The 243793-nt window shown below is 38.0% G+C and overlaps 12 protein-coding genes across 16 annotated transcripts; 3 read left to right on the top strand and 9 right to left on the bottom strand.

Moving 5' to 3' along the window:
- Positions 1-204: 204 nt before the first annotated feature.
- LOC117295984 (CDP-diacylglycerol--inositol 3-phosphatidyltransferase 1-like) lies at positions 205-6997 on the bottom strand. Its single transcript, XM_033778813.1, has 7 exons — positions 6880-6997; positions 5999-6094; positions 4985-5040; positions 3956-4012; positions 2893-3013; positions 2370-2536; positions 205-1423 (listed from the first exon to the last, which is right to left on the bottom strand). The coding sequence occupies exons 1-7, from the start codon at positions 6929-6931 to the stop codon at positions 1307-1309; spliced, it is 666 nt and encodes a 221-aa protein (XP_033634704.1). The 5' UTR covers positions 6932-6997; the 3' UTR covers positions 205-1306.
- Positions 6998-8390: 1393 nt separating this feature from the next.
- LOC117296086 (protein phosphatase 1 regulatory subunit 12A-like) lies at positions 8391-26764 on the bottom strand. The gene is made up of 8 exons (XM_033778959.1): positions 26584-26764; positions 15436-15588; positions 14567-14808; positions 12237-14141; positions 11429-11661; positions 10823-10960; positions 10179-10308; positions 8391-9663 (listed from the first exon to the last, which is right to left on the bottom strand). The coding sequence occupies exons 1-8, from the start codon at positions 26649-26651 to the stop codon at positions 9491-9493; spliced, it is 3042 nt and encodes a 1013-aa protein (XP_033634850.1). The 5' UTR covers positions 26652-26764; the 3' UTR covers positions 8391-9490.
- Positions 26765-27686: 922 nt separating this feature from the next.
- Positions 27687-37628, bottom strand: LOC117295399 (very long-chain acyl-CoA synthetase-like). Of its 2 annotated transcripts, XM_033778037.1 has the most exons (10): positions 37540-37628; positions 36371-36883; positions 34253-34471; positions 32974-33135; positions 32293-32414; positions 31712-31912; positions 30959-31052; positions 29938-30136; positions 29544-29641; positions 27687-28966 (listed from the first exon to the last, which is right to left on the bottom strand). In XM_033778037.1, exons 2-10 carry the CDS (start codon positions 36876-36878, stop codon positions 28659-28661), a joined length of 1911 nt encoding a protein of 636 aa, XP_033633928.1. In that variant the 5' UTR covers positions 36879-36883; positions 37540-37628; the 3' UTR covers positions 27687-28658. The 2 variants fall into 2 exon arrangements, with proteins under 2 accessions (XP_033633928.1, XP_033633927.1); XM_033778036.1 differs by lacking the exon at positions 37540-37628 and having other exon boundaries at positions 36371-37418.
- A 144-nt stretch (positions 37629-37772) lies between these two features.
- LOC117295400 (very long-chain acyl-CoA synthetase-like) lies at positions 37773-48716 on the top strand. The gene is made up of 10 exons (XM_033778038.1): positions 37773-38330; positions 40276-40447; positions 40987-41214; positions 42243-42401; positions 42728-42852; positions 45076-45276; positions 45482-45575; positions 46217-46415; positions 47110-47207; positions 48384-48716. Exons 1-10 carry the CDS (start codon positions 38019-38021, stop codon positions 48698-48700), a joined length of 1905 nt encoding a protein of 634 aa, XP_033633929.1. The 5' UTR covers positions 37773-38018; the 3' UTR covers positions 48701-48716.
- Positions 48717-49255: 539 nt separating this feature from the next.
- LOC117295401 lies at positions 49256-52663 on the bottom strand. Its single transcript, XM_033778039.1, has 4 exons — positions 52439-52663; positions 50591-50731; positions 49808-49964; positions 49256-49344 (listed from the first exon to the last, which is right to left on the bottom strand). The coding sequence occupies exons 2-4, from the start codon at positions 50667-50669 to the stop codon at positions 49272-49274; spliced, it is 309 nt and encodes a 102-aa protein (XP_033633930.1). The 5' UTR covers positions 50670-50731; positions 52439-52663; the 3' UTR covers positions 49256-49271.
- Positions 52664-53279: 616 nt separating this feature from the next.
- Positions 53280-55190, bottom strand: LOC117295402. Its single transcript, XM_033778041.1, has 3 exons — positions 54897-55190; positions 54103-54262; positions 53280-53915 (listed from the first exon to the last, which is right to left on the bottom strand). The coding sequence occupies exons 1-3, from the start codon at positions 54901-54903 to the stop codon at positions 53840-53842; spliced, it is 243 nt and encodes an 80-aa protein (XP_033633932.1). The 5' UTR covers positions 54904-55190; the 3' UTR covers positions 53280-53839.
- Positions 55191-59431: 4241 nt separating this feature from the next.
- LOC117295769 lies at positions 59432-69297 on the bottom strand. Of its 2 annotated transcripts, none has more exons than XM_033778513.1 (4): positions 69097-69297; positions 61223-61372; positions 60625-60777; positions 59432-59907 (listed from the first exon to the last, which is right to left on the bottom strand). In XM_033778513.1, exons 1-4 carry the CDS (start codon positions 69101-69103, stop codon positions 59882-59884), a joined length of 336 nt encoding a protein of 111 aa, XP_033634404.1. In that variant the 5' UTR covers positions 69104-69297; the 3' UTR covers positions 59432-59881. The 2 variants fall into 2 exon arrangements, with proteins under 2 accessions (XP_033634404.1, XP_033634403.1); XM_033778512.1 differs by having other exon boundaries at positions 60621-60777; positions 69097-69296.
- A 2213-nt stretch (positions 69298-71510) lies between these two features.
- LOC117295768 (DNA-directed RNA polymerase III subunit RPC7-like) lies at positions 71511-75944 on the bottom strand. The gene is made up of 6 exons (XM_033778511.1): positions 75637-75944; positions 74805-74934; positions 74368-74502; positions 72793-72872; positions 72546-72659; positions 71511-72102 (listed from the first exon to the last, which is right to left on the bottom strand). The coding sequence occupies exons 1-6, from the start codon at positions 75757-75759 to the stop codon at positions 72013-72015; spliced, it is 672 nt and encodes a 223-aa protein (XP_033634402.1). The 5' UTR covers positions 75760-75944; the 3' UTR covers positions 71511-72012.
- Positions 75945-76167: 223 nt separating this feature from the next.
- LOC117295767 (ATP-dependent Clp protease ATP-binding subunit clpX-like, mitochondrial) lies at positions 76168-86695 on the top strand. Its single transcript, XM_033778510.1, has 11 exons — positions 76168-76246; positions 78049-78250; positions 79025-79339; positions 79648-79781; positions 80113-80281; positions 80865-81074; positions 81979-82143; positions 82321-82574; positions 83028-83327; positions 83765-83857; positions 84243-86695. Exons 2-11 carry the CDS (start codon positions 78160-78162, stop codon positions 84393-84395), a joined length of 1884 nt encoding a protein of 627 aa, XP_033634401.1. The 5' UTR covers positions 76168-76246; positions 78049-78159; the 3' UTR covers positions 84396-86695.
- Positions 86696-87113: 418 nt separating this feature from the next.
- On the bottom strand, positions 87114-114832 carry LOC117295766 (ankycorbin-like). Of its 3 annotated transcripts, none has more exons than XM_033778506.1 (18): positions 114491-114832; positions 111203-111766; positions 107548-107675; positions 104959-105047; positions 103388-103510; positions 102420-102490; positions 102068-102174; positions 98904-99091; positions 98131-98240; positions 97652-97747; positions 95691-95807; positions 95448-95489; positions 94366-94464; positions 93858-93933; positions 93345-93490; positions 92496-92714; positions 90944-92050; positions 87114-90584 (listed from the first exon to the last, which is right to left on the bottom strand). In XM_033778506.1, exons 2-18 carry the CDS (start codon positions 111236-111238, stop codon positions 90510-90512), a joined length of 2829 nt encoding a protein of 942 aa, XP_033634397.1. In that variant the 5' UTR covers positions 111239-111766; positions 114491-114832; the 3' UTR covers positions 87114-90509. The 3 variants fall into 3 exon arrangements, with proteins under 3 accessions (XP_033634397.1, XP_033634399.1, XP_033634400.1); XM_033778508.1 differs by having other exon boundaries at positions 114495-114832; XM_033778509.1 differs by lacking the exon at positions 103388-103510.
- A 1254-nt stretch (positions 114833-116086) lies between these two features.
- Positions 116087-118831, bottom strand: LOC117295940 (transmembrane protein 234-like). The gene is made up of 4 exons (XM_033778745.1): positions 118616-118831; positions 118324-118390; positions 117441-117533; positions 116087-116443 (listed from the first exon to the last, which is right to left on the bottom strand). Exons 1-4 carry the CDS (start codon positions 118772-118774, stop codon positions 116379-116381), a joined length of 384 nt encoding a protein of 127 aa, XP_033634636.1. The 5' UTR covers positions 118775-118831; the 3' UTR covers positions 116087-116378.
- A 449-nt stretch (positions 118832-119280) lies between these two features.
- On the top strand, positions 119281-182334 carry LOC117295611 (alpha-aminoadipic semialdehyde dehydrogenase-like). The gene is made up of 18 exons (XM_033778316.1): positions 119281-119482; positions 120189-120242; positions 120786-120851; positions 121065-121145; positions 122200-122323; positions 128080-128212; positions 128570-128614; positions 129345-129422; positions 133162-133219; positions 135831-135912; positions 140215-140309; positions 142661-142745; positions 143239-143345; positions 153358-153474; positions 160693-160790; positions 166681-166754; positions 170307-170382; positions 180684-182334. The coding sequence occupies exons 1-18, from the start codon at positions 119285-119287 to the stop codon at positions 180736-180738; spliced, it is 1626 nt and encodes a 541-aa protein (XP_033634207.1). The 5' UTR covers positions 119281-119284; the 3' UTR covers positions 180739-182334.
- The last annotated feature ends 61459 nt before the right edge of the window (positions 182335-243793 follow it).

Here is a 243793-nt window from a genome sequence, read left to right as displayed (position 1 = left end):
TATTACTCAAAATAATTGTTAACGAGCAATGAAGCTGTTGATAGTATAAAACATTGTGAGAAACGGTTCCTTTTGAAGTAACATAGTTTTTGAGAAAGAGAAAATTTTTCATTCAAATATTTAAAGATTTTATTCCTGAACCTTTTTTTTCAGTGAACTTTTTGCTCCTTCAAAAACCAGCTAGGCCTACTTCAGGGCCCATTGAGCTGCTTAAGCACAACAAGTAGCTGAGCACAGACAAATGTTGGTAAGCAGAAATAGATTACTTGACAAAATAACACTTCACATTTAAAAAATGTTTTCTGCTTTTAAGCAGCTCTACGAAATTGGGCCCAGATCATAACACCATCGGTCATCGTCTAATGAGTTGGACTACACCATAACATCCATTCTCACCCAACCCATAAAACCATCATCCCAAAATAAAGAATACTGCCTCTTCAAAAGATCTCATTCGAAATCAAGATCCTAGTGCAGTGTGTAACACTCTTTTGTACAGTCTATAAATAATTGCACAGAGTGAGTGCATAATCTGTTTTCGGTCTCTACATCCATTGGTATCATTAGGAGTTGCTCTTGCCATGACTATACTTATCCTCTTCAACAAAATAATGCATCTGAAGGCCAACTCAGCAACCAGGAGTCATAACAATGCAGTTTTATGTCTGCACTAAATAATTCAGTCGGTTTGCGGCAAAACAAATAGCAAGGCTTAACTCCTATCATCCATTATTCAAGATGCTGTGTGCCTACTGTATACACATGAGTGCTAGAGGGCGCCCTACGTCTTCTTCTATACCAAGTGGTGTCATCGGTCATTGATGTGACCATAGAAAAAATAAGAGAAGTATCCCCAGATCTAGCCTGCATATCTGACGTCACACTTTAAGGCTCGTGAATTAGGCCAGAGATCTGCGGTTGAGCCCACGTGACCTCGCATCATTTCACATGGGTCATCTTGGTTCTGGAGATTCTCAGTTAAATTTGGCATACATGTCCACTATACATAAACTAAAACCAGTCCTTATCCTTGCAGATAAGGACTGGGGACCAGTCTACCCCCAGATCTTCCTGTCCCTCACATGCATGTGGTGAAATACATTTACTACAGCAAAAGAGTCCAGCATTCTCCTGAAGATGATCAGACCATACTGATCAAAACAATTTGAGTTGTTAACTACAGGTCCTTTATTCAGAACAACACTATTCAAAAGAGATTTTCACATGATGTTACCGCAAACCTCTCTAGTCTTTCATGCAAAGTTTCAAATCCTTCCATCATGCAAAGTTTCATATCCTACATTTACTACTTGCCAAGATTCTTCAGCAGCTCTGGGTGCTGGTCTTTTTCTCCTTTGGGAACATTTTTCCCGCCCATGTCAGTGTTGATTAGTTGCTGGATGTGTGCCCAGATGCAATACACCTGTGAAATATTAAAGGTTTCTGTTGTTAAGTCATTCCATGGTCATGTGGCCAAGTTAAAAAAAGAAAAGAAAAATAGGACTTTGTTTAATTTACTTTGGAACAGTAAAGTTAAAGGCACTGGACACTATACGTAATTACTCCAAATAATTGTTAGCATAAAAAACTGACTTGGTAAAGAGAAATGGAGAGCTGTTAATAGTATAAAACATTGTGAGAAACAGAACCCTCTGAAGTTACACATTTTTTTAAGAAAAGGTTAATTTCTTAATCAAATATTGAATCTTAAAAGACTTCAGGCCTGAAGCCCTTTTTAGGTTTCTGAAAGCACACAAATTTGTGCAACAATGGTGTTTTTTCTTTCATTATTCTCTTGCAACTTCGATGACCAATTGAGTCAAAATTTTCACAGATTTGTTATTTTATGCATTGGCTGGTGACCGACTCAATTTGATTTTAGCAGCTTTTCGTGCAACAGTTTTATGACATTGGCCCATCTTCATGAAATAATAACCAGAACATTTCATGCTCTCAGATTGGTTTTATGTTCATCCCTTTCTCTAAACCCATTTTTTGAGCACTAACCAAAGGTATACCCTCCCTCTAAAGAGAGTGGACACTATTGGTAATTAATCATAATTATTATTAGCATAAAACCTTACTTAGTAACGAGTAATGGGGAGAGGTTGATGGTATAAAATATTGATTTCGAGACCTCAGATTTAGAATTTGAGGTCTTGAAACCAAGCATCTGACAACTTCGTGTGACAAGGTGTTTTATTCTTTAATTATTATCTTGCAACTTGGATGACCAATTGAGCTCAAATTTTCACAGGTTTGTTATTTTATGCATATGTTGAGATACACCAAGTGAGAAGCCTGGTCTTTGACAATTACCAATAGTGGCCAGTGTCTTTAATTTAGCTTAAGTGAGTAAGTAATGGTACCTCTACTGTAGCACAAACAGCTCTTCCAAAAACGAGGATGCCTATCACAAAATACACAACACTTCTTGGAATGTGTGCAGTCAGGACACCAGTCTTGTGTGCGTATAACCAAAGTGGTAATAGATGAAGGCACCATACTGTGTACAGCCCGATTGGGGTTCGAAAACCTACAAAGAATGTTAAAGGGAAATTAGTTAATATTTCTAAAAATGATTCACAAGTAAAGTTCTACACCTTTATGAATTCATCCATGAAATTGAGTAAATTTCATAGAAAAAACATTAAAACACTCTTTAAATCCTATTAATAATGAAACAACCGCTTTATCTTTCTTGAACGCAAAATTAAAAATAATTTATAAAATTATGACAATTATGATCAAAGGTTATCAGTCCAAGTCTTAAGAGAGTAGGCCTATTTCCCCTCAAAGATCCTAGACTGTACTTTGTACTAAAATAACAGTTAAGTCAGGCACATTTATTAGATGGGGTGCATTTTTAGCTGCAACATTTTACAAACTCACCATTTGCCATAACTTTTCTAACAAGCCATGGTACTTCACTGTAACTTGACTTCCACTGTGCTCCCGCAGTATGTGTACAAACTAGAACACACCACTCCAATGCCGAAACAAAACACCCCCACTAAAACAAACAAATAATGATAAATGAGTCCATTCTTCGACTGAGTTTACCATGTCATACAGGGATACCTTTCAGTAAAGAATTCTGATACTCCAATGCTAAGGCACTGGAAACTATTGGTAACTACTCAAAATAATGTTTAGCATCAAAACTTACTTTGTAACGAGCAATGGAGAGCTGTTGATGGTATAAAACATTGTGAGAAACAGCTCCCTCTGAAGTAATGTAGTTTTTGGGAAAGAAGTAATTTTCTTCGAGACCTCAGAATTAGATTTTGAGGTCCCCAAATCAAGCATCTAAAAGCACACAACTTCGTGTGACAAGGGTGTTTTTTCATCCATTATTATCTCACAACTTCGGCGAACCAATTGAGTTCAAATTTCCACAGGTTTGTTATTTTATGCATATGTTGAGATACACCAAGTGAGAAGACTGGTCTTTGACAATTACCAATAGTGTCCAGTGTCTTTAAGGCAACATTTAGTATTGGAACCATTTGATTATTTTTATCGTACATAAATGTTGATGTGTACAATAATATTCAATTTAAAAGGTCCTCGCATACCACAGATAGCGCCAAAAATCTGGAGTAAAAATCCATCCAGGAAGAATAATCCCGAACTCAGATTCAAAACTTGGTGCATAAAAAAAGGTTTTAAAACCACATTCCTTCGAAGTGAAATGTTTCTCAAGAAAATGCTATAAGCCTACAGTATCGAAAGCTGCTGTTACCTTCTAACCAAAAGTTTCTGTTGCCATTAATTTTAGGAGTGATAACCAAGTGTATACCTTCCCTTTAAGTTTGATATTTCCGTCTCATTACTCATTATAATTCCAGCCTTCACCATCGAACAAATGTAACATTAGTGAAACCATTTTTATAGGCCTAAAGAATATTATGGTCAAATTGTATGATTTCCAAAAATTGAAAACAAGGTTTACCTGAAAAACTTGACTCCAAATCATCCCTCGTCCAATATTATCAATGACAACATCGAGCTACAAAAATAGAACCAAAAATACATTTTTATCTGTCTACCATTTTTAAAACATATTTTTTAAATAAAGAAAATAAGTTGTAGGCCTATGTTTACATCATCCAAGTTTTGGGGTTTTAAAGCCAAAAGGGCAAATTCCGCATAATTTTGAAAATTTTACTTCGTTTGCCATGCCATTATTACAAAGGGTACAAGTAGGGAACATTTACTTTCCGGGAACCATGTTTTAACAATTGACTGCAAACTTTGACATCATATTTCCATCATGATTACATATCAATTTTAAAACCTGATCAAAGTGATTTCAATCCCAACCATCATGCTTCATTGATATTTCCAGTCCATAGGTCAAACCACCAATAGCAAAGCATAAAAGATGATTAAATATTATCATTGACTGATTGGGGCCAAGATTAACAACATAGACCAACAGTGGTCAAGTGGTTAGACTGCAGGACTTGCAATCACAAGGTTGTAGGTTCGAACCCCCCCCCCCCCCCCCCCCCCCCCCCCCCGATAACCGCTGATTTCACATGGACTTGAATAAATGTTGACGTCTAGTTACTGAATCACAATTTCTTGATTTGTGCAATTCATAATCATAGACGTTAAACCAATGTTTGTATGAAAGAGATTGGCTGTTGCCAGCTTGGTGTTTATATCCCCTTGTGGGAGTTTGCCGAGTTCCCTTGATGGGAAGATCATCTAAACAAACAAACAAACAAACAAACTTTGGGTGGCAACTAGACTTCACTAGACCAACTAGACTAACCAGAAACCATAGAACACAGGGAGATTGACTATATCGAACCATGGGGGTACCTCCATATATCGAACCGTGCACTGGAGCATGGTTGACTTTTGTCAATTCGAGAGCTCATAATACTTTCTGGTCAAGTCACTCACTCGAACTTGTTCATTGGTGTAGCATGGCCATTTGTCGTAATGTCATCAACAATTATTTATTTCTCACCCAAGCTCCAAATGTTGATGTCTGGTGCAATCTTCTTGCAACAGCTCCATCCAAATCTACATAAAAACAAAACCACTTGATCAGAATTGATAGGGAAGTCTCATATCAACACCCAATACAGGTATATATACAAAATCATCAAAGGCCATAAAGAATACCTAAAGTGTCATACATAAACGCCCTTATTTTATGTCTTTTTGCTCTTATCCAAATAATTTCTCTCTTACTCTACTTTACTTGTCTAAGAGATGAATACTGTTTGAAACAAAAAGTTGGACCACATCGGCTCTTTTAACAGATACTCCTTAAAAAGATTTTCCACATGGTTGTGCCGGCAAGTTTACTAGGCTACTTCTTTAAAGGGAAGGTACACGTTTGGTATTTATTCAAAACAAATATTAACTAAAAGAATGACTTGGTAACGAGCATTGGGGGGCTGTTGATAGTATAAAACATTGTAAGAAACGGCTCCCTATGAAGTAGCATAGATTTTGAGAAAGAGATAATTTTCTCACTAAATACAAGATTTCTACCTAGCCAGAAGTCTTTTATTCCTATCTGAAAGCACACAAATTCGTCCCACAAGGGTGTTTTTTCTCTCATCATTTTCTCGCAACTTCGATGACCAATTTAGCTCAAACTTTCATAGCCATGTTATTTTATGATTATGTTGAGATACAATAATGGAGAAGACAGGTCTTTGACAATTACCAAACAATGTACCTTCCCTTTAAAAGTCGCAAAAATTAATGCTCAACTTTGAAATCAAAAAGTAAGTCTGGTGAAACACTCAGAAAATTGTGGAGACGATTGCAGAATGAACCTCATAGTTCTAGTAGGAGTAGAATTTGTATCCAGCCCAAGTGCCTTCAGTACCTTGTTGGTAGATATGTGCGCTATAAATAAGACTTCAATATTATTATTATTGTTATTGGCACGAACTCCGTTCATTGTCAGTAGTGTACAAACGAAAGGAGTCCGTGATTGGGGCTAGCATTTGAACAACTTCTTTACCATCTAGAATGACTGATGTCAAGTAGAAGCCGATAAACCGGAGTGGATAGCTCAGATAAAACCAGGCCAGGACTATCAGGAGTAGCCTCACATAGCCTGCAGAGACAAAAACAACAAAATTATTTCCAACTCTCTAAAAATGGAGGTCCGAGCATGTCTACGTAACTATATGACGTAGATCCACTTCTTACTAGAACTCGAGGTTTGTTCTGCTATTGTCTCTCCGCTATCGTTCGTGGAGACAATAGCGGAACGAACCAAGGAGTTTTCTTTTTCTTCTTCTTCCTTGAAAAGTGCAGCCTTCAAATGATTGAAGATGTACGCACTGCGTGTGAGCACATGGGTTGACTTAGGCAACAGGAATTTGTGTCAGGTACAGATGAAATTATGTGCAGTTGCAAGTAAAAAGCTGGAGATGTGGTAGACCCAGTAACTGGGGCGCTGTACTTCTTTTTTGAAAGTACATGTGTATTGACATTATCGGTCCTACGACCGAGAATGTCAAAATTCCTTAAAATCCCTTAACATCAGTTCGAAGGCGTCAAGGGACGGGAAAGCTGCAGGATTAACTGGAAGGTTGTTCCAGTTCTATTCTAGTTCTGAGAGTAATAATACTATAATATGTACATCTAGATCTTGATGGAATGAAACTCCCTAACCTGACCCTTTCCCATTCTATTTCTACTAACAACACTCAAGAGAGTCCCGACGACGCCACGTGCTTGACATATCGGGTGATAATGTGTTTATTTCATAATTGCAATGTAAAAAGTGCAATGTAATTGTAATGATTAAATGAAACTGACATTTTATGACAAGTGAGAGACTGTGCTAAATTATTGGTAAAATACACAAACGTGTTAAGATAAAATGCTTCTTACCAATAACATTTGGAACGTACAAATAGATGTTATCAGCCATTTCACGGCTCATCAAAATCCATGCACAAAACTGGCACAAAAACAGCCTCCCCTACACATTAAATTTTAACGAGCACGTTTTTAGAGTCAGCTGTGGTTGTTTACTTCGAACAGCGCCCTCAAGTGGTCGAAAAGTTAAGGTGATTTTCAGGTTCCCGATTTGTTGTCTGAAACTTTTTTCTCACTCACTTTTCTTCCTAAAATTTATCCCCAATTGTAACATGCATGGTCCCATTGCTTGCATGCTTTGCGACCTGGCCACACACACCCCAAAAAGCCGGTTGGCTGCATTTGGTGATACATTTTATGTTTGTTGTGTTGTTAAAAGTTTGATAGAACCCTAGTAGTATCAGAGGGGAAATAACCACTCCCCCCCCCCACCACTTTTGACTTGAATTTACTTGATATTGGTCCTTTCAATTCCCTTTGGATGTGAACTTTAACATTGAAATTACCCTCCCTACCAAAATCTTTCCCCATAAGAATTATTATAAAAAATGTATTTTATTTAAGTGGCACAAAAGCAATTAATTTAACAAACAGATATGAAACAACTTCATTATCTTATTAAAGATGCTTGATTTTATTAGCAGCAAACAATTAGCAAAATAAAGTACTTAAAAAGTACATAAAAATTATCGAGAACAATTTGTTAAAAAGCATGTGATGGATGATTTTTTTTTGTACAAAATAAAGATCCATTAATTTGGCAATTGAATAACACAATTCCTACACAAAGTTAACTATCGAATTCCACCCCCAGAACTGCATAATCTCAGCATGGTAGATGTGAAGGTTTCAATGAAAAACGTCCTAATTTTTGAAAGAATTTCTTGTTTCACAGGTGAGTTGTTAAATAAAAAATCACCATAAACAGCAGAAAGTGAAAATCAAAAATATTTTAATATGTTTGATTCTTAATTGTCAAAAAGCTGTAGAATGTTTATTGCAACTTTACGGTATTAAAGACATTAATTGTGGAAGGAAAACAAAGGAATATTAACAAAATATTAGTTTATGCAATGGTACATTTTGCAAGTTTGGCTTGTTAAAAAACAAAGAGTTATAAAAAATAAAATATTTGACACCTCCCACCCTAAAATGTTCTTTATTGAAGAGCACAGACATCTTTTAATTTGTACAAAAGTTATGTTAATAGAATTTAAATGAAATATTATACACGTTCAGAATGCACAAGTCTAGTTAAAGGCATCGACACCTTTGGTAATGTTGTGAAAGACCAGTATTGTCACTTGGTGTATCTCAACATATGCACAAAGTAACAAATCTGTGAACATTTTTGTAGCTGCAAAAGAATAATGAAAGAAAGAAAGAACACCCTTGTTGCACAACTTTTTAGTGCTTTCAGATGCACAATAAAAGGCTTCAGGCCTGAAGTCTTTTTTATTAATTTAGTGAGAAATTACCTCTTTCTCAAAAACTATGTTACTTCAGAGGGAGACGTTTCTCACAATGTCTTATACTATTAACAACTGTTTTATGCTAACAGTTTTTTATAGTAATTACCGATAGTGACCAGTACCTTTAAACGCAAAGAAAGATGGTAAGTACAATGGCAATAGTTGAACACCCAGCAGGGTGGATATGTGCGCATTACAAGTCTTATTATTATTATTATTATTATTATAATAGTTTACTGTATTTACAATGAAATGATACATTGAATGGTTGAAAGAGGGGTTTGCTATTACAATATTACATTTCAAGATCTATCAAAAAGTAATAACAATAACTTAAAACAAACAACAATGGTAGTGCGCTAGCAAAGTTTGCTCTAAGCTTTGTTTTTTTTTCGTTTAGAAAGCACATGATTGGCCAATTGTATGCACAGAACCATCATTTGCTAGTTCAGGCCTGTATGCTTCGTTTTTGAAAGTGTAGAGGAACACAGTGACCGTGTGTTTGTAGGTGAACATCCGGAAAAACGATTGTAGAAGTCCAAACCATGGGATGTCCTCGGTTTACACATTTACAAACATTTTTCTGTGTGTGCGCATAAACTTGGAAATGGCGATGGAATTTGTGGGTAAATGCTCCTCTACCTCACCTCAGTGATTGACAGTATGAACTCAAACAACAAACTTTCAACTGATTAAATTTCCTAAAGAATACAAGTATAAATCAGAAAACTTCTTTCATAAAAGGTTTTACACTGGTAAGTAATCTTCCAGGCACCTTCTTTTTCTTTCTTTTTTTACTTTGGCACATTGAATAATTTTTCTCAGATTTGATCATTGCAAATTCAGAGAGACTTGTTGGACCTGGTCAAAGAAATACTTTTGAGTTTTTTACATGGACGGCAAACGAATAGGGGACGAAATTGCAAACAAAATGTGTGTTTTAATTCCTGGAGACGTTGAAGATCAAAAATGTCTTACACCGGCATGATCGGGGTGCTGCAAAAGGACACCAGTTTAGAATCAATAGAACAACTGGCCACCCTTATGCAAGACTGAATCACTTGGAAAAGCCATACTCGAGCCCGCCTGTAGCCGTCCGAGTGAGTGTGTTTGTTTCCTGCAATTGTCACAATATTAACTACAGATGACGTTTATTGACCAACAGCGATGTCTACCGGTCGAATTTGTCGTTCTCCTTCGATCAGGAAGATCTGGCAGGCTTTCTTCAGAAGGAACACGCCCATCTGTCTTCTCTGTCTCACAGGCCATGTTGAAGATGGACCATAGAAATCACCCTTCTTGATATTTGTTAATCGACTCAGACCTATTATGAAGGAACAGAAGAAACTCATACTCAGAGCGGGTCAAAGTTATTCAAGCAAGTTGAACTATGTGTAGTGCTGTTGTAAACATGTAGTAAACATGGATGTTATTTAAAAGCATTGATGGACACAAAAAAAAGTCACCCCACCGTGCCGGTGGCTGGTCTGTGCGAGCGTGCCAACCACGAGACAGTCTTGAGTCTGCTGCTAAACCTGTAAGACGTTTGCTCTCTACACCTTTATTCAGCCAGGACCCGTACTCACCGTTTAGCCAGCGCTTTACAACATATATGCTTAGCTTTTGTAATTTTTTTTATCAAACTTTGCAGTAAAAATGTTCTCAAAAGTTTGTATACTATCGACAGCTGTTGTAGCCTTCTTACCAAAAGTTTTACTGCCATTAATTCTAAAAGTCATTCCCAAACACATACCTTCCTTTTAAAGCTCCGTATACAAAATTTCCAAACAACTTCTTTGTGAAAAACTAACAAGATGAAAAGGAAAAGATGATACTGACCTACAGCTTCCACCATGCATGCTTCTCTTGCGTATGCCTCTACTGGTATGACACTCTGGAAGCAGTGTAGTGACACTACTCCTAGACCAGCTGACCATATGTCTAAGATGTGATTTACTTTGGCACCAGGCTGTCAAAAACACAAACACAGATTTAGAACATTTAATAATAACAACACCTTTAAAAACAAGGCAAGTAATTATCAAGATATGGGACTTGGCTATCAGAGAAGATCAGAAGTTCTCTTGTTTTTGTGTGTGTAAATTTTGACTGCTTTATACGTATGTGTAGATCACCGACCATGGACTCAAACAGCAAAAGTATAGATTGAGGGAATAAAAGAGTGGTATCGAGGTCTTTTATAAGCTGGCTATAACCAGTGTTTGTTTGAGAGAGATTGGCTGTTGCCAGCTTGCCGTTTATATCCCCTAGTGGGAGTTTGCGGGAAGATCATCTAAACCAAATAAACAAACATCTGCACAAGTTACAAAATACCCATTATAGGTTACCTCATTTCTAAAGACATGCATAAAAGGCATCCCTTCTTTCACAAAGACAAGCCCAAAAGACTAATTAAAAAAACAACCCAAATATAATTCAATAACATTATTGTGTTTAAAGATGTTAGATATTTGAATGCTTACTTGCTTCTTTGCAGCTTTCGCTGATTTGTCAGCGTCTTTATCTTTCGGTGGTTTCATTGAAGAAAGAGCTTCATAGAAGTGTGCATAGGGTCGCCCACGCTTCCCTTTCCCTATGTAAAACGTTGCAGCAACAAATACCTACAGAATGCAATGTTGATATGAAGAATGGTTGAATATCATCAATGAGAAAGTTGAATAGGGATCATTTTCCATTCAGTTATCAAATTATCACTTTTTGGGTCAAATTAGTCAAATTGATTCTCTCCCATTATGTGGCATAACTCTAGTTTATAGTCAGTACAGCTGCTATGTCATCAGCCATTTGCTTTAGCCCAGCTAGGTTACACACATTTCTCTCATAGCAACCTAAGTGTGTTTTTTGTTATGTTTTCTTCCTCATGCTCTCTTTATATTTGTTTTCAATACCATGTTCTTGTACCTCTTTTCACACAGCAATTATACCCCATGCTAAAAAAAAAACACATTTAGCAGAACTTGGACAATTTCATAATTGATACAGGCCTGTAAGCTTTGTTTTTGACAGGGCAAGGGCACCAAGGCATTTCACATTGGTAAAGGGCACTCTATGAAGAAATGATTCCATACCCGGAATGTTTCTAGCTCAGTGAGTTGTGTGTAGCGCCCAGGTAGGTCCATGGTAACTCTTGGATCTAACAACAGGTAGTTAAAGGAAGACTTGAGGGTTCCTTCGCGCCATTTGCGAGACTGGTCGGGTATCTGGAATGGTGCGACCATTAACTGCTCCTCTGCTACCATCGTGTGGTGCGATTCTTTCAGGTGACCTGTGTTTAGATACTCCGCTAGTTCCCATCGGAAACCTGGGATAAAAAAAGAACAAAAACTCTTCGTGGAATTGATTTCGTGATCAGGCTGTACATTGTATCCATTTAGGTCTAAGTGCATGTTAGTGGTATTAAATAGCTTTCTAAAGATTTTGTGCAAAAGACATTACATGCAATGCAGGTGAAAAAAAGGCAAAACTAATTGTTCTTATTGACTTCTTTTCGACTTCTTTTCATTAATAAAAGTGAAACAAATTAAAGGAACTAAAAGCTTAAAAGCAACTGAAAAGAAGACTGAAAATGTTTTAACCAACACAGACTATGATTAAATATTTAAACAAGGAAACAAATTGAGACAGATAGAAGTTTGCATCGGGGATAACAAATGTTAATTTTGGTTTTACCTATATACACCAATGTGTGTTAGCACTGTAAACTTTGTGTATGCCAGGAAAAATACGTCTGTGATTTTTTTCAAAGAGATCAGTAAAAATTTATAAAGACAAAATTGTTTAATAAATGGTTCAGAACAACCCCAACTCTAGAGATTATCATTACATGGTGTTACGACAAACCTTTCTATATAATAAACAGTTGTTTGGTTTTCTTACCCTCTGTATTATGTCTGCTTGCAGCTCGCTTAGCAAAGCTTGGATCCTCTTGCATTTTAGCTAAATGCCTTAAGTAAACCAGACGAGTGGTCGACGTAATAGGACCAGCCTCTTCCCCATACTTCCTCATCATTTCTCTTATTCCGTTATCTGTCAACTCTAGAAGTTCCTGAGACAGCGAAGGAGCCTCAAGCTGCTCGTCATCCTCCTCCATCTGGAAGTCTCTCCAGTCATACAGCATTGTGTCATCGCTTGAGATGATACTGTACTCTAAGACGGACATGTCTTGATGGGTGGACATGGCTGAGGGACACTGGCGCTCAATTAAAGTAGTTCCAGTTTGAGGATCATGATATAAGGTCTCAATGTCTTCTTGTTCGGACACGTTGCCTGGTCTTAGAAGGTTTAATGACTGAGGGTCTTCTGAGGTCTCGCACCTTTGAAAGGCAACTCTTCCGATTGTTGTGGCACAACCATAGTCGTCACTAACCTGGCTCCCTTGCCTACATGAGCTCTCGTACTGCTCTCTACTAGGCAAAAGGGAATCCTCATCAGATGTAATCAAACTGTCTTCTAATGAACTGCTGGCTTCCTCAACGAATTGTCTTTGATCTTGCTGTGAAGTTTGCTGCGACAGATTCTTACCCTGCATTTTATCCTGATCACTGCGTCTTACATCCATATCCCTGGCTTCATTACAATGAGTTGTTTTGGGTACTTTCATGAAAGATTCAGAGTCATCACTGAAAGTGACTCTCCTTGAATTCCTCTTCGACTTATCCGGGATCTGCTTCTTGCTATTGCAAGAAAACATGTCATCACTCTGGCAAGTAACATACGCAGAGCTTTCATCACTTGTGTTAGAGACTCTACTCTCAAGCGACACTTCAGTCGATTGTTCTTCGAGAAGACTTTTGTTGATCAAAGCAGTTGATCTTCTTGATGGTATATATATAACAGTCTTGTCCAAGGGTGGGGTTTCACCGCTTTGGGAGCTGCAGATTTTTGTAAAGACGGTGGGATGGTCTGGGGAGGTTAGATCCAGGCCATGGCAGCTCTCACTCAGGGCTTCTTCAAGTTCCTTAGATGACAGAGTTCGATCACAAGAAGACAGCTCAGATTCATCAGTCGTGTCATCTTCATCTTGTAACACGGACACTGGAGAGTTACCACTACCTTTAAATATTTCCAAACATCTTTCACTTTCCTTAAAAACCGGTGTTGATTCTGAAAAAATTCTTCTAGACGGTACTTTCCTTCCACCAACAGTCAGATTTGATCTGATGCCTTTTTCCCTCTGTGTTGTCTCCAATATTTCTGAACGACACTCACTTTGTCCAACCAAGACTTGTTTCGGTTCTGAAAGCGTCCGTCTGTCTGTTCTTGGTTTTGTCTTTTCGCCAACTTCGAAACTTGCTTTGTTGTTTGTGCTCTTGGAATGCTCTCTCAGTTTAGTGTCCATCTTTTCGGAATCTTTATCATGGCTCAGTGGTTTGAAATCAGGGATTGAACTAGTCCCTGAAGACTTGTTTCTAGTTCCTGTGACGCCAAAACTGGTTCTGAAATTCTCATTCCGAAAGTACTCTCTCCTTGCTGTTTTGAGTTTAGGATGACAAAAATCACCCTCACTGGGCTCAAAATAGTTATCAGCCTCTGCCCCAATGCTCGGAACTAAATCTGGAAAGAAAGATCTTGACAGGTACTTTTTGTCTTGTTCAGTGTGAGCTGCAGAGTAGGAAGAACATGAGATACAAGATTCTTGGAGGTAGTCTGAGAGGCCAGTGGAATCAAGTGACTGATGTGTAGAATCTTGGAGGCAGTCGAGTGATGAGTTGCTGAATTGCCAATTGTGGTCAGGGTGAGGTTCACGGAAACTCTGACGACTTGCTCCGCTCGTTTGATGTTCTGTCCAAAATTCAATGATAATTGTAATTATAGTGATATTCGAGGTGAAGTATGAAATGGTTAAAAGACACAATCAATGCACTTTTCTTTTTTGCAACCAATTTTACCCTTGGAAGCATTGGTTGAACTTTAAGGAAGTCTTTGAAAATGGCAGTTCAGTTCAGTGCACAACAAAAAGTATGAAAGTATGATACATACATGGAAAAATAAAACAGGAGGTTTTTGAAGATGCTCAATTAAACTGTTTTTCACTTAAGGAAAGGTGTGATTTTTTCATAATTGTTGTTTTACATGATTGGATCATCACATTCACAAAAGCAGCTTTTATATTTCCCTGTCCCCCGATCCCATTTATTCTTATTTTTTGTGTGGGATAAAGTAGGGAGCTTCTATTGCACTCCAACAATGAAGAAGAAAAAACCTACCTGTGAAAACATTGTCGTCTTCTAGACTCTGCTCATTTGGTTCCTCCTGTTCCTCGTCAGGTTTGTAAGTCCTCATGACATTGTAGCACTCAGTATTCCCTTGTTCATTTGCCAAATCAATAGCAGTAGCACCCTCCTCGTCACATAGGTCAGGATTTCCACCGTTCCGTAGAAGCAGGCTAAGAGCTTGATAGCGCCCCCATGTGGCAGCTACATGAACAGGTGTCAGGCCGTCTTCAGATCTTATTGGAAGGTTGGAAAGGAATTTGTTTAAAAAAAAGGAATCTCGGGGGGTCTGTCCACCTCAATTTTGGACCCCAATTAGCCTCACTTAAAGGTAGATTGGTTTAAGTTTCATTTTAGTTGTTAAATGGTGAGTGTTCTATACATTGGTATGTTATGCCGTCCTGTCAGGAAAATTCTGTTTACAAATTGATGAGAAAAACACCCTTTTCACAATTTTTTTTTTTTTTTTTTTTTTTCACATAACAAGGATAGGATGTGAAACTGCCATCAGTTATAAATAGTAGGCCCTAAGTTCAGTTGTCTAGATAATAACATTTTTCAATGTGATATTTACCTGGATGACGGAGAATATTCATAAATGTATAACAAGCCTTCATGTACAAAACAATGTGCTGCCAGTGACCAAGCAATGGCGGCGCAGCAATGGGAGCTTGTAGCGCTTGCACGTCTGGATCTTTATCATGGTGTGGTCATCTTTATTTTACTTCATTCCAACTCATTGTAACCAAACTGAGGCTGGATGAAATAATAGTCTGGTGCCATGCGTAATGAATGTAAGCATTCATAACTGCTATTGGAAACAGGGTCTATTGACATTCCTGATACCACAGTGTAGCACCCACCTTATATTTGGGTTGCCATCGTGCTCCAGAAGTAGTTTAACAAAGTCTAGAGTATTGCTTGTGTCAGCTCCGATGGCCAGATGAAAAGGACTGATGCCAGATGATAGAATCAGGTTAGGACTGGCTCCTTTCTTCAACAAGGACTCCGCTAACCTATGTGTAAAAATAAGAATATTGATAATATTAATCAACAGTAAATTATACTACAAATTGTTATCAAAGTGCTGTGTACTTATTAGGACCAGAGATGCCAACATTTGCATCTTGCAATCAGAGAGAGTACATTCAACATAATATGAAAAGTAGGATTTGAAACTTTGCATGGTGGGAATACTATAAGTTACGATAAGATATGAAAAGTTTGTGGTAAAAAGTCGATCAGAGCATATGCCTACTGATCAAAACATTGAGTTGAAACTAACGTTTCTTTTTGAAACCACCCAACTCATTTGAAGATTATCATTACGCAAACTTTTATTTATGTATCATAGGAAAATATTTCCATAATCAGGGAGATAGGCCCTATATATTTGTTTATCAGTAGATGGAAAGTTTGGTCTATTTTCAGGGAACATTCTGTAGAATCAGGAAGATTTGGCAGCCCTGTAACTACCCTTGTTCATTTGGGTTTTTAAAGGGTCTATGTAACTTTTGTAAGACAAAAAACAATTTCCACAGATTTACACTAAACTTACACAGTTTGAAGATAATGATAGTAGAAAGCTTCCCTGAAAATACTACGTGCTGAGGTGCTGTAGTTTTTGGGAAATGAGTAAAACAATGTCATGAAAATAATTTTCGTCTCATGAGACGAAATTTTTTTTAATAATTTACAAACGTATTTTCATGACATTGTTTTACTCATTTCTCAAAAACTACAGCACCTCAGTTAGTAATATTTGAAGGGAAACTTTCCACTATCATTATCTTCAAACCCTGTAAGTTTAATGTAAATCTATGGACATTTTGAAAAAGTACCCAAATCCTTTAATAGCAATCCATGAACAATCTAAATTTGTAAAGGAGTGTGATGCACAAGCAGCCGACACTCGATAGGATTTGAACTGCCTCTAAATACCAGGCAGTCGCGGTGGTCTACAAATTGTAGATGGTAAAGACATCTACTCTAGAATGGCAAAAGCCATTAGTTTCAATCCCAACTGAGTTATTATGCCTGTGAATTTGGTTCACAGGATTCGAGTATACATTGCTTAAACGCATCTACAGGCCTGGAATTTCATGGAGTCCATGGACTCCATTGCCTCTGGTCTTGGTCTTGGTGGTGCCCGTTCCAAAGTTCCCATAGACTTTAAAAAAAATTCCAATGGAAGTGCCCTTTGCAAAATGAAAATGGCCTTGCCCTTTTAAAGATGAATTACTGGTCTGCATCTGTGTAAGGGTAACACCAATTAATACACTAGACCTTTGGTTAGAGGAGATTTAAATATTTTGATCATTTTTTATATTTCAACAGAGGAATAACGAATGTTGCACGAACCAAAAACTTGATCTACAAAAGGTATTAAAACCCTTTAATAAAAATGAGGTAATTCTATTAAAAATTGACTCTCTGTTCCGCCTTAAAATACTACTCTGGATGATCCCTGTGTTTGCACCAGGTTCAACAGAAAACTCCAACAGAGGTGAAAGGTAGGGCATCCTGACAAGTGTTCATTGGACCAGGGTCAGTAAGTTCCAACTAGCGCTATCTTTCAGACTTCCTAATAGTAATAATTTATCATACCATTATTAGACCTCCTATTAGGAATAGTACATCAAACACTGTTTGTGTTTGCTAGTGTGTAACCTAGTTAAAGTCACAAGACACGTTTGGTAATAATTGTCAAAGACCTTGATTCTCACTTGGTATCCATAGAGAAAGGACATTGTATACCATCATGCATAAAATAACAAACATGTACATTTGGGCTCAATTGGTCAACGGAGTTGCAAGAAAATATTGAAAGAAAAATCACTCTTGTTTCACAAGTTTATGTGCTTTCACTTTCAGATGCCTAATATAATATTTGAGTGAGAAATAACCTCTTTCTCAAAATCTAAGTAACTTCAGATGGAGCCGTTTCTCACAATGTTTTATACTATCAACAGCTTTCCATTGCTCGTTACCAAGTAAGTTTTTATGCTACATAATTATTTGGGCATTAACTAATAGTGTCCGGTGCCTTTAAACATCAAGGGGCCTCAATTGTTTGCACAATCCTCCTGTTAGTACAAAACTTGGTGGTCTCAGGTATTTATAAAATTTACTTATCATCGCTTTAAAGATAATGACCGATATTAAGGGTCCCAGGTCCGGCCACAAACTGACGCGCTGACCATAAATGTCCCCCCAAAAAACTAATCACTGTTTGTCTCAAAAACTCTTCCAAAAACATCTACACAAGTAACTGTTTTCTTATATTTTGTTCTGAAATTTTACAGAGCAGGAGAGTAATGACTCTATCATGTCTCTTGTATAATCGGGTGAAATAGTATCAGTTTTTATTTGCTTTTTTTCTGGTCAAGGGAACACAACTGTTAAAAGCCAACAGCAATGATAACTTTCATGAAAAACATATTTCATTGGAAAAACTTATGCTGGTGTCCAAGATAACCACAACTTTTTTTGTATGTTTAAAAATACTTTGTGTGTTAGGCAGTTAAAGTTTTATGGTTATAAAAACAATCTGATTTTTTTTTCTAGCTAAGTATACTTGAGTAAACATACTGAGTTGTAAAATAGAATTGGTATCAAATCAAACTTGCCACAACAAATTTTTCTGGCAGACTCATCTTACCCATCACTTTATGAGAACGACACTTTATTAGAATTATGCAAAGACTTTTCTTTCTGTTATGTGCTCTTCTTGGGTACTTGGTACTTGTAGGTAAGTTTATTCAACAGTGTTATTTGATTGTAAGGTGTGCACATGTTTTATGGGAGTAACTGTATTGTTACGCGTAAATTACCGCAAGGCACTGTTCATGAGCGTGCGTTTACAACTCCAGTTGTCTTTATCAGCTTTTTAAAATGGGTCTGAAGCCGTGTTCCAAACAGACTTTTTCTTCCGCTGCAATGCAGAAAGTTACCGTGTCTGAATTTGGTGTCATTCTGTCATGTGTTACCACCTAGACTTACACATGTACTGTGTGACATTTGCATAGCATGATTTTACAGGGTAGTCGCGGTATGTTTACAGTGTGCAGCTATTCCCAGCAGCTTGGTAAAGTTAACCTAATTTTAAAAAAGTCGCGGAGACTACCTTTCCACCAATAGGACTGCCTAAAACTACATATAACTGTATTTATAACACGCTTTTTCCAAAGGATAAGCACCAAGTATTTACTGCAAGGTGAGTGAGTGGGATGAAGTTTGAAATATGAAACCTACATGTAGTCTTTAGCACCGTGTAATGGTTTACAAGGTGCGTGCTGTTTACAAGGTGCTGTTTACAAGGTGCTGTTTACAAGGTGCTGTTTACAAGGTGCTGTTTACAAGGTGCTGTTTACAAGGTGCTGTTTACAAGGTGCTGTTTACAAGGTGCTGTGGCGCAATGCAATAGTTAAGTGTCTTACGTAAGGACACAAGTGTCACGACTGGGGCTCGAACCCACACTCTGCCCGATCTAAAACACCAGAGTTTGAATTCGGTGCTCTAAACCGCTCGGCCCCGACATTTCCACTCTATGAGTATTTTTTATGTTTTATAGATGCAGCAGACAAACCATGCATGAAAAAGGAATTCTCAGCGGGGGATTCTTTTGTATGCGAGTGTTCTGCTGATTACTGTGATACAGTAGAGAGACATGGCAGCTTTAATTCACATCAGATTCTAGAGTACACCTCAAGTCAGAATGACTCTCGTTTCTTGAAGACGGTGCTAGACATGGCTGAAAAACCAATGGGTAAGAAGCCTAATTTTTATGATTTATCTTTTATAACATCTTTGACCCCTCACTCTCGGAAATGTACAATGTTTATCAAGAATGTGCTTGAATTTAATGGATTTGATGTTACAACTCAACCCAGAAACCAAACATGTACAACAAATATATTACGATATATTACGACTAAAGCAAGTTGAAAAGAAAATGTCCCCTCGATCCACTAAAGCTAAGTAAAAAGTCCTGGTCGATGTTTTACCTTCCTAACTTAGGAGTACTCTTAGGACTTAGGATGAGTTAAGTTCTGTATCCATACATGTAGAAGTTAGGACATTGAACCCGTCCTAAGTTACTCATCCTAACTCAAGATAGGATTAATCCTAGTGTTTCGTGAAATCATCTGCAGACAAACTTGTGTAAGGGTGATGACAAAAGTTGTGTTAAGCCCTTTGACACCTTTAGAGGTTTAAAAAAAGTTAAATTTTGGATTTTGTTGGCCAAATTGATAAAAATTACCATAATTTCAGACCAAGTTGAAACCCTTTCAGTTCTGCACTTTTAACCACAAACAAATCTGTGGTTGATTTTAGAGGACAGGGTGCTGTTGATAGTAGATTCTTCCAAGGAATACCAGAGCATCTTGGGATTTGGAGGAGCGTTCACAGACTCCGCAACCATGAACATCTTAAACATATCGAATGAAGCTCAGGAGAACCTGCTCAAGTCTTACTTCTCGACAGATGGTAAAATGTAGCCCCGTCCTCCCTCCCAAGGCGGGTCAAAGTATCTACTCAAAAATAAGAATCTAAAGTCAATTTACCCCAACATAGAAAGCTAAAAGTTTAAAACTTCTTCTCTCTATTGGGTTATTGGCTAGTATGATGGTTAAGTTTGCTTTCCTGAGATTACTTGGCTTCACCTACAAGTAAGTAACTGAGCATACAAATTCAAAACATCTGGGCCCAATTTCATAGAGCTGCTTAAGCACGCAAATTTGCTTCGCATGAAATTTCTTCCCTGATAAAAACAGGATTACCAACCAAATTTCCATTTGTTGCATATTGCTATTTACTGGTACTCAGCTGTTGTTTGCTTTTCCTGAAAATCATGTGGACAATTTGGTTGGTAATCCTCTTTTTATCAAGACAAAAATTACATGCTAAGCAAATTGTTGTGCTTAGCAGCTCTATGAAATTGGGGCCTGGTAGTTCTATTTGCCAGGTAAAGAACATGCTGTTACCGCAAACCAATATGAAATGAAATGATTAGCCTCAGATTTCTTCTACCACCAGAGGAAGGAATGCTCATTGCAGTTCAACTGTTGAGCTGTTGTTAACAACCTATTTATATCTCTATCGGGGAACGTTTGTTTACCTGTTTGTGTTCCTACAGGTATTGAATACAATATGGGACGTGTGCCAATCCACAGCTGTGACTTCTCGTTATCGGAATACAGTTATGATGAATACGATGGAGATTTTGATCTCGTCAACTTTACCCTAGTATCTGAAGATCTAGATTTAAAGGTACAATTTAATAACATTGGTATGGCAGATATACAAGTTTGTACCGAGCACATTATTTGTCAATGTAGACACCCAAGGCTCACAAAAGAGAAAATGAATTGAAAAATTGAGACTGATTTAGAAAGAACATTTGAAGGAGGTGCACATGTGTGCAAAGATATTCAATGTAAGCTAAAATTTCAAATAATATGTACATCGTAATAATATTTGAAATAAGTATTAAAGTTGGAGCAAACTTGATTACTCTAAGGTATTAAAGTATCAGATAAATGTAAACTGATTTGTTGAAATCCTGATGAAGAATTTACTTAAAGTTATTTTTCTCTCTCCTCATACTGTTGGTTTTCTAAAGATCCCAATAATTCAGCGAGCTAAGGCAATGAGTGATCAAGAGATCAAGCTCTTTGCCAGTCCCTGGTCTGCCCCAGCATGGATGAAGACTAACAAGATGATGCATAATGGTTTAAATCAAGGAAGACTCATTGGACAACCTGGGGAGAAGTACTATAAGACATGGGCGGACTACTTCATCAGGTAAGCATTAAAGGCACTGGACACCTTTGGTAATTGTCAGAGACCAGTCTTCTCACAATGGTGTGTCTCAACATAAATGCATAAAATAACGAACCTGTGGAACATTTGAACTCAATTGGTCGTCAACTTGCGAGATGATAATGAAAGAAAAAATACCCTTATTGCACAAATTTGTGTGCTTTCAGATACCTCATAAAAGGCTTCAGGCCTAAAGTCTTTCAATACTTGTTGTAAGGCAAGTTGAAAACTAGCACCAACATGTACAACTATAACATCTGTAAGTGAAGTTTGTTAAATTGTATCTCATAAATTCTAGCCTGATAATTCACCGAGGCTTTGAAGGTAATTGCCCCCTGACCATCAAATCTAAAAGTTCCTCATATTCTACGGTGCCCTTTCAAGGAGAAAATCCCTTGGTGCCCTTGTCCTTTAAAAAATGAAGCATACTGGCCTGAAATTGTTTATCTTTCTCAGGTTTTTGAAAGAGTATGACGCCCTGGATGTTCCAATGTGGGGTTTGACAGTCCAGAATGAACCTACAGCTGGTCTGATTCCTTTCTACCCATGGCAATGTATGGCAATGGAACCTCATACTACGAGAGACTTTGTCAAGATGGATCTAGGTCCTGCTCTAAGAGATAACGGCTATGGACATCTTAAACTCATGACACATGATGATAATCTACCTGCGATATTGGAGGACACTGAAACGGTAAGATATCAAACAGACCTCTTGATTTTAAATCCTATCTATTTTCATTTAGATGTGGTGACTTTCTTAATCAGGTTACTACCAATGAAAGTGGGTTCTAAATCCATGTATTCACAAATCTCTGATGCCATTTGGTGCAAACTATTTTCTGCTTGATATTCAGATTTTTAACAGAAGCCTGTTTCTCTGGTTCTTTCTTGTTAATTGTTATTTATCAAGTCATTTTTGCAGGCCCCTTTTGCGCATACAGTTTTAAGTTTCAAAGTGTTTGTTTTTCTTCAGCATAACTTAAAGGCCTAATTCTGCAATTTTAAATTTCTTTTTACTGTTATGAGCATGTTTCAACAAAGCAAATTTCCATTTTTATGGACAATAATTAAGCATTGCCTATAATTCTCCCATTCTTTACACATTATAAACCAATGAATGTAGATCTCTGAATACAAACCACAAGTTGATTAAGTATGCAGATGACACTGCACTGGTCTGCCATTTATTTGCAAAAGGGGATAGCTTAGCATCGTTAAGTTTGAATATTGACAGGTTATGGATGATACAGAGGCAAGAAACTACACATCAGGAATAGCACTTCATTGGTACCAATCAGACATTCCCTCAGCCAACTACAGCGAATTAGACCAGATCATCCACCATTATCCAGAAAAGTTTATCCTAGCCACAGAGGCTTGCGATGGATACCAGACACTTGCAGTGCCAGTTATTCTAGGCAGTTGGGCTAGAGGAGAAGCCTATAGCTTGGATATAATCAAGGTAATGTGAAGATTAAAAAAATTGACATCTTTGCCATTTCCTAACCTGTTAAATACACCATACACTATTGGTAACTGTCAAAGACAAGTCTTCTCACTTGGTGTATCTCAACATATGCATAAACCAACAAACTGTTAGCCCAATTGGTCGTCGAAGTTGCGAGATAATAATGAAAGATCACACAAAGTTGTGTGCTTTCAGATGCTTGATTTCAGTGCTTTATACACATCATACTATTGTATGTGTAAAATTCTAAATTATATTCTTAAAAATCCCTGATGCAAAATTAGTATTTTTTTTTTTACTTGAGATGCTTTTTCAAAGAAGATTTCTGAACCATTTGCTCACAGATTTCATTTTTATATTATTTATCCTGTTTCCAGGACTTGAATCATTTTGTTGGTGGTTGGGTGGATTGGAACCTGGCCCTGAACATGCAAGGAGGGCCTAACTGGGCTAAGAACGAGGTTGACAGCCCCATTATAGTCGATGCTGAGAATGACGTTTTCTACAACCAACCAATGTTTTATCACATGGGCCACTTTAGGTAATTTGAATGATCTACATAGTAGGTGTTAGATAGAGGGTTGTCTTGATAGATGTTTAAGAACAAAAAACATGTTACTGTTTGAACACCCTGCTTACAATGGCAGTTTCTCTATTCGTTCAATATCCTTGAAAATTGCCTTGCCCTAATGCCCTTCTCAAAGATTAATTCCAGCCCTGAACTTCTGTTATCTCACCTACAGTGTACACACTTTTCTATTTTAATGGCAGTTTAGAGTTGTAATATTCTCAAGCGGTCCACAACATTTTCTCTGTATGTTGTCCTGAAACACTAACAGCCTCCAGAAGACGGTCAGAGCACACTGACTGAAACGTCAAGCAGTACAAACCAACTCTACTCAGAGCCACCACTACTCACAAATAAGATTTGTACAAGGTGTCAACGCAATCTTACTTAAGTTCACTAGAACAGTCTTGATCTCTTTTGTTTGTTTCTACAGTAAATTCATCCCAGCGGGTTCAGTACGTGTTGATCTTGGATCATCCTCCAGCACTAGTCTGGACATGACTGCATTCAAGCACCCTGATGGTACAATAGCGACCGTTATACTCAACAGGTTGGTCATGTGTGCATAGTAAATCTCACTTAGTTAGACCTAACAAAGTGTTGGTTCTTGTGATTGATTTAGCTCATTAGCACATGTTGCACGGGCTGTACTCCCAAAGGAGCTGAGATGGTTTGACTGGCCTGATACTCCATGTAGTGACCATGGAAATGATGTTGGAAGTGCTTTGAATGCCCTGCGGTGTGAAAAGCACTACTGTAGGGGCTATATAAAAAACAATTATTATTATTATTATTATTATTATTATTATTATTATTATTATTATTATTATTATTATTATTATTATTATTATTATTATTCCATAGGGGTGACTCTGAAGTTCCCTTCAGCATGCATGACATCACTAAGACTGGTTACATCAATGCCATAGCTCCACCACGCTCCATTAAGACATACCTCTGGAAATTTGAGGATATCGTTACAACGTCTTCTCCAGACACGTTTACAACTGAACACCAGGGAAATGATGGCCCTGGGATGAGAATGAGTTTCTCTCTGGCACTAGGAATGGTTTTAGTTTGCAATCAGGTTGTGACCCTTTTCAGCGCTGCCATTTAGATAACTTTACAAACAAGTGGGCTCACATTGTACATCGTTCTTACATAATAAGCCAATTGAAACTCACCAGACAAATGTACAAAAATGTAGTATTTTAGGCCGTTTATCAACACGGAAGCACAAAATAATTATTCACTAGCTGGCCTTTTAATTAGGATGGATACTCAGCATTGTGTGATTGATGAAGAGCTATCATTTGCTGAGAGTCGCGTGTACGTTTCTGTTGTTTGTTATCAAAGATGGCGACCGATACAAGGATTTTTAGAGTTTTGCGTTATTATAGTTTTCATAAAAGTATGATTGTTTTAAAGCAACCCAGCAATGCATGCGCCACATTAATGTTTCATTTCGAGTTTAATATTGTAGTCAAAGCTTTTAAAATAGTTGATGGTTTAATTGGATTTTGTTTTTATTTTGTTTTACATATTTTACTGATAAATGAATGAATATTAGTTTTCTTTAAAATAGGACACAATAAAGGAAAAGTGATACTATTAATATAATAAAAACTTCATAAAGTTTGTCAATAAACTCTAGTTGCGATAACATAACCCTCCTCCCGACGGTCGCCAGGCTGGAGGGCTACGAGATTCTCTCGAGCGGCCAACGACAATCTGGTCCAACACGTATAATTTTGACAGCTAGTCACCAGATTGGGACCCCATTTATCACTTTCAAACATCATGACACAAATTCTTATACGTGTTGGACCAGATTGTCGTTTGCCGCTCGAGAAAATCTCGTAACCCTCCGGCCTGGCGGCAGTCAGGAGAGGAGAGTTACGTTTTCGCCCGGCAGCAATCAGGAGAGGAGAGTTACATTTTCGCAACTAAATAAACTCAAGAGTGTAATACTGTAATACAAAATACAAATCGTGTTTGTTTGTCTTACACGGAATTTGCTTGATATGGATATGTTCAATTTTAAATATAATGTGTAGGGCCTAGTATTTTCCTAGTGCCTTGGTATTCCTAGAACTATGGTTCGTTCCGCTATCGTCTCTCACACGTTGATGGAGACGATAGCGGAACAAATAGTTCTAGGAGGTGTCTTGGAATTGGAATTGGATGGAATGCACTGCATGCTGCTGGCCTGGATGATTGGTCTAGAGATTCAACGGAACAAATAAAGAAACTAAAATACAAGCTAGGCCTGCATTGACTGTTGCCCCCTGATCTTTACTCTTTAATCATGCTAATTTAATTAGCCCCACTTGTGTGGCCAAGGGAAGGAGGAAGGCTAGCTGAATAAAGGGATTTACAGCATGTTCAGCACAGCTAGCCTTTTTGGCCACACAAGTGTGTGGCGCTACTCTCTAAGTCTAATAAACAAACCAGTGTGTCATCATCAATCAAGCATGAATGTATTTTGACAGAAAGAGAAAACACTAAATTTTTCAAAATTGCCAAACACGTCTCGACTCAATAATAAAAATATTAATAATAATGTCTGCTGTTAACAGTTTGTTGACAGCACACTCATGTCTTTTATGTCATCGACTCGAGTCGAGTCACGAGTCGACGATTCGATTGATTTAAATGAATCTATTTAGGCACCTCCTTACTTGTCATCCTGCTAAATTATTGATGTAAAGTTTGTCCTTGTTTTTGTGTTTTTGTTTTGCTTATCTGTTTCATGTTCATCTCTTAATTATTGCTTAGTATTTTTTTAGTACGTACTGTATTGTTGTTTGTTTCCTTTTGTAAACTGATTGTTATGCTTTATTTATTGCTTTCGTTAGGGGTTCCATACTCGACAAGCTTTGCTTTTTATGGGCCCCCTCCAACTCCATCACCTTGTGCTCTGTATGTCTTTTTGCTTGTTTTCCGTAATTTATATTTTGCCTTTGCTTGTAAATGTAGTATTATAGTATTACTTCTCATGTATTATCATTATTCCATTTGCTTGTAAAACATAGTTCTTTATTCACTGCTTATTGTTTTGTTTAATTGTTTGGATTTGGAAATAAAGTGTATTCAATACAGTATTGAATTGAATTGAATTGAATTGATTGCGTTGATGAAACTTACCTGAACCTGTCTTGTTCAATGGCCTGAAACAAAGCATCAGTCAGTTCAAGCTCATCGGGATGTGCCATTTTTTCTTCAGTAGGTTGAAAATATCTACCATTGTTTACTTCTTTAGTTTAGTGGAATCTGGCAAAGTATGACTGAGCAGCAGAGCTCGGTGGTGTGTTATGTTTTGACTTGTCCGCCCGCCTCTCACGATTTAGTCTGCAATTTTATCTGTTCACAAGTCTTTTGGCATTTCTAATAGTAGACGTCTAGGATTCTGACTATAGTTCCTGATAAATTTGACCCAACAGAGGGCGCTATTTTTTTTTTTTTAGGGGGCGCCCTGGGGGTGCAACGTTCACAAGTTACATTATTGTTATTTCTGTTCTAAACCAACCTTTACTTTCGAATAATAACGTGTTTGGGTCATGCAATTAATATTTTGTGTAGTTAGAAGAGTGTGGTCAAAATAAAGACCAGTATTCCCACTTGGATTATCAAAACAATTTGGGATCAGTAAGAAAGAAAACCACAACATTGTTGCTTAGTTTTGTCATGGTTTTGTGTGCTTTCAGCAGATGGCCTTCTCAGACTCAAAATTTTGTTGAAAATTACCTCTTAGTCTAACACTACATTACTTCAAAGAGGTCATTTCTAACAATGTTTTAGTCACCAACTCTCCATAGCTCTCAAACAAGTAAGTTGTTTCTGGTCATTCATTTTTGGAGCAAAACATGTAAAATTAAACCCTTGCCCCCCCCCCCCCCCCCCCCCCCCCTAGCCTCAGGTTAGGCTATAAGACATTATGAAAGTATCGTCGTTAAAATAATGCGTTTATTGACACAATAACCCAGTTTCATTCTAGTGCAAGAATTTGGCCTTATCAATTTTTTATTAGTGATTTCCATCGTGTTATAATACTGCAATTCTGATTGATCAGTAATTATTATTAACACTGCAGCTAGTTTGATTTTTCTCATCAATGATTACACTCCGTTAGTTTACATCGGATTATACTGATCTAGGAACACGTTGCCTTGGATCGGTCGAGTTGGTCTTTGAAAAGCGATTGAATCAGTTTGTTATAAAATGCAAAATGGTTAGAAAGATATTTTAAAAGTAAAATACAATGATCCACACAGATTTGCCTTTTACTTTGCGAACTAACACGGTCGGCCATTTATGGGAGTCGAAAATAATTTGACTCCGCAAAGTGGCTGCCCGTGTTAGTAGACACGTTAGTGGTGTAAGAGGTTTGCGGTAACACCAAAATGAACAATCTCTTTCGAGTAGTATTGGTTCTGAGAGAACCGGTGGTAACCAACTCACTAACGGTTCGATCAGTATGCTCTGAACATCTTCAGGAGAATACTTCACATAGAAGTTAATCTTTGAAATGCTTTCAAAAAACACCCGGAATTCGTAGCAATAATTTCCACTTCCACGTGACGCGGACCGTGATTTCACTGGACTCTTGCTCGTTACCAGGCAGTAACAAATACTTTGAGTTATTACCAAAAACACAATGCATTTCAGTCTTGCCAGTTTGAAACGTTGTATTATATAAGCACAGCGTGGCTGATGAGATAAGTAACGAGATATGAGCAGCTCTTTTGCCATAAAACGGGACGAAAAATGCAAACAAGGGACCGATAGGTCATGTTTTTCATATCCATACATAATAATGAACTTTGAACTTTGAAATGAGAAAAGCACCCTCAATATTTACAAAAAAAATTTCTAATTATAAAAAACCCACTAGTTTTAGAGTTGGGCTGTTTTGCCATTGAGGGGCCGCATCACGCCTAACCCTATCTGGGCAGATTATAAGAGAATTCACAAAATGAGTTGTTCATATTGTTCCCCATAACGTATACCATCACAAGAAGTAATTTATTTGTTGCTTTTTTCACCAAAATTAATAACGGTGCACGGTGTCTTCACGACCAGATACTGTTCGAACGACGTCGAGACCAACGGGCCCTTTTTGAGCCAACACCTCTTCAAAAGAGATTTAATACTTGGTTGTACCCGCAAGTTTACTATTCAATAGTTAATTCTCCATGAAATTGGTTCACATTTTAAAAGATTCACAACCTCGCTTGTCCAGCAACAATCCGTCTTAAGACACTGTCATCCAGCACCACGTAAGTCTTCTCTGCTACATCCAGGAAGTAGAGTGGATCCGAAACGAGGTTGATGTCAAACCCTTCCTTGACGAGTGACGTCTTTGTGTGTTTGAAGGTCGTAGTTGTCGATATCTCGTCCGTCATTCGCAGGAACTTCGGACATGCGTAGATTGGTAGTGCTGACGTCATGTGTTCGAACAGACCTTTGAGGTTGAGGTTGACACCTTTGTTTAACACCACCGCTGCCATGCCGGCTCTTCCTTCTTGACCTGTTGAAGATTTCAAAGAAAATCAGCGTTCTTTCCAGTGTTCTGCTGCCAAAATGACGTTCTAAAACATCCGAGAACAAGTCAGAATTCTCATAAAGTGGTCCGGCTGGTAAGTTCAGTGTCGAAAAGCATCTCTTTTTAATTTTGAAACCAGCCGTCGATTTCACCGAACTTCTTCCTAACTCTTCCTAACTAATCTTAGGACTTAGGATGAGTTAAGTTTCGTATCCGAAGACTAGTGAATAAGCTGACGGGCTTTTACATGACAAGCTAACTGAAAACAGTTAAGGGCAAACCCTGAAAATCTTTCATAACAAATATGGACAGACAAAAACCCGGAGCAAACCAATCAATAAGTGGTGATTTAGCATTGTTCTTAAACTCTGTGATCGGTCGGTTGTTATGTACAATTTTTTTTACCAGATATTAGTTTGAACTATACAGGTAGTACCATAACAATGGTGGTGACAGAGAAACTTTCGAATAACTGTGATAAGCAGTTTCTAGTATCAGAAATAATAATATTTGGCATGAATTTAAAGAATATAAAATTACCTGAAATAATTATTCAACTAACCTGGCACTTGAACACCATAGACGTTAGACTCTAAGATACCGGGGAATGCGTTCATGACATGTGCGACCTCAGTGGTGGCAACATTTTCGCCTTTCCATCTGTGAAAAACAAACATTGTTAAACGTCCATAAATATTATAGCACCACCTAGATGACAGACCTGTGTGTAATTTTTATGACCATCACAAACCATCGTTTCCTGGGTACGATAAAGGAATAATTCACACTTCTGACCATAAGAAGACATACGTTTTTCCTTCCTCCATGTTCTAACCAAGTACTAAGTTTTTATTTCGATGATGAGTAACTACCAAATTAATGTAAACCTTCCCTAGCGTGTTAATTTGAGTCGTCTTGTGTGCAAAATCAGTTGGCAATGATGGTGACAAATTTACCTAAAAGTGTCCCCAAGTCTGTCCGTGAAGTAGAGATAGCCCTCCTTATCAGACATCATCAAGTCACCAGTATTGAAATAAACATCTCCTTTCTTCTTGACATCTCTGACAAGTTTCTTCTCGTTCGTCTTGCGGTCAGCCATGTAGCCGTCAAAGTGGTGAATCTCATCCAACCTAGATACCATGATACCGGCTTCGCCTGCACGGAGGTTTAATAATAATGATTAGGAGGTAGTGCAACGTTCAAGTCAATTCAGTTCAAAACTTTGTGGTTTATTCTTATAAAAATATATCACCAAATAAAAAGTCACAGACTAATGGCTTTTAGGTTTACAATGAAATTAAATCAAAAATATATGTACAAGTATTATGTGTGTTTCTTAGAGGCACTGGACACGTTTTGATTGTCAAAGACCAGTATTCTCACTTGGTGTTTCCCATATGCATAAAATAACAAAATAATGTGTGAACATGTTGAGTCAATTGGTCATCGAAGTTGCAAGAGAACAATGAAAGAAAATACACCCTCGTCGCAAAAGCTTGCTATGTGTGCTTTTAGACCTGAAGATCTTATTATGTTGAGGGAGCCAATTCTCTTAACGTTTTATACTATCAACAGCTTTCCATTGCTCGTAATTTGTTACAAAGTAAGTTTACTAACAATTATTTTGAGAAATTACTGATAGTTTCCAGTGCCTTTTATGTGATTATGAGATAATGCAACTTGTCTGTTTAATGTGTGAGAGATGGCCGGTAACGTTCGCAAGAAGCATTCATGATTAAATTGTTCATTCCGATTCTCTAGTTTCCAATAAACATGTTTAAAGATTGGAATCACTTCGAAATTTTAAATGTCCATGTTGTTTTTAATATTTTGTTTTTCTCATTAGCGGTTATTAATAATCATGTAATTTATTTTTTTCTATTATTGGTTGCCATGGGCAAAATTTAAAAAAAAATACAGTAAAACATTACAATTACAGACAGAGAAAAATTGGGTTTAACAATAATGATGGCATACCCGGGGCTGCAAGAATGCACATCCCATTAGCGTCCCTGATTGGCTCAGCAGTTTCTATGTCACATTTCAAGATTTCCAGGAAGTTCATAAGTGCCTGCAACACAAACAAAATGATATGGATAACTATTAGCATGTAGGATAAAGAGATAATAATTAATCAACACCGATATACAAGTAGCTGGTGAAAAGTTTAATAACCAGTCTTCTCAGAGTATTTGCCGAAGATTTTATAGCAACATATTTCTACAAAATAGTATATACGGCTAATCCATGAAGTGCTTATTGATTTTCTTTATAGGTGCTATAAGTGTTTGGGTAACAGTGGTCAAAAATGTAATTCTTTCGGAAAAAACACACGAGCAGCAGCTGCATTCTGGCCACGTGAAAATCGAATTGTGTGTTTAAACTTACTGTGAAAGAAGATGTTTGTAATTATAATTAACCTGTAGAAGTTTCAGCTTTTATTAGTCGTAAAGTTTTTTGGAAAAAAAGGTGAAAATCAAAGAGAAATGTTTTCAGGGGAGTCGCGTAAATACTTTATGCTACAATATTGTTCGTCTCCCGAGACGAAACTATTTTCGTGGTTTACTCATTTCTCAAAACAACAGCACCTCAGCAAGTAGGCAAGGAAAGCTTTCTACCATCGTTATCTTCAAATCGTCAAAGTTTTGTTTAAAACTGTTAACATTGTGTTTTGTGTGACACAAAAAGTACCCAACACTTTTTACCAAAACTCATCGCTACAACACAAACCTTGACGAGACCTCCATGCCTGCCGACACTGCCGACTTTATCTTCTAAGTTGATACTCATCATTGGACATTCTGTCGCTCCATACATCTCATATACCTGGGCAATGTTAAATCGCTTCTCAAACTCCACCCAGATGTCTGGACGTAGACCGAGACCAAACGCTGCCTTCACCTTGTGTTCGTATTGGCCATCATCGGGCCGCTATGTAAAAAATGTCAAAGTGTTAATCGACTTGTTTTATAAGATAAGATAAACTGGAAACTCAAAAACTTCATCGCTACACAACACGTTTATGAAAGGCACAAGTCTGATTCGAACACGTCAAGGAGCTGTTCTACGGCGACCATCCGTGTTTTCGGTTTTGTCTTGTTGTTGTTGCTTGGTTTTTTTCTGGTACTTTTATTACTTTCTTAGCTTTTCAAGTGTTTTTATGCGTTGTACTTTTTAGATTAATTTCTTGTTAATAATTCAAGTTCTTTTTATTTAAACACGAGATAATAAATTATTATATGAAATTTCATGTTTTTATATCATGATAAAGAATATTAAAATGAATGAATGAGCATTGAGCGAACATGTACCTTAGGTTGTGCGAGCAGATAGCGGCAGATCTCACCGATATAAAATATCACATTGGCCCGGTACTTCCTGACGTCATCCCAGAAAGTCTTCGGTGAGAACGTTCCTATTGCAATGGTACAACCTATCAGAGGGCAAATACAAAGTAATTTTGAAAAACAACAGAATTTTAAGGAAAGAAATACGTTTAGTAAACACTCTTAAAATTAATAACAATACAAACTATTAGGAGCTTACAGCTTTCGACAGTATAGCCCAAAGCAGTTTGAAAAATAGACACAACCGCTCCGGATTTTCGGCGAGATCTCAAAAACGCGACCACACCTTTTGAAAAGAATTTTCAAAAACCAAAGTTATACTTTGCATTTAAGTGATTGTTTGAATATTGACGGTATAAATAGGCCCTTGTTCTACCACAAGCGCTTTTCAAATCAGAGGTACCATACACTTACAGCATTGTTATAGCACGTTCAAAGAAGATTATGTAACCCTGTTGTTTCTCTTAAAAATGAAGAACCAACCAATCATGATATGAGGGACCTTTTGGATGCTAGGTGGCAGCAGACTCATCAGGTTAACCCATTGGTCTCGGCAATGTCCGCATGCTCTGAACTATCTAAACGATGGAACCGTAAGTCTGCTGCCACCTAGCGTTCTAAAGTCTCCCATTTCAACCCGCTTACCTGAAAGTATGGAGGTCATGAGACCCATGCCAAACGCCATACTGTGGTAAAGAGGTAGAGTGACATAAAAGATATCCGAACTGCTGATGCCAACTTGTGACGACATGATTGAGCATCCACCAATGGAACGAAAATGAGATACTTTGGCTGGCTTTGGGAAACCTGTTGACAATCAAAGGATAAAACCAAGGTTTGAGGTTAGATATTGAATAAAGGAAAATGACTTTGTGAAGTTCGTCAAGAAGATCGGTTCCAAAATATAGAGCAACCGAGAGCTCAAGACTAGGCTTACACAGTGAAGTAAAAGAATAATATGATCATCCCTATACTTACATCTCCATTTTCATTACGGTTTATTTGATTTTGTTGGTTTAATGGCAAATTGGTAATAGTTTAAAGTCACCTGGAAGTGGTATTTTTTCAAAATAAAGCTTTTGTCACTAATATATGTGTTTTGATGAGTGGAATGTGAATAAACAGTTAACTAAGGTTTAAAAAAATCAGTTCTTATGTTATTTACAAATTTAAGAGTAGACCCCGACCCGAGAGGGCGCTGTTCGAGACGTCAATCGAGGCAGACTTTGCCTGTAAGTGTAATGCGTAGAGTAAACACATTTGCAAAGTACATGTACGGACCAAGTCGTGAGTTTGTACGTTTAAAAAAAAAAAAAAATTCCGGCAATGCCGACCAGGTGTATTGCTGCTGAATGCAGAAAAACACTTTTTGAAATGTACCAACTCACGACTTGGACGTACATGTACTTTGCACGTGTGTTTACTATACGCAATGCAGGCAAAGTCTGCCTCGATTGACGTCACAAAAGGGGTAGGCGGAGTCAGCCCCCCAAACAACTTTATATATTTTTTAAACATATAAATCGTGACAAACAATTACTAAAAAAATTGTTTTATTGTTCGTAAGCATATACTCTTATGTTTGAAAGAACAAAATATATATTTCCAGGTGACTTTAAAGGCATTTCAGGCTAGGACAATATTAAGAGGACGCACTCAGACTGGTTTCGTTATAAGGGATCCAGCGAGGGGGGACATACCGTACACAACGCTACAATTGCCTACCCATAAGGTGTTCACACGAACAAAATTTAGATACATGCAGTGCCCTCAAAAAGGGGAATGCTCCCCATTAAACAAGTTATTGTCCGCCCCAAATAACAAGTTCTGCCTAAAAAGGCGAAGGGGACTGTACTTATTCCCACGCGTATAACGCAAGAGGAATTTGGATGGAGGGAGAAGTTTCAAAGTTGAAAATTTTTACCGGTAGTCCCTGACGTGAAAATGTAGACCGAAACATCATCCATGATGACCCCATCTCGTACACTCTTAGGAAGTGGATCACTCGCCACACCCCATGTCATCACCTGGACCATACCCGCCGGTAGAGGGAGGGCATCGACTTTACCGTAGACCCATACCTTGATGCCAAGCTTCTGGAGATCTGGTAGGATCGGTTCCAGGGCACTTAGAAGACGCTTGTCTGACAACCGAATGATCATAAAACGTACAATATTGACAATTTATAATTTAGATGACTGACTCGTATGGTGGTTTTAAGTTTTGATGAAGGTTCGCGAATCTGAATGTCTGATATATGACTGTCTCTGAGCATTGTGATGTTTTGTTGTCAACTTTCTTGATGCTAACTAGTAAAGGCACTGGACACAAATGGTAATAACTCGAAATAATTAATAAATAATAGCAAAAAACGTACTTTGTAACTAACAATAGAGAGCTGTTCATAGTATTTGTGAGAAACGGCTACCACTGAAGTAACGCAGTTTTTGAGAAAGAAGTCATTCCTCACTCAAATAATTATTTGAATTGAATTCGAGACCTCAGCTGAGGTCTCAATTTCAGAGCATCTGAAAGCACAAAACTTGTGCGACAAGGGTGTTTTACTTTCAACTTATTTTCTCGCAACTTGAGTTCAAATTTTCACAGATTTGTTATTTATGCATACTGTTGAGACACCAAGTGAGAAGACTGGTTTTTGACAGTTACCAAAGGTTTCAAGTGCAATACTCCGAAAATTAAGGTCATCAACACTGACTTCGTCTGACTTATTCTTACTGTGAAATTCCACACAAAATAGGACTCCTTATTGTGTCAAAGTTAACTCTGTATTCTTTATAGTGTTATATCGATCAACTTTATATTTTGTTATCATTATTAACATGACTTTGCAGATTGTTTTATTAAGTTGTTTTACGTTTAAAAATAAATAGTCCGGGACCAAAAAAATAAGTACAGTACAACTACTGTAATAACTTCAAATCACTCTTTAAAATGGAAATGTATCTGAAAAACAATTCCAAGTTCTTTATAAACGATCAACTATAAGCGATGACAGTAGATGCACAATTATTATTGAAGTATTGACAATACCTTTGTCAATGTGCAGACATTTCGTTTTCCCCGTTCAAATGTTATGTAACCGAGGATGTGGGCCCATACCATTTTCTGTAAAAACATTGTAAAGATTTCCGTATCCTGCCACCATGCACTTGTTCACATAAATCTTTACCAAAAGGAACATCTCAATTGAGTAAACTATTTCATAACGAAGTGATAAAGTGGTGGAGCATGACATCATATGTTTGTATAAATACCAGTCTTGGCCCATCTGAGGATTAGCCGATTTAGAATCTATGAAAACAGTTCGGGATAAAGCATGTGGGCGTGTCAGCTTATTCATAAGCAGTGTGGACGTGTCAGCTTATTCATAAGCAGAAGATCAGACCATTATGGTTTATCATTTAGTGTAATAGCGCCGGATAGGCCTACTACACAGGGGGCTGCTGTATGTACAGTTATAATAATTATGTATAAGCTACAGTTATATGCAACGCATAACCATTTTCACAAACAACTTGTTGTGGTTCATTGACTATAAAAAGAACATAGTCAATGAACCACAACATGTTGTTTATAATAATAATAATAATAATAATAATAATAATAATAATAATAATAACAATAATAAGACTGGTAATGCGCACATATCCACCCTGCTGGGTGTTCAAGGCGCAGATGGTTATGTGTTTGCGAAAATGGTTATGCGTTGCATATAACTGAAGCTATGTGTTGTGTAATTCGTTCCCTAACTATTCGAAATCACAAAGCGTGGGCTAATCTTCTCCCATATTTTGCATTTTACACCATGAGCCATGACATATAATAGCTAAAACAGATTGGAATTAGATGAGGTTTCCTGAAACTAAATAGAAGGCAAAGGTACTTTTAGCTAGTTAGCATATCTCATTTACCTTCGTGCTCTAAAGCGGATGCATTTCCTTTTTAAGGTAATGCTTGTGAACTGTGAACTATGCTCGTGTAAATTTTGACCTGACCTGTTTCTTCCGGAATTACATCTTACCTTTTCCAACCAAAACAGCTCTGACTGTACATGCCTTGATGCAGTGCAAAAGAGCACTGCTCTTTAAGTTATAATTCAAGAAAGCCGTCTTCAGACCAAGCTTACTGCAAGCCAACCACGTCACCAGAAAGCCAGGGTCATTCAGCATCAAAATGGCAGCCGAATCCTTGCACAGTAATCTACCATCACTCTGCATAAATCTTGCCAGCCTGTTCCCTTCCTTGTCCAGATCACTAAAAGTATATTTTTCATCTTGATAGAGTAAGAATGTTTTATCAGGAGTTTCCTTCACGCGGGACTCGAACACATCTATCATGAAGATGTGGTTTTTCTCCATGTACTTGAGCCGTTTTAGGACCAGGTAGCTAGCGTACAGCTCCGCAATGTCGTCCGTGAGTCGAGGGCCATATTTCAACCGGAGGTAGGCTGCTCCTAGGACGGGGAGACCCAGTACGGCAGCCGCTGCTGCTCCGGCAGCCCGGCGGTATGGAGAAAATGAAGCGGACATTCCAGCTAATAAATCGAAGCGGTGCAGGCAAATTTATTGTTAATCAACTGAATTTTAAACATTTTTAGATATTATCTAAAGCTCAAGTGTTTGTTTAGACCCTGCATGTTGCCGTACCCATGGTGGTTGTATGTAGAGCATGTGTGTACACTGTCACTATGCTCTTTGAACCGTGCACGTTATAACTAATAAACTTTACCAAGTCCATCGGGACTATAGTTTTGGGTGCCGCTTATTGACTCCCTCCTGAGTCCGCGACATGCTCCGGATACGACCAGCAATTGTCCGGTTGAATAAACTTTTGCCGTTTTAGTATTGGAAATTTCTGTCCTGCCATGGACTGTTTTTTTTAAAGTGGCTTGGACTCACGTGTCGTTTTTATGCAGCGTTCTATTGCAAGGAATAAATAAGAGAAACATGAAGAGTGTCTTTGATCATGGAGCAACAAACGTCGATGCTTTACTGTATGCTGGAACACATATCATCATAATAAGCCCACTCTATAATCTAGAAACTATTAACATAGAAAAACTACTCCGAGATCAGACCATGGAGGTCCGACTCGCGAGTAGTAGGACCTTCTACTCGGCTTAACTTGTATGGTCGCCAATTGTAATGTTATTTGAAATTCATGTTAGGCTACAACAACATCATGACGTACCTGTATAGTTCTACATGGGCAATATTTGTTGTTCTCACAGAGTGAGTCCTCGGGTCACAATGAGGTTCTTGCTCAATGATTCACAAGTGACTAGTTCAGCTCTTGCTTTTGTTCACGGTCACACCTAGACTTGTGGACAAGTCGTTAAATCGGCCCCACGCGCTGAGATAGTGGTCTCGCGAGATCACTGCTCTCGCGCGAACTGATGGCTCCCCACTATCTCAGCGCGTGGGGCCGATTTAACGACTTGTCCACAAGTCTAGGTCACATCCCCCTTTGCGACACTGGTAGGGAATACATGTACTGAGTGTAGGCCTACCACTTTCTTTGTATTGTAACTGTAGGTCGTACCACACTGTTATAATACGGATCATGCTCTCATATAAACCAGCTGTTGATTACCGTACTGCGGGCAGGTTGTTGCTGAAATGATTGCAAATTCTGCAATGAGAGAGTAAGCTGCAGTACGAACATTTACCATGGGGCTGTTATTTACAATTGTCTGCTCTCTCTTGGCCGGTATTTTAGCCGTCGTGGTCTTCATTCTCTGGACGTACCCAACTTTATTCAATGACCTCTCCGAATTCCTCCATGTGTTGAGGTCAGTTCTCAAACCAATCGAGAAAGTGAAAAGCAAAGGGTATTTATTTGTGGATGTGTTTGAAAGCAAAGTGAGGGACAACCCGAAGAAACCTCTCATCCTGTTCAAAGATGAGGTGCACACATACAGTGATGTGGATCGAACTGCAAATAAGGTTGCCAACTACCTAAGAGGGAACAAGATTGTCCAGGTACGTTATTTAACAAAAAAAAAATGAAAAGTTTCCGCTGCCACCATTTTTTCATTCATCAAGAAATAAAATAGTATCCTATTTTTGTGAGAATTAGTGGCAGGAAAGTTGTCCATAATTTGTAATTATACCAAATGTGTTTCGATAAATTGACATAAATAGAAAAACACCTGTGCAAATCCTACCCCAATTAGTGTAACGTGATATAAGCCATCATACATCTTGTGTGCGAAACGCGATCTACTTTAGACTGAAAACTATTATTATAAACACTTTGATATTTGTATGTGTGAGGAAAGGGTACCACAACATTGAGCTAAAGTTCACGGGTTAACATCTTAAAATGTTAATAACTAGTCTAGTTTATCGTCTAATATTGGTTTCATTTGTATTTCTTTGTAATAACTTATTAACAATAATTTGTTTATGGCCTCCAATAAACTCCTACAACCTCGCACACAATGCACCGAACCGTGTGCACAATAGACAGCCGACAACAGACAGCCCTTGACCCCGCTACAGCCCTTGACCCCGCTACAGAAGGTTGTGCCTCAGTGTTTGTACGCTTAGCGCAGTTCACGTTTAATTACAAAAATAAAAACAGTATTATAAAGCAAAATATGAATACAAATTCCTCGAAGCGCTCACCAGCAAATGTATAGCATCACGAAAAACAAAAACTTTGAGTTTGTTTCCCAATTTGAGCCAACTAACAAATTTATGTAAAATTAAGCCAGACCAGCTGTTACCTAAATGAAACCGTTAAAAATACTACTAACATTTGCATTATGACATGGCCTAAAGACAATTCTATTGTTTGGTTGGAATAGACGAACAAAATGTAAACAAAACCTTTAATCGTGTTAACAATTGTGACCAAATTCAACACTTTCGGTAATCTTTCAATAACAAAACAAAAACTCAAAACGCATCCCATGATTCAACACTTTCGGCAAATTCAACACTTTCGGCAAACTTTCAATAACAAAACAAAAACCCAAAACGCATCCCATGATTGGTAACTTCGTTTCCAACAAACTGTGGCTATCTGTGTTTGATTTGCATTATTATTGCTTCCAATAGTTTCCCAACCTCAGAACGATCTTACAATAGGATCGATACGACTAGGACCCGTCCTATAAATCCTCGGATCGATATCCTAATAGGAATTATGTTGTGCTCTGAAGTCAATTCGCATTTTTGTTGTCTGTTCTTGTCTGTTCTTGTTTCGTGATGCGCGGTTCTTATGTCTGTACAAAAATGAAGGTTGTTTGATACAATTCTCAGCTTACTCTAACTGCCTCGTGCTCTCGCTCCTCTCTTCTACATAGTTAATTCATAGTTCTTTATTTAGTTTTCTCGGTCAAATTCGGCACATGAGCAGTCAATTTCATTTTCATGCGTTCGAATTAAAGCTGTTTTGCCTCTCCAGTTGTTACTGCGTTTCAAATTCAGAATTCGGCCATTCAATTTCGTTTTGGGTCGAGTCAAATTCCTTAAGCACTCTGTTCAATTTAGCGGGGCGTCATTCTTTTTCGTGACACACACGCCTCAAGAAGCGTCTGCGAATTTGAATGCTGCTTTGATGAATTGTTAAATTGAATGATTATTGTGTAAATTCGAATGACGCAACATTACATTTGACTAATCCCAAAACGATATCGAATGACCCTTTTGATTAGCATTCGATTTTGCGCGAAATAGAATAGCTTGGTGGTTAAATTGGCTGCTCTTTTTCCGAAATTGACCGAGAAAACCTGTATTTGCTTTTAACAATAATTATATCAAATTTTTATACTCTTCTATGCGCTTTTGATTTTGTAACATTAGTATAATATATTATACTGACACATTAAATAACAAAAATAAAAATGAAATAAACGTCATATTGATTTGAACTGAACGGTTCTTGCTCCCTCTTATAAACTTCATTTCTTGATGACAGTTCGGAGACGTCGTAGGTATCTTCATGCAAAATGAGCCAGCCTACGTGTCTACATCCATTGCCCTTCTCAAGTTGTACGTTACGGGAGCTCTTCTTAACATCAATCTTCGAGGAGAGACTCTCCTTCACTGCATCCGAGTTGGTCAGATGAGGAAGATCATATGCGGTCATGGTAAGAAAAGGACGAATAACAAACTGTTCAAGAAACTCACATGAAGCTCACAATACATGTAATACTCTCTGTATCGTTCTTAGTATTGTGTTCCTTGTTGATTTGTTGTGTTGTTGTTGTTGTTGTTGTTGTCGTCGTCGTTGTTGTTGTTGTTGTTGTTATTAATTTTGGTTTTTATCCATACACCGATGTGTGTTAGCACTGTATACTCAGTACTTTCCCGAGTCCTGTGAAAAAATATCACAGGCATGTTACTCGGATGGGATTCGAACCCACGACCCTTGCAATTCCAGAGCAGCGTCTCACCAACTAGACCACCGAGGTTGCCCGGCAGCTAGAGGCAGTTGTTGTTGTTGTTGTTGTTGTTGTTGTTGTTGTTGTTGTTGTTGTTGTTGTTGTTGTTGTTGTTGTTGTTGCTGTCTAGTACCACCATGCACCTCATTACTCGTCTATGGTTATAAAGCTGGAACCAAATCCAAAGACGTGGTTCCTGTGAAGTGATATATGAACTTAAATTATTCTCATAAACTTTCCTTTAGATCCAGCGTTGATCGAAGCAATGCGGGAAATACAATCCGAGCTGGAAGCAGACAACATCAGTGTATTTGTCATTAAGGAGGCGGGAGATGATACCTCCCTCGCCGCTGGGTTCTTGACCGTCGATTTGGCGTCTCCCCTTGCGTCTTCTGACGTCATACCGCGGGATGTACGGAAGGGGGCTTCGTACTCGGACCCCGCCCTCTACTTTTACACTTCGGGAACTACTGGTAAGAACAGTCCAGGTCATGATGATACAATTATAACGAACTTTATGTGATGTCATGTGAAGGAAATCAATAGAAGTTAATGACTAGACAGCTGAACAGATTGATTGGAATTTCTCAGACAAATCAGCTTTTTGTCTGCGCTGATTTTGTTATTGGCATTGATAGGCTACCGTAGCCTTGCTGTATGATGATGTCATGAGTTATGAATAAACCATCAGTGAATGCTACTACTTGAGTCCTTCCGTCTTAAAGGCCTAGGACACTATTGGTAATTGTCAAAGACATAGTCTTCACAGTTGGTGTATCTCAACATATGCATAAAATAACAAACCTGTGAAAATTTGAGCTCAATCGGTCATCGAAGTTGCGAGATAATAATGAAAGAAAAAAACACCCTTGTCATACGAAGTTGTGTGCGTTTAGATGGTTGATTTCGAGACCTCAAGTTCTAAACTTGAGGTCTCGAAATCAAATTCGTGGAAAATGACTTCTTTCTCAAAAACTATGGCACTTCAGAGGAAGCCGTTTCTCACAATGTTTTATACCATCAACCTCTCCCCATTACCCAATACCAAGAAAGGTTTTACGCTAATAATTATTTTGAGTAATTACCAATAGTGTCCACTGCCTTTAAGAACAGGTATAATGATGTACTATATTTTACACAATATGTAAGCAAACGCTACCTCCATCCATTGGTCATGTACCTCACATCAAATAACAGTAATGGATGCTAACAATCAGTTTGCAAATAGGAACCAGACTATTATGTTCATCAAGCCTCGGTTTGGTAACATTGATATCAATGGGAGAAATTTAAGACGGCTGCACCATGATAAGGTCTATTGATTTATAATGAGTTACCAACTAAAATTTGTGATTTTGTGTTGTACGCTACATTTAATTAGAGGTGTGATTGTGAAGGTTTCCTTTTAAGAGTCTAAGAGCCCCCAGTGCAGAATGATAAAACAACATGAAAAATATACCATTTTAATTGATTCTATTGTTTAATGTCATCAACCTTGCAGGAATGCCCAAAGCAGCGCGATTCACACAGGAAAAGGTTGTCGTAGGAGGAATGATCTTACAGTTGTACCATCTTGGGCCATCTGACGTCATGTACATTCCGCTACCGTTGTTTCATAGTGCAGGGATGGTGATTGGACTGTGCAATGTCATAAGTTCTGGTGAGAATCTTATTTATTTATTTTACTTATTTTAAATCTTAAGACATAAACCATGTGAATACAAGTTGGACAGGGGCTGGCAAGGTTTTATGTGTAAAACCAGATCTTGTCTTGGTCCAAGACGTTACTACAGATTTAAGATGGTCTAGAATGTTACGAGAATGAGATCGTAATTTACTATATCATACTCGTAACAGTATAGACCATTGTATTTCTAGATCAGTCTCTATACTGACTAACAGACGCAAAGTTGACATCTATAGAACCAGAGTGTTTGCATTTCCCCCTGCCCTGCCTAATGGTGAGTGTTCCTCTTCTTTTCTTAGGAGGAACTGTTGTACTACGAACCAAGTTTTCAGCTTCGCAATTTTGGAACGACGTAAGACAGTACAAGGCAAATGTTGTTCAGTACATTGGTGAGATATGTCGGTATCTCCTCGCTCAACCCAAGGTAAAGTACGATAAGTTTGGCTCGATTTAATCTTGCCTATACGGATTCAATCATAGTATTGTTTACATCGACTGCAGGGACTGAAAATATAGATTTGTTTGGAAGGGACGTTTGCGATCCGACCTAATCCCATGCTTTAATAATTTTATTGATCTGAAACAAAACTCTTTGAATTGTGTTTTGAAGTGTGTTGCTCATTTTTATTTCGTCCTTGGAAAACTGGTTTTTTTTTTCGTATGAGCGTAGCGACGTTGCAGGAAATTAGACCAGTCCACACAAAAGTACAAGTTCTGTACTGTATGCAGAGATGCCAAGTAGTACGATTTTGTCGTATTTTGTACGATAAAAATAGTAAAATACGATAATACGACCACCCATGGTGAAATACGATATTTTGAAAATTAATACTAACGTTTTTTCCTCTTTTTTTGACAACCAAACTATCTGAATAAAACTTGCCTTTTCATCCACAAAATGTAAAATATTGTATTTACCGTTATTCAGGAAATAAAAACGAATTATTCAACCTTCAAATTTGAGTGCTTGTCGTTTATTTTGACTAACTGGAGCCGAAAGTCCAGCCGTGAAACTATAACAACGAATAATACACACATGCGTCCGTGCTTCATGCTGTGTGCAGTATTTGCCAAGTAGACTTGATTCAAGTCCTGCGAGGTCACTGTCCAATGTTGGTTGGTGGATGCAGCGTTAGGCAATGGAAAAAGGGCTTTGCACAGGACTTGATTAGGACTTGAGTCAAGTCTACTTGCCAAGGGTGGTTTCCAGACACGCTGATTGCATCATTACGGTTGAGATAACATGATACCAGTTATACATTTGACTGTCGCGTACCCAGTCTTGTTACGGTTAAGTACAATGAAAAAGTGAATCGCCAGACAAAGACCATTCCCTGTGTAGTGTGTGTTTGTTACGCCGTGTCTAGGTTCTAGCTCGATGTTTGCACGAGTGAGAGTTTAGCGTGGGCAGGATCTTAATGAGTTTTTTTTAAGAATAGGCCTATAGATTCGCAATGGCATCTTCCAAGATCAGGAAACAGTCTTTTAAGAAGGAATACTCTGTGAAGTGGCCATTTATTTTACCTTCAATTAAGGATACTTTTACGGCAAGATGCCAGATTTGCTCTTGTGACATATCCATAGCACATGGTGGAGCAACCGATATTGTCCTGCACATAAGCAGAAAGAAACACCGGGAAGCTGCCGAGGCCGTCCGGTCCACCGCTAATATCACCTCAATGATGAGGCAGCGTACAGATTACTCTGTTACACGAGCAGAAACTTTGATGACCAACTTCTTCATCGAACATAACATCGCATTTGCAGCTGCGGATCATCTGACTGATCTGGTCAAAGTAATGTTTCCCGACAGTAACATTGCCTCAAAGTTTGCTTCTCGGCGCACCAAAACTTCTGCTATCGCCCGAACTCTTTAGCTCAGTAGCCTACTTTGTGAAGAGGTTTCACTATATGGAAGACAAGATGGATGCACTGGAAGAAGAGTTTGGTCAGTTTCAGGTAGATCCACTTGAATCTCTAGTGCTAGACCAAAGAGTTGATACAGTGTGGATGGAGATATCTGGTATCAAAGACAAAACAACTGGCAAGGAGAAATACTTGTACCTCTCCAAGATCATGGTAATGATCCTGTCTCTTGCACACAGCAATGCCGAGGATGAACGTCTTTTCAGCCTTGTGAGAAAAAATGCAACAGACTTCAGACCCAACTTATCCACACAGACTCTCTCCGACTTTCTTACTCAAAAAATGTACAGCCACGCAAAAAAAGTAGTTTGTCATAAAATGACCCTGGACGACCAACTTTTGGTAAAATGCAAGCAGGCAGCCAGAACCTACAATAGGCAATAGACAACAAACTTTTGTTGCACCAGATATGAACAATGTGATTAAAAGACTGTATAATGTAGGGCTTTTTTTTAACTTGAATGTGACCTCAATCAGATGAAAGTTTTGTGCGGGATGGATTTTTGGCGTTGATATTGGCGTAAGTCTTTTTTTTTATTTTATGTAATTGCCGTTTTCAAAAAATACTATTTTTGTCTTGAAAATACTATTTTTTGTTCTTTGGAGTACTATTTTTTGGAGACAGAGGTTGGCATCTCTGTGTATGTTATAACATTGTCCAATTGGGTAATACACTCTCCATTTTGATCTCTGTCTATGTTTTGCGTTTCCCTCACTGCAGTCGGATCTTGATGGGAAATACAGCCACACCGTCCGCCTGGCTATAGGTAACGGGCTTGGCGAGGACATTTGGGTGGACTTCAAAGAGCGTTTCAACATCAAGCAGATTGGCGAGTTCTACGCAGCCAGTGAGGGCAACCGTGGTTTCTTCAACCTGGACGGCACAGTTGGGGCTGTAGGGACGTACCCCCCACTTATGAAGGTAAGATTTAAAAGTCGGCTAGATCGGTGGTCTATTAGTGGTGTGACATCTGCTCTAGCATTGTAAAGATCCTAGGTTCGGATCCCACCCGATTGATTGTCTGTGTTCTTTTTTTTTCACTGAAAGTCGGGAAAGTACTGAGTGCAGTGTTTCAAACACATTAGTGACAAATAATTGATTAATTTTGTGTTATTTCACCGGACAGAAACTTGCGGGTGGTATTGAGATAATAGATTGCAATTGGGAAACGGCAGAACCAATCCGAGACGCCACAGGAAAGTGCATCATTCTACCTAAAGGTAAGTAAGGCTATTATATTAAAGTGTCAAAGTCTGTTGTAGAGTAGATTTTCTGTATATTTGTTCGTCACTTTGTTATTACTAAAGTTTGTCACCAGTACAGTGTATTAGATATTTCTTGTAACCTTGAACTGCAAAATTTAAGACTTATAAATATAAATTGAAATTTTGGGGGCTTAGTGGTCTTCCACCATCATCTGCGTTATTTCGAGACAACAAATCAAAAAGGCCTTTGTATTTTTCAGTTTGTCTCCACGTTTTTCATCGCTTAGCAATTGTCTTAATAATTTCAACGAAAATTTCACGAGGCCAATATGTAGGCGGGTTTCCACATAACGTAATCCACAAGGAAGGCCCCAAACGACAAAAATGTAGTGGTAGCACCACGATAACTTGCACAAACCCTTTTCTCAAAAACATTCATACCATTGGATGTTGTGTACGGTATAGTTGATTCGTCGGTGTCCATTTGCTTGTACCCCCCCCCCCCACGAATTAACACATTTTAAATTCTGCAAATTTCCTTTCCATGTCACACAATTCAAGTGCGCAAGAAACACCCCGTTTAACCCATTTTCAGTAAGAATTTTGTTGATCAGAATTCTTTAATTTTTATTTCTCTGTCTTTAAAACATCACCAGGTAAAACGGGTCTATTGGTGACGAAAATCACCCGCGAAGCCCCTTTCAGTGGCTATGTAGCCGGCCGGTCTGCAAACGAGAAGAAGGTCGTGAAGGATGTCCGTGTAAAGGGGGACTATTACTTCAATACCGGGGATCTTATGCTGATTGATGAAACAAGTCACGTCTTCTTTAAAGACAGACTTGGAGAAACATTTAGGTAAAGCATGTGATAGGCTACACAATTTCTACTACGACTTGTGAACATGATTGTTAGATAATGTTGAAAGTAAGCATATAATTTTCTTCGACACATATTTTTGCCAACTCATAAATTTTCTGTTCCTCGTTCGTTCGTACGAAGAATATCAGGGACTTCATCATCTAAACATGAAGATCCCTAATAAGCAAGTTGATTGTCTCATCATTGAGCTCCTGAAGTCCAAAACCACCGCGAGGAGATTTGTCGATAGGACCAGCATGGATAATATTTATGATCCATCTTTTCACTGGTATAGCTTGGCGATGGATCAGCTCCAATTTTATGCAGAAAATATTGTGTAAATATTGTGTAAATTTCTGTCCCTTATTAGTGTGTATAGTCTGTTTATGTATAAGACATAATAGGCTACACACAAAACGTATTAGTCCTTTCTGCCCCGAGCCGACGAGCTTCAAAACAGAAATATAAAATCAACAGGCATAAATTCCACGACTGACGCTTTTAATGGATGGAAATCTCTCCAATTCTGATATCAGTACAACAATTATTCAAAATTTTGAAACAGTCATAATGGTCCAACTTGGACAACATCGTTATATAAAGATCGGTACGCTGCAAGATTCAATTTTATTATTAAAAACTTAATCTTAATAAATTAATGTGCATGATTATTTGTTCCCATTGTTTACAGATGGAAAGGAGAGAATGTATCCTCATCTGAAGTAGCAGCAGTTTTAACTGAGTTGTCATTCATCACAGAGGCAGTAATTTATGGAGTCAAAGTCAAAGGTGAGAGTCTGTAATTTTGTTTTGTATTTAGAATGCAAACTTGACTCATCACATGTAGCTATCATCAGAGGATTTATTAACCACAAATTGGTTTGGAATGGTAATGATTGTGTGTTAATCAACAACATTGTAGTAATTTCAAGTTAACACTGAAACAAGAGACCTTGGTACAGCCATCTTGAAATCTTCCCTTTGATATCAATGTTACCAAACCGAGGCTGGAAGAACCACATAGTCTGGTGCCTTTTTGCTAAATGATTGTTAGCATTCATTATTGTTATTCGGTGCGAGGATCATGACCAAGATGGAGGTAGCATGATATAGGTCTGTATAATCTGCCCGAATATAACATAATGTTTACTTTTGAAAACGATCTCGTAAGCAAACACAATTCTACAAGGGATAGAAGAGTCAACGATACCACATCATTATTATAGCAAGAATTTATAATAGTAAGAAATTCAAGTTGAACAAAACATAATGTTTTCTAAATAATTTCTCAGAATTAACCTTGAAATGGAGAACCGTTTATATATGGAATTAAGTTAAATTTGTTGAAAAAGAACTTGAAATTTTGACATTTTGTGGTTTCAGGACAGAGTTTACAATAATTTAAATGCAGGAATATCAATTCATATACCTTCAGCTCCACCGAGTTTTTTTTTCACATTTAAAGACACTGGACACTATTGGTAATTGTCAAAGACAAGTCTTCTCACTTGGCAGTGTATCTCAATATATGGGTAAAATAATAAACCTTTGAAAATTTGAGCCCAATTGGTCATCAAAGTTGCGAGATAGCAATGAAAGAAAAAACTCCATGGTCACACGAAGTTGTGTGCTTTCAGATGCTTGATTTCGAGACCTCAAGTTCTAAACTTGAGGTCTCGAAATCAAATTCGTCGAAAATTACTTCTTTCTCGAAAACTACGTCACTTCAGAGGGAGCAGTTTCTCTTAATGTTTTATACTACCAACAGCTCCCCATTACTCATTACCAAGTAAGGTTTTGTCCTAAACATTATTTTGAATATTTACCAATAGTGTCCACTGTCTTTAACAGTGATTCTTCTTTGGCCCACACCAAGAGTGGCTTTTAGCCTTGTTTTTGGCAAACTTGCTTTAAACAAATTAAAACAAATTAAAACATATCGTTATTTTCCATCAAATGATGTAGGGTATGACGGACGAGTAGGAATGGCGGCCATTGCCATTCAAGACGAGGACCAAGCCTCGCAATGGAAACAGCTCTACACCCACGTCATCAAACGACTGCCCCTGTACGCATGTCCGAAACTGATCAGGATCAAAGGTCAAATGGAGACTACCAACACGTACAAGTACCGGAAGGTAGCATTGGTGAAGGAGGGATTCGAACCGGAGGCATGCATGCCGGATCGGTTGTTCTTTATGGACAAACCAACCGAGACATATGTTACACTGGATGCAAGTTTGTATGACAAGATCATTAACAAAGAAACCATTGTTCATTGATCATTGATGTTAGTTTTTTCGCATGTTAAACAATGCCTAGCTTAACTTGATTTTTGAAGGAAAAATGTACCATCCAAATTTAAAAACTATGCTTCACTTCACGCCATGAAAGGGGGTTAGATTAATACTGAAATTAATTATTTTACGTTCAGCATTTGACAACTGATATGAATTTATTTTTTTACGTTTAGCATTTAACGGTGTTTAACAAACAGTTGTTTGTTCTCTCATTTGTAATTGTTGGGGTTTCTTTGAAAAGTAAAATAAAGATAAACGGATATGGCAAGCAAATTAAAAAGACAAAACATGCCGTTCTATAAATTTACATTTGGATTCTCCCAATATTTAAACTGAATTACCGTATTTATTTGTGAGTATGGTTTCAGTTTCTTGTATTTATTTCTGTAATCTTAAGCCTACATTTATAGAAACTTAGAGAAACATGCAAAACTACGCACACAGCAAGACATTTTGTAGAGTAAAGAACGTGCAACCACCCCAAAAGATGTTAAACAAAACTACTAAAACAATTTCGTAAGTTATTTAGGCCTACTGTAAACTGCTCGGATCTCTACTTGTTTTCATTGTAGATATCAATATACATCTCGTAAACACCAGAAACCTTCTTCCAAATTACCAAGTGCCTGAAAAAAATAAAAAAATTATTAATTGAAATTAAAATGTATAATCCAGTGCGATTATAGTCAATGATGCGCACAATGTCTGGTTTGTTATATCACAGGCAAATGTGTTTTGAGTTGTGGAAACTGTTGTATGTAAATGTTTAAAGTCTTCCAAGTTAATTCATCCGATAGTAGTAGTTTTATATTTTTTCAGTTGAAAACTGAGTAGATGATCTGAAATAACAGATACATGAACTATGTCTAGCAATTCTTTATAATTTTTATACATTGGTAAATGTTGGCAAAGAAGCAATCTATGTCACTTCCATGAATTCGTAATAAAGCGATTTTGATTCTTCAGTTGGAAGAGTTCTTGCCTTTGGAAAAGGGAATGCAAATTAATTGATATATTCTAAACGCTATCTTACTCCACAAGTTTATTTTGTACAAATATTAATATCATGTTGAAATAATCAATACTCACTTTCCTTCACACACGGGACCATCTGGGTTTGAAAATTTGTACTCGCCGCGTTCGAAGATGACGTCACCGTTGCCATCCATTGGACCTATCTCTAAAGTGTTCCACTCCACTGACGAGCCACCTTTGTCTCGTAGGTCCCTTAATCCCTTTGGTATAGCTGTATATAAAAATGATGAGTAAATCAGAAATATTATTTATTTTTTATAAGTGTGGAGGGAATAAAGGTTCTGATTTAACAAAGAAACGTGTTGAGTGTTCATTTTTATTGATGGTGCATGGTTTGACTCATTTCGTGTGCAGATTTTTGTTGTTTTTGTACTGATTCCAGACGGGCCTGCCCAATTATTTCAGTCCAGTTCGTTCTTTGTCTTGTTGTTTCAAGACATTATCTGCGTACTCTCTCACCGAATTGACAACATTTTCGTCATATTAGGTACTTGAATCAAAACTGATTAATTTGTGCAACAATTCATAAACCATAGCCGTCACACGAATGCGGCTGAGTAAGAGAGATTAGCTATCCCCAGCTTGGCGTTTATGTTCATTTGCGGGGCTTTGCCGAGCTGGGAAGATCATCTAAAGAATACCCCAATTCGGCGGGAATCATCATATAGGTCTTTCCCAGCCTATGAGCATAACGGTTAGCTTGTCTATCCGCTTGAGACCCAGGGCTCATACATGAAACATTTAGAGCGAACCCACAAGTGTTTGGTTTGGCAGATTGATAATGATTTGGTTGATGTTGAGTACAAAACAAATAGGAATAATGAAAAGCAAACTTACTCTCCCTCCCTAAGATGGTTTCTTTTCCTTGCGGCATCAGCTTGCAGTCAAATGAGTAGATCTGACTAGTTGATACCATGTCATTATTTAAGAAATGCTTCTTCCACTCCTCTTTCCTTTTTTCGATCGCAGTCGTAATGTCTGTAAGTTATAATAATGAGATTAATTTACAAATAATAAAGATAACATTGACAATTTGCAAAGCGCACAAATCTATAGTGCTCATGTCGCTAAATAGAAACATAAAAACACACATGTACAATTACCAAAAATGAAATGTTACACTATAGGCTAAGAGGAAATCAAGAAATCCAAACATGTGATAGAGAAATACAAAGTAAAATACTTAAGAAAACATCAAATGAAAGAAATCAAAACACCCCAAGAATTCCTAAAATTCTCAGAACAAAAAGACACAAAAGGAGGGGTACAACATGCCACATTTCAAACACTGAATGATTTTCCCTTCTATACAGGTACTAGTTAGCTACGACTTTTTAGTTACAAATACACCAGAAAAGTTCACGCAAAATCATCACGCGTGGTTAGTGTTAATGGTGTGACCTTTCTGTCACATGGGGTGGAAAAAACTACAATCTAAATAGAGCAAAAACATGCCAAAATTAAGCTTCGAACCCCTAATTTATTTTAAATAATATTAGACTTACCATCCATGTTTCTTTATGCTTGTGTGGTTCAAACTGAACAATGAAAGGTGTCGGGCCGATGCTTTGCTTTATCGTAGTCATTGTGATTATAGGTTCCCAGACTCATTTAATTTGCTGCGTGTTCCATTTTGTTGGTTATATCGTCATCGTTGTATCAAAATACATTTATGTTTAATTTTACTTCTCTTTTTATTTATTTTGTCTTAACTAAAAAAGGGTACCTGACTAAACATTGCCCCACTTTGTGTGTTCATTATTTACCTTGAGACCACTACACTAGTGCCTTGCAACGACTATTCATGTGCATATTGGCTTGTAGATAGGCATTATTCTGTTCTTGAATGGTTTTATCTTGGCAAGACACGCTCATTGGAAGTGCATTGTGATCGGACATAGTAACCATTTAAGTGGCGAGTAGGATTTGAAACTTTGCATGGTGGAAGTAAGATATAGAAAAGTTTGCGGTAACACCATGTAATAACAATCTCTAAATGAGTTGGGGTGGTTCTGAAAAGAACCGTTGGATTAACTCGACGTTTCGAGATTGTTATTACATGGTGTTACCGCAAACTTTTCTATATACATTTAAGTGGCATTGAGTGCTGATATAGTCTCCTAGCATGAGTTGGGGGGGGGGGGGGGGGGTGAGAATTCAATTTGTTTAAAAAAAGAATTTGTTTAACACCCTGCAGTGAGGAAAGTTTATGAAGGCATACGATGTCATTGGCTTAACCACATCGTACCCACTGGTCTGCTCATTACCACGATACCCTAAGTTGGACCATACCACACACTCTAGAGGGGTGTCAATCAAGAATCAATAGCGGTCATGGGTGTATAAGAAACACCATGCCTGCATGTACACAATCGGTTTAGTTGTCAATGGTCTATTAGATACAAACTTAGTTAATTGAGCAAACAAAAATAAGCTGTACAAAAACACTCAAACATTGTTTTACAACAAAACAAGTTAGGCCCTACAAGCAGAGTTCGTTTGTTAAACTAAGACATCCTCTTAAAGACAGTGGACATCCTCTTAAAGTAAGTGGACACTATTGGGAATTGTCAAAGACCAGTCTTATCACATATTATTGTAACACAAAAATCCTGTGTCAATAACCACAACAATACGGAGCAATGAAAAACACTAAAAACCAGTATTTCTGCTTGAATTCCTTACCGTTTTATTCCAGACGTCCAATCTTTATAAATTCACAAATCTAGACACAGAAAAAACATCTCCAGGCGAGCGGGTTTACCAATCTTCCAGCAGGGGGCCAACCAGCAACTAGCTCCACCGCGGAGCCGTGCTGGCGCCCTCTACTGGCTGATTGGCACGAATGGTACAATATGCATAAAATAACAAACCTCTGAAACTTTGAGCTCAGTTGGTCGTCGAAGTTGTGAGATATGATCGAAATAAAAGAACACCCTTGTCACACGAAGTTGTGTAGTTTTAGATGCTTGATTTCGAGACCTCAAGTTCTAAACTTGAGGTATTGAAATCAAATTCGTGGAAATATACTTCTTTCTCGAAAACTACGTCCCTTCAGAAGGAGCCGTTTCTCACAATGTTTTATGCTATCAACATCTCCCCATTAATCGTTACCAAGTGAGGTTTTATGCTGACAATTATTTCGAGTAATTACCAATAGTGTCCACTGCCTTTAATGAAGTGACCGCATTTTTTAAAGGTTTTCCAGGAGATTAGAGCGGTTCAAAGACAGACAGGAATGACATCTACTAGTCCAAAATTAATACTTATTTAGGATTCATTAAAACAGATAAAACAATACTTCTATTCACAACAATAGCTTATTTGAACATATTTTTTTTTTATATGCCTATATCAGCGAAAAGGCAAATCAGCGAAGAGGGAAAAAACACTCGAAGTCACTCTCCATGTTTCTGGGAGAGCGAGAAAAAAAAACCGAACAAAGATATTGCCAAAATTAGGGAGACCGCCAACAAAGGACTATATAATTCAGTTGACAGTAGATTCTGGACCCACACCCCCCCCCCCCCCCCCCACAGATATGGCAAACTGTGTACAAAATTCTCCTGAAAGCGCCCTCGTTTGAATCCTCCTCCTCCAAAACTTTCCTATGACAGAATATCCGGGGACAGATTTGTCCAGAACACCTGCACATTAATCCGGAGGTCATTGGTTCAATCCCGTTCTATACGATGTTCTTTGTTCTACCTATAAGAAAACATCGTTTCTTTTGTTTGAAGCCTATACGGTACCATGGAATTCATTTCGTAAAAACGATCAATAACTTTGTAATGCAAACTCACATTAGTTTGTGTTCGAAACAATTGATTTTAGTTGTGAGTATTCGCTAGCTTGTCCCATTTCACATAAAGATCACAGGCAATGTATTATACATTAAAAGAGTTGCACTGGATTTGTAATAATTTGTTTGTTATCCTTTAATTCAAATTTTGTCAACTACACAAAGCGTATAGTTGACAATTTTGGCCCTACATAATTTTGGGAGCAGTAAGGGTCCGTTGTGTTTCACATTCGCATTTAGATCCACTCGCCGATAAGTTTGGACAACCATAGGATTGACCACAATTAAGCCGTGTTGTCGTTGAAAATGTCAATGTGCATTTTATAACCTTCGCTTGTCTTTTTCCAGATGACAACATATCTGTGGAATGAAAATAAATACCTGGGTTTCAGACCAGCAACTTTCAATATCTATAAAACCACGCATGTGTTATTTTTTATTATTATTTATTATTTTTATTTTATTACTGGCGGTACAGCTTATACAAATGGGGTAAACTCGAAAGTTGGGAGGAATTTCTAAAATAAATAACGACATGATGACGTACTTGCCGACAGCTAACTCTGACCCATCCGCTTTACCGAATATATAATGTCCTCTCTCATACACCGTGTCATCAGAGCCCCCTAGAGGTCCGGCTTCATCAGTTATAAGCTGGCACGAGGTAGCGCCCATGTCACGCATCCCACCCATCACCTTGGGGACAACTGCATGAAAGAGAATTCATAGAAAATAGCAATGAACTTTAACGTAGATTAAATTATTTTAAAGCCTTTCAAATTTTTGGGCATTCATTTTCATCGTTTTGTGTGTTTGTGTGTTTATAGATATTTTCTCATTGTGCGATGGCCAGCGAGCAGTATTCTCACTTGGTGTATCCCAACATTTGCATACAGTAACAACTATGTGAACATTTGGACTTAGTTGGTCATCGCAGTTGCATGAGAATAATGAAAGAAAAAACACCCTTGTTCCTAAAAATTGTTTGCTTTCAGATGCTGAAGTCATTTATTATTTGAGTGAGAAATTACCCCTTACTCAAAAATCCGTTACTTCAAAAGAAGCCGTTTCTCACAATGTTTTATACTATCAACATCTCTCCATTGCTCGTTACTAAGTAAGTTTTTATGCTAACAATTCCTTTTTAGTAATTTCCAATAGTGTCCAGTGCCTACAACCAAGGATATAACACTAAAAATTATCTCTTGACCCATGCGAAGGTCTTGGAACCAATACTAGCCACCTCCCCGAGTAGTGTCAATTACCATGGTTTCCGATGAGTGTGTCCACTCCCTGTGGCATCATTCTACAATCCTCATTTATTTTGAAGTGAATACTTACTGGCCATGGTGTGGCAGGTTGTTTGTTACAAAGAGCTGTGTGTGGAGAGTTCTTGCTGTTCTGCGACGGCTATTTTAGAGCTGGGTCTGTTGGTGTGTGTGATTGTACGATACGTGACACTGGGAACATTACACGTCATGTGTTTAAAGGCTGGCAGGATTGTGCATGGCCCTTTTATAATAAAAGAGGGGATAGTTCAAATAGCAGGGTCAAATTCGGCAAATTCTTTTTAACCAAGCTCTAGTGCTACTTTGTCCGTGGCTTTAAAATAAACCACCATCGAGCATAAATCTGAGCTGTGTGTGCATTAGTCTTTCCCCGAGACGATATTGCTCGATATTGGATAGTGTACTGCGCTAAGCTAGACCTTATCGCAAATACCAATGCGCAAGCGCAGACTGTTGAATGAGGTGCATTGTGGGATATATATGGATCAAATTTGGACACCAGCTAGACCACAATGCACCTAATTCCAAGCTTTACGCGCGCGCCCCGGTATTTGCGAAAAGGTCTTTGTAACTCGCTAAAGCGCGCCCTCCATCGACTGGTTCGTGGGGCAAGACTAGTCTCCGGCGTAGTCTAGCGAGCTAGACTACGCCGGAGTCTAGTCTTGCCCATAGAGCTATAGCTATAGACCTTTCTTTTGCAACGTCACAGCCCGAGTTTGTGCCAACCCAGATTGGAAAACTATAGAAAGTGCAAATCAAGAATAGATCGCTATTTTTGGTAACAGTGTTTCAATTGATGTTGTTTAAAACAAAGCAACTTATCATGAGAGGTATTTTATTTATATGAAAATTTGCAGAAAATGTTGAATTTTGTGGAAACATCTGTTTTTACGATTGAGTGTTTTACTAACATTCGGCCGACCATGCCAACCAAGGCGGTTTGTTTATCAACAAAAGAAAGGTCTATAGCTCTATGGTCTTGCCCCACAAACCAGTCAAAGGAGGGCGCGCTTTAGCGAGTCAGAACTGAACGCAGTACACTATCCAATATCGAGCAATCTTGGGGCAAGACTATGTGCGCGTCCCAATGCGGGACGGCTGTGCGGTCTACACGTGCACGAGGTGGTTCTAGTGAGCACTGACATACGCCCTTTTCGAATCAACGGCTTCGGCTCCAGATTCGGCTTAGGCTAGCCCACCTTGTTGAGCTGTTAATGGCTCCGCTTTTAACATCGGTCTCATCACTGTCACCATTACAGCCCACCTTCGATACATGTCTCAAACGCTAAGTTTTCAAAGGTCGCAAAATGCGTGGTAGTTTCATTGCAAATTTCTCCCATTTAAAAAAGTCCTTTACTACTCCAACATACCTCATTTTATTCCTTACATTTTGTGGAATTACTATGACACATAACAGGGCTTACTAAATGATGACTTTGTCCAGATGTGACGATTTGAAAATTGGTTCAAAAAATCGTGTGCAAAAATTACATTTATCGTGACATGTTCTTGGGCGCCGCCATGTTTTAATGATGCTCCTCTTGTTGGACGTGAGAAGTCAGGGCACCAGGCAAATCTTACAAGTCATGAATATCCAAGAGGTAATGTCACGTGACGCGGTATGGCTACGCTAATTTATCAATTTGTGTGGTGTACAAAGTAAATATGAATATGTATGAGGTGACACTGCGCGGTGGTAGTTTCCAGATACAGCGCATCGCTACGTCACCTTATACATTATTCAGTTTTATATTTGGTGTAGCATTGTTACAAACTGTAGCTAGCGGTCGTAGTTTTGCATTTATGGCTTTCCACAGTTTCCCAAACCTCGTTTGGCAAAAACTTGGGCTGTGACATTGTAATAGAAAAGGTCTCTAAAAGCTGGTCTCTAAAAGCTGGAATGTTCTATTCAACTCGGCTCCGCCTCGTTGAATAGAACATTCCATCTTTCAACTCATGTACATATTCGCACCATTGCACTCATAAACATTCATTATGTGTATATTACTGAACACGCACATAAGCCTAGCGATCATGACGTCACCTTATGGATATTCATGACTTGCAAGATTTGCCGGGCGCCCACGATCAACAGGAGGAGAATCATTAAAACATGGCGGCGCCCAAGCACATGTCACGTTAAATGTAATTTTTGTACACGATTTTTTGGACCAATTTTCAAATCATCACATCTGGACAAAGTCATCATTTAGTTAGCCCTGACATGCGTCATATTAATTCCACAAATGTAAGGAATAAAATGAGGTATGTTGGAGTAGTATAGGACTTTTTTAAATGGGAGAAATTTACACAAACTACCACGCATTTTGCGACCTTTGAAAACTTAGCGTTTAAGACATGTATCGAAGGTGGGCTGTAATGGTGACAGTGATGAGACCGATGTTAAAAGCGGAGCCATTAACAGCTCAATAAGGTGGGCTAGGCTTAGGCTAGCTTGGCACTGTGGTTGTTTTGAAAATTTGCGCGTGCTTTGCCTATTACGCGCTCAGGGTTTCAGACAAGAGAACGTAGCCTGAGCCAAATCCAAAGCCGAAGCCGTGGTTTCAAAAGGGCCACAGTGTCTGGAAATGGCTGGGGAGTGTCCAGTCCCTTTTACAAACGCGAACTTTACAGTGTACTCTATGGAACAATGTTTACTTCGAATTTTAATTACAGGAAATAATTTTTCACCCGTGTTTAAACATGACCGGTGTTCTCCTAGACTTGATTCAAGTCCCATTCTCGTGTGAGAGGCCCTTAAGCATATCACGCCAACTTACTATCAAACAACCCGTAGCATACACAGTATACAGTGCTGCGCGCTCGCCGTCAAAATGTGGTCCCGAGAATGCCTGTCCCGCGTGCGGAACAGGTTTGGGAACGAAGAGCATCACAAAACAGTAGTTTTCTGGGGATGGCACGGGATTAGGACTTGAGTCAAGTCTAGTGTTCTCCCCGAAATATGGCACAGGCCTTAATCGATGAAGTCATTAGAAACAAGCAAATGGGTACGCGCCACTTCGCCCAACTCTCGCCCAATAGTACCCACAAACATACAACAAAACATTAGTTAGGCCCTACAAACAGAGTTCTTTCTTCAAACCAAGATACCCTCTATATTATGAGGTTACAGCATTGTTTAAGGCTTTTTCAAGACATTTGAGTGACTCAAAAACGGACAGGAATAACCATCGACTAGTCAAACATTAATATTTATTGAGCATTACAATATAGATAATCAGACTTCTTATAACACCTTTTTTTGTTTGAATATATTTGCATATATTACTGTTATAGAGGTTCGTCAAATTGTTATCAGTGAAAAGGCAAACACACTCCAATTGGGCACTCTCAAAAATGAAAGGTGTCGGGTCGATATGCTTATCATAGTTAACATGATTGGGTTCCCAGAGTCACGTTAAAGGGAAGGTACACGTTTGGTAATTACCTAAGGCAAATATTAACTTAAAACTGACTTGGTAACGAGCATTGGAGAGCTGTTGATAGTATAAACATTTTGGGAAACGACTCCCTCTGAAGTAACGTAGTTTTTGAGAAAGAGGTAATTTCGATGACCAATATTGAACCCAAATGTTCACAGGATTGTTATTGTATGCTTATGGGATACTGGTCTTAATTACCAAACGTGTACAGCTAGTGCCTTTAATCTGTTGGTTCTCATGTCACACTTTTTGGTGGTTATCGTCATCATTGTATGTTTAATGTTGGTTCTCTTTTTACTTATTTTCTCTTGAAAAAAGGGTACCTGATGACTAAAGATTGCCCCAAATTTACGTGGTTGAAATGTTTGAGACCAATATACCAGTGCCTCGCAACGAATATTTTATGTGCTTGGAGGCATTAATCTGTTCTTGAATGGTTTTATCTTTGCAAGACTCGCTCATTGGAAGTGCATCGTGATCGAACATAAACAGTTTATGTGGCATCGAGTGGAATTAAATTTGTTTAAAGAAGTTCTTTTTTAACACAATGCCATGATGGCAAGTACATGCAGGCCTACGATGTAATTGTCTTAGTGTCAATCAACAGCGGTCAAAGATTTGGTTAAGAGTGTACAAGAAAACACTCTGCCAGCAAGTACAACAGCGGTATAGTTGTCAATGGGCTCTTAAAAATAGATGAAACTAAAAACTTAATTAATTGAGCAAACAAATAAGCTTTAATTAACGCGCAAATGATAATGGACCCTTCCTATGAAATATGCTAATTACATTAACGCATGCGTACAGACCCTATTGGTTTGCAAACGCCAGAGTTGTGCACTAAACAGACGCACACACGCGTCTGTGTAGCACAGCCATTAGCCGTGTACAAAACACACAAATATAGAATTAAATATTATTCTATTCTATTTCTACGACAAAACATAGATATAGAATAATTCTGTGGTACAAAACAGCGCGATGTTTCCTTATATTTTGCCAACCAAAATGTTAGTGCGCACGCGCTTTGTGCATCTTACATATTTCATGGGAAGGGTCTATACGCCTTTCTTAATATTTATGCATGAGGTACGTCACAATGCTAATCCAAAACGAGGCGATGGGCGCAGCCACTGCAAGTGATGGGGGACGTGCGCCCATAGCCTCATTTTGGGTAAGAATTTTGACGTCATGCATAAATATTAAGAGAGGCGTATTTAGTTGTGAGTATCCGCAAGTATTTCCCATTTCACAACGATCACAGACAGTTTATTTTATATAAAAAGAGTTGCACTGGATTTGTACTAATTTGTTCGTTATAATGCAAACTCAATTTTGTCTAGGATTAAAGATTATAAAATAATGTTGCCCTAAATAAGGACCATTCCGTTGTGTTTCATGGGTTTCGCTAGAACAATTTAAATCTAAACTTAAAAACCAATATTTTTAATCACGTAGAGACTTTTTTTAATATTATGCGCTTTACAAGAACTGCTTATTAATTATCCAAGTGTCCGTTAAGTATGACACTCCATCGGACTGACAAGGTCAGGTGGTCCTTTAATGTGCGTCTGGTGCAGTTTGTATTCTCCATTTATTTTTTTCCAGATGCTAAGATAGCTGTGAAATGAAAATGAAGAATAATTATTGGTGGTGGTGGGAGGGGGGGGGGGTGGGGGTTAGTTGGCATCTGTTCAGTTCCATCTGTGAAACCACGTGTGTGTTAGTAGAACATTAATTAACAAAGATTCTCGTTACTTTAATCGCTAGCTTCGACCCACGCATCTTTAGAGAATTTTGGCGTGAATCTGTCAGGCTGCAAGTGGCAACTGCACTACTAAGAAACATTTTTTTGTTTACATCCCCTATGGGATGGGCGGCGCCTGAAATAACATAATTATTTTCAAGAAACCCTTTAAAAAGGAGTGTAAAAGTTCAAAATGATAATATAAAGTCAGTGATTCCTATTCGTACTGCAACGGTACAACAACGGATGAAAAGCAGCTGTAACGCTCACTATTATTTTTTGAGCGGTTCGAATCGTCGAGGCGACACAAGAATCAGCACTTCTCCCAACAAAGTTTTATGCTGTATAGGCCTACACCCGGAAGTTAGTTTGTCTGATATTCATGCTAGCTTTACGTACATGCTCGAAACGTTGAAACATGTCTGTGTTAGGCGTCTTCGAGACTGTGTTTCTGACATTTTGTCAGAGTCTTCGTATGAGAATTTGTGCAATTATAAAGTACTGGTGGTACATTTTATAAAATGGGGTCAACTCGAAGCCCAAAGTGGAAGGGATTTTGGAAAAAAAAAACGACATGATGACGTACTTGCCGGAAGATACAGACGATGACCCATCCGGTCCAATGGCTAAAAAACGTCCTCTCTCATACACCGTGCCATCAGTGCCTGGTGGTCCGACTTCATCAGTTTCGCGCTTGTACTTTGCACCTCCTGCTCGCGCAGCACGCAGCAACCTGGGGACATCTGTATAATTCATAGAAGATATATACGAGATTCAACGAGCTTTTACTAGTCTATATTTTAAAATTAATTTCTTTATTTAGAATCCACACTTTTTTTCTCAACTTAAGAATCCCAATTTATTGCTAGCTGAGTAAACTGACGTTGTACTCGATAATGATGCGTGCACTAAAGTATACAATTTTTTTTTGCAAAATAGTTATAAAAATGTTCTATTCACGAATCTACACTTTCTCGTCCATTCTCCTTAACGGAAAGCAAAACAAGGATCAGTAACGCACGTTATTTTGAATTGATCCCTTCAGTGTTGCGAACTACCAACAATAGTTATAATTAGTTATGTTGTTTGAATTGACCCACCCCATGCCAAGGTCTTGTAACCAAGTCTAGCCCCCCGAAATTGTTTAATTACATAACTGGAAAAAAATTCATCAGTAGTGTCCATTACCATCCTGTTTGTAGAGTGTATCATCTGATCCCCCTACCCAAATTTTACAATCCTCAGTGAAGAGATTCTTGAGTCCGTCCATATCATTGTTGTCATAACGTGTCAACAATTCAAGATTCTGCCACTGAATCGTCGTCTTCAAATCTCGATCTATATATAAAAAAAGAAAAAAAGTGGCGTCTTATAATAACAAAATTATAGCCTCAAATTCGTCACCTAGTGACGCTAATCTGGCGCTCCAACTAAATCCATATAAGGTATGTGGAGCTAGCAACATCAATGGACCGTTTTGGCCTATCAATCAAACTGTGCGCGTTCACTCATTTGACCAATCACAGCAATGATTGTGGTCGGACAAACTCGGTCATGCGTGCGCGTATGTTTGGCCCGCGCGGCAGAATCGTGCAGAATGTCATTGGGAGTGTTCGTACACGTGTCTTGCTCACGTGTGCGGTGGGCGGAGCTTAGTGGAAAGCCGGAACGGTCCATTGGGGGGAACGATGTGCTTCTGAAATGTGGGATTGTACTCTTTCTCAGTGTGGAATATCAGCGTGGTGGAATTTCCTGTTTGAAACCTTCTCTTTGACAACGCAAAACATTAATAAACGCCATAGTCGGGGAGCTGATGACCAAAAATTAAGTCCCGTATGTAGAAAATAAATGATTAGAACATGCCACCTAGCTAGATACCTAAATAAGACTTTCAAGAACAAGAAAAACCATGTTGGCAACCTGACAGATGTGGCAGAGGGCGGCCATCTTGGATTTCAAAATGGACGCCATTTAAGTTATATTTTGACCATGCAAACATGGGTATAGCCACTAACACCAAGTTTCTGTGAGGCTCATAGACCGTGATACAGGCGCAAACATGCATTTGACAGGCGGCAATTTTGAAATTCAAAATGGCGGCCTTAACTTAATGGTTCAATATTTGTTTCTATTGGTCTTATATATATATTAATTATATGAATGCTAGCTTGTATAGCTTGATAGTCATTGCGAATATTACTTTAGTCACCAAAAAAACAGGATTTTACAACAACATTGCCATTGCCAAGTTATGGAAATTACAACAACATTGCCATTGCCAAGTTATGGAAACAAATACATAAAAAGGCGGCCATTTTGAATTCTAAGATGGCCGCCATCTGAAACAATTCAGTTGTACCTTTTACTGCTATTTAAGTAATTCTAGCCACAAAAATCACCGTTTTATGACATTCACAGCCAAAGTTGAAGGAAAAATACAACTTAAATAGTTGCCCTTTTGAAATCCAAGATGGCCGCCATCTGCCAGATTTTCAAGTTTGCCAACATGTATTTTCTTATTTTGTATGACCTAAAGAAGGTATCTAGCTAGGTGGCATCTTCTAATCATTTATTTTCTACGGATCACCATAAGCTCCTGGACTACCAGCCTGGACGTTCTCCATCACTGCCCATGTTGCCCCTGGTCTTTGAGTTGGTGCCCCTTCCAAAAAAAGTTTCCCCTAGACTTTCCAATGGAAGTGCCCTTTGCAAATCGTAAATACCCTTGCCCTTTGAAATATGAAAATCCAGTATACAATTGTTGCGCGCTGTAATGTGGTCCATGCCGTTTTGAACACCCGAGGGGGTGTGGGGGGGGGGGGGGGTGAATGTTTGCACATTCTTTTGAATATTTTATCTGTACATAGATTCCGGTCCGTTTAATATAATTGGTTGGATTTATTATCCCTTGAGACGTAGTAATTGGTTGGATTTATTATCCCTTGAGACGTGGTGGAATTTCCTGTTTTGTACAGCCGAGGGGAAAATGTATGGATATTCTTTTGAACATTTGTCTCTGCATAGATTCCGGTCCGTTGTATATAAGTTGTTCGTTTGGTGACAATAAAATCCTTTTGATTACCATCAGCGGATAGTGTAATGTATTACATCAACGGCTGATGGTTGCACTTTTGGTATTGTCACTATTTATAAACTCGGTTCCATTGTGTACTGTCTGCTACCTCCCATACAACAAATTTCTTGTGAATGTTTTATTTGTGTAAAGACTTATAGTTTGATGAATAGTTATGGCGAAAACAAACTTTTATCCTTTCGAACTGAATGCATGATTTATTATTTCATTCTTGAGACTCGGTGGAATTTCCTGTTTTGTACAGCCGAGGGGGGAATATATGGATATTCTTTTGAATATTTCATCTGCGCATAGATTCCGGTCCGTTGAGTGGTTGGTTTTGGCGGCAATAAAATGGTATCCTTTTGATAACCATCGGCGTATAGTATAATCATGGAGGTAGAATTAGTTCAACGACTGATGGTTGCACTTTTGGTATTGTCACTATCAAACTCGGTTCCATTGTGTGCTGTCTGCTACCTTCCATTAATTTTCTTGTGAATGTTTTATTTGTGTAAAGACTTATAGTTTGATGAATAGTTATGCCGAAAACCAACTTTTATCCTTTATCATTCTTATCACGTAGCTATGGTCAAAACGTGAGGCCAGTAACAATATTTTACACGTACTTCATGCAGTTTGCTAACAGCCATTAAACCTTTTTAAACAAAATCAGTAAATTAATAAGTTTGCTTGTTACATAAAATGAAATTGAAGAAGATGCCTGAATTGACTTATACAATCAGAGTTGGACGAGGTGCGGATAGTGTGTATAAAGTCAACTTCTCAGTTTCTGTGTGTCGACTTGGTGAGATCAATTTTGTCAGTATTAGTCGACCCAAGTGGATTTGTTGAGATACGGATTAGGCCTATGTCAGTAAGTTGACTTATCATTTTATCTAAGTCGACTTGTTGAGATGAATGATGCCAGTAAGTCGATTTATCATTTATCTAAGTCGACTCAGCAAGATAAGTATGTCGGTAAGTTACATTATTACACTAAATTAAATAAGTCGTCTTGATGCGATACATTATGTCGGTAACTCGATATGTGAGATGGCACTCCTGGAGCTCCGTACCTATTAAAATCTACGCCCGATTGGGAAACTACTAAATTAAAAGCTGGCTGACTCGTAGCCCTTGCGGCTTTACACTTACGTATACTACAGTGACGTCCTGGATATCAGGGTTTATAATTTGACATACAGATCCTTGTCATTTGATTGGTGGAACTTTATTCACGTGACATTCACTAACTCCTATCCGCACCGGCGATCAAAAACACCTATTCGCCCATGGGGAATAGCATTTCCCATTAAACAGTTAGGATCATCCTTTCCCAATGTTTTTGAGCAGTACAGCGCCGCCGCGCCGCTGCCAAAACAAAGGAGCACCTGTGCAAAAGGTTGTGATCCGATTTGTACGTTGTTGCCGCTACGCGGCCGCTATATGATGTTTGGTTGTCAGAAATTTTTGTGTGATTTTTCACAATGTCATACTTTTAAAATACATTAAAATTACAAGGATCTATATGTCAGTTACATAAAACAAATATTGAGTGGGTTTAATTCGTGGAATGGAAGGAATATTATCGCTCGGTAAAATTTGGCCTGTTCCATTTCACTCGGCTTCGCCTCGTGAAATGGAACAGTCCAAATTTTACCTTGCGATAATATTCCTCCCATTCCCACTCTGAGCCACTCAATATTTGTATACCATTTCTTGGGAGAAAAGTTTTCAAAGCTTCATAACTCAAATCTTACCCGTGCAAGAAACCACTAATTTCAACAGATTCACATTCCATGGCAGCATATATTTTTCTGCGGTGGGTTTTGGTCGTCATATAATTATTCTTCACAAATCCGTCATTTTCATGAAAGAATGCAGCTCCCAACGTTAAGTAGTTCCCATTTTTGTTTGTATTCTCACAGTCTGCCGTGTGTACGCAAGACGCAAGACGCACGACGCGCCAATCTTGCGTTGCGTTTGCGTGTTAACGCTGTGCATGCAGTCAAGATACGGTGACCCAAGAATTCATGCGTCTTGCAACTTGCGTCTTCTTGCACGCGAATGTATACGCCTACGCGCACGGAGAGCAGACAACACTCTGTGAGAAAACGATCAAAACGGGAATTTTTTAACGTATGGAGCTGCATTATTTCACGAAAATGACGGATTTGTGAAAAATATATGACTACCAAAACCCACCGCAGATAAATGTATGCCGCCATGGAATGTGAATCTGTTGAAATTAGTGGCTTGTTGCAGGTAAGATTTGAGTTATGAAGCTTTGAAAACTTCCGCCCCAGAAACGGGCCTTAATAGTTAAGACTGTGTATCTGTGTACAGACTAGCCCTATATAGGACTCTTCATCTATGCACAGATACAGAGTCCTAACTATTAAGGCCCTTTTATGGGGCGGAAAATTTTCAAAGCTTCATAACTCAAATCTTACCTGCAACAAGCCACTAATTTCAACAGAATCACATTCTGTGGCGGCATACATTTTTCTGCGGTGGGTTTTGGTCCTCATATATTCCTCACAAATCCGTCATTTTCGTGAAATAATGCAGCTCCCAACGTTAAAAAGTTCCCGTTTTGATCGTTTTCTCACAATGTCACAGTATTTGCGCGTCGTGCGTCTTGCGTACACACGGCAGACTGTTAGAGTACGAACAAAAATTTGAATTTCTTAACGTTGGGAGCTGCATTATTTCATGAAAATGACGGATTTGTGAAGAACATAATATGACGATCAAAACCCACCGCAGAAAAACATTTGCTGCCATGGAGTGTGAATCTGTTGAAATTAGTGGCTTGTTGCAGGTAAGATTTGAGTTATGAAGCTGCGAATGTTCCGCCCCAGAAAGGTACCATGATGTTCAGGACGTCACTGTAGTACAATACGAAAGTGTAAGGCCGCCAGGGCTATGTACAGACTAGCTGATTCGCGGACGCACGATGGTCGCGAGGGCATTTTTGTTTAATACGTTAAGCAGTTTAAAGAGGAAGCCGACGCCTAAACGACCAATAAAAAGGTTTTTCACGTCGCGCGACCAAAACAAGCTTCTGCGTAAGTTTCGTGATCGGAGATGGGCACAAATTCTTAATTTTTTAAAATCATCACCAGTTCCTAGAGTCATTGGAGGGCCAAAGAGTGTGTTCCCCTTTTTGGAGGTGAGCAGGAGGGTGATCCAACATTGCTGTCAGGTTTTGCAAACATAATTGATTTATAAGAAAGCTGTCTACAGCGCCGCTATAGTAAAAGTAAGAAACTTTGGCGACCCCCCCCCAAAAAAACAAAAAAAACATTCCGTTGGTTAGGGATTCCTCTTGTTTCAAGAACATTGTCTGATTAAACAGCCACTCGGTGTAAACCAATTCTGTAAACCATTCGGTCAATTATAAAAAGGAATTGTTACCGCAATGAAGGACTTGGGCTTTACTACATGAATATAATGTGTGTTAATCACCCACAGTTTTCTAAGTAGCCTAAAATTTCGTAACTGTTCTCTTTCTTTTTACCACAGGTGGTAAACAAAGGGAAAACACTTTTCAAAATATGTATTTTGGATAAATTTTCCAACATCATGAGGCTGCAAAATGTTATTTTATCCAATTTTCCTTATGAATTGTTTGTAAAAAAGCATTTCCCTGCCCCTGTTTCCTCCTCCAAATTCCATCTTTAGTTTACAATAAGTTGAAGTTAATTTTCTGTGGTTACCTTTTAATTAATAACCACTACCCTTTCATTTTAAACACGGTCTTATATTTTCAAAAGAATTTTATTTTCATATTTTTGTTTTATCCAACAGATCAATGGCATGTGAGGTGAGACAACTTCTTTGAGCTGTTTTTCTCCTTTATTCAGCAAGGAAGAGACACTACACAAAGCTTAATGCCTCATTTAAAAAATATTTTTTTTTTTAACAAAGTAACATTTTAATGTTTCAAATCAAAGTTCATCTTTCAAAATAGGAACCCCTCAGTTCATTACCGTAAAAGTGCTACCCATTTTGGATCAGCGTTCAATTACTGTAAAGCATTGTAAATGGAAAGATTATGCTCAAATTCCCCTGTGAATCCATGTAGTTTGTAATAAAATTTAAGTTCAAGTAAAAACATTACTTGGTAAAGTTTTAATGATTTGGGCTTGAACAAGGCAAAAATGACCTGAGTGGGACTTGAACCTCCGTACCGGCTCTCTACCAACTGAGCTATCTAGGCCTATTTTGGTGGTATATTTTGTTTGGGTGCCAGTAAGAATTTTTGCCTAACAGTATTTTAATTTATGTACATGGTGTTTCTTTATATTCTAAAATTGCAACTTTAAATTTAAAGTTTAAAGTTTATTTGACTCAGAATTCACACATTAAAAATTATAACAATTAAATGAAAAATATTGTAACTGACTGTTGATATTGTAATGATTTAAGAAAATGCTGTTTGTACGTGAATTATGAATAATAAAAATAAAAAAACACCGAAAATAAAATAAAACGATTGGTAACCTTTAATTTAGCTTGGTGTATGAGCAATTGTTTGTGTTTTTTTAGGGGTGGGGGAGGTGGGGGTGATCTCTTAATAACATGTGTTAGTGCATCCAAACAGCAGCGTTAAGCTTTCTCTAATTTGCCCTTGGGTCCGAACTTACAGTGATAAAAAAACATGAAAAGTGTTTTAAATTGAACAAAAGTAATGTTTAAACCAAAAATCATAACCCTGCATCAATAATTACATGAGAAATCACGGCCGCAATCTAGCGGTTGTTGACTGCGTTTGCCTATTACTGCTGTACAAATCGCCGTCATATTGAAAGTTTTGATCGCAACTCGCGAGCGGGGCGAACGGGGACATGTTCGTGCATGTGCATGTCTCGAACTATTATGCAGTTTTCGCGTCCTTTTACCCTAATTCACCTAAGACAAGTACCGTTTCAAGATGATTCGGTTTCTATTTAGTTGCAAATATTTGTGGTCAGTGATCAACAGTAGTATATCATAATATGGGGGACGAAAAGTGGCCATCTGCGCTGCTTTTCTGTTAGCAGAAAAGAACAGAAAAGCAGATTGTATGGGTTTTATGAATTGTTCTCCTTTTCTACATAAGCAGATTGAACGGTTTGCGAAAATGCATTTTGTAGTTTTCTAATTGTCTGTTACCAAAAAGCAGGTTTTACTTTATCTCCTTATGCTGGCGGACGAAAAGTGGCCGTTTGCTTTTCTGCTACCAGGAAAGTAGAAAAGCAGATTTAACGTTTCGTGAAAATGCAATTTTCTGTTTCTCTGCTTTTCTGCCAACTGAAAAGCAGATTTTACACAGGCGGCCGAGAAGTGGCCATCCTCTTTTCTCCTTTCGGACACCGGAAAATCATATTTTATCTAGGTGACCGAAAAGTGGCCATCAATGCGTTTTTGCGTTTAAAGGACCACCCGTGAACGTGAACCATTATAACACGCGCACACTGATGTAGAGCCTACTGTACGAGTGCAGAAAGTGTGTTTTGTGTTTGGGAACCAATCGCATATAAGCCTACATTGCACGTCAGTCAGTTGGTACGTACTGGAAGAATCACTTTTGTACACGCCGGTGGAGGGTTCACGACTACATCCAATAAGATTCTCCCATTACAAAAAACACGTCGGTCAGTTTCCCTTGTGGACACGTTTGGATGTGTTCAATAAACCAAAACCTTCATGGGCTGTCCTAGTAAAAAAAAAAAAATAAAAAAAAAACGAATGGCCACTTTTAGTCCGCCAGCATTTGGAGATAAAGTAAAACATGCTTTTCTGGTAACAGACAAAATAATAGAAAAGAAGAAAATGCATTTTCACAAAAAATTCAATCTGCTTTTCAGGTAGCGGAAAAGCAGAAAAAAAGAAAAACTCGTACAAAAAAACAACGTAAAATCTGCCTTTCTGCTATTCTGATTGGCCACTTTTCGTCCTCCATAACTTACACTCCATTTATTTTGAAGTGAATACTTACTGGCCATGGTGATGCAGGTGGTTTCTAACAAGAGCTTTGTGGAGAGTTCTTGCTGTAAGCTGTGGCCCGGGTTTGCTGCAATGTGACTTTACGATGTGACGTTACACTGGGAAGGAACACAAGTAGTGAATTTAGCGAAAACGCATGGGTTTTAAAGGCTGCCAGGATTGTGCGCGGCCCGAGAGGTGGTACCACCAGTAAGCACTGGCACGCCCTTTTCGAATCAACGGCTCTGGCTCCATATTCGGCTTAGGCTAGCTTGGCCCCGCGGTTGTTTTGACAATTGCGTGTGCTTTGCGTATGGGCTTCTCAGGGCTTCAGACGAGAAGACGGGGCCTGAAGCCTAAATCCGAAGTCAATTGAAACAAGCAAACGGGTACGTGCCACGTCACACAACTCGCACCCAAAAAATACTTTTGATATAGGTCAAGTATGCCCCGAGGATCAAAAGTGTTATTCAATTTTAATTCAATTCAATACATTTATTTCCACAAAACATCTCAACAATATTATAAAACCACATTGTAATACATACATTGCTTAGTGCGATACATTACTGTGTGCGAGTTGTGCGACGTGACAGGTACCTATTTGCTTGTTTGTGCCACGTCGCACAACTCGCACCTAATCATACTTTGTTCCTTTAGAGTGGCATTATTAACAACATACACAAAAGTAACAAATAAATTTTACAAAACAACGAAGACAAACCGATATTTAAACTTGACATCAGGTCAGGTTACTTGAACAATCTCAAGAACTATACACCGATTTCTAATTTGACATTTAATATCGAAACTCATTGAAAATGTTGCTTTAAGTTCAATCAGAAGTCAATGGAAACAAGGAAACGGGTACGTGCCACGTCGCACAACTCGAAACCCAATAATACTTTTGATAGGCCAAGTATGCCCCGAGGATCAAAAGTATTATTCAAATAAATTCAATTAAATTCATTTATTTCCACAAAACATTTCCACCGATATAGAACCACATTGTAATACATACATTGCTTAGTGCGATACATTATTGTGTGCGAGTTGTGCGACATGACAGGTACCTATTTGCTTGTTTGTGCCACGTCGCACAACTCGCACCTAATCATACTTTGTTCCTTTAGAGTGGCATTATTAACAACATACACAAAAGTAACAAATAAATTTTACAAAACAACGAAGACAAACCGATATTTAAACTTGACATCAGGTCAGGTTACTTGAACAATCTCAAGAACTATACACCGATTTCTAATTTGACATTTAATATCGAAACTCATTGAAAATGTTGCTTTAAGTTCAATCAGAAGTCAATGGAAACAAGGAAACGGGTACGTGCCACGTCGCACAACTCGAAACCCAATAATACTTTTGATAGGCCAAGTATGCCCCGAGGATCAAAAGTATTATTCAAATAAATTCAATTAAATTCATTTATTTCCACAAAACATTTCCACCGATATAGAACCACATTGTAATACATACATTGCTTAGTGCGATACATTATTGTGTGCGAGTTGTGCGACATGACAGGTACCTATTTGCTTGTTTGTGCCACGTCGCACAACTCGCACCTAATCATACTTTGGTCCTTTAGAGTGGCATTAATAACAACATACACAAAAGTATACAAATAAATTTAACAAAATGACGAAGCGATACCGATATAATATGAACTTGACCTTAGGTCAGGTTACTTGAAAATCTTTAAGAATTTGTGCTCATTTCCGATCCGAAACTTACCCAGAAGCTTGTTTTGGTGGCGCGGCGAGAAAAGCCTTTTAGTTTGTCGTTTTAGGCGTCGGCTTCCCACTGCTTAAATTTCACGCGTTAACCAAACGCCCCTCGCGCGTCCGCGACTAAGCCGGCTTTTAGTAGTTTCACAATCGGGCATAGATTTTTAATAGGGGTTTCACAAAATAAAAGATCAAATGCGTCGTTTTATGAGGACGCTAACGCGTAAGGACAAACCGGATGTCGCAAGACGTATATCGGTGTTCTTTTGACCTTAGTGAGGGCGCTCTTTGAGCTTTTGACGTCATATGCAAGTTATAGTTATTAACACTGGCTTCTTTTGGTTGTTTTTGTCTACAGGAGTAGATGACAGCAGTCTGTAGAAGAATCCATCAAACTTTGCCGTTTGTAAATAAACACGTACGCGATTAACTGTTACCAAAACCCAGGTGTCAGATCTCCCATGGTGAGATTCAAACAACTTAATTACACATCAATAACCGTTGACTTGTCAAAAGTACAAATTTATTGATCATTACAATATAAATACAATATTTCTGGTCACAACTATGTTTGAAAGAGGAACAGTTAAGCTTTGCATTGATATATACCATATACAAAGAGAGTATTAAATAATAACAAATATACTGGATTGTAAAAAGTTTCCTTACTTTTTGTGAGCAGTTTACATTGTAGGAATTTTTTATTTAACTGCACTTTTGAAACCAAGTCTTGTTGTGTGGTGGTCTTTCTTTACACAAGAACATCTCTATCACATTGTCAATTTCCGAGTTCAGCTAAAGAAGTCAGTCCACTTCTTTTCCAAGTACAGGGACCGTTGGATCTGTTCAATCAGCATTCCCGATTTGTGGGGACATCAAATCAGAGTCCTTGCTGCTTTGGCTGAAGTATTTTGGCCACTTCCATCCATTCAGAATCTCCGATAGATGTATGAAGAATTCCCAATGCTCAGTTTGACCAATCAGATCGATGTATCATCAAGCCCAATCAGGCAGTATTGTCACCATGATCCAATCAGAACCTCTGACTGATACGAGTTGGTGTGGCTATTGCTTAGTTTGACCAATCAGATTGATGCATCATCAAGCCCAATCAGGAAATGATCCAATCAGAACCTCTGACTGATACGAGGCGTGGCTATTGCATTGTTGACCAATCAGATTGCTCAATAGACAGGTCCATCATCTAGTCCATCATCATCATCATTCATATCCTCCTCCCCGTTATCAAAGTATGACATAATGTAATCAGTACCCTGGATAAAGACAAAATAAGGCAAATACAATTCATTATCTAAGCCATAACTAGAACTACTTATAAGAAAATCATCTGGAAAACAAAGGATCTTTCCATCCAATTGTTCTGAGATGACAGAACAAAATGTATTTGTATTTTTTCATTTTTATTTTAAGTCTGGTCATGGTACCAAGATACGATTCCCTTCCAATAAATATATTGAACTACTAGCCATGTGGTCTTGTGAGTCCCCCCACCCCGGATTTGAATGTTGGCAGTACGAGTCTGTGGATGCTCACATAAAATATTCAAAGAAAATGATGAGGTTTTGGACATAGACAGAAGAACTTTATTACCCTCCATAAAAAAGAAATTACATTGCTCGCTCAAGTTTTAAAAGCACCACAAATATCAAAACATTACAAAAGGCAGATCTAAATATTGGTTTGTGTCTTTGCTTACCTCCTCCTGATCTTCTTCATCATAGTATTCCTCTTCCTCAATCTCTTCTTCTTCTTCTTCATCTTGCTTCTCATCTCCGGATGCCGCCGTCTCCGTTTCTTTCTTCTCCAACTCCTGTGATGATAAACATAATGCAAAACAAAATGCCGTCTCAGAACCTGTCAGAAAAACTATTGCCCTTTTTTGTAAGAAATTGGACCCTGATTAGCTGAAATGTGGCATGAGTGAAAACATAACGATCACTTACCGCCAGTTGTTTCGTAACTACTTCTACGTCTTCTTTAGTGACCTTTTTGGCAGCTTGTAAGTTGGGTTTAACAGCAGACTCTGGATAAAATATGTAAGTTACAGATTCAAATACTCTCAAAATATTTGTCATTTGTGTATAAAATACCAAGAAGTCAACAACAAATCAGAATAATAGATTCAATAATATCAAATTAAATATTGCAGCTTTAGATTAGATTAGATTAGATTAGATTAGATTTTTATCCGTCATGAAAGTCACTTTCTCGATTTGCACATTAAAATACAGTTATTAAAAATAGCACTAAAACATACATGAACCGTAGACATTAAAACAGCAACAATATAATAAAAATATCTTACATTGCATAATATAATAAAAATATCACATTTAACAAATAGAGTCACAAGTAAATCTGTATTTGCAAAGGGGTTCATTTGACAAACACATCAAAATAATAATACAAGACGAGGACTTAAAGATATATAGGTAGATATCATGTATTATGTGCATTCAACACAACACATGAAATAGCCAACATAAAGCAAATTGGGGCAAGCCTTTGTAAAGCAACCTCAAGATGAGCAAACCCTGCTAACATTGGGCCTTCCACATTCAGTCAGAACTGTGTATGGGTGTTCATCGTCTCTTAAAGGGTCTATGTACTTTTTGTAGGACAAAAAACACAATGTCCACAGATTTACATTAAACTTACACAGTTTGAAGATAATGATAGTAGAAAGCTTCCCTGAAAATATTACTTGCTATTTTCGTCTCAGTGATCATGAGAAGAAAATTATTTTAGCATGTAAAAACATATTTTCATGACATTGATTTACTCATTTCTCAAAAACTACAGTACCTCAGCATTATCTTCAAACGATGTAAGTTTAATGTAAATCTGTGGACGTTTTGTTTTGTTTTACAAAAAGTACTACGCAAAAGCTTGCCCCAAATCATGTGACATAGCAACTGTCTTGATAGTCTGATGATTTCAAATTTAAGTGGCAACTTAACCCGTCATTGTACCAGACAATATTAAAATCTAATATGCAAATAATAATAATAAGAAGAGCATTATCTGTGAGAACATTCAAAGGTGCCGGTCTAAGAGGAAAGAAAAAATTCATGTTCATAAGCCTGTTGGAAAAGATATGTCTTAAAGGCAGTGGACACTATTGGTAATTACTCAAAATAATTATCAGCATAAAACCTCACTTGGTAACGAGTAATGGGGAGAGGTTGATAGTATAAAACATTGTAAGAAACGGCTCCCTCTGATGTGACGTAGTTTTCGAAAAAGAGAAAATTTTACACAAATTTGATTTTGAGACCTCAAGTTTAGAATTTGAGGTCTCGAAATGAAGCATCTGAAAGCACCCAACTTCTTGTGACAGGGGCGTTTTTTCTTTCATTATTATCTCGCAACTGATTGAGCTCAAATTTTGACAGGTTTGTTATTTTATGCATATGTTGAGATACACCAAGTGAGAAGACTGGTCTTTGAAAATTACCAATAGTGCCCACTGCCTTTATGTTTTAAGCAAATGGCTTATGGAGTGATTAGATTCATACTTGAAGTTGTAGCCATTCCTGGTTTCCTGACTCGGATTCTAAGCTCTTTAGGTAGGTGCTTCCAGTATGGCGTCCAGCCGATGGTGTTGTCCGTGTTACTGCCCAGCCTGTACTTATCTGAATATCTTGCAATATCTGAAGACGAAAAATGGCACAAGAGTGGAAAATAAAATTGTAATCTGAGAAACAGAGACATTCTTGAAAAGTCTTCAAATTTAAAGACCAACCTGGGAAAGACAAACTGAATGGTTTGAGCCGTCGATGTCTTCATCTTGTTGGCAGCAATTGACCACCTAGTTCATCTCCACAGAGTGGCTCTTTTTGCCCATATTGCCTGCCTTGACAACCCAGCAAAAGAGACATTCATGGATGAATGAATTTTAATTGGGAAAACAAATATTTATTTTGCAAAAAAAAAAGTTCAGTGAAATTGCTACCTTTCTTTTTATCTTGTGGTTTGATATAATAAGGAGAGTCTTTCATTGTGGCTCTAAACTCCTGCTTTAAGAGCAACATGTAGCTCCATTCCTCTCCAGTTGGTAGTGGCACTGGGCGAAACTCTAAGGGCTGCAGGAAAGAAGGATACAAGATGATTGGTATGGCCACTTCATGAAATAGTTTGTTTCACCCTTGAGCTCGAGTAGTTTCATAATGTTTATTTTCTATGTGTATGTACCGCATACAATAAATTTACCGATGATAATGTAGGCCTACTATGATTGAAATACACACCTTCAATTCGAACATGCACTTACAGCACTTCATCAACCACTAAATCAAGCCTTGGCATCTAATGAAATTTACTACCCTCGACTAGACTAGAGTTGGGATAATTTTCCGTATGGCGCCACCACTTGTTCACCCTTTTTTACAAAAAGGGATATCTCATTGAGGTAAATTAGATACTATATTATTTCATATCGAATGAAAAAGTGGTGGCGCCATACGGAAACTTTTCCTAGAGTTGTGCCTCAACATCATGGAAAACACCCAAAATTCAAAAGTAAACACTACTGTACTAGTACTAAAAACAGCTTCTGAATTTGACTGAGAAATCATCTGTGTAACACTGTACGTAGGTATTAAGTGTGAATAGTTTGTTTATGTTGAATTTTGAAGCTAATTCCGATTAACATTATTGCCATATCTTACAGCATTGCACCAATTTACTTAGGCTTATCTAGTATCAGGATTTTTTTACAAATTGATTAAAAAAACGACATCATCATTATAATGGTAAATGAAAAAGTAAAGTCTCATTTTATTTACTGGAAAATGTGGTGGTGGTTGAGACGTTGGGGGCGGTAGAGAATCTCCACGTCCGAGTCCCAAAACTTCGGCTGTAAAAGCGATCGCTCCTCCTCTTCCCCTTCCTCGACCACGCCCTGCCATTACTCAGCAGTCTAAGAAGTCAACTTGTGTGTTCAGACACAACTAAGAATTCAAAACAAAGGTAGAGCAAGCTGTTCATAGCTATTGACTGATTACAAAAAGAAAATGCAATCATTCTAATCGAGACATGGAGGCCGCCATCTTTCTTTAACGAGTGGGCGCTTGTCACATGTGTCACGTGAGACAACAAAAACTGACGTAACTGACAAAAACAACACATAGGTAGTCTACAAAAACAAGCATTTAAGATATTTTATTATATAAAAAAAAAATAAAAAATAAAAACTAGTAAATGTTTATTTTTGCTTGTTTAAATTTTACAATTATTTTTTATAATGCTTTTCTAGAATGTAAACATTTTCATAATATTTAGCGAGGCCAGCATAGTCTCCACACAGAGAGAAAAGAGCGTAGATCGTGTACTGCGGGCAAAATAAAGACAAACAATTCTGTTGATACTGCATCCTAGATTTCCTGATTGACACAGGTAATGTAAGATCGTTCTGCGACTATTTCTGCTCAGGCGAAAAGAATTATCGTACTGAAGCTCTAATAATTAGAGGCGATTTGTTAGAAGTGGCCACAAAATCCAAATCAATTTATTTTGTTGACAGTACAACGAAACATTATTCCACTGGAGATTCATTCCACTGCATGCACCTTGTGCGTGCGTGATGTTTGTGTAACACAAAAACAGTGTGTTTGTAACCTTGATCCATGTAAATTGTGAGGCCTTCAACTGGTTGTTTGAAGGCCTTATTTATTTATTTTACAGATTAGTTAGTATTTTGTTCTTTGCACTCCCATTGATTCTGTCTAAGTTACGTTACACACCACCAGCAAGTCTCATTCATTTATTAATAAATAAAATTATTAATATTATATAAATAATTATTGAAGTTTGTGTGTATGTTTGTGTTTTAAATACATGTTAATTATGAAAGTTGTGCAACGTTACATTTCGTTGGGTCCTTTTTATGGGTCTGCTTTTTATTATTAAAATAAAAGTAATTTATTTGGCTTCCAAGTTCCTTTTCATGCCTCTTGAATTAGTTATTCTTGGCTTAGTTTTATCAATATTTTATTTTGACTTAAAGGCAGTGGACACTATCGGTAATTGTCAAAGACTAGCCCTCACAGTTGATGTGTCTCAACATATGCATAAAATAACAAACCTGTGAAAATTTGAGCTCAATCGATCATCGAACTTGTGAGAAAATAATGACAGAAAAAACACCCTAGTCACACAAAGTTGTGTGCGTTTAGAGGGTCCTACTACTTGCCGTCAACTCGCCGTCAACTCACTTGCGCCGTCAACTCGCCGTCAACACCTCCAATATACATTTAAAACCCACAAAAGAAGCATAGAACTGTAAAGTATCAGCTCAAAGAGAATTCGCGAAAGTTTTAGGTCATATTTCGGAATAAAAATTGAGTTTTTTTTCTTGTGAAAAAATTATCTCGAAACAGCAAAACCGTCGGCCACCATCTTGCTTTTTCACATTGATTAGTCTTGGCCCAAGATGTCAATGATTGGTCCTTTTTTTTATCAACACAAAGTCGTTTTTGTGAATGAATTTTTACCGAAAACCATGAGAAATATGTAGTTTAGCCCAGACTTAACACTTCCGTGTCCCATTTATAAGTTTTTCATGTAAATTTAATGAGTTGACTGCACGAAAATGAGTTGACGGCAAGTCGGCGAGTTGACGGCAAGTCGGCGAGTTGACGGCAAGTAGTAGGACCACGTTTAGATGGTTGATTTTGAGACCTCAAGTTCTAAACTTGACGTCTCAAAATCAAATTCGTGGAAAATTACTTCTTTTTCGAAAACTACGTCACTTCAGAGGGAGCCGTTTCTCACCATGTTTTATACCATCAACCTCTCCCCATTACTCCTCCCCAAGAAAGGGTGTATGCTAATTATTTTACCAATAGTGTCCACTGCCTTTAAGGTATGTTTTGTTACACCTAACTATATGAACTAAAACTATACTAAACATAGTACAAGTAACATATATTTTCTTTAAATAATGTCTTCTCTTTTTGATTTGAGGACCTCTGTAAAAAAAAAACAGGTAGTCACAAAAAACAAGTGACACTGGATAGAAAATAAAAATGGGGTCCATTTATAGATTTAGTCGTAATCGGACAATTAAAGGTTCAGGGAAGTTATAGTGTCAAAATAAAAAGTGAATTTTGTCATGTTGATACGTATGTACAACTTCAAACAAGTACAGGTGAGATTGTGATTGCTTTTCACTCTTTGTTGGTTATTTATATTCAAAGGTTGCAAGGCTTGCTCTTTTATGGAGATCAGGTCACTCTTGAGCTCACTGTTAACATCGAGGAGAGACTTTTGGCCGCAGCTTATTAGGTAACTGACAAGTGACCACCAGAATGCCTCCTAGTTTACGCTGCAACCTGACGCCAGTCAGAAGGCTACTGTGTCGACCCAATGGTCCAATTAAAGCATCACGTGGTGTGCCATGTAAGTACAAAGAATGTATAACAGCGAAAGATTTTGTTCAGCAAATTTTCATAGTGCAAAATTTAGGCTGAACAAATTTTGTGCACACTGAAGAATGCCAATATTGAGTAGGAAATTGTGTTTTTTTAGTAGCAACTGATAATAAAAGAATACTCACTGACAGGAAAAAGTGATTTGAGAAGCAGTTAAGTTGCAGTAACACTTATCAGATTTAAACATATTTGCATCAAAGTGAGATGTTTCTAAAATGCTTTATACTATTGAAAGTTGTATCTAACCAAAGGTTTTTATTGCAACTCAATTTAAGAGTGATTACCAAAAGTATACATTTCCTTTAAAGGGTCTATGTACTTTTAGTAGGACAAAAAACACAATGTCCACAGATTTACATTAAACTTACACAGTTTGAAGATAATGATAGTAGAAAGCTTCCCTAAAAATATTACGTGCTGAGGTGCTGTAGTTTTTGGGAAATGAGTACAACAATGTCATTAAAATAATTTTTGTCTCATGAGACGAAAATTATTTTAAGCATGTACAAACGTATTTTCATGACATTGTTTTACTCATTTCTCAAAAACTACAGCACCTCATTAAGTAATATTTGAAGGGAAGCTTTCCACTATCATTATCTTCAAACTCTGTAAGTTTAATGTAAATCTATGGACATTTGGAAAAAGTACCCAAATCCTTTAATAGGCTTAAAAGCGTCCTACTGTATTAAACAAAAATCATCAACTTGCAACTTATTGTCATCATATATATCTTCCACAGGTATCAATGGATACAGCACCCAACCACTTGCCTCTGTTGCAGTACGACCTCAAACAGAGTCCCCTTCAAGTATCAGCCTAATTCTGAGCAGGACTCTCAGCACAACTTACTCCCTCTGTAATACCTCAGCAGATGGTCCATCCAAGGGTGATGGGGTCAGTAGTGGAGGTGGTGGCAGGAAATCCAGAGGAAGTGTTGGCGGTAGTGGTAGCGGCAGCAGTGCTGGGAGTAGCAGTGATGGAGGGAATGGAAAATCTGGCCAGTTGTGTTGTCCAAAGTGTGGTGATCCATGCACACATGTTGAAACATTTGTGTGTAAGTATTTCAGGTAGTTGAATATAAGTCACTAAGGCAGCAAAAGAACACTGGTGATATGCCAAAGGAGGGAACATCACAACGTTTTGTATGGGGTTGATGGTGGTCCGGCGCATACATGTATGTTTATTTTATGACACCTTGTGCCCAACTCTATCGCATTTGCCAACCAACAGTGTCTGTGCAGATACATGTACTCACCATATTTGATGGGAAGGGCTGAGTTTGTATAACAATATTGATATGGTGATAGGATTTGACTCTCAGAAGGTGTGGCTAATTTCCGACTTCTTATTTAATCCTCACAGCATCAACAAGATTTGTCAAGTGTGAAAAATGTCATCACTTCTTTGTCGTGCTGTCAGAAACAGACAGCAACAAGAGCCTAAAGGAGTCCTTACCACCAAAGCCAGAGAGACCCCCGCCTCCACCCCCAAAGAAGGTAAAATCTATTAGCCTCGACTAAATCCACACTTGGCCCTGTGTATTGTGTAACGCATGTAAAATAATCCAGTGCACTTATTGAAAAGAGAAGGGGTTCGCCCCGGTGTTCCTGGACTGATCGGCAGCATAGTGTGCCACAGCACCTTGTAAACCATTACTTTTGTGCTATGTAAAAGGAGTAGATCTAATAATTCAAAAGTATAGTCCCACATAACTTGCAGGAAAATGCTGTATGCTTAAGCGCCTTGAGCGTCACTGAATGATGGATTAGCACGCTATATAATTATACATAATATATTATTATTAATACTAACCTGTTCTATCCTCAGATTTATGAATTTCTGGAGAGACATGTGATTGGCCAGCAAGAAGCCAAGAAAGTTCTCTCAGTGGCTGTGTACAATCACTACAAGCGCATCTATAATAACATTCCGGCAGGACCCAGCAAGACACAGGGGGAAGGTTCTGAGACTAGAAACCAGGCATTCACTCCAAGAGGTAAATATTAATCCCCTACCCCCCCAGCCCCACCCCCCCCTCCCTTATTAACTATTTAGAGACCATAACATCCACAGTTAATACCAGAACGCCCAATAGTGGAGGCAGACAGCTGCAAGATTTGACCTTGTCTTTCTTTCATAAGCTGTTTTGAGGTATGGTGAACACATATGGCTTACTATATAGGGCACTTATGTTTGGGTAAATTTGCTGTATACCCACACCAGTGTACTCTAGCTGCATTTTCACTGCGTACGCATCCCGCGAACCCATTTTTCAAAGTCTGCAGTGCGTAAATGGAAGCGCAATTGCATAATCATAATTTGAATTGTCAGGTTCGGCATGCAGTCGCAGCGAGTATGGACTGGCCTTTAAACAAACAGCACTTTGTAATTTTATCAGGATTTACATTGTAAGTTGCGATGTTTCTTGGCCAGCTAGGTAGTTATTCCGTTTCTTTATTAGAAAAAAACCCAAGAACTTTGATTTTCAGTAATTTCTTTTGACCCACCCAGCCACAATTTCAAAATGTAATATTTAAACATTGACTATTCTGAACGACACCTTTTTTGTCCTCTTTTAGAGTTACTACAGATAGCAGGAATCAGTAGCCAAGGTAACGCTTTAGGAGCGTCCTCACTGCAGCAGCAACAACAGCAGCAGCAACAGCAGCAGTCTGGACAGGGTAGTGAGTCTGAGCGGCAGCTACGTGGCAGTGGGCTGCTAGACGCTCAACAGTATGAGCTCAGGCTAGAGAAGAGCAACATCTTACTGCTTGGACCCACTGGATCAGGTAACTTTTTCATTTATTTGGTGATCAAATTTTGTGTTTCGAATGTTGTCATATTGGTAACTAAAAGGAACAGATAAGGTAAAAATGTTCTAATAGCTGAAAGGAACACGTTGCCTTGGATCGGACGAGTTGGTCTTTGAAAAGCGTTTGTAACCGTTTGTTATAAAATGCATATGGTTAGAAAGATGTTTTAAAAGTAGAATACAATCATCCACACAAATTTTCCTCGAAAATGTGTGGTTTTACTTTTACTTAGCGAACTAACGCAGTCGGCCATTTATGGGAGTCAAATATTTGACTCCCATAAATGGCCGACCGTGTTAGCTGACGAGGTAAAAGGAAAACTACGCAATCTCGACTGATACATGTGTGGATCATTGTATTCTACTTTTAAAATATATTTTTAATCAATATGCATTTTATAACAAACGGTTACAAACGCTTTTTAAAGACCAACTCAACAGATCCAAGGCAATGTGTTCCTTTAAAATCACTCTCCTAATACATAATGTTGACTCTTATATAGCGCAATTCCAAAGAAGGATGATTATACTTTAAATGTTATTACTCCCTGTTCACTGGGCCATATGTTATCATTCCTTAAACCATCTCAGCTCCTGGGAGGAGTAAACAGCCTATGCTGCCAAGTATGTAGTGCACTAAGCTAAATCAATCGCAAGAACGATCTCTGCCCACAGAGTATGTTCTCTTGTAGTTATTGATTGACAACAGTATGTCTATCATTGCTGTGTGTTTTACTCCTTGGACACACACCGAGCATTACCGAGCATGAGTCTTGACTGATTCTTGAACCTTGAACCTAGGTCCTTGACCTTGTTTTGAGATCAATTTTTGTTCTCCAATGACAGACCCACTGCAACCCTTTCTATATTTCCTCCCACAGGTAAAACACTAATGGCCCAGACCATTGCCCAGTGCCTGGATGTACCCTTTGCCATATGTGACTGCACTACGTTGACCCAGGCTGGCTACGTAGGAGAGGACATTGAGTCTGTCATTGCCAAACTCCTGATCGATGCTAACTTCAATGTAGAGAAAGCACAGCAAGGTATTTGAGCTTACAAAAATGAAAATTAATTTTAAAAACAATTATGAATCACAAGCCAATATGAACTGCCTTACATGTACATGTTCTACTTCCATCTGGCACTGACCTGTTTTCCTTTTGAACTCATTTTGTTGGATGGGGGGCAAAACATTTATTTTTTGACATCTTTATTTTCAGGCATAATCTTCTTGGATGAGGTTGACAAGATTGGCTGTGTGCCAGGAATACACCAGCTACGTGATGTCGGCGGCGAGGGTGTCCAACAGGGTCTCCTTAAGATGCTAGAAGGTACGGTCGTCAGCGTCCCGGAGCGTAGCTCTCGTAAGCTGCGTGGGGAGAGCGTGCCAGTGGACACCACCAACATATTATTTGTTGCTTCGGGTGCGTTCAACGGGCTTGACCGTATCGTCAGCAGGAGAAAGCAGGAAAAGGTAAGGCCCTTAGCATGAATTCATTTACTTACTGGAATCTGTCATTTGACATAGAATTTATCGCTGCCACTAATACTAGCAAGTTTAACCTCTTTATATTGTCAGCAAAATAAAGAACAATGATAAAATTATGTGATGTAGAGCGTTTGCCATCAATTGTTATTTTCTAAAAGCAGCACTAATACAACCAGTCACAATGAGCTTTTTATGGGTTCTATGTTCTGCGATGCCATTTGGGTTTTACATTTTTAGAACACCCTTTGCAAGCAGCTTGTATTAGTTATGACAAAGAGTGTCAAAAGTGGCAAATTGTTGACACAAGTGACCCGACTACAACGCTGGTACATACACACTTGCATTTCATTCAGCTGATGAAGAAAACTTGGAAGACAAAATTCAGATAAATTTCAGAAACAAATTGAACAAAATGTTTGTGCTTAATTATGCTTTCAGTATCTTGGCTTCGGAGCTCCAGCTAATGTCAGCGAGGGTCGACGTGCAGCAACCAATGCCAGTATGGCCAACCAATCCGCTCCGTCCGATACCAAAATAGACAATGATGAGCGAGACGCCCTCTTGAGGCAAGTCGAGTCCAGAGATATGATCGAGTTTGGAATGATCCCGGAGTTTGTGGGTCGTATCCCGATTACAGTCAGCTTGTCCTCGTTGGATGAGCCAATGTTGCTACGTATCTTGAAGGAGCCAAGGAATGCCATTGTACCTCAGTTTGAGATGCTTTTCAAGATGGACAATGTAAGTTAAAGTCATCATTGTTTTTTTAAGTCAAGGTCACAATCTTAGGGGTATAAATCACAGGGTTCTCCATAGGATTTTTTTGAACTGGAGGGCATTCTGGACCCATGTTTCAGAATTTTGGCCGGAGAACGCTGAATTTTGGAGCTCTTTGGTGTACATAGTGTTTATCTTGGTTTTAAAAGTCCTAATGTGCTTTATGGAGCATTATAAACGGGTTTATCTTGATGTTTTTGTGAAATTGGTAAAACCAAAGTAAACAAATATACACAATATTCTTCTTTATTTATTGGCAGAACTTTGGGCATGTCCACACGCAATTTGTGTCTATCGGCCCAATACGCTAGCACGGGCATTGGGAAAACCCTTATCACAAGATGCAAATGTTGGCACCCCTGCTGTAATCTTACCACTTCTCTTGGCCCTTTGTTTTTCAGTGTACACTTAACATAACTGCAGATGCTCTGTCAGCCATTGCTAAGATGGCTCTAGAGAGAAAGACAGGAGCTCGAGGTCTTCGCTCAATCATGGTGAGTTTAACGTTGCAACTTTCCCAGATGCCTGTCTTATGATATATTCATAAAAATTTACCCTTCTACCTGCGAGGGAAGAAGTTGATATTGTGATTAAAAAGCCTTTGGAGCGATATGGCAGCTCAGGAAGCTGGTTAAAGGAATGAAAGATTAAGGGAATGTTATTGGCCCAATGACCAGCAGCCGATTTCACGAAACCTTACGCAACTGCATAAGTCCACTTGCACAACGTTTATTGCACAAGTTGCTCCATAAATGGTGCGCAAGTGGACTGACGCAGTTGCGTGAAATCGCGTAAAGCGCAATGATCTGTTTATTTTAAAATGCTCTGCAATATAAGAACTATATAATATTATTATTATTCATTGATTTTTCTTCTCAGGAGAAAATTCTCTTAGAACCCATGTTTGACGTTCCTGGCTCTGACATCGAAGAGGTGATAATTGACGAGGCTGTGGTCAAGTTAGAGAAGACTGCTCAGTATAACAGGAGACCTTACACGGAATCAGTAGAGCGCCAGGAAGCCGTTAACTAAATACATAGCCCTTGAGCAAGGTGGGTGTGGCACCAATATGGGTGTGGCGCCAAGATGGGTATGGCATAGTAAAGAATTTCAAAAATGTGAAGTGAATGCCTTTACCAACTTGAAAGCTAATCTCTTATTCATTTATTAAATACAAGCAGTTTTGTGAAAGGGGTTAGCTGCCGCTAAATAATTCCAACTCAGGAAAAACACTCTTTTAAAATCACTTGGGCAGGTTCACTTCCTTAACACTTGCGTCAGATGGCATGGAATTGCCATGGTTAAATTTCTCCTGAAATTATCAGTTTCCAAGCAGCAACAGTTTTAGTTATCTTTTAGGACAACCTGTCATGCTGCTACCACTTCTCACAATCGATGGAAGTTGCCACCTGATTTTTGCTCAACTTTTTATGATTTCATCTGGGAGCATTCCAGTTGGTCATTTCTTCCATGGCGTAATGAATTATTCATGAGAAATATTGTTATAGAGAATTGGAAAAAACAACCTCTTTCATGACTTAGTAAAGGCATTCAATGCTTCGCTACATCACAATGCTTTGTTTTTGCGCTGGATGCATAAGAATGAGATGCCACATGCACCTCGACAAAAAGGCTTCACAAACGTATAGCTTCTACCCCATCACACTGAACTCGATCTCACTACGATCTAAAAAGTGTAGTCTTGTTGCAAGACAATAGTATGTGCGTGGCGAGGAGGGAGCAAGTGGGCAGGGAGTCGCGCTAGTTGAGTGAAAGTTTGAATAACCACGTCTTACACCAAGTCTACATTTTTTCAGAACCTAGTGGGAACGAGTTAGGTGTGATGGGGTTATTAGGGATCTACCAACCAAGCATTGTAAAAATATCCTTTTGGGGCATAAGGGAAGGTACAACATTAAAACTAAAACTATGGGTAACAGTTTTGGGTTGTTACGGTAAAAGTGCCTTTTCAGCATTTCAAAGAAATGATAGTAATCCTTTATTCAACTTTCAAAAAGCAAACTGAATCCAAAAGTGTTTGTTACTTTCTTTTTGACATATATTCTAAACTTGTATTATTTTTTTTGTAATTTTGCTGTACTCTCTCGCAGTCTCAAAGACCTGGACGTCAACAATGTACCTTCCCTGTTATAACACATCTTTTATATGGTTTTAACCATCTCACCAAAACATTGATTAAAAAATTGTGTAAATAAAACTAGCACTCGGAGACAAAAAAATTTGTTAAGATTGTAAGAACAACTTGGAAAGAGTACACAGTTTTCAGTGATCTTTCAGCTAAAATGTATATCTATTTGGGCATCAAATAAGTCGAGTAATAAAACAAATTGATGAATTATTTGGATGACCAATATTTAAGTGCTCAACAAAGTAAAAAGGTTAAAACCAAATAATATTTTAATAGTGTGTACACTGACATATTGCTTGAAGACTAATGTAAAGTATTAAGCTTTTGTTGGAGCTATTATTATTTTTGATCCTTTAAGCGTGCATTATTATACAAACATACACAAATCCAAAGACTTAGTCAGTTAAACAAGACATACTTAAATTTGTGAACCTGTTATTAACTATAAACAGTTAAGAGGTTTTTTAATATTGTCTGAATTCAAATTTGAACCAAGGGTATTTTGGAAAGTAGTTTTTTTAAATATGGTAAATTATTTTTAAATATGCTTTATTTTAAAATGCTTTATTTGTTTTATTCTCTGGATCCCCAAGCGCCGATTCTTTGCTTACTGCAAGCAGAGCCAATAAATTAGGCCCTACTCACAAAACATTGCGTTTTCTTTCTCCCACAGAAAATGTCTTTTAAAAAATGCAATTATTACTTGTGATCAATAATGCAATCAAACATACAACGTGCGCCAATTACAATACTGTATGAAGGAGTTATGAGTTTTTAAATCAGACTTTAAAGGGGCAAGTTGGCTTTGGGAATGGCTCTTTGTTTTGAAATTAATATGGCTGATTCGCATAAATATCCCTTGACATTGGGTGGTTTTTGTGTAATTTCTTGATATAACACATTCTGATTTTTGTTGAACTAAATTTGTTACTACTAAATAGTCTACTTCTTGCTAATCACAGAACACTGAAAGTTTTGTTAAGCATGAACAACTCTTGAAAAGGACAAGGAGAAATTCTAAACAACAATTTGAGAGATTTGAAGGCAATTTGCCCCTTTAAATTGTTGAGTGTTAGTCATACATCTGTAAACTGTAGATAGACAATTTCACTATTTTCTTGGTTGTAATTTTATTCCGTCAGTGCATAACTGATCATAATTAAAATTCAAACAGTGTCTTGAATATTGAGTTTCAAATGCGTTGTTTATTTTTACACCAAATTTTGTGAAACCAACATGGCTGAGATTTGGGTTTTATACCCACTTTTAAAGGCAGTGGACACTATTGGTATTTGTCAAAGACTAGCCTTCACAGTTGGTGTATCTCAACATGCATAAAATAAGAAACCTGTGAAAATTTGAGCTCAATCGGTCATCGAACTTGCGAGATAATAATGAAAGAAAAAAACACCCTTGTCACACGAAGTTGTGTGCGTTTAGATGGTTGATTTCGAGACCTCAAGTTCTAAATCCGAGGTCTCGAAATCAAATTCGTGGAAAGTTACTTCTTTCTCAAAAAATATGGCACTTCAGAGGGTGCCGTTTCTCACAATGTATACCATCAACCTCTCCCCATTACTCGTCACCAAGAAAGGTTTTATGCCAATAATTATTTTGAGTAATTACCAATAGTGTCCACTGCCTTTAAGAGGGAGGGTACACCTTTGGTAAATACTCGGCTTACTTAGTAAAAAGCACTGGGGAGCTGTTGCTACTATAAAACATTGAAACAATCCCCTTTAAAGCAATACAGAGAATGTAGTTGGATGTTGGAACATACGTGGTTAATATAGAACTCATGTTCATGAGAAAAGCTATGGGTTTTAATACAAAAAGCAAGGCATCACTAGCATCAGCCGAGTGAGACCAAAACCAGGAAGTAAAGAACATGCATCCACAAGAGATTGCTAAACCTGAACTGGATAGTCAGATGAGTTGAGTTGACAATAATGCCATACCAATTTGTGCCGACTCTATGTTTTACATAGCATTCACAATGATATGGCAGAGTACTTTTTTTCCAGTAACGAAAGGCTGCAAGTAATGAAAGGCTGTAAGCAATACAATGGCTCCTGAAAAAAAAGGTGCCTTTACTGTTGCATTTTGTTGCTAGAGTTACCCCAAAAGAGATGTTTTTCCATTCCCATGCAGAATTTAACCGTCCTATGGAGACTATAATGAATGGCAGAAAACTTATCAATTTCACACTCGGTTGTCTTGAAACAAAATGTTGTCCTCCTTCCACGCACAGGGGAGTTATAAAGAAATCCATATGAGGATACCAATCGAGAGGTACCTCTTTTCCCTATGAAGTATCAAGTTTAACAGCGATCATAAATAGAGAAGCGCACAAATAAGTGTCGGACACAAAACAGATACATCTACATAATTAAAACCCAGTCTTGTTTACTTGTTAATACTTATTTAATTTGCAATACATGTATATGCACCAACGGCATGCATAAAAATCAACACATTTTCACTTCAAGCAAAAACAAATATTACTCATCTTGAAGCACTAGTTTTGTTTGGTGGTTTCTGTTTTTTGTTTTTCTTTGTACAAACTTAAGTGGTTTACAATGACCTTAAAAAAATGTAGACTGCTCGAGTAATCATCATGCTTAATACTTGATGAGGCATACCACCATAATCAGAGTCCACTGGTTTGGATGTTGGTTCACCATACTTCTAGATTTTGTTAGAGTTCGGAAGTGAGTTAGGGTTACATTGGAATGGATTGAAACCTTAAAAATATCACAAACCACATCAAACTTCGCTCTCATTGTTTGTTTTTGTTTTCTTGCCCCCCCCCCCCACCTCACCAACCACCCATGGTTATGACATACTGGTATTGCTTGCCCCAAAAAGTTAATGGATAAATAAGAATACATAAAGTAGCGGTTGCGATATCTTTCCTAAAAGCACCTGAAGAATTTTTGAAATTTCCAAGGAAAACAAAAATTGTTAACTGAATACTGTAGCAATTATTATGCCACAAGCCTGATCATAGACCATAAACTTTATACCAGATTGTAACTCAAAAATTAAAAATTTCAACTGCTACTAATAATAAGTACACAAGTATTGAATAATCTTAATAATACATGTAGTGTTTTGAGTCAATAGTTGTGTGCATCTAGATGTATTAGACTCTACATTAGCTTTTACGGTAAGTATCTGTAAAATATCTGAACATGAACTACAAATACTAACAGGTTTAAAATGAGGTTTTTGATTGGAAAACTTATTGTGCAGGAACCCCTTTCATTTATACCATTAAACTCTAGTTTTCGTTAATTATAGTAATTACCAAATCAGATTAATTAACATCTTATTTCATTTAGGGTGGATGCAAAATCAAGGTATAAGTCAAGACATTCAAACCATAACAAGTTAATTTAAACAAAATATACAATAATTTACACATATTAGACTATATTTAGTAGGTAGGTAGTTCAGTAATAAATACAACAAAGATTGTCACAATTTGAAAATGAGTTCAAGCACCTTTTGATCAAGACAAAAACAACTAAATTATTTATGTTTTGTCATTGAATTTAGTTTCAAATTTACAACATATTTGTTCTACATACATGTATATTATTTGGTTTGCGGTAACACCATGTGTTGTTATTTGCCAAGTAGAGTTTGTTCTTAGAATAACTGTCTTTCTTTATTCTACTAGCGCGGAGTAGATTTATCGGATAAAAATCTCAGTCTAACTTCATGTTGCGAAACCTCAAACATTTCACATTGAAGCTCATGAATAAGAAGTGGAAAAGATGGAAGACAGTGAGCAGGACGGTGATAATTTGTTCAGTGCTGGAAGAAAAAGTAACAAAGCTCTTTTAAATCAAAGCTTTTAGAGACATTTGTCCCACTCACTTGATGAATATTGGAAAATGAGTACAGAATCACAAAATTTTTAGTTTGACCTTTCTGTTTGACCAAAATCTGTTTTGAAAATCGAAAGTGACTGTACAATAAAGTTGCACACAAATATATGAAACATTTTTACTGAATCTGGCTCGGACTTTTTCAACGGTTCTTTACAATACTTTTCACCAACCAAAAGTTTGGCGGAATACAATTTGTCTGAAAACATTGTTCTTTCTCTTTATCACTCATGTCACTGAATACAAATCAATCATACAAATAAGCTTAACCATAATTTGAACGAAATTAAAAAATTAATCCATTAAGCAAGTATATATAATGTACGATGACTCACTGGCAGGATTCATGAAGCTATATTTACATCAGGTGGATTATTTCCGCATAATAAATTTGTTGTTTGTTCTGGAAGTGTAAAAAATAAATAACTTTAAAACTGTACAGTGTACCATCTTGTAAACAGGCAGACATGATTTGCATAGTAGTGTCATGAACACAATCTGCTGCGCCTTTTTCAAGGTTTAATTATGGTTATTAGCAAACATATTTAACATCTATTAACATCTTTTATTAAACAATATTCCAGTTAAACTTTGTAGAACAGAAGGGCATTTCCTTTTGCAAACAGTAATTATTGGAATAAGTTGTTCAAAGTTCAGAAAAGTTCTAACTTGGAACAGTCTAACCAAAATGAGGTTTGCAGTAGCACCATGTGTAAATCTCTTTTGAGTAGTGTGGATTTTGAAGAGAATTGGTGGTTGACAACTCAACGTTTTGATCAGTATGCTCTGATCGTCTTCAAGAGGATTGAATAATGTTAACGACAGGGAATACTTTTGGTAAATATTGGACATAAAAACCTACTAGGTAAAGAGCATTTGAAACCGAGAAAGGCTTCAGGCATGAAGCCTTTGGCTCAAAAGTTTTGAACCAACCACTTCTGAGGTCAAGTAATAAGCCACATAAAAAAATCACGAATGAGTTGAAAGTGGTGGAAGTAAAAAATAATATTGAATTTCAAATTCAGAAGATTAATACACCTTAAAGAGGTAATTAAAATAATTCAGGTGGGGTAAATTTGTTGCATCAGGTAAGGTGGCCTCTCACACAAACTCTTCTCCTTTGCGTATTTTGCTTATTTTTAACAGCGATTCCTTGACTTTTGGGTCGAGACTGTCCTGTAAGAGAAAACGAAAAGGGGGAAAACAATGGATTAATCAAATCCATACTACAATAATAACATAAATAATCAGGCACAATATTAATTTGGTCTTTTGGAAAAAGTAGGACAACTGTATCAAGTACAAGAGGTGACCTAAGACGTACTTGACTTTCAGGGTATACAATAATGATATTTTTAGGGGGGAAAGGTTGAAAAAATATTTCAACCAACAAGTTTGGCATTCATTGCCACTATCTTTCCTCTTTTAAAACCTAAATGCCTGCTTTAGATCCAATAAATATTTGCCAATTACTTAAGACAGATTGGCAGAGTTCCAAAACGTGTCTTTAATTTTCGATTTGGAGAATTTCTTACCTGTATGGCACTGAGTAGATGTGACCTGTACACGGTGACAATGTGCCTGTATTTAGAATCGCTCTCCAGTACCTTTTGCTGAAGCGTCTCAACCTCCCTCCTGACCACCTCCAAGTCGTCCTGACTTCTACTTCTCATCCCCCTGTCGGGGCTCTCCTTAGCTAACTGAGCTTTCAGTTTCCTGTTCTCAGTCAGGAGCTCAGTGTAGCGTTTCTTACTAAACCCGATCGAGGCAGGCAACTGGCTCTCAAAGAGCTCTGCCTGTTCACGGACAGTGTTCTGAAGCTGAAGGTTCTCAGCGACCAGCTCGGTGAACTTCCTGGCCTCTTCACTCCTCTGAAGATCATCCCCTTCCAGTCGCTTAATCTTCTCCTGGAGTATCCTGCTATCTGTGGATTCTTTTTCCGTCTGTCCATTGCTTTTATTTTTCTGTGAGTTCCTAACTTCTCTCCGTAGCTGGATCATCTCGTCGTCTTGTTTTCGGACTTCGTCCTGAAGCCTCCAGTTCTCTTTGGTTAGTTGATCGCAGTGACTCTTATCGGGGCTGCTGGCAAGGCTAGCCTCGTGCATCTTAATGCTGTGTTTTAGTCTATGGTTCTCATCGACGAGGTCGTCGTAAGAGTCCTTATCAAGACTGTCATAGCTGCCGTTTGTCCTTCCTTTCATTTCCTTTCGGAGTTGATCCCGCTCTGCAACGAGCTCTGCGTACTTCTGCTTATCTCGTCTCCCCCGTTCACTCTGCTGGGCGATTGCTTTGGACTGTTTGGCAACCATTCTCTCCAGTCTGGCATTCTCAGCAGAGAGAACTTCAGACTCCTCCGATGTCGTGCCATTGACTGTTTGTTCACTCAGCGCATTCACAAGCTGCTTGTTTTCAGCGACGACCTCTTCGTGCTTGCCCTTCAAGCGTTCATATTCAATCGCCTGATCGGACAGGACTTGAGATTGTTTATTGATGGAGTCCTTAAGGTCTTCTCTCTGCTGGAGGAGGTCATCATACTGATTCTGGAGGTTACTCAACGAGGTGTGGTTAGGGGTAGGGGTCTTTCTTCCGTCTTGAGCAATCTTTCGTTTCAGTCTCTCATTTTCATCTGTGGATACGGCAAGCTGAAAAAAAAGGATGAATAATAACTATCAATCAACTTGTAGGAATTTATTTCATCTATTATATTGAATCTGGTTGTGATGCTAAGGAATCTCCGAAAGGCAAACTTACAAATGTTATCAGTGTTCTAGCTAATAAGCCAAAAACAAACAATCTTCTTATATTATCCGAAAAAGTCTCAGCGGAAACCAAAGCTAAACCAGAAGTAACAAGTTTATCTGTAAAGTGCGTAATGCAAAGCCTCTAAGCGCATACAGAGAACAAACAAATATATAATGAGAGAAAGATACAATTACAAATAAGCAGATTACAAATAAGTAGCTTCAAACAAATGAGTTTCCAAAGAGCTAGCCTGGTGAATATGCACACAAAGGGACGATTCCAAAGAAATGGAGCGGCGAAAGAAAATGATCTGTGTATAAGAGAAAGCTTGAGCTTGAAACTCACCCTTTGTGATATGTTAGCAATCTCATCCATCAGTATCTTAATGTTTTGATTAAGTTCTGCCATCTCTAGTCTGTTAGTTTCCTTCAGCTCATTGTAGTCGTCCATTGAGACTACATCACGCCCTTCAACATCCTCCAATTCCTCCCTTAGCGAAGCTACTTCATCCTCAAGCTCAGCTACTCGACTGCTGTCAAATTCCGAAGGAGTATTTCTGTTGGACTACAGAAAGTAAAATAATACCTTAATTTACATATTCATGTACTTAATAAGAATAATAGATCTTAGGTTTTGCAGGATTAAGAATACAATTTGTTTTTACCCCTACACTGTTGTGTATAAAGCAAGAACTCAGTACTTTCCCCCAGTTCTGCCTGTGTTTTTCTCAGAAAACGGGAAAGTGTTTATTATAATGTATGCTAAAAATATGCTAATATGTATAAATAAGTCTTAATAGAAGGCTCAGTTGAGAAGTACTTTTATTGGGGGTCACCAGTTAAGGTCATACCAGCTAAGAGAATGGATACGACCCATAAGGTTAAAGTTTTGAAGAATTATTTGTTGTACGAACGAAAATTAAGAAAAAATAATAATAACTTTTTGGCAGTATTTAGCAAAAACAGGTTAATAATGTGAACTTCTTTTAACAGTAACAGGCATTTCCACAGTCACACAAATTACATCGCCACAGATAACAATAATTATTAAATGTCTGACCTCTGTGTTATTCTGAGCAATAGTGGAATTGCCCTAAAAGTATACAAAACGAGGTTAAAGCAAAAGTTGAAGCAAAGAAAAGTATTGGTTGTGAAAAATCAAGTAAAAATTTAACACTCTAACTCGTACTCTAACCTTCTTCTTCAGCTCCTCATTTTCTTGGCGTAGGGATACAATCTGGCTGCGTAAGATGGCCACTAGTCCAGTACTTTCACCGTTAACTTTATGGGCCGTATCCATCCTCTTGGCTGGTTTGACCTTTACTGGAGACCCACCAATTCCTTGGAGAAACAATGAAAATTATTAAACAATGTGGAAATAAATGTTGATGAATTGAATTGAATAATACTAATATTATGATGAAAGAAAGTGCTAAGAAGGTGCTTTATAAAATACTTAGAGGTCCAAGTGAATTTTTTGATTGATATTAAATCAATGATATTTGGCTTCGAGTGAGACCAAAGCAGACTCTTTCCCAATGACTAAACAGAAATTTTTTAAATACAATTGACTGACGTTTTTGCAAATTTTTCAAAACTTGGATGATTTACAGTTAGAAAACACATAGAACAAGTCCTGTTCAAAATGATCTTTTGGCCTTAACTCTATAACCAGAAATTTTGAACAGATTGAAGATTTGCTTTTTACCTGGAAGATCAAAGAGATCATCGTCACTGTCTCCCCAGTTACTGTCAACTTCAGTGTCATCTTCAGTTACAGATCCCTACAAAAAAAACAAATTAAACATCATTATAATAACTATCATAACAACAAAAATACTACATTTGTTGTGTTTATTTATTCATTTCCTAATTTCCGCCCAGGTAGTAGTTAATAAGCAAGACAGTTCTTTTCAGAACTGAGAAGTCTCCCAAATTCTCTAAAAATCAACGCCATAGTAGAATATATTGCGAGACAAGTTCTCAAAAGAATATAATCTTCTCTAAAAATCAACGCCATAGTAGAATATATTGCGAGACAAGTTCTCAAAAGAATATAATCTACCAAGCAAGTAGATATCAATACATTGATATCACACTATGCAATGTATCAAATCCCATATTATATGGATTACAACAATTGACAATATTGTAAAATGTCAGAAAAATGTAAAACAGCAAAGAGTAAAAACAAGAGTTCTATGACTAACACTCACCCCGCCTGACACAAGACGTGCCTTGAGGACATCAACTTCGGCCTCAGCTTTTGTTCTTTTATCTTTCTCCATCTGCAAATATCGCTTCATGTTCTCAAACTAAACAGGAATAAGAAATATTGAATAAATTCTAATTTGAAACTCTGTAAAGTAAGCACTAAACTACAGTGACAAACAAAAATGAATTAAAAACAAATTACATTAAATGTAGTTCAACAAATGTAAATGAGACAAGATGAATATATTTTTGCAGATATTGCTTATAAATGTCCTTAAAAAAATGAAAAAGAAATGTCTATCACATTCAGCTTTTAAACTCTGTAAAGAAAGCACTGAACCACAGTGACCTCAACACATTTAATTCAACAAAATTACATTAAATAAAATTCCACAGTCTGTAAACTAGTTCAGTGAAATTCCTTTCTAATATTAATCTACATTTTTAGTTTAGTTTAGTAGTTTATTGCACAATCATCAAAATACATTGTGGAGCAAAAGGGAACCCCAAACAGGCAAGCAGTAAATAGGTAAACTTGATTACACATAAAATAATTACACCAGACAAAGACTACATCAAAAATGCAAAAACAATTGTAAAAAGCATGGAATCATATAATATAGTAAAGGAGGTGACAACATTACTTTCAAACATACACAATTAAAGGCAGTGGACACTATTGGTAATTACTCAAAATAATTATTAGCATAGAACCTTTCTTGGTGACGAGTAATGGGGAGAGGTTGATGGTATAAACATTGTGAGAAACGGCTCCCTCTGAAGTGCCATAGTTTTCGTGAAAGAAGTAATTTTCCACGAATTTGATTTCGAGACCTCAGATTTAGAACTTGAGGTCTCTAAATCGACCATGTAAACGCACACAACTTCCTGTGACAAGGGTGTTTTTTTCTTTCATTATTATCTCGCAACTTCGATGACCGATTGAGCTCAAATTTTCACAGGTTTGTTATTTTATGCATATGTTGAGATACATCAAATGTGAAGGCTAGTCTTTGACAATTACCAATAGTGTCCACTGTCTTTAATATAAGCGTAATTAATATACAATGTTTATCAAAAGTACCTCCTCTTCGAATTCCTGATTCCTGAGATTGTCTCCATGACCCTAAAATGAAATTAAAGAATAAACAGTTTTAATATTTAAACAAAATTTGATTTGCTTTTGTTTACGGCAATGCAAAGGATGAAAGGTGGTGTGGTGCAGCAATCAAATAATGAACAACTATGTACGGGCTACACAATAATATAAACTGACCGTCTTTTCGAACAAGAAATGCGTGTTTTCTTGACATTGGATCCTGCTTACCATGCTGGCTTGTTGTAGCTGATGCTCCAGTGATTTCATCTTCTCTAATGATTTCTTATGATCCAAAGTTAATTTACTCAGCTCTTCATAAAGAACTTCATTCTCCTCCTCCATCTCCTGATAAACCAAGAAATAAACAACCAAGAAATAAACAACGAAGAAATAAACAACCAAGAAATAAACAACCAAGAAATAATATTAATACTACATGTAGGTTCTTAGGGTACGTTCAGACGTGGGGTTAAACTAGTCCTTAATCCAAAAGTGCTAAACTAACCCTGCGTGGGAACGCAATATTCTGGTCCGCGAGGGTTAATTTGATCCACTGAGCTGGGCTAAACTAAACCCAAAAAATTGGTGGACTAGCCTAACTTAGCCCAGGTTTTACGACCAACCCCCGCTGCGAGGCCCAGTAAACCATCGTTGGAACGCAACTGACCTGCTACATCCGGTCTATTTTAGCCCAAATGACCGCGGCAACAAAGGTGACGTCATTCCACGTGTATGGATGGATCTGCAGCGAGTATTGGGTGGTGTCTGCATGAATCCATGGAGCTATACTATAGTATCTCCTTGCGTCTCTCCGCTGCCTTCCCTTTCTGTTACCATTAAGTGTTGGGGCCCGGTATTCCCCTTCGCCGAAAATGTTTGAAACGGACGTCGCACGAAAACAAGTTCTCATTTTTAGTAGCACTTTTTAGTTTTTAAATTCACTTCTTCTGTGCGCAACGCTACTTTATGATAACGAACGGGTTTTGCTTTGAAGAAAGTGGCATCTAATCACAGCTAAGCTACACACACGGGATTGACAATATTAAGACCAAAGTTTGGGTTCGAAAGCTAGGTTGTATCTGGTTCCTGCCCTCAACAACTTTACGTAACAGTTATACGAGTACCAGACTAATGTTGAATTGAAAAACAATTTTTAACGTAACATGAGAATGTGTGTAGGCTACGACTTCTCAATGACTAAGTTGTGATATATTTACAAAAGTTCACACTCGAAAATAATTTGAAGCTTTCAACAACAACGTGTAAATGTTTCGTTCATCGAGGGCAGTGCGGAACAGAAAACTTCAGCGGGCACAATAGAATTGCGTTTGTGCTAGGGCCAAGCAAGGATATGAAGTGATTTTGCCGTCTTTAAAGATGGAATACATGATGACGCATGAGGTTTGTAGAGACGATAGCGGATCGAAACCCTGTGGAAAACGCATGGACAATGTAACAAACCGGAACCAGCAATGGTAAGGTTCGCCGATGCATGACCCAATAATCAACATCGTGGGCTAGTTTAGTCCGCTTGACCAGAATAAACTCACTGTGTGAACGCAAGCCAATTTTGGACTAAGTCTTGTTTATCTTTTGGACACCCGCGGTGCTCGGATTAAGGACTAGTTTAACCCCACGTCTGAACATACCCTTATATAGCGTCTTATCACACCCTTAGGGGCGTGTCAAAACACTCAGTAATGATTTCTTATGATCCAAAGTTAATTTACTCAGCTCTTCATAAAGAACTTCATTCTCTTCCTCTATCTCCTGATAAACCAAGAAATAAACAAGCAAGAAATAAACAAGCAAGAAATAAACAAGCAAGAAATAAACAAGCAAGTAATAAACAAGCAAGAAATAAACAAGCAAGAAATAAACAACCAAGAAATAAACAACCAAGAAATAAACAACCACAAATGTAGTTAGCAATCCTGTATGGTTGGGTAGCTCTCTCAGTCGTGACCATGTGATGTCAAACTCAACGACAGAGCTCTTGCATAAGATGTCATGTTGGAGGTCAAAGAATGACAATGTGTTGGTGTTTAGGAGCTGTGCATACTCAAGTTTTTCTAGTTGGCTGCTTATGTTACACTTTTAAACTTGTTCATGGGTGCTGCGTTGTCTTTTAGTCTTTTATGGTCAAAACTTCACGCTATTTACTATTTATTTTGAAAATACCAACTCACCTTAATTTCTTTTGAATGTTGAGCTAACTTTGCTGATGAGGGTGACGTGTTAGCGACATGCTGATTCGACACGGTCATCTGATGAAGATTGCCATTCTATAAACATTTACGAAAAAGGAATTATTTTCTTACATTCAAAGTAAACACTGTTGAGTGCCTTATCATGCTGAATGTTGCTTTTAACCACCTGATGTGAGATGACTTGTATATCTACAATGTATGACAGTTTATTTTGACTGGAATAACCTCAGAGCAGTGCACCCTCAATTGTTTGCTGGCACCAAGGCATTTAAACAATTGACACACAAACAAACTACTACTACAACAGTGTACTTAATTTACTTTTTAAAAACATGTATAATTTATACATTTGAAAACATTTTTTTAAAGTTAAAACTTTCTGTTTATTATACTTTGTTGGCATGTTTTTTCTTTCTTTCTACCGTGGAATTATTTTATCCAGAATGCAATTTGTATACCTGCTGTCTTGGTGTGATTGGGATGGGAGAGTCACACCTCTTAGCATCAAAATGGTCCACATAATCAATGGAGTCTGCTTTAGGCTCATCATCTGCTTCATCCGCACCCTCTGAAAATTGTTTTAAAAAGGTTAACATTACAAGCCGATTAAACACTAACTAGAGTTCGTATTGTCATCAAGTTACTAAACCACAATATATTGACTCTGGTGGCAGTAGACTTGGGTCGAAGCATTAATGTTGAAGTGTCTTGCTTAAAGCCATTGGACCCTTTCGGTACAGAAAAAAAAAAAAAGTTCACAGATTTACAAATAACTTACAGGGTTTACAGAAGGTAGTGGTGAAATACTTCTCTTGAAATATTAGTCCATGAAATGCTTTACTTTTTGAGAAAACAGTAAAACAATATCAATTCTCGTTAACGAGAATTACGGATTTATTTTAAACACATGTCGTGACACGGCGAAACGCGCGGATACAAGGGTGGGTTTTTCCGTTATTTTCTCCCGACTCCGATGACCGATTAAGCCCAAATTTTCACAGGTTTGTTATTTGATATAGAAGTTGTGATACACAAAGTGTGGGCCTTGGACAATACTGTTTACCGAAAGGATCCAATGGCTTTAAGGACACAAGTGTCTTGACTCCTGAACCCACACTCTGCCGATTAGAAACACCAGAGCTTAAGTCCGGTGGTCTTAACCTCTTGGCTACGACACACCGAGTATACTCTATGGATAATAAAAGTATTTTGAAATGAATTGACTACTTACTGACGTCCCATGTTGCCACTGAAGGTGCCGACTCTAGACTTTCCTTCAAGTCTTGATCAGCGGTCTCCTCAGCATAGTAAGCTGCATCATAACCCTGAGCATCGATCAGATCGGTACGAGCTCCTCTCTTTACTAATAAATCAACAACATCCTTGTGGGTATGCTCACAGGCAATCATCAGTGAGGTTCTAGAAAAATATAAAAATAATAATGAAATCTTATAAAGCGCACAAATCTATAAAAGTAATAGTTGTTATTGTACACAATAGCAAAAATTTGAACATAAGCCTACATGTAAGTTAAGAAGACATGTAGAATGCAATAAATGTGGTAGAGTCATACAAAATGCAATAACTTAGAAAACGGCCTTGAAACAGACATGATGAGTAACATGTTAGTACCAAATGCTTTTCATAATTTACTGTCACTGTTATTACTGTCAGTAAATGCACATGAAGCAAATGCATACAGGCAAGGGTTTCCAATTTACAATTGTTGTATGCTGTGATGGGGTCCATGGTGCATTGTACACCAGAGGGGCAAATGGCAAATGGCACTTGGGCAAAACGAAGGGTGCCAATCCCCCCACCCCTGACGTCATCTTAAAATTTTGCTCTGAAAGAGTATAACATAAAATGGCATTTTTACACCATTTCAACATGAGGTTAGAGCCTTGTGTTACATGTCATTCTCACACTTTGATGGGGTCTCTTTAAATGCATCACAAAAAAACTGAATTTAACCTTGGAGACCCCTTTAATTATAATAATTTGCATAAACATTGTACTATCCAAATCATGGGATGATACATCACTGTCTACAGTGTATTTTCCAGCATCCTTCTAAGATATGTATCTTGATCTATTTGTTTATTTGTCTGTAGTTAATTAGTTTGTGTGTATCTAAGTTTCACAACAGTTTTGCAAGGCAATCTGTTCTCTGCATAATTTTTTGTAAAAAAAAGAAAGAGAGCAATAATTAAAATAGCTGTACGTCTCCTCTTGGTCTAGAGATTAAGAAAACTCCCAAGTTCCTCACAGGATGTTCCATTTAAGAGGATTAACATATTGTCTATCTTCTCTAAGACCCCCATCACAACGAACTCGTTCTCAATACCTTCTAAAAAAATGTAGCCGAACCAGCTTAAACTGTGTGTAAACAGTAGACAAAGTAGCACTAGCTAAGAGGGGTTTGATCGGAAATTGTGCTCTTAACATTTGAGCCTGCTCAACAATTTTGGGCAATCATCTTGTCCTGCAATAAGAAGGAGTGGCAACATCCTTAACATGAGAAGGACGTACTATGAACTAGGGGCAGGCTAGACGTGGTGCGGTCAGGCGACAGTTTAGCTGTGCTACTGCAAGGGGTACAGACCCAAGATGGTTTGTCCCAGTCTGCTTGATTGTTCTGACCCATATAGTACACAATAAGTGACCTGTGACAAATCACAGAATGACTCATGCAGATTATGTGTTGGGAATACACAAGCAGGCTTGCCCCCCTTAATTTATTAATGCCAGTGTCACAGGAATGGCGTCCGTGTCACAGGAATGGCATCCGTCCAAGGACTTAGAATGGGGAGGAGTTAGTCATCAAGAGAAGAAAGGGCAATTATTTCACTAAGTTCCCCACGGGCATGACGGGTGGTTCAAACTCAATCCATACCAGCCCCGCCACCTGGATCTGTTTACAGAACTGCCCATCTAAGAAGCCATGTGGGAATACGGGAGTATGACAACCACAGGACACCTGGCCCAGTTTCAATTCTATTCAGCAAGCAAAATGGTTTACCTTTTGGTTTTGTGCCATGGTAATAACCATTGTGTTTTTGGAAACAAAAAAAGGTGCGCTAACTTGCAGGTCTGGATTTCCATCTCTGAAAAGGCAAGGCTATTTTCAGTTTGCACAGAGCACTTCCAACAGAAAATGTTAAAGTCTATGGAAAACTTTCGAAGGGGCACCAAGGCAAAGACCAGTGCACAGAGTCTTGCCAAGGCCAAGACCAGGGGCGGATTGCAATAAACTGGTCTTAGTCAGCGGTCTAAGACCAGTCAGTTATAGCCGGCTATCTGTCTTAGACGGTCTTAGCTTAGTCAGTCATTAAGCCTGTTGCAATAAGCCGGTCTTAGATAAGTCGGCGAAAAGTAATGCAATCCCAGGTCAAAATTCCAGTTGAACCTAGTTAACTGGGGTCAACTGGTTCAACTGGAAAGTGACCAAACTCATCCATTTTCCATATTAACCAACTGGTTTGGACTAGGTTTAACTGTGTTCAACTAGGTTGAAATTATAAACTAGTTGGTTTCTGTCCATTTTCCATATTAAACCAACTGGTTTTAACTGTGTTTAACTAGTTTATCAACTGGTTTCAACTAGTTCCAGTTAAACCCAGTTTAACTAGGTTCAACTGGAATTTCGACCTGGGATACGAACAAATGTCCCATTATACTAAGCACTTCTGAGTCACTGGCGGTACAGCATTCTTCTTACTGTTTGGTTTAAATCATTGGATATCAAATCTGTGAGTTGTATAATTTTTTACTCTTGGGAACATATATTTACGATACACTGTATCATCATCATAATGCCTCTCATGGGTGTAACTGTAATCTATTTCTAAAACACAATCTCGTCGTAGAGCTCTTTGCATCAAATCATCTACAACTAACAAATGCAGCGCCATCTTTAAAAACCCAAAACAAAGACCGATTATAGCCAGCTCAGAGCAGGCTTAAGATTTAAGACTGGCTATAATTATAAACCGCGCTATTGCAATCGGTCTATAATTAAAGACTGTCTAAGCGCGTTTCAAGTTAGCCGGCTATAGCGCATAGACTGGTTTAAGACCGCTTGGTGCAATCCACCCCAGGGTATTGGGGCCATGGCCTTGGTTGCTACAGTGTAATGTAAGGACATAACAGTTAAAGTTTATGGAAAACTTTCGAAGGGGCGCCAATGCAAAAACCATTGCAGCAGAGCCTTGCCAAGGCCAAGACCAGGGTATTGGGGCCATGGCCTTGATTGATACAGTGTAATTTAAGGCCAGAACTTGTATGGTCTGCAGTGAGACAGAACTAACAAAATCCATGTCCACAGTATGTAAGTTATACAATGCTGAAACAACCAAAAACTGTTGCTGTCAATCCAGATATGGCCTTACTTACCGTTGGAGATGGTCTTGATCATTGACTCTTGCTCCTTTCTCAATAAGATCTTTCGAGATAGTAAGGTTCCCCAGTTGTGCTGCCATCATTAGCGCTGTACGCCCAAACTATCAAGCAGGGAAAATGGTTTCAAAAAGATAAGCATCCTGATTCAGCGGGATGTTTAATACATACTTAGACATTTTATCAGTCTTAAAAAACTTTTTTTTCCTGGGAACAACAAGTGTCGTTTTACAGTCATGACTTTTATGAATAATTCATGAAATAAAGGAACCACCGCCAATTTCATGGCTCTGCATAACGCTTAACAAATACAGGATGAGCACCACTTGTTTTATGGTGAGTTTCTTACTTCTTCTGATGTGTCGACAGAAGCTCTTGCCTTCAGAAGAATCTTCACACAGTCCGAGTGGCCTCCAAGAACTTGACGTGTCAAAACAGAAAATTTATAATTATTCTTGGTTAAAAAGCTAACTTTAAATGGAAACAATTCGAGGACTTTTTGGTGCATTTAATCGACATCTAGCTTTGTTTTTATTATTGGCAATGTTTATGGTTCTAAAGGTGAATGATGGAAGTGAATTTTCAATAACACATGACGCTACATTAGAGTACATACTGTAGGAGCTTGGGAAATAAATGAACCTTTAGAGTTGTACATGTATGAAGACCATTCTGTTCTGTACATAAGCACATCATATGCCAAGACACTGGCACTAATATAGTTTATTTTTTTTCTCAAATAATTAATGGGAAAACATTAAGAAACAGGAAGTTGATCTTGTTTCAAGAAATGTTAGTAAATGCCTCAACAGAGATCACATTGGAAAATGTAGGCAGATTATAATCATCACCAGAGAGATTGCCTGGAACTAGCTTCCTGTAAATTGCCTCATGACCCTTGTACATTTGTTGTCATCCTGCCACAATCTTGGAGTTGAAAACAATTTTTTTTTTACAATGGAAACACAAACTACATGTACATGTAAGGGAATGTCTCAAAAGTTGGGCATGTTCCCAGCGCAAAAGATCGTTACTACGGACATATGACTTTGATCCTTTGGACCACTGGAACATTCGAAAGGACCGCTGCACTGTGGCGGTTAAGCCGAATGATCCAAAAGGAACGTTCCTGCGGAACGGACATGGGCATACTCTTTCGTTCCAAAAGGAACGTTCCTACCCTTCTGACATTTGAGACGCTCTACATGTATAAGTGTGTGCCTCACGCACAAAATGGGCCAAGGAGCAACTAGTCGACAGTACACTTGGGTGCCCAACTGCAGTGGGGACAAGTGTATTAGGTCTATTAACACTGACCAGCTAGATGGAGAGCAGTCTTCCCTGTGACTTCCTTGGCATTCAACGGTGCCCCAGCCTGAACAAGACGTTGCACACAGTCTGTATGGCCGCCCATCGCTGCATAATGCAACACTGTGCAGCCTATGTGAGAAAAAAAAATGGGTTAACAGGAAAAAAAATCAGGCATGGAATTTCAGAAAGGCCACTGGTCTTTGTGCCCTTCAAAAACTTTCCCATAGACTTTAACGATTTTCCAATGGATGTGCCATTTACAAAATGAAAATGTCTTCTCAAAGAAAAAAAAAAATATTGTGTCACCACTTGGCATTTGGAGTTATACAGACAATTAGACAACTATATAGAACATTTTTGAATGTGAAGACAGCACAATTAAAGCACAATGTCACAAGGCTTATGATCAGCTCAAGTTGTGTCAAAAATACCTGACCTTCCTCATAATGCATGAACACATTGTTATTTTATTTCAATATTAAAAGCTCATAACAAACAGTAACTGCGCACTCTAACTGAAAAATACAGAGTGTCTATTTTTATAGAGTGAACTAACATTAAGACATTTGAAAGAACTGATCACAGTCTCCCCAAACGCCGATGACCATCTTTTTATAAATAGCTTATCAGACGCAACCAGAGTTGCTAAAAGCTGACGCTTCTCATTTTTGCAAATGTCAAAGCCTTAAAGTTCACATCACTCCAAGCAAGTGCGCCAAGAAAAGAAACTTCTGGTGGAAACTGCTACAGGAGTTCAACATTTCCAATCAGATTTCTGGTTCTGCACCTCCTGCAGGCTCGTTAAGGTAAACTAAGGAACAGGTACTTCCTAAACGGATCAGAGATTGAAATTATAGCCTTCCTTGACTTTTAAGGCTCACAATGATCTTTGCAATCCATGAGGTACAGTGTATTGATTGGGGGCATTTTGAATTACATGCTAGTTTAAGGAACTCGAAGCACTGGAGTAGAGTGGCTTAAGCACGCAGGCAACATTAGTAAATGTCTGGGACCAGTATCCACACTTAAGATTACCCAAAATGGTTTATGGTTTATTCATTTAACAAGTTTATAGTCAGCATACCGTTGAATTTTGACATTGTAATTTGCAATTTATAAAACATTACCATAAAAAAGAAATTTTGAAATTGCAACTTCATGTATGATGATACCAAGTCATCAATTTTATCCGAGTCGGACACTCGTATGTTCGTAGTTCATCATCCATGTTATGTGATGAAATTATCAAAAAACATAAATGCACAAATTTGTTGAACTCAAGAAAGTGCAAACTACACACAGACACAGAAAAATCTCTAGACGTTGAAGCTATAATTAGCCTAGAGAAACAAATAACAACTGGGTTCAGCACACACCCACATGTCAACAAGCTTTTCTGTTCAGCCATTCAAACCATGGAGGTAGTTTTTTCAAACTCACATGATGAATATTTCCCATACTTCAATTAGCCCAATTGGTTTTATTGGCATGTGTACCTTCCCTGTGAAACACAAAACACAAGCAGAGGAAGTTGGGAAAGTGGGGCAGACAAATCAACAACTTTTAAGTGTTGTTACCTTGACTGTCTGCAGCAGCAACAGTCGTCCCAAGCTGAATCATAATATCCAGGCAGCCAAATTGACCCAGCTCAGCAGCCAGATGTAACCTGAGGAATTTAGAGTTAAAAGTAACAATACAATGAGACTGATTATCAGTGGCTCCCAAATTAAATGCAATTCTGCCACTCGCATCAAAATATTTTGAAACAAGTCTTGGCCTTGGTGCCCCTTCAATGGTTTTCCCATAGCCTGTGAGTTTTTTTCACTGGAATTGCCCTAAGCAAAATGAAAATAGCCTTGCCCTCTCAAGGATGAAACAGTTATAGTATTTTATTTAGGATTTGAAACTTTGTACATTTGGAGTATAAACAAGTTAGGTTTCACGTGTTGTGTAGAACCATGGAAATGAAAATGAAAAGAAGCGGTGATTGTTTCACATGTAATGGAGCTACCTCAAACCTCACATAATGAATATTTTTTGAGACATGCAGTTACTGCATTTGTACTACGTTTTACTGACTACATATAAAAAAAAAATTTAGAAGTCCATCCAGACTTTCTTCTTTCAAGTGACGATAGTTACAAACAGACCCTTATATAACTTGGGAAATTGGATCAGACAGTAAGGAGAGCGTCGCCAGATAAATACAGCCTATGTCTCATCTAATTAACATCTTCAGACTAGACCCGCTAAAAGGAGTCTTGTTATATCACTCTTAAAACACTAACAGGCGGTTCGACACGGCAACACACTGAGAAGAAAGATTTATAAATAGCGACGCTTGCTCACCCTGTGCTATTTAGAATGAATAATATCTGACCTCAAGACTGCTCTTTCGGTTCTTGTTAAAAAAAGAAGTTTATATCAGATGTATTAATCATCGCGGATAGAGAATGTCACAGCCACATGTGTAGCATGTACGTATTACATACACTGCGCAGGGGATACAAGTTTAACTGGGATTTTTTAGTATCAAGATCATGGATTCATTGGTTATTGACTACAGTTACTTGTAGAGTGTCATGGCTGAGTGGTTTAAGAGCATCAAATTCAAGTTCTGGTGGTTAAGTCATTGGAGTGTGGATCGGGTCACAGTCGTGAAACTTGTGTCCTTGAGTAAGATACTTTACTATAATTCCTTCTCTTCACCCAGGGGTATAATTTGGGTAAATGGGAGGGGAGGGTAGAGAAAGTATGAAAAGGTCTTTGAAGCACTATGGTGGGTTGCATACATCATACATGTACTCCCCGGGGGATCGACAAATTAAAGGAATGTTGTTAGCTCATTAGAAGGTTATTGTGGAATGCGCTGTACAAGAACTAGCTTCATAACAGACAGTGCCCACATTGATTGCAAATTAACCACAAGGGAAACTGATTAATGAACTGGTTTATCACTGGATATAACATTCAAATAGCAAAACAATCCCTGTGTAAACAGCGTGTAACTATAGGTTTGGAAGCAAGTAGCCCCCTTGACCACCTGGAAAATATTGTTTTTGACTGGCCCCTGGATGTTTCAGCAGAAGCATTGTCCAGCAGACCACTCACAAACGGGAGCAGTCTAATGACTTTACCATTGCAGTGCATTGTCTTTAATATCAATCCTCTTGAGGGCACTGGCCTCCTCTTACAAACAGAGTACCCTGTACTTCCTCCTAAGCTGAGTCATCATTTACAATTTAAACCTCTCGTCCTCCAGTTGAGATGCGCATTCTTATTGATGATTAAGAAAACACGTGGCTTCTTTACACTTCTACAAATGTCTAAGACTCCGACTTAGGTGTTGGAGTGTTACACCTATGATATGCCTTCCTTTTCCTCAAATAATGTCTTGAACGGAATTTGTTTCAACCCCAGGAGCAGGTGGCAACATATAATTTGTTACATCCGAGATGCACATTCTTAAAAAACATGTGGCTCTTTTACCCTCCTACAAATGTCTAAGACTCTGACTTAGGTGTTGGAGTGTTACACCTGTGCCTTCCTTTTCCTAAAAACACTATCTTGAATGGAATTTGTTACATCCTATGCATTCTTTCTTGTATGTCTTGAAGGGGAACATTCTTCAGACCAACTGCAGCATCTTTAGGATTTTGTCACACCATGGTCACACAAGACAACGTTTACAGAAAACTAAGAGGCAGCCAAAGTGCATGGGCAACTTTGAAAATTGAAAAATTTGTTTTTCTCAGTAGTTTGTTCCAGAGTGTAGGGCCTACATTATGGCATAACCAAGTAAACATTCCAAAGATCTAGCTTCAATAGGATACTTTTGAGCACTGGCGGCAGGAGACATACATGTAATGGTCCTTTTTTGCGGATCTGAGCGTGCGCATGCTTAGTATTGCGTACGTAGGTCTGAGCACGTGCAATACTGTGAAAAAGGACCGTCTTAAAGTCTCCCATTCAGGGTGCTTCAGCAAAACATCCAAACATTTTGGTCCGGAATACCCCAGTCTTGGGAGAACCCTGCAAACCCACAGGGGGAGGGGGGAGGGGTCTGTAACATTCAGGACAATGCACAGCACACATAAAATGCTTGGCTGTTGGATGCTGCAAAAATACAACAAATAAATTTGATTGTTAAATTGTGTGTAACTTACGGGACTCTTCCGTCTGGATCCATCTTGATTGGTGAGGTTCCTTTCTTGGCTAAGGCTGCTTGAAGCTTCTCAATGTCCCCAGCTTCTACAGCCTGGATCAACTTGTCATCATTCTTACCCCATTCTCCCTGCAAAACATTCATTAGAATACAAGTATTAAAGACAATGTACAACTACATGAACAAAGTACAAGTACAAATGTGCAGTGTAGGTAATATGTGTTCTGACTTTTTGTTTATTCCTACAGAAGACCAAATCTTCTTACTTTACGCACATTTTATTTGAAAACATACCTTTAGATTAAATCAATACTTAAAAAACAAATTCAAACTAGTTAAAAAAATAAATCTATGAACATAGCCTACACGTAAGAAAAAGTAAACTACATAAAATTTGTTTTAAAACATTTGTTATTATTCTTTGAACCTTGATATAAGTATGAAACAAACTTTGTAAAGTTAGATTTAAATTGAAAAAAAACAACAAAAATTTTCTTGATCAAGAATACACAAACTGAAACAGTCGTTGTACATACTAATTGGTGTGCAGACAATGAGTTAAAGCCTAAAGATAAATAATGCAAGTTGCGCTGTAAATTGACTACATTGAGCACTAAAAGTAAGCATCTCCAGGCTCAAGAAAAGTCAAAATCCCAGTTTTAAAAGAAAAAATATTGACAGCCCCAGACACTTCACTGTTTGAACTAGAATTGTTAAAAGCATTCTTAATGTTCTGTGTGCCAATATATTGATCACTAAGAAGCTTCCTCCATTTATCATCCATTGATTGTGGTTCTTTGACAGTTACAGTAAGAACATTTAATGGTCACCCATTTTCCACCTCATTACACTTTCAATGTTGTTTGGGGTTCCTGAAATAATTGGCTTATGTCCCCAGGCGAGAGGAAGAAGTCATCTTGACATTTGACACCCCCACTATTGAATCTATAATTAGTTTTCTCTGGGCTTTTCTAGCTGCATCTGGGGTGCATTACTCAAGTAACACAGTAGGTGTAGAAAGACTGCGGCTCAAAATTTGTACCACACCAGAAATTATATTATTACAGGACCAGAATCAACATGACTGAAAAAGAACTTTCAACAAAGTTTAACAAAACATGTAAACTGTTTGTAAAAGAGAATTTTTATCTATTTTGTCTTACGTAGGTATTAGATACTCAATGAGAATTGAACAATTAACATTTAACAGTAAACATTGGAAAATCATTTTGAAGTTAAACAGAAAAGGCATTTATAAAATTTAAAACCCCAAGAAATGTTATAATTTCAATGTAAACCAAGGATCTCATATTATTGGTTTTCAAAAGATTTGGGTTTTCTACAACAACAAAATGTTTGCCCTACATACTGTACGTAAATTGTAAAACAGGAGTTTGCTGAGCTATTGTTAGTCCTGTAAGAGGCTGATACAATTTGGACGCCAGTGTGTGTATTCATTTACAGGTATCCAGACAAATTATTGTTTAAGGAGTTTTTTGAAGTTGTTTGTCACTTACATACCAAGCTGAAAAGGGTACAAAGCAGACACAAACACTCCTCCAACAAAATTCAACACTCAAGTATGCATTACATTCATTAATCCATTCACAAACAATTGTATGCATCTCTTTTTATTTGCTGAACGTGTAGTGTACATGGTCTGAAGCCCTTTTTAAAATGTGATGTTTCCACCGCTGTTTCCACAACCCATGAATCAACACTTTATATCCCATTTTGGATTGAGTGCAAACAAAGGATTTGCTAAACTATTGTTAGTCTTGTAAGAGGCTGATACAATTTGGACGCCAGTGTGTGTATTCATTTACAGGTATCCAGACAAATTATTGTTTAAGGACTTGCCCTTTTTTGTAAATATTTACCTCTGGGGATTAAAAGTTCAAAGAATATTAGAGCAAGGTGGAAGTTTTGGGGATTTGGTGGAAAGCTGATAAACAGGACCTGAGGAGCAATGAATACCAAGACACTTTCCTTGACTTCAAAGAAAATCCATCGTTTTATTCCACAATGAAATTAAATCTTGCTTTTTAAAACAAGTGTCAGGTCAACCATGTGTCAAGTCAATGTACATAGGCTTCTTGGAAGAGTTGTTGTTGTTGTTGGGAGGCTAATCATCCCTACAAGAACTTGCAGCTAAAGCCAGGTTCCCATTGGATGTTTTCTTTAGTGGAAAGTTACAGTGACTGGCTTTTGGTTAATTCTAAATCTAAGTGCGTCCCACGTGAACTTAAATTCTGAGAGTTTTGCATAGCATAAATTTCACAGTGCTGTTCCCATTGGACTTTTTAACAGCCCTGTAAAGTTATCATGGCTGCACAGAAAGTCAGAATTGCGAAAGACCAACTACAATGTGTTTAAGCAGCAGGCATGCAGAGGGCGCCTTTGGCAGCCAGCCACATCAACCCATGACTTCAAAGCACAGCCAGAGACCAAAGTACTTTATTTATTCCGTAGGAAGGCCTGGAGAAAAACCCTTGTGGAATTGAAGAGATCCAATTCACACAGCCTTTGCTGGAAAACACACCACATTGGTGAGAGCATGTGAGAGGCAAGCGTTTTAGACCATGTAGACTAGCCATCCCATGTTTCAATACTTGATCATGGCGGAATCTTCTTGAAGTATTTATTCATGGTCTACAACTAATTTATTAGACCACAACCTATTTGTGTACCCTACTAATTGATTTTCACACATCAAACCCAACTTGTGTATGCAAAAGCTCTTGTCGTCGAAAAGTGATTAATTAATCCCAAACTTTTGGAGAGCCCACTTCAGAATTCAGCAATCAATACTAACCCATCAACCTGTTGTTGAAATCAATCGTACTCCCCAAACACCATCCCACGTTATTGATTTGTATATATTTTGTTAAATATTTGCAAACTACATGTAGGCCTACTGCACTAAAAAATTGTAAAAGTGACTGTTTAAAGGCAGTGGACTCAACACTATTGGTAATTACTCAAAATAATTATTACCTTAAAAACTTACTTGGCGACGAGTAATGGGGAGAGGTTGAAAGTATACAACATTGTGAGAAACGGCTCCCTCTGAAGTGACATAGTTTTGGAGAAAGAAGTAGTTTTCCACGAATTTGGGGATTTTGGGGAATGGGGAATTGGGGATTTTGAAGTGTTCTTTGTTTGCCAGTCTGCCATTCAAAAATTTTACTTTGGGATTTTTAATCACACATTGAAGTTTTCTGTATTGATCATGTTTGTTAGGAATAACCATTCTACCAAACTTGTTGAAGCTGTACTATGTGCACACTCAAGCTAGATCCAGTACACTAAATGTAAAGATATTCCTGGCAACAGGGCAGTAAAAGGGTTTTTATACTTTTTTGTAGATCAAGTTTTTGTCCTTGACATGAATCCTTACTCACTGTGAATAAAGACATACTTACAAACCATTTAATGTACCTGTAGAAGTTTCAGCTTAATTAATCGACAAGTTAAAAAAATAAAAATAAAAAAATAACAGAGCAATGTTTTCAGGAGAGACGTGTAAATCCAGTGCACAGATGCTAAAAAACATGGTTTGTTGAATTGTTTTTTACTATATATTTTTTTTAAATACAAATATAGCACCTCAGCAAGTAATATTTCAAAAGTTAAAAAAGTTTGACAATTCTTACCTCCTTATCCCGTCCTTTCTTGAGTTTCTTGAACATTGTATCTGATGATCCTGTGGCTACAGCTCACAAACCATGACTGGCTAGAACAGTGTGAGGTGATGACAATCCCTCTTCGAGCTCTGCACCCCCAACACAATAGCATGAACTACACTGCAACAAGGCCTTCAAAGTTATTTGTTTGTATCATGTAGTTCAGGAGTCTGTTTGCGAGTATCCACGTAGGTGTTTGGAAGCTCACGATGGATGGGAAGACAACTTAGATGAATTTGTTTTTTAAAACTTACTCAGTTTGTTTTCCTGACCACTGTTCTACGAATATTGTTGGTGGAAATTGTTTTTTTTTTTTAACATGTAGGCCTAGACTGTGTGCAAGATGTGTTTCAAGCACACACTATAGAGGTGTTTATTGCTTTAACATTCGAAAAGATCTTGCCAGTAAAACTGACTTTTTACACGGATAAGAAGGGTTGGATTTAAAGAATCTGTTCTTGGAAGCACGAATGAGAAGGTTTCATTGGAATTGCAGTCACAGTTTGAATCCTGCCAACATCTACACGCACTGACCTGAATGGACAAAAGTATAATAATTAAAAAACAGAATAACTTAATATTTTAGTATTTTATTTTGTCTTAGTTTTTAGGAGTTACAAGGGCAAACACACAGTCTTGAACTGTATTGCAAGAGTATTACGTACATAAAATGATGCCATGCGGTCGCACTAAATACCGACAACTCACGACCCCTCGCGACAACTTACGACAACAATTTTTTAATGTGACCCCCTCTGTGAAAATGAGTCAGATGTAGGCAATTTCAAGAATTGAGTTATGCATGGCTGGAAAGGACACATCAGCAGCACTAATTGGGTACATGTATGTGTCTAAGCTTTGTGGTGTATCGCGTTGCTGAGTTTACTCCTGTTTGAAATTAGCCACACACCAATTTAATGTAAAAAACGAATTACAAGTAAAATGATAAAACTACCATTGTGTGCAAAAGGATACAAGTTAGACATTAAGTATGATCACAACATTGTTGTATTCATAGCTTTATTGCCTAAAAGTAAGTGATTCTAAAGGTCAACCATGCAACTAAAGATCTACAAAAGAAAAAAGAAAAAAATTAAACTGTCCATAACTTAATAATTGCATTGGGCGACATATGACTCATTTTCACAGAGTGGGTCACAAATGCACTTTAAAGGCAGTGGACACTATTGGTATTTTTGTCAAAGACTATCCTTCACAGTTGGTGTATCTCAACATTTTATATGCATAAAATAACAAACCTGTGAAAATTTGAGCTCAACTTGTCATGGAACTTGCGAGATAATAATGAAAGAAAAAAACACCATTGTCACATGAAGGTGTGTGCATTTAGATGGTTAATTTTGAGACCTCAAGTTCTAAATCTGAGGTCTCGAAATCAAATTCGTGGAAAATTACTTCTCTCTCAAAAACTATGTCACTTCAGAGGAACGGTTTCTCACAATGTTTTATACCATCAACCTCTCCCCATTACTGGTCACCAATGACCAACAAAAAGGTTTTATGCTAATAATTATTTTGAGTGTCCACTGCCTTTAACAGAACATTTAAACATTTATAAGTCAACCATTAAATGTGCCGTTAATTTTTTCGAGACGATGTCAAGGTAAATTATAAAGAACCAGGCCTCAGCAGGTTTAAACCACTTGTTGCAACCCGATTAAACACTTTGATTCCCATTCATAAATACTTTTTCGGTCGTAAACATCAGATCACTTTTTGGTCAAAAAGTAAAATAAATGCAAAAATGATAATTGTTAAATGATTTCTTTCAACACAACACCCCTCCAGCTATGAAATGGAAGCCCTCTGCCGCCCTCAGGTAATCAACTCCTTATAAGGGAATGCTGTGCGCATCGCGTGATGTGGCACAACTGTTTCAGCCATTGCTCTCGACCAATATGAATGAAGAAACTGTCTTATAAGAACAGGTGCAAGGTCGCGTGTCACGCCCATGTATTAACACTTTTTACCGGTCATAAACAAAAGTTTATACACACCCATGTGATGCGCTCTTCACCAATAGGAATAGCGAAACTGTCTGAGGTATTTATGAATGTGGAATTAATATTTTGTATGAGTTAATTCAACGCCTTTCGCCAATATTTTTTACAAATATTTTAAAGTCAAACAATCACGCAATCGTCAAAATGGCTCCCTTGTTGGTCCCAACAAAATAGTAACAGTTGGTTTGATTTGCTTTCATTTCATAATCATCCGATCACAAAGCACAAAATAATCATAAACGATGCACTAATCCCAAATTAGTACGAAGGTATGAAGTGTCTCGTGAGAAGGTACCAGGGCCAAGTGACTTGTGAGAAGGTACAAAGTGTCTTGTAAGAAGGTTCGAAGTGTCCAAGTGCAAGGTTAAGGTAAGTTTACGTTAACATTTATGTTCCTAGTGTACAGGTAAGTTTACGTTAACATTTATGTTCCTAGTGTACTCAGCAGAATCCACAAGTTTGGACGTAAAGCTAAGGGTGTTTGATTGTAGGCAGGAGGGTTACGTTTCACAACTAGGTTGATTGGTGCTCAAGCAGTAGGAATTCAAATGACTCCAGGCTAACCAAATTGGCCTGAAGAAAAAAGTGCTGTTTGTGTAATATAAATGAACGGTGGTAATACAACTGTAGAGGGCATCAGACAGGGTGGTGCAAGTGGTGCAAGGGTACGAAGTGTCCAAAGTCGTATCTTGAAAAGGTAAGATGTGTCCATGGTACGAAGTGTCAAACTCAAAGGTACGAAGTGTCCTGACACCAGATAAGTCATACACAGGTACTGCAGTGTCAGGTACATCTTCATTTTTCATTCAATAGAAAAAGAATACTGCTGACATTGACAATGCAATTTGTTTATCTCCTGTGAGTGTGACCTTTTTTTTGACAATACCCGGGTTTATTGTCAAAAGGTCACGGGAGATAAACAAATTGCGTTGTCAGCAGTAACGGACATGCGCAGTTGTAATAGTGAATCGGCTTATTGGGATACGAAAAACATAATAATACTTCCAAATTCAATTCAATTCAATTCACCCATTACTTACAAGCCGTGCTTTTATATGGGTTCCTCTACAGTTTCACTCCCTGTTTACAATACTGTATTGTATTTTACTGTTGTTACACGGTACCCCAGTTATACTTGTGAATACTGTAGAAATAATTGAACTGAACTGAACTGAAATGAATTTTAAATTTAATTAATACGAATAGTCAATCATCATTGATCATTAAATCTTACTTACTTACGACTTCCATTTGCAAACTATTTCAGGATTTAAGCTTAGCTAGTACAGCCATGTACAGCAGTAGGCCATGGCAGTTTCAGTCAGTTTACATTATTATAACAAGATAGACCTTGCTCTGGTCCTTGCTCTATGCTCTATGATGAATTAACACTTCTACGGTGTGCACACCACGGTGGTTGTATTGTAGCTTTGCTGACTACTTGACCTTGAAGTGTAAACAAATTCGTCTAAAAGTCACACACTGATCTAATCTCTCCCATTCATTCTGCTCCAGCATTGATTGGTACCCTCCTCGCTACAAATGCAAAGCTTGCGCGAAAGCGTGAATGCGCACGGAACCAACTTCCTGTCCACAAAAACAACTTTTTTTACAGACACGTTAAATAGCGCCACCAACAGTCGATAATTAACTAGTCGCTTTCAGGTTTAATTAATAAAACATTATTAATTTTATCCAAAACACAATTTGCGTGTGCCTCTAAAGTTTTCAAAATGTGTATTTTTGTACATGCTTGCCCATATGCTGTACAGAGGAATATCCTCTGTGCGAAAATCTCCTCTTGAGGATAGTACTCAAAAGAAAGAAGAAGATGCTTGTTGGCTTATTTTATGTCTTATTTTTATCTTATTTTTACCATTTTGTATGATTAAAACAATTTTTTTGGCAATCAGTTTACATTATTTAGACCTTGCTCTATGATGATTAAACACTTCTAAGGTGGGGGATCATTTGGCCATATAAAAGAAACAAAATAAGTTTGCAAAGTGAAAGCATTAATTTGAAAAAACCTAATAAGTTGAAAAATCAACTCCTGATTGTTTTCAACATCATCACTGGGGGGGGGGGGCTCTGAGCTGGGAATGCAGCACAATTGGTGTAATGTTTCCAAAAGATCTGGTGACAATAATTTAAAGTTCAATGACACATAAGTAAAAATCGAGACAAATTCAAACTATTTAAATGTAACATTGTTTTATTCATTGTCTTTTGTTAGCAATTAGCATTCAACAGATATTTCAACTTCACAAAATCTCATACCACATAATAAACCAATGACAGTGTTCTAAAATGAGTATGCCAAGAAGAAATAATTATCAGTAGGAACAAGATAAATGGCGAGCATTTCGCTTGAGCTGGAGATGTCGTGCACGCCATAAAGGATGCACATTAGGGCAGATGGGAGCAACAAAACTGCATCAGAAGATAAGTTACTACAAAATAAATAAAAATAGATACTTAGTGTAATAATATATTACAGAAAAGTACTTCAAAGAACATACATACAAGCTTTAAAACCACGGTACACTTTTGGTAGATCAGTGTTCTCGCTTGGTGCATCCCATAATATTATAACCATAAAATAACAAGCCTGTGAAAATTTGGGCTCAATTGGTAATCAAAGTTGCAAGAAAATAATGAAAGAAAAACAGCCTTTTTGGAATAATTTGTGTGCTTTCAGATAGAAATAAAAGACTTCTAGCTAGAAGTCTTTTATTGTTTAAGTGAGAAAAAACCTCTTTCTCAAAAACTACGTTACTTCAGAGGGAGTTGTTTCCCACAATGTTCTATACTATCAACAGCTCTCCAATGCTCATTACCAAGTCAGTTTTTAAGTTAATATTTGTTTTGGGCAATAACCAAACGTGTACCTTCCCTTTAAACTTATATTGATATACATTGAGTGTAGTGTCACTGGACACTTGTTCAAGTTGACTGCACCAGGGTACTGAACGGTTTGTAAAAAAAAAATTCCAGTCCTCAAGCCTGTGGTCCAGTGTGATATTTAAACCTTGCATGTATTCTAAAAAATCATCTTTTAAAAAAAAATTGCATATAAGTCCAACCATGTACGTACAGCTACCAGCTTTTGAGATCCTCTGTCACGTTTTACCAAACACACAAAGAGTGACACCAGCAACCACCAGAAGCATTCCAAAATAAGTTTCTGTCAAGTGAGAAAAAAAAAATTACAAACACTTTCTGTCATCAGAGGCAAATAATTTTAATTTTAAATTAATTATAATACTTTTCAAATCCAGCTCTCGATGGTAGAGAAGAAAAACTTATTTTGTTTTTCTCAACAAGCAGGATAAATCTTTCCTTCATTAGACAGTTAAAGGCAGTGGACACTATTGGTATTGTCCAATAATTATTTTGAGTAATTACCAATAGTGTACACTGCCTTTAACACATTGAACTATTAATGAATACTTTCTGACCATATTGATAGTCAAAATGTCAAGCGCAAACTGTCTCATCTCAGAGCTATCACAACTAAAAAATAATCATTATCACTTGGTGTTACTGCAATATATAAAGGTAGGTTCACATTCACAGACTGGTAAATACTCAAAAGATTAACAACCATAGAAACCCACTCAATGAAAACCAGCGAAGCTTTTAAAGGGTCTATGTACTTTTTCCTAACACAAAACACAATGTCCACAGATTTACATTAAACTTTAAACACAGGTTGAAGATTATGATAGTAGAAAGCTTTCCTTGAAATTTTACTTACTGAGGTACTGTAGTTTTTGAGAAATGAGCAAAACAAATATTTTTCGTCTCAGTTTTAGCATGTAAAAACGTATTAACCAGTTATGCTATGGTTTCATAACTGGTTAATGCGGGTTTACATGCTAAAATAATTTTCGTCTTGCTGAGACAAAACTTATTTTGTGACTTGTTTTACTCATTTCTCAAAAAATACACAACCTCAGTTCGTAATATTTGAAGGGAAGCTTTCCACTATTATTATCTTCAAATCCTGTAAGTTTAATGTAAATCTGAGGACATTTTGAAAAAGTACCCGAATCCTTTAAATGGCATCAAATAATTTGAGAAAGGATTCAAAGTAATATGGATTGGATGAATATGACAGGACAATGAGGTAATTTCTAAGCAAGTTGTGGATAGTCTGAACAAGCAAACAATTGTATTACCCTTTCCACCAATGTCTTCTCCCAAAATCCTTCCCATCAGTGTTGTAAAGAGGAAAGTCAGAGCATTTGTTAAAGGCACGGCCACGGACAACTCTGAAAGTTAAACAGGAACACTCAAAATATACACACAGGAAAAAACAAAAAGAGGTTACGAACATATTGAAATAAAATGGCGTAAAGGTTTAAAGCACTGCTTTGCACCAATACAAATTCTGCAAAGCAAGTTTCTTGGCTAAGCAAGAAATGACCTGGATGGGGGTACCAGTCGCAGCAGTGGTAACTGTATGGTATTCTGGTTGGTAACCTATTTTTGATAAACAACAGTTTTTTCAGGTTTATAGCAAGTTTGTGTGCTTACGCCGTCGGGAGGAGGGTTAGGTTATCGCAACTAAACTAGTGCATCAAGGCTTTATGAGAATTATTGTGATGCCATTGGGTCTAAAAACTCCAATAAGTGGGACTTCCGCTGATGAAGTAAGACTGGTGTCACCAATAAATAAGGATTTTGCTGCACTGCTTGGATTGCAAGCATAGCTAGAGTCATTTGAGCATTGGACAGTAAAGTTAAATTGCAGAATCTCAAGACACATTGTCGTTCAAGCAATAGACCGATCCAGTAGGCTCCGCCCACGACGCACGTGTGAGCAATAACACGTGGGGCTCATCAATGCCTTTCTGCACAACTCTGCTGCGCGCGCCAAGATACGCACAGGCACGTCGGACCTTATGTTGGACCTTCATTAATTGTGATTTGACAATATGCAATGGGGTTGAGCCTAATGGATCCGTCTATTGTGTGTATTTATAATGTTATGGCAAACTAAATGCCTCATTAAATTCAATTAAAAATCAAGACAATGTAAAGAAGTGGACTCATACTGACCTGCTGAGGCAAGTGTGATATAAAACAACACTGAGCCTGACTGGTTCACAAGGAAAGGCAGAATGTACTGCAAATCAAAAATAAATTGAATGATTGGTTAATCAAACGTTTGTACACACGCAAAATGTATCATTCAAATCATATCGCAACTAGTTTAGGACAAACCCTTCCAACACAAACTTTTAACAAAAAAAAAAATACTAACCTTTGAATAAAAATAAAATAAACAAACTTATAATACAACATTGGACTCATTGGAGGTCAAACTCAAAGAAGTGAAAAGTTTCCTCACCTTCCAATTCAACAACAGAAATTTCACTTCAGCGAAAAACTGTGCAAGTTTACTCTCCCGTTTGACGTCTTCGATACCCTTTCCTCCCTTCCTCATGAGAGGGTTTGTTGAACCCCATAACAAGGCAACCACAATCAACCACACAGATTCCCACATCATAATTGCCGCCGAAACTGTCGCTATTTTACGAACTTTCTATCCAACACGTTGTTTCTTGTTGTTATTAAAAAGAGTAATTTTATTTAGGAGTGCGCCCTCATCGTTTCTCCAAAATTTATCTGACATCCCATGCAGAACACATTCGATAAAATATCATGTATACGGCGGCTGCAGCAAGCCATCTCATGTTGTCAAACACGGCCGAGATCGTTGTTCTCATTTCGGCGGTGGTTGTAACATCACTTCCGCAAATTTTGCTAAACAACAAAATAAATATATAAACAAGATGCTTTCACAGCAAAAAATACGCCGTTCCTTTTAAAATTGTCATAAAAATCCTAATGTCTGTTCGGAGCCACCTTATACTCCATAGGGTCGGGCAAGTAGTCCTTGAGACAGTGCGCCTCGCGTTTGGGATGCCATAGGCCGAGTCAGTCAACGGACGAGTTGTATGGCATCCTGCAAACACATTGGTTCTACGATCTTTCTTTTTTGGTTGACCTGTGCAAGATGGCGGCCCTCATTAGACACGTCTTCCAAAGAAGTACCCGTTTTTTACATGCAAACTCCTCGGTAGCACTGCAGACGAGGTTTAACTCTGGTTTGCTGGTGGAAAGTGGGAAATACCCTTTCTTACAAGAACTTGGTATCGAAGCTGAAAATGCAGGAGCCTTTACGGGGTCGGGAGCATGGGGTGGAAAAGGGGAGGTAAGACTAAGTAAGACTCTAAGAGTAAGATTAAGAAGACTAAGTGAAGTCACAACAAGTGAGTCAAGATTGTCACCACGTTGTGTTTTGGGCGCAGTCTTTGAACTTTATTTTTCCTTGTTTCCAGGTGTGCCAGTTTGTTGACGGCAAACATTTTGTTTCGTCACAACCACATAGTACATGATATTGGCCCATGATAGATATGGTTAATTTATTTGTTATCTAATTCTAATAAAGTAATAATTCGTCCAGACAGAAAGCAGAAATGCCGGATATTATTATTAATTATTATAATATTTTTTATATAATAATATTATTTGTTGTTGAAAAATGACTTATTTCATGACATGTACGATACCGGAAGCTATGTATGTATGATGTTAAAATATAATATTTAATAATACATTGTTAAATATGATCATGAATATGATTGAAAACTGGTTTATTTTTGATGAATAAATAATGTATAATAATAATATTAATATTTAATAAAAGAATTCAAACTAAAATTCAAAATTATTTATTTTTGAACAACAACATTCTCTGTTTCATGTAGAGCCTGTAACTTGTTTGTAAGTGTAATTAATAATTAATGCTTTTTGTACAATATAACACATCCTATTGTACATGTCGGGTAAATTATTGTTGCCAAAAATACAACAATTTAATTACCTTGGTTTAATGTGTTCTTATGTTTCTTTCAAAGCTGGTGACCTCTTACAGCCCAATCAATGGAGAACCAATTGCAACAGTGAGGCAGGTCAGTTCTCTTTATATTTGCTCAATTCTTTGCCTTGGATGTCTTCAGGCAGAATTTGTGCCCAAGGCCTGGACTAAATGTTCTGTATTTCTTTATTTTTCTTGTATCATTGCAAGAGAAGCACATGGAGTCAATGCCATGGATGCTGTGAAAAGTGTAAGAAAAGTGTGCGATTGAGCTCCAGTTTATGACACTGATGCAATGTTTTACTGCGCATTCTCCCTTAACAGTCTAAACACCTGTAGATGAGTCAAATTGTAGTCATCTGAATGGCTACAATGTAGTTCAGTATTGCATAGCATCCTTATTTAATATGAAGTATGGACTTGTGAAAAAGGTGGTGAACTAGTGAAAAGGACATTTTAGCTGGTCATGCTGATCGGTCACTGCAATGATAAGGACAAACCTGGCTACTGCACTTAATTCTTTACAAGCTGTGACAGCTTGTAAATAATTAAGACAGTGTTTGCCCTTTAACTTTTCTTCAGTGATGGTTGGTTTTACACTGAACAGACCATTAATGATGTATGTTGTTCTTTACAGGGTACAGTGGCGGAGTACCATGAAGCAGTGGAGAACTCTAAAGAGGCGTATTCTTCTTGGGCTGATGTGAGTTGACAATTCATTGGGCAAATCAGTTTATAAACACTGCAGTTGATGGTCTAAAATCCAGATGATATTAGCATTTTTAAACTGTTTATCTTAAGGCATTTGAGCGAACCTGATAATTAAATGTAACGCAGGCCTGGACAACTTTTTGTTCCTTTATTAACAACTAAAGAAGTAATGAGTTGGTTTACTTTTTTGTTTTTCTCCAAAAAGATGCCTGCGCCTTTAAGAGGTGAAATTGTGCGTCAGATCGGAGATGCCCTCAGGAAAAAGAAGTCTGCCATTGGACAACTTGTAAGTAAATCTATGACCTATAACTGTGACCTTTAATCAGTGGTAGGGGAGGGGGAGGGGTATGGTTTGCTGGAAAGCACAGAGCTACCCAGAGTGCCTGCCAGACATCAATAGGCTCCACCTGGTACAACAAACAGATGGCTGGAAAGGTTCCATTTTACCAGATGTGTGTTGGCTGTGTTGACACTCATGCTCTCCCATGTTAGATCATGTGGCAGACTTTGTACAGTGGAGAATTTTGTTCCCAGTTTTGAAAACCACCACAACCCTGGGAACTGAACGCCCAACCCCCCACACACCTCCAACCCCCACCCCCCACCCTCCCTCCTCTAGAAAGGTGGAATTGTGCAGTGTAGATCAAGAATGTTCAACGCACTGTGAGTTTTGCAACTGGGAAAAACTACGAAATTAAGTAACTTGTGATTGCTGTAGGAGGCCACAGGGCTTATGACAGAGTTGAATGGGGATAATGTTATAAAATGCCTTCAGGTCTAAAAACATAACACTGGATCACGGGTCTGAGGCCACTGATATTAGCCTCTGGCCAGTGAACTCAGATCGGGGAAGTCCGGTGGTCTTTTTTTTCAATTTACTAAAAGTGTGTATTAAAATCTTTAAATACCTTTCAATTGGTGAATTTCTTTCAATTTTGTTGAAAATACAATAAGACAAATTAAAGAGATATTCTTGTAGTGCTGGTTAAAATAAAAACAGTAAACATCTGTAGAAAGTTCTATTACTTTCTTTCCACAGTTTTGTGAAATAATGCTAGAAACCTACAAGCCCTCTGGTCTTCTGGATATTCCCCTCATGAGATATTCTTGTAGTACTCGTTAAAATAAAAACAGTTAACATCTTGATCTTAAACTGTAGAAAGTTCTTTCTCATTACACTCTCTCTACAGTTTTGTGAAATAAACAACCTACAAGACCTGTGGTCTTCTTGATATTTCCCTAAATTCAAGCCTTTGCCTTGGTCTAGCTGCTAGGGTTTGTGTGCCATATAGAAACCCATATTGTATGCAATAAACATTTTTTTTTTTCAATACACGTAGCTGTCTCTTGAGGTTGGGAAGATCGTTGCTGAGGGTTGTGGTGAGATTCAAGAGTTTATCGACGTGTGCGACTTTGCTGTTGGATTGTCCCGTATGTTTAGTGGACGTGTCCTTCCATCTGAACGTAAGAATACTTTTGAAAGTCAATAAAGAGTAATTGTTATTAAAGGCAGTGGACACTATTGGTATGGGGAGAGTTGATAGTATAAAACATTGTGAGAAATGGCTCTCTCTGAAGTGACGTAGTTTTCGAGAAAGTAGTAATTTTCCACAAATTTGATTTGAGACATCAGATTTAGAATTTGAGGTCTCAAAATCAAGCATCTGAACGCACACAACTTCGTGTGACCATGGTGCGACAAGGGTGTTTTTTCTTTCATTAATATCTCGCAACTTCGACGACTGATTGAGCTCCAATTTTCACAGGTCTGTTATTTTATGCATATGTTGAGATACACCAACTGTGAAGACTAGTCTTTGACAATTACCAATAGTGTCCAGTGTCTTTAATGTGATTCCTGAAGAAACTCGTTTCAACATTTAAAACCACTAAAATGAGCTTCTGAGTGACATTTTAACATTTAGATTAATTTGAGGACATTGGAATAAAAACGAGAACACATTAAAGGAAAACAACTCTGAACTGATCTGCTAATTAAAACGATTGAGCAACTTTTTTTGGCCAGGTTGGTGTTAGGGTTTGTGTAGTGGTATCCTTCAACTTCTTTCGGTCAGGTTGGTGTTAGGGTTTGTGTAGTGGTATTTTTCAACTTCTTTTGGTCAGGTTGGTGTTAGGGTTTGTGTAGTGGTATCTTTCAACTTCTTTTGGCCAGGTTGGTGTTAGGGTTTGTGTAGTGGTATCTTTCAACTTCTTTTGGCCAGGTTGGTGTTAGGGTTTGTGTAGTGGTATCCTTCAACTTCTTTTGGTCAGGTTGGAGTTAGGGTTTGTGTAGTGGGATCAAAGGTTTAGGAAGATCGGGGCGGATGAGGAGGATTGAGCCACTCCCCATCCATTGAAATGTCCCAAATGATCAGCGTCTCAAATAGCCTCTCCTAATTCAAACTCCTACTGCCCGGCTTCACGTGCCGATCCCTGTTTCTAACTGTGGGCAGAGGTGTGAAGGCGAGTTTCTGGCGCCTTAAAACCAGATTGCTTCGGGTAGGTGGAGCTCGTTAACCATGGGAGGTAGTTCACCTAAGAGACAGCCACTCTGATTTCAAACTCGGGCTGGTGGGGCTCGCAGCCTTGGTTGGCAGCCCACCTAGGAGAAGGAAAACTCTGATTTCAAACCCTAGTTCACGTCTGCCAGCTCGGCAGCACATACCCGGTCCAGGGTTACGGACACCCAGCTATGGGGAAATAGCCTCGCTGCCTTGTGAGCGTTTTTAAAAGTGAAAGGCTAGGGAGTAAACCTTATAAGAAATCCGGAGTGGAGCCCCTAAGGCGGTCTGGTGTTCGTCTCGACACTCTTCCGGCAGCTCCTGCAGCCAAGCTGATGCCAAACGTATTGCTCTGCTCTCCTTTGGACAACATCAGTAAGGCCAAGAGGGTGATCCTGACGACTGGGCTACCCAGGATCTCCATACATTCAGCCCAGGCATTGCGCCCTGGAGAGGTCACTTCAGTGCCACCGTTAAAAGTGGCAGAAACAACACGAGAGGTAGCAGTTACGAGTGATAAGCCTTTTCCGATTGGCGTAGGATACGGGCGCTACGGGTTACCTCTGACGGTGGGAGGGACCGTTGTGTCCCACTGGTGAGCTACCGCCCACCTCAAGCTGGGCAGCCCCCAGCTAGTAAGGTGCTGACCCGCCACAGGCCGCCTGCTTCATCGGGTGTATGGAGCTTAGAGGATTGACTCGACAAGCGGACTGAAAATACTGCACCAGGCAAACAACAAAGAAATAAAAAACTACCAGTCTTGCGTTTAGCAAGCTGGAACGTCAGGACTATGTGTCCTGGCATCTCGGACGACCTACTTGGGGTCGACGACTCCCGAAAGACGGCCATCATTAGCCGTGAGCTCAAGAGGCTCAATATCGACATTGCTGCACTGCAGGAGACTAGACTTTCTTCAGTCGGCAGCATCAGGGAACAAGACTACACCATCTTCTGGCAGGGAAGAGAACCACAGGAATGACGACAGCACGGTGTTGGATTTGCAGTGAGAAACTCCTTGCTTTCCTCAATAGAACCACCAAACAAAGGCACAGAACGCATCCTTTCTCTTCGCCTGTCAAGTGCTTCAGGTCCAGTGAACATCCTGAGCATTTATGCTCCAACCCTCTGTAGCTCTGTAGAGTCCAAGGATCAATTCTATGAACATCTGGACTCTGTCATCACAAACATCCCTGCCACTGAACACCTATACCTACTGCGAGACTTTAATGCAAGAGTGGGATCAGACCATGATTCCTGGCCCAAATGCATCAGACACTTTGGCATAGGAAAACTGAACGAGAATGGTCAAAGGCTGCTAGAACTCTGTTCTTACCACAACCTCTGCATTACCAACACATTCTTCTTCACCAAACCATGCCACAAGGTATCCTGGAGGCATCCCAGGTCTCTACGCTGGCACCAGCTGGACCTAGTTGTCACAAGAACAACATCACTAAACAGCGTTCAGATTACCCGAAGCTACCACAGCGCTGACTGTGACACAGACCATTCATTGATTGCCAGCAGAGTTCGACTTCAGCCTAGACGAACTCACCGCTCGAAGCAGAAACACTGCCAAAATGTCTGCCCCTGCCCTGTGTGAACGCTTTGCAGAGTCCATCGAACAGGCCCTCCAGGACTGTCCTTCAACTACTGCTGAAGAGAGATGGAACTACATTCGCGATGCTATCCATACTTCAGCCATGGACACTTATGGCAAGAGAGAAAAGCAGAACCCAGACTGGTTTGCCTCTGGGATTGCAGAGATGGAGCCTGTCATTGAAGCAAAGCGAGCAGCTCTTGCCAGGTACAGGATTGATCCATCTGTGAAGACGCTTTCAGCTCTCAGAAAGGCAAGGAACAATGCCAAACGGATTGCTAGACAATGCGCAAACACCTATTGGCTGAACCTTTGTCAGAGCATCCAACTGGCTGCTGATACTGGCAACACCGGTGGCATGTATATGAGCATAAAAAAGGCATTCAGGCCAACCATCAACAAGGTAATGCAACTAAAGTCATCAACCGGGGAGGTCATCACAGACCGGGAGTCTCAGATGGACAGATGGGTCGAGCACTACCAGGAACTATACTCACGGGAGAGCACAGTCAACGACATTACTATTGATAGCATAAAGAGCCTGCCTGTCATGAAAGATCTTGACATTCTTCCAACCTTAGAAGAGCTCAACAAGGCTATCAACTCCCTTACCTGTGGTAAAGCACCAGGAAAGGATGGCATCCCCTCTGAAATCATCAAGGCTGGCAAGAACACTGCCCTACTCCGCCATCTTCATGAGCTCCTCTGCCAGTGCTGGGAAGAGGGAACAGTTCCCCATGATATGCGAGATGCGAACATCATCACCCTCTACAAAAACAAAGGTGACCGCACTGACTGTAACAACTATCGCGGAATATCCCTCCTAAGCACTGTCGGGAAGGCCTTCGCCCGTGTGGTTCTCAACAGATTGCAAATGCTTGCGGCCCGTGTATACCCAGAGTCACAATGTGGATTTAGGGCTGGAAGATCAACCATAGACATGATATTTTCTATTCGGCAACTGCAGGAGAAATGCAGAGAGCAGAGACAACCGCTGTACATCGCCTTTATTGATCTGACTAAAGCTTTTGACCTTGTCAGCAGAAAGGCTCTCTTCTCTCTCCTACAGAAGATAGGATGTCCACCCAAGCTGCTAATGCTGATTACATCCTTTCATGATGATATGCAGGGCACCATCCAATTTGACGGCTCAACATCAGCCCCCTTCCCAATCAAGAACGGAGTAAAGCAGGGCTGCGTGCTAGCTCCCACGCTCTTCGGCATCTTCTTCTCCTTGCTGCTTTCACACGCCTTCAGGTCATCAGAGGATGGCGTTTTCCTGCACACGAGAAGTGACGGGAAGTTGTTTAACCTTGCACGTCTTCGAGCAAAGACCAAAATAAGAAGAGTCCTGATCAGAGAGATGCTTTTTGCAGACGATGCTGCTCTGTCATCCCACTCTGAGGAAGCTCTTCAGAGGTTGATCGACTGCTTCTCAGAAGCTTGCCGTGACTTTGGACTCACCATCAGTCTCAAGAAGACCAACATAATGGGTCAGGATGTGCGTAGCATCCCAAGCATCTCCATTGGAAACTACACCCTACAAGTGGTGGAGAACTTCACTTATCTCGGCTCCACGATATCCAGCAACCTTTCCCTTGATGCTGAGCTCAACATACGCATTGGCAAGGCAGCATCAATGATGGCTAGACTCGCGAAGCGGGCCTGGGAGAACTCTTTGCTTACCATCAACACAAAAATGAAGATCTACCAGGCCTGTGTGCTCTTCTGTATGGCAGTGAGTCATGGACTTCCTACGCCTGCCAGGAGCGTCGCTTGAATGCTTTTCATCTCCGTTGCCTGAGACGAATCCTCTGCATCAAATGGCAAGATCGCATTCCAAACAAGGATGTCCTCAGTAAAGCGGGAATGATGACCATCTTTGCTCTACTGACTCAACGTCGCCTGAGATGGCTTGGCCATGTCAGTCGAATGGAAGACGGCCGCATCCCGAAAGACATCTTGTATGGAGAGCTAGTCACCGGGGCTAGGGCCGTTGGAAGACCTGCCCTTCGCTTCAAGGATACCTGCAAACGGGACATGAAGGCATGTGACATCCACCCTTCAAGCTGGGAAGCCTCAGCATTGGACCGTACCAAATGGCGTCATGTTGTGAGGACGGGCATACAGAGGAGCGACCAAACGAGAGTTGAACAGTGGGAGGCGAAAAGAGAGCGTCGACAACAGTCAACCACACAGTCGACCACACAGCCAACCACTCAGCCAACCACTCAGCCAGACGTGACATTCATCTGCAGTAACTGTAACAAGCTATGCCTCTCCAGGATTGGATTGTTCAGCCATAGGAGGCGCTGCACCTCTAAAAACTAACTTGCATTGCGCAATATTCTATTGTCTTTCGAGACAGACAGATGCCAGAGAGTGGTATCTTTCAACTTCTTTTGGTCAGGTTCGTGTTAGGGTTTGTGTAGTGGTATCTTTCAACTTCTTTTGGCCAGGTTGGAGTTAGGGTTTGTGTAGTGGTATCTTTCAACTTCTTTTGGCCAGGTTGGTATTAGGGTTTGTGTAGTGGTATCTTTCAACTTCTTTTGGCCAGGTTGGTGTTAGGATTTGTGTAGTGGTATCTTTCAACTTCTTTTGGTCAGGTTGGTGTTAGGGTTTGTGAAGTGGTATCTTTCCTCAACTTCAACCTCTAAGACCTGTATGTGGATTGGGTTTTCAGTCCCTACATGACTGAGTGGGTTTTCAGTCCCTACATGACTGAGTGAGTTTTCCCTGGAATGTTTTACTAGGGTTTTCCTCCAACATCTAAATTGGAAATTTCCTCCCTTAAGGCCGGTTTGTAGTCGGCCGCGCGATGGTTGCGCGATGGAAATGTTGATGCGCAATTCTAAGGCTGAGGCCTTAAAACTATTTCTTTTTATGATCGCGCGTCAAGATGTCCATCGCCCCACCATCGCGCGACTGACTATAAACCGGCCTTTAGTGTCTTCTCTGGCTAGTACAGTGATTAAGTTTGCTTTTCTGAGAGTCCTTAGCTTTCGACCAGAGGAAATGAAAGGAAATGACTCCGTGGTTGATCATGTTGTTCATCTAACATTCCTTATGTGTTGGTAATTTTTTTATCCAATTGTGTAACTTTTCTGTTCTTTCTTCAGGCCCGGGTCACATCCTTCTTGAACAGTGGAATCCCCTTGGACTTACGGGTATTATCACTGCCTTCAATTTCCCAACTGCCGTATTTGGCTGGAACGCTGCCATAACCATGGTTTGTGGCAACACTTGCATGTGGTAAGGAATCCTAAAATTCAATTTGCTAGCCGTCAGGTAATTTTGGGGAATTGGGCAGGCATTGAGTTATTTTAAACTCAGACTTTAATCTTGATGCGGTGTTTTGCATTGCAGCCTGAATGCCTAGCTGATATCTGGCAGGGCCTTGGACTCTTCAGGCAGGTGTTGGGCCAACAGAAGGTTTACACACAGTTTATCACACATATGCAGGAGATCAGACGAATTCCTGCCGGACACTGGCTGATAAACGGGCCAATAATTCATCCCCATTTGAAACTGATCAAAGTGTACACTGTCTTGAATGAATTATGCAATTGTCATCTAAAGACAGTTCTTTTGTTTCTTTTTTTCCCCCAGGAAACCTGCCCCAACTACACCCCTCTGTGGAATTGCTATCACAAAGTAAGTCAAATCCACGGAGTAAAGAACAAACGCAAGTGCTTGTTTATTAACAAGTTAAAGGGAAAGTAAACCTCTGGATTTTTTAATCTTTCAAATGTTTAAATCCTAAAAATAAATGTAGATTTCCAATAAAACTAACCTGTGAAAATTGCATTTTAAAAGTTGGTTGTGTTTTTGAGATATCTCTGAAAATCCGGAGTGGTTATGTAAAACACAGGAAGAATAACTCGTAATTCTAATACACAATCTGAGAAAGTACCCAGTGTTTCTAGTTGTGTTTGGGAGATAAAAACGTACATCTTTTCCTATATCCACATCAATTCAAAGTGAAATGATTCTCAAAATGCTTTATTCTATCAAAAAACTGCTGCACTAACCAAGTAATAATTTTTTTTATCGCCATTAATTTTAAGAGTGATTCTGAACATCTACCATTCCTTTAGTTCTGGGATCTTTCATTTTCTTCCTTCAATTCTGATGGGATTAATTCTAGGGAAGTGTCGAAAACTTTTTTTTTTCCTAAAGTATTGCGGGCACAAAGAAAGAAACCCAGACTCGACAAAGCCAATTCAACAAAAAGTGAACAGAATTTGTTGTTTCACTTTCATGAAAATACAATATTCGGGCCTGATTTTGCACTCAAGGTAAACAGCGCCATGATACTTGGCCCTCTAGAATCATGTAACCTTAGTAACAGATTCAACAATATTGTTATTTTTTTTTATTTCAGGGTGATTCAATCTGTCCTTGCAGAGAACAAAGTCCATCCAGCAGTTATGACCTTAATGTGTGGTGGAGCAGACATAGGGTAACAGTTTTTATTCTTTGAGACCTATTTTTAAAACTTTGAAGATGATTGACATGTATAGGGCCACTGATTTTCCGCGCTCGCGGAAATCGGACGGAATTCGCGGAATCCGCCCTTAGAAACGGAAAACGGGATTTCAGAAAATTTGATTTATTTATTTATTTTTTTTTTCTTGACGCCAAAACTATTGAAATTGCATTCTTTATTAAGATTCTTTTTGTTAAACTAAAAAAGCATCAGAAATCAGACCATTAAAAAGTACCATCCTCCATGTTTACACACATGATGTACATACGTTGTTAACATGGTTAAGCGAAGGGCATTATTCGACCCATCCATTCCCAACGACGCAGAATGTGCTCTTTTCAGATTGTCAAACTGCATCACCGATGTTCAAAACTGGTTAATCGCAAACAAACTTCTTCTGAACAAAGACAAATCTGAATTTTTCATTGCTGCTTCTCCTCATCACCAGAAAGTTCTCAGCCACTTGACTGTGAACGTGAACAACACAACATTTAAGCCATCTCAAACAGTGCGAAATTTAGGCGTCTTTTTCGACAGCTCCATGACAATGAGCGCACACGTCACACGTACATGCAAGTCCATCAACTATCACATCAGAAACATCTCCAAAATACACAAATATATTGACACAAACACATGCCACGCTGCTGCCAGAGCCCTTGTGTTGTCTAGACTGGATTATTGTAACTCTCTCCTCAATGGTATTAAGCAAGCTGACATTGACCGTCTACAAAGGCTCCAAAACAATGCTGCACGTATCATTTTCTTGCAACCCAAATACACACACGCATCCACTCTTCTCAAACAATTACACTGGTTACCAGTTAAACAACGCATCACCTTCAAAACATCAGTGAACATGCACAAAGCACTCTCTAACGTACTTCCACAATACCTTACAGAGTCGCTAAATTTCAACAAACCTGGCCGGAGTGGCCCAGAATCTAACAATCCCTCGCACACACAAAATGGCAGGGGACCGGTCCTTTTCAGTCGCTGGTCCCCGGTGCTGGAACGCCCTACCAAGTCATATTCGGAACACCAACACACTCCAGACATTCAAGAGTAAATTAAAAACATATCTATTCTCATAATCGTCTTTTCCGTAGCACTCTTCCAGCGCATTGAATTTTGTAAAATGCGCTTTATAAGTCTCGTTTATTATTATTATTATTATTATTGGCGGCACGTTTTTAACATTTTTTGTTCATCCAAATTGCATTTTCTCCCTCTCTTTTACCAACAATAATACACAAACTAGCTTACCTATGATCTATAAGAACACATACAATGTTTTTTCATCTCGGAAAGGTCTAAAATAAAACCGTAAACTGTCAACATTCTGTCGCCAAAGCGAAAACAAAATGGCTGACATTTTGTTTGTGGATGGAGAACGGTCACGTCCATAGACTTGTTCCCAAGTCTTTGATCATGCTGAAACAGCGCGCTCTTGTGGATTACACTCCTGTCATTAGCCTACAATGTGGCTGATGCAGAGAATCAACTGCAGTTTTAGACTTGGAATCAAGTCTATCACATCATGTGCATTGATACTGCAGTCACAGTGCAACCTTTTTACCCTAACTACATGTTTTTGTTTCATCAAACAGCAGTATACAAAATAATCCACAATTATAAAAAAAAAAAAATTAGGGTATTTTTTTGAAATTTTTCAGTTCAAATGAACATTTTACGAAGTCAGCAGTGCAACTTATCTCAAATTGTTTTTTATAAGTGTGTCCCTGGGTATTAAACAACCTTTTATCTAATTAAAAAAACGGAATTTGTTGTGCCTGAAACGGAATTCATGTTTTTGCCAAACGGAATTTGCACTTTTCTGAAACGGAAAATCAGTGGCCCTACATGTATCGTTGCCAAAATAATGAACATTTGAAATTTTGGGTTGAACAAAGGACAGTTAACTAGAGTAGGACGTGAACCTGCGACCTCCGAAATAATGTGTTGGTGCTATACCAATTGAGCCATCTAGCCCTAATGTTGACTTCTATGACACTTCACATACAGATAAATAGTCAATAGAAGATGTAACCACTTTAGTTACGTCATGATGACATCAGATATTGAAATATGTTAAATAATTTTAATAACGCATGAATCACACAATGACATTACAATCTACACATCATCCGATAGATCTTAATTTAAAACCTTACAAACTCTACACAGAGTGTGACCCCATTTGACCTTGACATCCGGTTGAAAACAGAAGTTGAACAATTCATACCTCAAAAACTACTTTAGTCAAAATATTTACATAAGATTTGAGGTCATTGAGTCTTCGCAACTTTTTGCACACAGACAATACATTTTGAGCTAGAAGCCCTGCAGCCTGTTAGATTTGTCTTCTAAATTTGAGCCCAGGGAATGTTACCAGAAGACCAAAGGTTGATGGTCTTGCAAGTGTACATGTAGGGTGATGGGCCTGTTGAAATATTGAGTTACATAATGCAGGGACAAACAGACATATAAGCTTCCAAATATCACCATTTCATCCAGGACATTCAACTTTGCTGAAAAATAAACATTTTAAATGCAGAAATTGTTTACGTCAAAAACTTGTATAAATAAAATTAAATTTCGAAGCCAAATAAGTGTGTTCATTTATTCAAAACAGGATGTTCAAAGGAAAGCCAGTTGCTCCTGGCAAGGACTGATGGATAAAGGCAACGTTTTTGAAGCGTTGTGAAATTGTTGTTAACCTCTCCACATTCCCCCTGGATATGTGTTGTGTATGAATATGAATTAAAATTCATATTTCTTAAAAACTCACCAGAAAAACAGTTTACTGTGTAGTTGTTACTCTCAATTATTTTTTTGTTTTTTTTGTTTTTCCAAATCTTTAAAGAAACCGAAATCGATTCGTAAAAAAAAATGTGCTGGAGTTTGCGGGTCAAACATTGAAAGCCATGAAGGCCAAATTTCTTGGCTCTGCTTACCGTAAGCAAGGATTCAGTGTTAACTAAAGCATGGAATTCAGTCCTTATGTAAAGCGTATTTCAAGGGATCTTTTGCTTGTGCTTTTGCTTAATATAGGCATTCTTTGCTTACACAGCCAGCGCAGAAGCACGGCACTTGCAAAGTAAGCAGGATTAGTGATCATAAGCCCATAATTCGGCAGTAAGCACAGCCGTGGAACAGGGCCCTGACCAGCCCGAAATCCCTCCTAGCCTGTCTGATGGATGGTTCGAAAACTCTGAGAAGAGATACCCCTCAGGTTAAAACCATGAAATCACATAATTCGTATGACATTTCTCGTGATATAACTAAAACAGTAGGGTAGTTCTCTAAAAGTGAATGTGTTATGAGATGACTGTTCGTCTGAGTACATGGATTAAGGAGAAACTGTGGATAAGTTGTGGTCAGGTTGGCATAGTGGGTTTTTGTCTCGCCTTCCACCTTTGGAACCTTGGTTCAAATCCCACTGGGGCACTATGTGGATTGTGTTTTAAGTCCCTACTTTACTGCGTGGGTTTTCCCTGGAATAATTCTCTGGGGTTTTCCTCCCACGTCTGAAACTGAAATGTCTTCATTGTTTGTTTTCTCTTCTCATTTGGCTCTAGTAAGAGCTTTGAAAATATATATTCTAATCCAAATCCAAGACCATTCAACCCTATTGTCTCAGTATCCAAGAAAGAAATGGCCGAGTTTGAATATTTATTTATTCTGTTCACTTCTTGTTTTTCATCCTTAGAGGCGCAATGGGTCAAGATGAGTCTGTTCCTATTGTTTCATTCACTGGAAGCACTGCTGTAAGTATTTCAAAGTTTACTAACGGACCCTCCATCTCCTCTTCTGGATGCCACAATGTCTTAAGCATCTATCATGCTTTCAGGTTGGCTCTGTGGTTTCTTTCCCTGCCTTTCACATCCTTGGTCCCTGGCTCGTATCCCATATTTTAAACCAAATTAGTCAGTAATGTAGAGGTAAAACCTTTACAGAATCCTATAAGAGGTTGTAAATCGCTTACAGTGACTTAAAGCCAGTGGACACTATTGGTAAATGTCAAAGACTAGTCTTCACAGTGGGTGTATCTCAACATATGCATAAAATAACAAACCTGTGAGAATTTTAGCTCAATCGGTCGTCGAAGTTGCGAGATAGTAATGAAAGAAAAAAACACCCTTGTCACACGAAGTTGTGTGCTTTCTGATGCTTGATTTCGAGACCTCAAATTCTAAACTTGAGGTCTCGAAATCAAATTCGTGGAAAATTACTTCTTGCTCGAAAACTACGTCACTTCAGAGGGAGCCGTTTCTCACATTGTTTTATACTATCAACCTCTCCCCATTACTCATTACCAAGTGAGGTTTTATGATGACAATTATTTTGAGTAATTACCAATAGTGTCCACTGTCTTTATTTGCAGAGTTGCAGTTTCAAGCTTAGCACCGCGTAAAATGTAACACATCCAAGAAAACATGTTTCAAGATTCCCACTACTCCCAAAATGGTAGCAATATTATCGCCTTAGCCCCTCCCCCTACCCACCCCATAGGAAGATGACTGTTACCATTATAAAACAAGTATTTTGCACAAGTAACTTAGGTGTAACAAATAATAACTGATTAAAGTCAGCTGGAAGTGGTATTTTTTCAAAATAAAGCTTTTGTCACTAATATATGTGTTTTGATGAGTGGAATGTGAATAAACAGTTAGCTAAGGTTTTAAAAATCAGTTCTTATGTTATTTACAAATTTAAGAGTAGACCCCGACCCGAGAGGGCGCTGTTCGTGACGCCAATCAAGGCAGACTTTGCCTGTAATGCGTAGAGTAAACACAATTGCAAAGTACATGTACGGACCAAGTCGTGAGTTTGTACGTTTCAAAAAATTTTGTTTTTTTCCGGCAATGCCAACCGGGTGTATTGCTGCTGAACGCAGAAAAACACTTTTTGAAATGTACCAACTCACGACTTGGACGTACATGTACTTTGCACGTGTGTTTACTATACGCATTGCAGGCAAAGTCTGCCTCGATTGACGTCACAAAATGGGTAGGCGGAGTCAGCCCCCCAAACAACTTTATTTTTTTTTTAAACATATAAATCGTGACAAACAATTACTACAAAAATTGTTTTAATGTTCTTAAGCATATACTCTTGTGTTTGAAAGAAAAAAAATTATATTTCCAGGTGACTTTAAGTTTTATTATAATAAGATGTTTATAAAAGAGTGATTTGAAAACTTTGAGGGGTTGAGCAGATTTAATATCGTACAGTAATTCATTTTATAGTTTTGGACCTGTTTTTTTCCCCAATGTTTTCAAATTTTTTTATGTGAAGAACCCTGCACTTTTGATCCACTGAAGCTTCTACTAGATACACAGATAAAACTGCGTCTTATACTCTTTAAGAGAACATTACAGAACTGGAGTTGGCAGTGTTTGCACTTTATGTTAGCCACCATATACATGTACATAAACTGACAAACCTGTAGAAGTTTGAGATCGATCGGCCGTCTTGGTCACAAGAGAGTAGTGAAAAACCAATTACAAATTAAAACGCTCACTGAGCGATAAACGCGAAGTTAGATTATTTATTTCTCATCAAATATGACATTTCAGACAAAAATATTCCGTTTCAGACAAAAATATTCAACTATCATCATCATTAGACCGTGTAAGTTTTATGTAAATCTGTGATCTTCGCAACTTTTGTTTCTTACCAATTCTGTAACGTTCCTCCAAATAGCCTGTCGGCAATTGTTTCATTAGCTTGCAAATTCCTAATTATTCTCCCCTTATAGGAAGCTTTGTCGTTGCAAATTTATCTCTGTCGCCTCTGAAGTGTTTGCACACCTGGAAGCAATTCTCATGCATTAAAAAAACAATTATGCACAGGCAGCAAAGTGTTTGTTTGTAATCAATGAATGTTTAAGGGAAAGATTACCTTCAGTTTTTTTTTTTTTTTTTGAATGTTTTTAAAATCCCATTTGAATAACATAGATGGTTACAATAAAACTAGCTCGTGAAAACTTCGTTTTAAAAGGTGGTCGCGATTTTGCCAAAACCTGGAGCGATTATGTCCACGCGGAAAAACAAATTTTGTAATTGGAATACAAAATCTGAGAGAAGTTTCTGTCAGTAATGCTTTTAAATTTCAAATTTCTGGGGATGAAAACTCATATTCATAACCACATAACTACGAAGTGAAAAATTTCTCAATATACTTCGTTCTATCGAAAGCTGCTGTACTTATAACCAAAAGTTTGTACTGCATTAGTTTTAAACGTATTCCTTTTTCCTTAAAGTTTATAATTGATTTTTTTGTTCATATTTTCTGACTGTTTTTTTTTCTCCTGTGTAAATTAAGTGAGAGTATAAACATATTACTTATTTCTTGATTGTGTTTTTAAAATGACAGGTTGGGCAGAAGGTTGGGACAATAGTGCAAGGAAGATTTGGGCGTTGCATCCTGGAACTTGGTGGAAACAATGCAATCATTGGTAAGTGACACAGGCATGCTATTCTTTCTATTTTAGTCTGTTTTTCGATTTTTTTTTCCTTTGGATAAATAGTTTTTTTTATCATTAATAAGACCTGAAAAGGCTATTAAATCCTATACCGCGTGTTCATGTACTACTTTCTTCCAAAAAGACCAAAAACAACATGCATGGACTGATATTGAATAAAGGCAGTAGTGCTAGTTGATTCAAATTTGTTTCACAATGAAAATGAGTTTAGGCTTCCACTGTACAGACTCTCTGTGAATTAAAATCTTACGTTTGATCATTGATTTATCCAAACCAAAAATGTAGTTTAGAAAAATCAAATGATAAATCCATGTTTTTTTTCTCTTTTTTTTAAACCTTGAAAACAGCCAGAACTGATAGCAGAAAGATGAGCAGCTCTATGAGATTTCATAGAGAGATTTCATAGAGCTGTTCATCTTTCTGGATGTAAGATTTCAATTCACATAAGAGTCTGCACAATGGAAGTATGTCCCACTGTACGCAGAGTGGGGGGCTAGCGAGACCTAGACCCTAAGGCAATATCCCCTGTATCCGGTGCTGTGGCTCATGGGGTTTGGCGAAGCACAAACCTTGAGGCTAGTAATAACTATAGCTTGGACCTTATGGGAGGGGTAGGGAGCTTAAGACCTACCTGTAGGGAGTACCTGTTATCATTGTGATATCCCCTTACCTCACAAGGCTGGAGGGGCACTTCAATTTGAGGGCTACACTTAACTGTTTGGGGCTGTCGATCCAAATAAACTTTCACCAGGCCGGTGCAAGTTTCCACCTACCCCTGGGGCTGTAACAGGGGGACCCCCTTCACAGTAAGGATGTAGGCATGGGTATTATCCACTAGGAGCCTGGCTTGTAGACAGAGTATACACTACCTGCCCCACTTTTAAAGAAGTAATTATGGTTTAGTGCCTTTCTCAAGGGGGCACAAGTGTCTTGACTGGGTATTGACCCCACACTCAACTGCCGATAACACCAGAGCTTGGGTCCGTTGAACTACACCACTCATCAATGTCACGCCACATTGTCAATACAGAGACAACTTTTGTGATAATGACCGTTGAAAATCTGTTGTGACAAGTTTTGTCAAAAGTACCCCCTAGCCCTGGCGGCCTTACACTTTCGTATTATACTACATTGACATCCTGGATATCAGGGTCCATTTCTGGGGCGGAAAATTTTCAAAGCTTCATAACACAACAATGAGAGAAAACGATCAAAACGGGAATTTGTTAACGTTGGGAGCTGCATTATTTCACAAAAATTACGGATTTGTAAGGAATATATGCTGATCAAAATCCACCGCAGAAAAATGTATGCTGCCATGGAATGTGAATCTGTTGAAATTAGTGGCTTGCTGCAGCTAAGACTTGAGTTATGAAGCTTTGAAAATTTTCTGCCCCAGAAACGGGCCTTAATAGTTAGGACTCTGTATCTGTGTATAGAGGAAGAGTCCTATATAGGGCTAGAGTGCCCCATATTGTTCATCGCAACCCTCTGGTGACATTCCAACCACTTTTGACTTTGCTAGTGAATCAGTACTACAGTAAGTTTATTGCCTTTGGATAGTGCCCCACAAATTGTGCAGGTTCATGTTTATTTTATTACTCAGTTTACCATCTGGGAAATCTATTGTTTGTTAAATTTAGCAGCCAATGAATAATATTAAAAAGAGATAAGTATAGGAGCATGTCCTTTACTACTGTGTAACTATTAAGAGCCGTCATTGTAAGATATTCTGGATGCTGCTAAAAAAAAATGTTGGATTTAAAGTGGGGGCCATGGCACGCGGACTATTTACACCTGGCTCAGAAAAGCACACCAGTGGCGCTTCAGAGGCGCAAGGAATCAAAATAGATTAGGAGCGACTCTAGGTTGACCCAAGTGTATTGTGTTTTTGTGTGATGTATTGTATTGTATTTATGCATCTTTTTGGATGAAAGCGTTGTTACATTACAAAGTAATGATTCTACTCAAGGGTCATTCCAAACGACTGCAACAGTCGGTGTGTCCGGTTGCAATTCATCCAGTCGCTCCTAACTGTTTCAAACATTTTCATCAAGTAATTAGGCTTGGTGCAACTCTGGAGCGCCTGTCTGAACCGGTGTTACTCTCTGTGTTTCTGTTTTTTTCTCTCCAATCTTAAAGAGAGACTACATGGGATTGACATACCTTTAACAGCAGATATTGTTGAGTGTTAGTTATAAGATGGTTTATTCCGCAAATTTGCTGATAGTTTGCAAAAAAAAATAAAAAAATTGGAATATGTTTTAGTTTTGTGTTAACTGCATCTTCATGTAAATCTGTGGGAGATCCCTAAATACCAATGCAGCGAAACAGCATTAAGCTTGTTGATCTTACCTCCTTTTCCCTTCCACCATTGTCTACCCTTAAAGCACTGAAACAAAAAACCCACACAAATTTCTTGAAAACTTAATTTTTAGTTATAAATTCTCTCAGGTATAGTCAGTTGAAATTCCCTTTCTCAAAAGGAGAGTTGTTGATTTGATGAGAAGAGAACGAGACTCTTCTCAGAACCAATAATCCTTGCAAAAGTTTCTCCTTGTAATAAATTCACAGCATTGTAGCTTCAAACTAAAGGGGACTGTCATTATTAACACTGCACGCCAGGGGCCGTACATGGAATTATGAACTCTTGCAAAACTTACTTCTTACACTGAATTCACACAATGGTAGCTTCAAACTAAGGGGGACTGTCATTATTTACATAGCACGCCTGGGGCCGTACATGGAATTATGAACTGTAACCCAGTTACTGCACGAGCTAGCCTGCTGGCTGCCACATCACAATAGTAAACCCGGCGCCCCTTGCGACAGCCAGCTCGTGCGTGGATTAGAGTTCAAAATTTCATGTTAGATTACAGCTACAAAGCTCCGCTGTTCTTATCTTAGTTTACAACTTTCTACATGTTCTATGCCAACATAACAAAGAAAAGTGTGACTGATATATTTATGAAGTTTCCTTCAGGGGACAGACTTTCATTGCCAAACCTCCCCCTTCCCTAGTTTCACCACTGCTGCTCTCACCAAAGTCTTCTGATGAAACTTTCAGACACTTGCACTTTTAACACACGTTGAGGCATTATCAAATATTAATAAACCCAACCACTGGATCATTTAACCACATCATTTTTCAGTCAATCGCATTTGTCACGATTGTGATCCATTCCTGGAAAAAGAAAGCACAAACAAGGCCAAACGACAAAACATAAAAGACGGTAAGAAAAAATATGTAAAACTGAAACGGAGCGAGGGTCCTTAAGACTGTTTTGTGAGTGAAATTTGCAACCAAAGGCGAGACTAGATAACAGTTTGGTAATCCTGTCCCTCAAGTTTCATTCCCAAGCAAACATTTTGATGGTCAGATTACTGCCTTGAAAAGCCCTTAAGTGGAAGCTGCGTGAAAGTGATTCAATAAGCAGAAGGGGGGGGGGGGGGGTGGAGGGTTGGCAAGCTTGAATTTTGCTCAAACTGTGCTTTTAAAAAAGAAAAACTACCACGTTTCCTGCTGTCATGTTAAGTTCTTAAGTTAGTGATTTCAAGAAGCGAAGTATTCATTTTGTTTAGGTTTGTACACAATTTGTGGAAAAAAAAAGAATTCCAACAGTTCACCAGTGGTTCATTGCGAAAATACAAAAAATTCACTCGTGGGTCATAACAAGCTCCGGTTTACTACTGTCGGAGGGACTGAACTCCTAGGACTCAAGGCTTTTGATTAATAAAGTCTGAGATGCGATCAAAATATGTCGTTTGTCGACCCAGGTCACTTTTCATTTAAAAAGAGCATGTTAAATTTCAGGTTGATACCCTCTGGTTCAAAAGTTAGGAAGTAGAACCACCAAGACACAGGAGTGAATGAAACTAAAATAAATGGTACTTGAAGAAATGGTGTCTGAAACTAAAATAATTGAGTTTAAAATTGATTTGTTTCTTTCATATTTATGCTAATTTTAACCCCTTTTTGATGTTATTTATCAAGATGGAAGTTGCTAAGGCAAAATAAGATATATTTGTTGGCCTGTTTTGGCAGGTTTAAAGGGTCTGGGTACTTTTTGTACGCTTAACCATTATTATCTTCAAACTGTAAATTTAATGTAAATCTGTGGACTTTGTGTTTTGTGACCTACAAAAAAAGCTTGATCGCATCACATAATATGCATTGTTCATGTACTTCATCAGTGGATGTCGTCTGTTCGACAACAATGACTTTTGTTTCTTTATTGATATGTGTACTCTCTACTCTGATTTCCTTCCACACAGTACTTGAGGACGCCGACCTTAATTTAGTAATCCCAGCCACTTTGTTTGCCAGCGTTGGTACACAGGGACAGCGCTGTACGACCACACGCCGCTTGGTAAGACCAAAACAAATTAATAACTGTTTTTGCAGTTCTATTCTTGGTGGATATCAGGACTCTGAAAAGGGAGTTTGGTTGTTCATTCTTGATTACATCAGTTTCAAGTAAAAGTTCCCTATGCTGGGAATATAATCATCTTCACCCCCTGCACGATCCATGGTCTCGTGACAATAACTGAAGCACACAACACACACATATCTAATACATAGTGATCGTTGCCACAGGGGTAGTTCAATGGTGACCAGTTGGTTGGCATATTTGCAGTTGAACGTGTATACAGCCTTTTCTTTTGTGCATTTGCACTACACCAGAGTTAAAAACAGTGCCATTTGTCAGGGATGAAAATGTCACACTTTTTTCTGAATTCAGATTTTTTTTTTTTGTCTGCCTGGTGAACAAAATTCTTTGTCATGCTCTTTGATCTATACTACTTCACCCAAAAGCTGTTACTAAAAGCTCCTTGGGATCTATAGCTAAGGGGTTATCAAAAGGTTAAACTGCTAACATTTCACTAGGAGCCTGGCTTGTAGAGCAGAAATGCACTACCATCAAAACTTCTTTTGAAGCAACTATGGTTAAGTGCCTTGCTCAACCGCACAGGTGTCATGACCAGGATTCGAAACCCTGCTCTGCTGCTGACAACACCAGAGCTTGGGTCCGGTGAACAAGACCACTCGGCCACTCCACGCCACATTATCTAAATATAAAAATCAGTTCTTTTATAATGACAGTTCATGTTAAAATGTTGTGACAGATTTTGTCAAAAGTATCTGCTGTGGTTCATCGCAACTACATTGTAAGCCTGGGTGACTAGTGAAATTTACCACTCGGGCTTGGGTCCGGTGAACAAGACCACTTGCATTGACACGCCACAATTGCTTGGACCAACTCATGATTAAGTATAGGTCGTGCAGTCTAGTAGTACTGAATTCTGATCTACATGTATAGCAGTTTATCACACCTGAAGGGCATCTCAAAAGTCCTCATTCTTCTACTGACAGGTCTGCAGAGCAATATCTAAGATAGTGTTATCTTTGAGTCAATCGTGATCTGTTATACAGCTTGGCCTTGCTCGCCCTGAGGAGTGAGCACCTAAATAAAAGAGGTTTCGCAAGAAAGCGTACGGATAATGATACAGACACAGATACGACAAACTTATCCGGATGCGTGACAGATTTTGATTATAATTTAGGAGTTATGTGTCAGGCCAAGGCCAAAGTACAACACATGTTGAGAATACATTTTGAGAGCAGAACAAAAATACAAAAGCAGTTTGTGTATGTGTTAATGTTACTTTGGAGAACTAGATTGATTATTGTTTTTCTGTTAATTTTGAACCCACAGAGTATCACATGAAATTTTCCATCAAGAACAGCAAAATAAAGATTTTCCCCCAAATTTGCTTACAAAAGATTAACACATTTCAATCTTTATCATGAATGACATTTTGAATAAAAGCAAAAACCAGGAATTGTTTTTAAATCTAGGTAAAAAATGGTGTTCGTTTTTTGAGCTCCCGTATCTGTTGTTAATGTGTATGCAAAGCCTGGCGGTTGCGGTTACGCGCCATATGAGTACAAAAAGTGTGGATGTTTCCGTATCTGTATGTATCGTACCTTTGCAAGACCTCTCTAATATGACAAACAAAATTTACATGTACCTTTATGTAGCTTTACTTTTTTTCTTGAAAACACTTTATTTTAATTAACTCTTCCTTTTAGAGGGGTTTCAAGCTCAAATTAAGTTTTGAGATTCACTCAAATTTCTATAGATAGCTCTCAAAAAATTAAATAAGAAACATGAAAGCATTGGACTTCAAAAATTAAATGAGTCTGTACATTCCAAAGAGGAATTTTTGCACTAATTCAATGCCATTTCGACATAAAAATTCAGGCATGAACTGGAAATTTTCTGCATGAAAATGTACAAACCATGGATTTGAAATGTCATGTCATCCAACATTATTGAATATTTGGACAGAAATTGCACTTGACACAGCGGCTTTTACACCATTTGAACCTGTAGTTATAGTCTGTTTTTCTTTGCCTCTTGTTGCTGTGCGCCATGATCTACAATCCCGGCCATTTCTCTTTAGGCCCCCTTGCCCCCTTTCAATGTTGGTTCATTATTTCACGGTCTTCTGTGTTCCAGTCAACGTTGAGCGGGGGGACGGGGGAGATATTGACCATTGTCAGTGGGAAGGCTACAGGGAATGGTTTATGTAATGTTATGTTTTGGTGGCTAAAGCATTTTGGTCGTGATTGTAGATGGAATGGCGCTATAGAAATCCTGTTATTATTATTATTATTATTATTATAATTCTTCATTATTGTTATCTTAATTCTCAGATACTGCATGAGAAGATATACGATGAGGTGTTGGAGAAGTTGAAGAAAGCATACAGTCAAGTCAGAATCGGTGACCCTCTAGATGGTAAGTTGTCTATACTCTTAACTTAGAGAGGTTTGCGGTAACACCATGTGTTGCGGTATCACATGGCATCACTGAAAACCTCTCCTAGTTATACCTCCACCATGCAGAGTTTCAAATCCTACTTTTTTACTCTTAAAAAAACCATTTGCTTTGAAATTAATATGATTAGAAAGATGTTATAAAAGTAGAATATGATTTTGGGGGTTGAACAAAGAATTGACTAGAGTGGGATTCGAAGCAACGACCTCCGGATTATATTATATTATATTCCCTTGTGGTTTATATTGATAAAAGTAGAATATATTAAGAATTACACAAATATATTTCTCCTACAATACTTACGGTATAAAGTGATGACCACTGAGGAACTGAAATCTTTAAGACTGTGATTCCACCCCTGCCCCTACCGACCCCACATGCTATAAATGCTGATTTAACATAAAGGATAAAATATTAGACCTAGAGGATTATTAGATGCCTTTTTTTCTTGTAGAAAGTACCCTCTATGGACCAATGCATTCACAACAGGGCATTGAGGTATATGAGAACGCTATCAAGAATGCAGTAGCCCAGGGAGGCAAGATAGAAGCGGGAGGAAAGGTAACTGATTTCACATCCTTTTTTCAGAATTTTTTTGGGATGCATCGGGGCGGGAAATCAACACCGGACCATTGGCGGGAGTCCAGTGATTTTAGCCCAGGGCCTGTAGAGTCGTGACAAGACAAGTCCAATGGCCTTGTGTTTTTTTCAATATAAGTTACATTGCCTCACTGTGTAATATCTGCAGCAAGTATATATCCTGTTCAAATTTTGGCTTTCTGTCTGATACATGGACATGTAAGTATGTTCCAATTGTGTTAAAGGGTCTATGTAACTTTTGTAGAAAAAAAACACAATGTCCACAGATTTACACTAAACTTACACAGTTTGAAGATAATGATAGTAGAAAGCTTCCCTGAAAATATTACGTGCTGAGGTGCTTTAGTTTTTGGGAAATGACTAAAACAATGTCATGAAAATAATTTTCGTCCAATGAGACAAAAATTATTTTAATCATTTACAAACGTATTTTCATGACAATTTTTTACTAATTTCTCAAAAACTACAGCACCTCAGTAAGTAATATTTGAAGGGAAGCTTTCTACTATCATTATCTTCAAACCCTGTAAGTTTAATGTAAATCTATGGACATTTTGAAAAAGTACCCAAATCCTTTAAAAGGACATATCTGCCAATAAGAAAAAAAGAGATGAATCTTGAATCCTTTCTTATATAATTTGTCAGCACGCGTACAAGTTTTAAATGTTGAATTTTGGTTCAGGTCTTCCGGTAAAACAGTAATGGGTTTTATAAGGTCTGACATTGTCCGTGTTAAGTGTCTTGCTTTGAGGACACAGATGTCACGACTCCTCAAACCCACACTCTGCTGAACAGCAGAGCTTGAGTGCGGTGCTCTTAACCGCTAGGCCATGACACGCCACAGTGTCCTAATGTAACAGTGACAAAAAACTACCCGGATAAAAACTAACCGTCAGAAAAACCTGAATATTAATTTGGTCAAACGGAACTCTAGAAAAATATTGGTTTATAGTCAACAAGTCCTAACTATCATTGTTCTATTGTTAAAGTACCCCATGAGGTAGGGAAAGTATTAATAAGGGCATTGACTGAGGGTATATATACAATTCATGGACTACTGGCATTTCACCAGACATATATAGCGCACACTGTGTGTAGCGTGTATTGATATAATGAATACACATGACTGCAATGCGAGTTTAGTTTATCATAAGTCTGGGAATTAAAATGCTGGCCAAGCGTTTGATTAATATTCATTTTCAACATTGCCGCTCATCTTTAAATGCTTTTTTTTGTTGCTCAAGAATGAAATGAATGCTAATATTTGTACTGCCCTTTTTAAAACTAGCAATTAAACATTCAAATTGCCATATGGACTTTGAATCGATTAATGCATCTTTAATTTCTGGCAGTTGAATATTAATGAGGGAACTTTATCAGCAGCTGCCACATTTTCTTTTGTTGGAATTTGTTAAGAGCTCTGCATGGATCTATAAAGTTATGGATGAGATACATGTATAAGCAATTTATAAGAACTGACTGCCAAGTCTTTTGATGCTGATGTTAAATTCATCCAAAACTTATTGCAGAAATCGTAATAATAATAACAATAATGGACACTGGTATCCGTAAGGGAAGATGCTCATGGTGTATTAAACAGTAAGAATATTTCAACATACACAAGTACTGTAAAGATGAGTTTTGAGTGACGATTTTAAAGTTGAAAGGAGTTCTAGCTGGCGCAAAGGTTGAGGAAGATTGTTCAGATGCAGCACTGAAGAAAGAGCAGTTTCTTTAAGACAAGATGGGTTCTGCTTACTCATTTGTATCAATTAACTTTCTAATATCACTTATCATTGACAAATTGTTGTTAGAAAATGACTGTTTTCTAATAACATTTTACCATAAATCTGGCAAAAATTTGGCGTTACATCTAAAAATCAAAATAATGATTCCTTGGTAATGACATAAAAGTAAGGCATCAGTGACCAGACAAATGAAAGGGTTGGGGTCGATTGAGGGGGAAGCCAAAGAACAAAACACCTTGTGAACCCTGTCAAGAGGGAGTTATTAGGCAAAGGGATTATTACTAAGGCTTCAATTACTGCCAATTAGCAATCAAAGCCCCCCTGTAGCTTCATCAATTAAAAAAATGAATGAGGTCTTTGATACTCATGTTTTTTAGGTCATTTAGATGAGGGAGGAAATTATTTCAGGAAAAACCGACGCACAATCAAGAGGGGACTGAAAACCCAATCCACAGAGTGCCCCCCATGGTATACATGTGTAGCTCCTCCTCTACATGCAATGTGTGATGTACATTAAACGGGCAGAGCAATACTTGGGAGGTATTCTAAGAACAACCTTTGTCTTGAATACCTTCCTAGTGGGTCTGGAATCCCTTGATGACCAAAACTTATTCCTAAGTTAGAGTCAGCAAAAGAGAGCATTATCCCCTTCACTTATTTTTCAGCCCTTATTTTGGTTAACAAAGTAACACTTTAAATGTCACATACTGCCATCGACCAAAATCACAGCCCTTTCTAGAAATCGCAAACCCTGGATATTGTCGTCAAGAGACTGCTTTATGTGTTAACCAAAGAGGCAGTACTGATACCATGTTCTTTGTGGCCTTAAAAAATGAAAAAAGCTGTTGGCCATCCCTGAGGGAAATCCTTTTTGATAAGAAGTTTCTAAAAGAAGACAACATAACCAGAACAGTTTAAAACCATGTATGTGGCCGTCAAGAGACTGCTACACACATACATGTATTAACTGAAAAGGCCAAACCATGTTCTATTATAGACTTCGATAACAAGAAATGAAAAAGCTGGTGGCCATCCTTAAGGAGTATCCCTTTTGTTAAGAAGTTTCTAAAAGAAGAAAAGTAAAACTTCTTAATGTCACAAACTGTGTTCGACCAAAGTCACAGCCCTTTCTAGAAATTGCAAACCCTGGAGGTGGTCGTCAAGAGACTGCTACACATGATACATGTAGTAACTGAAAAGGCCAAACCATGTTCTTTAACAGACTTCGATGAAACAGAAATGAAAAAGCTTATGGCCATTCCATAGGATTACCCCTTTTGATAAAACGTATCTAAAAGAAGAAAACACATTACGAGAATAGTTTAGAAAATTAACTGCTTCATAACAAGCATGGTTCATTTCCTTCTGCTGGTTGCTTTATGCAATGTGTATCAACCGGGAAGAGTGAGACTTGGAAGGTATTCTAAGGAGAAACTTTGTCTTGAATACATTCCTACTTGTCTTCTCCTGTGGGTTTAAAATCCCTGTTGATGAACAAACTTATTACAAAGTTAGAGTCAGCAAAAGAACATTGTCCGTTTCACTCTTTCATTATTTTCTTGCAACTTCGCAAGCCAATTTTGAATTTCTTTTTATGTTTGGATAGGCCTAGACCAAGTGAGAATACTTCAGACAAAATATGAATGTAGAAGAACAGAAGTGTAGAATGAGGCAAAACATGGTTATTTTTAATAATAATAATAATTTATTCATTTATTATGCGCAAGTTTCATAAAAAATATGTACAGATGCGCATTACAACAATATACAGATTTCAACAATAATTTAACAAGATTTAAAAATGGAAATTACACTGAAATTTACGAGAACAATAGTTAAAATCAAACAACAGAAATTAAACGATAGTCGGCAAAAGGCCACATAAAAATCTATTGAAAAGCCTGGCGGAATAAGTGTGTTTTAAGCAATGTTTTGAAGGTACCTGTATTGTTGGCGATCCTGATTACATGTGGGAGAGCATCCAAAAGTTTAGGTGCAACACACTCAAAAGTGCGATCTCCCAGAGTACTTTTAGTTTTACAGAGTGGGTAACTGAGAATGGAAGTGTCATTAAAACTACGAAAACAATATTTAGACAAAGACCTTTTAGTTAAAAGATTACACAAATATGAAGGTGCTTGCCCATTAAGGGCTTTGTAGACAACCAGCAAAATTTTATGATGATATCATGATATTTACTAAGTCTTTGTATCTTTGTTGTGGAGTTTGGTATTGTAGAAACTGGCACAAAGTGAGTCAAAGAACCCAAACATCCAATGACCACTCTTCAACTCTCAGAGACTGTAGCCCCTTTTCCCAATGTTCGTCAGTTTCCACTGTGTGTCTTGCTCTCTCTCTGTCTCACAAGTAATCCAATCTTTTACACATTGTTGTTAGTCTCAGGAGTAGACTTTGCATCCCGCCTAATGCAGGTTCACTCTTCATGATAAAAGCCCTTGGCTCCACTGATGTCAACAGCGTGGTTGAGACAGGACGGTCAGGTGTGACCAGAAATAAGAAGAGTACATTAGACAATTATAGTGTCCTGCCTTAACCACAGACTTTAGGCGGGAAACAAATCAAAGCTAGTCTCGACGTTCATGAATTGAGTTCACCTTTACAAACCAAGTGCATATCTCAACATAAATGTGTTCCAAGAAAATAATGAAAGAAAAACACCAATGTTGCACAATTGTGTGTGCTTTCGGATGCCTAGAAGTTTTTTTCAGGTTCAAATATTTGAGTGAGAAATTACCTCTTTCTCACAAAGCTATGTTATGTACTTCAGAGAGAGTCATTTTTCACTATGTTTTCAACAGCTCTCCATTGCTCATTACCAATTAAGTTTTTATGCAAACAATTATTTTGAGTAACTACCAAAAGTGTTCAGTGCCTTTAACTAGGAGATGTGGCTTCAAACGAGTAAATTGAAACAGTGCACCTTTCTGTGAAAAAATAAAACTAATAAGACTGTACGACCGTGGATGATTACCACTTGTAGGGCGACTAGTATTGTGTAATAATGCAGTGTGATACAAACTTGTATATTCACACTTGGGTGGCTAAACATGTGTACAAGTTTCTTGTTCAGTAAGTTTAACCACTTTGAATATCAAAGAAGGGCACCAAACACAACTGTGAGGATGCTAACCCTTTTGAATTAATCTCTAAACTTGCTACAAAGTGCATTGTTAAGGAGATGCTATTCTGCACCATTCATAAGTTTAATTGTGAATTTATGCAGTTTTAGTTTTTGACTGAGATTTCTGTGCACAGTGGATGCATTGGTCGTTTCATCACCTTGGCTTGCCCTGCAGATATCTCTCTTAAGTCCATTAGGGCGAACGTCAGCCCGTGGTGGTCCGAGAAATGAACTCCCTCAAGCCTCCATGTCCAGAGCTATTGTCGTAATGTATGCTATGTCTTTTAAGTGCACAAATGTTGTCAGTCCACCTAGCTTTCAGTCTTCCTTTTCCAGCGGGACCAGCAACACTTCCTTCCCTGGACTGCTTTTCAAGATTTCCACAATCTCTTCTTGCAATATGCCCAAAATATTCCTGCACATATATACATTAAGCAAAAACCATACATACTTAGTTCGTTCATTTGGAACTTTTAAAGGCAGTGGACACTATTGGTAATTGTCAAAGACCAGTTTTCTCACTTGGTGTATCTCATCATTTGCATAAAATAACAAACCTGTGAAAATTTGAGTTCAATCGGTCGTCGAAGTTGCAAGATAATAATGCAAGAAAAAATACCCTTGTCACACAGAGTTGTGTGCTTTCAGAAGCTTGATTTCGAGACCTCAAATTCTAAACTTGAGGTCTCGAAAATCAAATTCGTGGAAAATTACTTCTTTCTCAAAAACTATGGCACATTAGAGGGTGCCGTTTCTCACAATGTTTTATACCATCAACCTCTCCATATTACTCGTCACCAAGAAAGGTTTTATGCTAATAATTATTTTGAGTAATTACCAATAGTGTCCACTGCCTTTAAGCAAGACACTTAACCATTGCTTCGTCCTTCGGATGGGACGTAAAGCCCTTGGTCCCATGTGTTGTGTAACCCATGTAAAAGAACCCAAGTGCACTTTTCGAAAAGAGAAGGGGTTCGCCCCGACGTTCCTGGCTGTGGCTGCTGTACGCGCCGTAGCACCTTGTAAACCATTATAAGGTACTTTGGGTCTCAAAATTCATCTCTGCAATTACCTATCTTTCTGAAAGTTTGTATATACTCAGCGCCTTGAGTACCTTGTTTGGTAGATATGTGCGCTATATAAGACTTATATATTATTACATTAAGCACAAACCATACAGGTATGCTTAGTTCGTTCATTTGTTACTTTAAATATGTGTGGGTTAGAAGACCACCTTACACTGAAGATTCAAGCTTGTTTTGAAGTAGACAAGCTTGACTAGAGGGGCGCCACAACATGAGCAATATTCGTAGCATGCATGATTCATCAACTGAATCAGACAACTTTCTGCTGGGTGTAAATACTGTGTGAATCGTGGTATGTTCCAGACATGTAATAAAGCGCAACTCTTATTGAAGGAGTAAATTTAAACTGAGTGATGTATTGGATAGTAATTCCCCGGTGACAAGTGTTTATTATAATCCGTAATTCTCGTTGTCGAGAATTGATAATTGTTTTAATGTTTTCTCAAAAAGTAAAGCATTTCATGGAATAACATTTCAAGAGAAGTATTTTACCATTACCCTCTGTGAACCCTGTAAGTTATTTGTAAATCTGTGAACTTTTTGTTTTGTTTCTGTTCCGAAAGTGTATAATGGCTTTAAAAGCCATAAGCATTTGATACATTGGCGAAAACTAATCAAGAAAAAGCTTCATGTCCTAGAAAATTACGCTGGTGTAAGCATGCACTTTAACAGCATTTCAGGTAGGGGGGATCCTGTTACTGTTAGACTTTTTAAGTTAATTACTTCCAGCAGCCTTTTGTACAACTTCCTTATAATGACGCTAATTATGTTGAGATTTTTCATTACCATGAAACCCAAACCCTTCAAATTCTAGTTATGAATGAAAGCTTACTGAATACGACATCATAGATACATGTATGTCGCTGTAAATTACGAAAATTGTCCTTGCATAGTTTAGAATGCTGGTGTAAACTCTCATCTTACTGTTACCCCGAAGGAGTGTACTCATCTTTATTATGCACATTATGTCAGCATTAGGGTGCCCTAACTAAGAGGTAAAAAGGGCCATCCATTGGCCAAACCTGTGCGCCATGCTTACAAATCTGTGCGTTTTGATTGTTTCATCATCGTTTTATCTCTACGATGGCAGCTGGGTGACGTCAATGCATAAGGTCTATTCTGAAATAGAAAAGATGGCGACTGGTTGGCGTCAATGCATGACGTCTATTCTGAAATAGATAATATCAAGAAGAACGTTAGCACTGATGCATCAGTACCTTCAAGCGAAAGACAGTTGTATTACCACTGAGATTTTTATTTTGCTGCTGTTAACTTGTGTTGGGGCCTTGATTGTTTTCCCGGAGAAGTGCCCACTGTAAATGGAGCTGCAAATATTGCTATTTACCAAGAAAGCACTTCTGCGTCACACACAGAAGCTATATTTTTCCCCTTCACATTCCACTCAGTCTTCTGGGAAAACTTGTATTATACCTCCTGGTTGGTGAAGCCACTGAAGGAGCAAACTGTTTCTGATATGTCCTTCTGTGGGTGTTTGTGTACTTGAAGTGATGGATGACTTACATTGAGTTGCTATCAAACAGGAAAATGATTGGGTCCTTGTCTTATTCAGAACAAAGTGTTTGACAAAGGAGTGTCATTGAGGGTCACTTGGTCTCGGTAGTGATATTGGACCCCCATGGTCAAATTTCAAGATCATGATGGGTAAAACAAAAGAAATGTTGTGTGCGCGATAACTCAAGAAGGACTTGGCATACCAACTTGTTGTGTGGATACATGTAGGTTCTGACTTATGAGATTTCCCAGAAACCTGTTGTTGTGTGGATACATGTAGGTTCTGACTTATGAGATTCCCCAGAAACCTGTTGTTGTGTGGATACATGTAGGTTCTGACTTATGAGATTCCCCAGAAACCTGTTGTTGTGTGGATACATGTAGGTTCTGACTTATGAGATTCCCACAACCTGTTGTTGTGTGGATACATGTAGGTTCTGACTTATGAGATTCCCCAGAAACCTGTTGTTGTGTGGATACATGTAGGTTCTGACTTATGAGATTCCCCAGAGACCTGTTGTTGTGTGGATACATGTAGGTTCTGACTTATGAGATTCCCCAGAAACCTGTTGTTGTGAGGATACATGTAGGTTCTGACTTATGAGATTCCCCAGAAACCTGTTGTTGTGTAGATACATGTAGGTTCTGACTTATGAGATTCCCCAGAAACCTGCTGTTGTGTGGATACATGTAGGTTCTGACTTATGAGATTCCCCAGAAACCTGTTGTTGTGTGGATACATGTAGGTTCTGACTTATGACATGATTCCCCAGAAACCTGTTGTTGTGTGGACACATGTAGGTTCTGACTTATGAGATTCCCCAGAAACCTGTTGTGTGGATACATGTAGGTTCTGACTTATGAGATTCCCCAGAAACCTGTTGTTGTGTGGGTACATGTAGGTTCTGACTTATGAGATTCCCCAGAAACCTGTTGTTTGTGGCCACCCTTAGCCCAAAGTCAAGAAAAGACTTTGTTGCAGGGCATTCGGTTACCAATACCAAAACATAACTTTTCTTGTTATTATAATTTTTCAATAGTTTTAAAGACACTGGACACTTTGTCAAAGACCAGTCTTCTCACCTGGTGTACTTCAACATTATGCACAAAATAACAAACCTGTGAAAATTTGAGCTCAATTGGAATGAAACAAAAAATACCCTTGTCACACAAAGTTGTGTGCTTTCAGATGCTTGATTTCGGGACCTCACAATCTAATTCTGAGGTCTCGAAATCAAATTCGTGGAAAATTACTTCTTTCTCGAAAACTACGTCACTTCAGGGGGAGTCATTTCTCACACCGTTTTATACTATCATCCTCTCCCCAATACTCGTTACCAAGTAAGGTTTTATTCTGATAATTATTTAGGGAATAACAGTGTTCGTACCCGGTCTTCACTGCGTGGTAATGACCGGGTTGGTGGCTGGGAACAGTGCCAGCCACCAACCAAGGTCATTACCACGCAGTGAAGACCGGGTACGAACAATGTTATTCCCATTAATAAATACCTTTTTTAGCGAATTAAACAGCTACAGTTGTCAAAATTATGTGACTTTTCTCTCGGCGGTACTTCCAGACATGTTCAGGGGCCATATTTGAGCTTTTGATGGTTCCCATCTCTTTCGTGCGTTAATCACATTACTGATCTTTGAGACCAGTGACTCTTCTAAATAATGATCTGTTCAGCACCTTCACTGGGGTCAAAGGATGCAAATGATTGGACGATAGCTGTTCGTTGTGCATTAAAATGCGCGCATGAGCTCGACGTCAGTTTATATGCGCGCGTGTAACATGTTACACGCGCGCACTCAAAATTGAGACATTTTCAGCGCACGTACGCGTAGGTGCGCGAAGTTGCAATGAAACTAGCAGGGATAATAAGCATGCGATACAGTGCAACGCGCAAGGTTTACACAATGTCTGCTGATTGTATGCTTACATATATTATTATTATTTAGCGGCCACTTATTCGCTATTTTCCAAAGCCGGTCTTTATACCACCGTTAACACTCCCACACGTGACCGGGTTTTGACCAATCAGATACTTGAAACCGTCCAAGGTATTTATTACCAATAGTGTTATTACCAATAGTGTCCACTGCCTTTAAATAAGTGTTCCTATTGTTTTTCTCCTACTTACTGTTTTTTGTCGCCTTTTGTTGCCCTTTGAACAATCAGAATTTTTGTAATGATACATGTACATGTAAATCCCGAGAGTTCTTGTAGGTCAGACCTAATGTACTTGGTAAATTGTTCAGGTCCTTCTTTCCAAAGACCAAATATCATGCATGATCCAGTCTTGTGCATGCCTCTTTTAATCCTTGCTATTTCTCAGTGATGAATCAAAATGTTATCCTTTAGACCAGCAGCAAATATTGCCAGAGAACCTCAAGATTATAGTTGTCCAGTGGGTGTCTGAATGGCCATTGAAAATGGAAAAACAAAACTTTGTTAATTGTGCTCTTTGTGTTTATTCTTCAACTAGGTTCTTGACAGACCAGGCAACTACGTGGAGCCCACAATCATCAGTGGTCTTTCTCATGATGCACCAGTCGTCCAATCAGAAGCCTTTGCTCCGGTGCTGTACGTTCTCAAGACTAGCGTAAGTCCTTTCATCCCATCTGATTCGCTCCTTTAATCAATAATCTCCATTTTCTTATTCTAAACCTTTAGAATCACATCTGTTTATATTGTAACTGTCCTTGTTCCTCGGTGCTCGGTGGAACCAAAAATAGAGTTTTTGTAGAAAACAACTACCACGCAGGTGATGCCATTCATTAATATGATGGATTAAGTACGAGGACTTGTCCTACCCTTTGGTCATTTTCTTTGTTCTCGGAGGTCATCGAGATTGTCCGAATAGGTTGTTTCTAAGAACCTACGTACATGTACATAGCGCAGCTTCTCATTTTCAAAATGCCTTTTGGGTATTTTGTTAGTTGGCAGTTCCAAGTCTTCCTTGTTATGGGGTCAAACAGAAAGCAGAGTGAAAACACTTTATGCTGACTTTCTGAACGTGTGAGAACAAGGTCCAATCCCATAGAGGTTCTTAAGTAGTAAAGAATTGCTTAAAGATTTAGGAAACCAGTCACATGTTGTACATGTGACATTGTAGTTTGGCAAGTAACCTTTTTCTTGGAACCATAACTTTGTTGTGCTTAGCAAGTTTTTGTGTTTAAGCAGCTCTGTGATGGAACTGCTTATCTGATTCTGCGCTTACAGCACCAGGTAAATGCAGTGTTCAGGTGTATGCATGTTGTGCATTTATATATACATCTATTTCTAAATTTTTAGTTTGAACTTGGGACTTTTGTTTAAAATTTCTTGTACTTTCAATTGTAATTGAGAACGTAAATATTATTGTCATTGTCACAAAACAAGCAGATAAATACATGTAAGTGTCAGGCAAGCATAAAGGACAGTATATTTTTTTTGATTGTCGGTTTTGTTTAAGTGTTATAGGTAATTTGGGAATGGATTTTACCATTTTTTTTTCTGTTTAAGAGTCTACACATCCCTTACCTTAATTCTATGTGTCGTACATGTAATTGCCATGAAATTTGCCCCAGGTAGCTTCTCTTTGTCATTACCCTGTGCCCTTAATTTCTGAAGTACTATAAACCGAGTCGACGGCCGCATCACTGTACTTTTTATTGTTTCTGGAATTGAATTAGTTTTCCATACATTACCCCACTGCCCTCTGGTAACGTGTATTTCAATGTTTTATCAGGAGTAAATCAATAGCTCAACAGGCTGTGAGAGAAGGTAATCATACATGTAGGTGGATAATGGCATTATTTTTTCTGGTATGGATGACAATTTTAACGATTTTTCGTTTGAAAGTGAGTGGGAAATATCATTCTGGTTAGAGCCTGTAGAAGCACGTACACAGTACACTCTACCTTGCGCTGACAGGGTAGGCCCCTGCTTGCACTAATAGGCCCCTGCATGCAGTATACAAATATTACATAGTTTCAGGGTATTTGTCAACTTCCGATACCAAGGGCGAGGTAATATCGACTGTCCACCTGAAGTAAACCATATTATATTGTTTTAGTGCACTGCGTACGGATTATTATTCAGATGCATCTTTATCATGCATAAGTTTCTCTCTTTGAATTTTGTAATTACCACCTTTGAACAAAGTGTTTCACTAAATGTTTGCTCAGGATAGTTAAACAGTTAAGAAATAAAACAATATATGTCTCCCCCCCCCCCCCCCCCTCAAAAAAGAAAAAAAGAAGAAGAAAAAAAAGAAGCTTCAGGTACATGTATTGTCTGTGTGTGCTTCAAATTCGGACCTGTTTGATTTAACTTCATATGCCTGTGTGTGTGGCATAGGGCTTGCCCACTGTAAGATCAAGGCTCAAGAAAAGAAGAAAGAGACACAATCAACACAGAAAGTAGGTCTGTGAAGCTGTAGCCAGAAAAACTAAAAGATAAATATTGAATCCATATATCTATCTGACAACAAAAATTAATTCTGAAAACAGTGGAAGTCAGACTACATACATGAGCTTTTTGAAATACCAAGCAATCACCTTTGATATTAGAAAAAAATTCTTCACTCATTAAAAGTAATTTTAAGAATCATCAAATTTGTTTTATCTCCCGTTTAGTGACCGAAGTCAACCACCGCTTACTCAAGTTTATTTTATCTCACCCTTTGCATTGGTGAATTGTTTCTGTTTTTCTTATTTTGGCATTCAAACCAACCAATGAAAATGGCTAGAAGTATTTTGTTTCCAAACAAGTCAACCACCCCAGCCGTAGTACACTTTCAGATAGGATAAGATAATAATCCTTTCTACGCCTCCCTAAATTTAATAGTCCACAAAAAAGTAGACCAATTGCATTATGAAATTGATCTGTTCCAATAATGACAATATTTGTTTTGAAGAAAAACGCATACTTTATGGATAATCAACAATGGCTGCCCAATCCCCCAAAGAAATCGGGTGAGTATCACTCAGTTTTGGCTGCATTGCTTTCCCGTCTTGATAACCCACATTTTATTTGTTTGTGACATCAACTTTTATCTGGTATATTTGGTTTGCGGTAACACCATGTGTGTATCTACTTGCCGGGTAGAGTTGTTCTTAGGGAACTGTCTTGCTTTATTCTACTGCCGTGGAGTAGATAATCGGAGGTTCGGGAGACTTCTCAGTTCTGAAAAGACTGACGGTGTGTAGTCCCTGTAGTAATCTTTCTGGCAAGTAACCATTTTACTCAATTGATGGTGAAACTAATGACTACAAAAGATTAGCTTTTTCATCCCTGGTCCCATTGGTTTTCATCCCTGGTCCCATTGGTGTGCACATGTTATGCTAGCTGTTTTTTTCTTATCTTTTATGGGAAGGCCATCTATTGGGGATGATTCTACGGTTTGTATCCATAGAATATACTTATTGGATTATCTTACATATTCTTTTCATTTGCTGTAGTATGATTATTATTTCCTGTATTCTTGTGGGAAATCACGGGAACAGCTTCTTTGGGCAGTCCTCAGATTACAGTTATTGTACATTTCCTGGGCTTTATTTGCCCAGTGAAAAGCTTCTTTTCATGTGTGTTTTGCTATGGCCTTCGAAAGGTATTGCTCCTTTATGAATATCAGAAAGAAAACAATCTCTTCCAAGTTTGGTGTAAATTAATCTGATATCTAAGAAAAACATTTCAAAAAGTCCCTCTAAAGAAATTTATTGAAAAACTTTCTTTTTCTTTAAACAATGAAGAGGTAGGGATAGAGTACAAGTCACAGCTATGAAGCCTTTCTCAGGCATCTGACAGCACACAATTCTGTTGAACAAGTGTGTTTTTTTTTTTCATAATTGCATCTTTCATGACCATATGAACCCAAGTATTCACAGCTGTTGTTATTTTATGCATATGTTGGGGGTACGTCTTTGACGATAACAAAAATTATACCCTTCCTTTAAGAAATATTTGAATCTGATAAAAGGCTCCAGTCCTGAGGCCTTTTTTTAGGCATAACAGCAGTAAACATTTGTGCAACAAGGGTGTTTTTTCCTTGATAATTCTCTTGCAACTTCGATGACCAATTGAGTCAAAGATTTTTTATTTTTTATTCATGGGTTTTGTTATTGTTATGCATATGTTGGGGTACACCAAGTGAGGATACTGGTCTTTGACACTAACCACATTTCTATCCTGCTTTTAATAAAGGTAGAGCGGTGAGAAATCGAGCACATTCAAAAATTCCAAAAGTTTAAATGTGATCCACTTTGTGAAAATGAGTCAGATGTTGCCCAATGCATTATTAAGTTATGGACAGTTTAATGTGGAGAAAAAAAGAAGAAGAAAAACAGGTTTTTACTTTTTAAGATCTATATTTGCATGGTTAACCTTTAGAACACTTACTTTTAGGCAATAAAGCTATGAATACAACAATTTTATCATACTTATGTCTAAGTTGTATCCTTATGCGCAAATAGGTAGTTTAAAACATTACTTTACTTGTAATGCGTTTTTCATAAAAAATTATGTATTGGCTAATTTCGAACGGAAGTAACTCAGCAACGCAATACACCCCAAAGCTTAGACATATACCAATTTACTGCTGTTGGTGTGCTCTTTTCAGCCATGCATATAACTCAATCCTTGAAATTTTCAACATCTGATTCATTTGTATCCCATGTTGCAACTTGAGCAGATTCCCCTCCTGCCCCATGATCAATAATCAATGCTTTCATCGTAGCAAGGCAATGAGCCTTAGGATTACACACACATTCATGTCTATCCCTAGGTGTGTCTCAACGTCCCCACATCGCTCTGATCATAATCATTCCCTCGAGGTCATGCTTCTGGATAGGCCAAGACCATGCTCGGGGGGATTGGAACACATTCTTACTAGTCGATATACTGGACTATCAAGCTCCATACCGCTGGGAACGAAAAAAGGACATTCTTACTACTCCCCCTCGCCTTCACAAAAAGACGAAAGCATAAAGATATAAAATTGACATAAACCTGATGTGCATCCATGAAGCAAAAATATCCCGAGGAGTTAAGAATGTAAGTGTCTGGGACAGTATTGTACCCGAGCCTTACACCAGTAATTGAATCAGATTTCATTGAAATGCTGATCTGTTCTCTGCAGTCGTACTCTCTCTTTCTCTAGAATGTTACCTTCTTGTTTTTTGCCTGCTAGTCCGGAAGACCATCTGATTTCCAAGTGAAAAGGCTGGCATGTGGCTGGGGGAAGGGCTTCAAGACTCAAACAGGAGCAATTCGGTTTAAGAACTTTCCCTTCGGAATTAAATTAAAGAACAAAATATGTACTGTCTCTTCTGTAGTTCCTATGAATAAAACGAAAATTGTTTGTAGTTACTTGTTTGGGAATCTAGAGTTTGTTTATTCTCAAAGGTAGACCATGCTATTCCTCCTGAGGTTGATGACCAGTAAAGCAAGCTAAATGAAATATACAAATGCAGAGCAGCTCTCTTCAGAGCCAGCAATTTCCTAAAAATTTCAATTCCTCGGGGGATCCTTAATATTCAAACAAACGTCTGTAGTCAACACCTATCCCTCAAGTCTTGCATATGTACAAAAGACTTCAACAAGTAATTACTTGCCAAATAATTGCAATGGTGAGAGTTATTAATTAGCTTGCATTCTTGAAATAGAAGTAAATGCAAAGGGCTTTCTGCTGATTAACCTTTTCCTTAAAGGCAGTGGACACTATTGGTAATTGTCAAAGACTAGCCTTCACAGTTGGTGTATCTCAACATATGCATAAAATAACAAACCTGTGAAAATTTGAGCTCAATCGGTCATCGAACTTGCGAGATAATAGTGAAAGAACAAAAAAAAAACCTTGTCACACGAAATTATGTGCGTTTAGATGGTTGATTTCGAGACCTCAAGTTCTAAACCTGAGGTCTCAAAATCAAATTCGTGGAAAATTACTTCTTTCTCGAAAACTATGGCACTTCAGAGTGAGCCGTTTCTCACAATGTTTTATACCATCAACCTCTCCCCATTACTCGTCACCGAGAAAGGATTTATGCTAATAAATATTTTGAGTAATTACCAATAGTGTCCACTGCCTTTAAAAGTCAGGAGTTGAAGGCTGGGTTCAACATTTTGTAGGGATAATATTGATTAAACGGAGGTTGTTTTTTATCATAGTTTGCTTCGTCACTAAAGATGCTAAAAACTCAAGATTGATCTTAAAGGCAGTGGATTGATCTTAAAGGCAGTGGACACGTTTTGTAATTACTCAAAATAATTATTAGTAAAAAAACTTACTTGGTAACGAGCAATGAAGAGCTGTTGATAGTATAAAACATTGTGAGAAACGACTCCCTCTAGAGAATGTAGTTCTTTAGAAAGAGGTAATTTCTCACTCAAATATTTGAGTCTGTTAAATAGTCAGGCAGCTTATGACCATATTTGAGATGGATGTGGACGTTCAGGACAAAAGCACCAAATTTTGTCCACGTGTTCCTTAATACCTAAGCTTTGCATTTTTGATAGGAACCACCTCACCAAGACGTATTATGGCGGCCATCTTGGAATTTCAAGATGGCCGCCATTTAAAAACCTGTTTTTGCCAGTATCTCACCTCCTGAGTCACCTAGGATCACAATTATGGTGTCTAGATATACATTTCCATGGTCAAGGAATACATCTTCACCACTTAGAAAAGTAAAAGTGCTTTATTTCTTTGTTATGGCGGCCATCTTGGATTTTTAAGACGGTCACCATATGAAAAACCCATATTTGCCGGTATCTCGCCTCCAAAGTCAAATAGAATCACAAATAGTGTGATCAAATATATAGTTCCATGGTCAATGGATCCAACTGTACCACTCAGAAGAGCAGCAGTGTCTTCTTTCTTTTATATAGCGGCCATCTTAGGTTTTCAAGATGGCCGCCATATGAAGAAAACACATGTTTTATCAATATCTCACCGTCTAAATCATTTACAATTACAATTATGGTGACCAAATATACATTTTCATGGTCAAGGAATCTAATTGTACCACTCAGAAGAGCAGCAGTGTCTTCTTTGTTTTAGATAGCGGCCATCTTGGGTTTTCAAGATGACCGCCATATGAAGAAAACATATATTTTATCAATATCGTACCTTCTAAATCACTTATAATCACAATTACAATTATGGTGACAAAATAATATACATTTTCATGGTCAAGGAGTCCAGCTGTACCATTTAGAAGAGCAGCAGTGCTTTCTTTCTTTTATGTAGAGGCCATCTTGGGTTTTGTACTCGACACCCCTGCCTTATTCATTGTCTCACTCATTTCAACAGCACTGGACACCTTTGATATTTGTCAAAGAACATACACGTACTTGTAAGGTTGATGGCACATATAATACCCATGACCAAATATAGAACAATGACCCATTGACCACATGGGTCTCTCTGAATCAAGTACATGTACACGTTCCTGTGCATTGTGTATTTTGTATCCACCCAGGTATTCTTAAAAGTAAACAACTTTTGTCAGATTTGTTGTAAACAGGTTCTAGAGATGATCAAATGGCTTACAACAGTTATGACTAACATGTAATATAATGGCCCAAGCCTTGCGTGATTACTCAAGTCTGGATCAATCTTTATGTAACCAAGTTGGGTGTATATGTATCAATTCATGCTTTGAGGGGATACTGAACGATTTAATTGATCTACAAGGGCTATCTTTAGGACATAGTACATCGTCACTTCTCAGGTATCAACTTTAATTCGCCTTCTAGGGTATTCATTTATTCAACAACAAAAAAGAGTTTGTTGTCATTCACCCCTTGTGTTGATGTGTTCTTTTTACTATCTTAGAGCTTGGATGAGGCAATATCATGGAACAACGAGGTAAAGCAAGGCCTTTCAAGTAGCTTGTTCACCAAGAATCCAGGCAACCTCTTCCGCTGGTTGGGGTGAGAAAATCTAAGTGTAAAGAAATTGTAGAGCTCCATTAAAAATCAATTCAGGCCAGGCCAGGCTAGGCCGCAGTGTGTATCCACTCTGCATATATATTGTATTGCATGTATTGATGCCTGCTGCAAAGCTGTAGGGAAACATAGCTTGAATTGTGCCTGGGCTGATTAAATGTATACATCCGAAGAGCACTTGGACAAGTCAAGTGTGTCTCCTAAGTGTGAGAAGTATGGACTACTCCAGAATTTGTTCCCGTATCTCTTCATATCTATCCCGGTTGCACGCCTTCGGAGAGGACAAGTCTACCCCCTCGATCTGTTGGCACTGGCTAGATACTTGAAGAGGATTTGATTGCAGAAATGGGTTACTGACTGGATAAAAACCAGTAGTGACAGTTAAAATCCTTACTTCCGTCCTTTACTTTGTGCACTTTTGGCATGTGGATCTCTTTATAGTCATCCCTATTTCTTTTTGGTTTCCCTTGGCTAAGATCCAAGTGTGATTGCACTTCTTGCAAGTCGGATTGGAACTACAGATCTGGATGCTAAAGTTGTATTTAAGCCCATGCCTTTACAGTTGGGGCCCCAGAAAACCCTTATCACATTGCATCCATCTAGTCGGTCCCCCCCCCCCCACAAACTGACACACACATAAACAAGTAAAGAACACAAACACACAGCAAACTGTAGGTCCCCAAGAAGTTTACCACAGGAGAAAAGCTGTAGGGAAACAGAAAGTGTGTTTCTGTCTTCACTCATACAGACCCTCAGGGCATGCTGGGTGCAGAAAATACAGAGGCGTGCAATAGGGCCCAAATCGCTAGTCAATGTCTGTATTTCAACTGGCTGATTTCAACAACCATAGAATGAAATCTTCCCATAAGGAACATTATTCATCTTACAGTTACTTAGTTATTTTTGGCATATGTTGGGATATACCAAGTGAGAATACTGGTATAAGGCAATATCACCAAAGATGTTCAGTACCTGCCACAATTTGAAGAGTCGTTCTGACAGGTGTGAAGATCGTTCGTGTCACTTCTGAGATTTCTAAGCTTACCAGGCTACTTCCAAATTTATACTGTCAGCCGTCTCCAACCATGACCTTAATTTTGCTTTGATCTTCCACAAAGATTGCTAGGTATGGATACAAATTGATGAGTAGTGCACCCCCTTTGTCAAGGTTTACCTGGGTTCTTGAAAGCAGTACATGTACCAAGGTTAGGCGTCAATGTCAACATGGTGATGTTTTATGCATGGTTTCCCTGATACGATCTTCTCTTCATGCTGGCTTTTACAATTGTCTCCTGTAAAGGTCATCAATATCTGGGTGTGCTTTTGGGGCAATTTTTTATTATATTTGATTGATCTGGATAGGTGTCACGCAGTTCCTCTTCAAATTCAGTTTTGATCGTCTAACGTCCGCCAAACTCAGTGTTTTATAATTTCTAAAGGATGGGTGGACAGGAAACTTAAGCAGAAGTGATCTAATAAATTACAGAGTCCCATGCTGACCACTCAGTAGTTTCCTTTTTACTGGCCGTCTCTAGTGGTCAATACAAGACACTTAAATCTTATTAAAAGTGATTACTTTTGTGGATCTCTTCAGCTATCCTTGAGAAGGATATTAAGATGCTGATGCAGGCCGATATTGTCAATCAAAAGGCCTACATATTGTTCCTGTTTCATAATATGGTCATCATTGCTGTTGGGTGAAGATAATTTCCCTATTGGCTTCAACCCCCGTTGTCAATATTTCAATCAAAGCCTGAAGCTCTGTGGAGACAGCTATTCTCCGCAGTACAGGAAGACAACCTTCATCTGTGTGTGAATTAATCAGGGGGTGCAAGACAGCATTATAGTCTTCTAGTCACTCCGCTGCTGATAAATGATCGAATAACAACCAAGTAATTTTTTTAGTAGGAAATGAAACGGAAGGTATCCAGGTTGAGACGGGGACATTCTGACGTCTGTCGTCGCTGATTTCAGGTATCGGTGACAGTTGGGCCCCGCCCTGACTCCAGGTATCGGTGACAGTTGGGCCCCGCGCTGACTCTCTGTGCTTGTGAAAACAGCAACTCCCATAGTTCCACACGTGATGGATAACTTTCAATTTGATTTCTCGTTCAACTCTTTGTTGTCTTTGAGAGAAGTGCATGAGGTAAAGTTTCTCAAACTCCAGCATTGATTTCATAAATAATTGTGCCGGGGATATTTAGTTGGTCAGGTGCATTTAAGTCACATTGCATTGCCAATATTTCTTGTAGTACATTGGTGAGACCTGGATACTATGGTCTTAAAGACAGTGGACACTATTGGTAATTCTCAAAGACTAGTCTTCACTGTTGGTGTATCTCAACATTTATGCATAAAATAACAAACCTGTGAAAATTTGAGCTCAATCGGTCCTCGAAGTTCCGAGACATTAAGAAAAAATGTGGTGTGCTTTCAGATGCTTGATTTCGAGACCTCAAATTCTAAATCTGAGGTCTCGAAATCAAATTCGTGGAAAATTACTTCCGTCTCGAAAACTATGTCACTTCAGAGGGAGCTGTTTCTCACAATGTTTTATACTATCAACCTCTCCCCATAACTCGTAATAGTACGGTTTTATGCTAATAAATATTTTGAGTAATTACCAATAGTGTCCACTGCCTTAAGTATTTGATAATTGAAAAGCCACATATAGAAAAAAACATGTCACTGAATTGTACAATCAACACATCCAAGTGTCTTCAGTGGATAAACTTCCTTTCAGCTTTTGTTAGCTATTGAGAAAGCTAAGAGGAGCCTTGTTTAGGGTGACAACCAACTCTTAGAAGAACTGTAAAGAACTAGTGATAGTCATTTGGAGGGTTTAAACAGTGTGCTTTGCTGGCCATGTCCATACTTGGTTGTAGGTAGTGCTGGGGGAAGCTCTTTGGATATTACTCTCAAAGGGAAGGTATACGTTTGGTAATATACTCAAAACAATTACTAACCTAAAAACTTACTTGGTAACGGGCATTGTAGAGCTGTTGATAGTATAAAACATTGTGGGAAACCACTCCATCTGAAGTAACATATTTTTGAGAAAGAGGTAATTTCTAATTTTCTCGCAACTTTGATGACTAATTGAGCCCAAATTTTCACAGGCTTGTTAGTTTATGCTTATGATGGGATACACCAAGTGAGAACAAACTTTTGTTCACAGATAGTTTTATTGTATAAATGTACATCTACATTAAGAATAAACCATTCCAATGGTTTCGTAAAAGTAAAGGTAAAAATGTCCCTTTAACTTGATTCTCAGAAATACCAATTCTCATTTGCAATATGTCCTTGGTAATTTGACTTCCCCTCACTTCTCCCAATCTTCTCCACTTTTGAAGCATTATGACGTTTCCATCAGAAATGATATAAATCTGTAACTAATATCTGGCAGCGCTAGTATTTTCTTCTTTTTGACAGCATCTTCGATGTATCATTTAAGCAGTTATTGCATTAAAGTAATTTGTAAGGGAATGCTGGTAGGATGATCTTTCCATTTGAAGTACTATTCGTATCTTATTACTCGTTAAAGCGTTCAACAAAACTCCTCTAATAAAGATAATTTTCAGATGAATAACAACATATCCTCCGCCACAGCATTTAGAGTGTTGTTTTTTCCCTTTTTCTGCATTGGCATTCTATATTTAAGAAAGAAAAACGTTGTGGAGATCAAGAGAAAACATAACCCTCTTGCGTTCAGTTTGCAATGGTAGGGTAACAAACTTCAAATGACCTACACACATACATGTACATCCTCAGTGGAGATTGGCTGTCATCTTTTTGTCTAGGTTGTTTTGTTATACAATGTATTACAAAAATACTACATGCTCATTTGTCAAAAAACATCCAATTATAAACAGTAAGTATCCACTTGTGTTCAATAAACCTACACGTACAATAACCATTTGAGCAACAGGGAGTTACCTCCTGTAAAATGTAGATTTGCATGATTTGCCAATCCCAGGAGTTCAATGAACGATTATTTTTCACAGCCCATTCATTCAGATTGTTTAAATCATCTTTAACCCTGCCAAAACAGCAGTGATGTGCCTATCACTAACTATCGTCCACATACTTTTACAGGCCTAGAATTTCATCTTTGAAAATGTTGAAATTTTCATTTTGCAAAGGGTACTTCCATTAGAAAATCTTAATAGCAATAGGAACTTTCGAAAACCAGGGGCAAAGGCCTGCATGTATTACAGGCTTGATTCTAGCATTTATTGTGAGCAGGACTGTAGAGCTATTAACACAAGCAAGAAAAATCACCGGTCCCAATTTGGTACCCTTTTTGGTACCCTTTTTTTACGCCATCGTACAGGGTTTTCAAAGCATAAACAAAGGTCTGGTTTATACTTTACCCTTTGTTGTCAACAGGTTTTCATCTCACTTCTATATCTTTAAGAAAACTTAATCCAACAAAATTGTATCGGAAGCACCACAAATCTTATGATTTGAAAAATTTGCTTTGTTCTTTATACCACACCTGTATATGAATCGTACAGTAATGGCAATGTTTTAACCTTGCCTTTTGTGCAACCTTACCTTCTGTCTGTGTGTTAAGATAAGTACAATGTTTTCTTTATTTTATATTCATCAGGAAAACCGATTATTTATTTGAAACTCCTTCTATTAATGGCACGTTAATCTGGAGGTCGTTGGTTCGAATCCCACTCTAGTCAATTCTTTGTTCAACCCCCAAAATCCTTCTATTTTACTGACACTTTTAGTCTTGTAAACCTGACCACCTTCTCTTTTTGATAATTGATTTTCATGAAAATACTTGTACAAATTTTGACCTGTTTTTAGTATCACTTAAAACCCATTGATTTGTGTTGCCGAAAGTCGTCAAGGCATGTGTCGATGCGTGCGCCAGGATTCCCTTAATGAGTGAGATGTAACAGTCCAATGTGTTTCGATTGCATGTATCCATCTCTGGAGAGTGACCAAAATAGTCACATTGACAGACTCTCCAGTGTTAGGTTCTGCAACGTTGGCGTTTTTGCGAGCGTCAAGAAATGATTTGAAGGCTCTGGTGATTGAAATGAAGGAGCTCATGTTTGCTTGCGAAAGGTCTCAGAGCCGACAACAAACAAATTATATTTTCATTGTAAATTCTTTGCAAAGGTTCTTGTTTTTTTTTATTAGATGTTGTTTAGTGCAGTCAGTGCAGGTTTGAGAGAGTGTTTGTTCCTGTGAATTTGTTAGATTTCCAGTTTTGTGATATTTATTATCTAAGTATTTGCTTTAGAACATTGTATGGAAGAACTTATTAATTGTTAGGAGATGGTTCTGTGTATAGTGTACCGCTACAACAGCTTCTTCAGTAGTGTTTTCTGTGGCTGCCTAAAAGTGTTTGATTTCTTGTTCATGTAGAAAAAAAGATGATTGATTAATTTGATTTGTTGAAGTCTTAATTTGGGACAATATTTGAAAAAAAATTCTCTACTCTCAGGATCAAGTGATGTATTATAACCAAGATTCAATACTTGATTCTTGCAGGTAAACTAAAAGTTTAGGTGCATACTAAAGTGCGCCTAGGGAGAGGCGCTTGCTTAATGCTGCACAAACCTCAAATGATTCTTTGAGCCATAGAAAAATGTTTCATCATCAAGCCAGCACGACTCATTTCACCTAGGGATATATATGTATAATTTACATGAGTAGGAAACGACCCCTTATCCTTGTGTGTTCATACTCTTTTCATTCCCCAGGAAGCAACATCCATTACTGAACTGGTTCAGCCCTGAGCCAATTCACCTCGTTAATAAATTAACACATCTGCATTTCTAAAGCCATCTGCTGGAACGCAGAGCCATCAAGCCGTCTTTAAAATCAGTCTACTCCACTCTTTTCACAGACCCAAGGGCTCTGATTGCGGTGTGGTGAATATCAACATACCTACCAGCGGTGCGGAAATCGGTGGTGCATTTGGTAAGGAATCTTTAGATATTTTGCAATTATAATCTCTGTCTAAATTGAGTACAATATCCGGCAAGTTGAGGCGAATGGCACCTCTCTTTAGTGAGGCAAAGCGACAGTGTTGAACACCCCGCTAGCAACCAAAACATGTGTGGCTGTGGTACTCTCTTTCTATATAGCAGCCCGGAAATCTGGGATGCAAAACGGTAAATAAAAACTATAACTGCCAGAAGTGAAATGTTATTATTAGGTCATATATACGATGCAAAATCTGGTGACAGTCCCCGTCGAGAGTAGACTACAAATGCTGTCAGTATCTGAGGATTTAGCTCACTGATCATTTTACAGTTATCTCTTGGCGTTCAACTGATCATTAGAAAACAAAGTTTGTACCTTGGAGCGGTGGAACAGATTTTGTGCTTATCTAATTGACAAGGGAGGGGAGAGGATATTTTCATTTGCACCCATCGAAACATTTTTTTAGCAGGTAATCGCAGCCTATTTATTATTGCAAACTTTGCAGGTGTTCCAGATGCCGGACAAGATCAGATTAAGTTATAGCATTTCTTGTTATACATGTCCGTTTCTAAGAAAACATCCAGTTAAGAACATAAGCAAGTTTGCAGTGTAAATGAATTTAAAGGCTATATCTGTGACTAAAGATAACACTGCATTTGCGCACAATTCAGATTTGTCAGAGGAGCATGTCTAGCCAAGTACGACTATTGAGTTAGTTTCTGTTTGAATAGAATTTGAAGCATTTCTTCGAGACCTTCAAGTTGGTTGGTAAATGAGAAGTGATGTACTTTGCTTTGATGCAGAAGTACACCGTACTTTCTCACTGATCCAATTTGGTGTTTAGAACTCTGTTGTGGTATTATCTAACAACACAGAAATTTGTCTGCTTTCACAATTTAAAACTATTCTAATTTACCGGGTGATTAGTCCTAATTTTGTTTACGCTCGTACTCTTCTCTGTTAATTTAGAGCATTAACTGAGATTCAGTTGTTTTGTGACTTCGCTGTTATTTGATTAACCCTAGCCGCAGGGCTGATTAAATTAACTCTTAGGGTGTGTATTGGCAGGAACAATTACATGTAAATGTACCTAACCCATGTGATCTTCGTGAAAGTTAAAGGTGTGACTCAAAAAATATTTGAAAGTCAGCCTCAAACTTGAGTAGACTTTGACTGCAGAGTCTTATTTGCAATTTTATTCACCAAAAACAAATTAATTAATTGAAGTGTAAAATGCATTTCAACCTTTAAAGTAGTTCCAAATGTCCCTTTTGTTTAACAAGTTTTATGATTGTAACTGTGATTTGACAGCATATGTTCCATGTTTTTTTTAAATTTCATTGTGCATGATTATGCATAAAATTTTCAATCACAACTCCGACTACAGCTGGAAGCTTTTGTCAAACTATTTGAGGCTCTTGATGACGCCTTGACAGAATTATTTAAGCAAATTTCAATTCCCCCCCCTTCCTTTTGAATTTGTTTGATCTGTCTTAAAGTACAGATCTATGAAAGGGCAACCAGTTACTGATGCATCACCTGGAAGCTGAATGACCAGAACAATTTATAAATACAAATAACTTGATTTTTTACAAATCTTACATTTGTTGTAGGTTTGTTAGAGCAGGTCTGATGGAACACCAACAATTGTTTTTGTTTGTTGATTTTAAATTGTAGCATATACATCTAATGTTAATGTTTGTTAGGGTTATGCTATACTGTTGTTAAAGCTACCAAGAAGCATATTTCCTTTGGCATATTTCCGACGGTCTGGCTCAAGCTCTGGTGTTGTCAGCAGCATAGTGTGGGTTCAGACCCCGGTCATGACACTTATGCCCTTGAGCAAGGCACTAATTCATAATTGCTTTTTAAAAACTTTTGAAGGTAGTGCATGCTGCTCTACCAGCCAGGCTCTTATTGGATAATATCCGTGCCTACAACCGGATGGACTGCGAAGGGGGTTACCCTGTTTCAGCCCCAGGGGTCGATTTCACAAAGAGTATAGGACTCGTCTTATCTCGAGTTAGGAGGAGTAACTCGTCCTAACTTAGGATTAATCTTAAGGTCTGCATGCTACAGTGCAGGGTTTGGACTCGTCCTAAGTCCTAAGATTGGTCTTAAGTTAGGAAGAGTTTTGTGAAATGGACGGCAGGAGTATGCGACAGCTTGCCCCGGTGACAATTGATTTGGGTCAACAGCCCACATCAACCAATACGACCCTTTTCTTGAAGTGGCCGTTTGGCCTGGGGATTTGGGCAACCTCTCATAACAACAACATCAACCATTTTTAAATTTGTGTTGCTTTGGGTAGCAAGAAAATTTGAAGAAAGGTTAAAATGGATGATCCTGGAAATCCACCAGGAATAGCAGACTTAACCAAAATCACTAGAACATTTTCCCACTCTTGTACATAGAGCTTTTCTAGAAGCTTCCGCTGTTTCAGCTGTGGCAACAAGTAATTGAACCTCATATGGATGTAAGATTATACGTAGGAATAACATGGACGGTACGGGGATAATATGCATGGTTTTGACTACATCCTGCACTAGAGGGAAAACGAGTCTGAATGATGTTGGTCGACAGCAGATACAGACAGAGATTTTGAATTTGTTTGGGAAGCTATTTTTATCCTACTTTCTCAATTTGTCCTCAATTCATACCATGCTCATTATACCACAACTACAAGAGCTTCTTCCATTTGTTATGGTCATAGATCAGTTTCTTACGCTGCTACATTTCTTTGGATTAGTCTTCCTGTGCATATCCGTCAGGCACTAGTGCATATCCATTAGTACTTTACACTGTTTTAAGTCTCTGTTAAAAAGTCATTCGTTTAAAATAGCTTATTTGTAATCTGCTCACTTATAATCTATTTTTGACTTGTTGTATATTTTATTGTTCTTCTTATGAGCTTAGAGGCTTTTGCATTAGGTGCTTTACAAATATCTTTGTTCTTATCATCAATATATAGCAGATATGGCATTGATCTTTTCCCCGTTCTTTAACATGCTCTTTTCCTTTTGTACACAAGTCCCCCCCCCCCTTCAATTCCTCTAATGAATGTCTAAGATTCCCTGAACACAATGAAGGAGGGGAGGGGGATGAACCATGCCATAGTTCAAGCACAAAATGCTTTAATTTGCTGTACACATTTTACCTGTTTTCCCTGTATGTTGTTGAACACCAAAGGAAAACCATTTTTTTCTCTTTCTTCTTGCCCTTCTAGTTGTAAGTTTTCCCTAAGTTTCTAGGTGAAGTAAATAACATAACGAGATATATATATTATAATTCTAAATGTAGTTGTAGTTTTAATTCTCATAGTGATTCTAATTCAAATTATAATTCTACTCTATAATTGATGATATTGATTGTCCATTCATGAAAATATTTCATACATTACTTTAAAGAAAATGTTTTGGAGGACAAGCTGGATTAAAATGATGCTCCGTTTAAAATGCAATATTCTGACACATTTTCCACCGTCGATTCCATCATTGAACTGACAAATGACGAATCCTCCCTTACTCATTATCTTTCTCCACTCAGGTGGTGAGAAACACACAGGCGGAGGTCGTGAATCTGGCAGCGATGCGTGGAAACAGTACATGAGACGCTCAACGTGGTAAGTCATCATTATTCATCCCTACCCCGTTGGTCTTGATGGGGCCAATGATCTTCTGCTACAGGGGGGCGGACAAGGTTGATGACTGTAACAATCAGTGCATGACATGACCAATGACCAAGAGAATGCCATCAGCATGCATTGAGGTTTGATTGGGGCATTGAACTTGCATAAGCCTTTTTGAGATATGGCGGACACAATGCTACTATACAAATATTGACTGCTTCAAGTGCTATGGTTAAAACTATGACTCCCGAGGTGGTCCCCGGAGCAAAAAATAGAACGCTACGGGGATCACCGAGGGAGTCAAGGCAACGTGTTCCTTTAACCATTGCACGAGTAAAAGCAGTCAATATTTGTTTTATAACACCCCAAACATTTCTAAGTACTGTCTATTATTATTAAGTTACAGACCTGAATGCTACAATCCACGGACGACGCGAATACAGATTGCAAACACTTTTACTGTGCTGCATGTAGTGTCGTACAATCCGAAATGGTTACAGACTATTAATTTATCATCCTCGTACACGCAACGGACGTCTGGGTACTGCACGCCGTGTGCTAGTCTTCGGACTAGCGCATGGCAAACCGACGCGCTGTCATGTGACGCGCTCTAAACCAATGAGCAGGCAGAATACTTGCAAGGGGTGTTATAAAACACTATAAGGTTTGGGTAAATTTGTGCGTATTGACCATAGAAATAGAACGTGTGTTATTCAGTGAAGTGCGCATTTTAGGTGACGCAGCATTTACACGTAAACCTAATGACCACAAACATGGTGAGCGTGGCATCAGTCACGACGTGTGACGCGCGTACCACGTCCGCCATACCTTAAAAAGGCTTATTGAGGTTTGGTTGGGGCTTGGGTTACAGATAGCAGACAACTTTGTGGCGTGTCATGGCCTAGCGGTTAAAAGCACTGGATTCAAGCTCTGGTGTTTGATCAGCAGAGTGTGGGTTCGATTCCCGGTTGTGACACTTGTGTTCTTCAGCGAGACACTGAAGCATGATTGCTCGAAAAAGTTGGGAAGGTAGTGCTTTCTGCTCTACCAGACAGGCTTCTGATGGATGATACCCAAGCCTAAATCCATATGGACTGTTAAGGGGGTAATACTGTTTCGGCCCCAGGAGTACATGTAGGTGGCAACGGCCCCTGGAAAAATGTTAAGTTGCTGTAGCCCACACCTTGAAGTGACCTTCAGGCCTTGTGTGTCTAGCGACTTGCATAAAACAAATAAAAATCATGGGGTTGGAAGACCTATAGGCTGGGGGTGTTCTTGAGCAGGGCAGTTCAGCTGATAATTTCTCTCTAACCACCCATTAGACTTGATTCAATTCCCATTCTCATGTGAGAGATCCCTAAGCATATCATGCTAATTTACTTTGCCACAACCCGTGGCATACAGTACAGTGTGCGCTCGCCATCAAAATGTGGTCCTGAGAATGCGGAAAAGCTTGGGGAATGCAGAGCATCACAAAACAGTGTTTTTCTGATGGGGATGGCATGGGATTGCGACTTGAGTCAAGTCTAACCACCCATAGGTCAATCAGTAAGCTGATTGAGAGAGTGCAGTGGCTCATCATGTTTGATTAGCTGCCAATTGTAAGTTAGCACAGGGTTGTTGTATGAGCTGTTCTAGAGTTGAAGATTCCATTCATTGGATGGATGGAAAAGTCAAAGATATTGGATGATGATATCATACAAGAATCTTTGGGGATTAAATCACACTGTTTAGTCAAGAAATGTCATTCGAGACCAGGTATGGGATTCTTATCTAAGATCCAATGTACGTTCAGCCAGTCTTTGTGCTCTTTACTGATCGTTAGTGTTATTGGAGATGTTGTTTGCCATACTTAAATTGATAATATTGCAAAGTTTGAGACTGTGTGTATGGCTGTCGACACCTACTTGTAGTAACCTGAAATCTGTTTTCTGAGATTGTTTTTGGACAAGTTTATTATTGATATGCCATTATAGAACATTCTTTGTAGGCTGTCTTATTAATTAAGAATGAGCCGGAAACTTTGTAGTAGCCATAACTTTTTTACCGGTATTTTTTTCTTTAAATAGTCTTTTAAATAGTCTTAACGAAGTAAAAAGGGCTGCGTTTGAGTTGTTTTACATGGCCGTGAGGTTGGCTTGAGCATCATCGTTGAAGAAAGACAAACAAAGTGACGTATCCCTTGCCACATCTTAAGTCAGAACATCCAACTTGGCATTTACAAAAAGAAAAGTCTTTACAGTCTCCCCCAACACGTGTATCAAATGTTAGTTTAGTTTATGGGACAAACCCATACCTCATTTTCTGGCTGCAGGGGTCTCCGTTATATGTAATGGATGTCATGCACCGAATTCTTCACCCATGTCTAGCAAGGGACAGCGAACACCCATACTGAACTATCATAAAGGCTTGCTGAGATTGACTGCATGTTGATGCACCGCTGTTTTTATTTAGTCTGTAAACTCTGTCCAGCTCGAGTTATGGTATGCTTTCAGCTCGAGTTCTCGTACAAAGTATGCCTTCAGCGTTACTGTCTCTGTCTTCTATGTGTGTTTGCCCTGGATTGAAGTACATTGTTATTGGACTTCATGTTTCTAACATTTATTAGGAATCACAAAAGGTGGTTCAGGAGTCTTCAAACAAAGCACGACGTGACATTTCCTGCCTATATGAGATAGTAGGTATTTAGGTGAAGCATGTGCAATCCAAGAGTCCAGTTCAAGAAGTAGGCAGTTCCATGCACTTATTGTTAAAAGTATTAAATATTTTGTACCTCCCCCCCCCCTGAGATACATGTATAGTGCCTGTGAATGGCTTTTGCGGCCATTTTGAAAAGTTGACACCTTTCACATAGCACTGCTTCAAAGTTTTTGAAGTAACATGTCTGTTTTTGTAAGGTTTTTTTATAGTCCATACACGTGTATATTAAGTTTGCGAAGTCAAATTGGGGTTAAAAAAAGATTGTTGATTGTATCAAACTTTAGGGTTTCACGTAAAAAAAGAAAAGAAAAATGCAATTGTTTCCAAAATTGTGAAAACTTTGCATAAGGATAACACCTAACTCGGAAGTCTTGTTGGTGTTTAATAATGTTAAAGGTTTACCAAACTGTTTTAGGGAACAGAAAAAGTTGATGGATTTGAGTTTTCTGATGTCACTCTGTAGCGAATTTCCCCATAGAACATTAAAGTGCAGCGTGTGCTTTCAGGTTAACTGGAGATTACAGCTTTCAAATGCTGAAGGGTACAGTTTATAATTAGACACATGGCATTGTTGGGAATAATAAATCATTCTACATTCAGCATGTTCAGGGAATCATGTTGGCTGGCTTCGCATGATTTCCCCCCTGCATTTCACGTCTGTATACCCGGTTCATTTCCCACCTCGGTTAAATCCCAGCTCGGACCCGTGGCTTTGATTGTGATTTTGGTTTCCAGTCTCTATCTGATCATTCAGATTTTCCCTTGTGTGACTTTCCTTTGACATTTATTACTGAACATTTCTGGTCATCTCTGATTAATCAAGTTGTTTTCGATTTCAGTGAATGTTTCAGTGTGTTTGTGGAATTAGGTTGGTCCACATGTTTCTTTCCCTGTCTTTCACCTCTGTTTACCCTTGTTTAAATCCCACCTGTGACTTGTAGCTTTGAATGCGAATTAGGTTTTCAGTCTCCACCTGAAAATTCAGAATTTTCTCAATGCAACTTTCCTCGACATCTATTACTGAACAATTCTGTGTCATGTCCTATTAATCTAGTTGTTTTTCGCTTTTGCTGTTATTGGAAAACAATAAGTAGGCCCAATGTTCAGATTGGATGTTTTGCTTGTTTGCTTTATACAGAATAAAAGACAGGAATAGGGTTCTTGGTTTGCATCGAGGAATGTCAATGAATTTTTTGTTTTTGTTGGAGTAGGACGCAAGGTTTAAAGAGTTTGTTGCATGACTTTTGTTTGATGACGGGGATAAACCCGTGTAAGAGTGGCACATGTTAAAGTGGGATGTTGCCTTCGGATTGGGCGGTGTGGGCTATACAAAGCGTTTGTTTTGAAACTAACATTGTATGATTTTTATTTTTTTAAGTAGAATATAATAAATCACATAAATATCCCTTGAAACTTTTATCTGTTATTTGTGCAATTTCATGACGTAACATGGGTCGGGTATTTCGTTGACAGCACAAAAAGACGGACAGTTTGTTCCGATAGTTGTATTCCACTGATCAGTTTTTGTTGGTGCAAGAACGATTCTTGAAACAGATTATGAGCAACTCCAAACGGCAACATTTGTTGCGTTTTTTTTAAAAGCAATTTGCTCTTTTGTATTTCTCTCACTGAGAGCCTATCTTGAAATGTAGGCTACACACTGGACAACACTTAGCTTTTTTTTTTATTTCTAGTTGGTGCAAGTGAAACTTTTAGTAGAGTATAAAAGAGAAAGAAAAAGAAAGGAATCTTCAGCTGAAACAAAGTTCCCCGTGTTCTGCCTACTTCTCAACAACAAGTATTTAGTGTCCATACTTGAGGGATTTGTAACACTGGTGGGTCAGTTGTGTAACGTTAATGAAGTGTCGTCTACATAGCTTTTAAGGACATACCAGCTATAATTATCCACGCTTAGTATCTTTTTTGAAATAGATCGCCTTCATCTCTGATGCTGTCTGATACGATGATCCTACTTATTTTCCGAGATTACTGTTGGCCAGGGTTTTGTATTGATGTAATACTGAGTTGGCATTTGCAGATTTGTGGACACTGGATCCATTAAGGATGGCCAGTCTATCTGTAGGGAGTAACTTGAATTCTAAAACTCCTCAATCGGCAGGGGACGGTTGACTACGTGACTGTGAGAGAGTGTGGCTCTTGAAAGTTACTCCGGTAATTTACTGTAGAGTTTGTGAATATCATGGGTTAGACCAGGTACTATACTTTGAAATATATATATTTTGTTCACTATTGTTTCGGTGCTTTTTTAGACAACCTGTAAATAGTTTTGTGTTCATTGTGTTATGTTCCCCCCCCCGATCGTTGACTTGGTATTTACACAACATAGAAGACCTACGGCTTGACGTCCCATCCAAAGCACGGAGCAATAATGGTTAAGTGTTTTGCTTTAGGACACAACTTGTCAAGAGTGCTGGTCAGAAACACCAGAGCTTTTTGTCCAGTGGGTTTGACCGCTTGGCTACAACATACCGTGAATTGGGCGACGGTTCAAGATTGGAAGCTTTGGGCTATAAAAGCGTTTGTTGTGAAATCAATATGATTGGAAAGTTGTCTCAAAAATAGAATTTATAACGACCCACAGGGCCTCAAAAATGCGTGGTTTTCATTTTACTTCGTGAACTGTCACAGTTCGCCTGTCACAGTTCGCCATTTGTGGAGTAAACAATTTGGTTCTACAAAATGATGGACCATGTAAGTTTATGAAGCAAAAGGCAAACCACACTATTGCGATGCCTATTTTTTATGGAATAATTATATTCTACTTTTGTAAAACCTCTTTCCAACCGTATTGTAATCAAAAGCGTCGTCTGCTTACTTCTGACGCTTTTTATAGAACAAACTGCCCAATCCAAGGCAATTTGCCCTATTAATGCATACAGATATTTGTTTTGTGTGGTAGTGTAATAGAAGAGCTAGATCCGCTTGAATGTGTACCTCGTTACCAGTTTCTCTGTGTTTAAAATCACTGTTCGCAGCAGCTAAAAGGTTTAGTGCTGACTTGCTTTCTTAGATAATATCTTATGCATTACAAACTGTCTTTAAGATGAGTGAACATGAATGAATAATCAGTCTAACATTTTTAATAACACGAACCAATTCAAAATACATAACTGAGATTGTCATCTTTACTGCACCATATCTTCAAAACACTTTAATCATACAACGTGCATATTATTGCCAGAGGCCTCTGTCTTGTCTTTTTCTGCCGAGAAACCGTCTAGATATCTTATGTTCCCCATGGGTCTAATGAGTTTTTTTTTTCACACGTTGAGCAGTTCATGAAGTTTATTCAGATTACTGGATAATGATTAAGTAAGACTGTTGTGCCCTCAGTCTTAGAGGCTTCTTTGTTACATGGAGGGTTAAGCTACTGTCACAACTGTACACCTCTGTTTTGTTAGATTGCCTGTGGCATTAAGTTGTGCTTTACCAGGTCTGTGTTTGATTTCCTTGTAAGGAAGCTGTGTTAAATGTAATGGACGCTTTAAAGCCATTGGACCCTTTCGGTACAGAAAAATAAAAAGTTCACAGATTTACAAATAACTTACAGGGTTTACAGAAGGTAGTGGTGAAATACTTCTCTTGAAATATTATTCCATGAAATGCTTTACTTTTTGAGAAAACAGTAAAACAATATCAATTTACAGATTTATTTTAAACACATGTCATGACACGGCGAAACGCGCGGATACAAGGGTGGGTTTTCCCGTTATTTTCTCCCGACTCCGATGACCGATTAAGCCCAAATGTTCACAGGTTTATTATTTGAAATAGAAGTTGTGATACACGAAGTGTGGGCCTTGGACAATACTGTTTACCGAAAGGGTCCAATGGCTTTAAGAAGCTGTGTTACAAGTAATGGACGCTCTTAAGATATATTTTCTTACAGCAGGATAGGAAGATGCTGGCAGATATTCAAAACTATTTTGTGTGCTCAATTATATTTGAATCATGATGTTTTTCCTACTCTCGTCTGATTTTCGATTTTTTTTACCTTTGGAAAAAATAGAAAAAATGTGATTAAAGGCAGTGGACACTATTGGTAATCACTCAAAGTAATTATTAGCACAAAACCTTACTTGGTAACGAGTTATTGGGAGAGGATGATAGTCTAAAACATTGTGAGAAACGGCTCCCTTCGAAGTAACGTAGTTGAGAAAGAAGTAGTTTTACACGAATTTGGTTTTGAGACCTCAGAATTAGAATTTGAGGTCTCAAGATCAAGCATATGAGTGCACTCAATTTCGTGTGACAAGGGTGTTTTTTCTTTCATTATCTCGCAACTTCGATGACCAATTGAGCTCAAATTTTCACAGGTTTGTTATTTTATGCATATGTTGAGATACACCAAGTGAGAAGATTGGTCTTTGACAATTACCAATGGTGTCCATTGTCTTTAAATTGTCTGAATAAAAAGATTTACTTCTTTGTTTGGCACTATTTGCGCAGCTCAAAGAAGTGCACTCCCGGACAAGTTACAGTAAAAAAGTATGTTTGGTATCGACTGTATTACTGTCCAGTCATATCAATTTGCATCAGGATGCTGAAACTAATACCCCTGATGGGAGGGTAATCTCAAATCTTCAGTTGAAGGCAAAGTGAGAAAATAGGTCATTGCTCCTTCGTTGCAGACAAAATTAAATGTAGCTGCTTTTTTATAAGCGTCTTTAAGTGGAGCTTAGAATTGAGTTTCGCAAAGCTGAAAAGAGAGTTGTCGTGTATTTTTCCCTCGAGGGTGCACTATTTGTACAAGTTTTACTCTGCAACTTGGAGAAAGCTATAGGAGAAAGAAGTTTTCACTTTTGTTTTATTCAATCTCCTGGAGGGAGAATACTATTTTTACTAGTTTTACTCTGTTGCCCTTTTGAGAAAGCTTTTGCCCCATCTTGGAGAAAGCTAGAAGAAATCTCTATAAGAGATTATGGGAAAAAGAAGACCACCAACAACTGTTCAAATTTGTGAAGTTGTTTGTCCAGAACCAAGTACACTTATCGTAAAGACAAGGTATTCGCTCCGGTGTCCCTGGTTTGATTGGCAGCATTTTGCGACAGAGCACCATGTACACCATTACATGGTGCTATGTTAAAGGAGTAGGTATCGTAATTCAAAGCAAACACAGTCCCTCATACCTTGTAGGAAATTACTGTATTTTAAAGCACATGTGACGGATATACACCCCATATAATGAAATCAGAAGATGGAAAAACATCCCTTCCCCCTTTTTGCGATTCTTGTTATAACTCATGATATCTAAATGTCAAACATCCCCACTGTGGTCAAACTTTAATAAGTGCGATATTTTTATGTCTGTTTACTCTACGTCGCAGCACCATTGGACACAATTTAATTTCTGTGCCAGTGGAAATGTACTACATTTTTTGCTTCCGTTTTTGAAGGCGAACTCCTCCGAGAAGATGTTTTGCTCCCTGGATTGAACAGACTGTAAAGCTCGAAATAAAATAGTTTTGTTATAATTTTGTTTATAAAGATTTTATATGACATTTGCTCCCAGAAAGAAGGGGATTGACTGTCAGTTTGTATTTGTTTATCACACTTTGAAACTGCGTTTTGATTTTGTCTATTTAAAGACACTGGACACTATTGGTAATTGTCAAAGACCAGTCTTCTCACTTAATGTATCTCAACATATGCATAAAATAACAAACCTGTGAAAATTTGAGCTCAATTGGTCGTCGAATTGCGAGATGATAATGATAAAAAAAACACCCTTGTCACACGAAGTTGGGTCAGTACTTTAAGATGCTGGATTTCGGGACCTCAAAATCTAATTCTAAGGTCTCAAAATCAAATTCGTGGAAAACTACTCCGTTCTCGAAATTTACGTTACTTCAGAGGGAGTCGGTTCTCAAAATGTTTTATACTATCAACATCTCTCCTTTACTCGTTACCAAGTAAGGTTTTATGCTAATAGATATTTTGAGTAATTACAAATAGTGTCCACTGCCATTGAAGCTAGAAAAATAGTGTTTTTTTGTATATTTTTCTATACATATTTAAAATGACATTTGCTCTCAAAGAGAATGAGTAAGGCATGTCAGCTTGTGATCAAACTTTGAAACCGCGTTTTGATAGTTCATATACGAACGGTGCCATTATATAGCTTAGAAATTGCTTCTTTATGTTGTGGCTCACGTTTAAGTATCCCTTTAACATAACCGACTCATGTTTGTCTTTTCCCCTGGAGTAGTTTTTCGTTTGTGACTGCTGTGCTATATTTACCATGTTTCAAGCTCACTTCCATTTTTACTTGTCACTGTCGCCAAATTAAATCTTATTTTCTTGCTTGCCGTGGGTGATATATTTATTTGCTTTTTGCTGTCAATATATTCAGGGCTTGTCTTTCTGTAAGATTCATTAAGCTCCATTTTATATGAAGTTGCTGTCATTTTTAATTTATCAGTGTTTAGATGCGTGGAATGTATTCTTGTTTTAGGGAGTATTTTGTTAAAATTTACATTTAAGGAAAACGGATAAGATGTAGAGAACGCTGTTATTTGGAAGGTTCTTGCTAAATGGTCTTGATCCATCCTCTTTCGGTTGTGGTATCGCAAGGAAGTGCCTTTTACTGAAGGTAATATGCTGTGCACCTTCAAAAGCGAAGTTGAAAGCCCTGTCGTGTATGGCAATTCGTCTGATGCAATCATTTAGTGGTCATTACTCATGTTTTGTTGGTCTGAAATTATTATGACAACCTTTAAGGTTGGGTTTGTGGTATCATCCCTCGCCGTCCACCTCTAGGACTCAGGGTCGTTTCACGCTCGGGGAACTACAGGGATTGGGTTTCAGTCACTACCGACTGCGTTGGATCTCCCTGGAATAAAGTCTCTAGGGTTTTCTTCCCACATCTAAAACTGAAACTTCCTTCCTTGTGTTCTCTTCACTGGTTTCTTGGCTAGTGCTGTGGTTAAAGATGCTTTGTCAGATGTTTGGCCCCAAACAATAAAAAATAGATTTCGATTTATTTCACTGCTACTAATAATTGGCGGACTTTTTCGAGCAATGGCTCAAATGAAAGCTTGTAACTTTCTCGACCCCTATTAAAATACCTATTGAAACTTAAATCAAAATGTTTGGGTCAAATCGGCTAAAAATCTGACATAGCATCTTTAAGCTCGCTTTTCAATGATTTCTTGGCTTCATAATCAGAATAACGGGGAAAAAAATCGAAATGAACCAATCAAAATAAGAAATTCCGTCTCAGTCAAATACTTGGTGTTGTGTTTCAACTTGAGATTTAATTATTATGTGAGGAATATTTTGGTTGATCCAATGCAGATTTTGTTTTCTTGATAAGTCTTTGAACAGTTTTTCTTCTTCTATGCTTTACAACAACGTCCCTTTGCAGGTTTGTCAATTTATAAATTGTCACCTATTGTCAAAATGGTTTCTATTCTGTAAAATTTACAGCATTGCCCAAAACATCTATATATATATATATTCTCCATACCGTCTATAAAAAAAAGTACAGTACATTTTCAAGTCAAATTCTCTGTCAATATAGATCCTGATGTTTTGCCTATACCTCTCTCTCTTCATACCCTGTCTATCTATAGTACCATCAACTACGGAGATGACCTACCGCTCGCTCAAGGCATCAAGTTCCAGTGAATTGAGTGAAGTATTCAGATCCTATGAGCAGAGATCATCCCGAAGGGATTTGGGTAAGATCTGGACTGGTTTAGCGGGGATTCTGACTGAAGACTCAACTGACCTAAATCATGTGGAAGGAAAGAAATCTTTTTTTTGGTACTGACAGAAACAATCATAATGAAGTATTGTACTCTTTAGTAAAGCAGTTCAATATGTCATCATGAAGAATTAATGATATAAAACAAAGTACACTTTGTCTTCTCTTATAACAGTTGCCAATTTATAAGCTGATTTGCTAAGCAAGAATTATGACAGGAAATCAGTCGAAGCAAAGTGAATTACAGGACAATTTGGCAGTTACTGGTTCATTAATCAACAATGTACAACTTAAGCGAGTTATTTGGTATATTAGTGCCCTGCGTCCTTGACAGACATGTTCTTAGTTAGGATTTTCATGATTCCCTAAGTTGTCAGAGACCTCACTTCACCCTCATATTTCTTAAGATGCATGCAAATTTACCGGCACAAAATAACTGACCGTATACTCAAGAGGCTTCATGGGCAGTCCCAAGCCTTCTCATGCGTTTGACACCCCTGTTGTGAGACCAGTTTGAGTTTCTTGTCAGAATTACAAATATGTCTAGTTTTATATAGGCAAAGGCGTGAAGTGTAACCACTGCACAATTAGACCATGTTATTATGTATTCTAAAGATCTTTCTTGGTGACATTTTCACACGTTTAGTTCAGTTTTATTTTATTTTTTCTGTTCAGTACAAACACAGAAATATTTGCACCGTGCTTGTGTTATTTCATTGTTTTACTACCTGCTTGAAATAATTCTTTGCCGTTTTTAATTTGCGTAAAAAGTTTTGTTTTTAAGCGACTATTTTTTCTTTATCCCTATATTTAAAGGAGACTAGATTTGATACTACAAAGTTCTGCAGTTCAACTGTGTTATTCTGAAATAATGTTTCTGCAAATTACAGGAAAGTTTGTCATCACATGCGCATAAAAGAGCTATATATAGCCTAGACTTCCTGCACGTACGATTTGTACACACAACGGAAGAAAACCTTCAATATGATATTTTATGGAGATTCCACCATTTTTTTGTATCAACTTGATTTGAATAAATCTTGGTCAGCTGTTACTTTTGTAACTCTTAAATTTATTATGTTTCCCGCAATGACAAGTGCAGTATTTTGCCTGCTAGAAAGGCCCTGAAAGTTACAAGGTCAGCGCTCATTTTAAAACAAAGGCTGCATTGTTTAAATTGTTTAGCATAAAAGAGAATACTTTTATATAACGAATAATAACAGCCGTGAGTTATTTTTATTGACTTAATGAGGTTAAAACCGCATAAATTGTGTAAGTAAATTAGCTGCGATTTCATTTATTGTGTTAGTATTCAATTTTATTTTGTTGTGTTAAAAAGTATTCTACTAACTATCAAAAAAGAAAACTACGCTACTTTAAAGAGCTCTGTACAATGTTGACTTGCATTCGATTACGTTTCGCGTTAACGTCTCAAATAAACATTCATGAATACAAGTTTCCAGTCCTTTGTTTTATTCAAGTTGTATATTCAGTGAAAACAAAAGACTGCTTCCGAACATTGTAGTCGAGTGTTTTTTTAAATGGTGTTTGAAGCTTTGCATGGTTGAAAAAATAAGAAGCAACTATAAATACAACCTTATTTTGATCCTTATGTTTTGATCCTTGTTTTGATCCGTATAATATCCTTTTTTTTGTTCGGAGTGTTGGCTCCTGATTAAATGAGCCGGAGTGGTCTTAACGTTTCGAACAGTATACTCGTCTTCAGGAGTGCATTACAGTTGAGTATCAAGTACTGCACTATTATATGGTAGATGGGGTTGTATAGGCCCATCCAAGATGAGTACTTGGGTGGTTGAGACCACATTTTGACAGATTTATGCTTTATGCATTATGTTGGGATACACCAAGTGAGAATACTGGCCTTTGAGGTGTCTAGTTGCATTTAAAATTGCTGTTATGGTGAAGTATGGTTTTGATCACGGACATAATCTGTTTTTGATTCTTAGCGATTATGTGCAAAGTGATGGTCAGCTGACATTACTGTAGTAAGTTACCATGCCTTTATATTATGTTGTTTTGTTGTTTTCCTATGCGAAAACCTTTCCTACCCTACGAATCTTTCAAATCCCCTAGAAAGAGTTTAATCTAATGTCAGAATCGGGAAGTGTCACAACATTCTTCGCGTCTTGTACGAAGGATATCATTCCACGATTATGATCTCACTGGGGTCCTTCATGGGACACAGATCCATGTGACCTATGTGGATCAAAGTATGATGGACTCGGGTTATACTTCAGAGAGAATCCACGGGGAAGGGTGATTACCATTGCAAGTTGGGACAGACGCCTCGCACGCAGGATGGCTGGGAGAATACTGAACTGAAGAACCATCATCGTTGTTTTCAATATGTGTGGAATGTTTTCGTTCATGCGAGGCTTACCTGGGGAATCTGTAATCTATATAGCTGGCATTAAGACATGGGAATCGGATATGATGTTGCTCAGTTTAGCAAGACACTAATACTTATGACAAAGGTTTGGATAATAAATGGTGGGAGCGACAACCCCTGGATTGTTACCTTCATCTTTTAATTGTTCACCTGCAATTCTGCATTATGGCTTTAAGCAGCTCTCTGAGATCCTAATAGACCTTTATCACGGTGCAGCCATCTTGAATTTCTCCCATTTATGTCAATGTTACCGAACTGAGGCTGCAAGAACAAAATAGTCTGGTCCCAATTTTCAAAATGATTATAAGCATTAATTTTTCTTATTCGATACGAGGAACATGACCAATATAGAGGCAGCATTATAAAGGTATATAGTAGTACACATAACTTCAAAATCACCAGGCAATGAGATTTCTCTTGCAGGAGAAAACCGTTGATATCTAAATTTAACGTAAACTATGGACACGGACTCTGCCATGCCGACCAAGTCGTTTTGTCGGTAAAAACATTAGCGAACCGTTTTTGTGGCCAGTTATTTACCAGTGGCAAACTCAACCGAAACAAGTGATAGGCTCCGCACTGGATTAAGTACTACTCCCTCCTTAAATAGCATTCTTAAATATTCCTACGCCACTTAACCAAAAGTAGCCACATAACACGTGGTAGCTGTTGCGCATTTGAACTTCTGCAACATGACCGTTGAATCCCAGCCGAACAACGATGAGCGTATCCATAACTAGGAGGGGGCGTCAGCTTAATTAAGGATTATCTATGGTACCTGACTATTGTTATACCTGATGCAGTTTTGTTGTGTTTCTTTGTATCGAAGAATCTGTAATTAGTAAATAAAAAAACCTCCGTCTTATATCCTGTAACCAGTGCAACTTTCGTAAAGTAGGTGTAATACGGAGGATTGCGTCATTGGCCGTCACCAACTTTGATGAAACGTAAACGCGTGAGAGGCTATACCATTGGCTGAAAGTTGTGCGCAGCACGTATCACGAGTTCACTTAGCCATTTTTTGTCATTAAAAGTGGCGGTCGATGTGTGCAATCCATCTATACTAAGGTTTTTTTTCAAGACGAGCAGCAGAGGTTTGAATGCGTTGCAGACTATTAACTTCTGTACATTAATCACCAAGCGATGGGGATCACATCATAAGTAGAGAAATGACAGTAAAGTAACTAATTTAATTTTATGAAAAAGACAACAATTGAAGACGTTCTGCTTGGCAAGGGTCTAGCGCATCAAAAACTACCCGTACACAGGTATTAAATTCCCCTCATCAATCCATTGCTGTATCCCTGGATTATGGCGTCGGGGTTTAGACACAGTATCATGTTCTTGAATCTTTCGTTTTTCTGAAATCCGGTAGCTAACGAGGCGGGGAAAGATTTGCGAAATCTTCACTGACAGAAGTCTCGTTTCCAAATGCCGGCCGTCGTTGCACTTTGCATTATGTACATGTCATGTCCTTTTGGAGACTATCTTAGTAATTACTTTAAACATTCCATGCGGGGCTGGAGAACCTTTCTGTGTAGACTTGACTCAAGTCCCAATCCCGTGCCATCCCCAGGAAACTATGGGGAAAAGTACTGTTTTGTGATGCTCTCTGCATTTCTCAACCTGTACCGCATTCTCGGGACCACATTTTGACGGCGAGCGCGCACTGTACTGTATGCTACGTGTTGTGGCATAGTTAATTGGCTTGATATGCTTAGGGATATCTCACACGAGAATGGGACTTGAATCAAGTCTACTTTCTGTGAGGTGTCATCATTTTATTGGCCTCAGCTTATTACTGATTGTCAATAGTGCTATCACATGACACGACACAAACTTGTGAAAGTTTAGAAGCAAACATAAATGCTTAGAAGCAAAGACTGACGTCTTCCTGGAAGGCTTAGTGAGAACAAAACTAACATGAATATAGGTAAAAGTGTTAACGGTAAAAGTGGTAAAAGTGTTAACATTAAAACCCATAGCCCAGTTGGTAGAACACCATCACGTTAATCTGGAGGTCGTTGGTTCAAATCCAGCTAACTTCGTTCAACCACAAAATATAACAACCAGTAACAAACAATTTTTAAACAAAGTTTAAAGCACATAGACATAATTATAGTCAAAGACCATTACCCGCAATTTCCGTGGCTCATTAGTCTGGTGAAAGTTTAAGCTCATTCGGTTATCGAAGTCACGAGAAAATAATTGTTCTTAAACACCGTTCCTTTAAAAAAAAACTAAAGCATTTTCAGCAATACATAGTGAAAGTGAAGTTTTACAACGTGCCAAAATTTTAACCTTGTATGTTATGTTCAAATCTGTGACAATCTGATATCTCCAATCTTACCAGTGTATTATGCACATTAACTTTATTTGCACGTTTGCAAGTTTGAAGAATTTGTCAATTTCATTTTTTGTCTAGGTCTAGTTACCCTTTAAAAACATCCTCTGAAGGTGAACACTAATATTTTTTTAAAAACCTGCCTCAATTTGTCATGATTACGAAGTACGAATCATTTTAATTAGCCGCAAGTACTATACACTACTTATTCGTTGCGGAAACGAATTAACGGATTAAAAACCATCATTTCTTTTCAGCTCAAGTACGGAACTATTGCGAAATATCCGTTGGATTATAGTAGCCTTGCGGACCGCTCATAAATATGTTATGCGAAACTTATTTCCATCTGGATGTTGTAATGCCTATGCATTTTTTATAATCTGACTCTGTATGGCTGAAGCAGCATAAGATCGATCCATTCACTTTAATTTATAACGAAGTTTGACTTGTCGGCAGGATGTAAGAACCCTCACAGTTCCTTTGGGATCTACTTGTAGTTCATGCATAGCAAACAACATGATAAGAGACCGTGATCTGTAATAAGACGTGTCTTTGTGTTCCCTCATGGTTTTATCTCAAATCACCCATATCACAGCTTGACCCTGTTTGCTGGGGCACTGAGCACTGAGCTCAGAGAAGGTGTTATCTTAATAAGAAAAAGCGTTATTACATAAATAAAAAATGAAGAGTAGATCCTCCAGTTATCGAAAATATGTTGGGGTTTTAAAGGAAATGTACACCTTTGGCAATTAAAACATGTCTTCGGAATAACATTAGCTTTCAATAAACCATTTTGAGAATCATTTCACTTTGAGATAAGATTTTGGACAAATAAATCACCCCCCCCCCCAAGCATGAGAAGACTGACAGTTAAGTCCCTCAGATTGCGTGTTCCTATTGCGGAGTATTCTTCCTGCGTGAATATAACCGCTCAAGATTGTCGGCGATATCTGTGCATATTTTATAAACTCACCAAGAATTATAATGTATGTTTTGCACAAGTACGTTTATCAGTGATAAAATTGTTTGGACTTTTAGGATATCACACACTGGGGGAGTTGGCGATGCATTAAAGCCAGTGGACACTATTGGTAATTGTCAAAGACCATTCTTCTTACTTGCTGTATCCCAACCTTATGCATAAAATAACAAACCTGAGAAAATTTGAGCTCGATTGGTTGTCGGAGTTGCGAGATAATTATGAAGAAAAAAAAACTTGTCAAACGAAGTTGTGTAGCTTCAGATGCTTGATTTCGAGACCTTAAATTATAAACTTGAGGTCTCGAAATCAAACTCGTGGAAAAATACTTCTTTCTCAACAAAAAACTACTCCACTTTAGAGGGAGCCGTTTCTCACAATGTTTCATACATCCAACATCTTCTCAATACTCATTACCGAGTAAGGGTTATGCTATTATTTTGAGTAATTACCAATAGTGACCACTGCCTGTAAGTATGACGGACAAAAGAAACAATAGAAAAACAAAATCGAACAAACGACCACATATTTCAGCTCTTGCAGGTAGGTCGTTTGGGGGGGGGGGGGGGGTTAAAAAAAAAACGATTTCGGACGAACAGAAAAATAATTCTCCGTTGGAATGAATACGACCGTCTTAGTTCGAACCAAAACAAATATTTTCGTTTTGTTCGAAGATTGCTTTTCGTCCGAAGATTGCTTTTCGTCCGAAGATTTGTTTTCCTCCCCGAACCTTTTTACCTTTGTAAACTTCGTATGGGGTCACTCGGCCCTTAGTTCGCCTCATGGCTATATGCACTGACGTCACGTAGTATCTGTCTGCCATGATCTGCACTGCAGCCACGTTAGTTGCTATTTTGGGAATCAAATTGCATGGCAAGTTGGTGCGTAGTGCAAAGTAAGGAAAATTCAACTTTCAAACTGGCGTGACCCGGGGTGGATTTCACAAAGAGTTAGGACTAGTCTTATCTCGAGTTAGGACGAGTTACGAGTCCTAACTTAGGACTAGCTGTACGTTTTTGATATCTCTTACTCTGTGTGAAAGCACACAAATGAAAATGAAATTTCTACCTTGATAAAAACAGGGTTACCAACCAAATTACCAGTTGTTGCATATTGCGTGTTACTGTTATTCAGCTGTTTGCTTATCATGAAAATCACGTGGACATTTGGTTGGTAATCCTGTTTGTTTTTCAAGGCAAACAATGCAGCTCTTTGAAATTTGGCCCTTGTCTATTGTTCACGATGACGTATTATGAATAGGGCCATTAGGCACATTGAGTCATTAGGCCCATATTCATGTTTTTTTTGCTAATTAAAGACTGAACAAACATCATCCAATTAGGCTTGATGATATCCCAGTCTATTTATTTCCGCTATTACTTAACGGAAACTGTTGAATTACGCAAATTTATTAGAAACGTTGCCATGCTATATAAAAAGAAAGAAAAACAACAGGAAAGAAAAGAAACAAAAACGTATGCTACTCTTGGCCTTTGAGCATTCTTATTGGAATTGATAACTTCTCGTAAGTCTTAATTCTGCGTTGTGATTGGTTTATACTAGTGCATCACATTATGTCTTAGTTTTACACCAAAGGCACACCATCATTTGCTTTCCATCAGAGTGAGTAATCCTGAATGGAGTCGAGTTGATATTGTTTATACAGCCAACCCGTGACATGGAGATAATCTTGTTATTATATTTCCAGTGAAACATATTTCAAATACTATCATCTAATTTTCACGTTACATTTTGACGAAAACCAATACAAGTTGGTATGACCGACGAATCCATTGCGTGTCTATAATTATTTCCAATTTCAAATGCAGCTGTGAGCGCGTTGAATGCGGCGACCCGTATTACGGTTCCGGGTTCAACTCAAATTCAAGTTACTTTATTATTCCCGATGGAAAATTCAATTTGGCATTTACATCAAATTTAAGAAAGAAAAAACACCCTTGTCACACGAAGTTGTGTTCTTTCAGATGCTTGATTTCGAGACCTCAAGTACTAAATCTGAGGTCTCGAAATCAAATTTGTGGAAAATTACTTCTTTCTCGAAAACTATGGCACTTCAGAGGGAGCCGTTTCTCACAATGTTTTATACCATCAACCTCCCCCCACTACTCGTCACCAAGAAAGGTTTTATGTTTTAATGTTTTTTTGAGTAAAACTATCAATAGTCTCATATAAAACTCCAATATAACACATCTTTCGATGTTATACTCACGGTTTTATTTGTATTATAAACGCTCACTATACGCTCCCTTTGTTTATATTTTTCTATTTCAGTATATCACTAGGATGACCCGCAAGTGTATCTGATTTCAAAAACGATCGAGGAAGTCTGGTATCCTACTGGATCATGTTTCACCCACAGTTCTGTTTTCGAACACTTTTCACCTGTCACGGCGTGGCAATACAAACTGTTCATAGAAATATATTTGGCTCATCATTGAGTGAAGGAAATCTAGTTCGTGTACTAGTTAAATTTGAAATGAAGAAAGCTGGCCATGTACCTGTGCAAATCAGCGCGAGAAGCAGAGTGGCTTTTTACCGGTATGATTTTATGACACGTTGAGATCGCACGTGTTTCTAGAAGCGTGTGTCAGAGAAGGAATTTGTTATTCACCATGATGCACTTTTTGCCCCCTGCCACTTTTAAAGCTGAAAGGACAGTCCCCCTTAAAGGCAGTATACACCTCATACGAATTGCCCTAAGACGCATCTAAGATGTCGTATATGTTTACAGCGGGCTCTTCTTTTCTGTCAGCTGCCCCTGAATTGATTAATTACCAGCCGAAATCCAACACCGGTAACTTCAATGGCTAGTTTTCAATTTGGCCCACTGATTCGTGTAATGCGGCGTTCTATTCGAACTTTTCTGTGTACAGTTTTTAAATGCGTTTCACGCATTTTTGTAACGCCCGTATTGAGGTTAAAGTGGGTGACCCTTCCACAGCCAAGGAGTGGGCGTGGCAACAGCCCCTGGAGAAATAAGTTTGTTTGTAGCCCACAGCTGTTTCCTACCTGGTTTATAAGGTTTTAATGTGCCTTTAAACGCAAAACTGCCCACAAACACAACGAAATGATAATAACAATTATTTGCACTCTACTTCCTAAAGATGCTATGTCAGATTTTTGACCGATTTGACCCAAGGTATTTTGATTGGGGTCGAGAAAGTTACAAGCTTTCATTTTAGCCATTGCTCGAAAAAGTCCGCCAATTATTAGTAGCAGTGAAATAAAGTGCTCAAAATTAGTTTATGTCGGGATCCCGACAATATATCACGTGACCAATTCTGATGTGTTTTATAAAAACGTTTTAAATTTTTGTCATGGTTCCTGACCATTGAAAGTGAAAGTTAAACTTTTCTTCGTTAGAGCGGGTGATACTCTTTGAAATACCATTCACTCCAAAAATCTATTTTTAAATGTTTGGGGCAAAACATTTGACATAGGATGTTACTTCTCGAAAGTTCGTATGGCAACAGCACAAACTATGTTGTCTTTAAATATGTAACAGCTCAATGAGAATGGAGAGATGAACGGCTGAGCGATAAACCAATTAGATATTCCCAATCAAATATCCAAAGACGTCTTCGTCGCTCTTGATTTTGATCTAAAATGCTGAATTCATCCAATAGTGACACCGTCATGTTTCGCTACTTGCGGTAATTTCCGTTTCGTATGTCAAAATTCAGGTTGGGTTCAGGAGGAAATTATCCCCAGCGATTGGTCGCGAAGTCATCAGTGCCTCGATCATCGGGACCTTCCGTAAAAGACAGATGAGGTTATGTCTCTCTGTAGACACATTCAAGGAGGTTGGCGTTGGTTTCCACGAAAACGTCAAAAAGAGCAAGAGACAGAGACAGAGAGAGAGGGGGATGAAACCAAGAAGAAAAACAACAACACATTAACAACACCAAACAAACGCCCAAGCAACCCAACAAGTTTCTCGTATAATAGGAACAGTTAGTGAATCATTAGTAGAGCACTTTGCCTATTGACACTTGAGTGTTATTTCACGACCGGGACCCGAACCCACACTCCGATGACTTAACCAACATAACTTTATTGTGATGCTCTCACTTGCTCGCCCATGACACCCTACCTAAATTACCTTTCCTGCCCATCATTATCTACATAGAGAAGGAAAATGACCACAAAGGCCCCAGCATCTATGTTTTGCTCTTTCTTAGACATTTTCGAAGAGTTGGACTTATTCGAAAATCGAAATGGATACATTACTCTGTCAGAAGTTACCAAAGCAGCAGCATATTCTGACGAATTATCGATCTGTTATGTCTTTCGTATGAGCCGGTCTATTAGAATCTTCAAGTTGGGTAGACAGTTATCTTGGAGCTCTAAGATCAAGCTGGTTTATAATTGAGTTCACCAGTAGACAGAGCATGAAATATAGTTCTCAATTAGTAATGAATCAGTATTTTAAAGGATCCTATAAGCCTTCATTATTTTCATGTTTCGTATCACATCGCATGTTAAGTTTCGTCCCTACTGGCACAAGGATGTCATTGAACGTGTTTAAACCTTCAGCATGGAACATGATTTATTCCCATCGGATGGATTTAAACAAAATGCGTTTTTGTTTGTTACAAACTCACTGGACTTGACAATCCCAATAGACGCAAGAAAATAATCCTCCACTCAAATTAGTTGGAAACTTAAGTATCCCGAGCCCAACTTGTGGATTTATTTTCCACGTAACTATGGCAATAGATCCAGTATCTTGATTAGGGTATGTATTCCGGGATGCACCTATCCTCCCATGTATGGTCAAACAATTTATGTTCCCTCAAATTTCTCTAACTTTCCTCATGAATTCTTAAGAATATTGCATGTTGCTTTAAATATAGCGCCGAAGCTATAGGGTAACGTTTAGGTGGGCGCAAGAAATGCACCTTGCGCGGGTCGTTTCTGGCAAAATAAGACTGGTTTTCATTTGCATATTTTGTTGTCCCTTTTCAGTGCTTATGCATTTTGTATGTTATTATTTATTTGCGTTTTTTAAATATTTTTTATTGAATCAAGATATATATTGTGAAACATCTCGTTGACATTTTGGTTTACAAATACAGCGAAGGTATAAAACAAGAAAGCCGTAGTAGTTTAATTATGATCTTCAAAGTATCTTTCGAAATTCTCATCCTCCAACGCAAACAAGAGTAAAACTGAATTGCAAAAACAAACAAATTATCAATAGGATACTGTCAGATAATGATATTAGGCCTATGGCACAACGGTTTAAATGGACATTATCAAAGGAAAAAGTACGTGCATTCTTATAATAAGCCCCGTATCTAACCTTTTTATTTAGACCCTTGGGGGACGAGCTAAGAAAGAAAGGTAAAAATAGGAAGCGTGAATCATTGCGTTGTGAAATATTATGTTACTTTTTCGCTTCCTCGAAATATCGTTAAATTTGAAAGATGGAACAAATACTATTTTAAGAAAAACAATATTTTGAGGCTATATATTAATAACATACTAATAAACAGCATCTATAAACCGAAAAAACACCGACATAAAAAAAATACAACAATGCAGACAAAAGTAGATACAAACTTAAAGCAAGTTAGTAGTAGTATTTTTTTTTGCGGACGAAACTTTACGACCTGGTACGGAGTCTATGTTTGCTACTTGAATCGGTATACACTAACTATTACTTTCCAGGAAACTAAGAATTTTTTTATAATTAAAGAGTTGTATGTCATTGACTTTTCTTTTTGACCAACACAATATTAACATTACCCATCAGAATTGACAGCCGTTTGTTTTCAAGAGTGGTTAAAGTCTCACCATTGTCTCGAAAAAGCAAAAGCAAAACAAAACAGCTCTACAGCAATCTTGTGATGATACTTTGAAAATAATTTGCCTTTACGGGGGCTGCGTAGCCGCTCAATTATTTCGAGGAAATTAAATACATTTTTGGGGGAATGAAATTGATTTTCGAGGGGATCAAAATGTTATTTCATTTCCACAAAATGTACGGAGCCCCGTTGTACAATTACTACATTTTGTAAGCTTTGCTAAACACTTGACTTGATTTTACCCCTTGAATCGGAATTAATATAGCACATGAAGGTTGACCAATCCCTCATATATTTGTATCAACATCATTCTAGGTCAAAGCGTGACGCAAATATAACTCCCAATGAAACTTCTGGCTTAAAGCCTGTTCGGAGATTGGGTGGAAAAATCCGATTGCGTTTTTCCTTGTCGATGATAGCGGAACAAGGCTGCAGAACCCAAGGTGGCGAAAAGCAATTTCCTCGATAAAAGGAAGGCTGCCCAATTCCCTAATCAGGTGACAAACGAACACGCTCCCTCCAGAAACTCAGAATACTCAACAATAGCGTGTTTGTTCATCTTGTAAAAGGCAAGAGTCAATATTGTCTGTTTCTATCTGGAAAGCGCTTCAATTAAAATCAAAACCACTGGGCTGGGTTTCGATAGTTTCTCTAATTGAAGCTTAATTGTATTTGAGGTCTGAAAACAACACCAGACTCGTGAGGAAAAATTTACTGATAAATGAATGAATCTCTTATAGTTAGATTGAATGAAATTAGTTTAACCTCAAACTGCTGTTTCGGTATTATTTGTGTACTTAATAATGATGAAGGCCTATATACCAATTAAGGAAACCTTGGTGGACTGTGTTTAGTTATTTTGTTCATTCTTCTTTACTTACTTTTCCTTTTATTGGTATTTGAGTTAATGCATTCCTTGATTGTTTCTGGAATAATTTGGGCTGTGCCGTATTTCAACTTTCCTGCTTGTTACCGTGCACATTGTTTCCCCAGAGTGTTTAAAAAGTGAAGCGTTAAAAACAACCCTTTAAAGACAGTGGACACTATTGTTAATTGTCAAAGACCAGTCTTCTCACTTGGTGTTTCTCAACATATGCATAAAACAACAAACCTGTAAACATTTGAGCTCAATTGGTCGTCAAAGTTGCGAGATATTAATGAAAGAAAAAACACACTTGTTACACGAAGTTGTGTGAGTTCAGATGCTTGATTTCGAGACCTCAAATTCTAAATCTGTAGTCTCGAAATCAAATTCGTGGAAAATTACTTCTTTCTCGAAAACTACATTACATCAGAGGGAGCTGTTTCTCACACTGTTTTATACTATAAACAGCTCCCTATTACTTGTTACCAAATAAGGTTTTATGCAAAAAAATATGTTGAGTAATTACCAAAAGTGTCCACTGCCTTTAACAAACGATTATTCAGTTCTTAATAGCACTGTCTTGGCGAGTTGTTTCCGCATTGAAAATGGGCCATCTACAAATTATTTGTGACTCACAGGTCAAAGCCTAAAACCAATCGCTATATCGGTTAGTATAAATCGTTCAGGTAAATCGAACCGGACATAATCGTATTGAAGGGTACTGCCCTATTTAAATGCAGAAGAGTGCAGTAGACTGGATGCACTCTGTATTTGCTGTTAAAATAAAGAACAACAAAAACATAATAAATGAGAACTAGCATTCATATTTATAAAAGAAATCGCTCAAATATAGCTGTTGAAACATTTGATATAATTTTATTATTTCTAACGCACCTTGTTAGTTAGGAAGATCGATTCCCTTTAGGCAAATGTAACCCGATTATTTGGCGCCTTTTTGTAGACACGCAACCATCGATTCGAAATAAGCGGGAAATAAACAATGCTCTCATGGTTACAAGATAGAACGTATTACCCTGGAAACGGCTGAACTTGAAATAATGCGGAAACAAGGCTTACGAAGTTAAAATATTGTTCTACTTGACAGAAGCCAAAAATGTCAGATTATGTTCTACTTATTCATTTGAGTTAAACAAATTTGGTTCATTTCTACATTTAGCTAAATGCACGTTTGATGCTACGAAATTTTATTCGACAGTGTTTGACCACTAGGTAGAAAATGATTTCTTTCCATTTTTAGAAACAGTCTTTGGAAAGACTATAATATCCGTGCTGCAGACAAGAGCATTTCAGTCATGTACCTAGGCCGAATAAGATTTAGCTTTTATCCACATACGTGCATGACTGTAGTCACCGATTTATCTGATTTTCATTGACATTTTCGTTCGCCTCGCGATTGTTAGGATTTTGTGTCAGTGCGTGTTTTAGATGTTTTTGCACAATATTGTGATAAAACAAAGGTCGCTGTTTTTGTTACCAAGAATTATACAAATATTGGATATAATGTATGCTTCTTCACTTGAAAGGTTTGACGCGCTGCATGCTGAAAAGGTACAGCCTTTGTATGTTTAAACCGAAGTTCATTAACTGTACAACGTGGAAGTTTTACCCAAACACCCCGAAAATGGCAAGTTAATGTTATGTATAAAAAACACTCATACTTGCGTTATTTTTATTTTTGGCATTTTAACGCACGTCGCATGAATTCAACTTCAATGTTAGTTTCAACTGAGATGCATCTTGGAGACAAGAACCTTATTTCTTTTTTTCGATAACTAGTTATGGTTCAAAGTGAAGCCTGTCTTCCAGTGGGAGATTGATAAAAGAAGAATTGATTAATAAATGAGAGCAAGCTTAAAGACACTGGACACTATTAGTAATTTGTCAAAGACTAGTCTTCTCACTTGGTGTATCTCAACATATGCATAAACATAACAAACCTGTGAACATTTGAGCTCAATCGGGCGTCGAAGTTGCGAGGTAATAGTGAAAGAAAAACACCATTATCACACGAAGTTGTGTGCTTTTAGATGCTTGATTTCGCGACCTCAAATTCTAATTCTGAGTTCTCGAAATCAAATTCTTGAAAAATTACTCCTATCTCGAAAACTACGTTACTTCTGAGGGAGCCGTTTCTCACAATGTCTTCATATACTATCAACAGCTCCCCATTACTCATTACCAACTAAGGTTTTATGCTAATAATTATTTTGAGTAATTACCAATAGTGTCAAGTGCCTTTAAGAGAAGTTTTAGAATAAACATATCAGTTTCGCATGCATGGGCGTGTCAGTTGCTATTCCAACGCTTCATCACATGCACCTCGATCCAACAATAGAGTACTGCTTGCATTATTTTCATACTTTTCATTTGTACAAAGAAAAAACTGACAGCTCTGTTTGTGTTCACTGTCACGTTTGTGTGTCATACTGAGTTAGAGAGGCGACAACATTGCAACCTCGACAGTTTTCTGCGGTCGTGCCGTTAATCAATTTCAAGTTACCGTTTTCTCAATAAACAACACTAGAAAAGTTAACAGACTTTGTATCATGTTTGACACTTTAATGGCTACGGAAACCAGTATAGGAAAAGGAGGGGATGTGGTCCCTTAAACTGACGCTAAAAATAATGATTGTTTTTCCATTGTATATCACTCAAAATCCTTGTCCTTACGTGGAAGCCTTGCTCTGTATATCCACAAGCGCCGTATGTTGTGATGAGCCTTAGGAAATCCTCTGTATGCTACGTTAAGACCCGATGCACGATGGTGATAAGATGCCCGGGAAAGGTAGCGAGGTTACGGCGTTGCCTCCGGGTCTTACGATGAGCAGCTGTGTAAATGGAAACACGGAGATCGTTTCCTTTCTCCCATCAGGGACGTGTTAATATTCACTTAGCGAATCGCTCATCCCTGTTGAAAGAGTTTTCTCTCATAATATTCTATGTCTTTTTGTCTTCTTCGGGTTTATAATAGTATGTGGGAATGCTGCGAGAGGAAGATAAAAATAAATAAAACAATCACCAAAAAGCAGAAGTTTGATGTCAAATAGGTTTTGAAAATATCAGAGGTATTGTGTGGCTGCCTGGGTGGTTTACTCGTGAATACTAGAGAGTTGCCAAAGGAGACGATTTCCTTCCTTAAACATATTTCTTCGTTTCTAACCTTTTCGTTGGATTATACTTTATCGATCACGTGTATTCATGATAACTAGTGCATTTTTTTTTCTTTGTCATAATTATTGTTCCTTGACCACACCCACCCATAGAAGCTTAACTCTTTGGAAAGCCTTGGATATCATATTTTTCAAATTGAAATTGCCCATCAAACCAATCTCGTGGAGTTTTTTGTGCGAGTATGATGAAAGAAGTGCTTAAAACCCACTGGGAGGTAGACTCAACTCTGATCATCCGCACAAAGGGCCATATTTATGTGACATAGATTCCAAATGAGTTAATATTGTGCAATCGGATACACCTGGTTTAATATTGCACAATGGAAATATATTTCAATGAGGATATGTTACTGTGCTTCAACTTTGGATCACTATTTAATACATATTAAATTCATGTCTCAGGAAATGGGAGGCATTTTGTGAGAGGGGGGAGCAAAGTGCCTGAAATGGATAACTTGAATTCTCGAATTCTTCTCATCAAAACAAAGCACTGTAGATTTTTTAGCAGCGGGAGTTCACGCTCATAAAGGTGGCTAGTTGAATCTTGCTCAATGTTTGATTTATCTGAATGGATTGCCCTATTTTTAAAAAGGTGTTGTGTTCATAGTTACCTAACCCAAAAAGGTTTCTTAAAGACGTCTCAAGTAACCCCTATGTATTCCTGTCCCCCTCTTCGTGTCTCCGGATTTCAAAGCAACGGATGTACCTTCCATAGGCGTTCCCCGGTCTTCATCACATTGCCGCAGTACATATAAAGGGCCTCCAAATCATAGTTTTGTTGAAATGGTCTCAAATAAACACATAGGTGAAGGGTAAATACAATCCGGCCATATCTCGTTGTTGCCCCAACACCACGGCCCCGTGCCCTCTTTCAATCTTCGCTCTCGTTGTGCGGCCTTCTCACTCCAACCGAAACTAGGCGGGGCGGAGGGGGAGAGAATGCTTATTGTCACGGGAATGGGGACAGGAATATTAACGTTGCGATTGGGTGGCCCAAGCATTTTGGCCGGGATTGTAGCTTGACGTTGGATTTGACTGAAGCCAAGAAAAGCCACCAAAGCCATTTTTACATGACAGCAATTTAGAAGGTGACCTTGCTTATTTTGTTTAGCATGAATTTTAAATTTTGCACTCCGTGTGAAGGGACAATGTTTTCACTCTCTGGGACCCTCGTGCAATCTCGAATTCACCGTCCGTTTGGTCAGATCCTCTGGAGATGCGGAGACGAGCACATGATGGGAAAAGCTTTCTATCCGCCTGCTGTGCAGCCGACTCATGATGATGATGCACAGGTGTACGTGATAAAATTTCGCAGTCATGCTAAAATTAAGCAAGGGACCCTTGACATTACTGTCATGTGAAAAGGGCCTTTTCATTCACCAATATTTATTTTCTAGGAATATGTAAATATATGCAACTCGGCCTTGTTTCTGTAATGGTTGGTGCACAATAGTCAAGGTCAGGCCATCAACCACTCTAACTCCTAAAGGTCCATTACTGTGCTGCAATGTTGAAGGAGCTCAGACAAAGTCAAGATATGTTCGTAGTCATGCATGGCAGCACAGTGTTAAGAAAAAGATATATCAGTGTTTGCTGATAACCTGTAGTGAGTGGCCAGCCGGACAAGTTAGCTTGTCATTTTCACTTCTCCATTTTTAATGCTCTTTTAACTTGTCAATATTTCAAATGAAATATTGCTGCTTTTCAACACTGAACTAGCCAGCCGGATCCCTTGGAGTGATATTTGACTGGTTTGGTCGTAGCCATTCGGTCAGCGGACCTCTGTCGAGGGAACGCTGTTATCGAGAATACGTCACCCCTTAATACAAGTTCAAAAGGGGCGGGCCTTAAAGGAGGTCGCGTTATCTAAATGTATATGTGTTACCTTTTAATCTTCATATTATTTCTTATTTTATTTGATTACACTTCACATTGGCAAAACACTAACGGGAATTAAAAGATACATTCCGTAAAAATAAAACATACTAAAAACTAAAAATAAATACAAATATTCAAAATCACTATCTTATCGAAACAAGGTAAATGCATCGTAGGTTCCCTTCCTTTAAAAACATAAAGCACATCGTCCACAATTGAACTCTCCTTAGAATTAGGGCAATGATAATTAGTTTCGAAGGCAACACTCAGGGATGACGGTTAATTAAGCGGCACTTAGGCTTGTCTGGATTCATCTGATCCAGGATTGTCGTCAGTAGAACTGTTGAACTGCATTCTGAGGGAAAAACGTAGATTGAAAAAAGGTCACTCTCTTCAGCCGTGGTATATTAACTACAAACCCATGAAAAGCAATCAGGCGCCACTTTATAAAAAAAGACACACCATTCGTTTTGTAAGGCGCTCATGCACGTCAACAGAAGGAGACAACTTGCGTAAAATGATAAGTTGAGGCCGACTACATGTTCCTTTTCAATTCAATTCAATGGTACATTTATTTTTCGCACGGGGAGGGATCATCCTGAAGGCGAGGCTTGTGATGGACGTACCCGTTACAACAAAACAAAACTGGATAAACAGCACTAAATTAAAGAATAAAGAATAAAGAAATAATAACTGACACAGTAAATAAAGATACAATAGTTTAACAAAGTAGACAGGGAGACGAGTATCTCACATTTCAGAATGAATAAATAATGGCAATGATTAGGGTTTTAATATGTAGAACGAAGTAGACAAAGTTACTAATGAAACAAACAATTTAATTTAGAGATAACAATTAAGTACATGTGTCATTTACACAATATCACAAGGGGCATACTTTCAGTCCATCAAACTCTTTGATTTAATTCTTTTTTTTTGAAAATTGTTGTCTTCTCCTTCCACCGAAACTCCCCTTTAACATTGATGAGTTCCAACGTGTCTTTGTGAAACATCGGCCGTGGGCAAAGCGCTTCGGTTCACGGGGTAATAATCGTGGACACTGTTGACATTCTCAAAGGCCACGATCCGATCAACAGGGAACCGATTCAGGCAGACACACCTTTTCATATTAAGCTTCAAAATTAGGTTTTTATTTATTTATTTATTTAATTTTATTTCTCATTTTTATTTTGTTACGATCTGGATAATTAATATTTGTTTTATAAGCAGTGTATTACATTTATTGGTTTCTGTTTGTTGTTATGATTTGCATCATGAACTTAATTTATCGGGGAGTCGGCATCGTTTCTTCGGGGAATGATTTCATTGTTGGTTTGTTTCAAGAAAAATTGAGCTCGATACAACAAATTTGCTAACATTATGTAAATACTATAAAATGAAATAAAAATTAGTAGATGGATTACATTTATAATTGTCATAATTGTCCATCATGGACGTGCACGATTGACATAAATGAAATGAAATGAACACTTGGAACGAAAACAACCCCACAGTTTTATTTTAACAGTAATCTTTTTATAGGTCAACCCAGATATAATTCCCTTGTTATACGGATTCTCAACAAGCTCCATATAATTATTTGAAACACAATTCATTACGATTTTTTATTGACGTCAATACACTGTGTTCCCACCGTTCAATTAAAAACTTACAAAACGATTATTAAGTAGGTCGCTCTGCAACCCTTCATATAAAATGGCGATCACCTAACTGAGCAAGATAGGATTTCCATATTATTACTTAGGTTTAGGCAAATGCATTCTGCTCTTAAACTTAAATACTTCTCTCATAGAATAAATAGTCCACGGGCTTTTGAATTTCCATTGAACCTAAATGTTTGGACAGCTAAGTGGTTGCCTCAGGTACTTATCACTAAAACGTATTACTGCCCATCAGTGTGCAATGTTCGGATGTGAATATATTCCATTTAAAAGCAGCCGTAATGCAACCTTTATTTATAAGACTCTTTCTCAAAGTTTAACTGTCCTCGCCCTTTATCAAGAATGTGATTTAAACAACATCGGAAACGATTTATGCGCTTCAGCATATAATTATAATAACCCAGCCGTACGGTGTTGTGTTACTAAGCACGTAGTCTCGAAGCGACCCAACTAAAAGCGAGCACGCGACCTGTTTTCTGTGGCCCACGTTATGCCCATATCAAACACTTTCATTCGTCCATTAGATCTACAAAGAATCATCGATACAAAGCTATGGACTTTTAAATACCCCACCCGGTGCACTTTACAATGTCAATAATCATTGTGAAACGATACATTCCTTAAAGAAGCTATGTCAGATTTTTGGCCCCAAACATTAAACAAATATATTTTTTTGAGTGAATGGTATTTCAAAGAGTATCACCCGCTCTAACGAGAAAAAGTTTAACTTTCACTTTTAATGGTCAGGAACCATGACAACAATTTAAAACGTTTCTTATAAACCACATAATAATTGGTCACGTGATATAATTATTGTCGGGATCCCGACAAAAAACTTATGGCTCAAATGAAAGCTTGTAACTTTCTCGACCCCCATCAAAATACCTATTGAATTTTAAATCAAAGTTTTGGGGTCAAATCGGCCAAAAATCTGGCATCTTCAAGGGCATGGAAATACAAATATTTATACCAAACCATGTCTAGCTTGTTAAGCAACCTAATATTTTGCGGTAAACGATTTATTTGTTTATTTATTCGTTGAACCTAAAATTTGTACAAATGAAATCAGTTTCCGATGTAGTTTATTACCCGATATTTATTAATTTGTACAAATGAAATCAGTTTCCGATGTAGTTTATTACCCTTCTTACTACCTATTTGAATTCCGAGTCACGTGTTCCCGACCCATGTCGTAGTCAGTATAACCGGAGTCAATTTCCGTACCGACCCGAAGTTGAAACCTCATTTTGCAGTATTTTTCTTTATAAAAGACACGTTTAAAGGAACGTTACAGAATTGGTAAGAAACAAAAATCGTGAAGATCACAGATTTACATAAAACTTACACGGTCTAATGATGATAATAGTAGAAAAAATCCCTTGAAATATTTCTATCTGAAATGTCATATTTGATGAGAAATAAATAATCTACCTTCGCATTTTGAGTTTATCGCTCAGAGAGCGTTTTATTCATTTTTGTTTTGGCATCGATGCAAGCAAAAATTGTTATCCGTTTTTTTTTACTATGGCCGATCGATCTCAAACTTCTACAGGTTTGTCAGTTCATGTATATGGTGGATTACAAAAAAGGTGCTTACACTGCCAGCAACTTGTTTTGCTAGCAAAACCAATTATGCAATGCTCCTTTAATTGTCAAATACCAGTAATCTCACTTGGTGTATCCCAACAAAAGCATACAAATAACAAACCTACGAAAATTTTCACTCAATGGTCATCGAAGTTGATTGAAAAAACAAAACAAGAAAAAACACCCTTGTTGCAAATTATTTTGTGTGATTTCAGATGCCTAATAAAAGGCTTCAGGCCTGAAGTCTTTAAACATTTGGGTCTTTCTCAACATTTACCTCTTTCTCAAAATATAATTCAGAGAGATCCGTTTCTCACTGTTGAACGAAGTAATTTTTACGGTGGCTGATCTCCGCCAACAACTAAACACTTTTTCAGTATGGCGTTAAAGTGCTCTATACGGCGTTATTACGCCCTAAATTTACGGCGTTATAACGCACTATTTTACGGCGTTGTAACGCTCAAGGGCGTTATAACGCCATATACAGCGTTATAACGCCCTAATTTTACGGCGTTATAGCGCCCTAATGCGGCGTTATTAGGGCATAATAACGCCCTATTACTCAATTATGACGTTATAACGCCGTAAATTAGGGCGTTATAACGCCGTGTAAAGGCCGGTTTATAGTCGGTCGCGCGACGGTCGCGCGATGGAAATCGTCGGACGCTGAGGATCGCTGGACGCTGGCCTTTTTTGCACAGTTTATAGTCGTCGCGCGATGGGATGCAGTTTGTACAGTATACACATACCCAATTAATTATGTTTAAAAGAAAACCATCTTTCTCAATTAAGATTGGGACTTTACAAAATACAAACTTCACCTGCAAACTTGCAAAAAAACAAATTCATTATGTTACATAGCCCTATCTTCATGAAGAGTTTTTCAACAGTTTGTTTACATGGTTAATACAATCAGGGCTCGATTTTGGGGGAAAAATTCACAAGACTTTTACTGGACCAGAGAATTTGACAAGACTGGGATCGATATGAGGAGCACACTTTCTACACACTACATTGAAACTGCTGTTGGAACAAGCACTAAAAGAAGATATATTCGCATTCAATAGATATGTGTACTAAAATGCAATGAGGTGTTACTATTCAAATTAAAAAACACAATACCACTGGACTTGTACGGTCGTAAGTTTACTGGCCCAACGCTATAACCACTGGACTTGGCCTGTGGTCCAGCGTTGATTTCGAGCCCTGAAAACCGACACAATCAATTATTGTATGATTTGGAATTGTTTTATGCATATTCTACTAATTGTGTGTCAAGAATACATCAAGCAATGCCATTGTCCCTGGATGTAACCATCATACCTGTTTCTATATGATGCTGATTAGTTGGCAACTCAATACTTGTTGGTTTTCCCTGAACCTCTGATGGCCTGCTCCTTTTCACAAAGGGATGTGTACATCAATCTCCCATAGCATTTGCCATTTTATGCTGTTCAAAATACAAAAGTTAACAATTAAACATGTAAAATTTATCTTTATATTAATATGAAAAATACAAGTATCCATTACCTAACAATCTGCAAACGAACTAGAATCGGTAAACATGGGATCCAAGTCATATTCAGTATAAAATTTATAAAAACAGCCCACTGTTTTTTGTTCTACTGTCGGGGACCTTTTAACTTTTTAAAAACACTAGTTGTTCCTCACTAAACTGAGAAAAAAAAAATAATAATAATAATGTGCAATTTCACTCCAAAAAGGGCTCTAGTCTTGGTATGGGCAACAAGAAGAAAACATTTCAAGAGTCAGACGAAAGTTATTCGGGGGAGTTGCGGTCACGAATTAAATTAGTAAAATAACTTCACACAATCAAAACGGGTACTACCCTAAGTAGACCAAAACAATGGACGGAAAAATCAGTATATCAAATGTATGTAGCATTTTTAATAAACATTTACCTGTTTACCAAAATACTACTACTACTTAGTAGTAAAGTACCAAGAGTTGTTTTGACTTGGGTTGGAACGGAACAATTTTTTTATGTAACATAACATTTTGAAGCATATGTATTTGTCTTCGTCTGCTTACACTACTACAGGAAATAAAATGGTGCACCGATTGTAAAGATAACAACTTGCCGTTAGCCTCTCTATCCTTTACGACTCTTAGTATTTGAGAGGGTCACATATATATATGTTTCAAAATACCGTCCGACCGTCTGTGTGTTCAATTGTAAATTTGGATTACATGACTGTTTCTGCTATGTTAAAAAACAAGCTACTCGTGTTGATTATCAAAAAACTAAGTTGTACTGCTGAAGTGCTGTTGCTAAGTTAAAGAATGTCAAGTGATGAGTCGTGAGATCAGTCAAGTCAACTCGACTCAAGAAAGTTTAATTAAGCTAAGAAGGGTAAAACAAGAACATGCAGCATAAACCAAAGCTGTCGTATGACATACAGTAACACCCAGTTTTGTTCGATGAAAAACAATGTATTACAATACATTTTAATAGTAGTAGTGGGGGTACGTGTGTGTTTGTATCAAGGTATTTTGTTTTTAGTGTGATCGGTATTCTTTGTGCATACGGCTACGCATACACCAAAAACTGCCCCACTCGGTAGACGTTTTTTCGTTAATTTTACTGTTTAAAATACTCACACATTGACTGCAATGTTACTGTAATGATTGCCCATGCAGTTTCCTTCCTGTCGACATGTGCGTAACTTTTACCAGCTCCAAAAATCGAACGTAAACAAGAAAAAAACTAACTTTTTAGGACACCGCTCAGCGAACAAAGTTACGGTCGTCCATTTTGTTTTATTTGTAAGCGGCCTCTTGATAAATTTGCATATTCATCATTTCTCGGTAATCCAACGATTCTATTGGTTCACGGATGAAAAGTGAGGTCAGCGATCGTGTCAAAGTTCAATTAGTTGAACTCTGTAGCGACGTCGCCAGCGCCTTTCAGCGACGCATCGCTGAGCATCGCTGAGGTCTCGACGATGACTATAAACTGTGTTTTTTTAGGATCGCGCGTCAAGATTTCCATCGCGCGACCGTCGCGCGACCGACTATAAACCGGCCTTTAGGGCGTTATAACGCCGTCAAATTAGGGTGTTAACAAGTGTTTAGTTGTTGGCGGAGATCAGCCACCGTAAATTTGTGATGCTAACAATTACTGTGAGTAATTACCAGTAGTGTCCAGTGCCTTTAAAGTACTCGTACTCGAATTCGTGTACACGGAGAGTACTTGGTACCCAGCTATTGTACTTGGTTCCTCAGAATAGCATTATATACTTGGTACTCGAACACTCAACATGTACGCGTATAGTGGCACAAGCATCCGTACTTAAGTTCTGCTCGGCCACCGTTAGTAACAGTATGCTATACTCAACATGGCAAGTACTTGACTTCAACACTGAATTCACAACATGTGAAGTGCAAAGTTTGACACTTATAAAACAAAATAACTCGTAAAACAATATGTCATAAAAATAAGCTGATTTCCTGTCACTTTGTTTGAGCGCACTTTATTATCGAGTGGTTGGAAACAAGTGCAAAGTGTCAAGAGAGTGATTAATATGCTCTTGTAGTATTCGTTTAGTCGTTTATAGTAAGTAAGGACTTTAGGCTTCTGTCATAATTAATTAAGCTAGCCGTATGTGCGAATGCTTTTTATACCAGTAAAACAGTTTTTGTTTAACATGTTACATCTACCTTGGAAACATACCGACGTTGTACACAATGGATGCTGGCAAAGTTTTTCCCCCACTCCCCAACTCAATTATGGCACTGTGAACCGAGGTTTTATGGTAAACAATTAGTCTACTCCCCTTTGTAATTTGATAACCAGTAAACGTACCTGCATTGCAGAATCGTAACTTAACAACTTATGGTTTGTTACAGAATAATGCAGGATCCAATTTGAAAAAAACTGCTTAAGCAAAACCAAAATGGCTAAGAATAACTTAATTACGCTAGTACCAGATTAAGGTTACCAGCCAAACTAGATGTCACAAGTATAGTGAGTGGTATTCAGCCGATTTCTGCTCAAAAGGAAATTGTAAGTAATCATCTGCTTTAAGCAATTTTTTGTAAATTGGGCCCAGTTGTGTTGGCTAAACATGTGAGGCAGAAATAATATTAATTACGGGTCTACGTGTGACTTGATGAATAATAACTGTGACGTCACAGTTGAACGTCGCGTGACATTGGGTACTTAACATTGAGTTGAGGGTACTTAGCATTGCTTGAAGTGTGAAATCATTTCCCGGTTCATCTCCTTCAAGACAAACTTGTTTCCTTCAAGGGAGGACTTAAGCCCGGTTCACACTTCCTGCAAACGCGAATGCGATACGAACTTTGACGTCACAAATTCGCAAGAAATAATTCGGAAGAGTTGCCTATTAATTTATATAGTTTCGAAATATTGGTAAGTGAAAATGTGACGTCGAAATTCGTATCGCATTCGCATTCGCAGGAAATATCAACCGGGCTTAGGTGAGAGTGAAAAGTGTCCTCTGTGTCTGAATAATGTTCCGATGGAATACCAATAAGATGTCACGTTATAATTGTTTAACCTCATGAGTTATCGGTATGAGGGTAAGTTATTACCTAAGTGGGACGCCCACAGGTTTAACAAGTAGTTAGATTGACAAGCAACTGCAGCCATTTTGGTAAAATGATAAACATTTTTTATTATTCTGCCTACATTCTCAAAGTCTGCAAATGGCTTTAGTGTCAAATATCTTTCTCATGGCAATTTGCCAAATTAAAAGCTTGACAAATTGTAGCCAAAATACTATAAAATACAGAGTTTCCAAAAACACTGTCTGCCCCACTTCCTACCGAACTTCAAACAGGAATGGTTTGTTTGAACTTTAATCCTCTGCTGAGATAACTTTCTTTTACAGAGTGTATGTGCCTACCTTTTTTGTTCACAGAATCATGCTATGTTCGAGTATAGAACCTTAAGTGAGCGAGTATGCCGTGAACATAGTTGAGGCGCCCGCTTGCCTGGCCCCACTCATATGAAATCGAACGCAATGTTGTATGAATGTCTGCTGCAATATTGCCACAATCATGTGAGAAGAGCGTGATCAAGGTACTGATTTGTTAGCAGCAAAGTTTGGCACTTTCCGGAACTTTGCCATTTCGGATTGGTACCGTAATTATCTCTGTGAGATGGGGGTGGGCTGCCTTACTAATTCCATGATTCCAAAAAGCTGAAGGCATCGGCGTATTTGGTAATAACTCAAAATAATTGTTAGCATAAAACGTACTTGGTAACGAGCAATGGAAAGCTGTTGATAGTAAGAAACATTGTATGAATCGGCTCCCACTGAAGTAACGTGGTTTTGAAAAGGAAAAGTATTTAAAAAGACTATAGGTCTGAAGCCTTTTATCTGAAAGCACAAGTTTGTGCAACAAGGGTGTTTTTTCTTTTACTATTCTCTCTCAATTCTGATGACCAGTTGAGTCAAAACTTTCACAAGTTTGGCAATTCATGTATAGGTTGTCCTTTCTCTATGGGCATTATGTTGTGATACAATTAAAATACTTATATTTGACAATATTACCAAAAGATGTGTAACTTCTAAGTGCTCAGTTAAACCATACACCATACTGAAGGGTTAACTTATCTACTGCCAGTGTCTTTGTTTATGCACCGCAACAACTGGGTTGTTTATAATGACACAATTGGTGTTGTTACATCAATATATCAAAGAGAGAATCAACATATACTCCAGTGTTAAAATTACACTATTTTATACCCCAAAATTTACCTTGGTGTCATTTGACATCCTTGTTTAATCGCTCTTCCCCGATATTAACATTCTAATACCTCAGTTGTTGCAAAGTGGTTGTAACTTTACACGACTATGCTACACAACACCACAGCAAAAACGCCTGCGAATAAAAATGCAGGCCCACATACTAAAACAATTTGAACTCTCGGTATTATTTGTATGGCAATTATGCCAAATTCAATGAAATAATGGATTGATAGACAAACACCTTTTTCCTTTTTTTCATTTTATTTTATGGGAGATTAAGCCTAAGAGCGACAAAAAGAAAAACAAAGAAAATAAAAGTGTGAAAAAGTGTAATATTAAATAAAGCAAAACGTAAAATGAATCAACTGAAGAAAGAGACCACTACATGTTACATGTTCAAACACTTTACTGGTGTTCTAGTATATGGTTCAGATACTTGACAAAGTAACAAGCATCAGACGTAACAGAACGTTCTCTCTTCATAGGTGTCTTATACAGCTTTAATGATGGTACGTGGATAAATATAAATGGCCTTGTTGACAATTTGCAACACTTGTAAGTTTTTGGAGCCTCCATGTCGATATAATTAAGGACACTCGAAGGAATAACTAGCACCTTTTAACCGAATGCCCTGTAGAACTTAATACTCATTAGTCGCCAAGCAGTAACACACCCCTGGAGGTGCCACCGTTAACCATGATATCCCGTTCCCAGCCATATATTAAACCAAATTTTAAAAGGAAGTTCATTAAGTAAAAACGGGCGTGTACCTATGGGCCTTTCTTCAAATAATGGAAAGTGTCATAAATAAATGAGATTGGTAGAGGAAGCTGACTTGGAGAATCCTCCCAGCTAAGTATTAATATCGTAAATTGAGAAGAGATGTTTAATATGTAGGTTTTGTTTTCCACAGCCGTTCTATGTCGAGGTGAATCGAAAGAAGTTGCTTGTTTAGTGCATATAAATTACGACAGCGTCTATTGACTCTTTGATTTAGTCCGAGAGCATGTCATTGAGTGATGAAGATTTATTCAGTAAATATATCATTTGAAAGCAAATAGCTCAACTAACCCAAGAAAAAGATGGCAATTCGGCGATAAAATTAATGTCCAATAAGTCCGCCACGCATCATGATCATGAAGATTTAGGATCATATTAAAAGTTTCCGTGGGGAGATATCGACGATAATATTAGATCTACAATTTGCTTAATTGCAGAAACACTGCGGTGTTTTCACAGGCGAAGTTTTCTCGAATATAAGGAGGGACTGTCAGAATTAGTTAATAAATATCAAACATATTCAACAGATTGAAACCCACCACACTGCAGGCCATTTGTCTAATAGGCAGCCTTATAATTATAGCCTCATTCGTAACTCCATCACAAGTTGCACAACACAATTAACATATAAATTACATAAGGGCCCTATAAGTTGTATAAATTGTGGCCGCTGTTTGATTTAGTAAATGACAGACGACACTGAGCTGTAAGCTAGGAGCATGTCGTTTTTAATCACACATTCAGTACCTAAAGGTTAAAGGTTAATTAAAGGTCAACTCTAATTCACTCACAAAAGTTTATTTAAAATACAATCGCACCTTTATTCAGTCAGTAACAGTCAGCGAAAGCCGTTTTATGCACTCACTTTAATATATTTTCGAGCTTTCTTTTATAAGTGGCAACATCATTTTAAGTAAATCTTGCTGCTCAGTCACCTGCACATCTACATCCCAATAATAGTTGGGGTTGTGCAGTATTTTACAATAACCAGAATCAGAATTAAGTTATCATGTTGTTGATTTTGATAATAAACCAATTGTGTTTGATATTACGGTCACTCCGTAATTCGTCGCGGATGCATGCATTCGAAATGTATGGGTGAAGGTGAACAAAGACACATCGAAAACTGTAGCCGGCTGCATGGATGTACAAGCGGAAATTCTCCTGACTATGTTCCCACGTTGGTTGTTTCCAAGTGCATAATGGTTAACCGACGGTGTTTACTAAGCAAATAAATCACCAGCGAACAGCATCCAGAGTAACCAAAGCACTGATTGTTGAGGCTAGGAGCGTGTTATTATTCACTCGTTTCTAGAGGGTCTTGATTTGATAAGTGTTTTAAACTTCACAACCCAAATCCGAGCGCGAAGAAGTTCTATACTATTAGCCGAGATGGGATGTATGGCTTGTCTCACTTAAAGGCTTATAAGAAAAAGGGGATATGTAGTTCAGCTCTTATGCAGTAATTTTAAAGCAGGTTCTCTTTTTTATATTCTACATACACACGAATCCCGTTAAGGCACTGGACACTAATGGTAAAGACTCAAAATAATTGTTGGCATAACTACTTACTTGGAAACAAGCAATGGAGAGCCGTTAAATAGCATAGCATAAAGCATTGTGAGCAACGGCTCGCTCTGAAATAACGTAGTTTTTTTTAGAAAGAGTTAATTTCTCACCCAAACATTAAAACAATTCAGGACTGCGGCTTTTTTTATGATCTGAAAGCACACACATTTTGTGCAACAATTGTGTTTTTCTTTCATAAGTCTTTTGCAGTTTCGTCAACCAATTGAATCAACATGTTCACATTGTTATTCCATGCATATGTTGGGACACACCAAGTGGAAATACTGTCCACATTATTACCAGTGCCCTTGAAAAGCAAACATAAACAGAAAAAATCTTGGCATTTCAAAACAGTGCCAGGTAACAATTGAAATAGTAGTCTTCGCCTCACGTCAATTCCAAATCTGCTCGTCAATTGAGATGAGATTTGAATTAGGCCCCAGGGGTAAAAAAGTCCGTCAGTTTTCGGTCTCTTTCCAATTTACGCTGCCCTTTATTTCCATTTAAGAAGGGTTGCATACGGAGCCCCTACAGGGACAAGGGAATAATTTTCGTATTCTGTGTTCTTCCCTTGAAATGGTGTTTTTGATCCCTCGAAATCAATCCTCTTCACCTGGAAATCATTTTGTTGGACGAAATCATTTTAAAGGGAACGAACAATTTGTGTTTTTAGAAAATATATATGTAATTTCAGAAGGATGAGGGGCATAATTTTTGTTTTAATGTAGTTTAAAACCATTTTAAAGAATTTGCTTACCATAAAATCAGAGTTAAACAATTGCGTTTCTGCTACAATTTCAGTTTTGGCCATCTGGGAAAAACTGAGTTGTAAAATTAAGGGTGGGGCAAAGGAGAAGGTGGACAAAGAACCCAATATACCGGGAAGTAATCGCAGATTACCCCGTAGGATGCAGCCCTACCGCTCCTCGGCCTGAATATTAAGCCATCCGGTAACACTAAACAACATGCACTTTGCTTTATCGGGGTACATTTTAACATTTCGCAATGTTCATGCATTCAAGTGATACCGGGTTTAAAATATTGTTGGTCTCAACATTTTCACTAAGATAAAAAGGAGGGTGCATCCTTCCAATTGAAGAAAACAGTTTGATCCATGACAGTTGAAGTTCAATATTAGGTTTCTTTCGAAAGAAAGTTCTAATAATATTGAATGACGGATGTGTTGTTTGAATTAGGGCAATAGTATCACATGCTTTGTGAGAACTCGCCCACTTTGTGACATAGCTTTTCTCTCCACTTATAAATTTTCTTTTGTAGTCTTCAGTTAGCCTGGTTTAATGTTCTTTGTATTTTGTAGTCGGCATTTTGTGTTGTCATTGTGTATTGTATTGTCCTTGTTTCTTCTTCGTTGTTTGTTTATTTGTTTGTTTGTTTACTTGCCTGTATAAGGGTTGTTATCTACAAGCCACAGTTTATCTAACAGCATCATGCTTTCGCTCCTGTCTTGTATAGTTAATTCCTAGTTACTAATTTATTATTTGCATTTAGATTCATTGTTTTTGTATAATTTAATGCATTTTAGATTTGTTATATTTCTATGTACTGTTTAATTCTCACAATTGTTTTTTTTTCAACAAGAGTATGGAATAAACGTTTTATTGAATTGAATTGAATTGAATTGTAACAATGGAAAGTGAACTTAATAAAGTTACTAACTGGAGCTCACACAGAGATTCATATAGAAGATGAGACTTTCCATCTAGAATGCTTTAAATACAACTGAATGTAAGTATTGATTTTAGGTTTCTTCCTATTTGTTGTTCTTTTGGAAGGCATTTCGGGGTTGGTGCTTTTTAACGAAAGACTTGTATAAGAGGCCACTTTACTCTTGGTGTCTCAGGTTTCGGCTCCATGCAAATCAACGGGATGGCAGGGGAGGGAACTAACTGGCTAGATGCCAATCCCCCGAGGGTAAGAAGTATACCTCGAGCGATATAGACATTATGAAACAGCAGAATAAACAAATTCTTAACGTAAAGGAAATAGTACTTGTGGGGTGTGCTTGCTGCATTTTGTTAAAGCTAAAATTTAAAGAAAGACGTAAATAAATAATGTCTATATTCCACATACACTTGTAATTATTTGTTGAGGTCTACAATCCCGGCCAAAATGCTTGGGCCACCCTTTCCTGAAACAACAGTTCCCTGTGCACTTCCCATTCACATTCACATTAAAAACATTTGCCCGCCCCCGCCCCCCGCTCAATGTTGACTGAATTCGGAAGACAGTCGGCAAATGGAACCAACATTGAAAGGGGGCAGGGGGGCCCAACGAGATATGGCCGGGATTGTAGCTTCAGTGTCCACTTCTGATATGCTTGAAGTGTACGCACAATCAAGCAATCTACGTTCCAACAACTTGTCACTTCTCATAAAATTAATAATTAACTTAAACATTTTTCTTGTGGTCACTTGTGTTTTTCTATTGAGGCTCCAACACTCTAGAATCGTCCTGATACTGAACTCAAATGATGTAATAGTATATCGCTGCTTAAAACTCAAAAGTTAACTGTCTTGAAAGATAAGGAATTACTATTGTTTTGGTCGTGCAATGTAATAGTACAATAATGTATGCTTGTGAAATCAGCTTTCATTCTGAGCCGATTAAATACAACCATTATTATTTGTAGCGAGTTTCTCGAGGAAATCAAAATAGCATTGAAGTTCTATGTCTCGGCCTTAGTATCAATGCAAGTCGATTCCTTTTCCTTCAGTCTGTTTTCACCTGAGATTTCAGTTAATCTTTTTTGTCGAGCGAGGTTTCTTCAGAGACCTTCCTGATATGACGTGCAGGCTTCTAACATGCTATTTGTGTCCTCATTCTGATCACGTAAGCGGCAACAGCATACAATGAACGTATCCCTGCTAATTATTATTATCAAAGTTGATCTGAAGCACGTTTTGCTGTGCAGACATGCTACCCGAATGTTCAATAGCTTTACCTGGGTGATTTATTTTATTATTTTTAATTTACGTGATTGATATCAAACTTGTCTATATAGGCCTTATTCGTTGTTAAAGGATCACGTTGCCTTGGATCGGTCGAGTTGGTCTTAGAAAATCGTTTGTAACCGGTTTTTATAAAAATGCATATGGTTGGAAAGATGTTTAAAAAGTAAAATACACTGATCCACACAAATTTGCCTCGAAATTACGGTCGGCCATTTATGAGAGTCAAAAATTTGACTCCCATAAATGGCCGACCGTGTTAGTCGACAAGGAATAGGGAAACCCGTGTATTTTAGAGGCATGTTTGTGTGGATCAGTGTATTCTACTTTTACAACATCTTTCTATCAACATGCATTTTATAACAAACGGTTACAAACGCTTTTCAAAGACTTCCTTTAATCATTTTAACGTAGTTCAGATATTTTGTTCAATTCTTAATTTTCGTAAATATCGATCCAAAACTAGCCCCCAACCATAACGTTTTGAAAAACTAGGTCTTAATAATCCATTTGCGAGTTTGATTTGAAGAATGTCTGATACAACGACTTGCTTAGTCACAATGTACCGCTTACATTTGAATTCCTCAGACTAAAGAGACAGTTGCTATGTCAAATGGTTCGGGTAGCTTTTGCATAGCAACCTCCTGATGACCAGACCATGGTACCATTATGTCATACACATCCACTCAGAATTGTGTATGGGTGTTCACCATCTCTTGACTATAAGCAAAAGCTTGCCCCGAAACATGTGACATAGCAATGGTTTAAATAGTCTGAGGAGTTCAAATTTAAGCGCTATTTTGTGATTAAGCACGTCATTGTACCAGACAGTATTTAAATCTAACACGCAATCCCCAATGCCCAAAACAAAATGTAGTTAAAAAATCCTCAAAAGCCCAAATAAAACTGCTCTCACTATTTTGTAAATATCCATTAACTTTCTTTCCAGTATAAATAGGGTCGAGCTCATCTTTGCGAACCTCCTATTAATTACACTTTCGCCGTCATCAACCATTATGAATAAATCAGGCTATTTCTCAGTATGGGAGCTTCATTAGAGAGAGGACTGAGAAGTCGCAATTATATATAGCTGATGTCTTCTAAGCAAATTAAAAGTGATGGGTGGTGGATCAAGCGACCGAGATTTCTAAGTCCCGAGTATTATCAATGACAAAACATACTCTAACAACCTCCTCCTCCCTTGATTTAAACAATGGTGAGCAAGATTTTGAAAGCGATGGAAAGTGCAAAATGACATTTATTGCCAAACCCTAGAGCACTGTTTTTACGGTGTTTATAGTTTGCGGCTGTAGAGCGTTATTTCGCCGTTTTTTGTTATGATATACCGCGATTTATCACTGTTGATTGTACCGCTGACTTTTGAGTTATTTCGCAATTTTAGGCTGTGACATCGACGCGATAAAAACGGCAGTCTTGTAGTACAACAACAACATAACGCAACGCTTTATAACGCCCCAAAACAATATTTATTTTGCGTTATTTAAAAATATTTATTTTTATCCTAACTGAACTCAACAAAAAACGGAGAAAGTAGCAGAAATGTCTCCCTTTAACAAGTCACATTTGGAACCCCTCCCAAGGGCACCCAAGCCGTGGCGACAATAATATTTAAGTAAACGATTGAAAAAACGTACCAGGAAAGCAACAAATATGACGTGACAGGAATTCGGAAAGGGAAATTATTCAACACATTACGGCGATGTTATTATTGCAATTTTATGGCAACACAACGCCTATAAAATATGCAATAATGCAGAAATTAGCGTGTGATCCACCGCTAATTTAGTGTGTCACACTTCAAAGAAAGTTTAACTGCTTTTTTGAATTGCATAGATTGATGCATTGCTCGCTGATATCATATCAATCTGGCGAGGCTAACTGTAGCGTAACTACATATTAAGCCATTTCGAGGGTCGTTCATTATCCAACAGAAAAATATCAATAGCTGCTAAAATCCCGGTCTTCTGTGTGGCCTATTACGGGGATCGAATGGCCTTGGTCGCGGCTGACGACAAAACCATCAGTGCTAAAAAACTCTTACTAAGGTGACCCTGGTTCGATTCCCGGCCGGGGCCATGTGTGAGTTGAGTTGTGCGTTGGTTCTCTGCTGAGCCACGAAGCCCCCGGGTTTTCCAGACCATCCGGTTTTTTCCGGAAAATTTCCTCCCTCGAGAAAAATCAAACAATCTCGATCTTGACTGTGCTCCGTGGTCATAATGGGTTGATGTGGCTGGCAGCCTTGTATGCCTGCTTCTCGAACAAGTTGTAGCCGCGCCCTTCACAACTCAGCTCTTCTGCGAGTAAGGATGATAAGCCCCCCCCCCCCCCACAAAAAAAAGTTTGTAGAAATTGATGGCAGGCAAACGGGCGTTTCGATTTGGGATTGAGCATGTGAGAAAGCATTCATTGAGTGGGATTTGAACCAACGATCCCCGGATTAAAGCACCTGCGCTCTACCAACTGAGCTATCTTGCCCTATGTTGCGTTCTCCATATAAAATAAATGCTATATACACTTTGTTTTTAGTGCTCTCTTTGTCAGCAGTTTGGATATTTTAATATGATCTTGAGTTGAGTACGAAAACTCACAAACATGCAAACGATTCAAATTTTGTTTAAGGTTAATTTGTTTACAAACAAGTGACTCCATTGCACTCCCCAATTATGGTAAACGTGTCTTCTTGAAACTATACAAACTAACGAGCCATGTAGTAGGACTTGTTTTCAACAGCTAAATATTCAGCTAAACAATAATAACTTTCGAAGGCAAAGGGAAACAGCAAAAGGTTTTCCAACGCAGGGCCACAACTCAACTTCAAATAACTGCACGTAAAGTAATTACAATTCTTATCTAGTCAATTGACACGGTCTTTTTTGGACAGATGTTATTTACCGTCAACAGAGTAAAATCTCTTGTATTGTTTCTTCTATTTTCGGTATCACGGACAATCGGCAGATACTTCCGCCAGTGCAAGGCTAATAGGCTTGAAATGGCCGTGGTGACCAGGAAATATTGTCTCTCCTTCAACACACTGCACTGTAGAATGCTTTATTGAACCATCAACCATCGGTAGTCAGGACAGCCAAAGGATAAAAAAACAATTCCAATTGGAAGGAAATCTATAAAACTCCCGGGCCAAATTCCCGAGTTTGAAGTTGACAGCTCCATCGATTTACCATGTAAAGAAAATACAGGCTGCTAGTACTGGAGACGTAGAGTCGTTTCTCTAACAAAATTACGTTACTTGTGGCTGTAGGGGAACAGGTACACACAAGCTAATTCTGAGGCAAATTTGACGTGGGAACAAATTCAATAACTGGTTTTGTACAAATAATTAGTAAGCATGGATTAACAAGACGGTTGCTTCCGGAATAGATTGTTAACATGAAGTGTGGTTCACTGTTAGTAATGCAGTGATGTGGGTAATAAGAGCCCCACTACCCTGGAAGTTCCAGGCGAACGGCCACCATGCAAGGGTTGAATGAACTGTATTAGTGTCAGGAATCACACATTATCTTTTTTCCCCGTCTTTTTGACTCGACTTAACGGTTGATAAACATGGATATGTATTCGTCACCATAAAATGAGACAAACCCCTGTTTGTTTGTGATTTTTCTATTGTTCTTTGTCTCTCCTCTTAATTATGGATTTGTTAATGCACATCCAACCTTGAATTTGTCGTCAAGGTTGGTTACAATTAATAATAATGATCGTACCAAACATTAATACCCATTATATTTTCCGCTTGATAATTTATCAATAATAATAGCCAGTACCTATAATAAGAGTCTGCGTTCGGCAATCCGTTCTAAATTCTGACTTTTGCAAACAAAAAGTAATTGAAAAAGTGCAACCTTTGTTTGAAACGCACAATCCATCTTTCTTTAGCCAAAAAAGAGCTGTTGATAGTATAATTTATTGTTAGAAACAACTACTTCTTTGGTAACGTAGTTTTTGAGAAAAAATAAACAAATTCTCACATGTAAGGACACTATGCGACAAAGGTGTTTCTTTTTAAAATATTTTCTTGCAACATTTTATGCAAAATGTCCACAGGTTTGTTGTTTTATGCATGTTGGGATACAGCACGTGAGAGTACTAGTCTTTAACGTGTCCAATGCCTTTAAAGAGATGTGCGGGATTTGTTTTTATTACATGTGCAAATTTGAGACAAATAAATTTACAGTTTGATAATTTTCAGTACATCTGGTATTGTGTTAACATTAAGTACTAATATGCATTATTTTCATTTGTGGTCATAGATAAAGACATTTAATTAAAATGTTGTTCACTTTGCTTCGACGCATTACCTATTCTTGAAAAACATAACATAGGGCCTAAAGTAATTTTGCATACTTATTTGATATGGTATGATCATATTAACCTCTTTTAAAATTCAATTCAAACGCAACATTAACGATTTAAAAAACACCTTCTCGATCTATTCACAAAAGGAACCCAGTTTAAAAAACAAAATCCGATAGCATTTGTTTATTAACAGTGCTTTTTCAAAAGTGTTGAAGTTTTGATTGCTTTCTTGCACAATGACCCAGTTCTGCGAAGTACAACTTGTTCTTCATTTGTAGAGCTGTATAACAAAGCATCGAGAGAAGATTTTTACAATATCATTTGCCCTAAATTTTATAAGCACGTGTTCATGCATATACTTCAATACTCAACAGAATTTAAAAATACTTATTTTGACTCAAAATCAACTTTAGAACAAAACTGTTTGCATTTATTTGAAATGTCAGACACAATGAAACTAAATGTACGTATAGCAATATTATTGTACTTGTAAACTCCGGTGCATACTTGTCACATCGTATGTGTTCAGTACCGATGAGCACAGAGCTCTACTCATTGAGTAACATCGGATATCCCAAGGGTTCAGTATAATATATTATTTGTTTTCGGGGTTTTGCTGTTACTCAAGTCTACGCATTGGTTGTATGGATATTTTTTATACAATGTGATTTATCTTTGGCTATATTAGTGAAATTAGTTTCGTACCCTAAGTTATCTTAAAAGATCTTGCCTTATAGAGTAACCAAAATATTCAGACAATAAACTAGAACAAATTTAGATACAACAAATAGGCCTATATAATTTTAAGGTTTAAAACACTACATAGGAGATTGCCCAAATCCCCTTTAGCTTATACATGTATATGAAGAGTAATTTTGTTATAATGAACAATAAATATTTATAAATATTTTGACTCACCTTATGTAATTTGGACACTATTGGTAATTGTCAAAGACCAGTCTTCTCACTTGGTGTATCACAACATATGCATTAAATAAAAAACCTGTGAAAATTTGAGCTCGATTGGTCGTCGAAGTTGCAAGATAATAATGACAGAAAAAACACCCTTGTCACACAATGTTGTGTGCTCTCAGATGCTTGATTCCGAGGCCTCAAATTCTAATTCTGAGGTCTCGAAATCAAATTCGTAAAAAATTAGCTCTTTCTCGAAACTATGTTACTTCAGAGGGAGCCGTTTATTACAATGTTTTATACTGCCAACAGCTCGCCGTTACTCGTCACCAAGAAAGGTTTTATGCTAATAATTATTTTGAGTAATTGCCAATAGTGTCCACTGCCTTTAAGGACGAGAAAGTGCAATTTTGTGGAAAGAGTGTACGATCCAACGTACCATTCACTTTAGTCATTTAAATTTGTAGAATCGTAACAAATCTACAGTTGAATCATAGTTTACACTTTCATTAGTTGCTTGAAGTCACGTAAATAATATAGGCCCCCTTCCGAAACCACAGCTTCGACTTTTGATTCGGATTGAGGCCCCGTCCTCTCGTCTGGAGCCCTGAGCACGTACGCAAAGCACGCGCAATATTGTTAAAGCAACCGCGGGGCCAAGCTAGCCTGAGCCGAATCTGTATCTGAAGCAGTGGTTTCGAAATAGACGAGCCTGGATCAATACAGGAGTCGTATTCATTCACACATGTTAATTCCATGGTGCTTATACGATAATAATTTTCAACCCCATAGGGATTTGTTACTTTCACTGGTTCATTGATTATACGAAACCATTGTATGTAGATTTATAATTTCAGCATCAAACAAATACAGTAATTTCTAAGTAGCCATTGAATGTTGTAGGCCTGCTTCGGAATTGATATGTCTTTCAGATTGATATTTAATGAGTGGAAGGAGCATATTCTTTGTCCTAAATTGCAATTATTTATTACCCAGTAGACCGTTTTCAATTGTACAAAATGTGGGGAAAGAAGGGGGGGGGGTTGCGGGGTAGAAGGAAAATAAACCAATTTGATAAATTGACTGCCATCTGTTCAATGCCTTTTTTGACCAATAATTTATACTGCGTTTTATGAATTATAACTGGGTTTCCAGTATTTGCCTTCGAGTCTAGAGACTGACGGCCTAGGAGGAGGCAACATACTAGACAGGAAGTTGACGATTGAGCGTCTATATGGTATTCTCATGGTTCATATTCCCTGCCGATCAAATGTTCAGAAAGGAGGAATACCATATTTGTGCACACCAACATCTTTTTCTTTCCTCAAAACCTCCCAAAATGGTGAAGATAAAAAGAGGAAAGTACATCAAATTTCCATTAAACACGTAATTAAAGAAACTCGGAATAACTCTGACACTCATTGACGATGCCAGACTATTTACACTAACTACGAAACAAAAGGATTGTCAGAACGATCTGAGTAGCTGACCGACAGTATAATAATCATCACAGTCAAAAACTGATTACGAAACAAAACTGATTTGACACTATCACAAATACCATGTACGCGTACGCTCTACACATTTTTGTTCGGTTCCATGAATAGTTTGAAAACCACTAATGTAGCAGCTATCTTAATGTTAGTTATGTCAATTAACAAGCGCTGTTTCAAGATGAATCAAATGAGTTTGTTGAACATGATCTGCGAAGAGTTACTCAATACTTATCTGCTTTTCAGTTGGTGTCTTTGTACCGACAAGTGTACCCCCGATTGTGGCTATGCACATCATAAAATAATGCACACGAGCGCCAACTATAATATGAACACAGGCGTTGTAAAGACAGTAATTGGTAAAGTCGTATCTAGGTTGCGTTCTAGTATAGCATAGCTTCACCGACGTGATCAAGTCACTCGATGGTAACCTGCTGTAACTTTCAAAAACTGGTACAAATACTCAAAAAAATACAATCTTGCCTCGGCACAACAACTGAGTTTCACATGTGGCAATTTGAACATGGCAATTAAAAATGTATTGCATGCACTCACTGGTGTGATTGGAGTATTTCGCTGTTTTCCCGACCAGAAAAAATTATGGGATGGAATAAAAGAAGGGGCAATCACGAACTGGAAATCATAGGAAATTAAAAAGGGACGCATTTAAATTGAAAACATCATTTGACTACTACTGTTTGCATACTACCAAAAAATATACAAAATAAGTAATTGTGTTTTTAAAAGCAGTGTATAATTTCGGTAAATGTCAAAGACCAGTTTCGTCACTTGGTTTATCCCAACATATGTATCAAATAACACACCTGTGCAAATTTGGGGTCAATTGGTCATCGAAGTTGCAAGAAAATATTGAAAGAAAATATTACAGTTATATTGTTGTATATGATTGTTTGCTTTCAGATGCTTGGGAAAGGCTCATGTCTGAGGCCTTTCTCAAGTGCTCTGAGGTAATTTTTTATTGTATTTTTCATTTTTGGAGTAACTACCAGAAGGTATTTCTCCCTGTAATATTTTTTAGACAAGTGGGGAAACAACCTGAATCATTTTCCATTTCCTGTCATTTGTACACTTGTGTGATGCAAAGAAGCAGAGTGTTTCCCAATAGACCCAATAGGAACCATGGCCGATCATTAATTCAAACGCAAAAGCCATATTTCATAGAGTGATTGTGTTTTGTTTATCAAGTAATCGTTTTTGCTGCATTTGTTTATATTGCCAAAGTTTCTGAAAATTTAAATGTCGTTTCGAAAAATCGAGTTTTGCAAACTTGCACTCTCCTTTGGACAACACAGATTGTTTTGAGACGATTTCTTTTTCACTTGAACCAGTTCCTTTTCATAGTCCTTATCTATTTCAATTTAAAGAAAGAATAAATGAATAATTTGACTTAATGTTCATCTTAGATCAAGAAGAAATTCTCGATGCTAATGCCAACCAGAGTGGAGAGCAAACTGACTGGCACTTCACACTTCTGGTACTGTCATTTGATAGCCGTAAACTTAAGACCCGTCCCGGCGAATATGCCTGAAGGGAAGGTATACACGTTTGGTTATTCCTCAAAACAAATACTAACTTAAAAACTGACTTGGTACTGAGCATTGGAGATCTGTTGATAGTAAAACACATTGTGGGAAACGACTCCCTCTGAAGTAACATAGTTTATGAGAAAGAGGTAATTTCTCACTAAAATAAAGTATTTAATTTTTATCTGAAAGCACACAAATTCGTCCAACGAGGGTGTTTTTTTCTGTCATCATTTTCTCGCAACTTCGATGACCGATTGAGCCCAAATTTTCACAGGCTTGTTCTTTTATGGTTATGATGGGATACACCAAGTGAGAAGACTGGTCTTTGACAATTACCAAACGTGTACCTTCCCTTTAAGACCCGTCCCGGCGAATATGCTTGACGTCTAACCTCTAAGGGTGAATCTGACTACGGGAGCTCCTTGTCGACAAGTTTTCCATCTAGAGTGACCAATACAAGAATTTTAGACCAAGGGCGACTTTGACAAGTGGAGCCAGCGCAACAGCTATAGCGGGCATATTATAGTGACATGTGACATGTTAACTGTTTATTGAATACAGAGTTGCTCCAAGATGATATGGGCATATAAATATTGCAAAGGACAAAGATCCAACATAATTATTTTATGAAGTTATGAACCTTAATTATTAATTTGTAACGCAGAATAATTTCAGATGGTCAGAAGTGCTGCTTCTTTTGAATACTATCAAGTAATAAACCATAAGGGGAACTGACTCGGATAGATTTACATAGTTTGGAATGATCGAAATAAATTGGCTGTAGCAGGATTTGAACCAACTCCCTTTTTATTATTGTATCGGCGCTCTACATACGAAGTGAGCTATCCAGCCCTATGTGGGCGACACTAAGCACAATGGTTGAAGACATAATTGGAGGAATAGACCAGGGCCATATTTCATAAAGCCGTTAAGAAGAAAATAATGCTGAGCTAATTTGTTTGCTAAGCAAAAAAAAAAAAAAAAAAAAATTAGTTGGGCACTAGCTGCAACAACGTATATAACGGAATATTGTCTGGAAACCATGTATGTTAGAATTGTTTGTGGTTAGTAAGGCTTTATACGTTAAGGCTTTATGACATCGGGCCCAGGTATACGTTTGTAGGCATGCTCCGATGGGTGAGGTGCTGTGCATAACGGCGCTATAATAACAGGATTCGGGCTTTCTTTCCCCTTTGAAATAATCTTCAAATTCGGTACATGTGCATACGGCGTTATTAACAACGAAATCTCATCTCAAGACAGGATTTGGCAGTGTTTCAGTACAAAACCCCTCGTGTGGTGTAAACAGAAAATATGCAACCCGGCTGTATGCTACTTGATGTTGATGATGTGTCGGGTATCTGATAGACGCGTTATCACGGCCCATTCGCGGCTACCCTCCGGTGGTCGTGGTGTTGTAATTCTCGGAGGATCAGTGTAATTTGCTAGGGAGCTTGTCCTCTCCCAGCCCCTTCAAATCCGCTACTGATTCCAAATAAGATTACAGAAGCACTAAGGAAATGTTTCGTTGAGCAGGTGCTAGTTTCTTATAAAATCCGGCTTTAGGATTTAATCAAAGGCGGAATGGTTAAAACTGCTAAAGTTGATTCTTAAAAGTGCTTCGAGTGGTAACATACCTTAAAGACACTCAAAAGTTGCATGTCACTCTACACACTCTTCTGGAAGCAGTTAAGATCATAAGAAATAAAACATAGCTTCCATGCTTCAAATATTTTACTTGCAGCCCTAAAGCTATAAGGTTTGAAAATGGTTTCATTTCCCTGGGAGCTACCATCACAAAATATTATTTTCCCCTTTTTGTGTTAATGCGACAATCGAAAGTATGTGTGATCCCTTGACAGTTAGAGCGACGCAAAACTAAATTGACTAAAATTAATTTAAATGTGTCCTCCGAGAGCTTCTACTCGAATCGTGTTAAAGCCCACTATTCAATTCAAGACATTATCTGGAGACGTCAATTTAATAACGGACCTGGTGTACTATTTATAACACGATTTTTATTCTAGAATAGTGAGAAGGTATGTGGTTTAAGTCTGCAATGCACTTTCAGCATTTCTAACCTTTTGACTATTCATGCAACTCAAATACCGATTAAAAAATGCCAAAGTATGTTCTGATAGATTAAAGGCGGGGCTGACAGGGTAAACTGTCAAAGATCAGTTTCCTCATATGATGTATCCTAGCATTATGCATAAAATAACAGACCTGTGGAAATTTGAGATCAATTGTGGGAGGGGGTCTACTGTAGAATGGGTGATTTTGAAGAACATGGCGGGGGGGGGGGGGGGGGGGGGGGCATAGGGGCTTTTATGTAGAATGGATGATTTTGGAGGACCTGCATGGTGAATGCATGGTGACTCTAAAGAACTGAGGAATTTGGAAGACAAGGGAGGGACTCTACCGTGGTCAAGTTGAAGGAAAAGAACGAAAAAAAAAAAAAAAAACCCAAACCGAACACCCGTTTGCATTGATAATGTGCTTTATTGATGCACACAGACGATTTCAATTAGGTTTCTAGTACCAGTCCTGCAAAAAACTTGTATGATTTTCGTCATTCGACTTATAAGGTTTTGAGGTCACGACTAAGCTGTGTGTAATAATTATAAGCAATACCTGTAGAAGTTCAGCCTCACTAGTAGTCAATTTTGTGAGAAAAAAACAGGACAATCACAAAGCGGTGTTTTCGGGAGAGTCACGTAAACATATTTTTCATCTCACTTAGATGAACATTACTTTCGTGAAATGTACTGAATTCTGAAAGAACTTAGCAAGTAATATTTTAAGGGAAGCTTTCTATATATTTAAACCGTGTGAGTTTAATTACGTTGGTGTTTTGTGTCGTACAAAAAAATTACCCAAACCTTTCTTAATAATGATAATTGTTAAAATGACGAGTTCAGAATTACTGGAATAAAAAAAAATAATGTACTCAAACATATTAATTTGTTCGTTTATTCCAAGTTGCCCTTGACCTTCACTGTAATCATCTTATTGGTTTGTGCTTTCAAATTGCTCAAAATAAGTACATTAAACCCTAACCGGAAGGATGAAAGTAATTTATTTGCCATTTTAGTGCCATTATATGATACCAATTGTCTGCATGACTGAAATCCTTGTAAAAGACCTACCTTTATTAACATGTCTTGTTAAAACCATTGCAAGGCCGAATAACACTGGAACGAGTACGATAACCCAGGTTTATGTGAAGATTAAATTTTCACAGAATGCACCGGTACAGCACAATTTATTTCCACAATCCTTAAAACTTATGACCGAAACTGCATTTTTTTGTTTACATCTACTTTTACATTTCTCTTTACCAAGTATTGCAAGGGTCGTGGGTTCGAATCCCATCCGAGATGCCTGTGATATTTTTGTTCACATGACTCGGGAAAGTATTGAGTATACAGTGTTTACACACATCGGTGTATGGGTAAAAAAACAAAATTAATATTTTTTATACCCGATGCAAATTTAAAGACAGTGGACACTTTTGGTAATTGTCAAAGACCAGTCTTCTCACTTGGTGTATCTCAACATATACATAAAATAACAAACCTGTGAAAATTTGAGCTCAATTGGTCGTCGAAGTTGCGAGATAACAAAGAAAGAAAAGAAAACCTTGTCACACGAAGTTGTGTGCTTTCAGATGCAAGTTGATTTCGAGACCTCATCTAAGTTTGAGGTCTCGAAATCAAATTCGTGGAAAATTACTTCTTTCTCGAAAACTACGTTACTTCAGAGGGAGCCGTTTCTTACAATGTTTTATACCACCAACCTCTCCCCATTACTCGTAATCAAGAAAGGTTTGATGATAATAATTATTTTGAGTAATTACCACTAGTGTCCACTGCCTTTAAACATCTATTATTAACCTTTACAGCAAGTATCACGCAGAAGCTCGTTATACTTGTAATCAGTGGTGGATATAAATGTCATAACCACGGTAGTATGACATAATTTGATTCCATTATTTTATGAAAAGAGAAAGAAAACAACTAAATAAAAACGAGTCAAATGAGATTCTATTTTTGATCAACTCTGCCAATAGACATTGTGATTTGTCTGGAGTATACCGTCTGAGTCTAGAACATGCAATTTGATTGAAACAAATGAAAAAGCACGTACTTCATACTTTACATAATCCTTAACCTGAGGGGCATATACTTAAATTTATCTTTGCTGTGTGCGGGTTTTTTGCCGTTCCGTTATTCACTTGGATTGAGTTTACTTATCTTGGATGTAGAGTGTGCTTCCTGAAAAATGTAGTCTGAAAAATGCCACTCTAGTCTTTCACAAACCTTTGATATGGTATCACTTTAAAAATCGATTGTAAATATACAGTTCTCGCCATTTCTGTTTACTCATATTTCCCATGTGAAAAACCACCTTTAGGTAAGTTTGATGACTAGACCGTTTGCACAGAGCAGATTATTAGGATTTTATGACCTGCATAAATATTGTGGTACACGCTGGTTTTATTACAATTTCGCACAGTGTCGAACCACTTTTTATTAACGCAATTTCCAAAACCACCGATCATGGCGACCAGTACCCGACTGTGTTTCTGCAGTGCATGTTTAAAGCAATCGTACAACATCGGTAAACAGTATTGTCCAAAGGCACACACTTCGTGTATCACAACTTAAAAATATATATAATTTATAACAAACCTGTGAAAGTTTCGGCTGAATCGGTCATCGGAGTCAGGAGAATTAAAAGGGAAAACCCACCCTTGTTTCCGCACGTTTCGCCGTGTCATGACATGTGTTTAAAATAAATCCGTTATTTTCGATATCGAGAATTTATAATTGTTTTAATGTTTTCACACAAAGTAAAGCATTTCATGGAATAATATTTCAAGGGAAGTCTTTCACCATTACCCTCTGTAAACCCTGTAAGTTGATTGTAAATCTTTGAACTTTTTTCTGTTATCACATGTATGTTATTTTATATATAAGTTGTAAAACACGAAGTGTGGGCCTTTGGACAATACTGTTGACCGAAAGTGTCCAATGGCTTTAAGAAAGTGTCCAATGGCTAGATGAAGGGTAATGACCGATTTACATTTGTGGTGTACTCAATTGTCAACAGATAAGCCTAATGTCCTTTTAGGTGTGTGAGGACAAATTACAAGTGTCTAACCTTATGCTTAACATTGTGTAAAAAGCATTACATGCGATTACCTTCTAGTGAAACATTTTTCACAACTAAAACATCTTCTTCTGAGAAAGAGTGTTATTTCCCTCCACTTATAGGAGGACTATTGCAAAATGAGTGCATTACGAAACTGAAGTGGTTGGTTCCCCCTGCTTTAACAAAAACATAACATAGCATAATACCATTTACAACTTTTTTTACGGGGGCGGGGATAAAAAAAAAAAGAAACACGGCTTTTGTGTCGTACACGTTTTAAAACAATAAAGCTTATATTAACGGGAATATACGAAAACAAACATGGTGATAACAATGTTCACTTCGAATGCTCAGTGTTTTTGGACTCTGACGTTAAGTCAGACTGAGACTGACATAGACCAACTGTGTCTGTGCGAGATCCTATTATAATAGTCAAAAATACGGTTTTAGATCGGTGCTAATTATTTTGTTTTGGCTGATGTTTACTAATCATGTCCTCTGTCTTTGTGGACATCGTGATAATATTAATTCATTAGTACATCATTGAACTTTGCTCGGTTTGGTTCAACAAATATTGAGCCACGCTTCTACAATCGATGTCGTTAAATTAGTTATTTATTGCATTTGAATGACCTGGTCTAAAGGAGCCTCTAAAAATGTATCTTGGCTCATTTTAAATTGGACAATTAGATGAAAGTGCATCATACGGATACACGAAATGAAATCGATCCACGCGGGAAAAAAAATTAATCAATATATTCCAGCATTATGAAGTAGAATCCATGATACCAAAAAAGTCCCATCAGCATGGCGTTTTACTTCAAAGTAGTCTTGCAGACGAATTAACATAACCAACTGAAAACCAAACCACGTGCAACAGACAACATTAGTTCTATCAACAGTACCCGCACCTTTAAAACAGTGATACCTTATACCATCTTTTGTACACACTGCGTTACCATCTCAAGCAGGCATTTTGCTTTGAGAGAGAGAGAGAGAGAGGCCGAGCGCGCTTGCCGCCCACACTGACTGTTATATCAGCATGCAGGCCCAGTGACTCCATGGTCACTTAACGAAGCTTCGATTCGATGGTCGGAGTACTGGATAGAGTCTAGCCAATGCGGTCCCACTGGTGTCTTTCTAAACCGTTAACAATCGACGATGAGCGGATGCAGAGGCAATTATTGTCCAATAATTGTCTAAGAGGAGTGCTTACTTCATCTCTTGTTGACCTAAATATTTCCCGGAAAAAAGCATAAACAATCAACTAGTATGATCGTCAGAAACAGGGGTACTTGTGTTGTAGTAAGTGGAAAAGAAATGTAGGATTATTCGCTCAATTAAACAAACGAAGTCGGTGTATTGAAAACACTTCGAAGTGACCAATATGTAACTAGTGGTTATTCTACGAGCGAGCACACAACGTGTTGGTCAATTGCCAAAAAGAGTGTCTTCGTGACGTCTGACTGCTCGTGCGCATGACGTGTCGCAGAAAGAATCACCGCACATATTTTTCTTCTTCTACCGTGTGCGGTGCGTGCGGCATTTTTAATGCCAACCAACTTGAAAGAGAAGTATTTGTATTCTGAGTCTTCACCATAGCTGAACCAACCAACATGTGATTTGCAGTTTTTGAAGCAAGAGTCAGAGAATATCAACTTCTTTAATCTGCGCTGGGTTGGAAATTGGAACGAAGGCTTTTCCCGAACAGATTGCGCCTTAATGACAAATCCTCGTTGTTGAATATCGGTATTGGACTCTGCCACGAAATACTTGCCTTGGTGGAAGACGTTCGTACAAACCTACATCAATCAAACACGAGGACTAGTGTAGCTTGGAACAGGTAAGTTATTGTTTTCCATTGTTATGATTACATAACTGACAATTTCATCCGTGCTTTTATGAATGGATTACCTACTTCCAACCCCTACAAGAATCACACAACATCGGTCTTGGTATTGCGCGTTCACAGAAAAACATTGTTTTCTACATAATCAGTTGGGTTACCCCTTTGTGTTGATAAATGAAGGGTTTTGCATTTGTTGAATTCCGTGAGGTATTGTGACCAATGTGGTAGAATACTGTTGCTTAAAGAACAGGGTTTGTAGTCCCCTCATGTTCTTTTACGGGGAGGACACTTAGCGTCTGGCAATGTTACTAGGCGAGAAACTGGAGACCGAACGGAACATAATTTAACTTGAAAGAGGGCTGCGCATCCATTTACCTGGACGATACTAGAAATAGACTATTGATGTAGGACATACATGAGTACTGGATGTAGGAATGGGTTTCGCGAAGGCTTTTCACAAAAACACCACTTGAGACTTCGTTGTATATGTAAAATGCGTCTGGACAGATGCAACTGTTGAATCGAAAAACTGTGTTGATAAAACTCACCAAATCGTTTGTAAGTTTAGGAAAGTGGAATGGAACGTATTGCTTCGTGCATAGAATCTGCATTGTAAGTTAAAGGCACTGGACAATATTGGTTACAGCTGAAAATAATTGTAAGCACCAGACTTGCATTGGTAACGAGTAATGTAGGGTGCTGTTGATGGTATAAACAATGTGAAAAACTACCTCATCCGAAAAGTACTGTTTAGAATGAGTTAATTTTCTACTTCAGGCCTTAAAGGATGGACACTATTGGTAATTACTCAAAACAATTATTATCATAAAAACCTACTTGGTAACGAGTAATGGAGAGCTGTTAATAGTATAAAACGTCGTGAGAAACGGCTCCCTCTGAAGTAACATAGTTTTTGAGAAAGAAGTAATTTTCCACGAATTTGATTTCGAGACCTCAGATTTAGAATTTGAGGTCTTGAATTCAAGCATCTAAAAGCACCTAACTTCAAGTGACAAGGCTGTTTTTTTCCCATTAATATCTCGCAATTTCGATGACTGATTGAGCTCAAATTTTCACAGGTTTGTTATTTTATGCATATGTTGAGATACACAAAGTGAGAAGAATGGTCTTTGCCAATTACAAACTTCAATGACCATTGAACACAAAGTTCACAGATTTGTTATGTTATGCATATTATGTTGGATAACCAGGTGGGATTACTGTTAATAGGCGATTACAAAGATGTCCAGTGCATGACTTAAACTAATTCTCAAAAAATGGTGACTCCATCCCAGTGCCCAGTGTTATCCTGCCTTTGGTTTTGGAATGATGCTCTTGCGAATCGGTTCTTAGTCTTACAATTTTATTCCATTGATAAGCACTGCTTCAAACTAAAAAAATATACAAATCTCATTTCAACTTCCACGGTATTCCCTGATTTTGTAGAATCGTAATCTCCTTTATTCTCAATGTTGTAACGACATAGAAATTATAAATGTTTTCAATTATACAAGATTTGCTATTATTGGAGTTTCCTTTCACGTAACCGAGGAAGAATAAGTAGTCGAAATAGTTTTCAAACATCAATTGAACTATTTTTTTCACTCACCCATGAAGTCCCTTAAAACCCGAGTCTACTGCCCGTGGCATAAGTGAATCCTTAAGTTTCAGGTGCCCTGACGTTGCTGGCGATTTAACATATTGATCGAGATCTTCTGCCAAATTTGATATCACGGCACCCGCCACATTGCCCCCAAAATTCATTTCGAGTAAAAACAGACGTGCTACAGCAACAAGAACGTGACTAAAAAATAACTTCGGGTGCTGTCTAGGAAATTCACCATGACGAACAAAACTCGAAGGGCCTTTTAAAAATTCCTCGCGCCAAAATGATGTTCGGTCGGTGGTTGTAATATGATGGTTGTGTGGCAGCAGAGGTGGAGATACACACTAAGGAACAGCCATGGGAATAGCTGGCATATTTTCTTCTTCCAGATTCACCTCCAAATGGGTTTAATTTATGAAAATTCGGAGGTACTTTTTTGCTGAAGGTGCTGTTTCTTAAGGTTGTTTAAAGGGTCTGTTCACGTTGGGAAATGACTGAACAATCAATGACAATACAAACTTACGTGGTAAGAAGTAAAGCAGCTTTGACTAGTTAAAGCATTTTGAGAAATGTTCCACTTCGAAGTAGGTACTGCAGTTATGGTAAAAAACATCACTTTTTATTACCCAAATTTGAATAATAAAAAATATTACCCCACACGATAACGCGTTTCAGATTGTGCATTCTTACAGCGTTTATTCATTCTGATGCTTGGACAGAATTCGCTCTGGAGTTTCGTTGATATCTCAAAGACCACCTTTTAAAACAACATGTTATAATGTTAATTTTAACGTATTATATAAGATTAAAACAAACGAACGGTTCCATAAGCCGAAGGTATACAATGCCCATTAAAGGGTGTACTTTTTCCTAAAAAAAACCACAATGTCCACAGATTTACATTAAACTTACACAGTTTGAAAATTATGATAGTAGAAAGCTTCCCCTTTAAATTTTTCTTACTGAGGTGTTGTAGTTTTTGAGAAATGAGCAAAAGCAATAATTTTCGTCTAAGTTTTAGCATGTAAAAACGTATTAACCAGTTATGCTATGGTTTTGGTATAATATCATAACTGGTTAAGGGGATTACACATGCTAAAATAGTTTTGGTCTCATGAGACCAAAATGATTTTGTGACTTGTTTTACTCATTTCTCAAAAACTATACAACCTCAGTTAGTAATATTCGAAGGGAAGCTTTCCACTATCCCACTATGTCATTATCTTCAAACCCTTTAAGTTTAATGTAAATCTGTGGACATTTTGAAAAAGTACCCGAATCCTTTCACTTAGTCACATGTTTCTACGAGGATCCAAATAGTTTATGGTGACTTAGGGCCTGCCCACAATATGGAAAGACGAGCAAAGGTTAATCCGACGTACAATGGTGTGACATGTGAAGTAATTACCTTCCTGTCTGTAGTAATTCTGAAATCATATTAAAGATGCAAAATCAACATCATTTTAGGGCACTATCCATGATAACTACATTTCATTATAGAAAAAAAAACCTACGATTTTCTTCACTCTAAGCAGGGGAGGTTTTTATCATAGAGATTATGCAAAACGAGTGTTTTGAGTGACGCGCCAGCCGCTCAGAAATCGCATGACGAAATAAACTAGCATTGACATGTTTTCATTCTTGAGCTCAGCGAAACGTAGTAATTTAAAACAATAATTGACAGCTGAGAGCGAGGGACATAAAAAAGCAGTTGGTGACGGCAAGATAATCGAACTCGAGGTATATAGATGGTTATTAAAGAATGGGTGGTCACTGCGCAGAACTTCAGACTCGCTAAAAGCGAAAAATATTGTCATTGGTTCACTGGGTGATTATTTGATAGGTGATCTCTTGTAGAGAGCAAATCAATGATGTGTGACTTGTTTTATTTGAATCGTGAACTGTTTTTTTTTTTGCAAAAGCGAAGGAAAACACAAGAAAGGGGGAAATGATAAGAAGAATACAAAGCGGGAAGAACAAACAAGATGTGTTCGTGCATATGTAAGAAACTTCTATTCACCCAGCTGGGTTTGTGCACCAAATTCTTACTTCATCTCCCATAGAAATAATTTATGAAGGAAAAATGGCAAATCACATTTTGAAAACAACTGTAAAACAAAACTGCTAGCCTATATATAAATATATATTTGGTTTGCGGTAACACCATGCATGTGTGTATCTTCTTGCCAGGTAGAGTTTGTTCTTAGAGAACTGTCTTGCTTTATTTTTGCTATGTATAATGATTACCAACAAAATCAAAACTTGTAGTTAAAAATGAACCCGTTTGTTGACCGATGAAACATAACCCATTGTTTACTTACTACTCGCCTTGCCATAACAATCCAAACAGTTTTTGTTTACGTGTTAATGCTGTCGAGACCATTAAAAGTAAAAATAGGGCATCACTGAAGGTATATGTAAACCCACTACCCCATGCTGTCCTTTGCTGGTTTCCAGTTTCAATGTATGTCATTATTGCAAGTCCTCTTCCCTTCAAGGTAAGGGATGATACATTTGTTTATAGTACACAATAATTTGAGCCATTAAGATTGCCTAAATTATGTCAAAGACTTCCAAGCAGTATGTTGATACCTTGTGTGTTGCCCCTAAATGTAGTCCGAGCCCTAAATGTCGCTTGACCTAAATAAAGCCCAAAACCCGAACCTAAATGTCGCTCGGACCTTAATGTAGCCCCAAACATGTACCTAAATGTCGCTCGGACCTGAATGTAGCCCCAAACATGTACCTAAATGTAGCCCGGACCTGAATGTAGCCCCCAACATGTACCTTAATGTCGCCCGAAGCTAAATGTAGTGCCAAACCTGTACCTAAATGTCGCCCGATCAGCCCCCAAATCTGTACATAAATGTCGCCCGGACCTAAATGTAGCCCAAATACCTAAATGTCAAATAGGCCTATATGTAGCCTTTAATTATTAATAATCACAAATTGTTATTATTGGATATCCGTTACTTAGTGACTCTCAAAGGGCCTCGACATTCAGTATTTTCATGCAAGGTTTTGTGGAGCTTTAGTTTCAGAAGTAGAAGTATCAAACCAATTCGTTATTGCACATAATGGTTCAAATTTGGTGCTACGGCGCAATATGCAGCTAATATAACATCAAAGGAACACCGAGTCGAACCCCTTCTCTTTTAGAAAAGTGCACTAGGTTCCTTAACGTCAATTAAACAATTATCATAATTTTCGGGATCCTTAAAAATAAATCAAAATCATTATAATAAACACAATGTTTGTGGTTGTTGTTGTCATCATTTATTCTCCACTTAAAGAAAGTAAAGGTCCTAAACTAGGAACAGAAAGATGAATCTCTCCTTGTAAAAAAAACCAAAAAAACTTTCATGATGCGAAGTATATGTGGGCTAGAATGAAACCTCAGGATCATGATGGAAGTGTTTGACAGTATTGTCACCAGAGGATTGCCCGATTTTAATAGGAACCATTTGGTGTCATCATTGATGAACTGTCTTCCTAACCAGGAGACTAACAACCCTCCTCTGGGCTGGTTGTTGTTGACAACTCTGGCTCAGGAAAGCATGATCAGAATATTATTGAGTGTTTGTGGATGTTTTCATTCTACAATAGTTCCCGCGAAAAGTGTCTGAAATGTCCGATTTGGGAATTGAGTTTAACCCAACTTGTCAGGTTTGTCCCCTCTGGTTAGCGTATAAACCATTTTCACGATGCATTTTTCATAAGGATGATAGTGCAGATTTATTGTTGTCACTTGAGGGTTCCCTGATTAAAGCCATTGGACCCTTTCGGTACAGGAAAAAAAAAAATTAACAGGTTTACAAATAACTTACAGGGTTTACAGAAGGTAGTGGTGAAATACTTCTCTTGAAATATTATTCCATGAAATTCTTTACTTTTTGAGAAAACAGTAAAACAATATCAATTCTCGTTAACGAGAATTACAGATTTATTTTAAACACATGTCATGACACGGCGAAACGCGCGGATACAAGGGTGGGTTTTCCCGTTATTTTCTCCCGACTCCGATGACCGATTAAGCCCAAATGTTCACAGGTTTGTTATTTGATATAGAAGTTGTGATACACGAAGTGTGGGCCTTGGACAATACTGTTTACCGAAAGGGTCCAATGGCTTTAAGGATTGTAAAATGTACCCATCGGAAAAAGGTTGGTCCAATAACGGTATGTCCCCAGAGGGTTATTATGTAAACATATTTTTTAGGCTGTGAAACTTAACGAGGCTGGATATATCGAAGTCACGGTGTTCTAGATAGGCAAAGCACACGTGTGGTAGTTGTCAAAGACCAGTGTTCCCACTTCGTGTATCCCACCACATGCATAACATTATAAACCTGTGAACATTTTGGCTTAATGGGTAAAGGAAGTTGTAAAAACAATGAAAGAAACGCACTCTTGTTAGAATGCTAAGAATTATTGTCTGCTTTCAGATGCCTGTCTGAAGCCTTTGTCGGATTTACCTCTTTTTCTAAATCTACTGTACTTCAAAGGAAGTTGCCTTTGCAACGTTTTATATTATCAACAGCTTTTAATAACTTGTAGAATAATTAACACAAACCTGCCTTTAAAGTTGGATCGTTCGTTGTGATGGCCTTTTAACAATTACTTGACAAATAATGGATTAGGCAATAACTTTTTACTTGCAGTACCATTTCTGTATTATCATCATTTTAGAGAACAAATTTAAACGGAAGGCTCATATTGACGTCATCCATGTTACGTCAGATGTGCCATTTTGGGAGTCTGTATTTTTGATTACATGCAATTTGACTTTCAAAGTGGAAGACGATTGCCAGACATCGTGGTAGGGAGTCTGCACAAGGGGTCCGGAGCAACCACTTGAGATCCCTTGATCATGTTATTAAAATTATTTATTATTCCGTCTTCCACGGCCTCTGCTTATGGTGCCCAATACACGCACGCAGCACACATCATTAAAGGCACTGGACACTATCGGTAGTTACTCAAACAAAGTAATTAGCATACAAAATGACTTGGTAACGAGCAATGGAGATATGTTGATTGTATAAAACATTGTTAGAAACTGCACCCTCTGAAGTAATGTAGTCTATTTAAGAGAGAGGTAATTTCTTAAATATTAAAAGGTTTTAGGCCTGAAACCCTTCGTTCGGCATCTGAAAGCACATACACTGGGCAACAAAGGCATCTTTTCTTTCGTTATTTTCTTGCAAATTCGATGACCAATTGAGTCCAAATTGTCACAGATTTGTTGTTTTACGCATGTTGGAATACACCAAGTGAGAATGCTTGTCTTTGACATTAACCGAAGATGTGCAGTGCCTTTAATTGAAGATGCCGTTTTTGACCTGAAAGTGATGATGGAGCGAGTAATTACGCGTGCGTGTATATTATGACATTGCTAATAATTCGGTTTGATGCGTTGAATAACCAAGACCAATGCGCGGTATTACAGTGGCACTGGCAGGCGTTACAGGCACTGGGTATCATTGGTAATTGTCAACGTTAAGTATTCTTACTTGAAGTAACCCAACACATGCATAAAATAACAAATATGTGAACATTTTGACCCAATTGGTCATCGAAGTTGCAGGAGAACGAAGACAGAAAAAACATCTCGGTTGCACAAAATGTGTGTGCTTTTAGATGCCTGAGAAAGGCTTTAGGCTTAAAGACAGTGGACTGGTAATTGTCAAAGACTAGCCTTCACAGTTGGTGTATCTCAACATATGCATAAAATAACAAACCTGTGAAAATTTGAGCTCAATCGGTCATCGAACTTGCGAGATAAAAATGAAAGAAAAAAACACCCTTGTCACACGAAGTTGTGTGCGTTTAGATGGTTTATTTCGAGACCTCAAATTCTAAATCTGAGGTCTCGAAATCAAATTCATTGAAAATTACTTCTTACTCGAAAACTACGGCACTTCAGAGGGAGCCGTTTCTCACAATGTTTGATACCATCAACCTCTCCCCATTACTCGTCACCAAGAAAGGTTTTATGCTAATAATTATTTTGAGTAATTACCAATAGTGTCCACTGCCTTTAAAGTAACATTACAGAATTGTTTTATTTTGCTAACAAAACAGTTGCTGGTAGTATAAGCACTTTATGTAATCCACCATATACATAAACTGACACACCTGTAGAAGTTTGAAATCGATCGGCCATCTGGGTCACGAGAGAATAGTGAAAAAAACGATTACAAGTTTTGCATTGCATCGATGCCAAAATGAAAATGAATAAAACGCTCACTGAACGATAAACTCCAAACGCGAAGTTAGATTATTTATTTCTTATCAAAAATGACAGTTCAGACATAAATATTCCAAGAGATGTTTTCAACTATCATCATCATTAGACCGTGTAAGTTTTATGTAAATATGTGATCTTCACGATTTTGGTTTCTTACCAATTCTGTAACTTCCCTTTAAAGTCTTTCTCAAATGCAAATCATTTTCTTACAAAATACGTTACTTCATAGGGAGCCGTTCATAGCGATGTTTTATACTATACACAGCACTCCGTTGCTAGTTTCCAAGTAATTTTGTTGAGCTTGAAAAAAATATTTTGAGTATAATTACCAAACGTGTCCAGTACTCTACAGTCCTGCTGCCCAGTTCACGAAATCGTTATCTGACCTAAACAAAACACATCTAATTGATGCATCGTATAACCAGTCTCAACTGGATAAGCAACAAGGGACACTATTTGTATAAATCGCTGATTATTCGTGTTTTCATTAAGCAAACATTCACCCAAGCAATAATCAGTTGAGTATATTTAAACACTGTAGTAGTAGTAATACATTTTGTGGATATCACAAGATGCAATCTTAAAAGTTGAAATGATTCAGATGAGACTGATTACAGGGAGACGATGGACAAGACTGATAGTCGTTTTTAATCTTCTAAAATGGGCAAACTGTTCCCATAAGACGAAGTGGCCCAAAGTCCACAGTCTCTAGGAGGCTGTACAAACTCCAGGTTATTACCAGATCAAATTCAATCTCATGAAAAACAACTCTACTGAATGAAAGATGATGCATTATCAAACACCAAAGGATCATTTTGCAGAACGAAATGTTGTCACTTTTCGATAAAAAAGCTTAATTCATGCTGAAATTGATTTGGGGGTTGTCCCAGATGAGTCGTAGAACTTGGGCCGAGTGGTGCCTCCGCCGCTGATGGGGTAAGATAAATCGCCGCGGTATGGGTAAGACAGCCATATTATGATGGTTTGTATTTGTCTATTTGAAGTGAGTGTTCGGAAAAGAACTGTAGAGGGTACAAACAAAATAATAACCAACTTCTCTCCCCTTTTTTTTTGAACAACCATAATCTTCCAAGAAATATCTTGTTATTTGTCTCTCTGAAAACAAACGCATTTTCTTTTTTTATTAAAAGTATGCAAGCATTGTTTTATCGAATCACAATTTTGTACACCGTTCTAGGTCAGTTCAGTTTGTGAATAACTGAGTACGGTGTCCCTAAAGCGACATGTAAAATAAGCGGCTACAAAATTTGAAAGTTTATTCGCCCCTCGGTATTGTACTTCGTTCCTGCAAAATAACTAATCGTTGCCCGAAATCGTTTCGTTAGATTTAAATTATTTTCCCTCTCTCGAAATACGTTATCGTTGCCTCGAAATTGTTTCATCTCAATCCCATGAACGAAGTATATCAATTCGAGTAAACGAAATAATGCTACACATTGGAATAGAGAATAATTCCCAGGTATTTAGTGTTATTGGATGTGGTTAACTTTACAAAAAGGCTTGGACCAGCAATTACTAAACCAAGGGAGCTACACGGGTTTGCTGTATGTCTTTTACTTTAACCTAGAGATAGCTATGATTCACCCAAAACATCCAACTCAACAATCATCCACTTGAAATGTTGACGACCGCAGAATGTGAGTGCATGGTGTCTTCCAAAGTGTTTAGTGATATAAAACAGCATAATACAAAACCAAGAGAGCTACCCGAGTTCGCTATTGATGTGGATAATGACTTTCACCTTGAATTGTAGACCATGTAAAACATAACTCGACATTCATCCACGTAAATACTCCCATCGTGTCGACCGCATAACATGGTACTTAGTGTTAGTGGTAATGGTAACTTTAAAAAGGCTTGAACTACAAAATCAAGGGAGATATACGATTCGATATTTAGATACATAATGGCATTCACCTTGAAATAGAGACCTGTATATCATCACTCCCAAATACAACTACCTTGACAACCATCTACGTAAAATGTTGACGACCGCAGAATGTTGGTGCCTGGTTACTCCCAAAGTATTTAGTGTTTAGGTCAACTTTAAAGGCTTCAACGAGCAAATACAAAACCAATATAGATATCACTGTCAACATGAAGTCTCTCGGCAGTAAACTGACGTCGCTGAAGTGTGCAATATTAGCAAAGTATTTACATCCCAGATGCTAGTTCTCCCATGACATAAAAACTTACCTCAACGTGTAACACGGATAAATTTCACTCTCATTTATTCGGCGACTCTTTTCCCCAGTATGGTGTGTCCTATGGAAACATCTTAAGCCTCTTTCACACGAGAGCAACTCAGCTAGCAAGGGTCTCTTGCTAAATTGTAGCATGGTTGTAAACGTTTATAAAGTGAACCTCGTGTGAAAGGACAACAGTTTTTCTACTGTCCAAGTTCTCTTGCCGATCTTGTCAAACATTGCTACATTTTACAACCATGGAAAATTTAAGCAAGGGATCCTAGTTAAATTGCTGTCGTGTGAATAGCACTTTAAGTTTGAGTTTGAATATTTTAGGGAAATGCTTACACGCCACCATTTAAGTGGACCATATAGGTGCTATGGTCCTAACAGTTGGTCTTTTTTGTATTTGTGTTTACCTTTTAAATTAAATTAAGACAAACTTACGCGAAACGTCATCTTCTGATCTTTTGTTTTTTATTTTTAAATAATAATAACAAGTAAACAATGATCTGTCCATAATTACCCTTTTCATACAATTTAATTTCGTGAGCATAAGAATCGACTAGTTATTGAAGGATTTTCTTACTTTCCTCTCATTTGAATGTGTGAGGATTCACAATCGTGCGCATTGATCACTTAATTTTGTGGATTTTGGCACCTTACTATTACCCAGGTTATTATTATCTTTAAATACGAACACTTCATTTTGGGTTATCATACAATAACACATAGTAACATTAAGAGACAATTATACAGCGCATACTGTTTTTAAGATTGATTTTAAGATTATTATTACTAAAACAGTAATTAGGAAATTAAAGTTGAAGCAAAGGACCCAAAACCCTGGAGTAAAAACCAAAACAAAAAATAGAGAAAACACTAAAACGTTTGACACTGGCTTTTATATGTGCTGCTATCCCCTTGCAAACGGCACACCAATGCACCGACCAGTATTGAGTAAGTCCCACCTTTTATACGCATATTGATATATTACAAATCCCCTCTCCATTTACATGAAACAAGACCGGTAATTGAATTTTCCAAGGTCTGAAATCACTTGAAACACAATACCCTTCTCAATCTTTTGTTCCACATTTCTCTAAAAAAAGAGGAACAAAAACGAAGAAAGAACAAAAAAAGATACGATGAATTTCCTGTGTGAGATCGATATTTCAATGTTTTGCCAAAAGTGCAATTCCGTGCATCGACCGCTTCCAAGAACACCATTTTCAAAGGATCCTCTTTCAGCACCTGATTCCGGCTTATTTGCAGGTTCACGGACCCTAGATTCCGTAATTGAGTTTGTCAAAGTAGCTCTTAAATGCATCAGTTTTGTAACGGGACACACAACCCGAAACTCGAACAGGTGTATGCCCGGATCTGATGGAACACCCAGCAGGGTGGATATGTGCGCATTACAAGTCTTCTTCTTCTTCTTATTATTATTATTATTATTATTATTATTATTATTATTATTATTATTATTATTATTATTATTATTATTATTAGTATTATCCTTCCGTGCTGTAATGCCTGGGCGTCCGGGATGCTGAGTCCGGAATAATTGACCCTCGTTGCGTATAAACGTTAGCAGGATTTCTGAGCAGGGAATCTACCGAGTTTAGAAGGACGGGCATTTGTATATCACGCCTCAATTGCAACGACAGGTTAGCGTGTAAAAACTTTACTTTTATTGTCACTGTTTATAATGACGAGACTCTTCAGTACTTGGAATTAAAGATCCCCCATGATGGCGGTATCATTGCCCTTATATTGATTTTAGCGTATCCGTAAAACAGTTGGACATATTTTGTAAATAAACAATGATCTGTCCATAATTACCCTTTTCATACAATTTAATTTCGTGAGCATAAGAATTGACTAGTTATTGAAGGATTTTCTTACTTTCCTCTCATTTGAATGGGTGAGGATTCACAATCGTGCGCATTGATCACTTAATTTTGTGGATTTTGGCACCTTACTATTACCCAGGTTATTATTATCTTTAAAAACGAACACTTCATTTTGGGTTATCATACAATAACACATAGTAACATTAAGAGACAATGATACAGCACATACTGTTTTTAAGATTGATTTTAAGATTATTATTACTAAAACAGTAATTAGGAAATTAAAGTTGAAGCAAAGGACCCCAAACCCTGGAGTAAAAACCACAACAAAAAATAGAGAAAACACCAAAACGTTTGACACTGGCTTTTATATGTGCTGCTATCCCCTTGCAAACGGCACACCAATGCACCGACCAGCATTGAGTAAGTCCCACCTTTTATACGCATATTGATATATTACAAATCCCCTCTCCATTTACATGAAACAAGACCGGTAATTGAATTTTCCAAGGTCTGAAATCACTTGAAACACAATACCCTTCTCAATCCTTTGTTCCACATTTCTCTAAAAAAAGAGGAACAAAAACGAAGAAAGAACAAAAAAAAGATACGAAGACTTTCCTGTGCGGCTGTGCGGCCCCTAAATGTAGCCAGAGCCCCAAATGTCGCCTGACCTAAGTATAACCCAAAACCTGTACCTAAATGTCAGGTTTGGGGCTACATTTTGGTCCGGGCGCCATTGTGGTACAGGTTTGTGGCTACATTAAGGTCCGTCCAGGCGACATTTAGGTACAGGTTTGGGGCAACATTTAGGTCAGGCGACATTAAGGGCTCGGGCTACATTTAGGGGCCGCAATCTCGGCCTTTACACACTGAGCTAGGCATGCACAGATAGACACATGCGAATAAAAGTCTCATAAGTGTTCCTTACTTTGGAACTTGAGAAGCTCCAATAACACTAGCTTAGTAAAACCCGTATTTTCTTGTCTGGGTTCAACCTATTAGGACGTTCGACATAATTGTATTAGTCGGCAAAGTAAAATCTGTCCCGACTGAGTCAATATGGCTCATCAGAGCTGTGGTCATTGGCTTTAAATGACTGCACTATTCCCATGGAAATGATACCATTTCATCGCAGGTTGCTCACTAGCTCTCGGTGCGTCAGAAACCAAGTGTACTACTACAAGACCTTCTACACTTCGGGTAAATTTAGATTTTCCCTCATGCAGAAGGATATTGGCATTTCTGAAAACAAAAAATGCCACCGCTTTTGTTATACTCGATGAAAGAAAGAGGATTTGACATCCTAGCTTTGCATTACAGATAAAAAGCCCCTTACGTGTTATCGCCACCTCATCACGCACGTGCTGTATGCGTCAGTTTAGATGTCGTCTGACATTTGAACTTCCATTGCTTCGCATCACGGCTTCCAGATGAAAAGTTACATCAATGGCACAAGTGATGATAGAAAAGTCAGTAATGAAATTGATAGGTCTACGTTCCCATTATAAAGGAAAATACCGGTTTCCTATGGCTTTCCTCTAAAGTCCATCTGGATATCCACCGGCTTTTATAATTTCATCCCCAGGACAGTAGACCCCTGGTCATCTAAAAATCCATCAACACCCAGGATCCATCTTACTTTTCTAGACTCGAATCACCTTATCGCCATGGCTATAGACTAAGATCAATTTGTGATCCACTCGCCTTGAATATTCCTACTTCCTTCAAATATGTTTATCGAGGTTCCTTTATTTATACTAGCCCCCGCATTTGGAACATTCGTACCTAGAACATCCGCTCGTCTACTTGAGCTGCTACATTTAAGATATTGCTCAAGAATGAACTGTATCGATTCCAACTCATGTTTCATCCTTAAAGCACTTGATCCGGAAACCTAGGATTTATGCGGTTTTTAGTGATCTGTGCCTTGGTGTGCAATATCTTCTTCATGATTAAGCCTGATAGGTAATAAGTAGGTATAAGCTTGAAACAAGTTTGAGATTTAAGAGAATGTTTCTTGTTTTGTTTATTGTGAGATTGTAACAAGTGTGAGTTTGTAACAACTGTATGGAATTGAACAAGTTGAAGATCATTTAAAAAAAAAAATGTCATTCAGTAGGATTTTGTTCTCCCTGTGTTTATAAAGATTTTTGGGAGCATGGTGAAAAAATGTGGGAGTACAGAAGCGTGGTTGCACGAGAATTGTGTTTACATTTTTATGACGTCCCAATACACGGTTCGTATTTTGGGTCCACGGAGTAATCACGGAGATCAAAGTCAGGGAACATCTGTCTTTGGAAAATCTTGTTGTATGATTCGTTTCTAACAACTGCCTGGTATCGAAAAACTGATCCACGGCTAAACTCTGTATTAAACGAGCTTATGATTCAGTCAAAAAATTTCAAAATTCTTGATATAATTATTTAGAATCTGGGTCAAGTGCTTCGAGGCTTTTCTTAAGCAGACTGTATGCGCATTAAAAGCCGATAATTATTCCGAAATGAAAACATTGGGCAGGGCGCGAGTTATCGGTTCGTTAGAGATTCGCGCTAATACTCACCGAAATGACCCTAAGGTGTTATATTTAAACTGAAGTTGAGGAGCCGGTGTATTGTTGAACTTATTCGGTAGTAAGGTCACTTTATAGAGCCCCCTGTACAAACACACCCATGGTATCTTGGCTGCTGCCCCAAGATATGTTTTCATATAATAACTTAATTAATCTGTGATATGTTCAATTGGGCATGCTCTTGAATACCTTCTTCCAAAAATAATAACAGAAAAGAAAATCGAACAAAAATATTTTAATATTAAACATGGCTATTCTGGTATTATTGGGAAAGACAGTTAACAGAGTGGCTTTAAAGTTCAAATCTGAAAATAAGCAAACAACCTTTATTTGGCGTCCGTTTGATGGCTTGTTAGTTTTCTTAATAATTATATCGAGGGTCCCTCATGGTCTATAATGAGGAACCTTTTGGCTGAACCAGGCAGCAAACAAGTTTTAGTATTAATCATTGTTAAGTTGTTGAACGGAAAGAAACAAAAGTGAAATGAAAACAGAATCAAACCTGCCAGTCAAAACCATGCCTTTTGGCGTTTATCGTTAGCTGTATTCATATAGTAATTATAATCAATATACAGAAGTATTAAACACATTTTTTTGTCACTTTTTTTTGAGCCGTTTGCTTAGAATTAGCACACGTTTCGAGCCCAGTGTTCTTTTCACAAAAAACGAGGTGCGTACTATACAAGCGTAATTGTTACGGAGATTTTATATATATTTTTGTTAAGTACGAATGAAACGTGTTTGTAGATGGAGTGTGTATATCCAACCATTCACCAATTAATTTTGCAATACAGATACGGGTGGTATGACAAACCGAGGGTTATGATTGAGCTTGCAGAAGAACAAAGGGAATTTTGAATATGTTGTGGACATTGGTTCATTTGGAGACCGAAGACGATCAAAGAAAAACAAAAGTTCCCGCAAACATCCCCACCCCCCCCTAAAAAAAAAAACGGGGTCAAGAAAAGTTGTGTATTACAGTCTATTTCAGGATGTTGAGTAAGCCTATTGAGACAAAGAACAACATTGTGCGCCTTAACGCTACATACACAGTGTGGACCAGACAAGTCCATATATAAATAGGGACTTGAAACACTATGCACACCCACAAAGTTTCTTTTTTACATTGTTCAATAATATATAATTTAGTTTTATTTCCGTCTCCATTTAGTTAGTTTCTCTTAAAGTGAAACACAACATTGCCGTTTGAAAAGTAAACCTTACTTCAGTGCATACCTTTAGCAGCTTCAATCCCACTAATAGGAGCTCGCTGCAATTTTCTAGTGGCTCTATTCCCCTTTTATTGGGACATCAGTAAATGGCACTCAAGTTATTAATTTAAGCAAGTTTCACCGTAAGGCGTTACATTAGTG

This window comes from Asterias rubens, chromosome 10, assembly GCF_902459465.1.
Source record: "Asterias rubens chromosome 10, eAstRub1.3, whole genome shotgun sequence".
NCBI lineage: Eukaryota > Metazoa > Echinodermata > Asteroidea > Forcipulatida > Asteriidae > Asterias > Asterias rubens.
The sequence above is the reverse complement of the archived record's forward strand: the minus strand, read 5'-3'. Positions and strand labels throughout refer to the sequence as shown.

Coding starts and splice junctions, on each gene's coding strand:
- LOC117295399 (XM_033778037.1), bottom strand. CDS start 36,878: ATGTCCGCTTCATTTTCTCCATACCGCCGGGCTGCCGGAGCAGCAGCG. Junction 32,415..32,973: donor CATGACCTCCATACTTTCAG/GTAAGCGGGTTG, acceptor GCCCTCTGATAG/GTTGTACCATTGCAATAGGA. Junction 30,137..30,958: donor GTGCATTCTTGCAGCCCCGG/GTATGCCATCAT, acceptor ACCTCCGTGCAG/GCGAAGCCGGTATCATGGTA.
- LOC117296086 (XM_033778959.1), bottom strand. CDS start 26,651: ATGGCACATCCCGATGAGCTTGAACTGACTGATGCTTTGTTTCAGGCC. Junction 14,809..15,435: donor GATGGCAACCCAAATATAAG/GTGGGTGCTACA, acceptor CCTTCCAATAAG/ATCTGAAGACGGCCTGACAC. Junction 11,662..12,236: donor AAGCAGACATAATACAGAGG/GTAAGAAAACCA, acceptor TTTTTATCCCAG/GTTTCCGATGGGAACTAGCG.
- LOC117295401 (XM_033778039.1), bottom strand. CDS start 50,669: ATGGTATCAACTAGTCAGATCTACTCATTTGACTGCAAGCTGATGCCG. Junction 49,965..50,590: donor AACCATCTTAGGGAGGGAGA/GTAAGTTTGCTT, acceptor TTTTATATACAG/CTATACCAAAGGGATTAAGG. Junction 49,345..49,807: donor GGTCCCGTGTGTGAAGGAAA/GTGAGTATTGAT, acceptor TATTTTTTTCAG/GCACTTGGTAATTTGGAAGA.
- LOC117295766 (XM_033778506.1), bottom strand. CDS start 111,238: ATGTTCAAGAAACTCAAGAAAGGACGGGATAAGGAG. Junction 97,748..98,130: donor CAATCACACCAAGACAGCAG/GTATACAAATTG, acceptor AAATGTTTATAG/AATGGCAATCTTCATCAGAT. Junction 94,465..95,447: donor ATCAGGAATTCGAAGAGGAG/GTACTTTTGATA, acceptor ATTCCTGTTTAG/TTTGAGAACATGAAGCGATA.
- LOC117295940 (XM_033778745.1), bottom strand. CDS start 118,774: ATGATGTGGGAATCTGTGTGGTTGATTGTGGTTGCCTTGTTATGGGGT. Junction 117,534..118,323: donor TATCACACTTGCCTCAGCAG/GTCAGTATGAGT, acceptor TTTAACTTTCAG/AGTTGTCCGTGGCCGTGCCT. Junction 116,444..117,440: donor AGAAGACATTGGTGGAAAGG/GTAATACAATTG, acceptor CTCACTTGACAG/AAACTTATTTTGGAATGCTT.
- LOC117295984 (XM_033778813.1), bottom strand. CDS start 6,931: ATGAGCCGTGAAATGGCTGATAACATCTATTTGTACGTTCCAAATGTT. Junction 4,013..4,984: donor CATCAACATTTGGAGCTTGG/GTGAGAAATAAA, acceptor CTATTTTTGTAG/CTCGATGTTGTCATTGATAA. Junction 3,014..3,955: donor TTTGGAGTCAAGTTTTTCAG/GTAAACCTTGTT, acceptor TGTTTGTTTTAG/TGGGGGTGTTTTGTTTCGGC.
- LOC117295400 (XM_033778038.1), top strand. CDS start 38,019: ATGGGGCTGTTATTTACAATTGTCTGCTCTCTCTTGGCCGGTATTTTA. Junction 38,331..40,275: donor GAGGGAACAAGATTGTCCAG/GTACGTTATTTA, acceptor TCTTGATGACAG/TTCGGAGACGTCGTAGGTAT. Junction 42,853..45,075: donor ATCTCCTCGCTCAACCCAAG/GTAAAGTACGAT, acceptor CCCTCACTGCAG/TCGGATCTTGATGGGAAATA.
- LOC117295769 (XM_033778512.1), bottom strand. Junction 60,778..61,222: donor TACACTCTACAAACAGGATG/GTAATGGACACT, acceptor TGAATTATACAG/ATGTCCCCAGGTTGCTGCGT. Junction 59,908..60,620: donor TCGTCTGTATCTTCCGGCAA/GTACGTCATCAT, acceptor TTCATTTCACAG/CTATCTTAGCATCTGGAAAA.
- LOC117295767 (XM_033778510.1), top strand. CDS start 78,160: ATGCCTCCTAGTTTACGCTGCAACCTGACGCCAGTCAGAAGGCTACTG. Junction 80,282..80,864: donor CCAGGCATTCACTCCAAGAG/GTAAATATTAAT, acceptor GTCCTCTTTTAG/AGTTACTACAGATAGCAGGA. Junction 81,075..81,978: donor GCTTGGACCCACTGGATCAG/GTAACTTTTTCA, acceptor TTCCTCCCACAG/GTAAAACACTAATGGCCCAG.
- LOC117295611 (XM_033778316.1), top strand. CDS start 119,285: ATGGCGGCCCTCATTAGACACGTCTTCCAAAGAAGTACCCGTTTTTTA. Junction 143,346..153,357: donor AGATAGAAGCGGGAGGAAAG/GTAACTGATTTC, acceptor TTCTTCAACTAG/GTTCTTGACAGACCAGGCAA. Junction 160,791..166,680: donor AACCTCTTCCGCTGGTTGGG/GTGAGAAAATCT, acceptor CTCTTTTCACAG/ACCCAAGGGCTCTGATTGCG.
- LOC117295768 (XM_033778511.1), bottom strand. CDS start 75,759: ATGGCAGGGCGTGGTCGAGGAAGGGGAAGAGGAGGAGCGATCGCTTTT. Junction 74,503..74,804: donor ACCACAAGATAAAAAGAAAG/GTAGCAATTTCA, acceptor TTTCGTCTTCAG/ATATTGCAAGATATTCAGAT. Junction 72,873..74,367: donor AGGAATGGCTACAACTTCAA/GTATGAATCTAA, acceptor TATTTTATCCAG/AGTCTGCTGTTAAACCCAAC.
- LOC117295402 (XM_033778041.1), bottom strand. Junction 53,916..54,102: donor TCAGAGTTAGCTGTCGGCAA/GTACGTCATCAT, acceptor TTCATTCCACAG/ATATGTTGTCATCTGGAAAA.